General features: G+C 36.7%; 1 long non-coding RNA gene, 1 other non-coding gene and 1 pseudogene across 2 annotated transcripts; 1 reads left to right on the forward strand and 2 right to left on the reverse strand.

Annotated features, from left to right (window-relative positions):
• Positions 1–22,053: 22,053 nt before the first annotated feature.
• LOC135320188 (uncharacterized) lies at positions 22,054–204,899 on the forward strand. The gene is made up of 3 exons (XR_010379420.1): positions 22,054–22,149; positions 172,246–172,486; positions 204,777–204,899. It is a non-coding gene; the product is annotated as an uncharacterized LOC135320188 (long non-coding RNA).
• Positions 100,710–100,816, reverse strand: LOC116151143 (U6 spliceosomal RNA). Its single transcript, XR_004134919.1, has one exon. It is a non-coding gene; the product is annotated as a U6 spliceosomal RNA (small nuclear RNA).
• Positions 190,331–192,026, reverse strand: LOC105096776 (dynein regulatory complex protein 9-like; annotated as a pseudogene).
• Positions 204,900–288,358: the final 83,459 nt, after the last annotated feature.

The following is a 288,358-nucleotide window of genomic DNA, read 5'->3' on the forward strand; positions in this document are numbered from 1 at the left end:
TTCACAACCCTTTTTGTGTATATGATATTACACAAGTTGCCTCTAAGTGAAAGAGAAACAGAAATAATAAATTGCCATTTTACAAATTTTAGTAAAGTTTTTTTTACATACGTCTCAGAAAAAGAGATAGTGAATGACTGAATTGACTGGATAACGAATCTATTTGTAAACCGTATGCTTCACAGTTCCTTCTTTTCAAGTGATTTGGAGGAGGACCTCATCAAGTTATCAAATGATACATCATTAAAAGTGCTTTCTTGTGATATAACTACTATTTGACTTTTAGCACATAACTTGGAATGGGATGGCTTTACTATCATAAAACAATTTCTATTTACTTATCTAGGTGAACAAGGTTTTTCAATTTTCACATCTATAAACATAATACAAATTTACTGTAACATTTTAAGAATATCGGGTATATTAGTCAGTCTCATGAAAGGCTTATTCTGTGCACAAGTCTGGTGTACTCTGTAGAGATTGCAGTGATGAGCGCCCCTGTGATATACATTGGTTTGTTTGTTTGTTTGCTTGTTTGTTTTTCTTTTCCTTAATGCTAGACAAGAAGGTACAACTTGGGTTGTATTTCTACTGCCTCTGGTTCCAAGGGAGGCAGGGGACCCATTCACTAATAACAAAACAAAAAAAAAGAGTTAGAGAATCATTTTCTGACATTCTTTCTTCAGACAAAACAGCATTAGCTCTACCACTTTGAAATGACTTGGCAAGTTGCTTTCAATACAAGGCCACAGTGTTTCCTATATAATTAGCGTGCTCTAAGGCACCTATGAACATTTAGTACTGAAGATGTTTCCTTGATGGATTTTGCGTGTCTGACAATCTTAGCATCTTCAATTATATATTTTCTAGGAAAGCAGTCTTTAAACAACATATTACCCATAATAACCAGCCCTGCATTAATAGATCTTATTTATTCAAATTGAGAGTTGGGATTTTCCAAGACTAACTGGACTTAACTTATCCTTTTTGTTAGACTTCATACAAATGAGAGCTCATCAATATAATCATTGTATTCATTGTACTTGTTAATATCTTAACACTATTAAAGCTGGAGAAAACGGTGAGAAGTGCCTCGCTGTAAATTTTAATTTTGGGAAGATCTTGCAATCACTGCAACGAAAATGTGAGAGTTAAGTTGGTGGTGAACCAGAGTGTTTGATTTTAAGTGCCCCTGAGAGAATGAAGAAGAGAGAAGTGGAAAAGAAAAATCATGCCACATTTGACTCTGGAAAATAAACAGCTTCATCATACGTCAGTGCCTAAAATATATATGAGTGAACATTAGAATTGCAAATGAAGTGGGGGAGGAGAGAGCTCTGTCTGCTTTTATATAATTTTGTTTTGCATTGGGTAGGGGATTTTTTTCCCCTAGTATAAACTAAGAATTAATTCCTAATTTCAAGCAGAGGCATGGACAAGAATTATCCTATTTCATGTTGTGATTATAAAATGGATGTTTTGTTGAAGATATGTCTCTTTTTAAATCGTGTAAGTGGAATCTAATGAACCTGATTAATTATAAAAAGAAACAGCATTCATGGCAGAAAAATATCTTACGAGAAATATATGCTTAATTCCTGAAACATGATGTCTTGTGTATAGATATGTTCAGGCGCCGAAGTCCTTAGGTTTTACATTCATATGAGGAGCCAGATCCTGCCTGACCAAATGATCAAGGCTTGGTTTGACTTTCGGTGCCCCTGAGAGAATGAACGATGACCAGTAACTCCCTACTTCATGTGACTTCCCAAGTGCTGATTCTCACTTTTTTTTTAAACAGAAACTAAATGGGGGTTTCCACCTTGATTATTATTACTATGTTTTAGAATTTTTCTGCCTAACCTTCCTTTGAATGCAAGCATGATGTACCTCCTCCTCTGTCCACACAGGAGACTATAAGGGGAGTTAGACGGAGGCAAATATGAGTATAGAACCTAGCTCTTCTAAATGTGTGACCTCAGACAAGTCACTCTAGGACTTGGGGCTTGGATTTAGAGCTTTATTACCATTTACAAAGGATTTAATGTTTTTATTCACCTCCAAAGTATCTGTTCTGTAAGTCCTAGAGGAGAACTCTTGGTTCCTTTTTCTCTTTTTAAAGAGGGCACACATACAAGGACTTAGGAAAGTGAGGTATGCATGTCCATAATTAAACTCTCTTTACATGGATGACTAAAGCAGCCCAAGGTCAATGTGGGAGACCTGGCATCTCTCCCTGTGCTCTGGTCACTCAACATTAGCTGCCTCATGGCAGGATGCGGCCACATGCTATAGAATCCAGAGTCATCTCTATTGTACTTCTCAACTTGAGCAAGTCTAGATAGAAATGAGGGAATAAAAAGTATGTTATGAAGTGACAAGCTGAAGGAGAATTGCCATGAAATAATGAAAGGATGGCATGTGCTTGTGTGTAGATGTGAACAGGCACTGGGCAGTGAGGAGAGAAGAAATGAGACCCATTCTTGGCATTCAGAGTGAGAACCACCAAATTGTGACTAGGAACCTGGGCAGAGACACTGAGGCACTTGTCTCAGGGAGAATGTGGCTCTTCTCTTGTTTGAAATGCCTCTGCTAATCTCTTGGAAGGCAGTTACCTTGCAAGGGGATGCCAAGTCTTATCAAAACCCCCTACCACCACCTTCCACTGCATCCAGACCCATGGCTAGAGTCCTGTGACAGCACATTTGGTGAGGGACAAGGGCAAAGACAATGTGGGGAGGAGATAAACTTTGGTAAAATGGCGAGGTTTTTGTTAAACTAGTTCAACGGTAATTGGGAAGTATATGTAAGAATAAATTCTAAAGTTTCTAGACTATGAAGGATGAAACACAAAGTTACCTAATATACCTATTATCAATAAATTGTGCTTCATCCAGAAGCTCAACAGTCTGGACAGTCCAGACAGACTGGGCTGCATGTATTGCCTTAAATGTTTGAGAGTAGTTGATTAAAGCCTGGACCCAAGAATGGCCTATATTCAGTAAGGTTGAGATGCCAGAAGTAGCCTGAAGGAATCCAACGGTTTAGAGAGAGAGGATGTTGGAGGGAATTTATTGCAGGTTTTCCTTTCTGCATCTCTCCCACTGTATCCACTGGCAAGATGAAAATGATACACTGCCTTCTTTGCAAGGCACTGAGAAATGCGTGGGTGGGGGAGATTTGAAAGCTCTACCATAGGTATCTTCTTCAGGTTAGCAATGATGGTGAGAGATGCTGCCCTGCTATTGAACGAGACTTCCTTATTTTATCGGGTGTGATGGAATTCTAGAATGGTAAAGTCTAAGGGAAGGCATTTAACTACTGGAGACAAAGTGGGAGCAATTACTGTCATAGGCAGCAGAGCAAAAGTGGCAATCAGAGGTTTGTCATTTAGGCATCTTCAGCGATGGCTAATTCATCTCAGTGTATTAAGGACTGAAAAAAGGTATCAGCCTATTATCATAGTTCAGCTTCTTCAGGACCAAACTCTGAGATAAGATTTGCATTGTGAAGTATTTTTGGAGGGTGCTCTTGGGATTAATGCCCATGGAGAAGTGAAGGAAGCAGGATTAGGCAGAAGGAAAAGTTAAACTTCGGGGCAGTCACAACAGAGGCTGCAGCTGATCCTACAGTGGGCTTTGAAGCTGAGGTGGACCTGCAGAGTGTTCTTATTTGGAGCAAATGTGTCTGGCCTTTATGCCCCTGCACTAACCAGTCATTGGATATAGGCTGCCCCCAAAAGGGACATGATCTTGGGCAGTGCTGCTCTCTCTTCAGGCCCAGGCAAGCCCCAAAGAGGGTCTTAGCTGCTAACTGTTGGCTGCTGACACTCTCAACATCTGGGGGAATAAATGCTTCAGTCTGAGAAGTCGTGGCTGGGCTTTTGAGAGGTGCCCCAAGGTGCCCACAACACGTACTGAAATATTATAGGATCTATGTTATTTAGGATAAAAAACCACACCTAAGTCTAATAAAGAGAGACCACATTTGAATTATCACAAGGAGAATCATGACTTCTCATACTGTTCCCAGACCAGGTGATAGAAACGGTGTCCCACGAATAAAGAGGATATTGGGTCCCCTGAAAGCAGGATCTTTGTGACACTGCCATAAGCATATGCTGTAAATTTTCTTATAAACCTTCCTCCAGAGGACTTGGAACCATTTATCAGAGTGAACACGGACTGGAGAATGGGAAATAGCCAAATTGAGGATGACCAGATAGATGCTTAGGGCTAATCCTGGAGTTCTCAAATGCTGCTGTGGCCCACAAGCAGCACGGTGGCCAGACCTTAGGTAACTAATAGGGTTTTAGGCTAAGACTATGATTATTTCCCCGGTTTTGGAATCATAGCTAGGACAGACATACTCAGCATCTGGCAGAATCCCTACATTGTCTCCTGTGCTCAAAGAGTGACAGAGGAATGGCCCAGTGAAAACCTCTGGAATTTCCTTCCCCTACCAGGATAATAAACCAAAAGCAGTATTCTTTTCCTAGGGTAACTGCAAATGTTGGTGTTGCCATGAAAAATTTGAAAGATGATGGGAAAGATAATTCCCATTACATTCCCACTTAATTTGCCTGTTTGTCTTATACGCAGAAGGCATCTGAGTCTTGGACAGTGGCTGCGGATCATCACACAGTTCACTGGGTGTTGACTCTCATTTCAGCAACTGCTCCATTTGTGATCTCTTCTCTAGACTAGTCAGCACAGCACTTGGAGCCCACCTGGGCAGAAATGTCTTCCTGACCTCTGGAGAACACCACCTTCCCCTTTTTGCTCCTCAGACTATCTAACACTTGTGGTAGCTTAATTCCCTGTCTGAAATCTCTCTTCTGCTTGAAATGCCTAGAGTAGCGTTTCAGGTTGAATTCCCTGGGAAGCAGGCTAAAACAGAGATTAACATGCAGGATATTTATTATATGCAGGGAAGGATGAAGGCAAGATTGGATGGAGGGAGAAGTTGGGCCGCAATGCTATCTCAACAAAAGCCTTTATACTCCCATGTTGACTAGTTATTGAACGGGGAGGGGGGAATGACCTTAGATAAGGGGGACTTTTTTTTTTTTTTTTTTTTTTTTTTACTGAAGCAATCCCTTTAGGAGGCTGCAAGCAGAGGTTTATCTACCATCGTCACACCCAGCAGCTGGCAGAGATGTTCTCAGCCTTTAAGTGGACTCTGGATTATGCACAAATCACAGGATCCACTAGAGGTGGGAAGTGGAAGGACGGAGGGTGTTAGGGAGAGTGAAGTAGCGCCGGTGATGATGAAGAGCCGCTCCATCCTAGCGTCAGCTCCTCTTGGGTGGTTGAAAGAGACTTGACCAGCCTCCCCACTGACCAGTCCCACGATGTTAGGAATATTATCCCACTCCAATGATCAGCTCTCTGTATTTCTCTACTGTGCAAGCTCATGTTACACATAACCAGAGAATGAAAAGAGCAGTATTTATGCCCACGCTTGTTACAAATTTACTATAAGCTATATGGTTGCATTGTGTTCTCTATGTTTCCTAAACTATTTCAGAGGAAAAGCTTCCAAAACAGCTCCTTATGGCTACAATAAACATTTCCTTTGTAATTGCACTTGTCAAAACAACCTGTCCCATATCTTCTCCCCAACCCTGGCTCTTCAGCTTTGCAGGGGAAGGAATGAGAGCTAATGAGAGAGAACAGAGAAATGGAGTTCAGAAAAACAGCTGAAGAGATGCCTTGAAGACTTCTTGAAAACAAGCTTGACCATTTTGCACCCTCTCTTAAAAATACATGGAGATGATCCAATTAGTTGGAAAGCTGATTTTTTTTTTTCTGTATTTGTAAGATGAGCAGTGAGAAAACACTCGCTGGAGTCTTTGGAGCTGAATATAAAGAGAATCCCTAGGAAAGAGGGAGATAATGTTATGGATGACAGGAGGTAAGGGCACAAGGAATTTATCAGGAATGTTGCGACAGATTTCAATGATGCAGTGAGGGAAATTTACGAACAAGTGACTGGGAGAAAGAAAAACTCCGCATGAAGAATGGTATCAAATTTGCTGGTGCCTGAGCTGACAGGGGAGTAGAGGAAGAAAAATAGCATATGTGTAGAGTCTGTGTGAGACACACTGCCTCAAAACAGGAGTGACAGATGAGGCTGGCTGTCCTGTGACATCATTCCGTGGGCCCTAGGAAAGTCTCTCCTACCCGCTTTCCTTGCTGTCCCCCAAGTGTCTTTGGAGTACACTGTTAGAAATTACTTTATTATGTATTCTTTTCCCTGTATTCATATTTTGAAGCTTAGAGCATCTAGCACGAACCTGGGGTTGGGCTGTATTCTATAAACACTTTCTGATTATTTTGAAGACGAGAATCCTGTTAGAAATGTAAACATAGCTTTTCATGTTTAGTGGGGAATTACTACATGTGATATATACATACTTTCCGTAGCTATTTGAGAGCATTGGACATGCGCCTGGGATGTGGGACATTAGGAAGAAGGGTGTCAAAAGAGAGGAAAAGCCCACCAATGATCCCCAAAGATCTGCACTTCCTGTTTTCTAATGCAACTTTAGGCCATGGGAAAATTGTGTGGTAGATCAGTGTTGTGAGTTCAAATCCCACCCTGAACTTATTTTTTATAATAATTAAATATTATGATATTTATAAATGTTATATTTATAACCATAAATCACAAATTAAAAGTTAGAATATTTATAACCATCTAACTATAAATCACAAGTTAAGAGATATTTTAAGTAGAAAATATCTCTCCCTTTATTCTACGATACAAATAGAGCATCTGCTTTCATTCTTCTGTGTTGCCTTCTGGTATTTGTTCATATACATGTTTTGAAATATTTTGTAGTTATAGAATATTTTGTTTTGATTTTTTTACATAAAAATAACTTTTCCATGTTGTCACACAGTCTTAATAATTATAGTCTTTCATGAGTTTCTGTGCCGTGATTTATTCAATTGTATTCCTACAGGACAGTTCTGTTGGTTTGTAATCTTTGTACTACAGAGCAGTCTCAAATTGGAAAGAGAAACTACTGGGTCACAGGGTTTTGAATATTTAGACAGTTTTTGAAATATTGCTGGATTGCTCTCCAAAATGTTTGTGGCAATTTAAATCCACCAAACATTTCCACCTCACTTGCCAGCATTGGGTGTTATCATTTTAAATGATTTGATTATTTTAATGATGTAAAATATGAGTTTACTGTTTTACCATGTATTCCTTTGAGGATTGGCAAGGGTTAATGGATTCCCCATATGTTTGAAATTTTCTCAAAATAAAAAGTTAAAAAATATACGTGTAAGAAATTTACGAGAAGTTGTAGGAAGGGTACAAAGATCTCTGTATACCTTTATCCTAATGCCCCAACTGGAAGCATCTTGCCACATTGTTTTATCATTTTCTCTCTACATATATTTATAAATATTCTTTTTCCTGAACCATCTGAGAATATGCTGAGTACATTATACACCTCTACTCATTAACAATATTGTATTGTGTTACATTTCCTGAATTTGATTATTACACTATCATTATATAAGAAGATATCCTTGTTTTTAGGAAATACACATTTAAGTTTTATCTAATCCACAATTCATATTCCAGTTTTACAGGTTATTTCAATAATATCTTTGAGAACAAAGTATGTTTCCTCTCTAGGAACCAATCGATGATTATACATGCACCCAGCTATCATGATTCTTTAGTTTCTTTCCTTATGGGACATTTTTGCAGCACTGTTTGTCTTTCATGGCACTGACATTTTCAAAGAGTACAGGCCAATTATTTTGTAGAATTTCCACCAGTGTTCTGATAAATGTTTAACAGATGTGTCTCTGGAAAACAAAAATCCTGCTATGTAGCATTTGCCGATTTCTGTAGTATATATATTCCCACTGTGGCTGATGTCAAGCTACCAATGTGATGTTGCTGAATGTGCCATTGGAGAGAATTGTGCACAGTCAGCTCTCAGAAACTGTGTGCATGAGCCAACTGCAGCACATCACTGAATGTCCCTCAATTTGGGTTTGTCTGCTTGTTTTTTTCACGAATAGAACAGGCTGTACATTTTTGTCAGGAAGGCCAATGAAGTAATGTCACATTCTTCTCAGTACATCGTATCAGGAGGCACACCAGGTAGATATGTCCCACCTGTACTTATCTTTGAGTGAAAAAATATACGTGTGTGTGTGTGTGTGTGTGTGTGTGTGTGTAGTATAAATTTACTTCCCCCTCTGTATATGAAATGAATGGAAGTAGGGATAAGGGGATGTTCTGGTTGAAGCGGAAGTCAGGTCCTCAAAGCCCCATTATCCTCACACTGTGGCCCTGAGAGGACTCTGAGTTGCACTGAGTTTGAAAATCACTATCCTAAATGGAGGATGAGGGTTTATTTTCAGAGGGCATAGGATTTTAATTATTCTTGAAGGTTGGGCAATGTTAATGGAAAGGATTGGTTCACTCATTAATATCACGCCTGTCCAATGTGCCAACCCAAATGCACCAGTGGGACGTACTTCCATCTATATTTATTTGACTCAGATATATTTTTAATTAAATAGATTTGCATATCAGAGATTGGTCTCGCCTAATTTAATTATCTCATTCTTATTTCTTCAAGAGTGGTATACTTAGGCTTAATTTAGCTCTGTGACAATAAATATGTCACATCATTTACTGGCGTGTAATTCTGTCACCTGTGAAAGGAGGAAGATGTTGTATTCATTGATCCCTGGGTCTGTGTGGGAAAGGACTTTAAAATTCCAAATTCGACCGTCCCCAAAGGGAGAGAGATTAGCCTAGGTCACCACAGAATAACTGCAGGACTGTCACTCATGCTCTCTAAGCCTCATCTTCTTCAAGTTGGAAATCTTGATATAAATGGGCTCAGATTGAGGGACAGTACTTCCTCAGCTCTTATCTATGAAAATCTGTTTTCCCCCAAGATTTGCAACACTCTAGTCACATTTTATCTACTTCAGGTACCCGTGATTCCTATTATTTAAAGACCTTTAATGAGAAAACAATGAACGGGCAAAAATAATGACTGTATAAAACATCCTATTTTTGACATAACTCAATTTTAAATATGCTGAAATATTAGCTGAAAGACAGCAATTAAATCTTTGAAAAATTCTATTTTACTCTCGAAATAATACATCTATATTTATTCTTCAAAGGACTGATAGAATTTCAGTATTATTAATCTCATAAATAGATTTTCATTCCAGATAATAGGTTATTTATATGCCTTTAAAAGCAAATACTCAGATGTTAATGATAAATCCGAAAGCATGACATGCCTTTTTAGTACCACCAACAGTATTCAAGGATGCCAGAAATGATGTTGATGTGGGTGTCTGGCTAGTCAGCCTCTCAAAGTTTGAGATATAAAAGGAATATTACGTTTTGGATAAATGCCAAGGCTAAAGCCAACTATATGTTGTCCGTAGCATTCTGCTCCCACTCCAGGCTTTTAGTAAATCTTTTTTGAAAGGACTTTTGAAACACACTTTTGCTGAGAAAGCTGCCAAGGCCTTTGCCAGAGCTGGAGTATCTCTAGTACACAATCACAGTGCAGGTGCGCCAGGCTTCGTCTCCTCTTGTTGCTATTAACTCTCTCTTACCTCACCTTCCCTACTGGGAGAAGGCACATTTCCCAGTGGTACCTCTTTGCTCTCAATTTTAGGTGTGTTTATCACCCACTTGATTTTTTTTTAATGAAGCGAAAAAAGTAAAGAAACAAAGGATAGAAACAAGGAGGGCATTAAATAAATTTGACAACTGCTGTTAGGTCACATTTTGGAGAAATGGGTAGCTTGAGGTGCAGACAGAAGACATGGCAACACTGGCTGCTATGCATGTCAAATAGTGCTTCAAAGTATCTTAAGGCCATAAAAGAAAACAAAAGAGAAAACCAAGATAAAGCGCTACAAAATTTTTCTAATCTCTGTGAAGGCAGAAGCCATGTTTTTTTGTTTCTTTGTTATGATTTAGTGCTGGACACTTAGGATGAGATAATTACATGCAAAGTTAAACTAGACTCCAGCAGCCCAGTTCCTCAGGTCTAGTCAAAGAAATATCCTGATCTAAATAAAACTATAGGGAAAGGAATCCCCATGTTTTTCACGTTTCCCCTCTCTTCCATATCCTCTTTCTGTGATGTTTTGATGGCTAATCATTAATTCTTTCAATAAATAGAGTGTCTTCTTTTTTTGTAAGTTTGTATTGAGTGTTTATCACTCAATGACTATTGAGTGTCTTCTATATGGCATTTGCCATAAAGATATGAACAAGGTAAACTTGATCCCTGCTTCAGGGTCTAGCTAAATTTCAAGTCCTGGCCAACTTCACATTGCTGACTGGCCTAGCTAGAATGGCCTCTGCCATGTGCAGAAGGCAAACCCGGTCTTCTGCTGTATTTTCTGGAAAATGGTATTGGTCATGTGCTTGCAGATCCTCTTGTGTTCTTTCAAAGAATTGGAGTTTCTTGACATATAGAGCCCCAAATTAAGGTTCGTTTCATTTAAAATGCATCTAAATAAGATGATTAAACAATCAGACTAATTTCAGTATATACAGAATGAAGCAGTTCTGGGGGAATTATTTCTCAGGTTTTCCCACCCCATTTTCAACACCATATACTCATTACAAATAGGAAGAAAGAAATGTAACAAAAGGCTTCATGCAAAGAACAAACTGGATCATTATGGATTTTTACATCTTTCTCAAGTCTGTTAAGTCTGTGATCTTCTTCAGAATAGCATGTTATGGACAGACTGATCATGCATGCAAATGGAAATGTCTGCCAAAATATAAGTCACTGGTTTGTCTTTGCTATAGCCATCAGATACATCTGCAGAAGAACTTCTTGGATAAAATATAATCCTCCTTCTCATGAATATTTGCCTCCTTTATTCCTTAGATGATTTCAAATGAAAATCCATTTCAATGAACTGTAATTTTTAGAGGCCAAGATGCACATTAGAGAGATTATTTTGGAAAAGAGCTAATTTGAACCTTCCCTGGATTAGTCAGGGCCGCAGCGGAAACAAATGATGCTCTTGAATTAGGATAATTTAAGGAGGGATTAATAAAGGCACTATTTATAAAGTTGTGGGTGGGATATAGGGAGACTATAAAGGATACTGCAGGAACCACACACTTTAGAGCTGGTAGCTGCAAAGATGTTACTGCCGCCCAGCCTAAAGGGAGATGAGAAAGCACTTACTTACTGAGACCCAGAAGGTGAGAGTCTTGTAGAGAAGGTTGCCTTTGGTTGAGGGACCTATCCAGCACAAGGCAGACTGGAAGGGAGGAAGATAAGGAAACAATTACCCTGACTTCACTTAATTTTCTCCCTGATCTTCTGCCAAGGGTCTCCTTGAGCCACACCCACCTGGAAACTAAAGGACAAGGAAGACATTGATAAAGTCTATACAGACCAGGCTCCCAAGGCAGAGAGCAGATGGAGGGTGATGGAGAACAGATCTGGAGGGCCAAATGGAAGATACCCTGGTACACCTTCCCTCTGCATTATAAACCCCTTTAAATTTAGGCTGTAGTGCAAGGAGAGTACAAAACCATCTTTTTGCTTGAATCGTACCTCCTACTTTGTAGATTTATGTATGCCTCTTTTGAGCCCCTATTTTGCACCAGACTGTATTGGGTGTGAATAAAACAGACAAAAATTCCTACCCTTATTAAACCTACATTCTATTGGTGGCCATTTCTATTAGTCAAGAGTCGTTTAGTTGCAAGAGAAAATCACTCAACTTAGAAATTTAAAAAAAAAGATTGCGTGAAGTAATCCTTCTCAATTGCTGTAAATCTGTCAGACAACTACTCTCTGGGCTCTCTATAACACCTCTTTCTTCTTTCTTTCCCCTCTCTCTCCATCTCTCTCCTCGTACCGCCTGTCCACCAGAAAAAAAATGGTTTCACTTCTCTATATATCCCTCTGCCTGTATTAGGCAGGCTTCAGTTTCAGGCTCTTATTTTCAACTTACCCATATTTTCAATTTGCATGTACCTTGGTTATCCACTGTTTCAAAAAAAAAAAAAAAAGCTTATATGAATGTATTCTCTCAAGTGGCGGTCATCCTCTTCCAGCCTACACTACCCTCACCCTAAAAATGGCTGTTCATGTGACAAGGGCTCTCCTGTGTTGTGTCTATTCACCCATTTGTTCATTCCCTAAATTTTTTTTAGAATATTTAATGTGAACTTCGTCGCACCTGTGGTAAAGAGAAAATTCCCATGGAAAGGTGGACACTTCATTCACTCAGGTTGGCATTGGGGCTGGGGTAGGCTGGGCTCATGATGAACTCCAGGCTTTTGGAAGAAGTTACTAGCAGATGGAACAAACCAAAGCTAGAGTTCAAAGTCATATCCTGTCTCAGCTTTAAGCGCAGTGCCCAAGAGATGAGAGCACAGAACAACCAATCTGCAGAGTGGTTGAAAAATGGTAGAGGGACCATCAAACTGGAGCAAGAATTCAAGTCCTCTAAGAGCAGGAACTCTGGATCTCAGAAATTGTTCAGATTTTCTGCACTCAGCAAACACTTAGTGAATGACTACTCTTACGGAGGGGGATAGACCCGGTTCTTGACCTCAAATTATTTTACTCACTTACAAAGGTAGAATAGGCATCTGTTGATGGTTTCATTGGCCCTCTTTTTAGTGTTCCTCACTCCATCTCTTCCATTTGCTCTGTGTTTTCTTTAACGTTTACATATACTGAACACTTCCATTGCATTTTGAAATAACAGGTTAATGTGCCTTCTTTTCCAAACATCATTTTCATTTAATTCCTATTTATTTTACAGAAAGTTATACCTGATCACATATGTGTGTGTGTGTGTGTATACACACACACACACATCCATTTTTTGATAGAGATTGAGAAGGTACAGTGGCACAGTGTTCTATAATTGGTCTACTCTGCCATTTGCAAAGGCTTTGAGTCTGGGGGTGAAGTTGTAGTCTTTTCCTTCATTATTTTTTCAGTCCTTGTTTTTGAGTTACAACTGTAGCCTAAACTGTGCTATGTGAGTTGACATTTGAAAAGAGAATTCTCTGCATCTGATATTGTTCTACACCCAATGTATTGTCATAGATTTTCAGAAGAATGTTTGGGTAAAAGCATGCCCTTTTGGATTTACTCCCCCTGGGGTGCAGGTACTGCATTATTTATTTCACTCTAGACTAGGTTTCTTAAACTTAGGGTGCACACAGAGCTGCCTGTAGACCTTGTTAGAAACGCAGAGGTGCAGATGATACCCGCCGTGGACAGTGATCCAATAGATGATGGATGTGTTAGATTTTTAGGACTGCCTCTTTTGTTAATCCTAAAAATACTGTTGGCCTTCCATATCTGTGGATGTGGAACCTGTGGATATGGAATCTGTGGATATGGAGGGCTGACTGTGCTGTGCCATTTTATATAAGGGACTTGAGCATCTGCAGATTTTGGTATCTGCGGGCAGGGTAAGAGTATGTGTCCTGGAACCAGTCCCCTGAGAATACTGATGGATGACTGTATATAAGAGATAGCCTGAAGCCAGGAGCTATATGAACAGAAGTCCAGAACCACAGTAAATATCAAAATGAGATTTACTCAAACCATCTTCTGTAACAGAAGACAAGTGCCCAGATACTATGGCTAGTACTGTCTGTCTTCAGACGATGTCTGTGTGATGGGTCAATGTGACTCAATTCTCAAAGCCTCATTAACTCTGTGTGTTGAGAAAATTTAGTTTGGAGCCCTTATAAGCTGTCGGTCATATGCTGACAAACCTTCATGAAACAGGGTCCTTTGAGGCTTCAGAGCTGGCCAAAAGGTGGGAAGGCCAGTAGGCTAATAGCCTGCAGGAGGTTAGGTCATGTTAATTTTCCTGCTACATCCCATAAAAACAGGACTCGTGTCACTAAGAGCTCTATACCAGTCTTAAAGCTTCATTTGAATAAACCACAAATTTACAATAGCCTTTAACCTGTGGAACAAATGTTATTAACCTGGACTTTGTTTCTGCTACTAGGATGACAGGAGGGCCAGTTCTGTCTGAGACTGACTCAGCAATTTAAAAAGCCAAGCAATTACTAACCAAAATGGCCAGCTCAGCAGAAAGGATGACAACTCTGGGATCTGAATATCAGGATTTAAAATCATGCCAGGCCTTGTCAGTCCTATGTGCCCAGACACAGATGGGGAGAAAAAAATCTCTGGGGGAGAAAAGAAACAGCAAACTGAGGAAGATAAATGCAAAAACGCGCGCGCGCATGCGTGTGTGTGTGTGTGTGTGTGTGTGTGTGTGTGTGTGTGTGTGTGTGTGTTGTATGTGTGTTTCTCTGTGTATAAAATGATAGCATTATCTTAACCAAGGATGAGACTATGACAAGGGCAGACCAGCCAGGCTGTGTCTAAGCAAAAACCCTAAATCTACTGGTAATGGAGCCAGCCACTGAATGAATTTCATATTGCCCCTATTATACTGGAAAGAGTTTGGACTTGGGGAGATCTGGGCTTACACCACAGCTCCTCCATTTACCAGCTAAGTGCCAGCCAGTTAATTAACCTCTCTTATTATACTCTCTTGCAGGGTTGTGAGGATTAAATGAGACAATGTATAAAAGGCACCCAGTTTAATTCTTAGTACATAGTAGCCATTTAATAAATGGTGTACAGCACGCCTGAAGAACCTGGGCTTCAGGCGTGCTGCATCCATGTCTGGTTGGACCATTTATGAGTGTTCCCTCTTGCAAGTCCCCTGTGTGACTAGTTTAATGAAATATGAACTGTCTTCATCTTGTGTCTCCCCTCAAGAATATGTCATACAGAACAGTTAAGTCCATGCCCCAGAACTGCTTCTTAAATTCTGCTGTCTCTAATAGTGTTAAACAGACAAAATGACCAGAAAGGAAAGGCATTGATGTGTGTGATTATACACATATACATAGAAACATTTTTGGAGCCTGGTATAGGCTGTGCTCTAAATTCTCATCCTGCTCACTGACATGAACGTCAGTGGTGATGAGCTTGTCTATGCAAGCTGATTCTTACCCAGACACATGTGCTCCAGTTTCCCCAGAATGCTCAGCAAATACAGATCGTCGTCCCTTCCAAAGCCTGTGATCCAGACTCTTTGGGATGTGCTGCCCTTATTTACCCTTCAGACAGTACACTGAAAACTCAGAGAAAGGTAGGACAAAAAAAAACCTTTTGATCTATTCCAGGGGTGCTGCCATCTTTTCACTGCCACTGCCCGCTTGTCATATATCCTCCTGATTCTTCACTTATATCCAGAGAAGAAAAAATAAAAAATATTGTAGGTGTTTCTGAAGCACTAAACTTCTCAAGCTTGTTTACTAATTCTCTTAGAGTCTAATCGGGTAAACTCTACCACTTAATCCCTGAATCGAAGAAGCTGTCATTTAACTCCTCTGGGCCTCAGTTTCTCTTTCTATGACATAAAGGAGATGAGAATCTATAACCCATTCCAGACTTTGTTCTTTATTTTCTTGTACACCCAGAATGTACCAGGGAATATCCATGTTCATATGAATTCCATTTGGGGAACCAAATGCAGAAGCAGGATGTCAGAGAAGTCCTCTGATTAGATTTTACCAGTAGGGAGGAGAGAGATGCTTTTAATTAAGCAGAGAGAGAGGTGTTCTTTCTTCCTTCCTAGGGTGTTGGCTACTGCCTTTGGGAAAATAATTTAAGCTATTTTAAATCAAAATGAGATGATCAGTCCTGTGACCAGACATATGGATTATTCTGAGAGTTCTGGCAGGGCACAGGTGGTAGGAAGAGAGGGAACTAGAGCAGGGAGCTGGTCTGGCTGACTAAACGTCCAAGAACGTCCAACGTACGTAAGAGGATTAAGGTTAGGATGGGCAAGCCTTACCCTTCTAGGAATGGATGTGGATCAGGAATAAAACTGAAGGAGGTTTTATACTCTTTGCCCGGAGGAACCTATAGAAAGGTTGAGGGAAAGCAGAGGTGTTGACAGCAGAACACTCAGCCTGCTGGGAATTCCTAGTCGGGGAATAAGACAGACCAGAAGGGAAACTGGAGAGGGATGTAGTAGTAAGAGGTGAAGGTCAGGAAGCCAAGCTTCCAGTTCTGGTTCTAGAACTAACCAGTGGGTGATTTGACCAGGTCCAGCCTACAGATTTCTCATCTGTAAGATTAGCAAGATTAGTAAATTAGCAATTTACTACTCTCTACGACCAGATAGTTTTAACATTTTAAAAATAATTTTACAAAGTGGAAAAGGAAAGGTTTATATTAGTGAAAAGGTAATTATTATTTTTGATAATAAAAATGCCATTTACTACTATTAATTGGTTGCTATATGCAAGGCACTGAGCTCAGCATTTTACAAACATTACAACTTGTAAATGAGGTAGTTCTTTATCTGTAAAAACAAAAGCACAGATAGTTAAATATTTTAACTAAATTACATATCTTATAAGAGACAAAGCCACAATCTGAGCTCAATTTAATAACCAATAGATTTAGAATTGTAGAATTAAATATTACCTTAAATTTAAACATGTATTATTCGAGCCAATAATCCCTTTAACACATGAGGGAATTAGAAGACTAGAATTCTTGCCCAGGTATTTATTGCAGGTATGAACTTGAGGTTGTGACTCCCCTTCCCCAGTTTTCTGGCCTCTGAATCTAAATTCAGCTTTTTCCAATGCCCTGGGTTGCCTTGCTCAAGAAAATTGCCTCAAGCTGGTCTGTAGGTGTGTCTTTCGAGAAATAACTGCTTAGAGTACAAGGGAGGTAACCTGAGCCCCTTGGAGAAAGGCAGCCTTTCAGACATACTGGGCTCAGTGTGTGTGACTTTCAGACCTGATTGGATATGACTTTTTTCCCTTTTTTTTTTTTTTAACAAAACACTGTTTTCCAGAACCTTATATTCTGGGCCTAACTCCATTCAAATTAGAATATGTAGCACCCACTTGTAGTGAGCAAAATTTGCTACGTTATATCTGAGAAGAGAGATCCCCCTGCCTTGTTAAAGTTTACACTAAGTGTCAGTATTGCCAGGGGGCCAATATTAATCCCTGCTTACATTCTTCCAGTGTGCAAGTTCCTTCTCCGCACTGAGCACTTACGAAGGAGTCAAAACTGGTGGCTTTGTTATGTTATTTAATCTTGGACTGCTCTGGACCAGTTCTAGAATTAATAGCTAAGTAATAAAAGAGACAAAAACAGTTACATAGGAAGTAAAGAGGGAGAAAGAAATATAGTAAAGGTATAAGAGCTTTCCTTTTAAACTTGGGTTATATCTCAACAAATGCCTTCTTTTCAAACTGCTTCATCTTCCTCACTTTTATTTTAGAGTAGGATGTTAAATAATTTTTTAATATTTGATGTAAAATACATTAAAACACCATGATACAAAATTATATATTAAAGCTGCTATCATGCAACAATGAGCTCTCATAATGAAAAATAACATTTGAAAATAAAAATAGCTTTGAATTATGGGTGCTTGTATCTGCTCTCGACATGTTTATTAATTGTTATATGGCCGTTTAATTAAACAGGCACAGAGCTTTTAAATGGGTACTCCGATAGAAAAATGCACAAAGGATATGAGTAAGCAATTCACAAAAGAAGCAAAAAAAAAAAAATAGACCAATAAACATGTCAAAATTGTACAATTTTATTTATATTAAAATGCACAGTTTTGATGGTTAATTTCATATGTCAACTCAACTAGGCCACAGAGTGCCCAAACATTTGGCCAAACATTATTCTGGGTTATTTCTGTTATGGTGTTTCTAGATGTGATTAACAATTGAATCTGTAGACTGAGTAAAGCAGATTGCCTTCTTTAATGTGGACTGGCCTCTTCCAGAGACCAGGATAGAACAAAAAGGCTGTGTAACAGGGAGCTCCTACCTGACTAATTGAGCTGGAATGTCAGTCTTTTCCTGACTTTGGACTTGAACTGAAACATTGTCTCTTCCTGGGTCTCTAGCCTGCTGGCTTTCAGATGGAAATTTACACCATTGGCTCTTCTGGTTCTTAGGCTTTTGGACTCAGAATGGAACCGCAACTTTGGCTTTCCTGGGTCTCCAGCTTGCTGACTGCAGACCTTGGGACTTGTCAGTCTCTGTAATTGTGTGAGCCAGTTCCTTATAATGAATTCCTCTCTCTTTTCTCTGGAGAACCCTAATACATTTTAGCAATAATAAAGTATTATTTTATACCACTTGTATGTTTCCTAGGGCTGCCATAATAAAGTACCACAAACTGAGCGGCTTAACAAAAATTTATTGTCTCACATTTCTGGAGGCTAGCTGTCTGTGACCAAGTTGTCAGCAAGGATGGTTGCTTCTGCCACAACCACATGAGCTTGGATGAGGACTCTGGGCTCCAGATGATAACACAGTTTGGCTGACACACCAATGTTAGCCTTCGAAGACACAGGGAAGAGAATCCAGTCATAACATACCCAGATTTCTTCTAAAGAACTGTGAGTTAATAAATGGGTATTATTTTAAGCCACCACGTTTGAGGATATATTTTTTTTGCAGTGATAAAAAACTGAAACAGTTTGAGTCAAGGTTAACTTGTTTCCTATATGAATATCTAATTATTTCAGCATCATTTGTTAAAATCGTTATCCTTTTTGCTATTGAATTGACTTCGTACCTTTGACAAAAATCATTGCACCATATATGTGTGGGTCTATTTTTGTTCTATTTCACTTATCTATTTGTCTATATTTATGTCAATACCATACTCTCTTAACTGTAGTTTCAGACTAAATCTTAAAGTCAGATTGTATATGCTCTCCCCAATTTGTTTTCATTTTCCAAAGTTGTTATGGCTATTCTAGATCCTTTGGTTTTTCATATATATTTTAGAATCAGCTTGTTATTTTTCAAACACACACACATACACACACACACAAAATACTAACTGAGTGAATTGAGATTGTGTTAAATCTATAGATCAATTTGTGGAGATTTGATATCTTAAGAGTATTGATTCTTCCAATCAATGAACATGACATATCTCTCCATTTATTTAGGTCTTTTTCAATTTTCCTCAGCATTGTTTTGTATTTTTCAGTTTACAGGTCTTGCACATATTTTGTCAAATTTATCCCTGAATATTTCATATATTGATGCTATTGTAAATAGTATTATTTATTTAAATTCAATTCCCAATTGTATATTTTATATTTGTATGTATTACACACAGAACTGATTTTTATATATTGACCTTATTCCCACCAAATTCTTATGTTTAACCCCTAACCCCCAATGTGATGGTATTTGGAGATGGGGCTTTGGGGAAGTATTTAGGGTTAGATTAAGTAATGAAGATGAAGTTCTCATGTCTTAATTACTTGAATCCTTAGTGTGTAACATATCTGGTATATATTTGATAAATATACATTCTGTATAAATCATAGAACCTGCAACAAAACTTTGTTTACATAATAGTTCTATAGAAATACTTCTTGGCTTAGCAAGATATAAATTTAAGACCTTAAAAATGTATAAACACATGAATCAGATCTTTTTCCTGTTAAGCAATCAATTAGGCCTTCCTATCACTGACATTTTCTGTTGCAGATCAAGCTGTGGCTATCTTAGGCTGGGGAAAGCTGTTGTTGACTTAACATTGTTTCTCAACAATTGAGATTTAACATAAAATATTTGGAAGGAAGAATTAGAAGGCAAAACAAAACCGTGTCTGGGGTACTCGCTGTGTCCAATCTTGATTAAGAAAATAAGGAGATGGTTTCCTAGCATTTCAGTTGTCACTTTTATTTGTCAATAAATAGTTTTGAATTTTCTTAGGTTAGGAAACAACCAGTGGCAGCAGCAGGGATGGCTAAGGCGTAAGCTGCTTGGCTGATTATCTCAGCACTGACCTGTAAGCAACCCCCTCTGGGGTGAAATGCAATTGAGTCTCCCTATTAACTCCAGTCCTGAGCAGCTCGCCAGCAGTCTCAGTTATCAGGCTCAGAACACATTGAGTTAAGTAGGAAGGCACGTGGTGGGTAATAGTTTTGGGACGCAGATGACTATCACCAAGAGACTAAGCCGAAAATGACTTCTCTGGGGCAGCTGAGAATGGGAAATCGGGGTGAAAGTTGAGGTTGAGCTGCAAGGTTTGGTTTTCTATCCTCTGAAATGGTCTTGCTCTTGTGGGTTAAAGGCCACTGCTGTACTCATGAATATATACTATTTCTGGCTGCTGTAATTGATTAGCTACACTTTGCAGTTGGCTTGACAAGCCTGCGAGCTACTATTCAAGGCCTGAGGAGCAGTACGGAATAGCATATCCACAGAGGCTTTGAGTTATCACTGGCCATGTGGAAACTGAGACAGCAAACTCGGTAGGAGTGAAATACTCTACATGCTAAATAGAGTAAATTTTCAACCACTGTCTTCCCAGCAATGTTTCCACATTGGTTATATAGCATTATATTTTACAGGAAAAAAAAATAAGCCCAAACCCTCAACACTTCATCTTTAAGTTTGCCTTTATCTTCTTTTACATCCATAAGCAGATGGTCCTATCTGTGTGATGGGAATCAACATCTGATGTGGCATGGTCTCAGGCTAAGACCTGGACTTTGAAGAGGGCCATATGGTGTTGGATCCCAGCTTTGCCTCTTACTAGCTGTGTGACCCTGGGTAAATTACTTTATGTCTCTGTGTCCCGGTATCCTCATGTGTAAAATGGGGGCTAATAAAATGACTGCTGTGATATGGTTGTTATACTACTAAATAAGGTAATAAATATTAAACACTTCCATAGTGTGTACCACATTCTAGACTTTATTCTAAGTTTTAGTCATTAGTGTTATCTGAAATGACAAAAGAATAGCAGTGTACCTGTGGACAATGTAAAAGCTTAGTATTCAAGCTGATGTTAACTATTTCATCCTTGACCTCAAGCCTATTTTTGAAAGATTTTCCTTTATATGTGAATATGCGCATGTGTAATTTTTCTCTTAGGCTTGTAATTGTACTGTGTTAGCTGACTAGAAGCTCTTCAAGTGGAGATTTTATTTCCCCTTTCCCTTGCGCTGTAAATAAGGAGCAGCTAGCAAAAGCAACGTGTGTTTGTAAACGTTACTTTTACCAAGAATATTTTTCACTAAATAAAAGCACTGGCTTTATGTGCAGCACCTGGCTGCTGTGAGTGCAGACTTGCATGTATTAACTCCTTAAATATCTCATGTTATTAGGATTACAAGTCCAAAAAGATATCAGCTACCATTTATTGAATGTCTACCATCTGTATGGCTCTATATAACTACTTCACATGGCTAGTTTTCTGGAACTTGCATAAAATCTCCATGATCCCCACTTTAGAGATGGAGAAATAGAAGCTCAGAGGGATGAAGTTACTTTCCAGGATCACACAGCTGTGTTGCCCGGGTCCTTTTGATTTTAAAGCTTATTAGTTTGTTTATCACACTGCTTTGCAATTCTCCCTGTTTTTGTCTCATACTTGTCCTCACTTTATATACTATTTATTGAATTTTTCTCTTACTTGCCTTGTGTTGCTTTGATAGTTTTTGTCAACAGGCATAAACCTTAGAGTCAAATGAGGGTGGTTCACTTTAGTTCAGAAAACTGAGCCCTAAGACTTTCCCTGTGGTATAAATGAATAAAAGCATGGTTAACCGTTGATTAAACGTCTCCCAGAGTCACCTGATGTGGCCACTAACAAAGCTTTTTTTTCTTTTAATCCCAGGCTCAAATACCGTACCTGAGAATTAACTGACTAAAGTCTCTCCTGTGCTCAGAGGGCAGCCACGATGATGGGTTGAGGGGAGAAATAACAGGTCGAGCTTTTCACAACAGACAGAAAAATCCATAGGCTTCTTTAAGGATTCTGGATTATCACAAAAGGAGAAGATCTGGAAATGACTGTTCATCCAAGTGATGACCGAAGGAGTGACTGCTTCTCAGTCTCTCTCTAACTTACTACTCTTTTCAGTTTTCAGTGGCAGCACAAGTGGCGATTCAGAACCACTGTTGGATGCTGGAGCCACATGGCTGGCTTGACATGACACCTGGACGTTATTTATAGGACATGTGATGTGGGCAGCTGCTTGACTCATCTAATCTTCACAGCAGCCCTCTGAGGTAGGTACTGTCATTATTCCCACTTCACGGATGAGACTGATGCACATAGTTTTATATCCTGCCTAAGTTCTTCCTGGTGGCACCTCCTCAAGTCTTGTGATTCTCGGTATAAGAGCCAGTCCTTTAGATTAGGGCTTTGGTGTATAAGAAGCCATGATTAAATGGAAACTTCAAGTAAAATGATTTGTTTCTTTTCCAGGCATATCTGCCAGCCTTTTCCCTTATCTATCATCAGTGTAATTGCTGTTCTCTTGACACATTTTTCCTCCTTCCATCCCTCCCCAAGCTCTATCCTAATTCATCTCACATCCTCACAAGTAGAAAGCATCTGTCCCCAAGACAGTGTATGGATTTGGGGGAGGAAAAGAGGCAAGAATGGGGTGCATGCTTGATGGAGCATACTGAGAAATGCCAGGAACCATCTTCCACAGCTCTGTGACATTCCCTTGGCCCACTGGTTTCAGCTAAGTTCCTCCAGGTGCCTGCCATACCAGGGCTTCTCAAATTTGATGTCCCTAAGGATCAGCTGGGGATGTTATTACAATGAGGAGTCAGACTCGTTAGGTCTGGTGTGGAGCCTATGATTTGTATGTTTAACAAGATCCTAGGTGATACTAATTCTGCTGGTCCATGGACCACACTTTGAGTAGTGACGTGCTAAATCATCCTTTTCTCAAAAGAAAGAACAATCATAGTAAATATATGGTGAGCATTCAGGGCGTTTCAGAACTATAAAAGGAGTTTGACCAGGGTCCTCCTAGAATATCCTGCTGATGAGAATCGTGAGTCTTTATGAGTCCCAGTGACTCTTGGCATCTACAGTTGTTCCAGTTTGTAATATACATACAGTAGCAAAATTGCAATACCAATATTCTCACTGTATTAACAACTGAATTAAGATTTCTTTGCTGTTCTTTTTGTCTTCACTATATAACAAACAGATCTGTCTATATATGCTCTGTAAAAATCTAAGGGTGTACAAATATCTATGAGAAAAATCACTTGAAAGAATTCTTTGTGTGATTATTACCAGTTTCATAGAAATTAGGTTTATCTGTTCCCATCTGTGCTCAATTTTAAGTTTTGCTTACTGTTTCTTTTTTATGCAAGTTAACTTTTGTGTATATAAGAAATTTACATGGTTCAAAGTCTAAATTTTATTTAAAAAACTATTCAGAGAAGACCTTCCATCCCTTTTATCGATACATACTCCTTTCACTCTGCCTCCATAAGCAATCATTTTTATTTGTGTTTTTTTCTTTTACTAGTTTAGATCGTAATTTGTCTAGTTTTTTCCCCAAGAAACTGGCTTGTTACTTATATATTAGTTCATTCATTAATTCTACTTTTTAGTATTTTGTTCTTTTTGCTTTATTGATTTTTTTCCTTCCTTTTTGAATTGGATGTTTATTTTCATGCTTTTACTTTTATCAGTTTTGGTGTTTAAAACTATGAATATTCCTAGCAATGTTATATGTGGGGTTTTTTTTTTGGAAATTCTGCATTTTCATTTTATTTTTCCAATTTAATAGAAAGTTTTAAAATGTCCTCTGTTTTTCCATGCTTTGGAGTTTTGTTGGGCATGTGACTGGTTTTATCCAATGAACTGTGAGAAGTGGTATGTTTCACTTCTGGAAGAAGGCCGTGTAGTAGACAGTATGCCCACAGAGACAATTTTCTCTCTTCTCTGAATGGCTAGACGTGAAAGACTCTATCTCAGTGGAACCATGATTGAAGGAGCCTGGATCCCTGATGTATTGCTTTGAGGAAGGGTTGGTAAACTTTTTCTATAAAGGGCCAGACAGTACGTATTTTTGGTGTGTGGGCCATACTCTCTCTGTCACAAAAACTTTGCTCTTGTAGCCATAGATAATACATAAATGAATGGGTGTGGCTATGTTCCAATAAAACTTTATTTATGAAAGCAGGGGCTAGCTGGATTAACCCCTCATTTAGAGAAAAACTGCCCAGGATAGCTGCCCAAACTGTATCAGGTCATGTCAGAAGTGAGAAATAAACTTCTATTGTATTAAGTCACTGAGTTTTGGGGTTGTTTGCTACAACAGATAACAATATTTCTCCCAGTAGGAAATTCAGGAAAAAAATCTGAGAATCTGATTAAGTAATTTGCTCAAGAGCCATAGTTCGTTCTTGACAGACCTGAGATCTTTAACAAGGTCTGTACAACTCCGAAGCTCATGTTTTCCCATGATAACATGTTGCATCCCTATCTTCACTTTTTCTGCTGGAGAAATTTTGGACAAGAGAGATTGAATGGTATGCCCCAAAGCATGCAACTAGTTAGAACTGTATCAGATTATTGTTCAAAGATGTTTATTCCTTTCCTCTCATGCATATGGAAAAAAACATATTTCCCTGAAACATTCTTTGGGCTTGTCCATGTGAGCGTGGAATGAGTATAGTTTTGCCATATGACTTGCTGTAGCCAACGATACGACAGAAACCTGATGCCAGCAGAGATGTGAAATGCACTTTTACACTTGAGCTTGTCTTCTGGCGCTTCTGCCATTGTCCTGGCTGGCTGCTGCCCCTTCAGCTGGGTTCCGCAGTATGAGCACACACATCAGACTTGAGCCCCTGCAGCAACAGAACAGGCCAGGCTGGAGCCTCAGGTAGAAGCAGAGCTATACCCAGCCAAGCACAGCCTCAGTCAAAGCTGTATAAGTGAAAAGAAATGATTGTAGTTTTAATTCACTGAGTTTTAAGGTCATTTTATTACAGGGAATTATTTTGACAGTAGAAAACTCATAAAGGCAGAGAACCCACTCCCCCAACACACACCAGCCAAGGAAGTTTTCCAAATCCTTGCCTAGTTATGTTTTCTATGGAGTAGTTTTTGACTGATACTTTCATATACCCTTGAATTTCAAAATACTTTGGTTTTAAGTTCCTCACTCTTACATATACTGTCCCTTTCTTCACTGCGATAATGAGTTATATTGATTTAACTTTCTATAGATTTTAACAGCTAGCTACAATGCACATTTCTATTACCTAGAAATAAATAAGCAGGGTTGAAAATAAACTACAACCCACATCCTCTCCCATTTAAAACTCAGGTGGCAGTTAAAAGCACTTGTTTAATCCAAAAAAGCAACCAGTTGAAACCAACTATTAAACAGTCAATCTACCCACTAACTATATTCTTAAATGAGAAGAAAGTAACATTTGCTCCCCACTTTCTCATCTTCTTTTTCCCTCTGTTCCATACACTCCAACACAGGCAAAGCTATGAATCTAAACTATGATCCCCAGAATTGATAGCAAAAAAGACCCTAACTTTTGGTCAATCTCATTCTGGCAGGGAATCAGTATTTTCCTTAACTAGTACTCTTTTTTTTTTTTTTTTTCTTTTTTTCTTTTTTGGCAAAGGCACAGAGAATGGTCAGAGAATCCTCAGGAAGGCTGGAGATTTCTGTGAGTCAAACATTGATTGTTCTGAAGGCCACAGCTAGGCTGATGTGTCTTTTCCGAGACGATTATTACATAAGCAGCAATTCTAGGCCCACAGGCTTAAAAATTGCATTTTAATACTGTATTGAATTCTCTGACCTTCTTGTAAAAGAGACTGAAAAATAAACAAATGGTAATTTGTACTTGAACTCTATCATGCAACCCAATTTTCGCTTATACTATCCATTTTTTCTTATTTCCAATGGTTCATTTGAAATAATATGCTTGGCTTACTTTAAAAAGAGCCATTATGTATTTCTTCTCCTCTGAACCTCTCTTAGGTCACTTTGCCACTAATTGAGACCACAAGACAATTCCCCTCTTAATTGTTTCTTTGTTTCTGCTATGATTCTACATCGCTTCTTGTTTTTAATGATCGGGTTGCGAGGTAGCAGATTTTTTTCTGGATTGTATTAAAGAGGTCAAATGTGATGATATGATCCTTTAATACTTTTGTTTGCCAGATATTGATTTCTTGCTTGTAAGTGTTCTCATTCCCCTTTCTCTCTTCAGCCTCTCTTCCCTACACAGACCCTCATTCTTCCTGAAGCTTCAGAATTCACCCCACTCCCCCCAGAGTGATTTCTCTTGTCTCGGATTTTTACATTTTTTGTTTTCTTTATGATGAGAGAGTATTTGAAGAGAGAATTAGATGCTTTAAGCTACTGATTCTTTGTTCCCATGACAACCTTGATGACATCAGTGAGAAGACGCATCAATGCCACAAAGACTCCAGTGTAAATGAATGTAACAAATGCCTCTTAATTGTAGTTTACATCTTTTCTATGCTAAAAACAACCCCAAGCTTCAGCAGAGGAGGTGGTGAATTAAAGTTCATTGCCTAAAGGCTGCCTATTGTATGCAATTCTCAGCCTTCACCCTCACCCATAGGTGTTTTTATGTCAGAAAACATTCACAGAACACCACACTTACCTGCGACTTGGCAATCAATCCATCTACAGATGGCTCTTATATTTAGCATACAGTTGAGATAAACTGAGTAGTGCAATTTCTTCCCTTATTTACCACACAAAAGGGGCACACTGCTAGGACTTATCCCTGGGAAACAAACCAACCAACAAGAAACCTAGGTCTGCTTCTATGAATCTCTGGAAGCTAAAGGCAGCTGGGCCAAAAATCATTTCCAAATCCCCAGTGAAGCTGAAGTGTCATATCATTTTCATTTTCATTTTTGTCACAACCCAAGATTTCAATGCTGTAACTCCTTTAAAATAAGTGATTTCCACTTTCAAGGACTTTATCTGTTTAAACCTTTTATTGAAAAGTCTTTATTTAAGCTTGGTCTAATTATAACAACTCCTTTGATATCTACCACTCCCTTCTCCAAGCCCTTTCTCCTCTTCAAACTAGCAGTGAAGTCACCTATCTGCAAAAGGAAGTAAACAGTGGTACTCAAGTTTTCCACAGTAGGGATAGGCTCCTCTTAGCATTCAAAAGGAACTGCCTAATAGTCTTTGATGTTCTGCCTCGTTTATCTGGGCCATGATTCCACATCATCAGATCTCCATGCTGCTGCTCTAAATGGGCTTTTTTTTTGTCTGAACCTAGGCTAATTTAAGACACTTCTAGACCCAGTCTTTGCTGAGTTCCTAGATCTTCCGTTCTTGTCTTGGGCTGTTGTGTGAGATTCAAGGTGTGTTAATTGGACAGAGGCCCTCCTGCATCATTCCTTGTACACGTCCATCACTCTCATCTATACTGACAGATGGGCAAAATAAATACAAACGTGTTCTACCTTCTGAGTTCCACATATCACAAATCAAGCAATGTGAATGAAGTTTTCAGCATCTTTGCAGTGCTGCATTCTGAAACACTAGAATTTTCATTTTCAGCCGCGCGTGTTCCTTGGCCGCCTAGAATAAGCAAGGGTAGAAAAACCAAAAAGCACAAGATGGTGTTTGGTTGAGTCACAGTTGGATACTATAAAGTACCAATGAAAGAATTAACCCCTAGTTTCAGCAATGGATGTTGAATGTCTCCTAACCCCAAGTCCTGGTGTTAGGCAAAGAGTGTGACACCCCAACCTCTCTAAAGGTTTAAGACCCAAGAAGGAAATAAGGCATGGATGCAAAATCCTCTTGAAATTTATCTTCAGAGAAGGCAAAGTTGCCCAAGTTGAATCCAGCTCGTTTTATCTCTGTAGTTATGAAAAGTGATCAAATATACACTTCTTTAAGAATCACTTATGACAAAGATGCACATATTTACTTTTTCAGGCACAAGAATGAATAATATGTTAATCACTTCCTTTCACGTTAAGACCACACATTTACACGATGTTTTGAGTCACAGGTGAGGAAGGCATGATAGAGTTCAAAACTGAATGGTTAAGAGAAAACTGAACAAAGAAGGTAATGATGTTATGTCTATTATAACCTTCCGCTGAGATAATTGAAGGGCATTACTATTCAAAGGCAAGTTAGAGGAGAAGTTGCTATCTTAGAGCATCTTGTAAGTCGGCGCTCCTCTAGTGGACTGTTTCTCACCCAGCTCGATTCATTAGGATCACGCAGGTAATTAACTCTGTGAGCAGGATTTGGGCTTGTAGCAAACAATGTTGGTTCCCTAGCACAGTCCCATGGCCTACGCCTGATTTCAAGGGCAGCTGTGTTGGACAGTTCCCATGTGTGTTGTCAACATGTTACTTCAAATGCTTGCTTTATTATTCTAGCTTTTTCTGCCTCCTCAGAGTTTTTTTTTTTCCAAAGCCACAGAAGCTTATTCAGTCTTCCTGGAGGGGAGCCCCATACTGAGAGGAAGTTAAGACCTTCAGCTTCAGCCAGCAACAAGGGGACCATTCTAAGGCACACAGCAGTTACCAGCACAATAACATAAACTTTTATTCGAGTTTTCTCCTTCTTTCTCTCAGGCTCCCTGCTTTTTCACGCCTGCCCCGGCATCAACTCCCAGATAAGCTAGTGCACCCAAATGTGTGTAACACATTCTGTATGTGGAGAAAACATCCGGGAAGAGACATGCCACACCGGTAAAGTGGTTACCTCTGGGGATTGGAATTGATGGGTATGTGGATGGGAATTAGAGCAAATGCTGTTCTTGTCATGCCCGCATCCCCTTGATGCCCACTGTTCCCATACATACCTAGAGTTTCCTACTGCAAGCACAGGCGACGCTACAGGAGGGTGTCCTGTGGACACCGGGGTGTGCTTGGCCTGCCTACAGAGTCAGCCGGAAGGTCTAAGGAGTTAGCACCCCCCAGGGCAGTCCTGAGCTGATGAGTAATGAATGGAGGTAAATACTTCAACTTCTTCACCCTCAGGTGGGACAGTTCTGAGGCCTGTTCATACCATGAACTTTCAAACTTTTTCTGTAGGGCCAAAAAGTAAGTAATTGAGGCTTTCAGTGTGATATTGTTTGTCATAATTATTCAACTTATAGAAAAGCATGTCAACAAAAAGAGGAAGTGGCTATATTTCACGAAAACTTCACGTATAAAAATAGCCAGTGGGCTAGATTTTGCTCATTGGCTGTACGTTTGCCAACTTTGTAATGCCATCTACTAGGGGAATTGGCCCCAATTGCCACCAGTGAGAACTTGCTTATTGACACATCCTTTGTTGACTTTCCTTCCCTCTTCTGTGTCATTCTTCTGGCTCCCTCTCTGGGCTCCTTTACCTTCCAAACAAACTGCTTGTCCCCAAATGGTAATCTCAGGGTCTGATTTGGGGAGAATCCAACCTAAGAGAGGAACTTCACTTTTTACTTCTGTCTAGTTTTAATTTTAATTTTACAAGAATATATTATTTAAAAATCCTTTTAAAGAAAAGATTAATAAGTGGCACATGGGAGATGAGTCCTAGTTTCTGGATCCTGAACCAGCTACTTTCAGAATTGTCTTTAATAGAGGGAGGACAATTCTGGCAGAGGAGGAGACAACTTTTCCTCTACCCTGTTAGGTTCAGTAACTAAGGCCCTGCAGATTAAACTAACAACAGGAAAGTTATCAGGAGAGAAGGTATATTATATGTGCATATGGAAGCCTAGACAAGAAGTGAAAACCCAGAGAATCAGTTAGATGGTATTTTGTATACCATTTTAACAAAAAGAGTAATAAATTGTGGAGAAGTAACAAAACAAAGGGAAAAGGATTTGGGTTTCTAACGGTGGTAAATTGTGGGAAGGTAAGTATATTGGGCAAACGAATGGAAGATAAGAGCTATTTTTTTAAGGTGGTTATGCAGACTCAATCTCATGCAGTCTCTGGGGAGTGATAAAGTGTTTCTGGTGATTAAGAATCATTACCCTCCTCTTGGTGCAGGAGAAGAGGGGGACACCTTCATAAAGGGAAATTTATACCTTGTCTTAAAGCAGAAAGGGGGATGGCAGTGAGCTTTTTCCTGTGTCTGCTATTTCTTAATTGCCTTCAGCTCAAAATAATCCAAAGTGGTATATTTTGGGTTGGCATACTATAATCTCCTTCAAGGACAAGGATGGTAGGTCTGGAAGGACCCTCAGTTTGGTCAAGGGGAGTGTCTCTGTCAGCACTCAGTATACTGCTTTCTAGGACTTGCATTATATAATTCCTGTCAAGATATCATTTCACCCCAGCAACATAATTTTCCTTTAACCCAGAGTGTCAAACATGCAAAACACAATTTTGGTATTACTCAGAAAATACCAAACCCACAATCAGAACAGTATTTTGAAAAGAAGAATGGTTTATTTACAACATTTAGTATTTTACAGGTATCTAGATTTGGACAGTACACGAATAATCCTCCCAGAAGGTACCTGCTAAATGGATGAGGGAACCTCTGAAAATACAGTCTAGCTCATGCCAGCAATACGAGATTAATACAGACTGTCTGCTCAGATATAAAGGTCACTCTGTAAGGACTCCGGTTTTGTTCTTTGCATTCATTTAAGCGGGATTCTAACTGCAGAGGATTTCCTTAAATTGGGACATAACTAGATTGTGGAAAGTGCTAAGGATGAAATATCTTCTTCCACATTTATAGAGACGAAAAGGTGCTTTAGACTCCTCACGTTGTGTTGTAGTCATGGGGACTGTGGCTGATAATATGCGCTGCTCTGTGTCGATAAGTTCAGCTTGTTGGAATGAGAATTACCTGACACTTAGAGAACTGAAATACCAGGGGAAATGGCTCCTTGGGGAGATGATTACCACTTAATGGATCTCATTGTCTGATAAATAAGAACCTGCCTAGGAAGAGAGCCAGAGCTCCTTCATAGGGACTCTTAAATCAAGATTTCTCTGCGGCACCAACTCCACTACTCCTCTAGTTCCTGTTTCCTTTCATGCATCCAGGAAATAATGACCCAGATTCTATTTCTAAAGTACAAAATCTTTTCTGCTCGGCGGCTCCAGTCGTTCTCCTTTGGCCCGTGGGATAAACCCAACCCGTTCAGCATTCTCATGAGGGTAGCTTCCAGACTCCCTGAGATATATGAAGTCTTTTTAATTGGGACACAGGAATGGATGGTTTTAAGGGGATCACTTTATAAACCCTAAACTTCCATATTTACTCTTTTTTATATTTTCTGTGTGAAAATGCACTTGGAGTCAAGACCTCAGGCTGAATTCCCACACTCCCCTTTTATTTCACATTCTCCTTTATTCTGTTTTACAAGAGAAAGGCACACTTCTCACTCAGTTGGAATCCTGTTACTGAGCTTTTCCATGAGTGTTACCCTCCTGGGTAACAAACAGAAAGACAATTCCAAATATTGGTATCAAAAGTCCTCCTTAAGGCAAAAATAACCTCTATCCTTCTCATTAAGATATGAATTCCAATAAGTGATTGCTTTTTAGGTTTAATAACTTTCAAATTTTTGTAATATAGTCCATTTTGATCAAATGTGTATTACTAATAAAAATTTATTCTGGATTGAAATCTAATTATAATTAACACTTAAGCCTTAAGGTCATGGGTAATTTTAAAAATTAAAGTTTTAATTTATATATATTCTTATTGCAAAGGAGGTATGTTAGTGTAATGAATGGGGCTTTAAAAAATAAAAATGTATCTCAATAGAATTAAATTATAGAAGGTAAGTAATTTGGAAATATGAGTTCAAGGAGAACAGGGAATAATTTAATATTTCTGACAGTTAAGAGAAGAGCTTGTTCATGTATTTTTTAAATTGAAGATTGTGGCTCAAATTGCTTTGGTATTTATAGTCTTTTGAATATATTTAAAAGAGTGTGATGTGACAGTTTTAATTTAAAATGACAATATTTACAATATGTTAGAAATTATATCTCTTGCAAATATTTTAACTTGTGATGAAAAAGTTTAGATATCAACTTAGAAGTACCTGAAGAGATACATATTATTTTTCTTAGATAAACTTTTTATTTTGAAATTCTTTCATATGTACAGAAAAGTCACAAAGATAGTAGAGTTTCTGTTTGCCCTTCACCTGATTTTCTCAGATATTAACATCTTACATAACTATGATACATTTATCAAAGCTAAAAACATTAAGAGAAATAATAGCTATACTCTATACTTATTCTGATTTCCTTAGTTTTTTCTTTTTCTTTTTTTTTTTTTCCTTTCTTCTTATTAAAAAATTAACATCTTTTTTTCCACTTCAGGATCCCATCCAAGAAACCGCATTACATGTAGTTCATGTCTACTTAATCTCTTCTGATCTGTGACAGTTCCTTAGCCTTTTTTGCTTTTCATGACCTTGATATTTTTGAAGAGAATTGCTCAGGTATTTTGTATAATGTCCTTCAGTTTGGTTTTTCATGATGTTTTCTTTTGATTAGATCGGGATTATGGGTTTTGGAGAAGGCCACAGAAGCAAAGTGTCCTTCTCATCACATCATGTTGGGGGTGCTTGCTATCAGCATGACTTATTGCTAGATGTTAGTCTTAATCATCTGCCTCAAGTAGTGCTTGCCAAGTTTCCACACCATAAAAGTTAACTATATTTCCGTGTCTGTATTGGTTAGAAGTTAAGTCACTAAATCCAGTCCACACTCAGGTGGAGGGGATTAAGCTCCACCTCCTGAATGGGAAAATATCTACATATGTTCTATAAGAAAGATTTATCCCCTGTGCCCCATATATTTATTTATTCAATCAATTGTTTATCAAGTATGGACTCATTTATATTGAGAGACTGAATATACAAATGGACAATGGCCAGATCATATAATCAGATCAGATCTTGTTCTAGATTTGGCCATGGGAAGGTCTTTCAGTTTGGCGCCTGTTTCCCTTTAACACACCCCATCCTTTTGTTTCTTTGTTTCTTCCTTTCTTTCTGGCAATATAAAATGCTGCAGGCTCATCCTGTGTATTTCCTGTCCCAGTCCCATAATTAGCTATTTTTCCGAGGAGCCCAGGTTGCTTTTATTAAAGAATGGTATTTAAAAAACAAAATCTGGGCACTGATTATGCTTCATTGCTACTGGGCTATCATTACTTCTAAACCCTCTCAGGAGAAAGACCTAGGAAATACAAGTCTGCATATTAAGCAACATATACATATATTTTTATTTCTGTATCTATTTGTACATACATTATGCTAAACATAAATTCATACTGATGTCTCCAACTTTAATCCAGTACCACAGGGTTTGTTCTAGTCTTCCCCTAGCTTATTTTTAATCTTTTTTTCTCTGATGGTGAGCAACATAACTGCATTATATATTATTTATTTACTTACATATTCTATCATAATATGTACATAAAGATTTCAGACTTCTTAACTGATATCCTTTAAAAAATCAATGTACCCACTAGAGTACACTGTTTATAAATAGTCTTTTTGTCTTTAGCCTTACTTTTTCCAGTGAAAACAGCATTTTCCATAATTACTTTAATCAGCTTCTTTTTCCTGACACCCTTCACTGAGGTTATATAATAAATTTATTATATAGTTAGAATAATTTGTCATAATCTGAATCCCATCTAGAGATCCTTTGACATTCTGGTTGATTTTTTAATTTGCATACTTTAAAATTCACTTTTGGTGATGTACTTAGGGTTTTCACAAATGCACAGAGTCATGTAACTACTAGCCTAGTGCCATATAGAATGATTTCATTACACTAAAAATTTTTCTGTGCATCTCCTTTGTAGTCAGCCATTCTCCCTTCCCTAAACACTGGTGATCTGTGATGTGTTCTTCATTCCTAAAACTGCATTTTCTGGAATGTCATATAAATGTAATTATACAGTATATATCCTTTTGAGTCTGGCTTCTTTTACTTAGCAAAATGTGTTTATTACTCGCCTATGTTGTGTTTGTCAATAAGTCATTCCTTTTTATCACTGAATAGTATTCCATTGTATGACTGTACAATAAGCCGTTTGCTTGTTCATTCACCCATTGAAGGACATTTGGTTGCTGGCAGTATTTGGAGATTATGAAAAGCTGCTAAAACACTTGTATGTAGGATTTTGTGTGAATATAAATTTTTAATTCACTTGTAGTAATACCAAGGAGTGTGATTTGTATTATAAATCTATGGCTGACTTTATAAGCAACTGCTAAACTGTTTTACAAAGTGACTACCATTTTGTTTTCCACCAACTATAAATGAGTACATGTTGCTTTCCATCCTTGCCAGCATTTTTTATTGTCAGTTTTTAAAAGCTGTAGCCATTCTAATAGATGTGTAGTAATCTCTTTGTTGTTTTAATGTTCATTTCTCTAATGACAAATGATATAGAACATCTTTTTGTATGCTTACTTGCCCTTCTCATATCTTATTTAATGAAGCATCTGTTCAGATCTTTATTTTATTTGACTAGGTTATTTATTTTCTTTTTGTTAAGTTTTAGGAGTTCTTTATATGTTCTGGATATAAGCCCTTCATCAGATATGTGATTTGCAAGTATTTCCTCCCAGTCTGCACCTGGTTTTATCTTCTAATTCTCTTAACAATGTCTTTCAAAAAGAGAGAGTTTTACTTTGTTACTGTCTAATTTATTTTTTTCTTTCATGGATAGTGCTTTTGATGTTGTAGCTAAAAATTCATTGCAAAACCCAAGGTCACACAGATTTTCTCCTAGAAATTTTACAGTTTTACATTTTGCACTTAGTTGTGTGGTCCATTTTGAGTTAAACTTTATTTTTAGTATGAAGTATGTGCTGAGGTTCATATTTTTGCATATGGACATCCAGTTGTTCCAGCACTGTCTGTTGAAAAGTTTATACTTTCTACATTAAATTACATTTGTACCTTTGTCTAATATAAGTTGACTGTATTTGTACATGTCTGTTTCTGGGCTTATTATTTTGTTCCATTGATCTCTATGTCTGTCCTTTTGCCAATACTATACTTTCATGATTACTATAGCTTTATAGTAAATACTAAAATCAGGTAATGTGTATCCTCCAACTTTCTTTTCTTTCCAGATTTTTTTCTACTATTCTAGATCCTTTTTCTTTTCATATAAATGTTTGAATGAATTTTTTTGTATCTAAAAAAGCTTTCTGCATTTTGATGATGATTGTGTTGGATTTATAGATCAAACTGGGAAGAACTGATATCTTGATAAAATTGAGTCTTCCAGTTCATGAACTGTATATTTCTCCATTTAGATTTTCTTGGATTGCTGTCATAATTTTTTGCAGTTTTCAATATACAGATCCTATACAACATATTTTGTTAGATTTACACCTGTACTAGTCAATGTTTAACCAGAAAGCAGATTCAGTAATATCAATCTATGTATGTATGTATGTATCTGTCTATCTATCAAGATTTATTATGAGATTGGCTTCTGAGATTGTGAGGGCTGATCAGGAAGGGAAGATCACCAACAGGATAAAACTCCATAGGTATGAGCTAAAGCTCTTGTTCACAAGTAGAATTTCTTCCTCCACTTCCCCCTCCTCCTCCTCCTTCTCTTCCTCCTCTTCTCTCTTCTCTCCTTTCTCCTATCCCTTCTTCCCTCTTCCATCTCTTCCTCCCCCTCCTCCCCTCCTCTTCCTTCTCCTCCCCTTCTCCTTCTTTTCCTCCTCCTTCTTCTCTCCCTTTTCATCCCCCTTCCGCCTTTCTCTTTCTCTCAAGCCTCAGTACAGGTTTTGGCCTTCCAACTGAATAAGTCAGGCCCATGCAGAACATCCAGGATAATCTCCCTAAGTTAAAATCAACTGATTATGGACTTTATAACTGCAAAATCCTTTCGTAGCAACGCCTAGATTGATTGAATGCCTGAAAGCTGTGGCCTGGGCAAGTTGACACATCAAAAAAAAGCTATAACAATAATTTAATTTAATTTAATTTAATTTAATTTAATTTAATTTAATTCTGGTTTTTAATTTCTAGTATTTAAAGATACAACTGATTTTGTATATGGACTTTGTATCCTACAATCTTTCTAAATTTACTTAGTTATAGGAGGGTTTATTTTGTATTCTTTAAGGTTTTCTATGTTGACAATTACGTTGTCTCAAAGAGTTTTACTTTTTCTTTTCTAATCTGTATGTCTTGTGTTTCCCTCTTCTGTCTTTTTGCATTGGCTAGGACTTCTAGTACTCTATTAAATAGTAGTAGTAAAAGGCAGCATCCTTGCCTGGTGTCTGATTTTAAGGGGATTGCATTTAGTCTCTCACCACAGAGTATAATGTTAGGTATAGTTGTTTTGTTTTTTTTTGTAGATAACCTTTATTAGATCAAGGAAGTTCCCTTATCTTCTAAGTCTGCTGAGAGTATTATCATGAATTTATGTTGTATTTTATCGAATGCTTTTTCTACACCTATTGATATAATCAGATGGCTTTTCTTATTTAGCCTGTTAATGTGAATTATATTGATTGATTTTCAAATGTTGAACCAGCCTGGAATAAACCACACTTGGTTGTGATATTTTATGTAATGCTGGGTTCGATTTGGTATTATTTTGATTAATACCTTTACATCTAAGTTCATGAGAGATATTGGTGTATAGTTGTCCTCTCTTGTAATGTCTTTATTTGGTTTGGGTATTAGAGTAATGCTGACCTAATTTTAGATATCACCTTAATTTAATAAAAGTTTATGTGTCAATCTAAAGTGACCAAGGAATTACTTGTTATTGTAAAACATTATTTTGGTAGGCATGTGAAGAAAACATTTTTGAAGACAATTGGTTTATGAGCTCATCTGCAGTTTAACTTAGACTATCTTATCAACTCCAACTATAGCAGATTTTGCCAGGGTTAGCCTGTATCCCTTTTAGGTCCCTTTTACCATTTCTATGCACTCTTCTTCCAGTTTGGGTATGTTTTTGTGTCCAAACATTTGCACCCTCAACTCTACTTCAGAGAACTGCTATCAAGCTAGCAGAGCTACTTGTCCTGCAGAAACAGAGAACAACAAATATTGCGGAATTAGCAATTCCCTGGATGATCCTCAGGCAATGGACTGATAAGTGCCAAAGTATGAAGGTCTGGTTCTTTGCTTTGAGTCAGACAGCTCTGAAGGATGACTTATCTTTTAGAATTTACCTGCAGGATCAGGTTGAAGCTATCCTGTCTGGGACTTTGCCTGACGTCAAACCTTTGCTTGCCTTCTTCAATTTCACTGCCTTGCTCCCCACTCTGTCTTACTCATTTCTTCTGTAAGCACTTACTTAAAAAACTATTTGATCATCATATCCTCATCATAGGGTTTACTTCCAGGAAATCCTCATCATAGGGTTTACTTCCAGGAAACTCTCAACCTCAGATACCCATCAGTCCCATCTTCCACTTTGCTCCCACACTCCCTATTATATAGCCGTCCCACACTTCCTTTCATTTCCTCATCACTCTATGTTCTCTCATGCCAAAGTCATGGTGCTGTCTCAACCTTGAATTCTCTTTCTTTTCTCTGAATGGTGACAACAAAATCAATTTCAAACTTCAAATCTTTTGCAAAACTCTCCTGGACAGTCCTTACAGTTATTTAGCACCTCCTCTGGGTTCATACAGCACTGCATTTTTGTTTGTCGGTTCACACATCTATCTCTTTTGCTAGACTTGAAACTTCTTCTCAGTTATAGGAGACAAATTTTCTTCATTTCTTCGTTTTGGTTTCCCTAGCACTATGTTGGCATGTAATAAGCACCTAATAAATTATAAATACATAAATAAATAAACATATATAATATTATTATAATTCAAAATATTATATATGTATATATATGTAAATCATTTGCATGTTAGTTCATTTTATCCTTAAAGCATTTGGCGAACATGCAACCTGAAACCATTACCATTTTACATATTAGGAAACAGGCTCAGAGAGGTCATGGGACTCATCCAAGATCCTTCAGAAAGTAAGTGGTGTGATCCCAACTGAAAATCATATTTTCAAGCTTCATGTGAAGTATCTTCTAAAGTTTAACTTGTAGACAATTTTAACCATATTTTTATAGCATGTTCACAAACTCATGATGTTCACAAAAGTACTAGCAAAGCAGTGCTAACTGATCTTGATCTATGAGAAGTCATGGCCTTTTCTCTTTTGATGATGTCTAACAATGAGAAAGTTAATAAAATTTATCCAGACTTTTAATCTCAAATATATTAAGACACTCTGAGTTCTAGGTCCATGATCAGGAAAGGTCAGGAAACAGAAAAAAATTACATTCAACTTGTCTAAAGAGCATTTTCAAGTGTTCAACATGTAAACATACATTTTGTCCCTCTCTCTTTTTTTAAAAATTGACTTTATTTTTTAACCAGTTCTAGGTTCACAAAATTGAATGGAAGGTACAGATATTCCCCTTGTATCCTCTATCTCCACACATGCGTAGCATTCTCCATTATCAACAACTCCCCTTCAAAGGGTTACAATTAATGAACTTACATTGATAAATTATCACCTAAAGTCCATAGTTTTACACTAGAGTTCACTCTTGATGTTGTACATATATATAAAATGACCTATATTCACCATTATAGTATCATACAGAGTAGTTTTACTGCCCTAGAAAACCTCTGTGCTCTGCCTACTCAACCCCTACTCCCCCTAACTCCTGATGACTACTGATCTTTTTATTGTCTCCTTAGTTTTCTCTTTTCCAGAATTCCAATATAGTTGGAATCATACAGTATGTAGCCTTTTAAGATTGGGTTTTTTCACTTAATAATATGCATTTAAGTGATGTTTATGTCTTTTCATAGCTTGATAGCTCATTTCTTTTTAGTGGTAAATAATATTCCATTGTCTGGATGTACCACATTTTATCCATTCGTCTACCAAAGGACATCTTGGTTGTTTCCAAGTTTTGGCAATTATGAATTAAATGGCTGTAAACACCTGTGTGTAGCATTTTGTGTGGACATAAGTTTTCAATTCCTTTGGGTAAAATACCAAGGAGTATAATTGCTGGATTGTATGATAATAGTATATTTTGTAAGGGCCTGACAATTAGCTTTTAGATTATAATGTAAGTGCCTAACAGTAAGCTTTTGATTGCTGAGGCATTCAATTCAAAGACATCCATATTGAATAAACAGGTTGCCAACTAGATAACTAGATAAAAAGCCAGGACACCCTATCTATGAAGTTCTCCTTTTAAAAACTGGTTGATCCGGATAACTGACTGACTGCTTTTTTCTTTCCACGCTTTGATTCCCACTCTTGTGTTTTAAATTCACCAATAAAGAGTGAACCCGTGAAACCCTAGGCACTCCACTCTCAATTCCAGTAAAGGCAGAACCCCAGGCCCATGTTGTCTCTCTTTCTGTCTCTCTTTACCCACACCCTCACTGGGTGGCCCAAAGCATGCTGCGTACCTTCCTGGAGTTGTGAATAATTAACCTTGTTTTTTCAAAGTTGCCTGATGGTTGTTGCAGGGGTGTGTCTTGCAATCATAATAACCACCAAGGCCAGTCCAGCCCCCAGATTTGCTCCAGTTGGGAAAACATCTGTGGGAGCTTGCCACAAGTAGTATGGGACCAGGTGAGTGCCCCCAGGCATTTCTAGCCAATAATATCACTATCAACAGGCTGACACTGACCTAAAACATTAATTTTGTAAGAAACTGACAAATGGTCTTCCAAAGTGGCTGTACCATTTTGTATTCCTAGGAGCAATGAAGCTCTTGTTGCTCGAACTTCTCTTTAGCTCTTGGTGTTGTTTGTGTTCTGGATTTTTGACATTGTAATGGGTATGTAGTGGCATCTTGTTGTTATTTTAATTTGTTTCCCTGATGATATATGATGTAGAACATTTTTTTCATGGGCTTATTTGCCATCTGTGTATTTTATTTGGTGAGGTGTCTATTCAGGTTTTTGGCTCATTTCTAAAATGAGTCATTTCTTTTCTTATTGTTTAATTTTAAGAGTTCTTTGTATATTTTGGATTACAATCCTTTATCAGATATATATTTTACAAAAATTTTCTTCTGGTCTGTGGGTTGTCTTTTCATTCTCTTGACAATGTCTTTCACAGAGCAGGAATATTTAATGAAAGTCTGTCTTATCAGTTCTTTCTTTCATGAATCATGTCTTTGTTGTATATAAAAAGTTGTCACCAAACCTAAGGTCATTTAGGTTTTCTCCTATGTTAGCTTCTAGGAGTTTTATAGCTCTAGGTCTGTGATCTATTTTTGGTTAATTTTTGTGAAGGATGTACGGTCTGTGTCTAAGTTCATTTTTCTGCAAGTGGATATCCAATTATTCCAGCACCATTTCTCAAAAAGACTGTCTTTTCTCTAATAAATTGCCTTTGCTCTTTTGTCAAAAATCAAACTATATTGACTATATTTATGTGGGTCTATTTCTAGGCTCTCATTTCTGTTCTACTGATCTATTCTTTTACCAACACCACACTGTCTTGATTACTGTAGCTTTATAGTTAAGTCTTGAAGTTGGGTAGTGTCAGTCCTGCAACTTTGTTCTCCTTCAATATTGTGTTGGTTTTTCTGAGTCTGTTGCCTTTCCACATAAACTTTAAATTAGTTTGTCCATATTCACAAAAAAAAACTTGCTGGGATTTTGATCGGGTTTGCAATGAATCTATAGACCAAGTTAGAAAGAACTGCCCTCTTGACAATATTGAGTCTTCCTATCCATGAACATGGAATATATATTCATTTATTTAGTTATTCTTTGATATCTTCATCAGAGTTTTGTGGTTTTCCTCATATAGATTTTGTATGCATTTTGTTATATTTACACCTAAGTTATTTCATTTGGGGGATGCTATTGTAAGTAATATTGTATTTTAAAATTTCAATTCCATTGTTCAAAGCAAATGACTTTTGTATAGTAACCTAGTATACTGCAACCTTGCTGTAATTGCTTATTAGTTTCATGAATTATTTTTTGTCAGTTCTTTGGATTTTCTACATAGATGATCATGTCATCTGCAAGACAGTTTTATTTCTTCCTTCTCAATCTGTATGCCTTTTCTTGTCTTATTGCATTAGCTGGGACTTCCAGCATGATATTGAAAATCAATGGTAAGAGGATATATCCTTGCCTCTTTCCTCATCTTAATGGAAAAGCTTTGAGTTTCTCTCCATTAAATATGATGTAAGCTGTAGGCTTTTTGTAGACATTCTTTGTCAGTTGAGGAAGTTCCTCTCTATTTCTAGTTTACTGAGAGTTTTTATCAGGAATGGGTGATGGATTTTTTTTCAAATATTTCTTCTATATCTATTAATATGGTTATGTGACTTTTTTTCCCTTTTAGCTTATTGATGTGTTGGATTACATTAATTGATTTTTGAATGCTGATCAAGCCTTGCATACCTGGGTGAAATCTCACCTGATTATGGTATATAATTCTTTTTATAAATTTTTGGATTTGATTTGCTAATATTTTGTTGCAGACTTTTGCATCTATGTTCATGAGAGATATTGGTCTGCAGTTTTCTTGTAATGTCTTTATCTAGTTTTGGTATTGCAGTAATATTGGCCTCATAGAATGAGTTAGGGAGTATTCTCTCTGCTTCTATCTTTTAAAACAAATTGTAGAGAATTGGTATAATTTTTTCACTAAATTAATTCACTGCTGAACCCATCTGTTTATTTCTTCTTATGTGAGTTTTGATTAATTGTGTCTTTCAGAGAATTAGTCCATTTCATTTAGGTTATCAAATTTGTGGCCGTAGAGTTGTCCATAGTATTCCTTGATTGTCCTTTTGATATTCATGGTATCTGTAGTGATTTTTCTTCTTTCATTTCTGATATTAGTAATTTGTGTCCTCTCTTTTTCTTATTTAGCCTGCGAAAAGCTTATCAATTCTATTAATCTCTTCAAAGAACCAGCTTTTTGGTTTTATTGATTTTTTTCTATAGATTTCCTATTTTCAATTTCATTGATTTCTGCTCTAATTCTTATTTCTTTTCTACTGCTTACTTTAGGGTTGATTTGCTCTTATTTTTCTAGTTTCCTAGGGGAGAAACTTAGGTGATTGATTTTAGTGCTTTTCTTCTTTTCTAATATATCCATTCAATGCTATAAATTTCCCTATAAGCGCTATTTTATTGCATCCCACATTTTGATACATTGTGTTTTCATTTTAATTTAATACAAAATATTTAAAAATTTCTCTTGAGATTTCTTCTCTGACCCGTGTGTTAGTTATAATTGTGTTTTTTAATCTCCAAGTTTTGGGGATTTTCTACCTATATTTCTGTTACTGATTTCTAATTTAATTCCATTGTGGTTTGAGGGCAGACATTATATGATTTCTATGATTGAAGGGTTTCCTTTAAATTTGTTAAAGTGTGTTTTATGGTCCCAAATGTGGTCTATTTTGGTGTTAAGTATTCCATATGAGCTTGAGAAGAATATGTATTCTGCTGTCATTAGATGAAGTACTGTATAGATATCCATTAGATCTAGTTAATTGATGGTGTTATTGTGTTCAACTATGTCCTTACTGATTTTCTGCCTGCTGAGCCTGTCCATTTCTGATAGAGAAGTGTTGAAGTCTCCAACAATAACCGTGTGGATTCTTCTATTTATTCTTTCACTTCTATCAGTTTTTGACTGGCATATTTTGATGCTCTGTTTTTGGGTACATGCACATTAAGGATTGTTATATCTTCTTTCAGTATTGACTCCTTTGTCATTACATATGCCCCTTCGTATCCAGGATAATTTTCCTTGCTTTGAAGTCTATTCTGTCTGAAATTAATATAACTATTCCTGCTTTCTTTTGATTAGTGGGAGCATGGTACATCTTCCTCTATCCCTTTACTTTTAATCTCTATCTATCTTCATATTTTAAAGAGGTTCCATATGCTCTTAAATGGTTCAAAAACTATTTATTCAGATTGCTTCAATCAACAGGCATTATTAAGTACTTATGGTACATAAAGCACCCTACGAGACACTGGTATTGTGGGTGGTACACAAAATGTAAAATGTGGTTTTAATGTATTTTTAAGCAGCACTTAATTATTTCTCAAAATGTTTAATACCCTGTATCTATATGAGTTTGCCCAACTACCTGGCATCTTTCTATTAATTAATACATCTGCAAGGTGACATGACTTCATATGAACATCTTTCTTATTCAGAAAGATTTTAAACAGAACATAACAAGTGTCTGCTGACAGAGCTAAGAATCTGATTTCTGAAAATTCAGAATTGCAGATGAAACAAGGTGTTTGTGGAGCATTTTCTTTTAAATGTTGTCACAATGTATATATTCCATTTTTTCTTTTATATACTCTATTTTAAAAGATCGTATTTTCCAGATACTGTCTCTAGCCACCTTAGTATTTATCCTTATAAAACAAATTTAGTAGAGGAAGATGCCACTATCTTTTTAACTAAAAGGAGAGGGAACCTATCTGTTTAGACCATGCCTTAATCATAGAATGAAATGATCTGATTAAGACATCTGAAACGTAATGCAGGGTTGATATTCAGATTATGAGCAGAGTATCAAAAGTATGTAGTCTCTTTAATGATGGCACTGCAGCAAGAATGAAGTGTATTTGCATAAAAGTGTATTTGTGGACAATTTATAAAAGAGGGTATTAAGCCTCCATGTGATAAATAGTGTGGCAAGTAGGTTATAAAATGCCTGTGATTCTTATTCCTTTAATGCAGCTATCTGGACCTTAGGAATATAATTCTGTGTCTGTTAAGGTTGGAGAACAAGGCTAATCCTTGTGTTGGAAAGACAGAGGCAGTGAATCAGAGATTGTTGCTGGAGCTGTTGAACTCTGTATGTTAGGGAGAGGGAATCGAAACACCCCTCCCACCACCCATGGGTGCACATGGGAAGTCCTTCTCAGTAATTTGCTGCCTATAGAAGGCTAACATGTTCATCCACACTTTTATTAGGAGCATTTCACTTCCTGTGAGTTACTGGGACCATGCTGGTAAGACTGGAAAGCAAAAGGCAAGCAGTTTTCTGTTCATGTTCACATAGTATGGTGGACTAGAAGGCTTTTTTCACATATTTCAGACAAACACAAACAAGCAGGCATTTCTCTTGTAGGCTTCCCTTAGGCAAACCTACCCTTTCCAAGGTCACAAAAGTCCCTTTGTAGGGTAAAAGGCCCTCATTCTCAGGGCCCTAAAAATAGAAGCCCATATCTCAGAGGAAATAAGAAGTGAAATAACAATTTCTACACTAGAGCCCCTCTTTTGTGAGTGAAGGCATGTGGTCTCAATTCAGTGGCACCTTCTCCTCTGTTCCTGTCCCTGCTGGAGCCACAGAACAATACTAGACAGCAGCCAAGCTAAGAATTTTACTGATGCCTGACATCTAGCTAGTGGTTGACATACCTATCCTGTCTCTTGTTAGCAAGTGTTGAGAAATCACCTCAAACCTTCCCAAACTGGACAATGATGTGGGCATGGCTATGTAAGGAATAAGGAGCAAGACGATTTTGAAGGGCACGCACTAATTTCACAGATACTATAAAAGCCAGTGCCAAAAACTGTTGGCAATGCCTGATTGAAACATACAGATATCTCATTCCCTTCCTTGTCATCTGTCACCTCTCATTCCCTTCTGTAGCTATACTTTGAAGGTCAGATATCTGACTCCAGTTGAGTGTATAACAGGGATAGAAAATGTAGCATTGGGGAGACATGTATACTGGCTGAGTGGTACCTTCTTTGACTTCCTGAACCTTATGGGGTATCTTTGCTCTCGTTATCCTCTTCGAAAACCTATTATAGCTTCTAGTGTTCTAGTGAGAGTAGGTGGAATTGTGACATTGGAGTCTAGCAAATCCAAAAAAGAAGAAAACATTCTGCATGGTGTAGACAGACAGGGTTTTAGAAAGAGAATCTAATTTCTCAGCACACAAGCAAGAGATGACGGGAAGCCTGTGCCTTTCATCAGGGACCCCTCAGGTCCACTTACATGATCTTACTGAATGCTTATCACAGCCTTCTTTTGATGGATAGGATTTATTACCTGTGTTACATAGATCAGAGAAACTGAGGTTTGGGCACATTTAATTACTCACCCAAGTTTTGCAGCTATGTCAGTCTAAATGGGAATACGGCAGGGGCCATTTATCAAGAGCCACTAATGGCTTCACATGACCTTTTGTTCCTCGCCTGGTTGCTAAATCTTGATCAGTGATGCCCAGGATACCTGGTCAAAATGTACCATGTAGCTGCATGGGACAGCGTGGCTGAGAAGCAGGTACAGGAATAAAACTGTGGCAGGAGCCCCTGGTTTGTCATCCATAAGTACACACTTTGCTGACCCTTGCTCCGGGAAAAAGCCACAAAAACAATTGCTGAAAAAGATCTGAGCATCACAAGAAGTTAATCTGAATTATGGTCCAGCATTATGACTGACATAATAACTTGGATTCTTAGATGTTTTCAAGATAAAAGAGAAAAATGTTTCTGATCCAGATATAGCAAGATATACAGAAAAGTGCCCAGTGTGGATGACTGGAAAATTAAATAGACTCTTGAATGAACATGACAATATTTGAGACAACTGGTACTTGCAGAGGATCAGGTTTCTTTATCAAAGTTACTTTGACAGAGCATCCATGAGTAGCAGGCATCTGACATCCCTTTCCCTATGGCCATTGTCTACATATGTGCAATTTGTGTGCTGTACAGCGGCGGCCCCTAAGAGGGTTAGTGGGGACTGAATTCTCTGCCTCTAGGATGGATAAAGGATGTCTTTTGCTACTACATTTATCTAGGAGGGCACCTTTTTCCAATTTGCATTGTCCCAATTTCCATTTTCTTTTGATAATAACACCACCTCACTTTTCCTTTGGAAACTACTCTCCCCACCATCAGACATAGAACTGGTGGGATTTTCCATTGTGCTGGCTAAACTCCACCTAACCTAGGGATACACTCTTGGGCCAAGCTGGGCCAGTTGGGGTCTCCTGGGATCTGTAACTTGAGAACAATGACACAAGGATGGAAAGTGTCTGGAGCTGAGTTATTAATGAAGTTGGAGCTGGGCGTGAGTTCTTGCTTCTGAGATCCTCAGAGCTCCCTGGCACCTGTGTTTCCTGAGGCCTGAAACTTTACCAGTTCCTTTGACCATCTTAAGCAAAAGAAAGATGGCTGTAGAAGGAAGCTGTGGCAAAAGACAGATTCCTGTTGTTTAACCAATACAAGGAAGATCAGAACCAGAGCTCTTTGAGGTTTTATCCATCAAAGGCAATATCCATTCATTCATTCATTCATCCAACAAATACTGAGTTCTTTATTTTCAATTCTCAGTAGTCATTTTTTGCCCTTTAAAGTTTGTAAATCAGTTTACCCTTTAAAACCAAAGTGTACCTTTAAGAGAGTGGTTTTTTTTTTATTTTCTCAGGTGTATCATTAAATGTGTAATACATCTTATAATCACCAGTATCAGAAGGACCCAATCAGAAGGTTCCAGTAGCTAATGCCCTTTATGTTGAAATCAAAGGTCTTCCTTGGGTTGTTACTTTAAGACAACTAGTACCCAAGGAGGTCTGGTTTAATTAAGATCAGGCCTCAGCAAGAATCTGTCCATGGTTATTGGTACTTTTATATTTTAGCAATTTCACTGTGTTCAGCAAGAATATGTTTACATTGTTCTGTCCATTATTCTGTTAGTCCGTGTATATAGTTAAACTTACTTAGGTTTTTGTTGTTGTTGTTGTTGTTGTTGTTCTCAGTCTATGAAAATGAATTACTAGGGGGCTGAATAGCCCTGCTTTCTGCTGGCTCCAGAGTAATATTCTACTGGGTCTACATGGGAGATGGGGCTGAAATGCTTGGGTTACAAGCCCTGAATCAGCTGTCCTCAGTTCTCAGAGTTTGCAAAGGATGCCTTGGACAGATTTCTAACTCCAGGTTAGATGCCATATGTGGCAGATAGTAAGCTTTGTGCAATAAGCTACAGGTTTGCTGTCTAGAAAGTTTGACCCTCAATTTTGAACAATTTCTAAAATCAAGGTGCTTCATAGAGAATGTCTAAAAATTTTCAACTACTTTCTAAATAAATGTATTCTTTTACTTGAAGATTAGTTTGTTTTACTTTGCAGTTTAGAATTATTCTTTCTCTTTGAGAATGAGTTTTTTTTTTCAGTGAGAGATAAATTCATGGCACAGTCACATTATGTGCACTCTACAGCCACTGTATTAAAAGTTAGGAGAGTCAAAAAGTTAGAAATAAGGATAGATGTGGGGATGGAGCTCATGTTCTTAAGCCTGCACCTTCCATAAAGACAGGGATATTGTTTGTCCTATCTGACCCTCAGGGTCGTGAGAAGCATTAGAGAAGATGCCTTGGAAACTTTAGTGCTCTACACATGGAAGTTATTATTATAGCTGGTGGTGCAAGCTGAAAGGAATTCCATCTCAGAATAAAAACAATTTCAAGCAGGCAGCCACCACAAATTAGGCATTCTTGCAGCCATCACTGAACCTGACAGCAAACAGAATATGGAAGCAGGGCCTGCCATGAAAATGTTGAGCCAAATAAATTATTAATCGGCAGGTATATATGAAATGTTTGATTTTGAATTACCGATGGGTAGATCTCAAGGATGTCAAGGCAAAAGGCCACCTTACCTCACCAGGATGTGAAGGTGAGTGGCTGGAAAAGAAAGATGCATGCCTAGGGGCTAAGAACTCAGTAAGACCCTAAGGAAATCAGGCAGAGGTGCTAAACCACATTATAATGTATATTTAACCATTTCAACACTCACTGTGCTACAGGCTGAGATTACAAAAATGAATGGGATAAAATATTTGCCTAGGAAGAACATGTTCACAATTTAGTGATTTAGCATCAAAGAAGTAATCGCTAAACTCTAATAATAGGAATTTTCTTTTATAAAACCATCTGTTTAAAACTATGCCTTAAAAGTAACAGTTTATGGGAAAAATAGGCTTGAGGTATACCACTTAAAACTTACGGCAAATCTGAACCAGGGAACTATGAGAAAGAATTATGTGAGACTAATAAAATACTGACATAGAGAAATCTGCACTGATATTTGTCCCCGGCAGCAAAGTCAATCTTTTGCACCTTATAAACTGGAGTTTCTGTTTCCTCCTTCAAGATAAGTCCTAGAGAGCTGTTTTGTCAAACATTATGTTTCACCAAAATTAAGCATTTCATCTAGGATATAGCCTTCATCATTTTCTATCAACATAAAGGGAAATGTCTTTGCAACTTCTGCACCTGCCTTTGCAACTATCCAAGATAGCTGCCACATCTGAAGTCACTAAACCATTTACACTAAAGGAATTTACTTCTATAAGATTTTCACTGTTTTCTTAAATTCTTCATATATTGTGAGGTCTTCCCCTTTGGTGTCAAAAAAAAAAAAACTTGTCCCCAATTGCCTCAAACCATTTCATATTGGAAAAAGCATATATAAACCCTGACTACCACAAGGGACAGCATCATGTTTTGTGGATAATGAAGTTCATATAATTTGGAGGGCTTCCCTTCAAGAAGAATATCAAATTTTATTTGCAATTAGGCAGAGCTGTTTATGAGGAAAAATGTGCTAACCTAAGTAACTCTGGAAGTGAGTGGAGTCTCTAAGATAAAAGTCAGAAGGAATTACATACAAACACTGTACTCCACTTGATGAAATTGTTTTCCATTTCAGAAACAATTCCGAAATCATGATACACGTATACTAGAATTGAATAATTACGCAAATAGATGGCAGATGTTGGGAGCCAAATTTCTCACTGTTGGAATGGGAGGTTACAGGTAAGCAAGGTGACGAGGCTAGAATGATCCATGTGGTCATGGTTTAGAGTTGAAGACATCTATATGAACTCATACTTAGCTTAATATAGATACAGATGGCTGCATAATTCTAAAACCTCCCCAATCCCAGGGCTTTGAGTTTGTTGAGGGCCTCTAAGGGCTGTTTGTTCAGGACAAAGACGTTGCCCCCAGCATGGAGAGCCAGAGCAGAATAGAAATGCTTCAAGTCAGGGGGATCTTTGTTAGCTGCATGGTTTTCAAAAAGAGATTAGTGACTCTACCATAAGGGAAAATGCAGGGACGAAGCCCTATGAGCCATGTGGCTCCACTGCGAGTGAAGTGGGAACTGGCTCACAGACAGTCCCTTATACTTCTGAACCTCCAGCTGCCTGCAGCCTGCAGCCAGCCTAGCTGCAGTTTGGAAAAGGCCGATTCCATGCTGTTCTGGAGGGAGTCACGGCAGGGACCTCTGCTCCATTTTACCTCCCCAGAAGGAATGAAGGAACCTTATGTATCAGGAAACTTTCTCATTCAGTGTTATTCCCCTCCTGGGAATTTCATGTCAAAAGTTGGACCGGATAATAATTTAGGTCAATTAAATCAGAGGTTTTTCAATGTAGTGCTCATCAGGATCACCCAGGGTGCTTGTTTGAAAGGAATCGTCTGGACAACGCAGGGATTCTAATGCAAGGGTCCATGGATTTCATTTTGAGAACCACTGAGCCTAACCCTCGTACCCTTCCAGTAGGCTTGGCAATGGGGACAATTTGATTATTTTTTCTAATAGCTGCCTTCTACCAGGATTACTGGGCAAGGGAGGGGAGGGGAGAGAAAGACTAATAAAAAAAAAGTGGCCCCAACTTACCTTGCTACAATAAATGCTGCACACATGCACAGATAATGATCCCTTGGTGCTTTCACATACGATTTCTGCAGTCACCTCTCACTGAGTGCCCCGTAGTCCTGAGACCAGACAGCGACTTCACCCCAGAGGAGGCAAGTCTACAGTGTCTGGGCACCGGCAAACTGTTCTCCTCTTCCCTCTACTTTTTATCCTCACGCACCTGAACTACAAACGCCAATTAGGAACAGATGCAAATAGCATATGCCCTGAGTGTACAAGCCTTCTGTTCTGAAAAGCACAGTCATCTCTGGTTTCCTAGTGCCTGAACTAGCAGAAACGTTAATTTTGGATCATTTCTCCTAAAGTGTATGTGGTATCTCACAAGTTGCGTGTGGTTTACAGACTCAGCATGGGGATTCATGGAGCATTTCCACATATAGAAAGGTTCTGCTTCAACTGCACCAGGCAGTCAATAGAGAAGCCAATTTCTTGGCCCTGAAAGAAAACTCTCCTGCCCTCTAATACTGCAGCTGACTGTGTGCACCCCGTCACAGGACCCCTGCATAGAGAAGTCTTGTTTTCACACCGTGTTGGGCTGTAGTTTGCCAGGCAGCGAAGCAACCCGCAGTATTTCAGAACAGACACGGCAGAGGGAAGCTGGAATCACTACTTGTGCATTCTCCTATTCTAGCCCCTATCCTGCTGACTGGAAGCCAAATGAGGATGGAGCGAGGTCTTATTGAAGTGCCTCTTCATTCTAGTCCCTTTACTAGGGGCACTGTTGAGTTTAACCTTCTTAACAACTCTGTAAGGAAAATAGTAGTTTTATTATCTGGGTTTCCCTGGCAGTCAGAACCTTGGGCAAGGATGAAGGGTTAATGTTTTCTATGGGAGAGGCGTTCTCAGAACAGTGAGAATGAGGGAAAAGGGAAATAGGCAGGAAAGGCTAGTAAACAAAGCAAAGGGATTTATTACTGAACTGGCTGCTGTTTCATCACAAGCCCTGAAGAGACACACCTGATTGCTCAGCAAGTCCACCCGGTCAGATATGTGAGGCGTCTCTGAACAGCCTGTGTGGTGAAGACATGTTTTGGAACATTCTATCAGAGGGAGAAAGGGAGAGGAAATTTATTTGCCTGACTCTTTCCATCTTCTGTGGCCCATTGGTTACAGTTTGCTCTGGAGGTGGTGTTCACTGCCTCATCAAGCCCTTGGAGCAACCGCTCCAGAAGCCATCACTCCTTGCGATGTGGCGTTTCACTGGAGTGTACACGTGCCGAAGGAGCCAGAGGCTCCAAATGTGGGGCTTCTCAGCTTCAGGCAGCAGAACCATGCCAGCCTGTCAGTCTGTCAGTGGGGTCCTCAGGGAAGCAGATGCTGAAATGGAATTAAGAACGTGTGAAGTTTATTGAAGGGGTAAATGCTTATAAAAGACGAAGCAGGAGGAAGCAGGATCAAGCAGAGAAAGCCTTCAGACCACAATGCAGACCTGACACCTGTGACAGGGAAGGGAGAGGAAGCAGGATTAGGGCGGGGAAGCCTCAAGCCTGATGCTGACCTGACAAAGTCTCAGCCAACCCCTCCCCCCCCCCCCCCGAACAGCCAGTCATTGGCTAGGGGCTTCCTGGGAACAGTGTGGTCTCAGCTCAAAAGCTAGAGTGATGACAGAGAGCATCAGCTAACTAAGCTCCTTGTAGCTGATGGGCAAGTTCTTTTTTGAAGGGAGATAAGAGCAGGGTACTTCCATGGCTGCCACAGTTGGCCCCATGGCCAAGGTGATGGAAGTGAAGCCAGTAGCTGAGATCAAGAGAAAAGTGAGGCAGAGTAAATCTGCGGGAGTTCAAAAGATACGTCTGATAGAGGATTGCACCCACTTACTACAAAAGAGACTCAATAGGTTATATAAGTTACTTAAGATCACACTACTAAGTGTACTTCTCAGGATTTGAACTTGGTTTTAGCTAAAGTGGAGGCACTTGGTTCTTCTGGGGCAGCTTAGGTGTCAACGACTTTCTGTCAGGCGAGAACACTAGTGAAGTTTCTGCCAGAGGAATCCTATGATGTGCCTAGGCGTGTCTCTTGTTTATTATTGTTTCTCATTTTGTAGCATCCAAATCAGTTTCCCTGGTCTTTCTGGAGATTCAACAAACTTCTTAAACCCTTACAATGTATCTATATTTTCTAATTCAAACAACTAGAGCCTGACCTTATAGTTACAATGAGGGGCCCCTGCCAATAGAGTACTTTTCATTAAAGATTTTATGGATAACAAATGGTTAATGCTGGAGAGGGTATGGAGAAAAGGGAACCTTCCTACACTGCTGGTGAGAATGTAGTTTGTTGCAGCCATTATGGACAACAGTATGGAGATTCCTCAAAAGACTAAAAATAGACTTGCCATATGATCCAGCAATCCCACTCCTGGGCATACATCCAGAGGGAACCTTAATTCAAAAAGATACATGCACTCCAGTGTTCATAGCAGCACTGTTTACAATAGCCAAGACATGGAAGCAACCTAAATGTCCATTGACAGATGACTGGATAAAGAAGATGTGGTGTATTTAATATGCTATATTTATACAATGAAATACTACTCAGCCATAAAAGAATAAAATAATGCCATTTGCAGCAACATGGATGGACCTGGAGATTGTCATTCTAAGTGAAGTAAGCCAGAAAGAGAAAGAAAAATACCGTATGATGTCACTTATGTGTGGAATCTAAAAAAAAGAAAAAAGACACAAATGAAATTATTTACAAAACAGAAACATACTCACAGACATAGAAAACAAACTTACGGTTACCAGGGGGGAAAGGGGATGGGAAGGGATAAATTGGGAGTTCAGGATTTGCACATACTAACTACTATATATAAAATAGATAAACAACAAGGTCCTACTGTATAGCACAGGGAACTATATTCACTATCTTCTAGTAACCTATAATGAAAAAGTATATGAAAAAGAATTTATGTATGTATATGTATGCCTGAAACATTCTGATGTACACCAGAAATGGACAGAACATTGTAAACTGATGATACTTCAATTAAAGAAAATGTAAAAAAGATTTTATGGAAAAAACTCCAGATGACCATGGAGTAGAGTTTGGTAAATTAAGATGATGACATTGTTGGCAGGAAAATGAACCTAAGGCCAACCCATATGTCTTATTCCTTCTGGTTTCCAGGTTCCTCCTGTTGTAGAGAGCCACAAATTCCAGACATCCTATTGTTCTTTTCAAATGTCATGGCATTGTTAGGAGTGAGCTGAGGAGAATGAGAGGAGGCAGCTGAGTCACCAGCGTGTCATGGTTCCAGTGTTGTGTTGGATCCTATCTATTTTGGCCAATGAGAGCTGGTTTTTAAATCTTCTGGAATTTTGCAAATGTTGGTAGCTTGAAATAGGTTATGGTGGAGTATTTACATCAAGAAAATTGGCAAAACCTATACATCAGTCCTTCTTTCCCACACTGTGGCTTGCTGGAGAGCCAATTTCTCAGTGCAAACTAAAACTCACCTCTATAGCCTTTGAAATATGTTCCTTTTGTGGTACTCTGTGGGATTTTTGCTGGTGTCAATTTGGTTCCATCTCATTTATTTTATTTTTTACTTTTTTTATTGAGTTATAATCATTTTACAATGTTGTATCAAATTCCAGTGTAGAGCACAATTTTTCAGTTATACATGAACATACATATATTCATTGTCACATTTTTTTTTGCTGCGACCTACCACAAGATCTTGTATGTATTTCCCTGTGCTATACAGTATAATCTTGTTTACCTGTTCTACATATGCCTGTCAGGGTTCTAGCTCATTTCTGACTTTATGATAATTGATTTTCTTATTATTAGAGTTGCATAAGTGACCAGTGAGGAGGTGCAAATATAGTTAACCTGCCAGTGCAAATAAAAAATAGGAAAGTGAGGTGGGATACTGAATGATACAATAGATTGGAAATAAGAACATTAGAGAAGAGTGACACTGGTTTTACCACACTGGGAAGAGCTGAGTGGGTAAGCATTGCTCTGTTAGTGCGCTGAGTAATGATGGTAATTACTGTCTAATCCAGAGAGAAAAGCATCACTATCACAGGGCTGGGTGGAAGTAGCTGGTAAGGTGCTGTGGATTGTAAAATGTACCATCGACTTAATACCAGGTTTGTCTCAAAAGAGAAAAGAAAGGAACTTACCACTTTAAATGTAGGCATTGACAGCAAGGCACGTCACAATTACAGGCAAGTTAAAATGTAATTTACTAAAATAGCACTTTTTAGCCTAGATGAAATAGGACAGTTTCCTTCTCTATCTTCTGGATAAACAGTATATTGGGAAAGGATTGTTTATTTCTAGGTGGCAGTAAGTGACTTCAGTTTAGACCAGGGCAATTTAGTGTTACAGGTTAACTCTTCTCTTGGTAGTAAGAACACATCCTGGAAAGAAATACGGTTCAGGATGATTCAACCAAATAATCAACAGTGTTGAGCAAAAATACCAATTGGTGCCAACAGGGTTTTGTGGGTGTACAAAAGATAACAGTCCGGTGACCCTAAAGTTTTACAAAAATTTTTTAAACAAATATTTGACCCCTTAACTTCTGACCAGTCTTTCGCATCCTTTTTGTCACTAGAAGGGTAGATGGAGCTGCCCAACCCACTCTCCCCCATCCCCACTATTCAAACTGCTCTGTGGCCTCCCCCTTCCTGTCAAATCCACTGGGCACTTCCCAGTTGGCTTTATCAAACATCTCTCATGTATGTGATGCACTTAACTTCTCTCCTTTTTAAATCTCCACTTTCACAAATCATCCCTTGAAAAAGGTTCTTCCTCAGAGGGCCGTCCTCCTCAGCGTCTGCATTATTCTCAACCTCTGCTATGATTCTGGTTATTCCTTCCATAGGAACACCCCCAACATCTGTATCTCCAAGGTCCAGATTCAGGATATGTCATAGAGGTGCAATCATCTGGTCTGTGGCTGATTAGATTTGGGAACTTAAATAAAGGGGCGAATCTGGGATGGCCGGAGATGGGGTTGATGCCACCTTTCATGGAAATAGGCAATGCAGCGGATGGAGGGAGAGAAGTGGAAGAGGTAGGGATGGTGAGAAACGAATGCAGCTCTGGACACATTACACCTGAGTAGCCTATAAGGCAATCAGATGAAATATGTGGGGAGAGATCTGGAGTAATGGATTTAAGAATCATCAGTATACATCCATGTGGTAAGTGAATCTGCAGAAATTGATGAATTTGCCTAGAACTAGGGTATAGAGTGATGAGTGAAGTGGTTCAGGGACAGGAACCCAGACGGCAGTGATTTTTAAGAGATGGACAAAGGAAGAATGGCTTCAAAGGAGACCACAGACTGAGCAGGAGCAACCAGAGAGGGAAAAAATCAGAAAAGAATCGTTTCAGGAAATTTCCCTTTGGGAAAATTAAGGATTTGACAATAACTGAGGAAATGGTTCACTTCCACTTCAGAACAAAAGGTGGATCTGTGAAAAACTCTTTGTAAGGAAGAAGCTGCCCTTGGGGAACTAGTAACTGAAAGGTAAACACACGCATTTGTATAACACTATGATTGTTGAATATACTATATTTTCAGCTGCAGCACATTTTATAAAATTTACAGATTAGGTACATTTAATGGTTCAGTTTCCTTTTAATTTTTTTTTCTCTTTTAAACCATGCACCATATGTCAGTCACCATAACAATGATAATAATAATGAAGGAAATCATTCATAATCTCTTATTTTACATACACTATTTTCAACTTTTATTTACTTTCAAGTAATTTTTATGTTATAGTTTTAACACATATACACTGAAAAGTTTATTTACAAATGTTGTAAGCATAGTTCGATAATACATAGATGTTAGAATTGTGACTTTAAATGTCAATCCAATATTCCATTATATGATAATACATCATTTACTATCCATTCTTCTATTGGTTAATATATAGTCTGTTCCTAAATTTGCTAAATTGAATGTTTATATGCATAGCGAATCTTTCCAGTCACTCCTAGAGCTGAAGAAATTCACTACAAATTTGAATAATTTTGAAATTTCAGCTTAACATTATAATACAGTGATTAAAAACCTAGCTCGAGATTTAGTTCACTTATGTCTTTGATTTAACAACTGTCTAATTGAAATTATTCATTACAAGGGCTTTGACATAAAATAGACACTTTGGGAGAGGTTTGTTGTTAGCAATAGTAGATGTAAATCCATATTTCAAATAGTCTTATTGTTAATTCTGCAAGTTTGTTGTCAGCTTCTGGTCAGATATCATTAAGTGATTATTTTTTTAAAATACTGTTTTCTGTCTAATGAAGAGCTCATACTAGGAGTAGAAATTTTAGCCTTCCTGTTTTATTTTTGTTTGCTTGAGTTTATACTATTAGTGTTACATTCAGCATGCTTCTTCTATCTATCGATCCATCTGGCAGAAATAATTTCTAGCTCCTTAGCCACTTTATGAGGATTTATTTAGTTAAAACCAGGTGATATGACTCATTCATCTGAACTGTGTGGGTGTAAACAGCAATCTATTGTAACATGCTGCATCATGCAACCCGTGTGGGGAGCACTGCTGAATCCGTGAGTTGTCTGTGACTCTAGACTTATGGACCAAGTAAGCTTACCTCATAGTAAACAGTAGCAGTTTTCTTCCTTCCTTTTTAAATCATTCATATATAAACAAGAAATTCTATTATTTCTTCCCTCCCCTTTCCTACAAAAGTCTTATTCCTGTTCCAGGATGCAATTCAGGATCCCATATTGGATCATCTTGCATCCTTTTTGAGTATAAGCACCTCACTTTGAAGACTGCTGCTCCAAAAGAGATCCCTGGTCTTTGCATTCTAACAAGCTTCTGCTGTTGTCTTCTGTCAGGCTTCTGCTGTCCAGCAATTCTCTGCTGGGGCAAAGATAGTTCTCTCCATGGAGTAAGCAGAAATTTTGAGTAATAAACATTGCCAAACGTAGTTTTTCGGAGATTTAAAAAGTAATAGTGATCTATCCAGTCATTACTGCATACAAATATATAACATCATTTATAGTGTATCATATAGTATTGCTAGTAAGAAATCACTGATTATGTAACCAAACTCTATAATTAAGAACCAATGTTTTCAAGTTCATGTAACCCTGTGAACTTAGTTGTAGTTACTAGACCTCACCTGATAGGTAGACCATTTTCCTTTGCCTTCCAGCTTTTCTCTTACTCTTGTTCATCGATTCATCGATTTACTCAACCAGATATTAAAGAGTTTCTTCAATAATAATAAATAAACACTAATATTTATTGAGTGCTTAGTTTCAGCCCCTGTTCTAAGCACTTAAAATGTATTAATTCCTTTAACTCTCACAGTAATCCTAAGGGAGATTTTCAGAGGCTCCATATACAATCCCTATTTGCCACAGATATTTTCAAATAACCTTGAGAATGCTGGCTCTTAAGACCCCAGTGACAGGGAAGCTAATACAACACCCTGGACCTGCTGCAAAGGCTTTTCTTGCTCTAGAAGAGCACACTCAAAGCTGACATCTCATGGGTTAGCTGGCAAATGAGTCTGAACAGTGCGCCCAAATGTGGTAGTTGTTGCTAAGGCTCATAGGCTGAGTAACAATTTGCCCAAGGTCTTATGAGAGTAGCTTCAAAAAGCTAAGAACTGTAACGATAGAGAAAGACACATTCTGCTCTAAAGGAGCTCCCAGATATATGGAAGAGACAGAGATTTTTGCTCTGCAGTGAGCTAATGCTTTTGCTTTTCTTACTGTAATGTAATTGATTTACAGTGTTGATTTAGTTTCACATGTACAGCAAAGTGATTCAGTTATATATATATTTTTTTTCTTCAGGTTCTTTTTCATTATAGGTTATCACAAAATATTGAATATAGGTCCCTATGCTAGACAGTAGGTCCTTGTTGCTTATCTATTTTATATATAGTAGTGTGCATATGTTAATTCCAAACTCGTAATTTATCCCTCCCCTCTCCCTTTGTCCTTTGGTAACCATAAGTTTGTTTTCTATGTCTGTGAGTCTGTTTCTGTTTTGTAAATAAGTTCATTTGTGTCTTTTTTTTTAGATTGCAGTGAACTAATTCTACAATAGATGTAAATACAGGGTGCCTTGGAAACAGGCTGGAGATTGGCCTTTTTAGATTTTGGAGACAACAACTGCCACATTTGGGTAGGCACAGACTTGAAGTATCTCCTCTAAGATATTTATTAATAACAAAGAGTAGTAATAACCTTACAGTGAAAAAAACACAGCAGACATAACCAACTGATCAAGGTGACCATCATCAGTAATGACATATGTTGACATCATATTTTCCCTGATAAGATGCACTAAGAAGGGCACATCACTTCTGTGTAAATGCTTAACCTCAATAAAATCATGAGAAAACATTACACAAACCCATATTGAGGGGCATTCTACAAAATGTATCTTTCAATATGTCCTCACTACTCTTTAGTATTCTTCAAAATTGTCAAGGTTATAAAAAGCAAGGAAAGACTGAGGAACTACCTCAGACTGGAGGAAATGAAAGAGTCATGAAAACTAAATCCAATATAGAATCCTGAATTAGATCCTGGCACAGGAATAGAACTTTTGTGGAAAAGTTGATAAAATTATATCAAAACCATTGATTTCCTAGTTTTGATCATTGTTTTACGGTTATATAAGATGTTAGTAGAAGATGCTGAGTGAAGGGTCTGCGGTAGCTTTCCAGGCTATTCCTGCAACTTCTTTGTAAGTCTAATATTCTGTTTAAATAAATTTTTAAAAATATATAGAAATAAACAGTGAGAAACAGTGGCCAAAGAATAGATTAAGTTCTGGTCCTATCTCCCGGTAACCAGTCATGTGACCGTGGGTAATTCCATATTCTATGGATACCATGAAAACTGTGGACTGGATTGCCAAGGTACCTTTTGGAGCTAATATATCATAACTGGATAATCCATTCATACATTCAAGCATCCATTCTTTCATCAAACATAGCATGAAACAAGCAGTCTAAACATTTGGAATACTGAAATGAATTGAGGCATTATTATGACATCAAGTTCATGATTATAAGGTTAATACAGGGAAGGAAACATTTACAATATAGCAGGATAAGAACTATAGTAGAGAAGTGTTTAAAAATCTGGTGGCCTGGAGTACATGAATATACTTCCAACTGAAGATTGAAGGAAGGCTTTGAAGATGAGATGTTACTTGAGTTAGGACCTCAAAGATTGGTTAAGATTCTTTTTCCATAAGACTGTATTATCCTTACTCTCTCCTTGTTCACACCCCATTATCCTCAAGGCAATCTTGGCTTGCTTAATAAAAAGAGTCAAAGGCAGGGGATGGCATTTATAATTTTGGAAATTTCAAGAGGCAAAATATGGCTGGAACAAAAGATATTGATATGGGGTAAGTGTTGAGGGTGATTTTGGAGAACTGGATCACATCATAGATTCCCCTCAACTGCCAAGCTGTGTGTGTGGGTGGCATTCTGGGGACCCAATGATTTACTAAAATTTTTGATGTTTTTATTGAAATTTAGCACACATAGAGATAAGGACAAAAATTACGTAAAGAGCTCAATAAACTTTGACAACATAAAACCACTTGTATAGCCAGCATCCAGATCAAAAACTACATTACCAGCATCTTGAAAGAGCCCACCTTGTGCCTCTGACTACCTCATTTCCCCAAGGGAAACTATAAACCTGACTCCTAACACCAATTTTTTGGCTGCTTTTGAAATTTATGTAAATGAAATCATATATTAAGTGTTCTTTTGTGTGAGTTCTTTTCCTCGATGTTATTATATGAGAGCCATCCTTTATTGTTGCATACATTTGTGTATAGTTCATTCATTCTCATTGCTACACAATATTCATTGTGTAAATTTAACAGAGTTTGTTTATCCATTTTACCATTGATGAGCATTATATAGTTTCCACGTTTGGGATATTAGCAATAGTTCTGCTATGAACATTCTTATACATGTTTTGTTGAGTAGATGTACAAATTCATGTTGGCTACGTGCATAGTAGTGGAATTTCTAGGTTGTAGGGCATGTATATCTTTACTAGGTACTAAAAAAAAGTTTCCCAAAGAAATTCTAACAATTTATATACCCACCAGTAGTATATGAGAGTTTCAGTTGCTCTATATTCTTGCCAATCCTCGATGTTATCTATTAGCATTTAAAATTTACTCTCCCCTGATGACTAATGACATTGAGCATATATATATTCACATATTATTGGCCATTTGGATATCTTTTTTAAAAACTTCTTTTTCAAGTGTTTTGCCCATTTTCCTATTAGGTTGTCTGTTTTTTTTAAAGGTTTTCAAGCAGAGAGTAGTTTGATATGTTTTGCATTGTAAGAGGGCCTTCATTTTTCTTGTGTTCTTGGTTATGGTGCTCTCTTGTAAAGAATTTCAAAAGCATCTTGGGTTTTACTGAGCTAATGTGAACTGCATTCCTATTATTTTCAACTATTTACATTAAAATTATAATTAATATATGTCATATTAATCTTTATAATATTGAAGAGATAATGAACAGGAGTCAAATTCTTGAGTATTTTGCACTGCTAAATATATTATCTCATTTAATAGTCACAAAACCATTCATGGTAATTACTAGTATCCCCAATTTACAGATGTTAAAAACTGAGGCATAAAGATATTAAATAAACTAGACCAAGAACACAGATAGAAAATTCAGGACCCCAGCCCTAAGACATTTGATGAATTAATTCTGTGAATGCCATCCAGGAACTGAAATTTATCAAGAGGTTATTAAAGACAAAACCATTTTGATACCTAATCTTTAGACAATATTTGTTGTTATGATGGGTCCATTCTTTCCTGTAGTCTAGATCAGTGGTTTCTTAAAGTGATTGGTTTGTGGAGCTGTTTGAGGCTCTGGGATGTGTGATGTTAAAGACTTTTATAGGCAGATACCAGGTTTCCATCTGGCTTGGTGGTGAGATCTTTATTGGAAGGAATAGCGGGGGGAGGGGGGAGAGCAATAAATAACCCAGAGTTCCAGTGTTAGCTCTGACGTGTAAAGAACTTCTAAGTAATTCGTCCCATCCTTAAAAAAATAAAAGCTGAACAAACTGAAAAATCAATGAACTGTCTTGGACCTTTCAAAAAACTAAGGTCATAGGATAAACTACCACCCAGAAATATGGAGAGAGAAGTGAATCTAGAGAGACATTGGCAAGATTTCCTTACCCGGCGTAGGGGCGACTGGAGCCATAAAATGGTAGGAATACAGATAGTTATTTTGATGAATTACTGGAGGGATCGTGGACTAACATGAGAGTGATAAACACTTGGAGACCACATTTCTTTGGGAACCCCTACACTTTCCTGGATTTTACCTCTAGGAACCCCATTATTTCATGGTGAATAGTCAAGAAAGAGATCCTCTCAGCCCTGGGAAGGGGAGGGGAAAGGAATCATTGTGAAATAGTCCCAGAGCACTCTTGATAATAAAGGGCTCCTCTCCAAGGGAAAAACTACCAGAACTTTAATTCATCTGGGGGAAGGGCATTGCTCCGACTCTAGCCCTGTGCAGCTGTCCTGTCTCATTTAAGAAGGATAAAAAAGCTGAGAAACACTTGTGAAGGTCACATCCCCAGAGATATTGGCCCAAATAAAATACTGGGATTTAAGTATAAGATTATAAAATTATCCCCATTCCCCAGAATTTACCACCACACCAACAGGGCTTCAGTATAACAGGATTACAGTTGAAAGAGTGTCAAGACACAGGTTCTCTCTAAGAAGGAATTTTTAGGGGAGCCCAAAATACAACAGGGGAGACAAAAACAAGGGTATTAGAGAAATTTGAAGCCTCCATCACCTACAGCTATAATAAACATTACACACAGCCCAACTCTGAGCCAGATTAATGTAAATCCTCATACTACAGGCCTGTTTATCTCAGTTCCTGTTACCTGATGCATCATGTCTAGCTTTCAACAAAAAAAATGCAAGGTATGCAAACAAGCAAGAAAAAACTCAGTCTGAAGAGACAAAGCAGTTACCAAAAACAGACTCAGATATGACACACATGTTGAAATCATCAGATAGAGAATTTAAAATTATGATTAATATGTTAAGGGCTCTAATGGAAAAAGTATACAATGTGCAAGAATAGATGAGTGATGTAACAAGAGAGATACAAATTGTAAGAAAGAATTGAAAGGAAGTGCTAGAAGTCAAAAACATTGTAACAGAAATGAAGACTGCCTTTCTTTGATGGGCTCACTGATAGACTGACATAGCTGAGGAAATAATCAGTGAGCTTGAAGATACATCAATAGAAACTCCTCAAGCTGAAATGCAAACAGAAAATGAGTGAAAAAATACACAGAACAGACATGTAAGAAATCTGGGACAATTTGAAAAGATATGATATATGTATGATTATTGTACAAGGGGGAGAAAAAGAGAGAGAACACAGAAGGAGAAATAATGGAATGATGTCCAAGAACTTTTAAAAATTAATTACAGTCACTGAACCATTGATCCATGAAGCTCAGAGAATAGCAAGAAGGAAAAATACCTCCCAAATCCCCACACATATTCAAACTGCAGAGAAGCAAAGACAAGGAGAAAATCTTGAATGAAGCCAGAGGGGAAAAATACACCTTATCTATAAAAGGAACAAGGATCGACATTACAGGGGGCTTCTCACAGAAACCACACAGGCAAGAAGAGAGTGGAGTGAAATATATAAAATGTTAAAAGAAAAAAAAAAAAAACTCCACCAACCTAGAATTCTATATCCAGTGAAATTATGTTTCAAAGTGAAAGAGAAGTAAAGACTTTTTCAGGCAAGCAAAACCTGAGGGAATTCATTGCCAGTAGACTTGCTTTGCAAGAAACATTAAAATAAGTTCTTTTAGTCTGAAGGAAAATGATACAATTCAGATATAAGGATCTACATGAAAAAGAAAGAACACTAGAGGAATAATAAGTTAAGGAAAAATAAACTATTTAAAAATTTTTAATTAATCTAAAAGATAACTTTAAAATTTAATAATGGTAATAATGTATTGGGTTATAATAGTCTATGGTGGTGATTCGCACAGGACGGGGAGGAATAAGGAAACTACACTATACATAAAGATTATAGGGTTATTTGAAGGTGGACTTTGATTTGTTTAAAACAAATATTGCAAACCTTAGAACAATGGCTAAAATATTTTTAAAAATAGGATAATTGATATACAAAAAGCAGAGAGAAAATAAATCATATAAATTGCTCAATTAAAGCCAGAGAAGGCAGCAAAAATACGGGGGGGGGGGGGGGGAATAAACAAAGAACAAGAGCAACAAATAGAAAACAGATACAAACATGGTAGATATTAATTAGAGACAGAAAGAAAAGGTGTATTGATTTGGAAGGAAGGAATAAAACTGTCTTTGTTCACAAGTGACTTGATTGTCTATGTAGAATATCCCTCCCTCACTAAAAAAAAAAAAAATCCTAGAACTAATAATAGAGTACAGCAAAGTAACAGGACACAAAATTAAAATTTAAAAGTCAATTGCTTTTCTATATACCAGCAAGAAGCAATTGGAATTAGAAATTAAAATAATGATATCAATCATAGTAGTACCCCCCAAATTACATACTTATAAATATTTATATTCATACTGATTTAGTACATGATTAAATAAATAAACAGGGGAGAATAGATAAATCTATGCAAAAGAATTTCAAGTAATTTCTGTAGTTACTCTGCCCTCAAGGAAGTGGACTGTAACTCTGCACTCCTTCAGTGTGGGCTGTGAGTGTGAGAGTACAGTATGGAAAAGGGACAATAAAAGAGTAACTTGACAGTGAAGAAACCCGTTTTAAACTATCTGAGCCAGGTGATCAAGGTCTCTAGCAACAGTGATAAGTCATGTTGATAGTATGTACCTTGGATATGATGTGATGAGAATGGCACTTTACCTCTGTGTGGTCTTCTCAAAATACTGTAACCTCAGTCTGATTGTGAAAAACATCCGACAAATCCCAGTTGAGAGACATTCTACAAAACACCTGGCCAGTACTCCTTCAAACTGTGAAGGCTATCAGAACATGGAATATCTAAAAAAATTGTAATAGCCAAGAGGAGCTTAAAGAGACGTGATGTTTAAGTGTGATGTGGTATCCTGGATGGTATAGTGAAACATTAAAAGGACACTAGGTAAAAATTCAGGAAATCTGAATAAAGTATTGACTTTGGTTAATAATAATATATCAATATTGGCTTCTTAATTGGGACAAATGTATCATAGTAATATAAGGTGTTAATAAGAGAAATTGAGTGCAGGGTATATGAAAACTCTGTGTACTATCTTCACGATTTTTCTTTAAATCTAAAGCTATTTTAAAAATGAAGTCTATTTAAAAAACAAAAAGCAATAAGTCGGGGGTTAGCATGGAGTTCTTTTTCATCAAAGAAGCATAACCGGAAGGGTTGCCAAAGCATTCAGTCAACTCTGTCTATCCATAGAGCATCAACGTTTTGTTGTTGTTGGCAAAGAAATTTTGTCAGTATGTCATCATACTTCAAAAAGTGAAGTTTTCACAAGGCCTCACAAAAGAAGAAATTTTCTTTGGTGGTATCATCAGGAGCTTCCCACACTGAAGGACATCAGTGCTTTTAATCCAGCCTCATACTGTTGAGATGTAACATAGCTGCCAGTTATTCCATGACCTACTTCTTCAGTGCTTCTAGAGTCACTGGTAGAGTGACTAGAGTCTAGAGTTTGCTGGAGAGGCTGTTTCTGAATTCTCCTTCTACTCAGTCATGTATCAGTTCAACCAGTCCCGGGGCACAATACTTCACCCAAATCTTCCTAAACTGGATGTGGCATCTTTCTCTTGAAAAGATACATACTCAGTCATTATCAGCTCAACATCATCTCTTGTATGTATTGAATATCTTCCATTTGCCTCTCCCCATCTATTCTCTACCTTTCTTTTTTTTTAGATGTATAATTGGTTTACAACATTGTGTTAATTTCTGGTGTACAGCATAGTGATCCAGTTGTACATATACATATATTCCTTTTTATTGAATTTTTATTATAGGCTGTTACAAGGTATTGAATATAGTTCCCTGTGCTATATAGTAGGCCCTTGTTGTTTATTCTCTCCCCTTCTTTACCCTGCTCCATGACATGGAAAGCTGAATGCTCTGGCCTACATTAAAGGGCTCATTTGTTCTCTGGCTTCCTGTGGGGTTTAGACAATAGGGGACACCAACAGAAGAATAAACAGGAAGGAGAAGCGGTTGGAGAATTTATTCTCCAGATTCCCTTCCTGCAGGGTGGCTGAGTACTATCTTCATCCTTCAGAAAGATTTCAGTCCCTTCCACAGCCCTCTCCACAGTCCCACACACCCTGTCTGTTTCTTTACCCTGTCAGGCATAGGGGATGGAAAAAAATCCAGCAGATTTTAGCCTGGGGTTACTGCACTAACCTTTGTGCCTTCTTTACCTATATACCTTTATAAATAGTTCACTTACCATCTTTGTCATCCAGAACCCTGAAAGAGATAGACCTCGAACTTGACATGTCCCCATCCACAGCCCAACCCCAGCTCTGCTCCTCTAGCAGCAGTCTCCTCATATTGGTAAATGACTCCATTCTTCTGGTTGTTCAAACCAAGTAGCTTGGCTTGACTCTTCTCCCCCAAACCTTATATAAAATCAACAAATCCTATTACATCTATCTTGAAATATATCCAGGGTCTGACCACCTTTTTAAAACCATTTCTACTACTCTCATGTTGGTGCAAGCCGCTGTAATCTGTTGTCTAGATTATTGTAGGTTCCTCCTCACTGGCTTTCCTGCTTCCATCCTTGCCCTGTACAATCTAGTGTTAGCCTTACAGAAGCCAGAGTGATCCTTAAAAAAAAAAGTCAGATCATACCATTCCCTGTTCAAACCTTCTAAAGGCTTCTTATTTCCCTTAATGTAAAATCAAAGTCCTGCCATGGCCGACAAGGCCCTGGAAGCTCTGTTCTTGGCTATCTCCCTGACCTCAGCTCCTACCACCCTTCATTCTCTCTGCTCCAGCCACAGTTGCCTTCTTTCGCAACCCCTCCAACAGACCAAACACACTCCTGCTTCAGGGACTTTTCACTGACTGCTTCCTCTCCTGGACCACCTTTCTTCCAAACATCCATCTAGCTTACTCCCTCACTTCCTTTAGATCTCTGCTCAGATATGCCTTGTGAGGCAAGCCTTTCCTCAGTCATCCTGGAAGAGCTTGACTACCATCTCTCATGTCTAGGCTTCTCTCTGACCTCATCTATTTTTCTTCATAGCATTTATCATCAGACATATATTTGTTTGTTGTTTTTCTTCCTAACCTGAATATAAGGTAGTACTTTTGACTATTTTGTTCACTGCTGACTCCCAGTACCTAGACTAGTTCCTAGTATAATAGGCATTCCACTAATATTTATTGAATGACTGAATGTATATGGTAACACTACTGTGGTAGTGTAATTTAAAATAAAGCTTTTTATTGTGGTAAATCTAATTTTCAGTAAAGGTCTAATAGTTTTAGACTAAATCTTCTGATTAAAAATATCCACAGGATGCAGAATATTTTCCGAAAGGAGAGAAACAACGTGCTTTACTCGTTTCTGTGGCTTTATGCATTCATTGTCAAGAACCTCTGTACCAGGCCTCTTTGTCCCATCGTATTCAGTAGTGAAGGTCAAAACGAGATTTTCCTTTAGAAAATTTCCAACTTTAGCTTGGCCCATTGTACACAAATATAGATGCATTATTGTAATTGCAAGTTATGTCTTCCTAAATTCTTATCAAGTATTCTACTTGATATTTTATTACAAAGAGAGTGAAGATTATATGTAACCTGACTGGGTAAGGTAACATTTCTTGCATTCTACTCCTTTGGAGAGTTAGAATGTTTCAACATATAATTTGACATAAAATCAATGTTTTTGCCGGGAAAATCTTTGCAGCTCATTCATGAACTTCCTTTTTTTAAAAAAAAAAAAATTTTTTTACTTATTTATTACTGTATTACTTTTTTTTATTTTAGGGGGAAGGTAACTAGGTTTATTTTTTTAGAGGAGATACTGGGGATTGAACCCAGGACCTTGTGCATGCTAAGCATGCACTCTACCACTTGCGCTATACCTCCCCTCATGAACTTTCTACTTCCTGTTGCCTTCTTTCCCCAACCCAATCCCTGGTCTAATGTTCTAAATGTTACCTTAGAGTCAGGCTATAAGATTATCAGAGACAGAGATTTGAGTTGCTTTATTTAGTGCCTAATAACCATTCAGTAAAGGAACTGCTTTTACTGAATAATACTTGGGCACTAAGCCATTGACTGAGCCCAAGAGAAGTGGCAGAAACCAAATGAAACTCATTGTCATATCTTACTGTAAAGCACGGTCAGGAACTTCATCCACTGTTTCCCACAGTAGCCTCTTTATCAGGACCTACAGAAGAAACTGCTCCCAGGTTTATATATCACACACAAGTTGCCTAGGAAAAACTTAGCTTTTTCTATCTTATGGACGCCATGGGTCATGTTCATTATCATGTTTACTTTTTGTTTGGCGTCTAAAAGCAAACAGCTAAATTGTTGTAACTCTATAGGACCCTATGCTCTGCAATTCCAATATTACCTCTGTGTGATTTTTTTCCCATCATACAAGCCCCTCAAGTGTTTGTTTGTATACTTTTGTACAGAATGTCTTTCTGAAAGCAACCTTAAATCCTTTGCGGGACAATCTGGGGTATAAATAAATAATTGTGGTGCAGTTTTTGTGTGTGTTGTTGTTGTTCATTTTGTTTGTTTCCCACTGTGCTGCATCATTAATTGTGTATGAATCTGTACTGAGCTGGAGGAAGAAATCAGTACGTGTCCTAAGTTGTATTTTTAAACCTGACAGTTTACAGAACAGTTTAAAAAATGTATAAGCTCAAAGCCATTCCCTGCCATGGATCACTGATGATTGTGTGTCTTCAGAAAATTCCAGAGTTGTTGGTATTGTCATGTCATAGGCTACATAATTATAGTTATTTGTATTTTTTAATTAAAATGTTTTTTTCAACTTTTTTGTTTGCATGCTTACTTTTTTTAACAGTTTTTAAAATAGGTTTATTTTATTTTTATTTTATTTATTTTTGAAGGAGGGAGGTAATTAGGTATTTTTATTTACTTATGTTTTTAACGGAGGTACTGGGGATTGACAGCAGAACCTCATACATGCTAAGCATGCGCTCTACCACTGAGCTACATCCTCCCCCTATGATTTTTTTTTAAAATGTGTGTTTTGTTGTTGTTTTCCATCTACCAAGTTGAATATTAATAACAGAAGGTGGTAAAATATTAATAATTGGTTAATCTAGGTGAAACACATGTAGCTATTCATTGTATTAATCATTTGACTCCTGTAGGTTTGAAATTTTTTATTTTAAAAAGTGAAGCATAAGTAAATAGAAATGTAATGCTCGGAATGAATCCTCTGGCCCTGCTCCAACTTGAAATATGTTACACTGAATAGAATTCAAAGAATCACCAATGTTATGTGAATCTTGAAGCAATTCTTCTGTTATGCTAATGACTGGACATCTGTGCTTCTCTCCTTGGAGATGAGCGATGATTTGTGCTAAACAAAATCAAAAGTGTCTTTGAACATTATTCCAAGTTAAATACTGTTATCTCGTGCCATTGAGTTATGTGAGTGGGTCAGAACTTTGTTAAATCTGCTGTGTCTTTTATTTACTTTGCAGGTATTTTCTGGTAAAAATTCTCTGAAAATGGCTTCCTCATTTTTTAAGAGCTGTGATTCTTTGGGATTCAGATACTTGGGAATGAATAGTGTACTTATCACTTAAGTCCCTTCTGGATCTTTTCTAACTTCATAAGTTTGCTAGCTTCTTATACTAGTCCTCATCCAGATGGAAAAACATTATGCCATCTGGCTGTGATTCTGAGTTGCTCCATATACTATGAAATATAATGAGTACTTCACTCTCTCTAATGACACAAGCTTATCCTCCATCACCTGCCTTACCAAAGCTGTCAAACATAACTTGAGCCTTTAAACTCAAGGGAGCTTTCCAGATCTACATATGCTGTAAATGATATTTTTTTCCAGGAGGAGAGGGTAGGGTCCTGTAGATTTATAGATTATTATCTGTGAGATATTCAACTCAGTATTTATTGAGTACTTACTAGGTGCTCTCACCGTGTCCTGGAAGGGATAAAGAAATTAATTTTGTTTCGAAGGTTACCCACAGTTTTTATAGACAGAGATGGGAGAAAGATGTGTTACATGGGAGAAAAGACATGAAAAAACAAAGGATGTATTCAGGGAATAGTAATCATTTAAATTAAAATGAAATTTTTTATTTTAAAAACTAAAACATAAGTAAATAGAAATGTAATGCTCGCAAAGAATCCTCTGGCCCTTCTACAACTTGAAACATGTTAGACTGAAAGGAATTCAAAGAATCACCAATGTTATATGAATCTTGAAGCAATTCTTATATTATGCTAATGACTGGACAAATTAGGCTGGAGTACTGGTTGGGTAACAGGGAATACTGAGAGATAGACCTTGAATACCATGCAAAATAGCTTATATTTACCTATTCACCTTTTTATATTGACATAAAAACTTTGAGCAGGAGAGATAGGTTGATCTAACAACAGTGAGAAGGATAAAGGCGAAGGGGGAAGAGTATGGGCAAGGAGATGGTTTTAAAAATAATTGTAATAGCTTATGCACATAGTGTCATGCAGGCTTGTACAAGTGTTTTAGGAGTGGAAAAGGGAATGATGAGTGAGCCATGAAAAGGAAATTCAGAGAGGGGAGTAATAGCATTTAGCAAATGATTGTTAGGTTTGCGGATAAGGAGGAAAGGGAAGATGGGAAGTAAAAAGCTCCTGAGGTTTTGATCCTAGAAATACTGAAAAAATAGTGAAGGCATTAAAAGAAATATGAAATATAAGGAGATTTGCACTGGGAAATTTTATTGTGTTTATTTTTAAAAAATATTTTAATGATATACATATGGTGAAATGCACCAATTTTAAGTGCTTGACATACTCATGTTATGAATACAGCTACATAACCAACAGTTAGATTAACATAAATAATAAAATTTTACCAGCACCCCAGAAACTTCCATAATGCTCCCTCAGTTACTACCCCTCCTCCAAAGTAACCACTATTCTGAATTATCTCACTGTAGAATAGTTAATCCCGTTTTAGAGTAGTACAATGATATGCTGGTAAATATTTAACAACCAGCTCTCAGGGGTAGGAGAAAGAGAAGACCTACTTCGTAACATTTGACAGTTTCTGTGGTATAAGTATTCCTAACACAGCTGACTTTAAGCTACCAAGAAGGTACCACTGAATGAAAAGAACTGCACACAATGAGCTTTCACAAGCTAAAGTAAACTGACTCTATCACATGCCTGGAGCAACAGCATAGATGTTCTTTTGTGTTGGCATCTTTTGCTCAGTATTATGTTTGTAAGATTCATCCATGTTGTTCTTTATGGTAGTGGTTCATTCTATTTTATTCCTATATCACAGTTTCTTTACCCAGTCTACAATTGATGGAATAATTGGGTTGTTTTCCATTTTTAGTTGTTACAAATAACTGCTCTCAAGCCTTTTGTACATGACTTTTGGTAGACAAATGTACACATTTCTATTGGATGTATACTTAGGAGTTCAATTACTGGGTATGCAAGTGTTAAGCTTTACTAGAGACTGCCAAACAGCTTTTCAAAAAGGTTTTACCAATTTATACTCCCACTAGAACTATATGAGAGCTATATATTTTGGTTTCTCCATAACCTTGCCAAAACTTGGTATTGTCAACCTATTAATTTAGCTATTCTAGTGATTATGTAGCAGTGCTGAATTGTGTTTTTAGTTTGTATTTCTGTCATGTACCATGAGATTGGGCATTGGCCATTTGAATATCATTTTTTGTGAAGTCCTTTGTAGCCTTTTGCTGGTTTGTTTTTAATTGGGCTATCTGCATTTTCTTATGGATTTGTGAAGTCCTTTATATATTCTCAGTAAGAGTTCTCTGTTTAGATGAATCTCCTGTGACTTGATTTTTCATGTCTTAGTAGTTTCTTTCGTTGAACATAAGTTCTTGATTTTAATAAAATCTAATTAATTAAACTTTTATGGTTTGTGCTTTTTGGTATCTCACTTATAAATACTTTCCAACATCAAAGGCATTAAAGATAATCTCATTTGTTCTCTTCTTCTTTTTATTTTACTTTTCACATTTCAATGTAAGATCTATATGGAATTAAATTTTATCTATACTGTGAGGTAGGGGATTGGAGTTGTTTACCATGTAAGTGTACAATTGTTTCAAACCATTCTTTCCCTAGGGTACTACAATGGCACAATCATGTTGTCTGTGAATAATGACAATTTTATTTCTTCCTTTATAACCCTGCTTCTTTTCTTTCTTTTTAAAAATTTGCCTTATTTCACTAATGAGAATCTCTAATACATGTGAGAATTGATCTTAGTGGGTAACTTTACCTCATTCCCAATCTTGGTAGGAAAGCAGTCAATACCATTAATTATGGTATTTACTAAACAGTTTGTTTTTGGTTTGTCTTTGTATAATAACCCTATAACAGATGTTTAAAATTCCTATTTCTTTGGATGTTAAATTTTATCAAATAAAATTTTTGCATCCATTGCGATAGTCATATAGTTTTTTCCCTTTATTTCCTAATAATGTGATGAATTACATTAATTGATTTTTGAATGTTAAAACAACTGTGTGTTCCTGAAAGAAACTAACTTATCGGTGACATTTTATCCTTTTTATATCTTGATGGATGTTATTTGAAAATGTTTTGTTTTAGGTTTTTAAAGAATTTCTATAACAGAGTTTTACCTTTAACTAAACTTTTAAATAATGTACTTACAGGTTTTGGTACAAAGATTATCATGACCTCACAAAACCACTTGAAGTGTCTCCTTTTTTTCTAGTTTATGGAAGAAGATTTTTCTCTTTTGTTGAAATTAGTATTGTTTTTCCTTAAATATTAAAGATAATTTACTGGACAAGCCATCTGGACTATTAGAAGCTTTAAATTATAAGTTCATTTTCTTTGCAAAAAATAGGGCTGTGCTGTTTTAAAAAACTGAGATGGAATTTACTTACCATAAATCTCCCCTTTTAAATGATAGAATTCAATAGTTTCTCATATATTCCTAAAATTGTGCAACCATCACCACTATCTAATACAATATTTTCAGCACCCCAAAAAGAAACCCTGAACTCATTAGCAGTTATCCTTCATTTCTCCTTCCCTTTAGCCCCAGGACAACTCTAGTCTACTTTCTGTCTCTACGGATTTACCTATTCTGTGTATTTCCTAAATGTGGGATTATATAACACACAGCTTTTGTCTAACTTCTTTCATTTAGAATAATATTTTCAAAGTTCATAGATGTTTTAGCATATATCAGTACTTCATTCCTTTCTATAGCTGGATAATATTATTGTATGGCTATACCACTTTTAAAAAATCTATTTATAAATTGATGGACACTTTTTGGCTATTACGAATAATCCTTCTATGGATATTAATGTCCACATTTTTGTATGGACATGTGCTGCCAATTTGAAAGCAGCTGTACCATTTTCATTTTGCATTCTTAGCAGCAGGTGTATGAGGGTTCCAATCTCTTGATATCTTCATCAATACATGTTACTGTCTGACACTTTGATTAGAGCATTCTAGTATGTACGAAGTGGTATTTTATTGTTTTGATTTGAATTTCTGTAATGATTAATGATGTTGAACATCTTGTTATGTACTTATTGGCCATCTGTATATATCCTTTTGAGAAATATCCATTCAAACCTTTTGCCAATTTTTAAATTGGATTATTTGTCTTTTTATTTTTTAGTTTTAAGAGTTCTTTATATATTCTGGATACAAGTCTTTACGTGATTGAAAAATATTTTCTACCATTCTCTTAGCTGTCTTTTTACTTTCTTAATAGAATCATTTAAAGCATGAAAATTATTTCAGTGAAGTCCAATTTATCTGCTTCTGTTATTGTTGTTGCTTGTGCTTTTGATGTCACATATAAGAAACCATTACCTAATCCAAGTAAATTTACACCTATATTTTCTTCTAAGAGTTTTATAATTTAAGTTCTTACAATTAAACCTTTACATATTCTGAGTTTATTTTTCTATATGGTGTAAGTAGATATCAAACTTCATTCTTTTGCATGTCGATATCTGGTTGTACCAGCAGCATTTACAGAAAAAACTTATTTTTCCCCATTTAATTGTCTTGACACCAGTATCAAAGATCAATTGGCCATAATTGTGGGTGTCTATTTCTTGACTCTTGATTTGAGTCCTTCGATCTGTAAGTCTGTCCTTTTGACAGTACCAAATTGTCTTGATGCTGTAGCTTTGTAGTAAGTTTAAAAATCACAAAGTCTGAGTCCTGCAACTTTGTTCTTCTTTTTCAAGATTGTTTTGGCTTTTGGGGTCCCTTGAATTTCCATATACCTTTTAGGATCATCTTGTCGATTACTGCAAAAAAGACCATTGAGATTTTGATAGTGCATGGAATAAGTAGGTCAATTTGAGGAGTATTTTCATCTTAACAATATTAAATCTGTGAACATGGTATTTTCCCACTTTTGTAAGTCTTTTAAATTTCTGGCATTGATGTTTTATAGTTTTGAGTGTGTAAGATTTGTACTTCTTTTGTTAAATTTATTCCTAAACATTTTTTTATTATTTTCATGCTATTATAAGTGGAATTATTTTCTTTATTATTTTTGTTATTATTTGTTGCTAGTGTATACAAACACAACTGATTTTTATACTGGATATTGTATTCTGTAACCTTGCTGAACTTGTTTATTAGTTCTAATAGGTTTTTTGTGGATTCCTTAGGGCTCTTTGTGTACAGGATAATATCATCTGTGAATAGAGATTATTTAAGTTTTTCCTTACCAATCTGGATGCTTTTTATTTCTTTCTCTTGGCTAGTTATCCTGTCTAGAATCTCCAGCACAATTTTGAGTAGAAATGTTGAGAAGGCATGTCCTTGTCTTATTTGTGATTTTAAGGGGAAAGCTGTCAACCATTCACCACTAAGTAAAATGTTAGCTGTGGATTTTTTTTTGTAGATGCCCTATATCTAAATATTTCAATTAAATTAAACTTTTAAATTGTGTTATTCAAAACTCCTGTAACCTTACTGATTTTAGTTTACTGGCTGTATCCACTGAAAGAGATGTGCTGAAATCTTCAACAGCTGTTCTTGGATTATTTATTATTCCTTGTTAGTCTATCATTGTTTGCTTTATATATTTTGGGGCTATATTAGGCACATAAACATTTTTATTGTTATATCCTACTGAGCTGAGTTTCCAAATTTGAATTATTCCTCTTTTTCCCTAGTAATAATTCAGTAAAATTCTTGTCACCCTTCATCTCTAAAATTTTTGATACACATATTTTAGGCATGCCTCTTGTAAACAGCAAAAAGATTTTGTGTATATATATGCGTGTTTTTTAAATTTAGTCTGACAATCTTAGTCTTCAACCTTGACTATTTGGCCTAATGTTATTTAGTCTAAGCAGTGATATATTTATATTTAAATACACCATTTCTTATTTTCCTTCGCACCTCATTTTCCCTTGATCTTGACATTTTCCCTTTTTGGGGGGAGAATTAATCAAGTTTTTTTTTATATTCAGTTTTCACTGTGAATTTTTCATTGTATTATTATTCTTGTAATTTTTAACCTAGGTATTACAAATACATCCTTGACTTACTTGATTCTAACCTAAGTTAGATCTTTTATCACTCTCTAAGCAATGCAAGGATCTTATAACATTTTAACTCCATTTACTCCCATTCTGCTTTTGCCTAGTGTGATGTATTTTAATTCTGTCTATATTGTAAACCCCATAGACTAATAGGATTATTGTTTTAAACAGTCAATTTATGCACATACTTATGCCTCTTATTTTTCTCTGCTTTAAAATTTTTTCTTTTTCTTTTGTTGTCATAATTTTAATGATTTTACGTCTGCATGTAATTACACAGTTTGGATTCATGAAGCTTCTTGATAATATAGTTTGAGAAACTTATAGAGTTGTATGTTTTCAAATAGTACGTCTACTCCATCTTTCCAGTCTTGCCAAAAATATAAATTATACATATGATAGACCTTTTCCCATGTCTCATATCTCTTATGCCCTCTTCTCATTTCTTGTATTTTCTCTCTGTATTGTATTGTGTATATTTTCCACCAACAAACTTACTATTTAGGACACTGTTCTTTGTGCTAATGTGCTGTTGATTATATTCAGTCAGTGTTTAATTTCACGTTATTGTACTCTCTATTTTAGAATTTCCATCTGATTTTTCAAATATATTCTAGTTCTCTGGAGAGAAATGTCTACTTTCTCTTTTTTTTCTTGAATGACTTAATCATATTTGTAAAGTTTTAAAAATCCATGTCTGATAACTCCAGTTTCTGGATCATCTGTGTCTCTAATCATCTCTATTTCTCTTGATTTTTGATCATTTTGTTCCAATTCCTGTCATGAATTTTAATTTTTGATTGAATATGAGTCATTGTGTATAAAGACTTACAGAGGCTCAGGATAATATTATTTTCCTCTGGAGAAGATTAATTTTCTTACAATAAAAGATAGGGTTAGGGAAATCACATAGTTCTAACTGAAAATGTTCTATTTCCATTTTGCTCTTATTCTTAGGGTATAGCCATTCTGGATCATCAGATAAATTTCATGGTGAGCCTTGATCTCTGGATTTCATCCTCTTAGCAGTTGCTTTCTTCTAGGTTCCCCAGAATCATGCTTCATGCATTTTTTACTTGCCTCAAGGGAGGATGGCATGTATGATGTTAACACATTGATTATCTCAATGTATTTCCATTCTCTCTGGAATCCTGGCCCTTTGAATTCTTCAGTGTCTTCAAACAGTTATTTTTGTATTGCAACTTTGTCCTTGTTTTCACTAGGAGATTTAGTCTGAGATCATCTAATCCTTTATTGCTGGAAACAAGTATATTCACTTTACAAGTTCTATTCTAATTATGTACTTGAGTTATTGGAGAAATATTCAAGAGGTATTATATGGCCATAATCTTTAAATATGATTTTAGGATTCAGGAACAAGTAGTAGCTAGCATTGTACCTCTCAGTGTCATCAACATGCATAAGATTTTTGAAAACTTGGAATACCAAGAGAATGAGAATTTCAGAATGGAAAGTAAAGTAGTGAAGGAGAAAAAGAAATTGTCACTAAAATAGGAAGGTAACTGGAGATGAACAACTTCACAGAGAAAGATTGAAGAAGATAGCCAACTCAGTCAAATCCTACAGAGTTAAGGAAAAGGAAGAGTTAGAAAGGATCATTGGATTTTATCTTTATGGGGACAGTTTTGACAACTGAATGAGTAGTTTTTGAAAGGAGATGGGAATAATACTTAGACTATGAGAGATTAAAGAAAAGGAAGGCATTAAGAAAGTGGGAGAATTAGATTTTTCTTTAAAGAGTTTAGGAATGAAAGAAAAGAGAGAAAGATCAGAAACTTAACGGGATAACAAACCTCAGGGAATGTTTTTAGAGAAATTTTAAGGATATGGGAGCACAGAGATAGAAAGACTTGAAGGCTCAAGGGGAGGTTAAAGATGCCAGTAAGGACAAAGGTGTCGATAAGGGTATGTAAGGTGTGAACTTGAGAGTATATCTGAATGGGAAAACATATAAAAGGAGACTCTGGAATACCTCATCTTCTGAGAGGAAAGGAAAGGAAAAAATGACCTCATTTTATTTCAGTTAAGGTATAGTTGAGGTCATATGCTGGGGGTTGGGATGAGAATCAAGATGTGAAAAGAATGGGGTTCAAGATGGAGTAACTGTGAGGGCTGTTGCAATTATAGGGTTCAAGGGACAGTGAGGTTAAAGTATTAAATATCCATCTGGATAACCTTAGTTGCTTTTAGTGATTAAACTCATCAGCAATAGAGACCTGGAAGCCACAAACAAAAGATATAGATGAGAGGAAGATAATATGAGACAAACTGTGTTTCAAATGAGAAAGATTATCAAGCAAGAAAGGAAAAATACAGCATAGAACAAGTTTTTTGTTGTTGTTGATATTTCTTTGCTGTGAAAGTAGCTTATCAGGGAGATATCTGCTTGGGGGTTATGGTTTTTGGTTAAGAAACATTGTAGAAAAATATCAGAACACATTGGAATTTGATCCAAGAAGGCACAGGAGAAGAGAATGGTAGAGAATTCTGCAAAAGGTGAATGGACCCGAGGATGAACTGATGGAACGGAAAGGAGTAAAAGCAGAGGAAGGAGTAGTACTGGTGGATCAAAAATCAGGAAAGGGGAGGCTGGGTCACAGGCCAGAGGAGCATATTAGGGACTAGGCAGTATTGAGGAGGCTAGAATTTTGTAATTGGAATTTTTCAATGGTTCCACATGGTCATATTAACCTCCCAATAAAAGTATTTTTTTTTATTATTTCTTCATGTTCTTTGAATCAAAATGTTGGATTGTTGAAAGTTTTTGGAGTCTTGTAGGGTGGTAGACTATGACAGTGGAACCTTTAATTTCATTAAAGAGATGACATTGGAAATCTTTAATTTTAACTTTATTCTATCCTTTTATTATTTTTCACCTGATACTGCAGGGGAGGAAGAAACCTTTCCCTTTATCATGTTAGGTTCAGTAAATAGGGCCCTACAAATTAAATGGACAAAATACAGATTAATAGGAGAAAAAAGAGTGTATGTATGTATATATGTGTGTATATATACACACACATACACACAAACTTCACAGAAAAGAAGTGAAAATCCAAAGAGGTGGATAGACCCAGGGACTTATGTATCATTTTAACACAGTTTGGGCTTCTGGGGTGTGGGACCGGATAGCTTGTGGGAAGGTGATAAAGAAGCATCTTAAATAAGGGTTGTTTAGTAAAACTTTTATGCAGATTCAAGTCATGTCATGTGAGAAGTGTTGTCCTCAGGGAAGTAAGGAGAGGAGGACAACTTTACAAATGGAAAACTTCATAAATTTAAATTTCCTTTTGCAAAAGGGAAATTTCTGCCCTGTTTTTAGAGCTTTTCCTGCATCCACTATCCCTCAATTGTCTTCAGCTCTAAATAATTCTTATACCAAAGTGGCATTTTGGGGATGGTATATTCTGGTTCCTTTCAATATAATTCAGCATCACTCTCTAGTTAGATCTTTTAATATAATCAAATAGTTGGTTTTGATTGCCGTCAACTAACACCTGGGTTTAAATTCTACAGGAATTTTAATTGCTCTAGAGTCTATCACTGGTTCAAGGTTAGCTCTTTTCAAGGTTCAAGGAATTATGAATTTTGGGGAGAAATATTTTCAAAGTCATCTCTGACTGATATTTCTTGTTTTGAATCCAGTCTTCTCTCTTAGGACTTTAGTTTTGTTCCTATTACACCAAGCTGATTTATAGCTCCTGTATGTATTTCTCAGAGAACAATTTCCAAGGTATTTGTCTTATGTCTACACTTGTCATCTGTTGTGTTCCTCTTTAAATATATGTTAAGAACTCTACCTTTTTTGCTAAGCGTATGGTTCTGCTTGGTATTCACTGGCTCAGTCTTGGACACAATTTATTAGTTCAGTCCCTGGTTCTCTGTTTTGTTTCTTACCTTTTTGGGTTCCTTTCTGTAGAGTGCAAATACCACTCATGATGAGACTCTTCTGATTTATACTAAAACCCGTAACACACACATTTGGAAACCTATGGCTGCTTGGGGGGCAATATGGCTACTTAAGAGAGTCCCTGTTACTGCTGCCAAGCCCCTGACTGTTATGAAAACACAATTCCGTTGTTTCCAAAGCCCTGGGAAAGGGAGAGCTAATTTTTCCTTCTCCTTTCACAAAACAGAAGGAACTGTAAATAATAATCCTCTAGATAACACAAATAGGTAAACATTGCCAGGGTTTGTTATCTAGAGTGCTAAAAATTCTACGTTCTTATTGGGTGGTGGTTCTACTTACAGAGGTTCAAAATTTCTGCTGCTGATAGTAGTAGCCAGCCAGAGGAGAAATTGTACATAGGAGAAAAACAGTATGTTTACTCCTAAGTAATATGGAGTAAATCTGTTGACTTTTGTCATATTTTGAATCTGGAAAAGCATTTTATTCCAGATAGTTCTCCTATCCCGACAAAAGATTTGAAACACAGCTCTCTTTTATTACCATTTACTATAGGACACCCACTTTAAATTCTTGTATAATTTAAAAGTTTTCTAGTGAGTTTGCAATTCTTGGATATATTAAACTTTAAGAGCAATTCCTGAGCTTTCCTCTTTTTTTTAGTTATGATGAGTACTGTATCCCAAAGTAATGGGGCTTTGGTTGTAAACTAATTTTCTGATATTGACAGATATGAAGATAGGTATGATTTATGTCACTTGGTATGATTATTGTGAATTCATTGTGTATGTGGTTACTATATGTGCAAGATATCTCTATCTATATATATGACACAAATATTTTTTTTTTCTAAGAAACCACATACCTTGGGTATTTATGCCACCCTGTGTTCTTTTCCCTGCAGGGAGCCTTGTTAATCAACAGGCTCTCAGAGTCGGCCTTTTTTCCCTCTAGGAACCTGCTGTATTCAGTGAATCTACTGGATGTTCAGGGTCATGTATATATAGGAACAAAGCACTTCCCTCTTTCCCCAAATGAATGCTCCATTTACTGGAGTCTGATTTATATTTAGCTGCATACATACTATAAAAGATGTGTAAATAAATGCTCAGGAGCACTGATAATTAGTTTTGAGTTTAGGAAAATCATGAAAAAAGTAGCTTATGAAAAAGGTTTCAACAGAGAGAAAAAGAATCCTTGAATTGGATTGGGTTGTTTATTTTTTTCTTATTGAGTCGTATGAGCTGCTTATATATTCTGGAGATCAAGCCTTTGTCGGTTTCACTTGCAAAAATTTTCTCCCATTCCGTAGGTTTTCTTCTTGTTTTACTTCTGGTTTCCTTTGCTGTGCAGAAGCTTGTAAGTTTCATTAGGTCCCATTTGTTTATTCTTGCTTTTATTTCTTCTAGGACAAAATTTTTGAAATGTATGTCAGATAATGTTTTGCCTATGTTTTCCTCTAGGAGGTTTATTGTATCTTATCTTATGTTTAAGTCTTTAATCCATTTTGAGCTGATTTTTGTATATGGTGTAAGGGAGTGTTCTAGCTTCATTGTTTTACATGCTGCTGTCCAGTTTAAGACCTAAACAAGCAATTCTCCAAGGAAGACATACAAATGATCAAAAGGCACATGAAAAAATGCTCAATATCACTAATTATCAGAGAAATGCAAATCAAAACTACAATGAGGTATCACCTCACACCAGTCAGAATGGCCGTCATTCAAAAACCCACAAATGACAAATGCTGGAGAGGCTGTGGGGAAAGGGGAACCCTCCTACACTACTGGTGGGAATGCAGTTTGGTGCAGCCACTATGGAAAACACTGTGGAGATTCCTCAAAAGACTAGGAATAGACTTACCATATGACCCAGGAATCCCACTCCTGGGCTTGTATCCAGAAGGAACCCTACTCCAAAATGACACCTGCACCCCAATGTTCATAGCAGCACTATTTACAATAGCCAAGACATGGAAACAGCCTAAATGTCCATCAACAGGTGACTGGATAAAGAAGAAGTGGTATATTTATACAATGGAATTCTACTCAGCCATAAAAACCGACAACATAATGCCATTTGCAGCAACATGGATGCTCCTGGAGAATGTCATTCTAAGTGAAGTAAGCCAGAAAGAGAAAGAAAAATACCATATGAGATCGCTCATATGTGGAATCTAAAAAACAAAAACAAAAACAAACAAACAAACAAAAACAAAGCATAAATACAGGACAGAAATAGACTCACAGACAGAGAATACAGACTTGTGGTTACCAGGGGGGTGGAGGGTGGGAAGGGATAGACTGGGATTTCAAAATTGTAGAATAGATAAACAAGATTACACTGTATAGCACAGGGAAATATACACAAAATGTTATGATAACTCATAGAGAAAAAAATGTGCCAATGAGTGTGTATATGTCCATGAATGACTGAAAAATTGTGCTGAACACTGGAATTTGACACAACATTGTAAAATGATTATAAATCAATAAAAAATCTTAAAAAATAAATAAATAAAAAAATTTAAAAAAAAAGAATCCTTGAATTGGAAGTGGACATGGAATTTTAAGCATAGGCGAAAAGCATGAACAAGGGTCTAACTTGGTATCTGGTTATAATTTTTGTGGACATTTCATGTTATGTTACATTGAATTATATGTTAATGCAAGTACTACAAAACAACAGTGTGTTTGCGGGAGAGAAGACCTTAGTTCAAATGTCAGTTCTCAATCAAGTATCCCATGAGACGTGTTTCAGGTGTTTAGCATGGAAGTACTCACACATATGTGTGCATGTAGACACATACGTACACACATGCCAGTGATGCCTTTGTCCCTTTGCATGTCCATCCTGTCCTCTGCCAAAATATGCCTGCCTTTCTAATTAGGGGAGCTGCTAAAGCAATTTCCCATTGTATCATTGAGCATAATACACAGCTAATCACTCAGACATCTCTCATTTTGTACATCACATGCATGATCAGATTACAGGGATGTTAACCAAGCTTTCAATGATATAGTAGTTAACTCTACATTTTGCTAGATGCCAAAGGTTCCTCATTAGCTGTTTTTTACCATCCTTTCCCATCTTGATGGTATGAATTCAGAGAAACAACTTTACTACCTACTCAAAATGAGAAGGGACTTGTCATATCCAGCCTCCAAAATAGCCACCAATAATTTTTGCCTCCCATTATTCACACCCACGGTATTCATTCCCTCCAAACTCTGTATGAAGTTTATTTGATGTAACCAATAGAATGTAGCAGAAATGATGCTATGTCACTTCGAAAGTTAGGTGATAAAGACTGTGGTTTCCATCTTGGGTTCTTTATCTCTCCTTGGATCACTTACTCTCAAAGAAGACAACAACCATGTTCTGAAGACAAGCAGTCAGTGTCTGGAGAGGCTAATGTGGCAAGAGACTGAGGTCTTCAGCAAATGGTCAGTGAGGAACTGAGTCCTGCCACCAACCATGTAAATGAGCTTGGAAGCAGATTGTCCAGCCTTGAGATGACTGCAGCTCTGCCTGACAGCTTGACTGTAACCTCATGAGAGACTCTGAGCTACAACTACTAAGTTCAATTGCTCTTAGATTCTGACCCACAGAAATTGCAAGACAATAAATTTTTAATGTTTTAAGCTGATAAATTTAGGGATAATTTGTTATGCAACAGTAGATAACTAATACAAGACCCTTCTGAGTGAGAGTTTTCCCTTGTGCAGAAACCACAGAGCAGACTTAAACAGTCTCTCTTTGAAACTGCTGGGGATGGGGACAGCTGATCCTCTGTCACCTCAACAATGAGGCATGACCTCTCAGCAGTTTCAGGCCTGTGTTTAAGTTGTTGTAGTTTTACAACATCTGATCTACACAATAGAAGTAGAAGAAAGAAGTTTCAGCTGCATGACCCATCATGGATGGAACCACATTTCTGCCTGGAACATGAAGAACCTCTGTTCTTAAATTTGATCCTTTCATTTAAAATCAATCAATCTCTTATTTATCCAACCGTTGGTTCAGATCCTAACTTTTGCTTTCAGCAAAACTATAAAAAACATAAGACAATCCTCATGATCGGAAGCAAGGAAACATAATATATCAGGACAAAATTTTTCCCTTAGCAACAGCAGCATAGCAGTTGTGAGAGGAGGATTGTGCTTGTGAATGGAGACCCTCTCTGTGGGCAAAAATATGGATTCAGAAGGTTATTCAATCACTCTGAGCCTTGGTATCTTCTTTTCTAAAATTAGGTAAACAACATCTGACAGATTTTGTGATGATTAAATGTGATTCTGCTTATGAAAGTATTTGCACCTATTAAATACCATTTTAAAATACTCTCTAAGGTGCAGTGCATTGGCCTTAGGAGATATATCCATTCAAAGAAGAGGATGCCTTAACCCATTGAGCAGATACTATCTGGGCACTTATTACATGTCAGGCACTGTGCTGGGATGAGGATTGCATAATGAATGAACGGCACCTGGTATTTATTCTCAAAGAACTTACAGTTTGGTGGGGAAGTAGTAATTAATCAAGTAATCTCACAAATGAAAGCAAAATTCCATCTGTAACTAGTGTGTAGGTAGAGGTACTATGAGAGCACATATGAAGGGAGATTTGACCTATTGAGAAAAATTAAAAATACTACCCCAGAAAGTGACACTTCAGCTGAGATCTGAAGAAGCAGATGTTAAAGAAGGGTTGGAAATGCCTCTTAGGTTGAGGAAACAGCAGTCACAAAGACCTGATGGCAGGGCTGGAGTGTGTTGGGTAGGAGGAAAAAATCAGCGAGGCTGGAGAGCATCGGTATGAACCATTTCCCTCGTTCCTGTGTCTGCTAAGGTGTGTAACCGACCCAATGGAATAGTTGCACCTCAAGTACCTGATACTGAGGGCAATCTTGTTTTAATTGCTTCTCATTACATAACAGAAGGATAGAAGGATGCAACAATTATACATTCCCTCAGTGGTTTTGCTTCTCTGTCTCTCTCTCTCTCTCTCTCTCTCTCTCTCTCTTTTAATCTTGCTGGATGAGCAAGACCTGAGGAAAGGATTGCTGTGAATTATATCCTCATTTCTTTTCCTCTGAGCTTTGGTGTAAAGCCATTAGTCAGTATTGAAGAGCTCTGTAAGAAAGATACCTGTGCAAATAATTAATTGGAAAGAATACCCACAGTATGTGGTAGAGGACTAATATCCTTAATTTGCAAAGAAAGCTGAGAAGTCATTAAGGAAATATGAATGTGTATATATCCTAAAGGAAAAATAGGTCAAAGACATGAACCGATAATTTACAGAATACCAAATACAAGTGGCCAATAAGCATGGGAACAAAAGTTCAAACTCAATAACTGAGGAAAAATGTAAGATGGTATCTTTAATTGCTTTTGAATTCACTAAGATTTTCAACAATGTTAATATTCATTGTTGGTGAGGGTACGGGAAAATGAATATTCTCGTGCTTTTTTAAAACAAGTTTATCGAGGCATTGTGTCAAGGGTCCACAAGGCCACCAGGAGTTTTGATGATTTGCTAGGAGGACTCACAGGACTTAGCATATACTCATACTCATGGCTATGATTTATTATACATCAAAAGAATACACAGTAAAATCAGCAAAGAAAAAGATGCATGAGATGAAGTCTAGGGGAGACTAGACACAAGCTTCCATGAGTCCTCTCCTGGTGGAGTCACACAGGACACAATTACTCCAACAAAAAAATTGTGATAACACATATGAGATGTCGTCTGTCAGAGAAACAGAAACTCAGTGGCCAAGGTTTTTAATTGGGGAATGGTCACATAGGTAGTTTTTGTCTAGCATGTATCCAAAATCAGTATCCCAGAAAGAAAGCAGGTGTTTAGTGTAACCTACATTGTTTGTACATTTTAGGCACAATGAACACTCTTATCGGTTAGGAAATGGTGTGAGTCCTTCCCAAATCCAAGATTTGAGTTATGATGCAGTCCAGTCTGTCAATTCTTTCATTCATTCTTTGGTGTCATAGCTAAGAAACATTGCCTATTCCAACAACTCAAAGTTTTTCTGCCATGTTTTCTAAAAAGTTTATTGTTTTAGTTCTTACATTTATATCTATGATGCATTTTTTTTGTATTACATAATTTTTGTGTATGCTATGAAGTAAGTGGCCAGGTTCATCTCTTTGTTTATGGATATCCCACTGTCCTAGTAACACTTGCTTAAAAATTGTTGTTGAAAATCAATTGACTATACACATATGAATTTATTTCTGGCTCTCATTTCTATTCCATTGATCTATGTGACTATCTTTAATCCAGTACCACACAGTCTTAACAATCGTAGCTTTATAATAAGGCTTGAAATTAGAAAGTAAAAGTACCCAAATTTTATTCTAATTTTTCAAAATAATTTTGGATATTATAGGTCTTCTCCTTTTCATATAAAATTTAAGTTCAATTTTTAAATTTCTACAAAAAATGTCAAATAAATTTGGGTAAAATTGCCATCTTAACCACATTTTCTTCCACTCTATGAATATGGACTGTCTCTCCATTTATTTAAGTATTTTTAATTCCCTCACCAGTGTTTTATAATTTTTAGTATACAATCTTACCCTTCTTCAGGTAAATTTATTCATAAGTATTTTATTCTGTTTGATGTGATTGTGAAATGAATTATATTCTTAATTTCATTTCAGATTGTTCATTGTGTATGTATAAAAATACAAGTTTTTTTTTGTATATTGGTCTTATATTCTGTGATCTCATATTAGTTGAGTAGTTCTTGTAAGGTCTTTGTTTGGCTTTGTTATCAGGATAATATTTACATCATAGAGTGAGTTGAGACATGTTCTTTCCTATATTTTTTGAGGAATTCACGGAGTTTTTTTTTTCTTTAAAGGTTTGATAGAATTTACCAGTAAAACCATATGGACTTGGGCTGTACTTTCTTGGAGATATTTAATTATTAATTCAATTTCTTTATATATTACAAGTATTATAGTTATACTCAGTTTCTCTATTTGTTCTTGAGTCAGGTTTGTTAACTTTTCTATGAATTTGTTCTTTTCATCTGTGCTGTTGAATTTGTTGGCATAGAAGTTTTTATATTATTCCCTAATAATCCTTATAATTTTAGAAGGATTAGTGGTAATGTCCTCTCTTTCATTGATAATTTTGTCACTCTGTGTTTATTTCTTGGTTAATATAGCTAATGATGTGCCAATTTAGTTAATCTTTTCAAATAACCAACTTTTGCTTTTAGCATTTATACTCATCATTTTTTTGTTTTCTATTTCACTGATTTCCACTCTCATCTTTGTTTCACTTTTCTGTTTGCCTTGGGCTTAGTTTCCTCTTTTTTCAAGATCGTTAAGATGAAAGCTTAGATTGTTGATTTAAGTTATTTTTCTTTTCTATTATAGTCATTTAAAGCTAAAAATTTCCATCTAATCACTTCTTACCATAAATTGATACAGTCTCTTTACATTTTCTTTCAATTCAAAATAAATTTTAATTTCTTTGTAATTTCTTCTTTGACACTTGGGTTATTTAGAAATGTGTTATTCAATTTCCCAATATTTGTGGAGGTCCCAAAGGGAATTTGGGACCAAATCCTCTTTTGTTTTTAATTTCCAATTTAACTCTATTGTGATTGGATATTTTGAATGATTTCAATCTTTTTGAATTTATTAAGACTTGTTTTATGGCCTACTCTGTGGTCTTTGTGGAGAAAGTTCCACGTATGCTTGAAAATAATGTGTGTTTTTGGGTAGAGTGTTCTATAGATGTTTGTTAGGTCAATTTGATTGACAGTGTTGTTCAAATCTTCTACTTTCTTACTGATTTTTAAAAAAGTTTTTCTATCAATTACTGAGAGTGCAGTATTAAAATCTGTACCTCTTATGGTTGAATAGTCTATTTCTTCCTTCAGTTCTTTCTATTTTTATGCGCTCTGTTTTTAGATGCATATATACATATAATTGTGATATCTTCCTGCTGAATTGATCTTTTTATTGTAAAATCTCTCTTTTGTCTCTAGTAACTTATTTTGTATTAAAGTCTACTTTGTCTGATTTTAACATCTGACTCTTTTTTGGTTATTATTTGCATGGTAAATCTCTTTCCATCCTTTTCAACTTATTTGTGTCTTTGAATCTAAACTATGTCTCTTTTAGATAGTATATAGTTGGATCCTTTTTTTAAAAAGTCTAGTCTAATAATCTCTTAGTTTTGTATGGAGTGTTTAAACTATTTACATTTAATGTAATTATTCATATGGTATGATTTACATTTGCCATTTTGTCATATGTTTTCTTTTTAAATTTATTTTTAAACAGTTTTATTGAAGTATAGTTGATTTATTATATTAGTTTCAGGTGTACAACATAGTATTCAGTATTTTTGTAAAATATAGTCTGTTTAATGTTATTACAAAATAATGTCTAGAATTCCCTGTGCTGTACAATACATCCATGTCACTTATTTATTTTGTACATAGTAGTTTGTATTTCTTAATCCCATACCTTTATCTCGCTGAACCCCCCCTTCCCTCTCCTCAAGGTATCCACTAGTTTATTTTCTATATCTGTGAGTCTGTTTCTGTTTTGCTGTATACATTCATTTGTTTTATCTTTTAGATTTCACATATAAGTGATAACATACAGGGTCTTTCTCTGATTTATTTCACTTAGAATAACACTCTCTAGATGCATCCACTAGCAGAATTTCGTTCTTTTTTATGGCAGAGTAATATTCCATTGTGTATATACATACGTGTGTGTGTGTGTATTCTTTATCCATTCATCTGTTGATGAACAGGGTTGCTTCCGTATCTTGGCTATTGTGAATAATGCTGCTATGAATGATGGCGTACATGTATCTTTTCAAATCAGTGTTTTCATTTTTCCCAGGTATATACCCAAAAGTGGAATTGCTGAATCATATGGTAATTCTATTTTTAGTTTTTTGAGGCACTTTTATACTGTTTGTTTTCTGTAGTGTCTGGAAATTGCTTATTTCTGTTTCATTATTTTTTTTTCCTGGGGTTTTTCCTCGTGTTCTTTCAATTAAGGCAAATTCCTATGCCTTCTCATTTTGTTTAACTTTTTCTAGCTTTATGAATTTAGGTGAAACAGTTGCCTGTTGTGGTCTGAATGGGCGTCCTTATGTAGTAGCATCCCTATGAAGACTGCTTGTTTCCATTGCCTTTGGTTGGAGAGCTAGATTTGATGTGGATGTAAGTCATGTCTTTCCTCGGGGTGTGCTGTCAGCTATCATCTTGGTAGGAGGTGGGACTGGAGATTGATGGGCTAGGGCTGTAGGCAGGTGTGAGCTGGGGCTTCCCCTCTCCTCAGTAACCGTCTCCACCCTTTTTGGGGTAGTGTAAGATCCCAGGTTGCTGGAATAGAATCTCTGAGAGTCAAGTCTTAGCTTGTTCTCTTCCCTTTAAGTGTGTGCTTTCCCCTCCCCCAGCACTAAGACTCTTGCCCCAGAAGGGAGCAATGCTGAAGTAAGAGAGGCTGTGCAGGCTCTTGGCTCATGATGGGACATGGGCTGTGGTGGGCTGGCCACAGACAGAGGTCTGATCTGCCTCTGATGCAGTCATTGCCCTTCACCTTGCTCAGATGCAGCCTCAGGTTCAGATCTTCTTTGTCCCTCACATTTGATCACTACCCTCAGCCTCCGCTGCCCCAGCCCTGTTGTGGAGCCACACCACAAGGCAAGTGGTGTTCTTGTGGCTCTCGGTGTGCACTGGCACATGGGCTGCGGTGGACTCGCCGTCATCGGCATTCCAAGTTGCTACTCACACACTTCCTGAGCATGCACCAACAATGGCCACCCTGCCCTACCCAGAGGCCGCACTGGGTCTGAGCCGCATCTGCATCCCATGCTGAGCTTTATCCTTGGCCATGGCAGCCTTAAGTCTAGTGTAGAGCTCTGACCTGAAGTAAGCAGGGCTGGAGCGTTCACTCAGCTCAGGCTGGGGCACATGCTGGCACAATTGTGGGAAACCAAGCAGCCACCAGAGCAGTCTTCAGTCCACTCTCTCTGTTCTGCTTGGGGGCTAGGCAGTGTGCATGCACGTGTTTCTCATGAATGTAGGCCAGGCTTCCCACAGCCCTCCTGTTAGTCCTAGCAGTCCTCTAACGAGCCAGGAGGGGTTCGTCTTCCCTGTATAGGGCCCCAGGGATGGGGCACCCAGTGAGTGGCTCAAACCACTCATTCCCCAGAGCAAATCTCCACCCATGTGGTCTCCCTCCTCCTCTGAGTCCCCTCCTAGAAGCACAGGTGAAGACCTGATTGTGTCTCTTCCTCTACTACATGATTCCATGAGTATCTTTATTACAGCCTTGGTTGTACAGGAGTCTTTCTGCCAGTTTCCAATTAGTTTTCAGTGAGAATTGTTCCACATGTAGATGTATTTTTGACATGTTCATGGGGAGAGATGAGTCATCTTGATTGATCTCTCTCTGGTCCCTGTTATTTGTTTTTTATAAGTCTTATGTCTTCTTAGTTCCTCTATTCCTCCATTATTGATTTCTTTTCTGTTAAATTGATATTTTCTATCATATCATTTAAATTCCTTTTTTGGTTTTTATTCTACATTTTTTGGGTTATTTTCATAGTTGTTTCCCTGGATATTATAAATAACATCTTAATTTAAAACAATCCAGTTGTGGTTAATACCAACTTAATTTCAACAATATGCAAAAACCTTGCTCCTATATAGCTTTCTTCCCTCTCCTTCCTTTTTGCTACTGTTGCCGTACAAATTACGTCTTTATAAGTTATAAGTCCATAAACAGTTTTGTTATGATTGTTCCATGCAGTTTTTTTTAAGCCAGTTAAGAGAAAGAAAGAGTGAAAAATATGTTTATATATTTTAAAAATTATTCATTTAATTATCCTAGCAGTGTTCTTTTTTCTCTGTATGAATCCAAATTATTATGATTATTGTGTAGTGTTCTTTTTTCCTTCAAACTGAAGGACTCTCTTTTGTATTACTAATAAGGCAGGTGCACTGGAGATGAATTTTCTGTCTTTACTTATCTGGGGATGTTTTCATTTATCTTTCATTTTTGAAGACTAGTTTTGCTGGATATATTAAGTCTTGTTTGATAGACTTTTGTTTCAGCACTTTGAATATTTCATCCCACTGTGCCCTGGCCTCCATGGTTTCTGACAAGAAATCAGATGTTAATCTCATGGAGGGTAACTTGTACATAAAGAGTTTTTCTCTTGCTGTTTTAATATCTTCTCATTGTCTTTGACTTTTGACAGTTTGACAATAATGTTACAGATTTTTTTGAGTTTATCCTACTTGGAGTTTGTTGAGCCTATTAGGCATACAGATTAATGTTTTTCATCAAATTTGGGAAGTTTGCAGCCATTATTTCTTCAAATAATTTTTTTCTGTCTTTGTCTCTTTTTTTCTTACTCTGGGCCCTCATTACATATGTATCAGTAAGCTTAGTAATGTCATACAGTTTTCTAAGACTCTGTTCATTTATCTTCATTCTGTTTTTCTTTCTGTTCCTCAAACTAGATAATTTTGATTGACCTGCCTTCAAATTTGTCTGTCTATTACCAGCTCAAATTTGTTGGTAAGTCCCTCTAGGACTTTTTTCATTTCAATTATTTTAAATCTCCAGAATTTTATTTCTTTTTTTCTTATTTCTCTTACTTTACTGATGTTCTCTATTTGGAAGACATATTTGGCATACTTTCATTTTTGAAGCCTAGTTTCCTTTAGTTCTCTGAACATATTTAGAGTAGCTTGTTTGAAGTCTTTGTTTAAGTCAAAATCTGCTCCCACCTTCCCATAGACATTTTCTAGTGCCTGCTATTTTCCTGTGTGTGGCTCATAATTTCCTGGTATTTTGCGCATCTCATAACTTTTCTTTAAACTGGACATTTTTGACAATATATTGTGTTAACTTTGGAATTAGAACCCTCCATCACTTTTTGGGTTTGTTGTTGTTTTGTGGTTAATTTTTCTTGTGTCTGCTTGCTTGCTTAGTGACTTGCCTAGACTAATTCTATAGATTTCATATTTCCTGCTATAAGTGAGTTCTCTTCCCACTTAAAATTAAAAAAAAAAAAAACTTTAAAATATCAAGCCTGGCTTTTTATGGGTCACCTTTGGATCAGTATAGTATAGTAGTCAGTCAAGGATCAGTCATAAGACTTACTTATATATCCTAAGACAACAAGTCTTCCATCCTTTGCCAGGTGGGTCTCTGTGTGAAGGCATGTGTTTAAACATTAGAAAATTTAAAAGTCAGCCTTAACTTTCACTTTCTGATTGTACAGGGCCTCAAGTTCAACCAGAATTGAGTGACTTTGACCCTCTACTTTCTCAGTTATCTCCTGGGCATAAGCACTGCCCTGTACATGCACACAGCCTTCTAGGCCTCCAGAAAGAGCTTTTCAAAGTTTTTTATGGTAATCTGCTTCCCCAGGTCTACCTTTTGTCCAGGCCTTTGTTTTCCCCAACTGAAAACACAGTGTTAGAAAACTGTCGTGTAAATAATTCCAGTTGATTACTATTGTTTTTAGTTACACCATGGTGATGGATCTTGTTTCACATAGCTGAGTTCTGAGTCAGATCGAGTATCAACAATACCCTGGAATTCAAGCTTTTATAGAGAGTTGTGAATATGGTCAAATATTGAATGTCCTCTAGGGATGGGATTTTAACAGCATTCCAAAGGAGGTCACATCTTTCTGCTGACTGTAAGACTGTCAGCTTTTCATGGATACCATGCCAGTGGGCTGGCTAAGGGGCATGGGAGAAGACTCAAATTAAAATGCCATAGATCCCACTGTTCTTACCAAGATTCAGTAGTTTTTCTTGAACAAACTCTTTTCAGTTTGTTCTGTGCCTTTAGTTAATTTTCAGAGTTCATAAATGGCTGCTTTGGATTGCTTTGTCAGTATTTTCTTTGCTTTTATTGGGGAGAAGAATCACCAAGGTCCTCACTCTGCACTTTGAAAGTTAACTCAACTTCTCATACATTTTTAAAAATAATAAGTCGAAATTTGTATTACTTTCCCAGAGGGCAGATTATGAATGTGAATATAAATTATAAAAAAAAGTTTAACTTTTTACCTAGTTTATTCTTTTTTGAGCAGCTGAGCTAAGGAAACTGTCAGAATTCAACAAAATGATTATGTACAGTTTTATTCATAATAAAGAAAAATACGTAACATATATGTCCAGCCATGTAAGTTTGGTTCAATAAATTTTAACATAATTTTTAATGACTACATACTATTTCACATAAATGTACCATAAAAGAATATATAGCATAGGAAAATATGCAAAACGTACTAATAAAATTACCAATATATGAGCCTAATTTTGTGGTATCATATATTGCAAGTTATATTATAAATATATATGAATATTATAAATATAAAATATATACTTTAACACATATTAAGATATATTTTGTAAGTCACAAACACATATATGAATATATGTATATATTCACACACAAGCATATTTATGGATATACTATATACTATAGTATTAGAAATGGTTATCTCTGGATGGTGGATAATTTTCATTTTTTTCTTTGAGTTTTTAATGTTTTAGAAATTTTTATAGTTAGCATATCCCATTTGCAACCTGAGAAAAAAATAATACATGCTTTAAGACTAATTTAATGAACTATTTCTAAGTTGTAGTTACATGTTAGGATAATGTGGCTTATTACATGAGTGTTCTATTTTTGAAGAAGTTTATGAACAATATTCCTGACAAATTAGCCTTTTTAATCTGTTTGACCCTGGCGATTGTATAAATGACCAAGAGTTCCTTTCTAACTTCAGCTGCTCGAAAGCTTAGAGACAAATTTGTTGTCTATCCCTAACAATTACAACTGAAAGGGTTTTTATGGTATGCATTTTTGGCCTTCTTCTTAGCTCCATTTTATATCCCTTCTAATTTTCTTCTTTTCACCTTTATTTTCAATTTATTGTGTTTTCTAATATTTTGTATAATCTTCTAAAGCATCTTCAATCCCTTTTAAAACAAGAGAACAGTTGGGGCATGAATATATCTATATACACACACAGATAAATATACATGTATTTTAAAGGTAAGTACAGCATAACTCAGAGTTTTTGAGATTTTAAAACATTTAACTGTAAGACCATCTCTTCTTTATGCAGTACATCCATTCTTTGTACAGTGTGTTATTTCTACAACTGGTTGGCAGTTTTAGCACACAAAGCTGTTTATCCTATCATATTTCTCTGTAGGTGCATGCTTTCCTTTATCACAGCCATTATTTTAATTGCAATTTTACATGATCCTACTGTGGTTGGTATCTGGTCCACAAGGGCAACATAGTCTCCTGGGAAAAAGCACTAAACAATGAGATTTTAGGGCTTGTGTCCAGGCTATGACAACTACTGGCCATGTAGCCTCAGGGAAGTCACTTGAACAATCTGAACCACCTCACTTGTCAAATAGAATGATAATCCCCTCCATCATAACTAGCTAGTACAGTTTTTAGGATCAATTGAAATCAGGAGTTTGGATGGTTTGTATCAGATCTACAAATGGTTGTACAAATTTTAGGCAAAGATGTCTAGACTAACAAAGTCTGAATTGGCCAAGCTGATCACCTCAATTCAGGGCTGCATCTGCCCAAAAAGGGTGACTTTTTCTAATTGTTACAAAGTCTCCATAGGGACTAGGTGCATTCCAGGTTTTCTTCATAGATTGTAAAGATATTATCCAAATGCATTTCTCTGTATCAGCAATTTTGTAGGCCAAGATCCTGAAAATGCTGATGGGGTTCACCACTTGTTTTCCTTCCTAGGAAGTCACCAGTTGATTAACAGCGTACATTCATAAGAGCTCAGTTTTTACTGGAACTACATGCTTATTTAGAGTAGCAGTAATCATTAGCTTTGAGACTTTTGCAAAAAGCCATGCTGTATCATTTGTATCGAAACTAATATATGGGAATGCTTTGCCCTCATTTTGTTCCCCCCTTGCCACTGTGTCTAACACGTTCCATGAGATCAGCATGGAGAGTCTGCACTTCAACATGTGCGGGTCAGCTTATTATTAACATCGTGTTGTGCACACTGAGATGCGCTGTCCAAATTTCCTCTTCAGGTATGAAGCACTTATTTCCCGGGAGTGTTGGTTTCTGGCAGTTCAGAGCTTAATCTGTCCCCAGGAATTGCCTTTGGCTGAAATGGCTGCCTCTTCCAAGGTCACACCCCCCTTCTCAGGGGCAGTCAGCCTTCAGTAACTCGGGGATGCGGAGTACAAGGCCAATCCCTTTGCCTCGGTTTGAAACATCTCTGGGAGCTACCCTAACTTCAAAGCTTTCCATGAAGCCAACTGTTCTCTCTGTTGCAACTACGTTATAGTTCAGTTTTTCCCATATTACCTCACGTGTATTGTTCACAAGAGCGCATCCCTGAAAACCTCCTACACATAGATCATATTCCAGTCGATTTCCCAAGGAACCCAACCTCAAACCTAAAAGACGTTTGGAAATCCCTGAAATGAATCTTCAGGTGTAGGAGCCATTCTGTTCAAAGAACAGTATCAAAAATTGCCTAGTCAATAGCCATTCTCTCCTTCTTTCTTGCATATTGAACTCCAGTTTTAGTTAGGTTGTCTATGGGCCCAGATTCTATTACGAAATGTATTTCCCAGACTTCATTTCAGTCAAGGGTACCACAGCTTAGGCCAGTGAGATGTAAGCAGAAGTCACTGCTTGTTTAAGGGGCTAAGTGAGCTGATATATGTACCTCTGCCCTTCAGCCTCTCTCTTCTTCCTTCCTGAAAAGGATTTTCAATGCTGGAAGGGGACATGAGGGAAAAACAAACAGATCTGGAACCTCAGCTTATACATCCTTCAGCTCCTGAACCAATGTCAGCTAGCACTTAACTTTGGGCTTTCATAAATAGAGAGAAACAAACCATATCTTGTTTAAGTCATTGATGTTTGGATTTTGTTACATTCAGCCAAACTCAATCCGTATCTAATACAGGTGGGAAAAGTACTTTTAGGCTCTGGATTCAGATGAGCCCTGAGTTGAAGTTTAGACTTTAAGTTGGATGGGGCCTTGAGTCTTGGTACACTCATGCATTCACAACCTCAGCTGCCCTTACTTGTAAACTGGGCGGAACTTTACCTACGACACCTGATTTGTAGTAAGGACTAAATGAGATAATAGATATAACAGTGTAAAAAGAAAAACCGAGCAGAATGCCTGGCACAGCCTAAGCACTCTGTTAATATTAGTTCACTGATTTTACACATATTCCAGGGCCCCTTGCAGCTACCAAGTTTATTCTTGTAAGTTAGACCATATCAGATGCCCTATGTGTCTGAGTAACTCTGATAGGCTCCTCTTTCAGGCTATTACCAACCACCAGCCACACACTGGGGTGTGTTCTTTGCTGAGCTGTCATTTCACGAAGCCAGTCCACACAGTGTGATACAGCAAAGGAACAAAGGAAAATGAGAACACGCTGCAGTTTGGTTTCCTGGGAAGGAGACTGTGAGAGAGAATTTAGCATGCAGGATGTCTGTTCAGGAGTGCCTTTAGCGTCAACCCCTGTGGAATGGAGAGGAAGGAGGCAAGACTGGGCAGAGGGAGAAGTCCAGCTGTGATGTAGGCGCAGTGACAGCCTCTGTGGACCCTACAGAGAGTGGTGGCGCAAGCCCGCAGTGGGCCGAGAGGGCCAGGCATGTGTACTGTCACGTGGGTCAGACCCTGTGTAGACTACCCAGGGAAGGGACGTGACCTTGGCAAGGCTGCTCTCGGCCGCTGAGGCAGAGCCTGAAGAGGCAGACAGCTGGAGCAACACGTCCTTCACTGAAGAGGGATCTGGTTAGAGGCTCATCTCAGTGTCCATCATAGACAAGAAGAAGAAACACAGTTAACAGGAAATCACAGTGCTGAAAGTTAAGTATAAACTAACAAAATATTTTCGGATGTAGCACTGGCAATAGTAGTTTTAGTTTCTGGCTAGAGGAATTTTTGTTGCTGTTCTTTGAACAGAATGGCTAGAAATTAAGCTTGCTTTACAATACTCTTTTTCTCATCTTCAGAAACTTACAATCTTGGTCTTGCTTCCTTGGAAGATAAGAACTGGCTTGTGCTCATGGCATTGGAAATAAAAATCTGGGATACATGTGTGAAACGCTCCACTTTTTTGAAATGAACTGTATTGTTGGTTAAGCCAAATTATTTATTGCTTTTATTGGTCCAAGATTAGTCCACACATAATCGATACTGCGGCACTTAATCACTGAAAAAGCAATTTACATATATTACCTCACACAACCCATACAACCGTGTTAGAAGATTAAAGTTGTCACCTTCCTTCTCCTCATTTCTTTACCAAATTTCTCAGTTGCTGAGATGAAAAAAATCAAAGGAAACAAGGAAACAACAATTAAAAAAAAAAGAGGGAGGATTTGTTTCACAAGTTATGTAGCTGTTTTCAAGTGTTTTTTTTAAATGGTATTTCCAACATTTTCAGTCTTTTCCTTTTCTGGGATATTGCTGAGGCTGTAGAAGGAAGGTTAGGGAGCAATCACTGTTCTTACCTTGCTCTTTGAATTTTGTCTACATTCTCTGTGTATATGGAGAGGGGGAAAGAGAGGAAGGGAGAGAGAGAGAGACAGAGAAATTTTCCAGATGAGAAAATCTAATCTCAGACACACTAAGCAACTTTCCAAGCTCATTAAGTGGTACTGACTAGAGCCTAGGCGTTTTTGCTCTGCGGCCAGTAGTTTCTCTGTCGTGCTCCCTACCTCGCGATTGCTCCTCCATTTGTCCTTCCCTACCCTTTTCTACCTTGCTCAGAATCTGTTCTCAGACATCACTGGGGAGATCACAACATCATCAGTGCCCTCTTCAGTAGATAACCCAGCAAATATATTCTGGAATTCTAAAATACAAAATATTTATTCTCTTGAAACCAGACAGCCTGCATTTACCTGCTTCGGCCGCTAGATGTTGGGTTGTGAATGTAGAGGCTGAAATGAGACAAGTATTCAACCATTACTTAAGCGTTGCTTGTTGAGATCAGGCTTTGGGTTGTTGCCAAAAATATTGCTTATCAAGAGTAGTTCTCTCCGGCTCTCTATCACTGTCTCTCTCTTTCTGCCTGTTTCTCTGTCTCTCTTTCTTTCTCCCTGTTTATGACTCTCCATCCCTGTCTCTTTCCCTGTCTCTCTGTCACTCAGTCTGTATCTGTTTTTCATTTTCCTCCCTTTGATTGCGTTTCCTTTCTTGCCACCCCTCCCTTCTCCATCTCTCTTCCCACTCCCCCACCCGCTATCTGCCTCTCTCTGTCTCTCTTTCTCCTTGATCTCCGTATGTGGCCTCTTGCTCTCAGTTTCTTCTTCAGCCCTTCTGTGTGTGTGTGTGTGTGTGTGTGTGTGTGTGTGTGTGTGTGTGTCTGTGTGTGTGTGTCTGTGTGTCTGTGTGTCTGTGTCTCTTGTATGTTTGTCGCTTGTTCTTTTTTCTCAGTAATTCACAGAGGTTCACTAGGAATTATTTTGCTTCTGGAGAGATCTTCGGGTCTCCTAAATTAAGCCATTTTGTTAAAAGATTTTCTCTAATAACCATAAGCAGAAGACAACTGATTAAACAGGAGATGAATATTTAATGATAAATCCCTGAATACTTAGTTTTGTACAGCCCATTATGTTTTTGGAGCCTTTAAAAGCTCATTAGTTAATTCCTGCGGCACTGCTGTCAGACGGGCTTCGGCTTTAACCCTCCCCAGAGAAGACGAAGTGTAACTGAGGCCTCTGAAACCTCCACTCTGCACTGGAGTGGCCCTGCCAACTTTATGCACCTCCATGCTTTAGAGCAGAGGTCAGCAAACTAGAGCCCGTGGGCCAAATCCTGCCTGCTAAATGTTTTTGTGCTGGTTAAGAGCTAAGAATGCTGTTTACATTTTTAAAGACTTTTAAGAAAAGGAGAAATGTAATAGGTGGCAGAGACCATAAGTGATCTGCAAAGCCTACAGTTTTTTATTCTCTAGCTCTTGGCAGAGTAAGCTTGCTGATCCCTGGTTTAGAGAATTTTGCACAGGAGTAGCCGCACCCATAATTTCTCCAGGACATTAGAAGCATCAACAACTTTCCCACACTCTCTGAGGTCAAGTTCCCAAAAACAGAGCCGGAGGCAGGGATGCTTGAGCAAGTGAGGCAGTGTTCTCCCCTGAAACCTAAAATGGAGTAAGGCAATCAAGAGAGGGCAGAAGAGGCCAGGCAAAGATGTGGGTTCAGTGGAAGTCTAGGCTCAGCGTGATTTCACAGGGAACTCTGTTAAGGTGAAGAATACCACAGAATTGTCCCAGCTCGAGTCAAGAGGGCTAGGCTTTAATCCCTCAATGTTAGTCAGTAGCAGTGGGGCAACTCCCAGAAAAGGGGTTTGTGTAACCTCCTAGGCCTCTTTGCACAAAGCAGTCCCTGTTAACCTAGCACAATTCTCTAGAGGTGGGTGAATGGACACAGTGGCCTGACGAAGAGGATCTTGACAGGTCACCAACAGTAATTGCTACTCAAAGGTCAGTGGGGGTGGGGAGGCTACTGTAACCTTATACTCCCTGTTGGTGGGCTGACACCTCTGCTGCACTCCATAGCAGTCCTTGACTCTAGCTGGTTGCCTGGGATGGGCTCCAACATCCTATCTGCAAATACATAGCCATGCCCACGAGGAGGGTATCAGCCTTATGAACAGATGAGAAGCCAGATCTGCCTTCTAGATTACATGAAATGTCTGAGCTGGACAGATGTCAAAGGTCGTCAGATCCAAAATCCTCATTTTGAAGAAAAGGAGAGATTTCGCCAGGTCCCAGAGCCAGCAAGCAACTAAGTTAGCACTACATCCTTGCTTTTTAACTTACAGTAAAGTGTGGTTTTCACCATTCCACGGTGCATCTCTGGGCTGTATACCTAACATCATAGCATGGTGAGTGCTTCCACCTTTAAGGAAAGATGGGAAATATTAATTTTCTCTGCCATCTAATCCATTAACCACTATCCCTATGACATGTAAAGTTATTTCTCCAAATTGCAAACTAGTATTTTTTAATAAATTTAAAAATTGTATTTTAGACAGGTTTTAGACTTACAGAATTATTATGAAAGATAGTACAGAGAGTTCCTATATGCTCCATATCATTTCCCCTGTTACTAACATCTGGTATTAGTATAGTAGTAATATACATATTTCTATATGTAATCATCTATATCTTCATTAAGCTAAAATTGGTTCATACTGATGTCTCCAACTCTAATCCATTACCTCATGGATCATTTGAGCTTCCTTCCCTGTAACCTTCCATTCCAACAGTGAGATCTGGCTTCTACTGTCTGCCATCCATTTAATTCATTGTTCAATACCAGTATGTATGGATATTGTTTTCAGAATCGCTAACCCATATCCCCGTGGAAAACAGTTTTATCAGCTAGAGCACAGTGGTTAAATATAGGTCCTTTTGCTTTGAGTCTTATAATCTCCACTCATTTTCAAAATGAGTTAGGTCAGCACCTTTTCATTCACTATCTTCAGTGAGGTTATTTCAAACTTTTGTAATGCATTTAGATTCCTTTGTCACATTCTCCATTTTATCCTGGGATCTCTCAACCTCCTAAATGATTTTTAAATTTTTAAATTTTTAAAATTTGCATATATTAAGGCTAACTCTTCGTTCCGTAAAGTTCTATGGGTTTTGACAAATGCTTAATGTCTTATTTTCACTATCACAGTATTGTATATTCTGAAAAAGGCCAAACTATAGAAACAGTAAAACCATCAGGGGTTTCCAGGGATATCTGGATTGAATAGTTGAAGCACAATGTTTTCTAGAATGAGTGAGAAAATATTCTTTCTGTTTCTATTTTCTAGAAGAGATTGTGAAAAATTGTAATAATTTCCTCTTTAAATATTTGGTAGATTTCGCCAGTAAAATCAGAGTCTGGTGCTTTTGGGGGAAGTTTATTAATTATTAACTCAATTTCATTAATAAATGTAAGGCTATTCAAGTTAACTATATTTCCTTTTATGAGTTTTAGTCATCTGTGTCTTGGGTATGTGTGATTAGTAGTGATGACTCTTTTTCATTTTTGATATTGGTAATTTGGGTCTTCTCTCTTTTTTTTCTTAGTTAACCTGTCTATAAGTTTATCAATTTTATTGATCTTTTGGTTTCACTAATCTTCTCTATTGTTTTCCTGTTTTCAATTTCATCGATTTCTACTCTGATTTTTATTTTTTTCCTACTACTTGCTTTAGGCTTAAATTGCTTTTCTTTCTCTTATTTCCTAAGCGTTAAACTTACCTCACTGATGAGGTCTTTCTTCTTTTCCTAAGATATGTATTTAATGCTAAAAATTTCCTCTGTTTTCACTGTATCTCTGAAATTTTGATGTTGTATTTTCATTTTCATTTAATTCAAAATATTTTTATATTATGTTCTTGAGACTTCTTCTTTGACCCATCTGTTATTACAGATGTGTTGCTTAATCTTCAGATATTTTGGGATTTTTCAGGTGTCTTCTGTTGTTGATTTCTCTTTTAAATTCTGTTGTGGTCTGAGAATATACTTTGTATGATTTCTATTCCTTTAAATTTGTTAAGGTATATCTAAAGGTCCAGAATCTGATCTATTTTGGGGAATATTCCATACAAATTTGAAAAGAATGTATATTGTACTGATGTTGGACGGTGTATTCTATTAATGTCAGTTAGATCAAGTTGATTGATATTGCTGTTCAATTCAACTATATCCTAATTGATTTTCTTACTGCTTGGCCTATCAATTACTGACAAAGATGCTGAAGCCTCCTACTATAATACTGAATTTATCTATTCCTCCTTTCACTTTAAGCAGTTTTGGCCTCAAGTATTTTGACAGTCTGCTGTTAAGTTCATACATGTTTAGGATTGTTAGATCTTTTGGAGAACTGACTCCTTTGTTATTATGTAGTACCTCTCTTTATCTTTGATAAATTACCTTGTCCTGAAGTCTACTTTGTCTCAAATTTATATAGCTACTCCAGCTTTCTTTGATTAGTGTTAGCTTAGTATATTTGCTCTCTTTACTTTTCTTTATTGAAGTATAGTCAGTTTACAACCTTGTGTCAATTTCTGGTGTACAGCATCATGTTTCAGTCATACATGTACATACATATATTCCTTTTCATATTCTTTTTCATTATAGGTTACTACAAGACATTGAATATAGTTCCCTGTGCTCTACAGTATAAACTTGTTGTTTGTCTATTTTATAGACAAATCTCAAAAAAATATGGAATGCTTCACAGATTTGCATGTCATCCTTGTGCAGGGGCCATGCTAATCTTCTCTGTATTGTTCTAGTTCTAGTGTATGTGCTGCCAAGGTGAGTATGCTGTCTTTACTTATAAACTATCAGAGTCTTAATATTTAAAGTAGATTTCTTGAGCAGTTTTCCCTTCCAAGAAAAGTCATTGATTTTCATTGTGCCTAATCTTTTCCTTGTTGTAAGTACTGGAGTGGTGACTTCTAAGCTCTTTATATGTCAGAGATGAAACCAGAAGTTCTACTAATCATTTAAAAATCACCATCTTCTTGTTCTCTTCTTTTTCCCCAGCCAGTATGAAAATCCTTCCCTACTTTTCTTGTAACCCCTTTCAGAGGGCTTCCTCAACAGAGCTGTTTGACCTCTGAGAGCACTGTTTTCTTCTTTATATCACAGCCATCTGATGCTTAAAATTCACAGAGGGCTGTACAGCCTCACTTTCTACCTAGATATCCTGCTACTTCTCACACCCAGTCCCAACAATGAAGTCAGCTTCGTCCATACCTTTATGAAACATACATATGTATTTTCTTGTAGAGATTCCATGTTTTCTTCCACTTTGGTTTCCTTGGAAATCCTCCAGAATGTCAGTTAAGTTACAACTGAGAATCTAATTTAAATTCCTTCTCATGGGGTCTTGAAACCCAGAAAAAGTGAGAACTAAGGAATGCGGTAACTGAGCATCCGATTTAAATGTTTTTAATTGTCAGAATATGATGGCCTTCACAGATTACAGCAGATGACAAATAACAGTATAGTTTTTCACATAACCAGAACTATGGACAGGCCAGTCCGGAGTTGAGAAGGCCAGGATTGGGCAACATCTCAAGAACACAGCTTTTAAAAAGTTACCTTTCTGTTCTGTCAGTCTTGGTGTGTTGGATTTTTGCATCTTGGTCTCAAGATGGCTGCCCCATCTGCATTTATCTCTTTTATCAGGAAAAAAAAAAGAGAAATGTTTCTATAAGCTCTTTATTTGTATCAATTTATACCACATGGGCACCCCTAGTGGAAGAGAGACTGGGAAAGTGACATTTCACTTTTGCAACCTCTCTTGGAAGTGTGCTAGAAAGAAGGAGTTGAGAATGAGTGTACAGTAATGCATGGTGGCAGCCTCTGTTGGCTAGCTCACCCAAGTTTCAGAAACAGCATGCTCTCTCATTATATCCTTACTGCAACTCTGTGACATAGAAAGGGATGATGGACAGTCTGCTGTGGGTTGAGGGACAGGTTTTCTGAACGATACCATTATTTTTCTTCCTTCTCAACTTTTAAGACCTATTTCACAATTCTACTCCTTCATGAAACTGGGTCACTCCAGTCTCTTTTCATAAAGAAACTCTTATTTTCTAAGATGACTCATTAAGTATGTGTGTGTGTCAGTTTAGGTTCTCTGAGAAGCAGATGGTTAGACAGAGTTAGGGTGTAAGTGGTTTATTGGAGAATAATACCTATGAGAGATAAAAGGTCATGAAGCAGAATTGGACAGGAAGAGCCTCAAGAATATGAAGCAGATCGGCCAACCCAGTAAGGAGCTCTTGAGAAAAAATTGCCCATTAGTGGAGTCTTGATCGTTCATTGGCTGGGGGATGCCTGGAAAGACAGTGAATTTGATTCAAATGCTGCAATGAATCCTGAAAGCACTACAGATAGAGTCTTTCAACTAACTGCTCCATTCACAGCTGAACAGCAAATTCTTTCTTGAAGGGAGAACTGAAAGTTGCACCTCCATGGCCAACACAATGATTTTTTCAGTCCTGTTAATTATCAAACTGTCCATAAGCTCTTGTTGAGTCCATACTATGTATAAACAGATCTACTAGGCTCTTTGATGATTCAAGGAAGTGTGAGACACTTGCTGTGTTGGTTATCTTCTGGTTTCCCCTCTAGGTTCACTCCTCGCCTTTCTACACCTTGCTCTGCACTTCTGGAGCCTATATGGAATGTACCAGAAGGCTCCAGTGGCCTCTGGTTTCCAGTTGGATCTGACCAATGGAGAGCCTCAGCAACAGGTTGAAGGGAGGGAGAAGAATGAGGAGGAAACTTTTTCCTTTGGACTTTCCTTTTTGATGTCATCTTGGGGTTGGCTGTGTCCCTTGCCCCAAAGTCACTGTTCTTTTTAAGATTCTTCTGTGCAGTTTTCTCTCCTTCTAGGTTCCAATAACCTTTCTTTCTTCTTACCTCTTCATCCCTTCAGGCATAGGGTTAGAAATAGCTAAAACTATAATAGTTTTAACAGTGCAAATAGGTTCCTGCACTATTCCTTGTAGCTTTCCTACACCCTGTCCACACCTTTGTTATCCAACCCTTTGTAAATCAAGCCTACTCAAATTATCTTAATTGGAGGGTGCCATCTGTTTTCAGATGGGACCCTGACTCATGTACTTGCTTTTTCTTTTTATATGCATATGCCATTTCTACCTAATTAGTTTGATATGCGCAACTGGAGGCAGAAGCTTACACTGGATTCTTAATAAACAAACATCTTTTATCCACCATAGTTTGTCTTCAGAATGCTTGTTTATTGATCCGTTTATCTATTCAGCTCAACAAAGATGTATTTAGTGCCTACTGTGTGCCATGTGCTATGTTGGATACTGTACACAGAGATTTGGTCCATCTCTCAAAGAGGAGCCTAGAATACAGGCACAAACTATACAGTTAAGCAACAAGGGAACTGAGATTAAATACACCCAGTTAACTATGAATGCCTGGAGGAGAGTGATCATTTTTAACCTGGGAAGCCAGGAAAGGATTTGCAGAAAGAGTAATACCTGAAATGAGTTTTGAGAGCAGTATCACCAGGTAGATAGGATTAAAAAAGATATGATCTGAGGCTCAGGCTTCATATAGCTAAAGAATGGGATGAAGAGAAAGACAAGCCTGGAAAGCGTGCAGAAGCTAGGTAATAAAGGGTACTACACCCCGATTTAAGGGTCTTGGGTGTTATTTTGTAGACAATGGGAAGCTATTAAAGGGTTCTATTCAGGGGAGTGAGAATGGCCAGATGAACATTTTAGAAACTTGGTCTTACAGTATCCAGGAGAGTGAATTAGAGAAAAGTGAGACAGATCAGTTTAAGCAGCCACTACAATGGCTTGGGTGAGACGAGAAGACATCCTGAAGTAAAATAATAGGGAATAATAATAATGATAACAACAACAACAACAACAACAACAACAGAGAGAGAGATAGGGACTGATCTGATTAAGTCAATGGAGTCATCAGGGAAATAAGAAGGTACTACTTCAGGAAGCAACTGGAATTCCTGAATGGCATTTGAATACCAGGAGCAGTATAAGCGGATTTTCAATTGTCTGTAATAGTCTGGAGGTAAACACTGTGCCCTAATGGAGACTGAACAATGATGTGTTAGTGTTTATTGTTGCTTTAAAATGGAAAGAATGAGTTATCGCTACTTCAAATCTCATGTGTAGTTGTGTAGTGAAATCATCTTTTTTTTTTTTTTAAAGAATATCCTATGGGGGAAGAAACTTCATGGAAATGATATGTAAATAGGCTATTACTTTCTGACTTTGCCTATTTCCACATTCCATCACACATGATTGCAAATTTGTCTCTCCCAAGGAATAGCCTTTTCTTTTTTATTACTGGTAACAGTTTTTTTTCTCTTTATAAAAACAAAGAGTTAATGTAGCCTGGGGAAAAGAAATTGAAAGCAATGGTATTTCCTATAAAAACGTACTGCATTTAAAAGCCTAGAATTTTAAATAACACTTTGTTGTAAGTTTTGATATCCACTTGAAGAGATTTTTTTTCTGTTGATAACTTATTCATGCAGTTCCTGGTGATGTTAATGATAATCATTGTGTACTTTTCAAGAAGAGAATACAATTTACCCTAAAAATAACTGTGGAAAATATCTCTGATTCAGTCCTTCAGAAACCCTACACTGAAAAAAAATTCACTGTGCCCCTTATTTCTTGTATTTGTTCTTTTTGTCATCAGAAATAAATATTGGCAACGGGTAGGTATTTTAACATAAGAAAAAAAGGTGAAACCTCAATTAGACAAAAGGACAAAGGATAGAATAATTTACAAAAGAAAGATATATAAATGGAAAATGAGCATCTGAAAGTGTTCAGCTTAAGAAATAATAAAAAGAAATGCAAATTAGACCAACAATGAAATTATGTTTCATCCATAAATTTGCAAATTATAAAATATTAATACCCAGCTTTAACTAAAGTTGAATGAATTAAGTTGCCTCATATATGGCTGATATAAATCAGCATAAGCTGTGACAAGTTTACTGGAGGGCAATATGGAAATTCATATTAAGATACTTGAAAATATCTTTGAGCCATCAATTTCACTTTCAAAAATGAATCCTAAGGAAATTAAGACAAATGTCCACTAAGATTTAGCCAAAGTGTAATATTTGCAGTGTTACCGATAGCAAAAAGTTAAAAATATGTATGTGTGTCAGGGAGAAACTAAATAACCCACAACAGAAATTTGTTTAAATCTATTTATCTAAAATTCATCATGGTATATATGGAATCAGATCTGGTCCTCTCAGGAAACAGAGATGGTACATTTGAGACAGGATAATTCACGAAGGATTTATTTACATGTGGGGACATAGGGTCAGTAGCAGCCAAGATGTTATGATTCTAGGCTTGAAAGCATATGAGGAAGGGGAAAGAATGTTGTGTAGAGTTGGTCACCTGAAGGGAAGCAGTGAGTGACCTTTAGTTGAGGAAAATATCCAGCCCAAAGCAGCCTTTCAAGGAGAGAACTAAGGGAATAAATACCCTGTCTCACACCCCTGTGTTCTCTGCAGTCTATTTGCCAGGGTTCTCCACTGACCAAACCCAACAGGAACCTATTGGTGTGATCCATACAGGTCAGCTTCTGGGAGAGAAGAGCGTCTTCTGGTGGTGGTGGCAGGGGTGGGGGTGGGGGTTGAGGATGAATGATAAAAAGTTAAAGAATAGTAGAAAACGGATGAGGGAGGCATCAAACAGAAGTCATCTCACAGAGTCTACTCCTTTTGATTTGCAGCAGCCACTCTTATATTTCATTAGGATGAAGCCTTCGTTTTCCCAACAGGGGAGTGTATGAAATCCCATTAACTACTGTATCATGGGAGGATGACATTCTTACCTAAAATAGGAAACACTGGCTAACACCAAAGTTCATATACTACAGTGTGGGGAGAGGGGTGTTACACAGTTAGAGTTGTGTTAGACCCCACTTCTGTAGCTGGTTATGAGGGTTAAGTTGATTATCATATCCACCTTCTTCTACCACACATTACACGTGCCCTAATTCTTTGCTGGCATGTCAGCTGGATGATTATCTTTCCTGGGGGGGGGGGGGTAGTCCAAATTTTAATGTCTAAAGGATTCAAGTCTTTGATGTCTGGTTTTTATTGCAATGGTGCAGTCTTTCTGTATCAGAACTCTTGAGTAAACCAAAATGTGTTCTGGGGAATTGCCTGGGTTTCTACATAGTCCTTACCCTTATCATGTAGCAGTAACCAAATTTCCCCTGATAATCAAAATAAATCACCCAGTACAGTAACCCTATGATTGTTGATTCAGTGACATGAGAACCCTCAAGTGGCCAGGTAGCAGTCTCAGCTTCCATTATGGGAACCGTACCTGTGTTCTCTGGTGCAAGGATTTCTCTCTCAGCCACTAGGACATCCACACCCACTGAGCCAAAGTTTGTAGTAACTGGAACAAAAATACTTCCAGTGGGTTATTAGATATAATAGTTAGAGGGGCCTCTCCTATTTATACCTGTTGGTTTCTGAACTCACGCCCTTAATTATAAAGAAGAGAGCAGCATATATTGACAGGTAGAAGGTGCGTCTTCCCCAGCTGGCAGTGTAACTGAAGTTTCAGCAGTCTACTACACTCTACGTAAAGCCAGCTGCTTCTGGGTGAAAGAACATCTGGTAATGCCTGTGAAACCTCTCAGCATTGCAAGACATTGCTGCACTTCAGACAGATCATAAAAGGAGATTGAATGAAAGTCTGCATAGTAAAGGGGAAACTCCAGTCTTCTACTCCCACCCAACACCAGGACAATGACAGCTAGCCTCAGACTGCCCTGGCAAATGATTGAAAGATTATTTGCTGATTAGACTAAAATTCCCTAGGGAGACGATCCATATCTATCTATCTATCTATCTATCTATATATCTACTGACATTTTGGGAGTTTTCAATGAAAAATATGCTTGACCATTTGATTATTTAATTGTGAAGTTCGTTGGTCAACAAGGCCCTCCCATGAACAAAATTTCAGATCAACTTTTTATTATCTCATCTTTAAATATAAGTGGGCCACCCAAAATCACCAAATATTTGGGGAAAGATATTAACACACACAAAAAAAGAGACCAAAAAACTGAGAGAATGCAGAGAACAGAAGAATTTAACTTGTATCATCAGAGTTTGAGTTTTTGGAAATTAAAAAGTATGATTAAAAATAAATTCGATTGAAATGTTGGAATATTCAGTCATGGAAATATCCTAGAAATTGGAACCAAAAGGCAAAAAAGATGTACAATAAAGACAAAAGGATTTTTTTTTTAAATAAGAGATATAATAGGCAAATAAAAGTTTTAGAAAGTGATCATTTTCTTCCCAGAATTATTTTCTTTTTTCTATAAGAAATAATGCAAGAACATTCCCCAGTTGATTGACTTGAGTCTCCAAACTGCAAGAATCAATGAATGAAAAAAAGTCTATCCCAATGTACTTTATTTGAACCTCAGAACTCCAGAGATAAAGAAAAGATCCTAAATGATTTCAGAAAAAAACAATTAGATCACTGACAAAGTGTTTGAAATAAGGATAACATTTGACTTCTTTGCAACGTTAAAAGTTGGAAAACAATGGAACTATATCTAAAACAGACAAATCCAAACAAACAGTGTAAACATATATATATATTTAGAAATATGGGTGTTAACATCAGAATAAATAGCTAAAAGGCCTCTGGGGAATAATGTAGGAAGGAGAGTAGGGGACTTCTGTTTATTTATTTGTTTTTTTATAAGCCTCATAGATCTATTTAACTTTTTAAAAGCTATCTGAAAGCATAAATGAAAATTGTTTTAAAAATCAGATTCATATATAGATTCATTTGTATGATTTCTTTTTAGATTCCAAATATAAGTGATATCATGTATATAGCACAGGGAATTATACCCTAAATCTTATTATAACCTATAGCAGAATGTAATCTGCAAAAAGTTTACTATGCTGTATACCTGAAATTAATACAATATTTTAAATCAACTATACTTCAATAAAAATTTTCAGATTTGGAGGTTGAATCAGAGAATCTTTGAGATTACTGCCAGTTTACTCTTCAAAGAGTTTGAGTTTGCTAGCTGTCTTGCAGTTGGCACAATATGACATATCCCTTTGCATGGAGGCATGGAAACTACAGGAATGTTTATACTAGGTATAATGCTCCAAAACAGCAGAATGGAATTAAAGTTAAAATATTCTCCATTTGTTGATTACTGACTGAGTGCCAGGCGTTTTAAATAATTGGGAACTGATTATCACAATAATCCTGCGCGTTACTTTTAGAAACTGAGATTTAAATTAGTTAATGGCAGAGAGGGGCTTTGAATTAGATCAATTTGACTACAAAATCCAGAGTGCTCTCTCTAACATAGACTGCTACTTGATCTTAAAATAAAAACAGACCCTGAGCTGTTTAGGCTTTGCACATACCAGAGAATGAGGGAAGTGTACCTCCAGTAGATACAGCTTCAGGCTTCACAGTTTTCCATGTGACACTGAAAATACTCAAGTGAAGAAAGTGAGAAAAGTGTGCACATACTCAGAAAATTAAAACACGCACATAGACACACACACATATACACATTGGAGAAGTATTTAAATGAAGACAATGTCAAAAGAAAGAATAATTAATATTATGAATGACCTATAGCAAATGTAGAAAGATATTTAAAATTAGAAATGCTCTCTCTTCCCACTTGCTGTAGGGTATTAGGTAAAACCTATCCATTTGGGGAAATTGAGGATAAGATTGGAATTTATTAAGATTTTGTAGCTTTTACATTTTGCTGTAATTTCAAATTTAAAGTTACAGAACTAATACAAATAACTCATGTCTTTTACTTGGATTTACTAAATATTTACTGTCTGACCTATTCTCTTTCTCTCTCTCTCTCTCCCTCTCTCTGACATTTTTCCTAAAACATTGGAGAGTAAGCTGCAGACATCATTCCCCTTGACCCCTAAGTACTTCATTTTGTAAATAGTTCAATTTTTTTTTTTGGTACTAAGGATAAAGACATTTTCTTACATAACAATAGTACAATGAATAAAATCAGGAAATTTACATTAATAATATACTATTATTTAATCCAGTTTGTATTAAAATTTGATCAGATTTTCCAATAATATCCTTTACTGAGGTACATAATTTTTATCCTAGTCCAAGATCCAATCATGGACCACCTATAGAATTTAATCTCTTTAGTCTCTAGTCTGGAATAGTTCCCAGTCTTTTTTTTTTTCTTCCATGACCTTGATGTTTTTAAAGAGAAAAACCAATTATTTTGTAAAATGCTCTTCAATTAGGGTTTCCTGATGTTTCCTCGAGATTAAATTTAGGTGATGCAGTTTTGGCATTAAGTACTACAGAAACCAGGTTATGTCTTCTCAGTGCATCAAATAAAGAGCCATGATACCCTTTAAATCATTATTAGAGATGTTAACTTTTATCACTTGGTTAAGGTAGTGTTCACTAGGTTTTTTGCGGTAAAAATTTCCTCTTGTAATTGATAAATAATTTCTGGGAAGATACTTCGAGACTATGTAAATATCTTGTTCCAAATCAAACTTTCACCCACTAGTTTACCTACTAGTTTTTAGCAACTATTGTTGATGCCAGCCTGGATTGATTATTACCTTGATGATATTCAAATGGTGATTTTCCAACTCCATTACTTCTTTGACATTATTAGTTGACATTATGTTGTAATAAATAACTTTTTCTTCTCCCTATTTATTATTTATATATTCATATATGTGTGGATTTATGGATTACTGTTATATTCACTGGCTTATAATATGTTACCATCATTATTTACTTATTTTTATGTTCAGATTTTCCCAGATTTGGCCAGAGGGAACTCCTTCAAGTTTTGACATGCTCTGAAATCAGCCATTTTACCAAGGGGCCCTGGTTCTTTTAGTGGAGAATAGTTATTAGAAGCCAAGATCTCAGTGATAAGTATGCTCATTACTACTGAAGTATCATTGCTTCTACGCCTTTTCAGTGAACAGAGGTAGGATAGATGTGTTTGTATGTGTATATACATACATATATACACTTATACATACCCTATACATCTCTTGTTATACATGTGCATGTGTGTACATACGCACACACACACAACCATGGGTAGATCATACCAACACTTCCAATTCCCATCACCACCACAAGTTTTATTCAAGACTTTCCATTCCCATGTTTATATCCCCTTTCCCTACAGTGAGAATCCTGGCTCTTATTATGCCCAGTAATATTTACTCATTTATACAATTTAGAATACACGATTTTCTCACCATCTTCATTGATATTCCTGCCTTCTCAGAGAAGGGGAGTCAGGAAAACAAATGGCCTTCCAATGTCTGCAGACTTTATTAGGCTCCTATACTGCAGTCTAGCTGTTTGAACTTCATAAGTCTCTTCTCTAAAGAACAAGAGACAAATTCCAGGGGCTGCCAAAACATATTTCAGTGGCTCCACCCAAATCTCTCCTGAAAAGTGAAGACTTTTAATAAAAAAAAAACTACTGCCCCAAGGCAAAATCGTTAAAATTAGCAGCCTGTAACAAGCAGAAACGTCCTAGTCTCCCCTCTTTCTTTGGGTGTATTAATCTTTGGTCAGAACATCTTTAATGAGTAGCTGACAATATTAACAAAGAGCATCTAAAACTGTAAAATAAATATAGCTCATTGTTTTAGAACCCTAGTTATACTGAATGGAGAATAACTAAAGATATTATTTAATATTAAAACAAACAATTTATGAAATAGTTTTGCAACATTTCCTCAAATTTTAAGAAAAACAAAACAAAACAAAAAAGATGAGTCATCCATGAAACTTGGGACTCGCAGTTGACACAAACTGAATCCTTTGGGCTTCCCATTTCCTCTCCTGTGACACTGATGAACTCTTCAGAGGACAATTTAGAGATGCTCTGGTGGGCTTAATAAAGTCTGAGTGTTAGAGCAAGTACACATTGGTTCAAGTCTTATCTCATACTCTTACTAGCTGTGTGAATTTGGACAAATTCCTTAATCACTCTGAGCCTCAGCTGTAAAATAGAGGGGGAAAAAAACCATCTCCCAGGGCTGGTGAGGGATTAAATGATATAATAAATTTAATGTTCCCAGCAATGCAAATTCACCTGGATGCCTGTTCTGGTTTCACAGAATTCTCAAGTTGGAACAATTCAATTAAATTTCCACCACCAAAGGGAGCTTTGTTCTATTTTATATGTTTTAGCAGTAATTTTCAAAAACTTTTTGTACAAATCTCACCTGTTCTTTATAAAAAAAAGATATATGTTACATTTGGAAGAATTATCCTTATTTGAAAGACAAGGAATTTGTGGCTTAAAGAAATCAGTGACTTTCCCAAGGTTTCACAGTGAACAGGAAACTGGTACTAAGATTCCTGAAACAGAAGCCTGGGAGCCCTAAGCTCTAAATGTTTGGCAGATTTTCTCCTCACTTTCCTCTTTCTGTATTTTCCTCCTTAATATTTCTAATGCATTCTACCATGGCTGACAATTTAATCCCCTGCTTGGCCAAATCACTGAATCCTCACCACCGAGCCATGAAAATAGCTCTTTCCCAGCACAGCTAAATTACCCATTCTCCAAAACGGTAGTGGATGGAAGCATCCAATTCCTCCCAGTAAAACCCCAACTCCTATCCACTGGTTTGTTCCCTTGCCTCAAGGCTCTAATGATACAATCACTGAATAATCCAACTTTTGAGCATTTCCAAAAATTTGAGTTATCCTCTCATACCCTTAGTCACCATGTTATGCTAAAAATATTTAAAACCCAGGGATAATATGGAAAATTATTATGAGCGTTAATGTTTTTCTTCTCCTATGTTTCTTAACCTTCTTAACCTAAATTAGGATTTATTAGGGTCACACTTTCCTTTTCCTTTCCTTCACATCCTCTGAAGCTGACGTGAATAAGGAAATGACTCGAGGTTAGAAAGCAGAAGGGTAAAAGAAAATCAAGTGGTCTCATCAATCTACACACTAGTCAGTGAGTTCTTGCATAATTAGGAGTTGGCTATACAATTCCCCTTTGAGGAAATGTGATCACACATCTCTTGGAGCAGAGGTTCGATTTGGAATCCCCTCATTAAATTGCATCCCTGAATGCAGCTGGTTTCATGGCTTATCAGCATATCTGATATCTAGAAAATTTTAGGTACATTCTGAATTTAGGAAGGAAAAGAAAAACGCCCAATTCCCCTCACCCCCGCTCCCCACCACCAAACCAACTTCCATTACCTTCTTGACAGTGAATAGAAAAGAGCAGAGATTCTGAAGTAGTCCTTAGACATTCTCAGATATTAAAATGTCCATTTCTGCTTTGGAGGCATTAAACATAAATCAGAGTCTTCTTTCATTTTTGTTGTTGCTTATGGTCACAGCCTATGCATAGTGTCTAAATGTTGTACAACTATTAGATTACCTGGAGGATTCCATTTAAAACATTAGGGCAACAATCTATTCTTTAAAACGAACTGGTTGTTGGTTATCACCAGAAAATATGCAATATGGATATATCCTCTGAGATTAGACTTTTACAAAATGTCCTAGTTACTGAATTATTTTAAAAGGCATAATTTAACTTAGCTTAATCTAGACCTTAAGAACAATAAGCAGAAAAAAACCAACAAAAGCTCTTGGAAAACATTTTAAAATATAATGCTGTGCCTGCATGTGTAAAAAGTTCATAATATCTCAGAGGAGAAATGATTAGAAATCAACATATTCTATTTATTTTAATTGTTGATCCCCAAGGAACTTTTTGGGAAATGGCAGTGCTGAAAGGGTTAAAAGTAAAATATTAATCTAAGCACAGCCTGCAAACAGGTTTGCTTCTCATCATGTAATGAACTCTTTTCTCCTCAGCTCCTGTTTTTTGACTAAGCCTGCTATTCGTTCCCATGACAATCACTTTCAGTAGTTTAAATAAAAGGAGCTAATTAGATGCAATCGACTACTGAGACTTTCCTGCTTATTGTTTTGTTTGGTTTTATTTTTCAGTCATTTATTTAACAAATAATCACATTGTATCTACTACTTATGCTAAACAGTATAAGGGCTAAAAAATATTTAATTTGGCACAGACCGGGCTTGCAGGGATTCACATTCACCCACTGGTCATCTTTTAAAAATTATTTGCAACATTATTATTTTATAGTCAATAATGATATTAACATTAACTTAGTCATTTTTAGTCTGAATCTTTATCTTCTCTGACTGCATTAACAAGTTCATTCTAGCATCACAACCTCCTTCCCCACAAATGATTGATTGGCCTTTAAAAATCACAGAGAAGTGTGTATTGAATTATTTCTTCCTATGTTCATTTTTTATTAGATTTATCTGTATACTTAAATAAATCTTAGCAGTTGAGTCATAAAATCTTCCTGATTCTTCTCTTCTGAGTTCATTGATTCAACAAATATTTCTAAGCACCTACTGCATGAGAGGTGCTGTCACGTGATACTTTGTGATCTAAAGAGCAGACTCACATTCCCTTGAGCAGCAGAAGAGAATTATATAAACAGAGAAAATTTCCATCTGATATTTTATGACTGTCTGTCATTGAATCCACTGGTTAAAGAACAAGATTGAATGTGATGCTTTCTTTTTTTAAAAGAAAGTTGGCCAGGTGAGGAGGGTATTTAAGAGATATATAAATAATACAATACATTATTGCTGGAAGAATATATTGATTCTGTCACTTTGGAATATTGTTGGGCTGTATCTAGTAAATGTAAACATGCGTGTGCCCTGTAAACCAGCAATTCAAGTCCCAGTTCTATACCCAACAGTGATGCACACATGTGTTTACCAAAGACCCATTCCAGGATTCTCAGAGCAGCACTATTAAGAATAGCCAAACAATGCAAACTACCCAAATGCCCATCAATAGTGTAATGAATAAATAACTTGTGGTATAGTCAGTCAATTGAATTGAATTATATGAAGTAATAAGAATGAAAAATTTACAACTTCATGTAACAGCATGGATGAATTTCACAACCATAATGTTACATGAAAGAAACCAGATGTAAAATATATGCTGTATGATTGCATTTATATGAAATCTTAAGACAGGAAAAACTAATCTTATTATTAGAAGTCAGTGTAGTGGTTTCCCATTGGAAGAGATCATGAGTGGAGAGCTTCTGGTGTGCTGTTAAGTTCTGTTCCTTGATCTTGGTGCTAACTACCTGGGCATATTTAGTTTGGGAAATTCATTGAGCAACATGCTTATAATATGTGTGCTTTTCTATATACAAATTGTATTTCAATAAAAAGTTTTAAAAAATGACTAAAATAATCAGCAGCAGGCTATGCTGAGATAAATGTTCCCTTAATTTGTCCCACCTTTTATCATCATTACTGTTATTATTTTTTGTTTATTGTTGTTTAGTTTATTTCTAGTATAAGGTGGGAATGGTGTTTTGTACCACACTCATCTTGAGGTTATGAGGCCAATTAGGTATTGTGATTTAATTTGCACTGTGTTCTTACTTTCTTTCATCAAGATTTCCCATTTATTGTTCTAGAATGCCAGAGTTTTGCACAAGCAATCTTATTATCAGTCAGTGATGTGCAAAACTGCCAAAGTGAAGCAGAATTAGTTGTGAGTTTGTAACTTTGACAAATGCCATCCCAGTCCAGCTCCCTGCTAATCACAGTTATGGATACTGCATCAAGAAATAGTCCTTGAAAAATTAATTAAATCCTGTGATACAGACCAAAATGAGTGGAAAGGGCAGAGAGAGAAAGCCAACAAAAAGGGAATGACAAACAGCAGCGTATTGAATTGAAGAGATATCTTGCCATGTAAACAGAGAGACAATTAAATGCACAGAAGATACTAAATTGGGAGGTGTTGCCTTGACCGGCAAGGACTGCGAAATCATTCTGTTGGACTTGGGCAGGTTAAAATCAGGGCAGGAAATAAAATTAAATCCAACCAGGGGAAAACAGAAGTGCTATACCCAGGTAAAGTAATCTGAAACACAAATATTCTGTGGGCGAGAGAAGCTGGAAAAGCCAGTATCCTGAGGGAGACTAGGGGGGAGCAAAAGCATAAAAAAATCAGGTAGCAGGAACTTATAGGGCTGGAGAGAAAGGCCAGACTCTCCATTTCTTCTTGTTTCCCTCTGAGCCGACTTAGAGCTTCCTTCAAGGTCAACAGGCATGTGTAAGGCCACAAAAATGTAGAAATAGGAAATATCATGTAGAAATCACATGAAAATGGAGTCATGTGAGGGGAAGAAAACTGTATCTCTGATCCTTGCACTGTTATTTAGGAAGCAGACCAAAGCCCTCTTTTTAAAAAGTTACATATATATTCGCCTATTTGTATGTGCGCTCGTTTGTGCTGTGAGCGCACGTATGTGTTTATCTCTCGAGTTCTCTGTTGTACCATTATGCTTAGAGCTCAGTTGATGAATCCACTTCAAAGGTGGCTAAGGAGCCCAAAACTGTGTTTTGGTACTGCCCCACCTTGACTTTTAGCTCATCAAATATAAAAGCAAGCCTCTTGTACTCTGAATTTAGCCTTCTTTTTATACTCTGTCTTTTGGTTACTACGTTTACTGAAACTGTGGATAATATAAGTTCTTCCTGGATGCACATTGTATATCCTATAAATAATTCATGTGATACATTACATGCTCTATTTTGTGTTAAAAACATTTCATTTACTGGTGGAAATTCCAGTACTAGCAAGATGTCAATTTTTAGAAAAAAAGCACCCAGAATGACTGTGATTCCAACAGAGTAAAAAGTTACTAGGGAAGTGGTGGCTTTGAGAGTTTTAAGATGTTTGCAAAACAGTGTAATAGATTGTGAAAAATGAAGAGGTGAATATTTGGAGGAAAAACATTAGCTTGAGCCAGGCTAATTAGACTAGAGAAAGCAGAATAAAGACAGACAACTTCAAGAGAAGGAAGACTGCCTAAAATGGGAGTATAGAACGAGGATAGTTTAAGGAATTAAAAGCAATGGTAATCATGGAGGTGAAACCCATTTTCTTGCCCTTGCATAACTTCAGGGGCTCTATTCCCATAGAGTGCAATACTGTATTCCAAGGGCACCATTCACATCATAGTCTATGATAACTGCCTTCCCCACACACAGCCCCACTCCTGCCCTACTTGTGCAACACCAAGAGGTTCCCAACACCTTATAGGAGAGGAGAATGAGGGTGTCAAAATTCTGTGAGACTCCTAAGCATGTCCTAGGAATCAGAAGAGAAAGAGAGCCTGGACTTAACCGTGAGGGAAATGGGGAGCCCTGGAGGCCTGATACTTTACATTTTATAAATTTACCCTGACAGAGGAGTTGAGAATATACTAAAAGAGAATGATTCTTGGGCAGAATAATTCCTTCCTAAGCGACTATAACTGCTCTACTGAGAAAGGTTGAGAGCTGATCTAAAAGAGAGGTGGTAGGAATGGTAAAGGTGGGGGGGGGGATGTTGGGAAGTACCAAAAAAAGTAGAATTTACAAATCTGTCCCCAGTAGGATATTAAAGTGGAAAATGAATAGAGAAAGAGTGCCAGTATGACTTCTGGCCAAAAGTCTTGGTCATGGAATACAGGAAGATTTTTTGGTTGTGGCTTGGAATGAAGAATGACTAGTTTTGGGCAAGCTGAGTTTTAGGTGTCTGGTGAAGGGACAGCCTTCAGCTGAAGTTCTCTAGGAAGGAAATATAAATATGGGCAGAGGGAAAAAGAGAGAGCCTTAGGTTGGAGATTGAGGAGTATTGATATTTAGTGCTAGTTGAGGCCATAGGCTTGAATAAGTTCTCCCACTAGGAAAGAGTAGCTAGAGACAAGGGTAGAGATAAGAGGAGGCTGAAGACAATGGACACCAAAAATAGCTAGTGGAGAAAATAAGTCATAAGTCTCAACCATGACCTCATGAGGACTTGCAAAAATAAGGATTATAACATTTGCTCATCTTTCTTCATTGTATACATTTAAAGGTCTTAACTAAATTCACTTTTCTTTACTCATGTTCTTCTCTGTCATGGAGTTTTTGTTAGCAGTTCTTTTGGAATTTAGTTTATAGTTGAACTATACCAGCACATGCATATCACTAGAGATCTGGTTGAGAAGGAAGCAGTAACTGAAGTGAATGCGTTTTCAGCTGGAAAAGAGAGAGATGCATTGTGTTAGATGAGGCATTGGTTTCCTTTGGTAGTGAAAATATGGGGAAGAAAAGAAGGGAGGGAGGGAGGAGAAAGTGTATAGGGTTAGAGATATTGGACATTCAAAAGTGGGGACTAAAGCAGGCCATTGTAATTTTGATGGCCAAGATTCTGAACTCCCTTCCTATTTAGGATGAATCCAAACGAGGTAGGTGATAGGAGCCCAGTTCCCACTATTGAAACCTAAAAAGGAAAAGGAGTTCCCTTCCCTGTCTACTCTGGGTCTATTACAGAAGCATAGTCAATCAACTATTCTCTCCTAAAACTTTGCATCTTGAAAGGTGATACACTGGTGCAGGCCACTTATAAATTATATTGGAGGGTGTGGCAGAATAAGCATCCATGTGGTATACATAGAGATACGTCACTTGGAGTCCCCATTCAAGAAAAGACTTACTGCCCAGCAGTGGGGAGTATGGCCAGCAGATAGCCTCCAGTCGTCAGCAACTTTAGGATCGACTGCAGCTGCAGAGAGCCATCTCAGCAAAGGTCGCCCTTTCCTAGGCAGTGTACATCCGGTGACCGAGCAGTGTGATTCTAAGCAGAAAGCCACCTGAGCCTAATGCAGGACCATCTTCTGGACAATACTTATCCCCGAGCTTCCAGCCAGGTTAGCAGAGGCTTTGCTGGCTCTGTATCACAATTCTTACTCTGTGCAATCCTGCTTCCTTTCCCATCACAGTTTTTAACTCCTATAAACATCTTTTACCCCGAACTCCATCTCAGCGAATTCCCATGGTGAACCCAACCTGTGATATTCCACCAGTATAGTGATGCAGGTTCAGTATCCTTGGTACCAGTGGTAAAAATCTAAGTAGAACATTTCTATGATGGCATCTTGATTTCCTGTGTATTGGCTGAGCCGCATTCTCTAACATTCATATCAATTATGTAATCTTTTGGTACTCTTATGATAAATTCATTTTCTGCTAAAGATGAAAAAAGGAGTCTGTTTTTATTATTTGTAATAAAGAATACTGCTGGTGTGGACTATATTGAAATTTGAGCATTCCAGTCATCCTGAAAGAGGATTTGTTTGTGCTGTCCCCTAAAACTGTCATCAGGAAGGTCTCTTCAGATATGTTATCTTGAAGGAAACCAGATAATTCGGGTTTGACATAATTTGAGAGATATCTTAGAGTTTCTTTGAACAGATTCTGAGACAAGGACTTGGATGCAGGCAGTTTGTTTGGGAGTTGATCCCTAGAAGCACAAAATAAGAGTGCATTATTGAGGGAATCACATTTGTGAGCAACTGGATTGTCAGACTCACTGGGGAGCCCTCTTAGAAACTGTGGAACATGCTTCAGAATGGGTGCTTCCAGAGGATGTACTTGTCCACCATTTTTCATCCTTCACTGGTAAATATTTGCTTTGCTTTGTTGTTGCCTAAAGAAATAAGAATTCTTGCAAGGTACAATGATATTAATTTACAAAGGAAAAATCATGTATGTCATCATATGTTGGTATTTCCTGGAAGTATTGTGGGTTACTCCTCAAAATGTTTACTATAGGCAGGGGCAGGAATTGACCACACAGGCTCAGACCTGGTGGTGGCAAGTATGGTGTTTAAGGGCAATGGCAATCTGTTTTCAACGCATGGTTTGTTGTGGTGGGTATAAGGTGTTGGACCTGAGTGGAAGGCTGCAGTGAGAAGGAGTGGTTCAACAAGCAAAGAGAACAGCATGTCCCAGAGTCCTGGCCGTCCTCGGAGGGTCAGGTAGAAAGGCAAGTTGACCATTAGAAATCGGGGGCCAGAGGTTTCTGTGTTAAGGTTCATTTGTCCCCTGCTTAGAAAAGGGGAACTGCAAGCATCAAATAGGGTCTCAAGCTCAACAGACTGATGGAACAAAACCGGTGAAGAATCCCATTCTCTAAACCGGAAGACAGGGCAGAGAATTACAGCTCGTGAAACAAAGGGAACAGTGCAGGGATCTGGTTATTGACTTTTGCATGATAGTGAACTCCATTTGATGTGGGACTTGAGCAGCTCAACCAGTTCCAAACTCATTTTGGAATTGAGCTAAGCCTGCAGATGGGTGCCAGCTGGTGGCGGCAGGGGGTGGGGCGGGGGTATGCCAAAACACAGAGGTCTAGCAGAGGCTCGTATTTGTCAGCTAAACAAACTCTTGACATCTTTGAAGAACTGAATTTATTCAGTCATCATATTTCTCCAATTGAGTCACAGGAACATATATTTCTAGAATGTCAGTGTAAATAATTGATGCCCGTAAACAAAATGTTCATACATTTGTCAATTTCTACTTAAATGCTATGTTAAACTTTCAAGATATTTATTATTCTTCTTTTATGAGTAAAGTACTATGCAGAATACAAAAAAGAATAAAACCTAGTTCCTGCCTTGCAGACGCTTGTGACCTTATTAAATGTCCCCAAGGAGCCTATTGTGTGTTTCTAGCACCTGGCATACTGTCCAGCACATAACAGGTACTTGATACATTTTTACTACATTGAGAGCTTATAGGGAAACCCAGTGTCTTTCTAATATAATTAAAGCCCTCTACTTCTAACTTCAGCAACAGAGAGAGAATCTCCACTTGAAAAGGAAAAGATGAACTTTGTAGTACCAACATTTTCCTCTAATATTCACCTTCCCACTGGGGTCTCACCAATTCCTATTGTAAATGTGCTGACATAAGGGGGTGTTCTTCTCCCAGAAGTGAACTCATGCCTCTTCCCAAATGGTGCAAATCACACTTGAGATTAAGATGAAACCTTAGAACAATGCCTGGCACATGGTAAATACTATAGAAGCACTTTATGTATATTAACTTATTGAATCCTCACAGAAACCTGTGGAGTAGGTACTGTAATTATCAAGAAACTGAGGCACAGGATGGTGAAGAGACTTGTAGAAGTTTACCCAGCTAAGAAGTGCCAAGCCAGGATCCCACCCCGCCCAGGCAGTGTGACTTCAAGGTCCGTCTTTGTAAGAATGACTCTACCTGATCCACGACTTTATTCAGATTATGGAGAGCGAAGTAATCCCCTGGGAGAAACATACAACGGACAAACTGCTTGTACAGGGAGGCTTATTTGTCTTGATCTTTATTTTCCCTACTTGGGCAAGTCACTTCACATGTCAGGTGTCATCTTTTTCCTTTTGCTTTGGAACATCCTCTAAGGTCCTGAGGAATCTGAAAAAGCAATAGGAGGCACTTCTGCTCTCTTTCTAAGGCGGTTCTTCTTCCAGGACACACCCCTTCCTCACGTGACCGACATCGGTGATGTTCATCTTTTACAGGAGACCCTACTTGCCATGCTTTCATCTTAATACCAGTGAAAAGAATTGGTAAACTGTAAAGAACTGTTAAAAGACCAAAATGTTCTTATCTGCATCCTGCAGAATAACGTTAGTTAAAATATACTGCTCTAACATCCTGTTTTGGGTGAAAATGGCACATATTTTAGCAGGAATGTTCAGTCTGTAATTAGTGGTCCAGTCAGTTTAGTAGTTACACACAGAAGCATCCTGAAGAAAGGTGAATATGCAGATTAATTTAATGATGACACAAAAAAGATTGGACCTGTTCTTTCCATTCAAGAAAGAGTCATTTTTATATTGCATCGGTTCATGCTGTAGTACTGATGAAAACTGTTTGACAGTGTATTTAAAAAAAAGAGCACTTGGGCATTTTCTCCTTTCTTTGTCTGGTGTTCATTACTCAGAAACTAGTTGGAACATCATTTCTTATCAGTATTGAATTTAGATTTTGTTTTTCCTCCTGGTACAGAAGATAGTACATTAATCTGTATATTTTGATGAAGACATTTTTTAGAGGAAACAATTCAAAAATATTACTTTATATTTCTTTTGGAACGTCTGTAAGATTTGCCATATTTTAGGGTATGTTGCATAATCACTGTGCAGTAAATACTGAAAGGCTGGTAATGATATTTTAGTGACTTGATAGATTTTTATCTAAAGAAAAAGAAAAATTATTTTCTTTGATCTTTCTGAAGGTTAGCAGTCACATGTACTCCCTTTCAATATCGAATTACCAATAAGAATATATGAAAAGCAGTAAACTGAGAGGTTTTTTTTTTTTTTTTTTTTGCTATTGTTGTGTCTTTGTTTCCTTCTGGAGCAAGCATCTAGTCTTATTCTGTGCTGACTTTTTTTTTTTTAAGTAAAAGATGTTTTTCTCAATGCAAATATAAAATATTCCTGCACCAGATTTATGGAACTAGCAACACGTTCATTTGCATTTTTCAGCTCAGACATGACAAACATCCAAGCAATTTAGGACTGTTACTCATAAATCGTGTCCACTCTGGTGGACTAGTTCCTAAATTTCTGGAGCTGCTTCCCACTGGAGAATAAAAATGAATTTTAAAATCTCATTGCATTATACTGAACAGAGTGCAAATGTTTATGAATATTCACTACACAATTAGAGGTTATCGGAGCCTTAAGATTTGAATTAGCATGGAAATGTAGTTTTTTGCAGCCCCTGGGTACTAAAAAAGCTACTGTCTTAGTGTCTACAGAGGTAATGCTGGGGAAATTTCTCTAACATATGGAAGAAATTTGGTATTCCACAGAAGTGGCAAAAGACTCAAAAGGTCTGAAAATACTGTCATATGGGGCAAGGGTGAAGAAGCTGGGCAGGTTTCCCTAGGAACCCTGAAGTCAAACATGATATTGTTCTTCAGATGTAAAAAGGAATAGTATTGAAGAGAATGTGTGCTTCTTCTGTGTACTCTCAGAAAACAGACCCAGGACCAATGGAGTAAAGACACCATATTTTAGCTCTTTCTAACTTTGTTAAGCAGGAGCTTTGCACTAAGGAGATCTTCAGAAGATGGTGTGCTCTCCGTGTCAAGAAGTGTTAGTAGAAAAGGAATAGTTATCTATTTGTTGTAAGGATGAACTTTTTCAGACAGAATCCCTCTGATAGGTGGGAGGTAGGGTTGATCATTTCTAGAATCTCTTTGCTACTTTATGTTTTTGTTTTGTTTTGTTTAGTTCTAACTTCATTACCATCCTCACATTGAAGGACACAAATCCTGGTGGCAACAGTTTTTATTTCCAATGTGGTGATACTCCTTCACTGTTTTAAACAGAATGGCTTGTTAATATCTAGCAATTATCTTTATGATCTAGTTTCTACAGACCATTTTAATACATTAAATCATTAGTTTCTTGTACTTCTTACTTCTGCATAACTGAAGATGGTTGCAAAGTTAATTATAAAAATTAATGATATTCTTACCTACAAAAAATAAACAAAGTATATAAGGAAAGATCCAATATACAACAACAAAACAATTGTATTACCCAAGAATAAGCCAAACCAAAAGAAAAAGGGTAAGATTTGTATAAAGAAAATGTAGAACTTTTACAGAAGGCGTTAAATAAACATTTGTTCAGTCATTCGATACTGGAAAGAAAATTAATCTATAAATTCAATATGATTCTGCTCTTCTATTATTCATTATACACTGTTTTCAAACCTTTTTTTTTCTCCCTTCAATATGATTCTAATTCTAATTTAAATTTTATAAACTGAAACTCTTAACAGTCTGGAAATACAAACATGAGATTTCAGTTAAGAAAATAGGGATAAAGAGGATTAAAAAGAGTAGATAAGATGCACCAAATGTTAAAACATAATATAAAGGCTTTGTAATTAAAACTTTCAAAAAGAATAGGTAAACAACTCAAAGGGACAGACTAAAGAGCCTGGAAATAAACCTAAATAATATGAGTATTAATAGCTGATAACAAAGGCACTTCAAATCTGTGGGGAAATAGCATTTTATTCAGTAAGTGATGGTAGCAGTATACTTGGCTATCCATTTCCAAATCATAAAATTGGATCCCTACATCATGTCTTAGCAAAATATTAATTTCTGATGTATCACATTTTGTATGCATAAAATTTAGAAGAAAACACTAGAAGAAAATATAAATAATCTAGGGAATACTTTCCTAAGCACAAACTCCCACAACCACCCCCAACAAACACACACAGAAGAAGCAAAAGACTGAGAAATTTGACCACATAAAAATTAATACTTTGGTTTGGAAAGTAAAGTCAAATAAAAATAAAGGCAAATAATTATCATTGAATCTTTAAGAATGTAAATTTTTTACTGGCTTCATAGAATTATCTGTGTGGATATGCCAGAAATACACCACTCAGCTGCCAGTCAATTTTTAATCTAATATTATTTTGAGATTATTATCTTTCTGAATGAATCGTTACTAGCATTTCTGATTATTTTGCCACAATAAATTCTTAAATGAGAGAAAAATAAAGGCAAATAAAAACTGGGGAGGAGTTGTAGTATATATACTAGCTGAAGGACCTACTTCATTAACACATAAGAAGTTCTAACAATAGGAAAAACATGAATTGGTCTATTGAAAAAATGAGCAAAGAATGTAAAGGAGCATATGATGGTAAAAGATTTACTAATGACCAATGAACATCTGAAAAGATATTTAATCTCACTCACAAATTGAAAAGAACAACAAAACGAAACCACTTCTTCATTTATCAGTTTGCCAACATTGGAGTTTATCCAACCTTTTGAAGTGTTGGGAAATATTCATTCTTATCATTTGCTGGTGAAGTATAAATTGGTGTAACTTCTTGCAGGGCAATTGAGCAATATTTCTAAGCATTTAAAATGCATTTATCCTTTAATTCAACAATTTCAGCACCCTCAGCACCAGATTTACCCTGCATAAAATCTCAGAAATATCCTAAACACGTCCACTGCAGCATCGATTCTAAAAGGAAATGTCCAAAAATAACCTTAATGACCCAACACATGCTGGAATACTTGGCAGCATTAAGAGAATGAGTTAAGTGTGGGTGCGCTAATATGGAATGATTTCTTAGATGAGTTTTCCATTCATTCTTATTTTCTTTCCAGAAGAGTTTATTGAAGATCAACTGTGATCTACCAGTATTCTATTCTAATACAGTATAATATTCTAAGCACTAATACAAAAAGCAATAATACAATAGTGAATGAGCTATCCTAACCCCACCCCAAGGTGCTTACACTCTAATGAGAACGATAAAGACTAAACAGCAACACAAATAAGATCATCTGAGTTAGTATTAAGTTCCTCAAAAGCTTAAAACAAGGTAGACAGTGATGGAGTAGGACTTGTGGGGATATGTTTCAATTTTCACTTTTAAAACAAGTTTCTTGTGTTATTTGAATCGTTTATGCTATCTGTAGAAAATTTTCCTTTTAATTATGAAAAAAAGAATAAATGAATGATGGCAGAAGAGGTGTTTTTTCCTCTAGAGTTGAGACACAGATATAAAGTAAAAATGTATCTACATTATAACATCTAACTCTGGAAGTAAATATGATGTTTTGACTTTTGTTTTCTGTTTCTTTTTGTTTTATAAGAAATTCACCATTAACTTTGGCAGTTTTCATGTACGTTGTGGGAATCTGAAGAAATTTAGTTGAGAGGATCCCTTAAGTGACTTAAATTACGAGAGTCAGTTCCTAGCCCTCTTGATAGTGTTTAGAAAAGCTCCTTGAGTCTTTATAGCACCCCTTTGACAAAAGAATGCCTTTCATCATTTAAAAATATTGTACAATATACCAGAGAGAAAATTGCATAAAACCTAAATATATGGTTTAACAACTTGCTGTAAAACAAACACTGTAAACACTCCACCAGTCAAGAAATAGAAACTTGTCAGAATCTTCCTGTGTGCTGCTTCCAGATCACAATCTATTCTTCAACCCCCCTCACCCCACCTCACAGGTGAATTAACATCCTGTCTCTTTTAATGTTTCTTTATCTCTTGCCTTTAGAGTTTTATCACCTATATATTTTTTTACCTTTTTAAAAAATAGGTTTTTTTCTTTAGTTTTGCCTGTTTAGACTTTTGTATTAGTAGAATTATACTATATGAATTTTCTTCTTTCTTGATTTTTATACTCAACATTAATATGTGTCAAATTCATCGATATTGTTGCATTTAGGCAGTGGTATCCTGGAGCTGGTGCTTACCAGCTCATGAGAGCTGATCGGATGCGCCTTTTCTCAGTCACATGTTTATTGTCATTACATTGGTAATGTGAAGTTAGTCAAAGTAAGAGCATTTGCACCATGAAAATTAGAAAATGCAATAAACACGAGCTTTTTCTTTCAGAAAGCCAGTTGTTAAACATTAACCAGAGCACCAGAGCATTTAGCTGTAGTTAAACTATTTCAATTGCTGTGCCTTTTCATTATATAACTACACCACAGTTTATTTATCCAGTCTTCTGTTGATGGACAATAGAGCCATTTCCAGTGTTCTGCAGTCATAAAGAGTTCACCTCTTAACTCTCTTGTACATGTGTCCTGATGCACACAATAGGCACACATATATGTACAGTGTACTAGGAGTGGAATTGGTAGGTCACAGTTCAGGCTCATCTCTCTGATCTCCAGTCCTTTCCTTGTCTTGGCTCAGTAACTCCTTACTATCTTGTCAGTACATTTATGTTTCTTAAATGATGTTTGTTGTCTGCTGTTTGGTTTATTTACTTGCTTATATTTTGCCTAGTTTTTCAGTTTGTTTTGTTTTTAGTATTTTTCAGTAAGAAGATTGGTTTAATTGATCAAATCTTGTATTTTAAAAACCTTTCCTTTCAATGTTCCCTCAATAATACCTTGGAGCTATTCCTGCTTCCATTTCTTCCTTAATTGCACCATTAGACACATAGTTCAAGTGCTGAGACAGGGCTGTTTTATAGTCAACTTTTAATGAATATAAAAAATCATCTGTTCTGTAAGGAAAATTGATGTCAGAAAAGAATACATATCCTACAGCTTAGAACAGAGCAGAATCCCTCTACCCTATATGTTCATTGGCTTAGATCACAATATTCTGTTCATAGGGAACATCAGTTCTCAAGGTGGGGTCTGATTTACTCCACAGTGGCCATAAGAACGTTCTGGGGGCAAGACTTCAATGAATGGCTGTTATTCCTTCCTCCTATATGTGTTTAAGTTGCTTTTGTGCTTAAGGGAGTTATGAAGGTTAAGGAACAAGGAGAAGCAGAGGCAGGATGAAAAATGTCCCATTCCATCACTCTACCTTCGGCACATTCCATTTTTTTCTGAATCATCAGTGCACTAAGGACTACATAGGGCATTTCCATTTGACCTCCTTATACCCTAGACTTCTTCTGAGCCCCTCATATACAAATTTTAATACCCCTAAGTCTTGTTTGTTCAGAGGTCTGCTTTCTGCATGATAAAAATATCTGATTCCTATCAATGTATTTTACTTCCCCAGACGTAAATATTTTAGTAATACTTATATGTGATGTTTTACAAAAATTCAATGATTACTCCCCATTCAGAGAGACTTTAGGGGGATAATTGAGGGCAAATAGTATATATGAAGGACTAGCCTTACCTTATCATTTTGTATCATCTTCTAAAGATTCCATGCCAGTGCTAAGGATGTAGAAAGCCTCTCCCACTGTAATAGGAAAACAACAACAATAACAAGATAATCTACAGAATCCTAACTTTTCCTGAGCTTCCCATACAGTGGAAGGTCTCAAGGTAACCAGTGAGCAAGTAAAATAAATTTCCAAGGGTAACATGGAAAAGAGGAAAGAGATACATACTGACTGCTTCACCTTGGCAGAGCATCAAAAGATGAGGTGTCCTACAAAAAGAAAAAGTGAGAAGATGGCTAAAATTTTGACAAATTCCAGAAGACCAACTGTAGGATAGTGTGACAGTATAGACCATCTCAGAGCCCTGGTCCTTCCAGTCTCTTTTCCATGGGCCTCTGCCAGGTACTCATGAGAAAGACTGGGGGGAGGGCAGGAGACCTGAGAGTATGGGCATGAAATACCACTCAGTTTGAGAGAGACCCTTCTCTCATGTGAAGCGAAAGTCTTGAGCTTTGATAGAAGGGCAGGAAATCATCTTTTACCCAGGGTTCATGCAAAGATCCATTGCTTTGGTGGTTGGGGATGGGGGGAGAGATAGTAGGATACTAAATATGTGGTTCAGAACTAATCATCAGTCTGGAAAGTCACTCCTTATCAGTATAAAATGATTTTCCACATTCATTTTATGGCTGTATAGTATTCCAGTTATTAAATCAGCCCCCTAATGATAGTAATATGAATTATGTCTGTAATTTTTCTATTATGAATAATGTAAATAATGATAATATGCATAAGTAATTTCAGGTATTTGAGAGCATATCTTTAGATAGCAGTAACCTTGCTGAGATTTCAGGTAGAAGCAAAGGTAAATTTTTTCTGATCTTGTCAAATTCACCTCCGTAGGAATTGTATTATTTTGCATCCCCACCAGTAATATATGATTATAATTGTTTCTCTGTAACTTTGCCAGTGGAATGTGTTATTACATTTTTTTTGGATTTTTGTGACTAATAGGTAAGAAATACCATCTCACTGTAGTTTTTTTTAATTGAAGTATAGTTGCTGTACAATAGTAAATAAGTTACAGGTGTACAATATAGCGATTCACAGTTTTAAAAGTTATACTCCATTTATAGTTATTATAAAATATTGGCTGTATTCCCTGTATTGTACAATATGTCCTTGTAGCTTATTTTATACCTAATACTTTATACCTTTTATTCCCCTTTATTGCCTCTCCCTCTTTCCTCTCCCCACTGGTAACCACTAGTTTGCTCTCTGTACCTCACTCTAGTTTTAATTAACAATTCTTATATAACAAGTAAGACAGAGTCTATGTTTACATGTTTAAAATCTATTTTTTATTTGTTTGGTGAGCTTAAGGCCATATCTTTTATCCACTTGTCTTTCATATTGTTGGCCTTTTCTGCTCTGTTTTAGACTCTCTTTGTATATTAGAGCCAGTATTCTTTTTTTTTCTGTGATATAAATCACAAACATAGTTTCCCAGTTTGCCTTTTACTTTTGATTAGTGTGCTTTTTGCCATGCAAAAAAATTTTAATGTGATAAAATGTATCAATCCTTTCTTTCATTGCTTCTGAATTTTGAATTATAATTAAGGAAGTTTTTCTATTCCCAGGTGACAAGGAAATCTATTTTCAGTATTTATATAATTTCATATTTTGTATTTAAATCTCTGATCTCTTTGAAATTTTTTCTTGTATGCCTTTTTAAGAGAAAAAAATCAGATATCATTAGACTTTTTGACAGGAAGGCCTTACACCAGAAGACAGTGGAGTAACATATTTGAAATAGTAATGAAAGATAATATGAGCCAAGGATTTTATATCCAGCCAAAGTAACTTCCAGGTATAAAGGCTACAAACATGTTATGAGCAATGCAAGGATTCCTGGACTATTGTTCCCATGAACACTTTCTGAGGAATCTGTTAGAGAATGAACCTCACAAATCCAAAATGACTGAAGAAGCAATGGCATAAGCACTGGTTTTAACCATCAAATAAAATTTCCTGCAGAATTAAGTCTAAATGGTAGATATAGGAGGTAGCATTATAATAAAAATGATTATATGTTAGAAAAGTGGACAAGAGGGAGAGTATATCAAAAGTAGAATGAGTTTTCTGGTTGCCTTGTAGGTATCTTATTAGTTTCCTGCTGCTTGCTGGTAAGAAATTACCTCGTATGCAATGGCTTAAAACAACACAAATTTATTACCTTACAGTTCTGGAGGGCAGAAGTCCAAAGTGGGTTGGCAAGGCTGCATTCCTTCTGGAGGCTCTAGGGGAGAATCTATTTCCTTGCCTCTTCCAGCTTCTAGAAGCTGCCTGCGTTTCTTGGCTTATGGCCTTGCATCACTCCAGTCTCTGCTGGTGTAGTCACATCTCTTTCTCTGACTCTGACCCTTTTCCCTCTCACTTATAAGGACTCCTGTGATTACATTGGACTCACCTGGATAATCCAGGCTAATCACTGCATCTCAACTTCTTTAACTTAGTCACACATGCAAAGTTTACCATGTAGGGTAACATATTTACAAATGTTGGGAATTAGGACATGAACATCATTGCAGAGGGCATTATTCTGCCTACCACAGGTAGTAACTAGGATTAAAAACACAATACTTCATATAAAGTCATAGCAGAGAAGCAATAGAGTGCCCCCCTCCCCCCCAAAAAAGAGAAGGAAAACATATATATAGTTATATAAAATTATATTAATATAAAAGTAACCACTAATGGAAAATTTTAACTTTTTCTAAATATCAGTGATATAACAAAGAGAAAGAATAAAACATACTTCCTAGTAAAAGATTATATATGTATAGATACACATACAAAAAGGCTGTATGTATGTATGTGTGTGTATATATATATATGCTTTTATATATGTAAATGGGAGGAAAAATAAAAGATACATTCACACTAATAAGAGACATTTACATACTTCTCATTCATAAACATTGACTATATCTTAGGGCACAAAATTAACTTCAGTAAAATTCAAAAATAGCAACAATACAAAAGTATTCACTGATCACAGTGCAGTAAAACTATAAATTAATAACAATTTACAAATTATTTTCCATCTTTAATAGTTTAAAAAACTATAAACAACATTTGAATCTAAGAAAAAACAGAATAAAAATTGTAGAGTTTTTGAAAATAACAAGAACGAAGACATGATCTATCAGATTTATGGATACAACTAAAGCATTTATCAGAGGAAATTTTATAGCTTTAAGTACTTATACAAAGAAAAGCAATATATATTTTTCTCTAATAACTACCTCAGCCAGGAATATGCTTACCACATCCATAACTACAGTAGCTCCATTGTCAGGGCTGGGACCCATCCTTATTTAAAACTTTGATATTTTGTTCATCATGAATTTTTGCATTGATTTCGATTTTTAAAAATATGGTATTAAAATAGCATTTATCTTGATTAATGGGTTTTTTGGTGCCTCCTTAAATTTTATGCCCAAGGTGAGTGCCTCACTTGCCTTATACTAGTCTTAGCCGTGAGTGGGACATCCTAGATCATCACTTCCCTTGACAACGCCAGTGGGCATAGACACCACAGTACCCCAAACAGTGCGTTCCCTTCAACTGCAGCAGAGAAGCTGGCAGAATTTCTGCATTTACTGAGCTGGGAAGGGGGTGCCATCGGGGTAAGGGGGGATTGGTAGAAGCAGCCACAAGCAAGATCACTTATAGTCTCCCTTAGTTCTTACCTGAAGCTCAGCAGATTTTCAAGCATAAATGCCCCTCAGAATATTATATGTCTTTGGTCAATTTCCAGAGCATCGAAATAGTTGTTTTGTCAGTTTTGTATAACTTTATAGTATACAAAACTTTATAGCTTTATGGCTATTTGGGAAGAGGATTTACTCATGTCCTCACTTGACCATACCAGAAGTCCAGCCTCAGGTCAGCATTTTTATTATTTTTATGTCAACAATTAAGGGATTTTTCAAGAAGTAAAAGAAAGTAATAACCAGTAAAAACCAGTCATATCTGCAGGCTATTTTCCATATTTTAAAAATGCCTAACTGAAATAACATAGTCATTTCGGTGAAGATGTCCAGAATAATTAAAAAGATGTTGTACCTTGCTTCTGTTGTAATCACATCATTTCAGGGTAGATCACAATTACTTAATGATGTTCAGAAGCTGTGTTTGGTAGTTACAGATGTTTCTGATTAATTAAAAACAGAAAAGCAAATTATGACTTAATATCGTGGTTTGTTCTCTAAACACTATCTTTCAAAACATGAAGCCCATGGGGGAAGGAAGTAATAAATAAGTGGTGTTTAGTGGTTGAAAGGTTGAATCAGTACTTTAAAGAAAATTTAGAGCAACTATTTCTCTTAAACCCGGAGAATCTTAGAAGATGGAAGTGAGGTAAATATACACTTCAAAGGCTTCCTAAGAATGGCCTTGGGATTAGGAATGCGGATCTTTTTTGGTAAAAGAAATAAATACACTGATAAAAATAACTCTCTGCTTCTTCTCTGCTAATGGCAACAAAATCCACAACTTAAACTGTAAAATTGTGGCATTTTATATACATGTTTAAAAACGAGGCATCTCTGATCAAAAATTTCTTCACCACTGATGTCTGATAACCCAAACTTAGAGAATTCTAACATTTAAACTTCCCCTATGATTGTGGGCATTTTTTCAGATGTGAACATTGCTGGCTGGAATCTCAAGCCACAAAAGGATGTTACGGAATGTGAATTAGATATTTAACTCCCTTAGTGAAAATGGGGGGACAAGCAAGGAGAAAGCAGAACAAGGCGCAGGAATGCCTGATAGGCCTTGCAAAGAGGGTTGTTCCCTGCTCCAAAATTTTCCTACGTATAAAAGCTAAAACCATGCTAGCTGGTTCTAAGGAGAATAGTTCTTGTTAACTGAGGCTCCCTTTGTTTCTCTGAGGATCATGGAAGTCCATGTACCATATGCCTGAAGAGTTAGAAGTTACAAATCAGGCTAACAAACTAGTAAAACTAAAATACATTCACACATACTATCCTCCTATCTTGGCAAACATACCTTCATAATGACTAAATTTAAAATCTTGTCTATTTAAAAGCTGAACTACTAAAAATTATTATTATGCATGTCTAGTTGTATTGTTGATGGGTTAGTGATGTTTAGGTGACTAATAAAATAAGGCAAATATAATTTATTATTACATGTATATTTCATGAAATTTTTTCTTGCCTTCACCTCACCAAAATTTCTAATTATATTATTATAGTCAATATTTTTATTTAATTTTTGAAAATTACTTACACTATTTATGCTAACGGTCTAAACTAAAGTTATCACTTAAGAGTAAATGCCAAACACAAAATTATAATTAATAATAAATTTTTAGTAAAAAGTTTAAAAATAAAGCTGAAAATATTTTAATTTTTGAAAGTATCATGAGATCTTAATAAATATTTTTATGAAAATTACAACTAACAATTTTGGCATTCAGTGTTCATCTAGTTGTCAATGTGAATTGGCATCACACTTTACTCTTGTGTAGACCTATATGTAATTAAGTTTAAGAGTAATATGAATGGTTTAGTATTGCAAAATTTCCTTCAGGTGCCACATTGCAAGCATCATGCTAATTTGTAATTATTTCCAAATTAGAATGAGAGCACAAAGAAAAGCAAGGAAATGGACCCTCAGCATTACTGGGAAATATTTCAATATGCAAAAATCTATTGTGTTCCTGATATCTGAGAAGAAAGATTTGAAAACTGAGCCTTTCCTCTTACTTTAGTACCTCTGCCATTTGAAATCTCTTAGAACTCAAAAGAAGTGTCTATTTCCAATGTTGCCAATGGAATAAATCACAAACCTTCACAGCACTGAGATGTGATTGCCCTTAGTTCTGAGGACTTCATTCCTGTGGAGCCCAAATGGTGTCAGGCATAAAGGTGGACACTGAGCACAGTGGGTTGTGCTGTTTCAGCACTGAGCACCAGAGCTGAGTGCAAAAGCTGCCCACGTGTTCTTTTATACATTTTTATGTTTGCATGTTTGTGGTATTGGGTCCTTTTAAAGCATAAGCCTCAAGGCAGGTGCCCCTTCTTGCCAAGGCCTGAGAATGGTCCTAGCAAAGATAAGCATTAAGAGTGGGAAACGCCAAAGAGAAAAGCCCCAAGAAGAGACTTTGTGAAACAAAACTTCTTTATGGATTTAAAAATTGTTTGCTTGGGGATGTGTGATATAAACATCCTACTCTACCTCCCTTTAAAAATACCTAGATAATTCCACATTGCTTATTAATTATTTGTATATATTTTTCACATTGCTTTTTTTCTCCAGTCAATAAACTTATTTGGGTGATACACATGGATTAATCCATGTTCAGTCATTTTACTGATGTATAATATTGTCTGATATGAATACACTACCATTTATTTATCCACTCCTCCATTGATGGACATTTATGTTGTTTCCAATTTTCCACTATCAAAAATGAATACTGACATAAATTTTCTTGTATGCCTCTTTGGGCACATGTGTGAGTTTCTCTAAGATACAGCTGCCAGAGAATCTTTAAAGGGTGTGCATATCATCTACGTTCTAGATATTGCCAAATTTCACCAACTTGCAGTCTACCACCAGTATATGATAGTCCTCATTTCTCTGCACCCTACCCAAAACCAGGTAATGTCAAACCAATAAGAGATATAAAACCATATTTTATTATTTCCATTAGTATTTCTCTAATTACTGGTGAGGCTGGCTAGTTTTTTTTGAGATGTTTATTGACATTTTGAAGTTCCTTTTTTATGAAATGCTTATTTAATTTCGTCATCCATTTTAGAGGTATTATGTTTTTTATGAAAATGAAGCTTTGATTAATTGTTCACATCTTCTCCTAACCCTTAGGATACTTTGTTTCTTTTTTCAATTTTAATTTAAAAGTTTTGACAGTATATTTACTTGATTCAAGGTTATGTAAAAAGTTACACACGAAAAATCACACTCCTAGTTGAGTCCTATCAACCCCACTGCCATGCAAACTCTCCGCTGATAATCATTTTTTAATTTACCATCTTGTTGTTTATTTATTCTTTATTTTATTCTTTATTTTTATAATGTGTATGTATTCTTTATTTTATTCTTATGAAATAATAATGAAATTATTATTCTTATTAGAGAATAAAATAGACTACCCAAGTTAAGAAATGATCACTACTACAACTTTAGAAGTCTTCCTAGATTGATAGCATCTACCTCTCCATCCCTAGAGATTACCATATTATGACTTTATTTTTCTTTTTAGTCTATCCCCATCTATGTTTTTATTCTACCATAACACTTTGTTGATAGTTTGCTTGAATACAGGATCCTAGGTTGGAAATCTTTTTCCTTCAGCATTTTGAAAATATAAATTCATGTTCTTCTAGATTTCCGTGTTGCTAATGAAACATCTGTTGTTAATATTAATCATTTTTTATGATTCTCCAATATTATTTATTGCCCCCGCCACCCCCCCAGAAGCTTGAAGAAACTTCTTTCCTTCCACAACACTCTTAAATTTCACAACAATGAATCCATACGAAGGTGCATTTTCACCAGTTGTGGTGGACACTTGGTGTGCCCTTTCAATATAGAAATTTGTTTCTTTCAGTTCTGATCAATTTTGTTGAATTATTTCATTGACGATTTCCTCCCCTGCATTTTCTTTCTACAGTCTTTCCATAACTCTTATTACTCTGCTATTGAGGTTCCAGACCATTGCCCAACTTTTTCTTTCTCACTTCTAATTTCCATTTTTCCTTCTTATTTCTGGGAAATTACCTCAAGAGACTTGAGTTCTACACCCAATATTTCAATTATTATTTTGGTTCTCTCCCTAAATCTCAGTTTCATCATGTTTAGAAGGAATAAGCTGAACTATAAAATGTTTAACTTGCCTTCCAGCCCTAACTTACTATGATTTTCACATTAAATCGTCAGGTAGGCAGGCATGTATATCTATTCCCCATGTGAACAGAGCAAGGAATGAAGTCTCAGAGAGTTCAAGATCAGAAACAGAACACATCCTTCTGACTCCTGGTGTAGTCTAGACTACCTTCTATTAGGCTATGTCACAAAACAGAGTAATCATAATATTGCAATCATGAATAGAATCTAGTTTGACTGAAATAATAGTTTTTCTTTTAAACTAGTTTTTCTGTACTATACACATATACCAATAATCTCTACCTAGTCTTTTATCTTTATCTCTACCTATTCTACAATTTATCTTTCTGAGATGATAATTTTTATTCAATAAGATAGTAACAGCAGTAGGTATAATAAACTGCTAACAAATGATAATTAGCTTTCACATTAACAAATTAAATCAACATTCTTAACACTCAACTTTCTCCTTGAATAAAATACATTTTAAACTTCAGAGGAATTGGGGCTCTTAAGTGTAGTTTTAATGATGTAGTTCTAAGTCCAAATGATATCTTTCTCTTAATTACATAATATAAACCTTTGTTCGGATGCCTCTAACTATGACTATTTTCCTTTACTTCAAAGTCTATCTTCACATATTTCCCTTCTCTTCCTTTTTCTCCATGTTTAAATGATGACCCATACCATACATATGAGACAACATATAAAATATATTTAAAGGTAAAATAATAATAATAACAATACAACTCCCATCATCCACACTAAAATATAGAACATTGTCTTTACCTTAGAAGATCATCTGTGGCCCTCCCTGATTTCATCCTTTCACCCTACCCTCAGATAAATTCATACGCCTGACTGTATTAGTCAGTTTGGGCTACCATAACAAAATACAAAAGACTGGGCAACTTAAACAAAAGAAATGTATTTTCTCATAGCTTTGGAGGCTAGAAGTCTAAGATCAAAAGCAGCAGATTGGGTTTCTTTGTAAACCTCTCTCCTTGGCTTGTAGGTAGTCACCTTCTCACCATGTGTTCTCATGGTCATCTCTCCTTGCACACATGTCTGGTGTCTGTCTGTGTCTTTATCTCCTCCTCTCATAAGGACTTTCTTATAATCCTTCTATAAGGATTACATCCCACCTAATGACCCCATTTTAACTTAATTATTCCCTTAATGGCCCTATTTCTAAATACGGTCACATTCTGAGGCATTGAGGATTAGGGCTTCATCACTGATTTTTGTGTCAATCATGTTTGCTACGGTCTGAATGCTTGTGTCCCTCCAAAATTCATATGTTGAAACTTAATCCCCGAGGTGATGGTATTAAGAGGTAGGAATCTCTGGGAGATGATTAAGAGGCAGGGCCTCTGGGACGTGGATTAGTGCCCTTATAAAGGTGGCTCAATAAAGATTCCTTGCCCTCTTCCACCATGTGGGAATGCAGTGAAGAGGTTTTGTCTACAACCCAGGAGGCAGGTCTTTACCAGACACCAAATCTGCCAGCGCCATGATTTTGACTTCCAGCCTCTAACACTGTGAGAAGTAAAGTTCTGTTGTTGATAAGCCACCCAGTCTTTAGTATTGTGTTACAGCAGCATAAACAGATGGGCCACTCTGGGCTCCTTATGCCTCTGAGTCAAAGATTGGCTCAGATGACCAAGGGAAAATTAGACTACTATTCCACAATGGAGGTAAGAAAGAGTATGTCTGGAATAAAGGAAATTGCTTAGGGTGTTTCTTAGTATTACCATCCCTGTGATTAAGTCAGTGGAAAACTACAACAACCCAATCCAGGCAGAACCATTAATGTCCCAGACCTTCAGGAATGAAGGTTTGGGTCACCCTGCCAGGTGAAGAAGCACAACGAGCCAATGGGCTTGATGAAGGCAAAGGGAATTTGTAATGGGTAGTGGAAGAACGTAGTTATAAATACCAGCTATGATCACATGATTGGTGACAGAAACAGGGCTGTAAATGTTGTATTTCCTCCTCATTTTGTTATGAATATATTTGTGTGTATATATACATGTTGTATATCTTTGCAATATCTTTGTTTTCTCTCATCTCTTATTCTTTTATCATGTAACATAAGATTACTAACTTTGGATCAATATTTAATTATTGTTAATTTTACCTCACAGTAGTCAAGTTACAGGATAACAGGAGAAGAATAAACATCATTCAAGGATTTTACCTCCTATTGAGGAAGAGATTAGTGCATTTATATATATATGTATATATATATATATACACATATGTATACATATATATACATATATATATCACATTATTTAGTGCATTTATATATATGTGTGTATATATATATATATACACATATATATATACACATATATACATATATATACCTCACATTATTTTCCATTAAAGGTTATTACAAGATATAAATATTGAATATTGTTCTCTGTGTTATACAGTAAATCCTTGTTGCTTACATATTTTATATATAGTAGTTTGTATCTGTTAATCCCATATTCCTAATTTATCCCTCCTCCCCTATTTCCCCTTTGGTAACCATAAATTTGTTTTCTATGTCTGTGAGTCTGTTTCTCTTTTGTATATAGACTCATTTATATTATTTTTTAAATTCCACATATAAGTGATATCATATAATATTTGTCTTTTTCTGACTTACTTCACTGAGTATGATATTTTCTAGGTTTATCCATGTTGCTGCAAATGGCATTATTTCATTCTTTTTTTATAGCTGAGTAATATTCCATTGTGTGTATGTATGTGTATATATATACCTCATTTTTTAAACCAATCACCAATCATCTGTTGATGGGCATTTGGGTTGTTTCCATGTCTTGCCTATTGTAAATAGTGCTGCTATGAACATTGGGGTGCATGTATTTTTTTGAATTAGAGTTTTCATCTTTTCCAGATATATGCCCAGGAGTAGGATGGCTGGATCATATGGTAACTCTATTTTTAGTCTTTAAGAAAACTCCATACTGTTTTCCATAGTGGCTACACCAACTTACATTCCCACCAACAGTGTAAGAGGGTCCTCTTTTCTCTCTAGCATTTATTTGTAGACTTTTTGATGATAGCCATTCTGACCAGTGTGAAATGATACCTCATTTTGGTTTTTGATTTGCATTTCTCTAATAATTAGTGATGTTGATCATCTCTTCAGGTACCTCTTGGACATCTGTACGTCTTCTTCACAGAAATGTCTATTTAGGTCTTCTGCCCATTTTTTTTAATTTTTATTTTTTGATATTGAGTTGTATGAGCTGTTTCTAAATTTTGGAAATTAACCCCTTGTGAAGATGCATCATTTGCAAATATTTTCTCCCATTCTGCAGGTTGTCTTTTAGTTTTGTTGATGATTTTCCTTGCTTTGCAAAAGTTCTTATAAGTTTGATTAGGTCCCATTTGTTTATATTTTGCTTTTGTTTCTTTTACATTGTGAGACTGATCTAAGAAAATATGGCTACAATTTATCTCTGAAAATGTTTTGCCTATGTTCTAGGAGTTTTATGGTGTCATGTCTTATATTTAGGTCTTTAAACCATTTTGAGTTTATTTTTTATATGGTGTGAGGGAGTGCTCTAATTTCATTGATTTACATTAAACTGTCCAACTTTCCCAACACCACTTGCCAAAGAGACTGCCTTTTCTCCATTATATATTCTTGCCTCTTTTGTCAAAGATTAATTGACCGTAGGTGTGTGGGTTCATTTCTGGGCTCTCTATTCTGTTCCGCTGATCTATATATGTCTGCTTTTGTGACAGTACCACACTGTTTTGATTACTGTGGCTTTGTAGTATTGTCTCAAGTCAGGGAGGTTTATGCCTTTAGCTTTGTTCTTTTTCCTCAGGATTGCTTTGGGAATCTTGGGTCTTTTATGGGTCTATATAAATTTTAAGATTATTTATTCTAGTTCTATGAAAAATGTCATTGGTATTTCTGATAGGGATCACATTAAATCTGTAGATTGCATTGTGTTATGTGGCCATTTTAACAGTATTAATTCTTCCAATCCAAGAGCATGAGATATCTTTCCATTTCCTTAAATCATCTTTGGTTTCCTTTATCAAAGTGATAAAACATATTTTCTAGGTGAATTTGTGAGGGTGTTTCTGGAATATATTAGCATTTGAATTGATGAACTGAGCAAAGCAGATGACCTTCCCCAATGTGAATAGGCATTATCCAATCAGTTGAGGGCCAGAATAGAACAAAGAGGCAGAAGAAGGGTGAGTTCACTCTCTCTCTGCTTGAGCTGACACATCCATCTTCTCCTGTCCTCAGGCATAGGCACTCCTGGTTCTCAGGCTTTTTTAAAAAATTGAAGTACAGTCAATTACAGCATGTCACGTTCTGATGTACAGCACAGTGTCCCAGTCATGCATAGACATACATATATTCATTTTCATATTCTTTTTCATTAAAGGTTATTACAAGATATTGAACATAGTTCCCTGTGCTATACAGAAGAAACTTGTTTTTTTTTAATCTATTTTTATATATAGAGGTTAATATTTGCAAATCTCAAACTCCCAAATTTATCCCTTCTACCCCCTTTCTCCCAGTAACCATAAAATTGTTTACTATGTCTGCGAGTCTATATCTGTTTTGTAGGTGAGTTCATTAGTGTCCTCCTTTTTTCTTTTTTTTAGATTCCACATATGAGTGATTTCATATGGTATTTTTCTTTCTTTGGCTTACTTCCCTTAGTATGATAATCTCTAGGTCCATCCATGTTGCTGCAAATGGCATTATTTTATTCTTTTTATGGCTGAGTAGTATTCCATTGTACAAATATACCACAGATTCTTTTTTTTAAATTTCTTATTGATTTATAATCATTTTACAATGTTGTGTCAAATTCCAGTGTTCAGCACAATTTTTCAGTTATACATGAACATATATATATTCATTGTCACATTTTTTTCTCTGTGAGCTACCATAAGATCTTGTGTATATTTCCCTGTGCTATACAGTATAATCTTGTTTATCTATTCTACAATTTTGAAATCCCGTCTATCCCTTCCCACCCTCCACCCCCTTGGCAACCACAAGTTTCTATTCTATGTCTATGAGTCTGTTTCTGTTTTGTATTTATGCATGTATCTTTTCGAATTAGAGTTCCCTCTGGATATATGCCCAGGAGTGGGATTGCTGGATCATATGGTAAGTCTATTTTTAGTCTTTTGAGGAATCTCCATACTGTTTTTCATAATGGCTGCACCAAACTACATTTCCACCAGCAGTGTAGGAGGGTTCCCTTTCCTGCACACCCTCCCAGCAGTTACCGTTTGTGGACTTTTGAATGATGGCCATACTGACTGGTGTGATCTCAGGCTTTTTTACTTCGATTGGGACTTAGACCATCAGGCCTTTGGACTTAGCATGAATTGTGCCACCAGCTTTCCTCATTCTCCAGCTTGCAGATGGCAGACTGGGGGACTTCTCTGCCTCCATAACCTTGTAAGCCAATTCGTATAGTAAATCTCCTGTTATATGTAGCTATATATCCTATTAGTTCTATTTATTTGGAGAGCCCTAATACAATACCCTTGTTTTACTTTATAGATATTCTGTGTGTGGGTGTATATGTGTGTGGGTGTATATGTGTGTGTGTGTGTGTGTATTTTTTTAACCATGTGTCTTACTTCAGGCTGCTGTAACAAAATAACATTCTGGGTGGCTAATAAACAGCATAAATTTATTTCTCACAGTTATGGAGACTGGAAGTCTGAGATCAGGGTTCCAACATGGTTAGGTTCTGATGAGAGTCCTCTTCTGGCTTGTAGACTGCTGTTTTCTTATATCTTCATAAGGGAAAGTGCAGAGCAGAGATAGGAAGCTCTCTTGTGACATTTATAAAGGCATTAATCCCATTCATGATTGCTGCACCTTTATGACCTCATCTAATCCCAATTATCTCTCAAAGGCCCCGCTTCCTAATACTATCACATTGAGTGGTAGGGTTTTAACATAAGAATTTGGGGGGGACACAAATATTCAGTCTATGAAACCGCCTATGTGTGTATACTTAAACCCTACTTAGTTTTGCCAGTTTTTGAAATCTATATCAATGGAACCAATACTGTATTCCACTGACACTTGCTTCTATCATTCCTTTAAGATACATGATTGATTTTCACTGCAGTATAGGATTTAATTGCAGGAATATACCACAACTTATTTATCTATTGTATTATTAATGACATTTGATTGCTCCTAGTTTTTTAATATTATGAACATTGTTGTTAAAAAAGTTGTCATACATGCTTTCTGGTGTGTATTTGCAAGACTTTCTCTAAGCTTTTATATAGTATTAGAAGTTCTGGGTCATGAGATTTGTATATAGTCAATATTAGTCAAGGTGCCTTTTGTGTCTAGGCCCATTTTTTTTTTCACTCAATGACAAAGGCTACTAGTTGCCTCCCAGTTGACATTCCCCACTTCTTTCTTCATTGGAACTCTGATTTTTCAGCTGGGCATATGACCACTCAGACCAGAGACTTTATTCTCAAGTCCGTTGCTAAAGTGAAAGCATAAATATTGGTTGAGCCTTTTGGGAAGGTTGCTTAACAAAAGTTGACTGCTGGGAGATTACCATTTGTACTTCCTGCTACCTGGAATACAAGTTAGATAGTGAGGATCCAGCAGTTATCTTGACCTTTAAGGATAGAAACCATATCCTAGGATGTTGGAGCAGAAAGAAGGGTCTGGTTTCTTGAGGACAGTGTGGACTTCTATACCAGCTCTGGATTTCCAAATTTCAGACATCTTTAATATGAGAGAATAAATCTATGTGTGTTTAAGCCATTATTTTTTGGTCTTTGTACTTGCAGGTAAATACAGTTCCTAACTGAATACATTTTCAAATTGATAATCTGTTTCTGATGTTTGAGTGGACAAAAAATATTTTGAATTTTCGGTGTGCTACCTCTCATGTTTAATGATTTCTTAATACCTCTGAGAGAAAAATCTTTATTTCAAATATCAATTATTCCCCCAAGGAATAGGAGATCTTTGATAGAAACGCTTGATAGTCTCTAGGAAACTATAGCAGTGATTCTTTATCTAACAGGAAGCCTCTGCCCTTAACAAGTGTTTTCATGCAAAGAAGGATTACAGAGAATGACAGAATTATTACTTGAGAAGTTATCATTAATCTTAGTGTACACTTTTCTCATCTACTTATATATTCCTCCCAGTCCCACCCCCTGACTCCCCTTAGAATTAACCACTATCATTATTTTTAAAAATTATTTTATGGCTTTGAAAATACTATTTTTAAGCAATATATTATTAGATTTAGTTGTTTTGAGTCTATAAAAGTATAGCTTACTGTATTTTGTCTTCTGGGACCTGCTTTTCTCTCTCAAAATTAGTTTTCCAAGAATCATCTGTGATTTAATGAGCCACTGAAAGCATGATTTAGGATACAATTAGCTGTCATAATAGATAAACCTCAAACTTCAATATTGCAACACAATAGAAGTTCATTCCTCTTCTGCATAAAGCCTAAAATACACATGCTTTAGTAGTGTATGGCTGTCATCCAATTGGTGAATCAGAAACTTAGAATTCCTCCATCTTATCCTCTGCTGTCTTCAACATATGGCTTCCTAAGTTGCCATATTTATCTTTCCTCAAGCTCCAGAGAGAGGAAAAACATGGCAGATCAATGTAGGGCATTTCCATGAATCAGGTCTGGAAGTGGCACACATCATTTCCTCTCATGTCCCATTTGTGAAAGCTCAGTCACATGGTATGGTGACCAGGGAGATGTGCCTCTCAGAGCTCCCTTCAATACAGAAGCTGCTGGAAGGACTTCAGTGAGCTGACAGCCTCCTGTTGCAGCACCTTTAGGATCTATTACTACATTCAAGGTGAGGCCAGAGTTACCCAGGCAGTTTCCAGCCAATGACGGAGTACAAGAAGTGTACAAGGGCCTAGACAGTTTTTACCCAGTGCAGAATTTTTCTATGGGGAATCTTTGTGCTGGAACTTCACATTGGGCTGGCCAAAGCTTTCTCAGAGCTGCACTGCAGTCTGAAATTTTCCTTACTCACTCATCCTTCCTTCCCCTCTCCTTTCACATGAGTGAGACCTGCATCATGATTTGAAGACTCCCTCTCTGCCCTGACTCCCTCTGCCCTTTGTTGGTCATAGGGCTCACCCTCAATTAAACTCTTGTATTCCTAATTCTATTTTTGTGTTGGCTTCCCAGAGGATTCCAAATGACGCACATTATCACACATAAGTGCAAGGGAGGCTGGAAAATGTAGTCTAGCTATATTCTGAGGAAGAAGAGGAAATAAGTGCAGTGATCAGCTAATTAGTATCTGCCATAATTTAGCTCATTAATTTTTACTTATGTATGATAGCCCTTTATCACAATATACCACAATCTATTTTATTCATTTTTCTGTCAATGGACAATTGAGTTGTTCTGAGTTTGGGGGGTGGGGTTGTTTGTTTCACATTGGTGCCATATTCTGTAACACAATTATGAGAGTTTCTCTTAGTTGTATGTGTTTACAAGGGGGTTGCTAAACTATAAGATGTGCACATTTTCAGCTTCGTGAGATTATGCCCAATTATTTTCCAATGAGGTTGTATCAATTCATACTCATGCTAGCTCTATATAAGAGTTCCCTTTGATCCACATCCTCTCCTTCACTTGTTTTGTTACATTCTTAATTTTTGCCATTATTGTGAGCTATAAGAAAATACTGGAAATAAATAATAATTTTCCTCTGTCTTCTACAGTTTCTAGGATCTAGTACAGAAGCTTTATAAACATTTGTCCTATTATAGCCAGCCCCTTTCTCTATTAGCTCACTCAGACAATTCATCTCACTCAGGTCTGTCTGTGTTTATGTTTTCTTCATTGCTGCCATTTATTATCTTTTGCTTCTACATCAAGAGTTCTTTGCTTTGTCTTTCTCTTTTAATACTCTCTAATTCCTTCCTTATTAAAAATAAAATTTCATCTGATATTTTCTTTTGATTAAGATTAATCTCAGAACCGTGTTACTTAAAATTAAAACCACAGTAACTAAATAAAAGAAACTGGAGAAAAGAGAGACACATGATGCACACAATCCCACAATATTCTTTGATTCTCCTGTTCCCACACCCAACTCAGTGAATACAAATATACAGAATACATCCATCCATACATACATATATAAATACACCCACATGTATGTATATGATGCATGTGTGTCTATATGATTCTATGAATAAATATGTATATGTGTATATATACACACATATAGTATATATAATACTATAAAATAGAAAAACATAAAATGTATTCATTATATATGTGTTACATATATACTTTACACATATGTACGTTATATATGAGAAATATAGATAGATAAATAGACAGATTCATTGATTGACTAAAGTACCTACCATAACAGGAATTATTGAGAGTATATTAGGTTAGTGTTACGGTACAGTATTGAAATTTGTGAGTGAGAAAAAGATGTGCTAAGTATCTCATGTTCCAGCTTTAGAGTCCACCTCTCCACCAGATGTTCAAGGCTGCTGCCTCCCTGTATGGCTTACTGATATTTGCCATTGAGCAGAATTACACACTCCCTTCATCCGTAAGTCCAAATAGTGAGACTTAAAAAAAAGTCTCTTTTGGCCAGTCTCTCTTTGTTGTGTGTGATCAGAGATATGTCTTCCTCTTTTCAGTGGCCCCCAATTTTGGAGTCACTGAACAGATTACAGACTGCAACGTTGTTAGGGACTAATACTGCATGTGGCAGAATCCTGAAGTTCAAGCAGAATAAGTGGCTTACCAATGCCTAGGACAGCAGCATAAAAGAGATGTCTCATCAGTGTGGCCTATGGGAGTTACCTTCTGTCTAAGGAGCCCAAAGCCAATAAGCCAGAGCAGTAATTACCTAAGCAAGGAAAGGAAAGCAACCTCATCATGAACCATTGTCTAATATAACATTGGGCATTCCCCCACTCTTTTCTTTACAACTCATTGCAAGGAAGATCGAGTGAAAGTGGTTAAAAAAGCAGACTTTGTGCTTCACCTCAACCATCAGGCCCTTAAAATTTCCTCCATGTAAGATGCTAGAGATGCATGTTTAGTTTTTCCTCTTGGGAGAAGAGAAAAGCTTTGGATTGAATATGACTTTGACTTTATAAAATTGAATAGAACTGAGTCATGACAACTTGAATGAAACTGCTTTAATTACTGAAAGTGGCTGGAAAGCCATGGAACTGAAGTACTGTTAAACTCCTCAGCAAGAGAGGAGGGATTGGGAGCACAATTGGAAAAAGTAATTGAAAATACAAGACTCTGGGCCAAGATGGCAACATTGGAGACTCCTGAATTTCCCTCCTCCCATGAACATACCAAAACCGAATGATGTCACTGGTGAATGGTACCAGACATTTAAAGAAGAGTTAATACCAAACTTTTTCAAACTCTTCTGAAAAATAGAAGAGGAGGGAATACTACCAAACTCATTTTACCAGGCCAGCATTACTCTGATACCAAAGCCTAACAAGGACACTACAGGCAAAACAAAATTACAGGCCAATATTCTTGATGAACATAGATACAAATGTCTTCAACAAAATAATAGCCACCTGAATTCAACAGTACATTAAAAGGATCATACACCATAATCAAGTGGGCTTTATTCCAGGTATTCAGTGATGGTTCAACATACACAAATCTATAAAGGGGATATACAAAATTAACAAGATAAAGAATAAAAATCATACAATTATTTCAATTGATGTAGAAAAGGCAACTGGCAAAACTCAATGTCCTTTCATTATAAAAATTCTCAATAAATTGGATATAGTAAGAATGTACTTCAACAAAATGAAGACCAAGACCACAGCTAACATCATACTCAATGATGAAAAGGTGACAGTTTTTCCTCTAACATCAGGAACAAGATAAAGATGCCCACTCTTGCCACTTTTACTCAACATAGTACTGGAAGTCCTAGCCAGAGCAACTAGGCAGGAAAAAGGAATAAAAGGCATTCAATCAGAAAGGAGTAAGTAAAATTTTTTCTTTTTGCAGATGACATGGTATTATATCTAGAAATCCTAAGTAATCCACAAAAAAACTTTATAACTAATAACTTAATTCAGTAAAGTTGTAGGATACAAAATCAGTGTAGACAAATTAGTTGCATTTCTCTATGCTAGCAACAAACTATTGAAAAGAGAAATTAAGAAGACAATTCCATTTCCAATAGCACCAAAAAGAATAAAATACTTAGGAATAAGTTTAACCAACAAAGTGAAAGATCTATACACTGAAATCTATAAAACATTGGTAAAAGAAATTGAAGAAAACACAAATAAATGGAAAGATATTCCATGCTCATAGACTGGAAGAATTAATATTGTCAAATTGTCCATACTACTTAATGCAATCTACAAATTCAATGCAATCCCTATCAAAGTCAAATGGCATTTTTCACAGAAATAGAAAAAAATTCTGAAATTTCTATGGAACCACAGAAGATCCCAAGGAGGTGACACAATCTTGAGAAGGAAGAGCAAAGCTAGAGGCATCATAATTCTAGATTTCAAACTATGTTACAAAGCGATAGTATTCAGAACAGTATGGTATTGGTACAGAAACAGACACATAGATCAATAGAACAGGATAGAGAGCCCAGAAGTAAACCCATGCAGATATGGTCAATTAATTTTTGAGAAAGGAGCCAAGAATATGCAATGAGAAAAGGGTAGTCACTTCAAAGAGTGTTGTTGGCAAAACTGTATATCCATATGCAAAAGAATGAAACAGTGCCCCTATCTTACGCCATACACAAAAATCAACTCAAAATGGATTACAGACTTGAGCATAAAACATGAAACCATAAAACTCCTAGAAGAAAACATAGGGAGTAAGATCCTTGACATTGGTCTTGGCAATGATTTTGTTGGTGTGTCAGCAAAAACAAAGGTAACAAAAGCAAAAATAAACAAATGGGACTACATGCAACTAAAATGCTTTTGAAAGTTTAAAGGAAACCATCAACAAAATGAAAAGGCAGTGTATGGAATGGGAGAAAATACATGCAAACCACATATCTGATTGTGTTAAGATCCAAAATATACAAGGAACTCAGAACTCAATAGCAAAACAAAACCAAAAAAAAAAAAAAAAAAAAAAAACAAAACAAAAGAAAAACCTCAAACTCCAATAATCCAATTTTAAAATAGGCAAAGGACTGGAATAGAGAATTTTCCAAAGACATACAAATGGACAACAGGTATGTGAAAAGGTGCTCAGTGTCACTAATTATCAGGGAAATACAAATCAAAACCACAATGAGCTATCAGCTCACACCTGTTAGAATGTCTGTTATCAAAAAGACAAGTTAGAAAAAGTGTTGGCAAAGATGTGGAGAAAAGGCAACTCTTGTACACTGTTGGTGGGTATATAAATTGGCATAGTCATTATGGAAAACAGTATGGAATTTCCTCAAGAAATCAAAATTAGAACTACCGTGTGATCTAATAGTTCTACTTCTGGGTATGTATCCAAAGGAAATGAAATTATTATCTCAGAGATACATGTGCTTCTTTGTTCATTGCAGCATTATTCACAATAGCCAAGATATGGAAATAACCTAAGTGTTCACTGATGAATGAATGCATAAAGAAAATGTGCTCTCTCTCTCGCACGCACTCTCTCTCTCTCTCTCTCTCTATATATATATATACACATACATATATATATGCATCTGATGCCCAGGCAGTAGCTGATGCAGTCATTTTTCAGCTTGGTTTCCACAGCATTGAGCTGAATGAGCCTCCACTGGTATACATGGCAGCCGGCCTCATTAAGGAGAAGGGTTACTGATACCAGGAAGACCTGATGGCAGCAATCATCATTGTGGGCTGGGACCCCCAAGAAGGGGTGCACGTGTACTCAGTGCCCATGGTGGGATATGATAGTAAGACAGTCCTTTGCCACTGGGGGCTCTGGGAGCTCCTGTATCTATGACTATTTCGATGCTACCTACTGGGAATGCATGACCAAGGAAAAGTGTCTGCAGTTCGTTGCCAGTGCTCTCCCTTTGGCCATGAAGCAGGACTGCTCCAGTGGAGGGTTGATCTCCAAAAGTATCTGCTGCGAGACCAGATTCCCAAATTCACCATTGCCACTTTACCATCTCTTTGAATCCTGGGATCCTAGGATACAGTAAGACACATCTCATACCAACACAAAATTCAATGAACTGTTTGTCAAAGAGGAAAATACACACACACACACACAAGCACACATACAATGGAATATTATTCAGTCTTTAAAAAGTAGGAGATACCATCATTTGCAACAACATGGGTAAACCTGGAGGGCATTATAAGTGAAATAAGCCTGACAAAAAGACAAATACTGCATGATATTACTTATACAGGGAATCTAAAATTGAAAAAAGTCAAACTTATAGAAAAGAGTAGAATGGAAATTTGCCAGATGGGGTTGCAAGGTGGGGATGGCGGAAATAGGGAGAGGTTAGTAAAAGGGTACAAACTTTCAGTTATAAGATGAATAACTAAAATCTAAGGTATACCATGGTGACTATAGTTAATACTATTGTATTTTATGATTGAAATTTTCTAAGAGGGTAGAATTTAAAACTTCTCACCAAAAAAGGAAGGGAAGGGGGAATATGTGAAGTGGTGGATGTGTTAAATAACCCGATGGTGGGAATCCTTTCATATATATAAAATCTTCACTATAGTTGTGTACTTTAAATATTATAATTTTGTCAATTATACTACAGTAAATCTGAAAAAAAAGAAACTGCAAAAAAAATCCTGTTTTATTTTTATCTCCCAATGATTTGAGACCCTTCACTGAACATTATAACTACTTGTGTAAGTTTAGAGTAATGGTTCTATGCTAACTTGCCAGATTAATAAATTGAATATATAAATGGATCTCAGTTTCTTTATCTATAAAAATCATGGCTTCATGCATTCAAATAATACCTATTGATCACCTTCTATGTGTCAGGCACTCTTCTAGGCAACAGAGATACATTTTAGTTGTTATAAAAGAGAATTTTTCTCATAGTATGTGGTTCTACTACTACATTTATTTATGACACATATGCAATTAAAATACAAGCAATTCTATGAAAATGATTGTCACAATTAATGAACTGTCCTGATGGTGGTGAGGGCAGCTGAGGGTAAAAGTTGGAGATATTTAAAAACTGATTCTAGATGGGAGGCAAGCCTTATTTGCTACAATTAGAAGAGAGAAAGTATGAGAGCATTTTCTTACTGAAGTGTGAGCGTGACTCTGTGCAGCATTTGTGTTGAGGCAGGAAGCGGGGAGTGCGAGTACACAGGCACCACATGGTGCGCTCAGTCAAGAAGATGATCAGATTAAAGGCAGCTGAGGCTGAAGGGGCCAGGAGAGATACTGGAATCCAAAGTCCAGTTGAGAAGGAGAAATGCTTCTCAATCCACCAGTGTCTTCTAGAACACTAGTTCTGCCAAAGTTAAGAGTTAAAGATATCCACTGAGGTCGCTTCTTTCAGGTTGCCAGGGCTCTCCATTCCTTTTTTTAAACTGAGATATAGTTGGTTTACAAACTCTGTTCCTTTTGTCCATCCTTAAAGTGGTGGATACATGGGAGTAGCACTGCCAGTTAATATAGAGTCAAGAAGCACAAAGGACTCACTTTGCCTGAGGAGCTAAGAAATAAACAGATTCTGTTTGGTGTTTTAGAGTAAAATGAAATGCTTGAAACTCAGTTGTTTGAAGTCATTTTGTGTTTAAAGGAAATGAGGGATGAACGTGGGTGGAGAAAATGACTCTCCTTGTCCCAGGGAAGCCTTATAGGAAAATTGTTCTGCAGGCACCTGGCTCATCTGGGGAATTGCTGTAAAATCTAGCAGAATACTGGGTCTGTTGCAGCTCAATGTCAGCTCTGTTTCTGGAACCATAAGTATGGAGGGAAAGTCCATTCAGACACTTTCAAGAGCATCCTATTTTTTAAATTTAGGTTTATAGCGTAAACACTGATCACCATTATATCCACAGCTTAATCTCAGTTCTGATGAGGTAAAGCTACAAAACCCACCACTCGGGCTTGGTGGCTCACTCACAGGGACAAAATAGAACTCCTTCTTTTAATTAAATGACACGTTACCTATGGGTGTGACTTAGTCTGCTCAGGCTTTCATAACAAAATACCCTACTGTGGGTGATTAAAAAACAGAAATTTATTTTCTCACAGTTATGGAGGCTGAAGTCCAAGATCAGAGTGTCAGCATGGTCAGATTCTCATGAGAGCACTCTTCCTGGCTTGTGGATGGCCGCCATCTCTCCTTGTGCTCACATGACCTCTTTGTGAGTGTGTGTAGAGAGAGTTTTCAAGCTCTCTGGTTTCTCTTCTTGTGAAGGCACTTGTCCTACCATGCAGGCTCTGCCCTTATGATCTAATCTAACCTTAACTCCCAGAGGCCCCATCTCAAATACAATCACAATGGTAGGACTTTTACATATGGATTTAGAGGTGGAGCACAATTCAGTCCACAGCAGGATGTTTCTTCCTCCTACTCAGCTTTATCTATAGGTGTTTTGACAGGGATGTGCAGCTTTTTGGCTGCTGCCCTGGTTTTTATTAAAGGATAGAGCTTCCTAAAGACTCTAGAAACACCTAATGCTATGCACAAGCTACTGATGCTTAGAGCTTAGTGTCCAGAACCACCTTCTTCGTCATCCTCTTATATCTCAACTCAGTTATGAGTACCAACTTGTCACCAACTTTGCTCTCAGGCCTACTACCACAATGATTGAGAAAGAATAAAGCAGCCTGTCACATCTGGAGCTGACTGGACATCCACAGCTAGACCACAATACTATGTATAAGCTTGTCTGATACTAAGCTGTTCTGTTCCTCTGTTGGATACAGTCTCACAGAATACCAACCATAATCAAGATTATTCTGAGACCATGATAATATGAAACAAAACAAGGCCACTTCATAATTTTGTCTAAGCATGACAAAATCACAGTCACTGTGCCACCCACAAAACACCTAATCATAGAATTCCCCCCCCACACACTTTATTTTAGCATTAAATCTAAAATGAACCTTGCTTCCTTAGACCCTCCCCCAAATCATCCATCTCAGACCCAAATTCTATATTAAGTTCTTTCTATCACCCTCTTACTTATGGTCTCCCATGGTATGTTTTCTCTCTCGCTGCAAGGAGTAATAAATCCAACTTGTTCAGCTACAGACCTGTCCCTGTTGGTCTTTGTTTGAAGAGCATTGACATGAGTGTATTTCTGGCCTGAGATGGAAAGCAGGAGAGAATCCCTATGTTTGATTGACAACAGGACACATACTAACAAGTGTTGTTCTTCCAACCCTTTTCCCCAGATATTCTCTCCACTGGGTGGGTCACTGCTGGTGCATGCAGGTGCTAAGCCCTGGCTCCGTCTATTTGTGATGGTCTCTATTTTCTGCTCCATGCTGGCTCTGGGCTGTCTTCTGTCAACCTCATAGAGTTCCTTGCCTAATGTCCATGCCCCAGGCCTGGCACCTGAGAGGTGGGAGCCTCGTCTAATTCCCCGAAGTCTGGGCAATGTAGGTGCCCCACTGGGTTCCAGAATGTTTATGGTTATTCACATTGCCATTAAGAATTAAACTATTTTGTTCACAAAGAGACTGCCCTGATAAGCAACCAGGATATATTGTACAGTACAGGGAACTATAGCCATTTTTTGGTAATAACTTTAAATGGAGTATAATCTATAAAAATACTGAATCACTATGCTATACACAAAGAAACTAATAAAATATTGTAAACCAACTATACTTCAATAAAAAAGAGACTGCCCAGACCCCATTCTATTCTCCCCAACTTGTGCTGGAGACATCACAAGAGATAAAAATTTATGTGCCTAATTAGCTGAGCAAATTTGAATTGAGTGCCTTAGATGGGTAGAGCACTATGTAAGGCACATGTTGGAGTTACAACCCAAATGATGAAACAATCTTTCTCTCCAAGAAGCTGTTTACTGGAAAAGATACACACAATCACATAAGGAGGCAAATGGAATGCTATAATATAGGAAAAAGGAAAGTGTAGATAATTTCAGTATCTTAAAATTTTTCCAAATATTTACTTATTTCATTGGAATTTTATCCTTCCAAATAAATGGAAAATTATAGTTAGTTCTGCTCATTTCTCTTACTGTTGCAATGAACTGTATATTATGAAAACTAGGAGTTAAATAGATTTCCCTGATGTGCAAGAAGCCACAACATATGCGTGGGTGATCTCAGAATCTCAAAGTGTACCTTAATTTAATTTGTAGTATAACCTAATGATTTCCTGGGACATACTGACTTCTCAATATTTTTCTTAATGTCTTAAAGTAGACCATGAAAGAACTTTGAATAAAAAATCAAGACCCAGGTATTGGGTAAACAATTTTGAGTGCCAAATTTTATTGTCAAGCTATGGTAGTATGATATAGTGATGCTGAGAGAAGATTCTGGAGCCACACTGCCTGGATTTGAATTCAGACTCCACTCTTTACTAGAAGTATGACCTTAAGAAATGAATTAATTTCTCTCTGCCTCATTGATAAGACAGGGATAATAATAGTATCTACTTTATAATGTTGTTGAAAGGATTAAATTAGTTAATTATGTAAAGTACTTAGAACAGTGCTTGGCACCTAGAAAGCCCTGTATTTGTTGGACTATTACTACTATTAAAGGCCTTAAAATAGGAAAGGGAAAATCCCACTAGGAAAAGCAAATATATAGAAAGGGCTGAAGATCAACCACTGAAATAAGCTAGTACAAAGATTAAAAGACAACTAATTGTAAAAGCAACTGTAACTAAAATAAACAGTTAAGGGATAAACATGAAGTTGTAAAAAATGACATTAAAAACACAAAATATGGGGGAAGGGAGTTAAAAATGTAGATGTTTTAGAATGAGTTTGAACTTAAATGACTGCCAGTTTAAAACAAGTAGATATAGTTATAGGTCAATATATATGAATTCCATGGGAACCACAAGTCAAAAACCTACAACAGATACACAAAAACTGAGAAGAATGGAACACAAGCACACTATGAAAAAGATCATCAAACCACAAGGGAAGGAACAAAAAGAAAAAATGCACAGAGAAGAACTACATAAACAACCAGAAAGTAAATAATTAAATGGCAATAAGCGCGTACTTATCAATAATCACTTGAAATGTCAATGTACTAGATGGTCCAATCAAAAGACATAGGATGGCTTATTAGATTAAAAACAAGAGCTGTCAATATGCTGCATACAAAAGACTCAATTCAGCGCTAAAGACACATAGACTGGAAGTGAGGGAATGGAAAAAGAGATTTCATGCGAATGGAATCTACAAGAAAGCAAGGGTAGCAATACTTACATGCGACAAAATAGACTTTAAAACAAAGGCTATAACAAAAGACAAAGAAGAGCATTATATAATGATAAAAGGATCAATAAAAGAAGAGAATATTACACTCATTAACAGATATTCACTCAATACAGGAACACCTAAATGAAGCAAATCATAACAAACATAAAAGGAGATATTGACAACAATACAGTAATAGTAGGGGAATTTAACATCCCATTTCCATCAATGAACAGATCATCCAGACAGAAAATCAGTAAGGCAACAGTGGTCTTAAATGACACAGTAGACTGGTTAGATTTTATAGGTATCTATAGGACATTCTATCCAAAACCAGCAGAATACACATTTTTTTTTCCAAGTGCAATGAAACATTCTCCAGGATAGATTACAGAATAAGCCTCAACATTAGTTGGGCACTGAAGAAGCTGGTTTGAGAGGGAGAGGTTGAACTGTGATGCAGTCAGAACAGATGCCTCAGCTGACCCCAGAGGAAGCTGTGGAGCTGGAATGGCCCTTCAGAGTTGTCCTGAATTGGGACCAGGGGGCTGCACCTCAGTTCCTCCACAATGACTAGTCATTGGATTTGGCCACTCCTCCAGAAACGGGGCATGACATTGGGCAATGAACAAGACGGGCAAAACATGGATTTTACTCTATAGTTGGAGAATTCAGAAGTAAGTATATAAATATAGAAACAATATAATTAATGAGGGATCAATGCTATTAATGAAAAAATTTTAAAAGATGATATGTTAGTGACTAGGAGGGGCAGCATAATGTCATGGTTAAGGGCAAGGACTCTGGAGACTTGACTGCTTGAGGTCCAGTCCTGGCACTGCCATTACTTGCTAAGACATAAGGCAAATTAAAACCTTTGTGACTTATTTTGTAGAGCCTCCTCATCTGTAAAATCAGAATAATAGTAACTACACAGTTGTCATAAGGACTTAAATTTGTTAATTTGGTTTGCTTCTGGTGATCTGAGAATGCTTGGCGCATAGTTCCCAGAAAATGTTAGCAGTTATCATCATTGTTGTTATACGGTAGGGAGGTGGGTAGTTAGGGAAGACCTTGTTGAGAAGGTGACATTTGATCACCTTCTCATTATTCAAAATGAATGATGAGAAGGTGACATTTGATCACCTTCTCATTATTCAAACTGAATGATGAGGTAGAAACAGTTCTGAAAAGCCAGAATGCCCTAATTATAGACAAATGGCGAAGCATTTAGAGGCTCTGAGTCGGGAAAGATCTTGGCTTATTACAGGAACAGAAATCCAGCTTATTACAGGAACAGAAAGTTCAAAGTGTAGTGAAGAAGTTCAAAGGCTTAGAGCTAGGTGTGGCATTATAAAAAATACACAGTTGGCCTTTGTTTCCAATTCCTGACACAGTGCTGTGTAACATTTTAATTTTCTGAGTGATAGGAGTGATTTGAATGTCTTCTGTTCTTTATGAAGGCCCCTTTCAATCATACCCAAGCTTATGCTAGTGAAGTTACTCTTGGTGGGCACCTAGATAGCTTCAAGACTGGGTGCTGGTTGCCAAGGGAACCAACCACTTGATTAGAAGGTTGTAACTTTCAGCTCCACCCCCTGGGCCTCTGAGGAGAGAACAGAGACTGGAGACTGAGTTGATCACCAACAGCCAATGATTTAATCACTTATGTCTATAAAGTTGAGCCTCCATAAAAACCCCTAAGTGGCGGTGTTTGAAGAGCTTCAGAGTTGGTGAACACATCCACGTGCTAGGAAGATGGTGCATCCCAACCCCATGGGAACAGAAGCTCCTGTGCTTGGGACCCTTCTAGACCTTGCCTTATGTATCTTGTCATCTAGCTATTCATTTGCATCCTTTATAATAAACTGGTGATAGTAAGTAAAGAGTCTTCTGAGTCCTGTGAGCCATTCTAGCAAACTATCAAACCCTGAAGGGGGTGGTTGTGGAAACCTCTGACTTTGTAGCCAAGTCAGACAGAAGTGTTGTTACCCTGGGAACCCAATACATGTGACTGGCAACTAAAGTGAGGGCAGCCATGTGGAACTGTGTCCTTAAACCTGTGAAGTCTGACACTGAGTAATTGGTGTCAGAATTGAAATTGAATTGGAGGATACCCAATTTGTGTCCAAAGCTGGAGAACTGATTTTTGATGTGGAAAACCTCCACATATTGGGTTTCAGAAGAGTTGTGAAGAAAACAGCTCAGTAGGCATTGGCCAGATCAGACTGCACAGCAATAGATTTATTATCCATTTATGAGTCTATGTCACCACCACCACCCCTACCTGGACAGTAATGACTTTAGGAAAAGGACTGTTGTGGGTGGTGTGACGCACCACCCAGATGTCCCCTTCAGGACTGCAGTACTTATCCCCCAGCTTCTGGTGAGTCCTGCTGCCCCCAGGTGTCAGCTTTCTTCTCCAGAATTGCCATTGGCTGAAGAGCAATGCCTCACCCAAGATTACACCTCCCTCCTGGGGAAAGCCTGCGTCCAATGGCTCATTCGTTTGAGTTTATAAAGGCCCAGCCCCCTCACCTCAATTGGGAACAAGTCCATAGCGCCGTTCTAGTTTCTGAGCTCCCTATTAATTTGGCTGAGGTCTTTCTTATCACTACATCAGAGCCTAACATTGCCAGCTGCCCAATCTTACTTCTTTCTTATCTTCCATTGCTGTGTAGTAGTTATAATATGAATATACAATTAACAATTTATCAATTCTACTCGATTGACATTTGTGTTCTTTCCAGTGTTTACCTGTTATGAATGGAACTTTCTCGAGCATTTTTTTTTTTTTTGGTGGACATAAGCACTCATTTCTCTTGGGTGTATACTCAGTTGTAGACTATGTACTTAACAGGTATAGAGTGTTTTTAGCTTTAGTAGAAGCTTCCCAACAGCTTTCAAAGTGATTGTATAATTTTACACTCCCACCAGCAATGCATGAGATTTCCTGTTACTCTGCATTCTCACCAAACTTGGTATTGCAAGTCCTTCAAACCTTGAACCACTCTAGTGGGGGCATCTGGGAAGTATTTTATAGTCTAGATTCTTATTTCCCTCTTGCAAGTCCAAATTCACCCACCCCATATTTGGACAAAATAAGAATAACATAAAATGAGTAAAGAAGCAAGAGAGAAACGGTAAAAGAGGATAAACTTACTGACTACATATGTGTAATAAGCAGTAGTCAATGGACAGCATTCAAACCTGACAAAATAAATAGTAGAAGCCTAAGTAAGGAAAAATGGGACTGACAGCAATATTAAAGGAAATGGTATAATGAAAACCAATAGAAAAAAAAAACAAATTTTCTAAATATCAAAAGAATTTTAAAAATAATAAAAGGAAGCAGACTACAAGGAGAAACATGGTAAATATAGGATAATATCACAGAAAATATAAATGAACAGAACTGAGATCATATATATTAGTCATATTAATACATGGGAATGAGCTTGTTACCTTTTTAAAGAAAAGAATTTTCTAATTGGCTCTCAAAAAATATTCCTAAAGATTAAAACTAAACTAATGTGAAAGTGTGGCAAAAAAATACAAACAAACCAGGAAAGCAGGGGTTGCAATCCTGATACCAAAGTGTGCAGGGAGAAATAGACAGAGAGAGACACAATAATAACAGACAAATTTAACACACCAATTTCAACCCAAGAAAAGTGGACAAAAATTCAGTAATGGTGTAGAATATTCAGAAAACATCAGTAAGGTAGGTCATGTAGACTTACTTTGAACTTTCCATTAAAATTTTAGAGAATATGGCTCTTTTTCAATCACGCATGAAAATTCATAAAAATAAACCATAAATTATGTCACCAAAACTCTCAGTATGTTTCATAAAGTAGAAATAACATCAACATTTTCACAGCACAAAACAAAATCAGATAACAAAAAAGCCCTTTCATATGAGAATTTTAACTCTATAAAGCACTCTTTTGTAAAAGGAGAATTATAAATAAAACCTGTACTATTTCTCAAATGTAGTAATAATAAAACATAAAATACCTAGGAGGCCAATTGATGATCACTTAAAAAATTATAGCCTTAAATACTGAGCAGTAAAAATAAAAGAATGCATGTAAATGAACTGAAATCTGTAAAACCAACAGCATCATAATTCAAAAGAAAGCAGGCTGAAGGAATCAATGAAGATAAAAGGAGGTATGAGTGAAGTAGAAAACACAAAAACAGTAGAGATAATAAATAAATCAAATTGCTGTTCTGCAAGGGTCAACAAAACAAGACAAACCGCTAGCTAACCTAATTAAGAAAAAAGAAGAGGAAAAATCCCAAATATACAAAGTAAAAATGGATAAGGAGGAAATGAACATTGAAATAGAGGAATTTTTTTAATCATAAGACTTCTCTTTCTGCTGCTACCAAACCCTGGATGCTGCAGCTTGACTAACTAGTATCTACTAGACTTGACTGAAGTAGCTACTGCCGTCAGCACCAAAGGAACTTCTGCACCAAGAACTGTTTTCCTGTTACTATTTCCCTTGACACTCAGGTGCTTCTGCTATGATCCCCACCTTGATAGTGGATTAAGCATGGAGGCTGCTGACTACAATCAAACTTTAGCACAGGTGTGTCTAAGTTGCATGACTGCACCCTAGCTAGAAGGAACCCGTGGAGGTGAGATGCCTGGGTTCTAATGTATAGATATGAGCTGAAATTCTCTAGACATTTCAAAGGTGCTCAGAAAGTTCTGAGCAGTCATGTCAAATAACCACTTCAAGTATTCAACTTCTTGCCAGCCTCATGTGGAATTACAAAATTATTTGTATTAGTAAATAATTAGAAACAACCTAAATACTCATCAATAAAGAGATGGTTTCTTACTTTGGTATACTATACAAAAATGGAAAGATTGAGAAAGTTCTGTATGGGATAGTATCTTTAAAAAGTCTTTAGATATACAAGTTCAAGATACAGAAATATATGCACCATAGGCACACGTGTGTTTGTGAGCACTAATAGCATGATCGTATTCATATTCATAAACAAATGTAAATATCTGCAGATCATTCTATACAAATACATAAAAAAGGACTGGAGAAATACATATAAATGTTAAGTTTGATTGCTTTTAGGTGGGAAAGACTATGTTGAGTGTTAGGGGCACAGTAAATTAATTCTCTACAACTCTCACCATGTAAATCTATTATCATAAGGCTCTATTTGTGTTTGCTCAGTGAATTTTTTTAGGGGGGCAGGTAATTAGGTTTATTTATTTATTTAATGGAATTGCTGGGGATTGAACCCAGGACCTCATGCATGCTAAGCACACTCTATCACTGAGCTCTAACGTCAGTGAGTTTTTTAAAAATTAAATTTATGGAGAAGATGAAGATTTGGAATATAAATTGGTAGTTCATATGATCTACAAATTTGGCTCCAAGGTTCTTAACGGCCAAAGTAAAAAGGACAGCATCCTCAGTTTCATAGGTTACCCCGTCCACAAGGGGAGGAGGAAATTTCAGTTACTCCTGGGGCCTCAACATTTTACCTCATATTAAGGTATCATGGTATAATACAAAATAAATATTTGGTTTTTGTCCCTGTTTCCCAGCACAAAGTTTCTAAAACCCTAGGAATCACCTGAGTGATGAGTGTCTTCTGTATGCTAATGAGATGTCTGGTAGCTGGGGGACCCTAGACAGCTTCAGAGGGCTGGTCACCAGGAAGACCAAGACATGATTAGAGGGTTAGAGCCCCTCACCTCCCACTTCTGGATAAGGGAGAGGGCCATGAGATTGGGTTCAATCACCAATGGCGAGTGATTTAATCAATCATGCCTATATAGTGCATCAGTATAAATATCCCAAGAGACAGGGTCCAGGGAGTTTCCTTGTTGGTGAACACGTTGATGTGCTGGGATGGTGGCTCCCCCAGAGAGGGCATAGAACCTCACACCCTTCATCTCCCCATACCTTGCCCTATACAGCTCTTCCATTTGGCTGTTCTGTGTCGTATCCTTCATAATAAACTGGTAATAGTAAATAAGGCAATTTCCTGAGCTCAGTGACTCCTTCTGACAAATTATCAAACCTGAATCTGGCTACCAAATTTATAGCCAGTCAGTCAGCAGTATGGGTGGCAACCTGGGACCTGTAATTGGCATTTGAAGTGGGGGCAGTCTTGTGGGACTGAGCCCTTACATTGTGGGGTCTGTGCTAACTCTGGACAGTTAGTGTCAGGATTGGATTGAATTGTTGGATACCCAGTTGGTGTCGGAGAATCAGAGAACTGGTATTGTAAAAGACACCACGTGTTTGGTATCAGGAAAAAAGATTTTTCAGATATGAATAACTTTTTTTAATGAGTCTCTAAGTAGTATTGAGTAATGTATGTGACCATTTTCCCAAGATCACACCTATATTAAATGCAATAGTGGAAAAGTTCCAACTTGAGGAAGCAATCAGTTCCAACTTGAAGAACCAATTAGTATCTTCCTCACACTAAGTAGTATCATTGGTCATCAGGGAAGGGAAGGCAGTTGGAAGGACAGTCAGAGCTGCACAGTCAACCTGGATATAGTGCTAAGCACAAATCCTGATCCCAATGGAACTTCATTGGTAAGGATAAAATACTGGTCATAAATCTCCCAGCAACTTCTTTAAATATTAATGCTTTGTAATAAGACCAGGGCTCATTTATTAATAGCCAACATCTTTATAGGTCAGGTTTAATGATTTAAGATATATATTTACATTACTCCCTCTCATTGTTAGTTAACTTCTACAAGCACCCTCCGGATAGAGAACTAAGCATGGAGCAGACACTGTTGATACCCTGTCCCATATTTCTTTTGCCTACCTGAGTTCACCTGGAGCTGCAAATGAGCAGAGTTATGAGCACCTGGTAGCTTCCCAACTTAAGCATCTGTGTCTGTCTTCTTTCCTGGCTGAAGGTTTTCTTTTGTCACTTCCTCACTTCTGCTTCTTATGCATATTTAGAGCATGTGTTGATTTCCATATTCTTATGTGAAATAAACTAGAATAAGATACAGTAACTTATGGCAAATTCTTAGGCAGAAACTATGAGCCCTCTAAGGCTTCAGAAGTTTGTTTAAAAACTTATGAATCAGTATCTGGCATTGTAGAAAATCCACCAAAAATCACATTTCTAGTAACCGCTGTTAAAGCCTAATTGAAAGATCTGTTTGCCTTAACATTTCTCAACTCCAAGTTAAGGACTGAACCCTTTGGAGATCCTTTTATTGAATGAATAAAGAGCCCATCTCCATCATTTCCATCAGTCAATCTTCCTTCTTAAATATATGATAATCTTGAAAAAACAAAAAGCAAAGCAAAGTGATTTGTTTAAACATGCCTACCAGGTGATCACTGCCTTAGTTGTCTTTTCAGAAATGGTAGCAGCCTAGAGGATTTTCTGTGCTCTAAGCCTTAAATTCGTTGTGGAGAATAAAGACAAATTTGCTTTCCTGGGTTGTGAGATTCTGAAGCACAATGAGTAATGTGTGGATGCATGGCTACTCTCTAAAGCTTGAGGGACAGCTGAGAAAAGTATACACTGTTATTATATAATCTGTGTTTACTGAGGTAAGGGGAGTTCAGAGGAAAATCAAATGAAAAAGTAACGGCCAACATTTGCAAATGTTTTGTAGTAAATGTGATAAAATTATGAAATCCATCTGCTCCTTGTTCTGCAAATTTCCAGGATGCAGAGTCTGACACTTGCTTTCAAATGAAGAACTTATCTCCAAGGATCAGAAAAACTTCAGTTCACATTATGGCCACAAGGCTTTAAATTATGTCTGATTTGTTTTCATCCCCTCACTTGCTTTTTGTTTTGAAAACATCTTTCATTAGCATGTTTTCCACTGTGCTCCATTCAACACATAAGTTAGGTGTTCATGTTTGTGGACAGAATATGTTTTGAAGTAAATGCCAAGTTTGATCAAGATCTATTGCAACTGATTCCTCATAGCTTTTTATATTTCCTTCTGGGAAGGTAAGATTACATTCAGAAATCATGCAAACCTTATTTCAAAGACCCTTATCATTTCCTGGTGCTCCCCCTTCCCTAAAACCAACTACTGTTCTGAAACTACTGTGATGTTGGGATAATCAAAGCATATGAAGATACTTTATTCTATCAAAATCTTAAATGTCTCAAAGACTGGAAATTTGGATATTGTCATCATATTCAGATCTGATAATGGTTCACTGTATTATTAGAGATATAATTTCTTATTTTCTCTGTATTTCTTGTCACAGCCATAAAATGTGAATAAACCCTATTTGTCTTTTCAGTTATATACAGTCATCCTTATCAACAGCCATTGAAAGCATTTAAGCATCAATTTATGAATGGAGCCAAGCTTGGCAGACAGAGGTAGATCATAACTTTCTCTGGAATATGGTTAATTTCCTTCTATGCACCACCATAATAGATTGAATACATTTATGACACAGTGATAATTGAATAATAAACATTTATCTGAATGAATACGCATAATGTTCAGGTGTTTCCATTACATAGAAATGGTTCCTGAATTTATATGGAAATTAGTGTGTGAAAAGTCGAGGTACATTTTATGTTTGGGCATGATAATGGGAAAACTTGTTTACTCAGGCAATTAATCCATGAAGGCTTTATTGAGTACTTGGGGTTTTAAAAGCAGTGATGACACTTGGCAGTGATATGATGAGGTTAAATGGAACTTTTAACTGAAAATGACAATGACAATAACCACTCTACTTCCTTAGCTCAATAAAGTGTTCCTTAGGGTCCAATGAGTGGCAGGTACACACAGAGCAGGACTTCTAAATTATGAGGGTGGAAACTATTCCAAAGATACCCCTATTTAAAAGTTGAAGTAGGTAGAAGACCAACGGGAAAGAGAATACTTTAATTCTGATGTTGTTTTCAACAGATTGTACGCACTTGGTAATTTTTGCAAAACCTTGGCAATTCCTGCTGTGCGAATTTATTTCAAAATGAATATATAACATCAAACCACCTATAACAGGCAATGGTTTAAAAATAGGGAGGAAAAAAACCACACTGGTATTTTAATGAAATTAATCTAAATTGTAGGCCAAAAAAAATCTCATTTTGTTTATGGATTCAAACTCTTTAGGAAAAAGAGCTATTTAAAAAAATTATTTTGGCTACCTTAAAATACAACTTTAAGTCACTGCTTGTAACCATAAGATTTTTCTAAGGCTTCTTTAGTTACAACCATTCTGTGAAATTCAAGGGGCATAAAATTCCATTCAAAGAAGGCAAACTTATACGAGAGGGAAACTAAGAAGCATTCAGTGGAAGCATACAATTTTCAGATAAAAAGAAAAAGTCATGAAAAATGGGGCTTGCACTATGTAAAAGGAATATCCTATAATTTTGTATCTATGTCATGTGTGAAGAAAGGAATCAGAATCTTGAAAAGGCAACTGAAACCTCATCTCCAATTTCCCTGTTCTCAAGCAGTTGGACAGGCAGAACAGAGATTTGGGATCAAGACACAATATATACATAGCTAATCACTAAGTCTTCAAGTCTCTCAGTCACTACTCTGAGTCGTCTAAAGGGTTGCATACAAATTGCTCGAAAAGGCTATTGATTATCAAGTGTTCCATATCAATTTATTTTTACTGCCCCCCACCCTTTTAGCATACATTTCTCATAGATTCATGTGTCCACCACCACAATCAGGACACATCACCCCCCAAAAGTGACCTCATGCTATCCCTTTATAGTCACACTCTCTTTCCTGTCCCAGTTTCTGGCATCCACTGCTCTGTTTTTCTTTCCAGAATGTCTCATAATTGGAATCATGCAGTATGTAACCTTTACAGACTTGCTTTATTCACTTAGCATAGTGCCTTTGGGATTCGTTGATGTTGTTCCATGTATAGTTCATTCCTTTTCATTGCTGGGTAGTATTCCATTGCATAGATGTACTACAGTTTGTTTATCCATTCACCATTTAAAGAACATATATTGTTTCCATTTTGTGGCAATTACAAATAGAGCTACCGTATACATTCATAAACTAATTTTTGTATAAACATAAGTTTTTACTTCTCTGAGATAAATATCAAGGAGTAAGGCAGCTGGATCATATGATTAAGTGTATGTTTAACTATAAGAAACTGCCAAACCATTTCCTAGAGTGGCTGTACCATTTTATTTTCCCACTAGCAATGTATGAGGTTTCCAGTTGTTCCACACCTTTGCCAGCAGTTGGTATTATTGGTATTTTTTTAAGCTATTGTATATAGTGATGTCTCCTCGTGGTTTTAATTGACATTTACCTAATGGATAAAGGTGTTAAACATCTTTTCATGTGTTTATTTGCCATCCTTATATGATCTTTGGTGGAGTGTGTGTTCCAATATTTTGCAAGTTAAAAAAATGTTTTATTGAGATAATTGCAAATTTGCATGCAGTTGTAAAAAAAATAATAATGTGGAGAGATCCTCTGTACACTTTATCCAATTTTTACCACTGGTAACAATTTGCAGAAGTGTAATATAATATCACAACCAAGATACTGACATTGATACAATCTACCAGTCTTACTCAGATTTATCAAGTTTTACTTATACTAATTTGTATGCATATGTATTACATTTGATACAATTTTATCACCTGTATAGGTTTGTGTATCCATCACCGCAAGGATCCCTCATATTGCCCTTTTATAACTCCACCCACCTCTCTTTTGTGACCCCCTTCCTCACTCCTAACCCCTGGCAACCATGAATTTGTTCTATATTTCTAAAATTTTATCATTTCAAAATGTTACAGAAATTGAGTCATACAGTATACAACCTTGTGGGACTGGCTTTTTACACACAGTGTAATTTCCCAGAGATTCATCCAAGTTGTTTTGTGTATCAGTGATTCATTCCTTTTTATTGTTGAGTGTGTATACACCACAATTTGTTTAATCATTCACTCATTGAAGGACATCTGGGCTGATTCTAGTCTCTGATTATGAAAAATGAAAGCACTATTCATGTATGGGTTTCTGTGCGGCCATATTTCCATAATTTTGGATAAGTGCCAAAGAGCACAGTTGCTGGATCATGTGGTAGTTGCATGTTCAGTTGTATAAGAAACTGTCAAACTGTTTTCCAGAATGCCTGTACCATTTGACATTTCCACTAGCAATTCAGGTGATCCAGTATCTCCACATCCTCACCAGCGTTTGGTACATTTTTCTTTTTAGTTATTCTGGTAGTGTAGTGATATCTCATTTTGGTATTCATTTTTTTACTATATATATTTTTATTGAAGTATAGTCAGTTTACAGTGTGTCAATTTCTGGTGTACAGCATAATACTTCAGTCACACAGGAACATACATACATTCATTTTCATATTCTTTTTCACCATAAGTTACTACAAGATATTGAATATAGTTCCCTGTGCTATACAGTGTAAACTTGTTGTTTATCTATTTAATATATAGTAGTTACTATCTGCAAATCTCGAACTCCCAGTTTATCCCTTCCCACCCCTTTCCCCCTGCCCCATAACGATAAGTTTGTTTTCTATGTCTGTCAGTCTGTTTCTGTTTTGTAAGTAAGTCCATTTGTCTTTTTTTTTTTTTAATTCCACATATAAGTGATATCATATGGTATTTTTCTTTCTCTTTCTGGCTTACTTCACTTAGAATGACATTCTCCAGGGCCATCCATGTTGCTGCAACTGGCGTTATTTTATTATTTTTTATGGCTGAGTAGTAATCCATTGTATAAATATACCACAACTTCTTTATCCAGTCATCTGTCAATGGATATTTAGGTTGTTTCCATGGCTTGACTATTGTAAATATAGTGCTGCTATGAACATTGGGGTACATGTATCTTTTTGAATTAAGTTTCCCTCTGGATATATGGCCAGGAGTGGACTTGCTGGATCATATGGTAAGTCTATTTTTAATCTTTTAAAGAATCTCCATACTGTTTTTCATAATGGCTGCACCAAACTCCATTCCCATCAACAGTGTAGGAGGGTTCCCTTTTCTCCACAACCTTTCCAGCATTTATCATTTGTGGACTTTTGAATGATGGCCATTCTGACTGGTGTGAAATGATACCTCAGTGTAGTTTTGATTTGCATTTCTCTGATAATTAGTGATATTGAGCATTTTTTCATGTGGCTATTGGCCATTTGTATGTCTTCATTGGAGAACTGCTTATTTATCATTTTGATATTAATTTGTATTTTCCTGGCTTTTCATGTGCTTTTTTTGCCATCTGTATATCCTCTATAATGAAATGTCCCTTCAAGCCTTTTTGCACATTTCTAATTGGATTATCTGTGTTTTTACTGTCAAGTTTTGGGAGTTCTTTGTATTCTACATAACAGTCCTTTGGAATATATGTGGTTTGCAAGTATGTTCTCCCAGCTGTAGATTGTATTTTCATCTTCTTCATATGGCTTTCACAGAGCAAAAGTTTTGAGTTTATCAATTTTTCCTTTTACAGATCATGCTTTGGTATCAGGTCTGAAGTAGTCTTTGTCTAGTACTAGATGCCAAAGATTTTCTCCTTTTTTCTCTAAAAGTTTTATAGTTTTACATTTAAGTCTGTTATCCATTTTAGGTTAATCACTGCATAAGGTGTGGTGTTTGGGGCAAGATTCATTTTTTGTTTATGGAGGGCAAATTGCTCCTATATTTGTTGAAAAGGTTATCCTTCCTCTATTGAACTTCATTTGCACCTTTGTATAAAATTGGTTGATTGTATTTGTATAGAAGCTATATCTGTGTTCTCTATTCTAATCAATTGATCGATCTTTGTATCTACCAATACTGTACTGTCTTGATTACTGGAGCTATATGAGTAAGCCTTAATAATGGGTAAAGTGAGTTCTCCCACTTTATTCTTCTTTATCAAGATTATTTTAACTATTCTAGGGCCTTTGCCTTTCCCTATGAATTTTAGAATTAGCTTGCATATTTCTATTAAAAAAACTTGCTTACATTTTGAGAGAAATTATCTTAGCCCAGTGTGTCAATTAAGAAGTAATTGACATCTTTACTATATTGAGCCTTCTAATTCATAAACATGGTATGTCTCTCACAGATTTAGGTCCCCTTTGATTACTTTCATCAGCATTTTATAATTTTCAGCATACAGATCTTGTCTGCATTTGTCAAAATTATGTTTGTAGAGTCATTTCAATTATTTCCTTATCATTTTGATGTCTGCAGGGTGTGTAATGATATGTACTCTTTCATTCCTGATATAATTATCTGTATCTTTTCTCATTTTTCCTTTGTCAAGTCTTGCTAGTATTTTGTCAATTTTATTGATCATTTTTAAAAACTAACTCTGTATTTTATTAATTTTCCTCTACTGTTTTTCTGTTTTCAATTTCATTGATTTTTGCTTTTATTATACTTACTTCCTTCTTTCTGCTTATTTCAGGTTTATTTTTTAACTTTTTTTTATAAGTCAGTTTGATTTATTCTACTTTTATTTGGCATTTTTACTTTTCATTTTTAAAAGTTTAATACTTTTTTTATAAAACTTACTGTATTTCTTCAAATCTAATATACCATTGATACGTAAAACACATCATTATTTTCTGTGCTACTAAGAACAATAGAGATGTTGCCAATTGTAATTACAAGATGCCATTGATTCTAAGATAAATCCCAATTTTAGAGGTGTTAAAATTATTTTTACTTTATCTCTTTACTTTTCTCTTCATTTTTTAGGTTCTTGAGGTGGGAAGCTTAGGTTATTGGTTGGTGATACTTCCTCTTTCCTAATGTACACATTTATTCCTGTAAATTTCCCTCTTAGCACTGCTGTTGCTACGTCCCACAAATTTTGATATGTTGATGTTTTCATTCAGTACAACGTATTTTTAAAAATTCCCACTGAAGCTTATCATTGACTAACAAATTTTTTCCCAGTCTGTTTTCTGTTTGTTATTTGGATTGTGTAATTTGTATTGTTCTGTTTTCAAGTTCAGTAACTTTCTTGAGCCTTCCTCTTTAATCCATGGATTATTTAGAAGTTTTCTGTTTAATTTTCAAGCTATCCTTTTCATGTTGATTTCTAGTTTAATTCCACTGTGATCTTTGAACATATCAATTCTTTTAAACTTGTTAAAGTTTGTTTGAGGGCCCAGGATCTGGTCTATATTGGAGAATATTCCATCTCTAGTTTTCCCACATGAACTCTTAAAGAAAAAGAAATAGTTAAAAATATGTGAGAAAGTAACCAAATCATACTCTAGATATATACTAATATACACTAATAAACTAATAAAGTTTATTTTAAAGCATTTTCCAGTGATGATGCTATTATATTTATCTGGCTACTTTAAAGAAATCATGCTTAGAAACCAAGGAATAGAACATTTCTAGTTGAGTGATAGAGCCAAGGGAGTGAGCTCTGAGATCTCTCCACAGAGCATGCCTGTAGCCTTTGCTTCTTACCAGGACCCTGGACCATAGCATATCACTACCACCTGGGTACAAATACTGTTTAAAATCATGAAGTGGAAAGTGAATATGATTGTGAACACCGCTATTCTACTCTTCTTGAATATCCTTTTCTGAAAGGAATTTAATTTTCTATAATATATTGTTGTACAATTAAAGAGGATATTTACAACTTTTTTATGGACTCCAATATATATGTCATAAAAGTGTATATTTGCAAAATAAATTATTGTTGTTATGTTATTATTGGTAAGTATAAACTGTAAAATAAAATTTTAGAACAGTTTTTACTAAATTGTTAGTAAGCAATTGTTAGGAAATAATTGTTAGTAAACAGTTTTCAGTCAGTGGCAGTAAACGTTGTTTAATTTTCCTCCTCAAAGCGCAATAAGCAGCCTTCCTGTTCATTTTAGGGCTTCCTGTTCATTTAAATAAAAGGCTTCATGTGCCATGTTGGCACTAAATGGTCACTCATAGCAACCAAGCGATCCTGGTTTCTATGTTTTGAAAACACACATGGGTCTCTAATTATGTCACAGTTGATTCCTTTCCAGAAGGCTCTCTGTTATGTCTACCTCCTTATATACATGTTTTGTTATTTTGGCCAGCAGGAAATAACTTCTTCATGACACAAGACAGCATCAGTCACAACCTCTCTTGAAAATAACTGTCAAAAAGACAAAGAGGAGTGCAAAAAAAAAAAATGTTGCTTGCAGAGGTTTTGAGAAGCAGTCTGACTTTCCATATGTGCCTGTTATGGGTTGAATTGTGTCCCCGTCCAAATTCGTATGTTGAAAACCTAACCCCCAGTATCTCAGAATGTGACCTTATTTGGTGATAGAGTCTTTACAGAGCTAACCAAGTTAAAACAATGTCATTAGGGTGAGGCCCAATAAAAAGAAGAAATTTGGACACAGAGACCGACACACATAGGAGGAAGATGATGTTAAGACACAGGGTAATGACAGCCATCAACAAGCCAGACCCTTCCCTCACAGCCCTCGGAAAGAACCAGCCCTACCAAAATGTTGATTTGGGCTTTTAGTTTCTAGACCTGTGAGAGAATAAATTTCTGTTGTTTAAGCCTCCCATTTTGTGCTGCCAGCAGCCCCTAGCACTGTATTAGTGCCAAAAAACACAAAAACCACAGCAGCAGGTTTCCAGCCAACCACCATTATGGGAGTGTAGTTCAGCACAGTGAGTTTTCTGTGGTCATTTGAGAAAAAAAAAAAAACGCAGAGAAATGGCTGAAAAGATTTCTCTGTAGTTTTTCTCTTTCAGAGCTGGGTGAGATTGTGAGCTGAATAATAACTTACCCACCTGCAATATCATGCCTGCGGCCCTTTTCCAATGGCAAGTGAATCCCTTTGATAGTATAACTCCCAGAACTTTTTCTTCCTCTTCTATCTATTCAATAAATTAATCAAAGTTCAAAGAATCTCCCAAGTTGAAGACCTTCAACCTTAAGAAAGGCAATAAGCCCAAGCAACTTTTGTGAGACTTGACATACGTCCTTCGGCAAACTTTACATTACACAGGAGCATTTGTTGCTTTAAACAATGGAGGTAGAAGGAAGAAACCAGTGTACTGAGGATCTATATGTAGCTTATCTCTCTGTGAAAGGATAGAGTTAGCTTATACCTGGACTGGGATAGCTCTATGCTTGTCTCCAGGGATGCTGAAAATCTACTGACCCTTGGCTAAGATAAGGATGAAATGTGCTAGTTAATGATGTATAATGTGCTATTTAAAGTTGAAAATTCCCTTAGAGACATCCTGTACTGGCCTGTCTACTTTGCTTAGGGATCTATGGATTGATGGTTTGTACCTGGTTTCACTGTTTCCACAGTCTGGTTTTAGTTGTGACCCGTGAAGTATTAAAGACCACTGTCAGTGAACTTGTATCTCAGCTTCCTTGAAACCAAGATACCTTGAACATGTCTTAGTGGTCCATAATTTGAATGCAAAGCACATCCTCTGCCATTGAGCAAGTTCTCCAAGAGATGCTCCTCGACATATCAACCCCCTGAGTGATTGACTATACTGTCTTTCTCCTGTTATATTTACCTTTATTAAAATCTTTTGTGTGAAATATTCTAAGTCCTTTTAATTGTCTGACCATGTGATTATCATATCCTTGAACCCTAGATTTAAGACTGAGACCTTGGGCCTCTCAAAATTTACCTTAAAAGGTAAATCAAGACCTAGTCCTGGAGACCACAAATTGGAAAGAAAATGACAAAGCGGTAGAGGCCCCAATCTTGATGAGTTTTAAGGCAGACTTGAGGCCTGGATAAGAGGCCCTAAAGATGTCTGTGGAATCCTGGATCTTAGTTCTATATGTAAGTGGAAAAAAATTGAGGAGTAGCATAGGCATAAAATAGACACTACTGGGCCTCTGTCAGGAATAAAACTCTGATTGGTAGGGGGACGGTTGAGCCTGCAAGTGAAATTAAAGTGGGGTCTGACAATTATTTCTGCTGGTTGGCATGACTTCTGTTCTTCTAGAGATTGTCTTTGGGGCCAAAAGCATTATAGAATATAAGGGAGTAAAAGCTACAGCATAATGAAAATTACGCAATTAAATCAAGGTCATCTGCCAAAGGCAGACATTCTAAATAACCATTAAATCCACTGCCTTCCGTAAAGTATGTGTTTTGAGTATTGTTGGATTAAATTAATCAGAGACAGCTTTATATTCTGGGCACTATAGAGGCTCTAAAAAGGATTTCTCTCATAAAGCATATGTGAATAGAGGAGTTATGAAGTACAAGAGAACAGCAGAAACACTTATACACAGAAAAATGCCTTGTAACGCTAATCAGAATAAAGAAAAGTTTAATAAGCACTAAGAGAATGTCTAACATTAGAGAAATGGTTGAATAAATTATAATACATCAAAATGATGGAATATTATGCAGGCATTAAAATGATAATTAAGATTATATAGAAACATAAACAATATGTTTGATGTAATGTTAAGTAAAACCAGCAGAATACAAAGGGGCGTATAAAAATATGAGAGACTATAATTAATATGCAAATTGAAGAAAATATATTGAAATAGTGTCTTATCATAATTGAGAGTGGACCATTTGCTTTTAATTAAAATATTTTGTTATAGAGATTGTGTGTGTGTACATATATATATGTTTTCTGTATGTATCTATCTATATATAGACATAAGACATTTAGTGGTGGGCATTTTAGTTTGGATTATTTTTGAGATGCTTTCTTATCATGTATAGCAACACTTTCCAATAGAACTGGCTGCAGAGATACATCCATTCTATAAATCTGTGCTGTCCAATATGGTAGACACTAGCCTTGTGTGTCTGCCAAGCATTTAAAATGTGGCTAGTGTGGCTGACCAATTTTTTTAAAATTTAGCTATTTAAAATTTAAATTCAAGTAGCCACACTTGACTAGTGCTTATCATGTAGCTCTCTAAATAGCACTAATTTAGTTAGAAGATGAATAAAATTTAGTAGTAGGTTCATTAGCCTGAATTTTTTCCAATGTCGTTAATGTTTTTTCTATAATCAATTGGAACCTTCAAAAGTACTCTGTCATTCAGTTCTCCTTTTGGAGCAAAAGATCGTGCAAAAAGTCCACCCTGCTGAGCTGCAAAGGATAAAATAGGTCAACTTACTTCTCCACTTTAGTAGAGTTTTGGTACATCAATTTTGGTTCATCACATATCTTTACTATAATGACAAATATACCAGAGAGCTGTAGCTCCTCAAACAGCTGCCCCTTTCTGGTACAAAAGCATGAGACCCGAAAACCACCAGGTCATAGGTTCCCTGGCTTACCCTGGCCGGAAAGATGCATAAATAAAGGGCTCTTGGACAGTTAATAACCAAGTGAATATGAATGGGGAAGAAATGAACATCAGTTTCCCCATTTGAGAAAATGCAAAGGCTCCATTTAACTTTTTTTAAATTCTTATTTTTAATTGAAGTGTAGTCAACTTACAATGTTAGTTTCATGTGTACAGCAAAGTGATTCAGTTATACATCTACATACATATGTATATTCAGATTCTTTTCCATTACAGCTCATTACAAGAAATTAAATATAGTTTCCTGTGCTATACAGTAGGCACGTGTAACTTTTTTTTTAATCATCAGAATCTTATTCCCATGTGTCCCTAGTAATCAGTGCCCACCTGACTTAGGCAGATCCCATCCTGACTCCTGCATTGCCATACCTCCTCTTGCTTCTACATCTTTGTGTATCCATACTCTTAACCACATCTTTCCACTCTTATCCCCCTCTCCACCATGGAATGCCATTTTTATCTCAAAAGAAAGTATTGAATTAGATCTTGATGGATAGAAGAATTTAGACTAGAGATGAGTAAGAAAAAAAAGACTCAAACTGAGTGTGATGTAATTCCCAAACTCCTTCAGAGAAGTAATGATTATTCCTGATAATATACTTAGGGACTATGCTGATAGACCTAAATGAAATTTTTTAAATTGATAATGCTATATACTAACCTAGCCTGTTATCTATCAGGCAGCAGTCTAAATATCTTTAACCAAACATTCTTTTTCATCTTGTATCTGCCCTAACAATGATTTCCTAATCAGTCTTTATTTTCCCCTGTATCTCTATCAAGAGTAAAATCTTTTACTTGGCTAGTTTAGGGGACAAATTTCTTATATCAAACTTAAAAGAAAACTTTGACATAATGGATTTGTCATATATGTTTTCCTTAAGAATTTGGAGGCCCTATCAAGATGGCTAAACTCATGAGAACCTACAAGAGTGAAGCAATAACAGCCCTGAATCAAGTAATACCACACCAAGAATGACACTGAAAACTTGGAGAGGAAGTTTGGAGCCAGAGTACTGGATGTTCACATGGTTTGGGCAATTGCATTCAATGTTCCCACCTCTGCTGCTCCTGTAAGTGCCTGGAAAGGTCATGTTGGAAGGATGCCATAGGACTGGAGAAAAGGTGAGTTGGGTTTAATACCATAGTGTATTAAATTATGTTACTAAGAGATGTTTTAAATTATCTGACTAAGGGATGACCAAAGATTCTAGCAAAGATTGGGTGGGAAAGTGCTAATTTTTTCTTTTGGTTTCAGGAAGTTATTCTGTGTTTTGTTGGCAAAGATTTTCTATCTTATTTTCATTTTCCTTTTAGATAAAATTGTATAATTTACCCTGCAATTTTTCACATGTTGGTCTCTGTCTTTAAATGGTCACTTGAAATTCTTTATGTGTGTGACCAGAGAAATTTTAGGTATAAAGGTCTGCTTGCTTAAAACACCTTTGAAAAATTAAAGTTAATTAATTGTAGGACTTGGTCATTTGTATTCACCATAAGAACCATCTAATTCAGAGAGATCTATCTTGAGATGAAGAAAGAACATAAAACTCATTCACCTGATATCATGAAAATATGCTATCTTATTCTGTGATATTAAAGAAAATAGTGACTGAGAGATCAACTGGAATAGACTAAGAAATGGAACTACCTCTAGAAATATAAATAATATTATCTAATGCAAACTATTTACTTACTTACTGTTGCAGGTTGGGTTCTCCTGGAACTAGACCCAGAGACAGAGTTTAGCAGGCAGGATGGTTATGAAGGGATCAGCACCTATGGGAGGTAGAGGGATCAAGTAGGCATGGGCAGAGGGAGAAGTCCAAACTGTAATGCAGGCCTTACAGATATTCTGGGCAACCCTACTGGGCACTCAGGAGTTAGAATAGCCCTTTAGAGTTGTTCCTTGTCGGGTCAGGACAGATGCACATTTATATCTTCACGTGGATCATGGGAGTAACTTTGTGGCTCCCTGGAGCTGAGATATCCCTCACAGCTGTAGGCTTCCTGCTTATGTCACTCTCAGCACCTGAGGCAAAGCCTTTAATGAGAGGGAATCTGGGTAGAATATAAGGGATCCATCTTCCTAGTTATTTAATTTTGTGAAACTAAATTATTTAATCTGGAGGGAAATTAACAAGATTGTTAATTTTATCATATTTAATGGGGCACATATTTAATTAGTCTAGGGACTTAGCTTGTGTACATTTAAATATGTACATTTAGAATAGTCTCAACAAATTATACACAAAAAGGAGAAATAAAAAAGAAAAAAGTATGCTCAAAAAGGAGCAATTAAATTTTAAGTAATAGCTGAACTTTAGGCTACTAAGATAAAGGAATGAACATGGATATCAGACCACTTTTAAGAAAATGTTCTAAATGAAGACTTTTAAGCAAAACTGGCATAGTTTTAGTGTTATGTAATAAGTAAATATTAGATAATTATAAAATTTTATTTATTACTTTTAGTTATAATAAGTCACACACAAATTAAACTAATATTAAATTTGTTTTAAAAGATACTTACAACATTCTAGATTTGATAAAGAACATCTACCAGAAAACCCTACAAGTAATATCATTCTTAATGGTGAGAAACTTGAAGTATTCTCACTAAGATCAGGTACAAGGCAAGAATGTTCCCTCACACTACTCCTTTCCAAAATCATACTGGAACTTCTAGCTAATACAATAAGACAAGAAAAGGAAATGAAAGCCATACAGATTTGGAAGAAAGAATAAAACTTTGTTTGTAGATAATACTTTCCATGTGGAAAACCCAAAAGAATTGACCCAAAACTCCTGGAATGAATAAGAGATTTTAGCAAGGTTGCAGGAGACAAGGTTAATATATAAATGTTAATCATTTTACTATATACCAACAATGAACAGGTGAAATTTGAAATTAAAAACACAGTACCATTTATATTGGCACCAAAAAATGAAATACGTAGGCATGAATCTAACAAAATATATATGAGGAAAACTATAAAACTCTGGTGAAGGAAATCAAAGAAGAACTAGGTAAATGGAGAGATATTCCATGTTTATGGATAGGAAGATTCAACATTTTTAGGATGTCAGTTCTTCCACCTGAGTATATAGATTCAATGCAGTCTCAGTCAAAATTTCAGCAAGTTATTTTGTGGATACCAATAAACTAATTCTAATGTTTATATGGAGAGGCAAAAGACTCAGAATAACAAACATAATATTGAAGGAGAACAAAGTTGGAGGACTGACATTACCTGACTTCAAGACTTACTATAAAGCTACAGGATTTAAGACAATGTGGCATTGGCAAAAGAATGGACAGGTAGATCAATGGAACAGAATAGAGTTCAGAAAAAGAACTTCAGAAATATAGTCAACTGATCTTTGACAAAGGAGCAAGGGCAATACAAAGAATAAAGATAGTGTTTCTATAAATGGTGCCAGAGCAACTGAATAGCTTCATGCCAAAAAAAAATTGCCACAGACCTTACCCCATTCACAAAAATTAACTCAAAATGGATCACAGACCTAAATGTAAAACACAAAACTATAAAGCTTCTAGAAGAAGCTTTTAACATAGGAGAAACTTCAGATGACCTTGGGTATGACAGTGACTTTTTAGATACAATACCAAAGGCACAATCCATGAAAGAAATAATTGATATGCTAGACTTCATTAAAATTAAAAACTTCTGTTCTGTGAAAGACAATGTCAAGAGAATGCAAAGACAAGCCACAGACTAGAGGAAAATATTTGCAAAAGACACATCTGATAAAGGACTATTATCCAAAATATACACAGAATCCTTAAAACTCAACAATAAGAGAACATTTGTTTTCATATTCTTTTTCATTAAAGGTTATTACAAGATATTGAATATAGTTACCTGTGCTATACAAAAGAAATTTGTTTTTTATCTATTTTTAATATATATATTAAAATATATATATATACACATATATACATGACAGGGACATTATGCTGTACACCAGAAATTGACACATTGTAACTGACTATACTTCAATTAAAAAAATAAGAAAACAAAAAAAAACCTGATTTAAAAATAGGCCAAAAATCGTAACAGACATCTCACCAAAGAAGATATACAGATGGAAAATAAGCATATGAAGACACTCCACATCGTATATCATCAAGGAAATGCAAATTAAAACAAGATACCACTACAAATCTATTAGAACGGCCAAAATCCAGAACACTCAGAACACCAAATTTCAGTGAAACAACAGGCATTCTCATTCATTGCTGGTGGGAATGCAAAACAGTACAGCCACTTTGGGAGACAGCTTGGAGATTTCCTACAAAACTAAATGTACTCTTATCATATGATCCAGCAATCACTCTCCTTGGTATTTACCCAAAGAAGTTGAAAACTTATGTCTACACAAAAACCTGAACATGGATGTTCATAGCAACTTCATTCATAATTCCCAAAACTTGTAAGCCACCAAGATACTCTTCAGTAGGTGAAAGGATAAATTAACTGGAGCATCCTGACAATGGAATATTATTCAGAGCTTAAAAAAAAATGAGCTATCAAGCCACAAAAAGACATGAAGCTCAGTTAAATGCATATTACAAGGTAAAAAAAGCCAATCTGAAAATGCTGAGTACTGTGTGATTCCAACTAGATGATATTCTGGAATAGGCAAAGCTATGAAGAAAATACAAGGGTCAGTGGTTGCCAGAAGTTGAGGGGATTAACAAGGGAACAGAGTGGATTTTTAGAGCAGTGAAAATACTTTGTATGATACCATAATGATGGATACACATCCTTGTACATTTGCCCAAACCTATAGAATATACAACACCACGAGTGAACTGTAATGTGAATTATGGGCTTTGGGTGATTATGATGTGTCATTGTAAGTTCATCAGCCGTAACAAATGTACCACTTCATTAGAGGATGCTGATAATGGAGGCTACTTTGCACATGTGGGAGCAGGGGCTATATGGGAAATCTCTGTATTTTCCCATCAGTTTTGCTGTGAACCTTAAACTACTCTAAAAATAATGTCTTCATTTTTAAACATTAATTTAAAAAAGATTATTATATACGTTCTTTCTGATTTTATCACATTGTAGAATATGATATAAAAGTATATACAATGCTTGATTTTACTTTCTTACAAAATAGTCTAAGTAGGATTTTCCTATACTTACAGGTCAGAAAAGTGATCATTTCTGACATTTGCCAAAGCTCAGTTTTTCTGACAGAAAAATGTTAGGGATAAATAAATATAAACATAAATGATCAACTAAATTGAATTATAATAACTAATATCCTTCTGATTTTTTATTCTTGTGAATTTCAGCCATTTCAAAAAACGTAAACCCCAGAATTACTCCATTTGTGCTACAGAGTAAAATTTCATTGTTATAATTTTCTGAGAAGCCTTCTTTAAAAATATCAATAACAATTGCATTATTATTTAATTAATTTACAACTTATTAAGGATAGTGCAATTGCAATTTAAGTCTTTCTTTAAACATTATGTTAGTGTACTTAATCAGTAATTTTAGGTTACCTGGAAAATTTTTAAAGAACTCAAAGTGAATAGAGATAAAAAGAGCAATGTAATTGGTCACCAAATAATAGTTTTAATTTGTATATTCTCAACTATATATAAACATATTTGTCCATATAGAAAGAGCACTTTCTTATAAGTTTACAAAGGTTAAAAGCTGAAGTTTAAATTGTGTGTGTACATGTTTATCTTATTTATTAAAAAATTTATTTTCTGTGAGAGGAAATACAGGCATACCTTGGAGATATTATAGGTTCAGTTCCAGACTACTGCAATAAAGCAAATGTCACAATAGAGTCACACACATTTTTTTGGTTTCCCAGTGCATATAAAAGCTATGTTTACACTATTCTGAAGTCTATTAAAGTGTGCAATAGTATCATGTCTAAAAGAACAATGTACATATCTTACTTTAAAAAAACTTTATTGCTAAAAAATGCTAACCATCATCTGAGCCTTCGAGGAGTTGAAATCTTTCCAATAATAACATCAAAGCTCACTGATCACAAATCATCATACCAAATATAATAATAATGCAAAAGTTTAAAATATTGCAAGAATTACCCAGATGTGACACAAAGACACAAAGTGGGCAAATGCTATTGGAAAAATGGCACGAAAAGACTTGCTCCGTGCAGGATTACCACAAACCTTCGATTTGTAAAAAACGCAGTATCTGCGAAGCACAATAAAGAGAATTGCCATAAAATGAGGTGTGCCTGTAGCAGTAGCTCAGAAGACAAAATAAAATGTCACTAGAGTACTTTCTCTTCTGAATGTGAGGCAATAAAAAGTTATTATTTGCTTTCAGTGTATTCTACCCAGATGGCAGATGATTTTTGTCTCATCCAACTGGACTGGGCATTCTCAAAAGTCTGTTAATTTTTACACTATTTTATGCTTTGGGGAATTCCATAACTATAGACAACTGTAGACAACTGACATAAAGAAGTAAATTCCTCATGATTATTATGGAGAAATTCTGTTCTAAGTGTTGTATGGTATTGCTACTCTCTGGATCTTTCTTGTCCTCAAACAATTGAACTATCTTCTGAAAACTATTATGATGTCGCTTTCCTCTGAGTTAAGACCTCAAATTCAGAATGATACAATGGAAAAGGTCTTTTTTTCCACCCTAACCATATCCATTGTTCCCAAGACAGCTGCTAGATAGCACCAAAGGATTTCTCCTCATAACCCAGAAAGTGACACTCTTGAGCAAGAGGGGATGTTAGAAATAATTAGATTTGTTTGGTATGCTCATTTTTAATCAGCTCAACAGAATGGTAAGAGCTGTCTTTTACTAGGATGCAAAGTTTGGAAAAACTGTCAAATCAAACAAGAAGCTCAACCTCCCCCAGCTTAATTTTGTACAAGACAAGTGCTGTAATACAAAGATGTTTTTAATAGTGATTAATCCTTTTAATAAGCATAGAATTCCACTTTTATTCCTAGGCAACGGGTAACATGATCAATGCTTCTCAAAAAATTTATTTCCAGATTTAAAAAATTCTTATCAGATGTTAGTGATTATGACACACATTTTACAGGAGAGATCCTAAAGTGCCCTAGGTTAAGTAGTTACTCTACTGAACATAATATATTTTTACCTTCATGATAATCAACTGAGTTGGTGTGAAATGTTACAAGGAGGTGTACGTTCATCAGAACTATACCCCAATAAGAGATCCCACTCTTGTTTGCTCTGATAGAGTTCTGGGAATAAAGTGATGGTCTCATCAGTCAGGGATTTCTGCTCTCACTTCACGTTTATTTGAAACCAAAGTCATAATTTGTAGACTCACAAATATTTCTGAACAAAATATCAAAGATAACCTAAGAGATTTGGTAGAAAGGCCCTTAGCAGAGACTCTTGACTATTTCAGTGTAGTTAGGTTTGAGGGAATAAACTCATGAATACATGGTAATGTAATCACTATAGTCTGATATCTGAGAGACTCAACCTATATGGAACTTAAGATGCATAATTTCCAGGACTATTTTTTCCAGAAATAGATGACTTTATGAAACTAGACTGTTGAACAATATCAGTAGAATACAGTTTAATTATGTAGAATTGAGTAAAACCTTTGACAAAAATCTAATAGTGATTATTTTCTTGGAACATGTAGTATTGTTCTTAATAATCTACTTTTAATAGGTATGTAATGAAACTCTTTTCTTCCTTTTTTTTCCTCTATCTCTAAATTTCAATTTAATAGGCTATCATTTCAAACTGTGGTTTAACCTGTAGTGTAAAATTCATGATTAAATACTTACTAGACTAGATCTGCCTGATAATAGTTTAATCCTATAGTGATTGGCATATTGTTTAAACTAATATGAAAAAAATTATGAAAAGAGGAACTTACGCTTCCAGGAAAATTGGAGTAGCAGGGACCTGATTTACCTTCCTGTTAGGAACAACAAAAAGCGGACCAAATATATGAAACAGCAGTTTCTGGACTATGATGAGAAATCCCAACTCCCCTGCTGGGAGGTTATCAGAAAAGGCCAACTGGGGAGCCAGCACTCTCATCTCCATAGGGTGGTAATGAGCTTCCCTAACGCCTCCACCATATGACATCAGAGAAAACCACATAGAAAGCTTAGAGTTCTGCCTCCACCTGGTGGTAACAAAGCATCCTTCCCTCTCCTTCTTGGGATGGTCTCAGAGGAAAATCAGAACTTTCACAACCATTCAGTGGTAAAGAGGCCACCACCTCCTGCAGTGTCACTGGAAGCCAAGTGAAAAGCCTGCACCTCTACTGCCACCTTAAAGTAACTAGGCGTCCCCTCCCCCTCCCACTGGCATGATATCAGGGGAGGCCTAGTGGAGAGTCGTAATTTTCACCATTACTTAGTGGTTATAAGGCAAATCCCCCATGGTGTCAGTGGAGGCCATGTGGTGAGCAGTAATTAGGTGCCCCTCCCCCTACCAGCCATGGTGGTTTATCCGGGAAGTCAAAGTTGGAAGCCTGAACTCCTACCTCTGCCCAGCAGTAAAAAGAACCCTTCTTCCCAAGTATGAACAGAGGCCGAGAAGAGAACCTGCCAGTAACATGATAGCACATTGCTTCACTCATCTAAGCAGTTTCAGAAAATGCCTGCTAAAACACAAGATAAAAAACACCCAACTATCTAGGTGTCAATTGAAAATCACTTGTCATACCAAGAACCAAGATATCAAACTGAACAAGATAACCAACGTATACAACATTGAAATAACATAGCTTTTAGAATTAGCTGACAAGAATATTAGAGCAGCCATCATAAAAATGTTTTAATAAGTAATCACAAACACATTCAAAACAAATGGAAAAGATAAAAGACCTTGGCAAAAAAAAAAAATAGAAAGTCTTAGCAAAGAAATAAAAGGTATAAAGAGGAACCAAAGAGAAATTAAAAAAAAAAAAATCTAATAACAGAAAACTCAGTGGGGAAGTTCAACAGCAGAATGAAGAGGACAGAGGAAAGAATCAGTGTACTCCAAGACAGAACAGTAGAAATTACACAATCTGAACAACAGAGAGAAAAATGACTGAAAAAAATTTAAGGAGATCCTATGGGACTATAGCAAGTGATACAACATTTTTGAAATCCCAGGAGGAGAGGAGAAATGGGAGGAGGTTGAAAAACTATTCAAAGAAATAGTAGCAGATAATTCCCTAAGGCAAAAGACATAAACCTATGGATTCAAGAAGCTGAAGGAAACGCTGAGAAATTGTCAGCCCCAAATTCTATATCTAGTGAAAATATCCTTCTGAATGAAGAGAAAATCAAGACATTCTCAGTTAAAGAAAAACTAAGAGAATTTGTCACCAGCAGACCAATCCTAAAAGAATGACTGAAGGAAGTTTTCTAAACAGAAAGGAAGTGATAAAAGAAAGAATCTTGAAACATTATGAAGGAAGAAAGAACTCAGAGCAAAAATGTGGGTAAATAACACATCACTTGAAAATGTTGACACGAATAGACTGATATTTATATATATATAAAATGTAATACCTAAAGCAACCACTAAAAAAGTTAGACAAAGAGATACTCTCAAAAATATTGTGGATAAATCAAAATGAAATTCTAAAAAATGTTGTAGTAATCTACACAAAGCAAAGAGAGAGAACAAATAAAAAAAATAAAAGAGCAAACATAAGTCTTAATACATCAATATATCAATAATTACATTATATGTTAATGGTCTAAATACAGTTGTCCCTCAGTGTTCTTAGGTGATTAATTCCAGGACCTCCCCAAAGATACCAAGATCCACGATTGCTCAGGTCCCTTATATAAAATGGCATAGTATTTGCATACAACCTACATACATCCTCCCATAGTTTAAATCATCTCTAGATTACTTATAATATCTAGTGCAATGTAAAAGTAAATAGTTGCCAGCACGTGGCAAATTGAAGTTTTGCTTTTTGGAACTTCCTGGAATTTTAAAAAATATTTCTGATCTTCCATTGGTTGAATCCACAAATGCAGAACCCCTGGATACAGAGAACTGACTATATACCGGTTAAAAGAGAGAAATTGACAAAGTGAATTAAAAAATATAACTCTTCTGAAAATCAATTAAATCAAAAGAAAGTTGAAAAGGGAAAAGAGACCAGATGGGGCAAGTAGAAATCAAATAGCAAGATGACAGATTTAAACCTACATATCATTATTCACATTAAATGTAAATAATCTTAATAACTTGTTTAAAAGGCAGAGATTGCTGATCGGATAAAAATACAAGACCCAAGTATATGCTGCCTAGAAGAAATGCACATCAAATATAAAAACACAAGTAAGTTAAAAAAGTAAAAGGATAGAAAAAAAGTATACAATAACACTAGTCAAAAGAAAGCCAAAAAGCCTTTATTAATATCAGATAAAGTAGATTTCTCAGCAGATAATATTAACAATGACAAAGAATAGAATTATATAATGATAAAGGGGTCAATTCTGCATGAGGACATAATAATCTTAAGTACTTGGGCTAAATAAAGAAAAATACTGACCCAAAGGCTATATATTATATGATTACATTAATGACACTTCGAAAAAGGCAAAGCGATAAGAAAACAAAACAGATCAGCAGTTGCCAGGGTTTGGGGGATTTGGGGAGGGTTTGACCGTGAGGTTGCTGATTAATAGTTTCCATTGGATGGAGGCTGAGAAAGGGGTTGACTATTAAGGGAAAGCAAGAGAGACATTTTGGGATAATAACACTTTCCTACATGGTATCATGCTGGAAGATACATCTCTATGCATTTGTCAAAACACATAGAGTTGTACATCACAAAGTGTGATTTTTACTATATGCAAATTTTAAAAAATATTAACCAAGATGTTGGGGAATCCCAGGTTGAAATTCAGACTGTGAAAAGTGAAAATGACTGCATTTCAAAGAGTGGCATTATCACAGTGAAGGGAATGGGGAAGACAAGAGCTGATGTAAAAGCTTTGGAAATAGAATTTTCATTCAAAAAGACAAAGGTGAAAAGAACTGTTCATAAGCACTGTTCTAATTGATAAATTTGTTTATCTCAGAAATTCTGAAACTACTTTACATGAATACTATGACTGAATAAATTTTGTAGAATATTGTAGAATAGAAGTCAGCATGCTAGGGTCTGCGGGCCAGATACAGCTGATTTTTGTACAGCCCACAAACAAAGAACTTTTTTTTTTTTTGCACTTTTAGATGGCTGAAAAAAATCAAGGTAAAAATAATACTTCATGACACATGAGAAGTTATATGAAATTCAAAGCTGAGGAGTTGTGGCAGAGACAATGGCTCACAAAACTTGAAATATTTATTACCTGGCCCTTTAGAGTAAACATTTGTTGACCATTGTAGTAGAAAATGAGAGCCAAATTTCTCACTGTTGGAGAAAGAAATTATGAACAGGCAAAGGGAAAAGACTAGAATAAACCTTGTGGTACTGGATTAGAGTCAGAGATATCAATTTGAACTCATGTTTATTCTTATATACATATAGATACATACTGAAAGATATTTGTGTGTATATATACATGGGTTAGTGTATCTACACACATTTCCTAATTTTGTCCATTGAAAAGGCTACATTGTGTTAAGTAAGCCTATTTCCCATTCCTATTGTCTGCGTTAAGTGGAAGATATAGTTGACTAAGCAAAAAATTCAATTAACAAACTTAGCACAAAAATACAATTAGATAGACCTTTCTTTCTAACAAAATCAGACCTTTAAAAACTGTTTGGGTCAAAAGAAAGATATGGCAAAGAAAAATTGAAACAAACCTGGTATTTTTACATAATATTTTTACATAATATATTTCAAAAGTCTGGAAAATAATTAGCATCTCTAATAAAATGCTTGGGCAATTTTTTGATAGATACAAATGTGATTCACATCTGCTGGGAAGTTGTTTACCTTACTTTCTACATCAGTCCATCAGTCAGGAGGGTAAAGATATTAACCAGAGGTCCTCTATCATTTGTTTGCTTTTTTTTTTTTTTTTTTTTTTGGTATTCTACTGAACAGAGATTGCCTAGCCCCTCCTTGTTTCCCTAAAAATATCTTTAGGAAGAGAGAAATCTTTGAATTTGTTTGCTTAGAAACTTGCAGGAAGCTTGATAGAGAACTTTTATACATGCTTATAAACCACATATTTTTGCAAACAACAGAGTTGTCTGAAAGGGACAGTCAAGGAAGGAAACATATACAAACTTGGAAAGGATAAATTTGCAAGTTTGAGATTTGCAAAGGTTAACCACTATATATAAAAATGGATAAAAAACAAAATTTTCCTATGTAGCACAGGGAACTATATTCAGTATCTTACAATAACCTATAATGAAAAAGAATATATATGCATGACTGAGACATTACGTTGTACACCAGAAATTGACACATTGTAACTTCAATAAAATTTTAAAAATTCAAAAATTAGAAGTTAAAAAATTTTCTTAAAAAGTAAAAAAAAAAAAAAAAGAATATAAAACTTAATATACCAACATGTCCATATACCCTATACCCACTGCCCCCATGCACTTACCCCCAAGCAGAGCATCTTTCCCTTCTCTAAACCTCACCAATTTGAGTTTTTCATGTACAGAAATCATACTTCTCTTGGGTATGCGGGGCCCCAGGAAGGAAAATTAATCCTTGTACATATTTGCAGACAAGGAAAATGCTATTCATTTGCTGAATAAATGCATTTTGCACAAATAGTAGCGATATCATATGTCTAAGTAACTCATCACAGAAGGAATGTTGGTATATCACATTTCCTAAGATTATGCTTCTCCTCCTTAATATATGCTTTTCACGTATATTTTCCTATTCAAAGGGAGGTAGGGACCTGGAACCCCACTTCAGCAGCCAAATCTCCTTGCAGGAGTTCTCTGGCTAATCAGAATTTCAAAGAACACCTACAATGCCTCTATTCTTTACTCTGCTCTCCTGAGGGGTTTTAACTGCTTCCCTTATCCTTTACCCCCAAACAACTCTTAGATTCTATTAGAAGACAGTATAATTTTTTAGACAGAGTGCTTTTTTCGTTTTATCTCCACATAAGAAACAGAAAAACCTTAATGGTAGCCGATAGAGGTAGCAGAGAATGCATAATGGAATTCTTTACCAATTTCATTAATTTACTCATTCAACAAATATCTGTTGAGTACCACTCTGTGGAAGCTGTTATGTACAAGGAATCAAGTAGCAAAATAGATCTAGTCCCTACCCTTAAAATGCTTGTGACCCTTAGGGAGATAACAATTATCCTCAAGCCTCTTAGGATCCCTGGTTGGTCTGAAAATTAGACTGACAAAGACAGGCTATGAGGAGAAAAGCCTACAAGTTTAGTTAATATAAGTTTTATATGACAGAGGAGACTTACTTCATAAGGAAATAAAGACCCAAAGAAACAGACCTGAGGATTTTTATGCTAGGTTTGATGAAGAGTGGACAGTTATGTAGAAACAGGATAGGTCAGAGAGCATGAGGCAGGTGTAGTAAACTGGGGGAAAGTTAGCAAAGCCTGTTTGTTCACATTCTTCTAACGGTCCCTTTGTCTTTGTAGATAAGGATGCTCCTTTCCTCTGGGTATAGGGAGGGCACCTCTCATATGAGTGTTTTATGTCCTGTTTCAGGGAAGAAGGGTGAAGGGGGGAGAGGAGGTCACAGTGACTTTCCTGTTTCTGCTGTTTTCTCAACATCCTTCAGCTTAATATATTCAATATGCCAAGGTGCCGTGTTTTGGAATAGAATTCCTGAGCCCTACCAGACCCATTTCCACAATCTTAAATTGAAAAGTACATATAATGCTAATGTGAAATGTTCCATTTTAATAAATTTTATCAGCATGAAAATAATCAACAGAACCGTGTTTCTCTGGGACAAATGTGGTATAAATATATCACTATCATTAACAAACAGATCATTAGCCAAATACATAACCACCCTCCTATCCCCCAAATAGTAGGAATAAGAAAAAAGCTTCCAAATTATACTTTATGTAGAAATATTGTCAGATGGAATCATCATAAAAATACTCAGGATTCTTGGGCAAAAACAACCTGAGTATAAACAGGGGGTCAAGCCAAGAATTCAGACTCACTCTCCCGCTAAAAACAATTTAAAAATCTAAGTAAAGTTTAAAATCCTTAGAAGTATTACATAACTGACAGTTAGGAAATTGTCAAGCCAAATATAAGACAGAAAACCAGAGTCAGAGCTTTTATGATTTGCAACCCACATCATCTAGGTGGTCAGAAAAGCTTGAAGAATTTACATTAAAGTGGTTGATAACTAGTAATGCTCCCAAATTTTGAGTGGAAGTAGATGCTGCTCCTTTCTGTATGAATCATATTCATGCTAGACATCAAAGAGCTAATGTAAATAATTCTCCGAACAGTGAGCAGCTTGTAGTAAATAAATAAATAAATAGATAATAGGCAAGTACACAAAGAAACACATCACAAGGAATAAGAATCAGTAGGAAAGAAACAGACCATAGAAATGTATGTACTCCCCCAGAATTCAGTTACTGGAATTATCAAAAGCAGGTTTTAAAATATTATATAGGAAATGTTTAATAAAAGATCAGCTTAAAATAATTTGCAGGGTACAGAAACTTATACAAAATGGCCAAGTATATTTAATGAAAATATAATAATTGAATTTAAAATTAAATGGATGGATTTATTAGCTAATTAAACACAGATGAAGGTAGAATTAGTGAAATGATGTATAAGTCAGAAGACATATTTCAGAATGAAGCACAAAAATGAAAGAAATGGATAATAAAATAGAGATTAGTGACATAAAAAGACAAATTAAGAAGAATTTCTCATCAGAGTTCAAGAAGTAGAGGAGAGATAATGAATTAGGCAAAGTTCATACCTAAAGAGATAGTGACAGTTTTCCAGAATGATTTAAATTCAGTAATCCACAGAAGAAAGAACCCACCAAATTACAAATATGATATACAGAAAGAAACACATATTTAGAGCATTGTGACTCTATAAAATAACAAAGACAAAAGTCTTAAAAGCAACTGGAGTGAGAAGAGGAGTTGATGAGGACATAGATCATCTTCAAAGGAATGGCAGTTAATCTATTAGTGACTTCTTAAGATCAGACCTTCACAAGCCAAAGATGAAGAAATAAGAGTTCCAACATAATGAAATAAAATAATTACCAGCCTACTATTCTATACCAAGTGAAATATATTTCAGGAGTGTGGGAAGTGTAAAGAAATCTCTTAAGACTAAAAGATAGTTTCCCACTAATAGCATCTTTTTAAAGGAAATTCTAAAAGATATACTTCAGGCTGAGGGACAATTTTTCCAGATGGAGGGTCTGAGCTACAAGAAGGAATAAAGAGCAAACAAAGTGAAGAAACATGAGTAAACCTTGACTGTATGTATAAGGCAGTAATAGTAAGGTCAATTGGAATTTTAAGAAAGGTAGAATTAAAATATAAAGAAACAATATGTAAATCAGGAGAGGGGTGTAAATAGAGGAAGATAAATGTATTGACTAGCTTCAGACTTTATGTTAAGTATGCATCTTGAAATTTTTTACACTTTAAATATGTGCAGTTTATTGTATGTTGATAATACTAAAGCTTTTAGAAAACAAAATACAGCTTTGATCAAGATCCTATCAGCCAATATTAAAATCACTATTAAAGATCATCCAATATAATGGTTTTCAAGCTGGACTCTGAGGGGTTTCCTTGGGGCCTACAGATGGATAATTGGGGTGCTACACATCTTCATTCTTTGTATATTTTTTTATCTAGAAATGAATCACTGGGACTCAGTGAATGTTCAACTTTAACAGATAATAGCAAGCTGCTTTCCAAAGTGGTTTCACTGATTACACCAGCAACATGTATAAGCTGAGTCCCCTCTGATTCTTGGTATTATTAGATTTAAAAATTTTTTGCCAATTAAGTGTAAAATTGTTGCCAGGTAAAATATTTTTTAACCTTTTTAAAGGGAAGTATAGTTGATTTACAATGCTGTATTAGTTTCTGATGTACAGCATAGTGATTCAGTTTCATATATATATATATATATATATATTCTTTTTCACTGTTAAGTATGCATACTGAAATTTTTAATGTAACTAATAAAGAAGAGAAACATATGATTTGAAAACTAATCAAGATTTTAAAAAATGAATTGATAAAAATGAATAAATCCAAAGAAAGCCAAAATGATGGGATGAACAGATAGCACAAAATCAAATCCAGGTTTCTCAGTAATTGTAATAAAAGTAAATGGAATAAATGCTTTCATTAAAAGACAGATTATAAAGCAGAATAAAAATAATGCAAACATAATTTATTAGATACACATCTAAATAAAGAAGGAATTATCATGGAAATGAGAAAATATTTTGAATTAAGTGATGGTAAAACCCTGATACACAAAACCTTCTGTGATGCAGATAAATCACTACTTAGAAGAAAAAAACTGTAGCCCTAAAATAGAAAAGAAGGGCAGAAAATTAAAGATCTAAACGACAATCTCAAGAAGTTAGTAAAGAAGGAGCAAAGTAAACCTAAAGAAAGTAGGAATGAAGTGGTAAGAGCAGAAGTTAAATGATATAAAAAACAACCATGAAATAAAAATGATCAATACAAGAAGTTGGTTCTTTGAAATGACTAGTCACTTTGAGAAACTTCACATGAGAAAAAAATGGGAAAAAAACAAATAATAACCGAAATGAAGGAGTATTACTTTCTAGTATATAGGCACTAAAAAGTAAGAGGATCTTATGAATAGTTTTACAACCAAAATTGGTAAATCTGGATAAAATGTATGTATTCCTAGGAAAATATAACATAGAATCTGTCAGGTTGGGCTAGGTTATGATGTTATGTTGTAGTTATAAGCAGCTCCAAAATCTCAGTGGTTTAACACACAAAAAAATGGTGCCCTCTGACCATCATCATATTCACTCGGAGACTCAAGCTGACCAAGCCAGGTGCTTAGCAGAGGGAAGAAAAGCACTAGAGTCTTGTACTTGTTATTAAATGCTGCTCACTGAACAATACATCACTTTTGTTCACATTTCACTGGACAAGGCAACGTACAGGACAACAAATAATTTCAAAGAACCTCCTGGTTCAATGCAATTCTATCAGGTGACTGGAAGGAGAACTGGACCATTTGTTAATTACTGTTAATTAATTACTACCATACTTTCCAAAACTCATTCCAAGAAAGCTAGAAAACTGAAGTCTCCAAAAACCATTAAAGAAATATTATTAGTGGTCACAAATTTGAAAAATCCAGGTCCAAGTGTCTTTGTTGGGAAGTTGTAGCAAATAGTCAACAAAGAAATAATTTTCATCTTACACCAACTCTTCCCAATTAAACAGATGAAGAAATATGTTCCAAATTATTTTATGAGGCTAGCATAACCTTGATACTGAAGGGTGGCCAAATATGCCACCCCAAAATATGCCTCTTTGGCATAAAGATTATTTTGAGGGACAGCAGACATAGGAGAAGCTTTGAAAACAGTAGACCTAACTCTTTTGTAAAGCATATTTGCATTTATAAGATGTCTCCATTTGTAAGGGTCTCACTCCCTGCACCAGGAAGAGAAGGATGACTAAATCACAAGAAATTCTTATCAATGGAGAAGGCATAGACTTAAATCTGCATAACAAACCTTGCCTTTGTTTTTTGTGCTTTTTTTGATAACCTCTCCATAGCTGTCCTGCTTCCCCTCCCTCCACTTTTGTTTCTTCTGCCTTTACTTGAAGATAGCATTTAAGCCTGAGTTCTAAGCCATCTCTTTGAGAGTTACTAATTTTTCCCTGGCAATGTCCCATGTATCCATGAAGTAGAGTTTTTAATAAAATTCTGTTGATATTTCTCTTCTTACTCTGTCTTTTGTTACAGGATTCCCAATTGAGAACTTAGAAGGGTATAGGGAATATTATTTTTAACCACTGCAATATTCAAAGCCATTCAAAGACAAGAGAAAATAACTAAAGGTAAACCTCATTCACGAATATAGATGCAAATATGCTAGACAAAATATTAAACCCAATCCAGCTATATTGAAAAGGATGCTACATTGTGCTATATTAGCAGTTTCCCAGGAGTGCAGAGATGGTAAAATATTAAAATCAATTTATGTAATCCACCACATAACAGATTCACAGAGAGCTAGTCTCTCTCTCTCTCTCTCTCTCTCTCTCTCATTTTATATATATATGTACACACACACACACACACACACACACACACATACATATATATATATGTATGGGCTACAGTGGGCTTCTTAGACATAGGCATTGTTTTATTATTTTTAACATGAGTGGTTAAAAATAATAGAACTCAGATGTCCTGTTATTTTTATGCAAATGCTTGATATATAATTATTCTTTAAACTCTGTAGATCTTGTTTTTCCTTTTTCAAACTAACATTGATTAAAACTTTACTGTGTGTATATTATGCTAGATATTTTATAAACATCATCTTGTAATTCCTACTGAACACTTCATTTTGCTCCTAAGAGTTCTTTCACTATAGACAAATTGAGTGAAACCAGAATCAGAGACATTATAGGAATCACTGGAGTTTTAATGCATGATTGTAACTAACCCCATGAACTGTTTTTTTTCTGGTGTGAAAGAGGGAGAGAAATCTTCACAAGTCTTCTAGAAACACTTCTGCTCAGCCAAATTGTTTCCCAATATGAAGAAGCTCTAACTCAAATAATCATAATTCAGGGTTTGAAAACTAATATAACAGGAAAAGTGAAATTCCTCATCTGAGAATGTTCAAATGAGAAACAACCTATAAATGAAGTTATCTTTGATGGGAAAACCCATCAATGAGTTATCTTGCTCCCTTCTGGTCTTCCTTTCCATGCCCAGAATACCAGGGGAAAAGATAGAAGTAACTTGGTTACTTTTTCTTACCTCTCTGCTTGTCCTGGTTCTTGCCTTTTGACTCCTTGCTATCATCTTTGTCTTCTTGGTTACTTTGAAAGCACCCATTTTATTCTGTATCACAGTGCCTTGCCACCAAGCCTGGAGCTTTATGATGCTGCTTAATTCCACACCATCCTGTTCTGTCTTCTTCCCAGTCTCCTTTTCTGTATGATCTTCAGTAGTGATCTGTTCAAACTCCCCTAGCATCTTTGCAAGGTCTTAAAGATGTGCTAAGTCACTGGCCATTGCAGCCTTGAGAGCATTCAGTCTCTTCTGCTTCATTTCTGTGTCCTTGTCAGATTTCTCCTTTCAGAATTCTAGCATCTCCTCAAGTTTCTGCATCTCCTTTCTAATGAATATTTCAATCTCCGTATGAATCTACTTCTCTTCTTCAGTTTTCAACCTTACACTCTCAATCTTATGCAGCAAGAGTTCCTCTGTTTTGTTACTTTTTTCCCCTGGATCTGTGAAATCCACAGTTCAGTGTTTCTCTGTATATAGTGATTCTCCTCGCTGGTTTTTGCCTTCATCTCTTGCAACTGGTCCTTGAGGTAAACAGTATACTCATTTCAACTCTGTATTTCAATTTGCTGTTCTTTTCTGACATTAAGTAGCCATTTTTAAAGAGATTTTATATGCTTTCTTCCCTTTTCCTCCAGTTCTGGAGGCTGGGAGATCCAAGATCAGGGCACTGGCAGGTTCAGCGTCTGGTGAGTCTTCTTCCTGGCTCACAGATGGCTGTTTTTATGTTGCATCCTCACATGGTAGAAGGCAAAACTCTGTGAATGTCTTTTGTATACCCTTAATTCTATCACTCCTCATTTTTCCTTCAAACAGTTAAATTAGGAAATGATTTCTTCCTTCACTGCACATTCCCTTGATGATAAATAGCAGTGTGTGCCCACCCACCCACAGGCCTGCTACTCCTGCAGCCACTGGTGTGTCCCACAGAGTCTGCACAGAGGTGTTCATTTCCAATATAACTGAACCCTGCTCTAATGGTGTCCCTCTGAGGTCACATTGCTCAGGGCCGTTGGTCATGGATTGTCATTTGGAGGGTATTTTCTAAACACAACATATTTTATCTCCTAGGTTGAAAGGGATAGCTTTAGATCATCAGATTATAAATTGTGACAGAAAGAGCCCCTAGGCTGCGTGGAAGGAATGAGCCAACAATGCTATGCCATTTGTCATCCCCAGCAAAGGTGTTGGAACTAACATGGCTGATGTCTTACCATGTCAATGTCTTTAGATGTTACCTCTTCATTCATTCTTTTATTAGAGCCTCCTGACACGGGCTTAGGCATGAGTTCCTTAGAGCTGGAGTGGAGGAGTGAGGCAGGACTGGAGTAACTGACTGCTTTTTCAGAATTTTCCTTTTCCCTCAGATTCTGTTCACTGCCCTTAACCGAGCTCTGCCCATATGATTCTTCTTCCTCATGGAAAGTCTTTCCCAAGAGGCAAATCAACCTCTCACAGAAGTAGACTTCTCTAACTGCTTTCTTGGGATTCCAGACAGGCCCAGGCAGGTATAAATCCTGCAAGGAAAGGAGAAGCTGAGGATAAAGCTTGGGCTTCTCTTGCCAAGTTACAGCAATTCTACATGGACACTGTGATGGTATTTGTAGGCCTTCCGGATTATTCCCCTTGATTGCATTGTAGCAGCCCATGAGAAGTTTGCTATGGAAAAATAATCCTATATTTCCTCTTCAGATTTCATCATGCATGAGTCAATATATGATGCCCATGACAAGAGACATATATACATATGCTATTATTAACTGGAATTTCTGAATACATGTTCACTAATAAATATGCTTCATAAATAGACTTGAAAATTTTCCCTGATGTTTAAAACATTATATATTGTCTCAAATAATGATTTCAGCAACTTTAAGTTTGCAGTCTTGTAGAAGATATGGTTTTTGCCTTCATTTAAGTCTATGCCACGAACCAATCAAATTTTGGATTAAAAAAGGGAAAAGAATGAGTCTATGTTGGATCCACCCTGTCATATTAGTGAAGATGGAGGACACCGAAGTCCAGGCTGACATGTGGTGACCCAGGAGTCTGGGTTAGGCATGGGGGCTGTCATGCAGAAGGCTAAAATGGGCCACCTAAGCCTGGGGAGAAGCTGAACCAAAAAGCTGTACAGTTGACCCTTGAACAATGTTGGGGGCTCAGAGCGCTAACCCTCTGCACAGTTGAAAATTCATGTATAAGATCTTATGGTAGCTCACAGAGAAAAAAATGTGACAATGAATATATACATGTTCATGTATAACTGAAAAATTGTGCTCTACACAAATTTGACACAACATTGTAAAATGATTATAAATCAATAAAAAAAAGTTGAAAGAAAGAAAGAAAGAAAGAAAGAAAGAAAAGAAAAGAAAGAAAGAAAAGAAAGAAAGAAAGAAAAGAAAGAAAGAAAGAAAGACAGAAAGAAAGAAAGAAAGACAGAAAGAAAGAAAGAAAGAAAGAAAGAAAGAAAGAAAGAAAGAAAGAAAGAAAGAAAGAAAGATTCATGTATAAATTACAGATTCAACCAACTGCAGGTCATGTAGTACTGTAGCATTTACTATTTAAAAAAATCTGTGTATAGGTGGATCCACACAGTTCAAATCTGTGTTGTTCAAGGGTCAACTGTACTTTCTGCCCTAATGAGATCAACTAAAAGCTACCTGGCATTAAGAAGTCATCAAGGATACTGCTGGATCCCCCATTTTTACCATTTCTTATTATTTTTTAGCTTTATTGAGATACAATTAATATACAAAAGTGCACATATTTAATGTGCACATTTTGATGAATTTGGACATATGCATACATCCATGATACCATCACCACCATCAAGGTTCTAAACATATCCATTGCCCCTCAAATTACTCTATGTTCTTTTTTTTTTTCCTTTTACCATTTATAAGCACGATTCTAATAGTTTCTGCATGTTTTGCTTCTAACAGCACACACCTGTAACTGTCTTTTGAGGCCTGCCTTCAGGTTACTGGGTCTGCTGTTACAACACAAGAAAGCTGGAAGTTCCTGGGAGTTCACATGCCCTTCCCACCCTCATCTTAGTCTGTTTCAGCTGCTATAAAAACATACCCAAAGACCACAGACTGGGTAGCTTAGAAACAACAGAAATTTATTTCTTGCAGTTCTGGAAGCTGGAAGTCTGAGATCAGGGTCCCAGCATGATCAGGTGAGGGCCCCTTTCTGGGTTGTAGGCCTCTTGTATCTTCACATGGTGGAAGGCATGGGAGCTCTATAGGGTCTCTTTTATAAGGGCACTAATCCCCTTCAGGAGGGTGTCACTCTCATGACCTAATCACCTCCCAAAGACTCCACCTCCTAATACCATCACCTTGGAGATTAGGTTTTCAACATATGAATTTTAGGGAGACACAGCCACATCAGAGCACTTGGTAACCCTTATCCAGTGACTCACTGGTGCAGGAGTAAGACAACCCAGTTATTGGCCTGGAAACAGCACAAACTCTGAGGTGTAACTCACTCAGGATCAGGCTAAGGGCAGGACTTGGCCTAAAGTCACACCCTTGCTTGCTTTCTTTCTCTCACTGCTCTGTTTCCTCCTCTTGCCAGGCTCCCCTAGGAACTCGTCCTTCGTACAGGAACTGCATAGAAATTTTCATCGCAGGGTCTGCTCCTGAGTAACACTGCAATGTTAACCAGTCAAGAGTTTAGCCAGTTTGTTAGAAAGCCACCTATCTGTGCTCAGGAAGAAACTTCAAGTGGCCAGCTTCCCTTCTTTGAAATTCCTCTGCCCTAAAAGAGAAAATAAATGTTATTTAAAAAGAAAAGTTGGATGGATATTGAAATAAGCAAATTGCATTTCATCTCATTGCACACATGTTCAGATTGCTGAAAATCACATTTCATAACTAGATTAGCAGAGAAGTAGAAGAAAAATGAGGCTCAGTGTCTGTCCATTAATGAATACATGTATACTAGTAACTGCTTGAAAACAATCAACTTTGAATCAGGTTCAAATTGGCTGCTGCTGAGATAGTGGAAATGAAATTCACCCTCTGAGCCAGTGTGCAGACTGTTCTGCTCCCAGTTTGAGTCACAAGAAGGAAAAAACAAACTTCCCCTAACTCCATTTCTTTTCTTCTCTCTTTTAGAGTTGGTTTTAAAGATAAAACACTATTCTGCTAAGTCAAGTCTTAGATATAGTGGTAAGATTTCTGTTTATTATGTTTCAAACTCTGTGAAACAACATTTGACATAAATTGACTTCATGTTTCAGTGCACAGCAGGGTTTGTTGTTCATTCAGAATTAATGTTATTCTGTGGCATGCATTGTTGCCACTGAGAAGCCCAATCAGGAAATCAAAATGGCAACACTAATCAACTTTGAGGCTTTTTCAAATCTCATGTTTCAGAAACCCTGTAAATTTGGAACATCTTCTGAATTTGAAAAAATAACCAAACTCCTTCAGCAGTTCTTGTTGGATACATGCCAGTTTGTCATTAGGACTGTATGAAGGACTGGAAAATTCCATTCTGAGAAATGTCTTTGTAGTGGCACCTTTGGGGATGTCTCTCCATTCCATGGAACAAGCAGTGCTCCCCTTTTGTATGGAAACTGTTTCCTCTAAATCACAGCATTGCTGTTTGTGCAATGTTACCCCATCCCCTAGGTACAGTTGAAGGATGGGGTGATTCATTCAGAATCTATACCCTGGGAACTTGGAATAGGAGCTGAGAGAATCTATTGTCAGTCTATGCTGATCTCTTAAAGAGAAGAGATGTAAAAACTTGGGAGCAAGTTGTTGCTGATTAGTGTGTTAGTTTCCTACGGCTGCCATAACAAAGTACCAAAATCTGTTCTCTTACATCCTGGAGGCCAGAAGTCTGAAATCAAGGCCATGTTCTCTTCGATGGCTCTAGGGGAGAATCCTTCCCTGCCTCTTCTAGCTTCTAGTGTTTGCCAGAAATCTTTGGCCTTTGTTGGCTTGTAGACGCATCACTTCAGTCACATGGCCGTCCACTCCCTCTGTGTCTTTCCTCTGTGTATGTCTGTTTATGTCTAAATTTCCTCTTTTTTTGAAGGATACCCTTCCTATTGGATTAGGGTCCACCATAATGACCTCATCTTAACTAATTATATCTGCAGTGACCTTATTTCCAACATATATTTTTGGGGAGACACAATCAAAACTGCAATAGTTGGGTTCCTCTGAAGCAGACTCTGAAATGAGGATACATCTGCAAATAAATTGTGAAGTAAGTACTCACAGGAAATATCAGTAAGGGACTGATGGAAACTGGGTAGGAAAAAGAAGGAAACAATAGTCCCACAAAGGGTAGGGGAACTCAATCTAATCCTGCAGCAGAATCCTAGGATATGTTATGCCTTGGAGTTTTCATGATTAGAGAGGCAAGGAAGCCTGGACTTCAAATGCCTTCAGCCATTATCATTAGCTAATGGCTAGGAGTGGGGGAATGTAAGTTCTTCAGCACTTCCATTTCTGCTACATCCAGTAAACAGGATGTGCAAGTTCCCTGGGCAAGCCTGTAAACAGAGTCACAGGTGCTAACTGTTGGCAGGGAAAGTATACCAAAGCTAAGGGATTCACACAAAGGACAAAAAGGGGTCAAGGAAGGCTGGACTGACATCTGCTGCAGGTGGCAGGGCCACCTCCCAGCATGTGCCCTCGGTAGCCAAAAAGGCTGAACTTCAAGGAAAGAGTAAGGAAGCCAACCCAAGAAAAAGACCAGGAAACATCTTCCTGCCCACTCGATGGCTTTCCTTGGCAACTCTAATCTCTTTCTGAGGCTCTGCTATACTCTTCCCTATTAATTCCACAGTATTTTCCTATATTACAAAAATAAATGTCTGTACCCTCCTGCTTCTTCTCCCTGAGGTACTTACAATTGTTTCTGTGACTTGCAACCATACAACCAAGCCACCAGATGTGGCCCTCTGCTTGAAATGCTTTGGATTCAATCCTGATTGGATGATTCTTTGAGTTTAATGAGAGATCTTTTTGATTCAGTATCCAGTCTTTCCCATTTCTTTTACAATTAATTACCCAAGTGTCCCAAACTCAGCTCATTAGCTCTCCATGGAATTTTTTTTCCCTTTCTATGAATGGCACCACCGTTCATTCATTCAGTCTTCCAAGTCCACAGCTCTGAGTTATCGCCACTCCCCATGCCCCGTCAGATTCCAAGTCCTGTGGAACCATCTGAGCGACATTTCAGAAACCCGCTTCCTCTCCATTTTCACTACTGTCCCTGTTTCAAAACCTCTTTATCTTTTTCTGTTGTTCCTCCAGCAAGTTCCAAACAGTCTTTCTGCCTCCTGTCTGTTTCTAATTTTGCACACCACTACTGACCATCTTTCAGCAGCCATACATCTGTTCATCCCTCAACTATTTACTATTTATTATGGAAAGAAGTGGAAAAAATAAATGTGAATGTGCTATTGATAACAGTGACATTTCTTATTGTCCCCTGTGCTAAGTGCTTTCCATGTCTTAGCTCATTAAATCCCCTCTAAAAAAATATGACCAAGGTAAAGTTTTTACTCACACATTAGAAGTTAGAATAGAAAGACAGGCATAGAAACGGTAAATGATTTATCTCACCTGTAGCCACCCTCATGAGGGATTTAGTAAGAGAATTCAGCCCTAGAAAAAAAGATTTGAGTGACTATTTTCTCAGTTCTTCCAAGGAGGGCACACACCTAGCACCATTCTAGGTACAAAGGGGAGAAATTAGTGCATTGCATCCACTAATTGCTTTAGAGCTTAGTTCTCAGGTGGAACCTCCATTAAGAAGAGAAGTCAAGTCACAGGGCTGGCAAGTACTGGACAGGATTTGATTTTAGTGTGTTGACTCTAGTGGCTACGCTGTCAGCCCCTACGCTAGGACATGCTGTAATGGACAGTTTTCATTATTGCTGCTGTCCATTCAGCCTCTTCCTGTTGTTGGTGTAGGGGAGGAAAAATAATTTTCTCTCTACCCTTCTAGGTTCTTGGCTGAGCTCTCCACCCTCATAATAACAGACAGATTAACAGGAGAAAAACAAACAGAAGTTTAATAATGTGTGTACCTCCTGTCTACGTGGATAATACCTAGAAAAAAACTGAGTAATTCCCTGAAGTAGCCCCAAGATACCACCTTAAATTCCTTCTTTAGCTAAAGACAAAAGAAGATGTTGGGGGCGGGCAGTTATGGTGGATGATCAGGAAAAGCGCAGTAAATAAGGGTATGGTTATTATGTAGATTTAAATTGTTGCCTTTTCCATTGCTGTCTAGAGATTTAGTCATCCTCCTCTTCCTGGTACAGAGAGGAAGACATGATCACAAAGGCGAGTTCCCTTATAAATGTAAATGTCTCTTACAAAAGGGTAACTTCTACTCAGTTTTCAGAGCTTCTCCTGTGTCTGCTGTTTCTTAAAAATAACCAGTTCAAGATAATCCTTGTACCAAATAGGCCTATTTGGGGCTGGCAAAATCTGCTCTCCTTCAGTGGGAATCCTCCATTTCATGCAGAGCCCTGCCTCACATTAGGGAAGTTGAAATTGTTCTCTCTCTCTCTCTCTCTCTCTCTCTGCCCCAGGGTAGCCAGGTGTTAGAGAGGAAGAAATTTTCCTCTAGTTCTTCTGGCTGGTCTAAGAATTAAGTTGACATGAGACAGATAAAAAGGAGAAAATCAAACAAAAGTTTAATAACGTGTATACATGGGAGAGGCCCAGGAAAAATGAGTAAGTCCCCCAAATGGCTGAGACCCTCACCTTAAATGCCACCTTCAGCTAAAGACAAGAGGGTGTTGGAGGTAGTGGTTTGGGACTTCAAAGGGGAAGAAGGCAGTTCATACAGAGATGGAAAAGCAAAAGTTTGTTAAGTAAATGTTTGCTGGGCCATGCAGGGACAATGGGACACAAAGAGGAATTTTAATAAACAGACTTAGCTAGGTTCCTCCCTGTCTACTCACCTAGTTCATACCATAGTTATCTATGGTGACAGTTCCCTTTCTACATCAGGTCCTCTATCTACATTCTTTTAAGCAGTTAAGGGGAAGGTCAAAGCTTCTTCCTGAACCCTTTGAGCCTTGATTATTTTCAGCTCAAAATAATCCACATGCTAAAGAGACACGTTTTGGGGTGACAAATTTTGCTTCCCTACAATGACCACAACCCATACTCCACCATGGAGTTGTGCACCCACCTCCAGGAATTTGAGACTGGAGAGTAACTCGGTGACTCTGACACAGGGTATGTTAGGGCATCCTCCCAGTCACTGAGACTATGTCAGCAACAGTGTCCAGCATCAGTGGTGTCCACTGCATGGTGTCCACTATATCCTTGAAGTCAACCAATTGCAGATCGAAGTCACTATTTGATCTGTGGTTGCTTGAATCCAAAGATGAGGAACTCACAGATACTGAGGACCAATTATAAGGAACTTGAGCATCTGTGGATTTTGGTATCCATGGAGGTCCTGAATCCAATCCCCCACAGATACCAAGGGATGACTGTGTCATATATATATATATATATATATATATATATATATATATATATATATATATATATCATATATATATATACATGTATATATATAGCAGGTTACATATATTATAGAGAATGAAATAAACTATTTATAGTTTACCATTATTATTATTATTATTACACATTGACTCTAAAGATAGGGCTGGTTTCTGAATATGTGTCTCATGGAGCTGTGAAGATTAGATTTATATCTATATATAGTTGTATAGAGAAATACATAAGGTTATGGTATGGTAAACCACTATCAACAATTGTAAGCATAAAATCCATCTTATATATATGTTAAATACAGATATACTAGCCAGGATTATACGGTCTTTTTTTTTTTAACTGACATAGTACTGGTCTCCAGACTTTGATCAACCACCCTAAGTTTATTGTTTAAAATTTCTCACAGTTTTTTCTCAGGTTTTAAAAGTTTCATTTTGTTATATTTAAACATTACATGTCTTTGACTAGAGGCATGAAGGAGAGTTCCCTGCGCTGCCCACCTCCCCACCTTATTTTCCACCTTGTTCTGTGAACAGTCTATTTTGGGTTCAACAATATAAAAACTATATTTAAAACAAGCTACCTGTGTTATAGACCGTTTGTTGGCTGAAGAATTGTGTGAGAAGGGCACACGAGGCTTCAGCCTGCTTGGATTGAAATGCAGACTCTCAGAATGGGTTTACATGGATTGTGCAGCTCAGGCTGACAAGATCAGCCTGGGAGTCTTGCGGTAAAACCCCTGTGCCACAGGCTTCCTGAGCGATGACTTGGCATTTGCTCCTCTCTAAAGACTGACAGCTACAAGTCGGTTGCCTCTCCGCTCCCCCTTGCTGCCAGACTCACCATTTGTTTCTTTCTGGAAGATGTTCTGCATAGGACTACCTCCCCTGCCACTCTGTGCCAGACAGTAGCTTTAAAGAGGCTCCCCACCCCAGCCCAGCCCTGCACTAGAACTTGCTCTTTTAAGCAAGGGGTTCTTGTGCCACTTATTTTTGGAGAGCTTTGTGCTCTGTTCAAACTCTAGTTCCAATAATTTGTAGTTGTGTGATCTTGGGCAAGCTACTTATGTTCTCTGTGACTCTGTTTCATTGCTTCTAAATGAGGATAATAATAGTACCTTCCTCACAGGGTTGTTAGGATTAAATTAGTTAATACTTAGAACATTTGGGGGCATATGGTACATCCTTGATAATTATTATCAATTACCTCCTAATAGCTGCAGAATTTTAGGTCTATTTTAGCATCTACCCCTGTTTAGGTTCAAATTACACTGCATTTGGCTGATAGTTGTTTAGGTTATAGTTTGTTATTCTGGCTGCTTCTTGATTTTCTTTAAAATGGAATGCTCTTCCATTTCACATTTCCTTTCCTCTGGGTGAGGATTGATTTCATATGGGAAAAATATCTCTTTGCCATGGTTTCTATGGATTTTATTCCATAATTGCTTAGATATTTTAAAGAACATTCATTTATCTGGAAACAATTTAGATACCTTGAGGTGTTTTTTATTTGCTTTGTTTTGTACCTCTCTTGTTTTGTTTTTATTTAAAAAAATCACTAACCATTGATCTGATAGAAATACAGTTCATTTGAGGAGGGAGCAGAGGGTGTGGTACAATTTCCTCTCATTTCCTTTCCCCAGCAATTATAGAAATCTATAAGCAACAGAGATTGATCTTTATTTTCCTAATTTTATTTTGTATAAATACAGCAGTCATCCTCTCCTTTAAGTTCCCTTTAAGTTGCATTGTGTTTCTCCATTGATTCTCTAAAGCAGGGTTAATTTTTCTGCTTGGGCCTCATCAGAGGTGTTGTGAGGATCAAATCAGATAATGTATGTAAAGCACTTAGGACCCTGCCAGTGCCTGGTGTGCAGTAAACACTCAGATAATGTTTGCTATTCTTCTTACCCCCTCTCGCCCTGCAGGAGGAAATGTATCCCTTTAAGATGTCTTCTGAAGCGCTGAGCTGTGGTCCTTCATGTCACACGCAGAGCTCCCTTCCGGGTCTCTTTCCTCCCCATTTCCAGACACAGACAAGGAAACCCCACAGGGATGCAAAGGTCTCCTTTTGTGACCCTTTTTCTAAATTAAACTTTGCGGCTCATCCCCGCTTCCTTGTCTTGCTTTAGATTAAAAAACCCTGGCTGAAATCACCTTCCAGCTGTACTTGAAATGCAAGGTGCAGACTGCCCCTGTGGTTCCTCTGGTGATTGATGTTTTCGGAGGTTAAAACGCATCAATGCAGCTGCGTATTTGAACTTGTTGACTTCTGTGGGAAGAGCCTCGGTTTCTGAAAATTTTATTCACATCTCATGTCTAAAGTCAGGGCACACCTGACCTCATATTTGAAAGGCGTAGCATTGAGCCTAGGCAGGCCCCCATTTGAGGTTTTTGGTAGCTGTGTGACCAGGGTGAGGTACTAATAGCTCAGTGCCTCAACTTCCTCATTTGGAAAGTAGGGAATCACAAAAATCCCTACCTCTCTGAGTGAAGGTGAGGGTTAAATGAGATATGTCTGAAGATTTGAGCACACTGTAAAGCTATAATACATTATCATTTATGTTCTGTTGTTTTATTATGTACTATTTTAATTTATTACTATTTTTGTTTTTTATTGTTCCTCTTATCTAACACTGCATTCTGATTATCCTCTCCCCTGCCTCAGCTCCACAAAGGACTACCTAGCGCGCGCGCGTGCGTGCTTGCGTGCGTGCGTGTGTGTGTGTGTGTTTTCTAACCTTGCTAGGCCCTACCCCTCCCTCTATGATCTACAGAAACAAACAACAGATGGCATTTTCCTGCTCAATTTTTGTATATCCCCTAGTATTTTTGTTTGACAGGATTCAGGAATGCTACCCCAAAATACATCACCTGGGCATATTGAATATTTCAGGTTGGAGGAATCTTCAAAATGGCAGGTGAAGTCAGGACTTTGACCTTCCCCTGAAGCAAGTCACAGAACCCTCATGTGAAAAGTGCCCTCCTTCACCTGGAGGAAAGGAGCATCCTTATCTCTGAAGATGGAGGGGCCCAGAGAGGAATTCAAAAGAACAGGCCTTGCTAACTGCCCCCAGTTCACTATATTTGCCTCATATGCTTTGTCCTGTCCTCTCTATAAATGAATGTCCGCTCTTCATCCAACCCAGCAGAGAAACACTCAGGGTTAAGCATTTTTTCACGTCTTCATTTTCTTATGAAGCCTCCAGAGTCATGTAAAACTTACATTAAATAAATGTGTATGCTTTTCCCTTGTTAATCTGTCTTGTTACATGAGTCCCAATGGAGAACTCCAAAGGGTAGAAGAGGAAAGATCGTTTCCTTTCCAAACAGCAACAACGCACTTCTTTCTATGAGGAAGACCAGTTTCCTCTCAAACTCCTCTCATATCTACTAGATAATTTGCATTTCTAGACCTCGGATTGAGCAGTTTCACAAAATCACAGGCTAGTTTCCTTTAAATATGGTTTTAAAAGATAAACTGAGGCACATACAAATTTTAAGAGTTTAGTTGAATGAAAATCTATTCCAATCAGGCAGTGCCAAACCAGAAATAGGAGCGCTCCACTGACAGAAGCTGGGGGAGAGACTTTTATTAAAAAGAAAAAAAAAGGCAGACGCAAACTAAGTAAATTATTGATTGACTACAGCTTAACGCCTTGGTGGCTGTTTGTGGTTGGTTGTCCCTCGATTTCAATTCTGTAACTTTAAGGCATTTTCAGGCTTAGGTAGGCGTCTCCGTGGCATCAGAGCCACATCAGTATGATGACCTCCTTGTTTAATTAATTTAACTATTAGAAATGTGCTGCTTTTTGTTTTTGCTTTATAGGAGGCAGTGTTTTGCAGTGGTTTAGCATATGGATTGTGGAGGGAAAAAGACCCTGAATTTTAATCCTGTCTCTCTCGCTTTCTAGTTATGTGCCTGTGGGCACGTCAACTCTCCAAGTTTCCGTTTTCTCATCTATAATTTTGAAAAGTAGTACTGGTAGGGTTATTGTGAAAACTAAATTGGATGGTGCATGAAAAGCACCCAGCATAGTTGTTCTGTATAATATTACCACCGGGGTCTCTTTCTTGCGCTTTGAAATGTAGCTTACACATATCATAATGCAATATGTCTTTAAACATGTGAGACGTGACCACTTACATCAACGTGACACAGCAATTGGGACGAAGAACTGAGACCACCTGTGTCAACATGTCTTAGTTATTTGTTACAGGAAAACCTCTCCCAGGAAAGATAAGACTATAAACCAATGACTATAAACCAATAAATAGCTTCACTGCTTGCTCCAGGAAATTCCTGCAAGTCAATTTATCTGAGACAACAGTCTGCTCTCCTGGAAAACAGTTCACTTACCAAACAACAATGTACTTACCAAGGCTTCCTTAAAGACCCTGTGCCTACCAATTCTAAGCTATTATGTGACAAAATTTCCCCAATCCCAGTTTGGCCACCACTGAAAGTCACACCTTAAACTACACCCCAGACTCTTTAAATATCCCTCTGTTGACCTTATTCTGATCTGACTCTTGGCTACCCATCTAACATCCTGTCACACCCCTCATCTTTACTCAGCCTCACTCACATCAATGCCCTTGCTATTTCTTAAATGGTCCCAGTATACTGGGTTTCAAACTTGCTTTTATATATATATGTATTAAAATATATAATAATATATATAATTCTCTCTATATATATGATATATATATATAGTTCTCTCATTTCCTTCAAGTCTTTGTTCAAACATCCCATTATCAGAGTGATTTTCCTAATTATTTCATATAAAATTGGCCTCCCCAGTGCTGTCTATCCCTGATTTTATTTCCTCTTTGTTAACACTTATCATAACCTAACCTATGGTATCTATTTGCTTGTGTGTGTCTGTAGGTGTCTTCCTCACACTAGAAGGAGAGAAACCACTTTATTTTTGGTTTTTATTATATCCCTAGTGCCTAAGCAGTGCCTGGATCATGATGGGACCTCCATAAATATTTATGCAATAAAGGGATAAAATGAATGAGAAGTGAAAGTATGCGGAGACAGAGCCCCAGTTGCTGACACTTATTAAAACCAGCCATCTCATCTAGACTGGGATGGCCTGCGGGCATTTCTGGCATGAACCAGACTGTTAGAACAGCACTATTCAAAACTGATCACATCCATTCCTTGCTTAAAACCCTTTAATGGTTTCCTATTCGTCAGGAACTGGCAAACTATGGCCCATGGACCAAATCCATTATGATGCCTGCCTTTGTAAATAAAGTTTTATAGGAACACAACCACGCTCATTGGTCTATGTATTGTCTGTGGCTGCTTTCCCGCTACAGCAGTAGAGTTGAATAGTTGCAAGAGACCATATGGCTCACAAAGCCTGAAATATTTATGATCTGGTCCCTTATTACAAAAAGTTTTATGACCCTTGCTATTGACTAAGATGAAGTACCATGTTCTTCAGACCCATCTCCTACCCAGAGGAGCAGTGTAGGATTTGGCTAAGAGTTTGGAATCAAACAGGTTCAAATGTCAACTCTGCCAGTTATTAGTTGTGGGAACTTGTGCCAGTGACTCAACACTTCCCAGCCTCAGTTTCCTCATCTGAAAAACAAAGATGATAATGATGCTTACCTCAGTTGTTGTTAGAATTTAATTGTTTTCTGTTGGTAAGGGTCTTACCACAGAACCTGGCATATGGCAGGCACACATGCAATTTAAGCGATGGTTTTTATGGTTGACTCTCTGACTACTTCATGCCCCATGCTTCATTTATTATTAACACTCAACTTTCCTGTCCTCTGCAGGTTGCATCCTGCTCCCGTAACCTGCCTACTAATTTCCTTTGCCTGAAACACATAACTGACACTTCACTTGACTTTGCAGACCTCCGCTAAGGCTCCTTCTCCTGTCAGAAGACTTCCCTGAAAGCCATCGGTAGATTCATTGGCCCACTGTGGTCCAGCAGTACCCTCACAGTCCGTGCCCTCTCTTTGGACTCAGCACATCAAACTGAAATCATGTAAGTCTGTCTCCTAGACTAAAAGCTCCTGGTGGTGGTGGTAGTGATGGGGGGTGGGGGTGGAGAGGAGGGCAGAGACAACAGTTCTTACTCATTCTGCTATTCCCAGTACGCAGCATAGTGCTTGGAACACAGCAAATGGTTCAGACTAAATCCATTACTTGAAGGAGGAGATGTTCCCTTTTGTTCATTCCCTTTTGTTCATTCCCTTTTGTTTACATGTTGCTTGTAGCCGTTTCTAATTGAAAGGAGAGCACTGGTGCTGGCTTAAGGTTCCGCTCACTCAGGGTGGACTGCAGGGACGGGGCGCTCAATTTCCTACACAGGCAGCCGTGGCAGAATGAAATGAACAACATGTTGTCTTCCTGATGATGTTTGGTGGTCTGAGTCCCACCGTTGCCACTTACTAATGTAATGATACTATTTTAGTTTGTCAATTCTCTCAGCCTCAGGTTCCTCATTGTAAAAGTGGGGAACTCACTTCGAGGGAGGACTATGAGAGATGAGGCTAGTAAAAGCTCTTGGTAAATTGGTCTCTACACGTGGAGCTATTTATACTTAAGCTATGTAGATGGACCCATTGTCTGGGCTCACTGATTGAGAAACAGAAATGAGACCAGCACAGGTTTATCTATAAATTAGTTCATTCAGTAAAGACAAGGCTGGTCCTATATGGTTGGCCCATTTCATCAGATGAGTGTAGGTCACAAAGATTAACGAGACAAACATATTAGCACAAAACAGTATTTGAGCCAATGATGCAATGCTTTTAAAAATAATTTTTTACAGAAGACAGAACATAATTATCCATGACTGAAATATTTTAGAGTGATAATTATCTCTATGACCCATAAGCAAGACCACAGTTCTCTCTGTATTAATGATCTCTGCCATGTAACAAAACACTACAAACGTAGCAACTTAAAACAACACACACTGATTATCTCACTGTTTCTGTGGGTCAGGATTCCAGGCACAGCTTAGTGTCTCTACTTAGTGTCTGATGAAGCTGCAATCAAGATGTCAGTCAGAACTGGGTTCTCATCAGAGGCTCAACTAGGAAAGGATCTGCTCCAAAGCTCCCTCAGGTTATTGGCAGAATTATTTTCCTTGAGATTATAGGATTCATGGTGGTGTAAGAGGGGAAAATGCTTTCCTTGACTCTTAGGATCCTGGGCTGGGGTCTGAAAATTAAACTGACAAAAACAGATTAATGGGAGAAAAGCATATAAATTTATTTAACATAACTTTTACATGACATGAGAGCCTTCATAGGGAATGAAGGGCTGAAGAAATAGTGAGACCTGAGGATTTTTATGCTAAGTTTGATGGAGAGTGGACAGTTGTGGAGGAATATGATAGGTTAAGTGTAGTAGACTGGGGGAAACTTAGCAAGACCTGTTTGTTCAGATTCTTTCAAGGGTCCCTTTATCTTTGTAGATAAGGATGCTCCTTTCCACTGCGTATAGGGAGGGCACCTCTCACATGAGGATTTTATAACCTGCTTTAGAGAAGGAGGCTAGTGGGGGAAGGTCAGAGTGACTTTCTTGCTTCTACTGTTTTTGCAAACTCCTTCACCTCAAACTATTCAATAGCCAAGGTGCCATATTTTGGAGTAGCTTGTCCTGAACCCCATCAGCAGTGTAATTCTTCAGTGGAGGAAACAGAGAGAGAGAAACTAGCAAAATGACATACTTGCTTATGTCATCATGTATTCACATGATCACTACATCCTACCACCTTTGCCACGTTGAACTGGTTAAAAGCAAGTCACAGATCCCGCCCACACTCAATGGGAAGGATTAGGGGTGTTGTAGGGGTGGAAAAAATAATTTTCCTTCTGCCCTTCTAATTTCTCAGCTGGGGCTCCTGTAACAGAACACAGATTAATAAGAGAAAAGCAAACGGAAGTTTATTAACCTGTACACCTCATGTAGACATAAGAGATAACCAAAGAAAAATGAGTAACTCTCAGAAGTGGCTTAGAATTCAGGCGTGAATACTATCTTCAGCTAAATACAAAAGAAAGAAGTGTGTAGAAGAGGCCAATTGTGAGGTGATTGAAAAAGTAAGGTAAACAAGAATAAGGTTTGTTATGTAGATTTAAGTCAGTGTCTTCTACATTAATAAGAGTTTCTTGTGATTTAGTTCTCCTCTCTTTCTGGTACAGTGAGGAAGGTACCCTTACAAATGGGGGATTTCCTTTATAAATGTAAATGTCCCTTACAAAAGGGTAATTCCTATTTTGTTTTCAGAGCTTCTTCTGTGTCTGCTGTTTCTCAAAATAATCAGAATAAAATAATCTTTCTGGGGAAAAAGTCTATCTTGGGGTGGCATATTCTGCCACCCTTCAGTGTAAATACCAGGAGACAGGAATCATGGAAGCCACATTAAAATATGTCTATCACACTGTACAACCTGTATAGTATGTCTCTCCTTCATTTAACACCTGTGTATATGTGTGTGTATGTGTGTGTTTCAAGGGGTGGTATGCTTCACGAGAGAAGAGATTCTTGTTTCTCTTGCTCACAGTTGCAGCTTCAGCACCTAGAACAGTACCTACTACATAGGAGATGCTCAGTAGATATTTGTGGAAGGAACAGATTAATGAACAAATGAATACCCACTATGTGAACGGCACTGACAAGATTTTTGGGCTGTGGCAATGCATGATATATTTAGTTTGCAGTGTTTTATACACCCAAATAGCACAAACCATTATCCTCTTAGTTATAATAAACTCTAAATTGTTGAATGTAAAGCATTTGACAAGAATTATGGGATTATTTTGGATTCAGGGAAGACATGTAGCTATTAAATTTCTGAAGCCCCGTGATTTTTATGATGTAAAATTTATGACCAAGTCACCTTTCTAAAACTAATTATGAGAAAATAGAACTTTCAAGTTGGAGAATTCTAACATGATTAAAAAACCACTTGACCCTGCCTCTTCTCCATCAAATCTCTTTTCTTTTTTTTTTGCGTGGGACACATTTTCATCTTAGCCTCTGAAGAGTTATGCCCTGAAGTAACTTGTAATGACTGCCATCTGTTAAGAAGAAACCCTTAACATTACAGAATTATAGAATCTTATAGCTTTAGGGTTCCTTGATCCAGAATGCAAAAAAAAAAAAAAAAAAAGCACCTCATGGCTTCAGCAGATGTTCTGCTTGTTGATACTGAAATTCCAGTGTCAAAAAGCTAGTCCTTGTTCCATCTTCACAAGGAGAAAATATTCCATGTTCTATAGTGTAGTATGAAGGAAAAAAAAAAAAAAGCAGAATGTTTTAGATGCCAAACAGCACATGGAGAGCTTTGTACACCAGGACGTCTGGGAACATCAGTGACAGGATGCCTTCTCACAGCTGCTGGAGCCCCTCTGATGAGAAGGCTTTATGGAAAAAAATAGGCAATCAACATTCTGCAAAGGATGACATTTTCTATTAAATTGTCCCCACTTTTTATATAACACAGCTGCAACAGCTTTATGTGGCTTTTCCTAATGATACCTCATCTTATGAGCACGTGCAGTTGCAAAATAGTTTGTCAATGGCTCCCTCTACTAAATTCACAATGTTTCAGAGTAGTGACTTCCCACTTCACCTGAAAGCTCGTATCCCCATCCCTGAGAGTCTCAGATGCCTGTATTTATTGGTGCCTGTAACAGTACAGAACTTTTAAAGTGGGCCACCGAATATGAAGGACAGACTGTATCCTAGTGGCTTCCCAGTAATATCTTCCCAATGTTGGCAGGGTTTTTCTTCAAAATAGGTTGATCATTGATGCCTTGCCTTCTATACCTACTCCATAAATACTAAGCGAATGAATAGTCAATTAACTTCTCTGTCTTTCCTTTTCATTAAAAAGAAAGGTAATTTTGTAGTTTTCATGTTTCTCAAGTTGCTGTTAAGTGCAATGGTTGTAAATTAGTATGTCTTCTACACACTCTCAGCTTGTGCAAATGCCGTCCCTCTATAGAAAATTATTACTGTTTTGAAGATGTGTGCAATACACTGAATTATACATACTACTGATAAATAACATGATCTCTTGAAGAAATTGTCCAGATTAATCTAGATTGAGCACTTTTGGCTGTGGAATTTGATGTCTCATATTAAAGTACTAGTTTTGAACATTAAAGGTATACCTCAAGCATCCTAACTTTTATCAAGTTTTAATGTTCTGAAGAAATTCTATAATTGTTTATATACCTGTTGGATAGTTTCTGAAATAAATTTCATAAATTTTAAGGCTCAGTTTTGCAATATTTAGGTTAAAAAATAACAATATGTCTTTTCTAGTTTTCTGGTTCATGTATCATTAAGTCATTTGTTTCCACAGAGCATTTTAGATAACATGATAAAAAACAAACAAAAAAAGACTAATATAAAGTACTTTGCAATTTAAAAATATAAAAAATTTCAGACCCAAGGAGTTCCCAAGACACTAGAGTAGGAAGACCCTGAGCTCACCTCCTTTCATGGGCACACAAAAATTACAAATATTTACAGAGAAACTATTAATGAGAAAGACCATAACCTATCAGAAAAGACCTCTACAACTAAAGATAAAAAGAGGAAATCACAAAGAGATGGGTAGGAGGGGTAAAGTTGGGATATATTTAAGACCTATACCCCAAGGTGAGCAAGCCACAAACTGGAGAATAACAATTGCAGAGGTTCTCCCCAAGGAGTGAGATGTCTGATCCACACATTGGGCTCTCCAGCCTAGGTGTCCTGCACCAGGAAGACAAGCCCCCAGAACATTTGGCTTTGAAGGCCAGTGGGGCTTACTTTCAGGAGACCCAAAGAGCTGTGGGAAATAGACTCCACTCTTAGAGGGCACACACAAAATCTCACATGTTCTGGGACCCAGTGCAGAAGCAGTAATTTGAAAGGAGCCTGGGTCAGAACCCACCTGCTGATCTCAGAGAGTCTTCTGGACAGACTGAAGGCAACTGGAGCTCACCCTGGAGACAGACACAGGTGGCAGCTGATCTGGAGAGCTCATTCTACCATGTGGACACCAGTACTGGCAAGACCCATCTTGGAATCCTCCCTCTAGCTTTTTAGCTCCAGGACCCAGCCCCGCCTCCACCCACCGGCCTGTAGGCTCCAGTACTGGAACACCTCAGGGTCAAGTAACTAACTAGCTGGGCACTGACACAGCCCCACTCAGTGGCTGACAGGCTGCTTTAAGACCCCTTGAGTTCACAGCTGCTCCTGGACATGGCCCTGTCCACCAGAAGGCCCAAGACCTGGCCCCACACATCAAGGTGCAGACACTAGCCCTGGGATTCCCTGGGCCCAGGCCCCTCCCACCCATCAGCAGGCCAACATCTGAGATACTTTGGACTCCTCAACCAGCCACCCTGGGATCTAGCCCCACTCACCAGCAGGCCAGTACCATTTTGGGGACATTGCAAAACCCATAACCAGCCATGTCAGGAACTGGCCTCACCCACCAGTTGATTGATGCTAGAGCCAAGAATGGTGACCCTGCAACCACCCACCCCAGAACCAGGCTCTAGTGAGCCAGCACTAGCTCCAAGACCTGCCGCAGTTCTACCAGCCAGTGGCCAGTAGCCTTCACACAAGGCAGGGCTAGTCAACCAGCCAGACCAAAGGACAGCCGCACCTACCAGATTTCCCACAACAGTCAGCCTACCACAACAGAAGGATCCACACAGGCAACACAGGGGGTGCCCCTAGAGCTTGTAACTCTGGTGACCAGGGGGAAGTGTGCTGTTGGGATGCAGAGAATGTCTCCTATGAAAAGCCACTTCTCCAATGTTGAGAAACAGGACCAACCTACTAAATACATAGAAATAAAAACAGAAAATTAGTCAAAATAAGGTGAAAAAGGAACATATTCCAAATGAAGGAACAGGATAAAACCCTGGAAGAAGGACTAATTAAAGTGGAGATAGGCCCACCTGAGAAAGAGTTCAAGGTAATGATCATAAAGATGCTCAAAGAAATTGGGAGAAGAATGGATAAATAGAGTGAGAAGTTAGACATTTTTTCCCTTTTTTTTTTTTTTTTTTTGAGCTATACTCTGCCCCTAGAAGTTAGATGTTTTTAACAAACAGTTAAAAAACATAAGGAACAACCAGAGATGATGAATACAATAAGTGAAATTTTAAAATTCACTAGGAGAAATCAATAGTAGATTAGATGATACAGAGGAATGGATCAGCAAGCTGAAAGACAGAGTAGTGGAAATCACAGAAGGTGAGCAGAAAAAGAGAAAAAAAAAGACTTTAAAAAATGAAGACAGTTTAAGAGACCTATGAGATAGCATCAAGTTGTACTAACATTCATATTATAGGGGTCCTGGAAGGAGAAGAGAAAGAACAAATGTATATATTGAATACATAATAGCTGAAAAGTTCCCTAACCTGGGAAAGAAGACAGGTTTCCAGGTCCAGGAAGCATAGAGAGTCCCAAACAGGATCAATCCTAGAAGGACCGCACCCAGACACATTATCATTAAAATGGCAAAAATTAAAGGTAAAGAGAGAATATTAAGAGCAGCAGGGGAAAAGCAACAAGTACAAGGGAACTACCATAAGGCTATCAACCGACTTTTCAGCAGAAACTCTGCAGGACAGAAGGGAGAGACACAACATATTTAAAGTGATGAAAGGGAAGGAGGAGGGTATAGCTCAGTGGTAGAGTGCATGCCTAGCAAGCATGAGGCCCTGGCTTCAATCCTCAGTACCTCCATTAAATAAACAAGTAAATAAACCTAATTTTTTTTAAAAAAGTGATGAAAGGGAATAACCTATAACCAAGAATAGCCTATCTGGCAAGGCTTTCATTCAAATTTGATATAGAGATCAAACGTTTTGCAGACAAGCAAACCTAAAAGGGTTCAGCACTAAACCAGCTCTATAAGAAATGTTAAAGGGACTTCTCTAAGAGAAAAAGAAAAGGCCACAACTAGAAACATGAAAAATACTCAGGAAAAAACACATCAGTAAAGGCAAATATACAGTAAAGGTAGTAAATCAACCACACATAAAGCTAGTCAAAATGTTAAAAGTAGTAAAATATATATCCACAATAAGCAGTTAAAGGATAAACAAAACAAATAGATGTAAAATATAATGTCAGAAACAGTGATTGTGAGGGGAAAGGAATAAAAATTCAGACTTGTTAAAATGTGTTTGAAATTGAGATCAGCAACTTAAAATAATCATTATACATATATATATATATATATATATATATATATATATATATATATATATATATATATATATATACACAAACCTCATGGTAACCACAAACTAAAAATCTGTAATATACACATGCAAAGAAAATCCAAACATAACAGTAAAGATAGTCATCAAATCACATGGGAAGAAAACAAAAGAACAAGAAAGAAACAAAAAAGAACTACAAAAACAACCCCCAGATAATTAACAAAATGACAATAAGTACATACCTATCAATAGTTAAATGTAAATGGACTAAATGCTCCAAGCAAAAGACATGGAGTGGCTGAAAGGTTATAAAAACAAGACCAATATATATGCTACCTACAAGAGACTCATTTCAGATCTAAAAATACACACAGACTGAGGAGATGGAAGGTATTCCATGCAAATGGAAATCAAAAGTAAGCCGAGTTAGCAATATTTATATCAGACAAAACAGACTTTAAAACAAAGACTGTAACAAGAGATAAAGAAGGACACTATATAATGCTGAAGGGATCAATCCAAGAAGAAGATACAACAATTGTAAATATACATGCATCCAACATAGGAGCACCTAAATACATAAAGCAAATATTAACAGACGTAAAGGGAGAAGTTAACAGCAGCACAATAATAGTAGGGAAATTTAACACCCCACTTGCATCAATGGACCAATCATCCAGACAGAAAACCAATGAGGAAATATTGGCCTTTAATGACACATTAGACCTGTGGGCTTAACAGATATATATGTATCTGTTTTATATATATAAAAGAGATTCAAGAGATTCAGAGATTCAAGTATTTTTCTATATATATATAGAACATTCTATATATATATAGAACATTCCATCCAAAAGCAGCAGAATATATTCTTTTAATGTGCACATGGAACAGTCTAGGAACACAAGCTAGGCTACAGAACAAGCCTCGGTCAAATGAAGAAAACTGAAGTCATATCAAGCATTTTTTCTGACCACAAACACTATGAGACTAGAAATCAACAGCAAGAAAAAAACTGCAAAAGACAAACGTGGAAGCTAAACAATATGCTACTAAACAACCAATGGGCTACTGAACAAATTTTAAAAATGCCTGGAGAAGAATGAAAATGAACACACAATGACGCAAAATCTGTGGGACACAGCAAAAGCAGTTCTAAGAGGGAAGATTATAGCAATAAAAGTCTACCTTGGGAAATAAAAATCTCAAACAACCTAAACTTACACATAAAGGAACAAGAAAAAGAAGAACCAACAAAACCCAAAGTTAGTAGAAGAAAAGAAATCATAAAGATTAGAGATAAATGAAATAGACTAAAAAAAAATAGAAAATGTCAGTGAAACAAAGAGCTGATTATTTGAAAATATAAACAAAATTGATAAATCTTTAGCCAGACTCATCAAGAAAAAAAGAGACGGCCCAAATCAATAAAATCAGAAAAGAAAAGGAGAAGTTACAACCAACAGCCCAGAAATACAAAAGGTCTTAAGAGATGACTACAAACAACCATATGCCAATAAAATGGACAATCTAGAAGAAATGGACAAATTCATAGAAATGTACAACCTCTCAAGACTGAACCAGGAAGAAATAGAAAATATGAACAGATCAGTAATGAAATTGAATCAGTAATAAAAAAAAAAAAAAACCTCCCAACAAACAAAAGTCCAGGATCAGATGGTTTCACAGGTGAATTTTACCAAAAATTTAAAGAATTAACACCTATCCTTCTCAAACTATTCCAAAAAATAGCAGACGAAAGAACACTTCTGAACTTACTCTATGATTCATCATAATACCAAAAACAGACAATTTATCTTACAAAAAAGGGAAATTACAGGCCAATGTTACTGATGAACATAGATGCAAAAATCCTGAACAAAATATTAGCAAACCAAATCCAACAATTCATTAAAAAGATCATACATCATGATCAAGTGGGTTTTATCCCAGAGATTTAAGTATTTTTCAAAATCTGCAAATGGTTCAATGTGATACATCACATTACCAAATTGAAGAATAAAGACCATGTAATTAGCTCAATAGCTGCAGAAAACGCTTTTTATGAAACTCAATGTCTACTTTTGATAAAAACTCTTCACAAAGTGGGTATAGCAGGAATATACCTTGACATAATAAAGGATGTATATGATAAGCCCACAGCTAATATCATACTCAGCAGTGAAAATCTGAAAGAATTTCCCCTTAGAACAAGGATGCCCATCTTGCCACTTTATTCGACATAGTATTGGGAGTCCTAGCCACAGCAATCAGACAAGAAAAAGAAATAGAAGGCATCCAAATTGGAAAGGAAGTGAAACTGTCACTGTTTGCAGATTACATGATACTATAGATAGAAAATCCTAAAGATGCCACCAAAAAACTACTAGAGTTCATCAATGAATTTGGTAAAGTTGCAGGATACAAAATTGATATACAGAAATCAGTTGCATTTCTATACACTAACAGTAAACTCTCAGAAAGAGAAATTAAGGAAACAGTCCCATTTATAATTGCATCACAAAGAATAAAATACCTAGAAACAAATCTTACTAAAGAGGTAAAAAACCTGTACTTAAAAAAACTATAAGATGCTGATGAAAGAAACTGAAGATGACATAAACAGTTGGAAAGATGTATCAGTTCAGATCTGTCAGAATGGCTACCATCACAAACTCTACAAATAATAAATGTTGGCAAGGATGTAGAGTAAAGGGAACCCTCATGCACTGTTAGTGGGAATGTAAATTGGTGCAGCCACTATGGAAAACAGTATAAAGGTACCTCAAAAAGCTGAAACTAGAACTACCATATGATCCAGCAATTCCACTCCTGGGTATATATCCAAAGAAAATGAAAACACTAATTTGAAAAGGTGCATGAACCCCAATGTTCATTTCAACATTATTTACAACAGTCAAGATACGGAAGCATCCTTAGTGTCCATCAAAAGATGAATAGATAAAGAAGATGTGGTATATATACATACACAATGGAATATTACTCAGCCGTAGAAAGAAGGAAATTCTGCCATTTGCAACAACATAGATGGACCTCGAGGGTATTATGTTTAGTTAAATAAGTCAGATAGAGAAAGACAAATACTGTATGATATCACTTATATGTGGCAACTAAAAAATGAAACAAATGAATGAATATAACAAAACAGAAACAGACTCACAGATATAGAGAACAAACTAATGCTTACCAGTGGGGAGAAAAAAAAAAGGGGGGAGGAACAAGACGGGGGAGGGGATTAAGAGGTACAAACTATTAGGTATAAAATAAATAAGATACAAGGATATATTGTACAGCACAAGGAATATAGCCACTATTTTATAAAAACTTTAAATAGAATATAATCTATAAAAAGTTTGAATCATTATGCTGTACACCTGAAACTAATATAACCTTTTAAGTCAACTATACCTCAATTTTGAAAAAAAATTTAAAATGCTGAGGATTTAAAAATACTTTTCATTAACATTGTTATTGCTTTAAAGTTACTTTAGGAACCCCTTCTCTACCTCTTTTGGTATCAATACTCCAGTTATATTCTCTCAAATCTACTCATATTTCCCTTCTGTGCTGCTGTTTTATCATAAATTTTGAGTATATGTTTATATGATTGATTGGCCAGTTAAGAGGAAGCTGCATAAGAACAGAGACCATGTCTGTTTTGCTCACCAGTGATTCCCAGCTTCTAGCACAGTTTGGGCACTAAATGGACCACCAGTAAATATTTCCTGAATGAATGAATGAGTAGGGCATTGCTAGGGGAAGTTTCGTTAGCTCACTTATTTTTAATATCTGCATAGATTTTAGTTGCATGTGTGGGTATGTCACAATTTGCTGATTTCATCCTGTTAGACATTTTATTTTTTGCCAATATTTTGCCATTTTAAATAACCTAATTGTTATTCATATTTGCCTATGAAATGTATTACCGCATTCAAACTAATCTCAAAGGATTTTATAACACATAAAAAAATATCCCCCAAACATGCTAGAAAATAGCAGAAAGAATGTCAGTATTAAGTTAACTGATGCACTGGTCCCATGGATATGAGACTAGCTATCTAAATTCCATGATTTAGCTTTTCTTTTTTTTTTTTTCCCCCAAATGACTTGATACTGCAGTTTCACAATTAAAATATTCTTGATGTTTGCATGCCCTTTATTTTTTTTCACACTCTGACTTAAAATTTTTAAGTCAAGCATATATTTATTAAAGATATTATTTCCATTATAATCATAAAAAATTTAAAAATTTTCTCTGCTAACTTATGGAAATCTCACCCTTCCCTGGCTACTGGGATACGGATGCTAGTAGGGCAAAGCTGCCTTGAGAAGTAGCATTGTTTTTGGTTCCTGGTAGAAATAAAAGTGTTGCCACAAGTGGAGCCTGATTCAGTTCCCAAATAGCAGTGGCCCCGACTTTAAAAGTATTATATCTAACTGACTAATAACTGACAAAATGATTTGTTACTGTGTTAGGGAGTAAATTATATGGGATAAAAGTGACTGCAAAATACATTAATATGTTCAAAATCAAATAGCATTTTAGAAACAAGTGATGTTTGCTTTGGCTTGGGGGGTTAGACTAGTCTCTCCTCAAATGGTGAAGTATTATGACAGTGAAGAAAGAGATAAGTCAATGTAACACCAACTGCAAGGTAGACTAGAATGGAAATGTCGAGTTCTTTTCATGATATTCATCACAGAAGCATAACAAAGCTCATGCAGACACGGATGAAAATAGACCTGTGTCATGGAGCATAAGGAAGGATGACACAGGCGATGAAGCAGGTAGCCAGAGTGGTCGGGACTGGTTTGAGCCCCAGAGGAGGCAGCACTGTAGGACTTTCCAGTGAGTGGCCCAGCCTCTGTCTAAGGGAGGTGCTAGTAGATAATAAGTGGAAAAGTGGATAGAATTCAAAGCGGGAAGCAAAGAAAAGACAGGGGTTGCTATTGTGTAAATATGTAAACCTGAGTGTTTAGAACGTTCTGCGATAATTTAAACCTATTTTTCTTTCCTCCTGACCCAGTCACTGATCACATATGCAGATCAGTCTTGCTGGCTACATATCTGCCTCACTTCTGCTACTTCCACTTGACCAGGAAATGGTGAAGAAAACATACTTCTTGGGCAGTGTTATAAATTGGATCAGGATGGTAGTGATTTGAAGGTACCTCTTTCAGGGTCTCTTATAACCCTATATCAAAGGCTATAACTCTTTGATTAGTCTTTGTCCAGGGATGACAGAGACTCTCTTGTATGGGGAAGGGAGTGGATTGAAGACTGTGAACCACCTGCACAATAGTTTGCTCAGGTATAAAATGATAGAGTAAAATCTCTTCTCACTCACATACTACGAGACTTCTTTCTCTTACTCAACTACTCTAGTATCCACCCAAGGTACCAATAAAATCAGAGTGCTTACCATACGCTTAAAACATGCTGGGCTTTCCTGCCTTTTGGCCTTTTCTCCTATAGTACCTTACACTGGAAAGGCCCTCCCTACATCACCAGTTCTCAGACTTATACTTGAAGGTCTGTCTCAAATTCCTTGTCTATCATGACATCCATTCATGGGGACAGTCTCTCTCTCTCTCTCTCTCTCTCTCTCTCTCTCTCTCTTTCTGTCTGTCTGTCTCTCTCTCTCTCACAGCTCTGGGAGCTTTTTCTTTCTAGCTTCCATGACTTTCACATCTATGTTTGTGATATGTAAGCACATTTTTTCCTATCTTTAATAAGCATTGAACATGAATGCTAACATGGAAGTTAAATTTGAAAGCCCTCAGTTATTTTAACACACACAGACACAGCTACATGCATTTGTACAGACTTTGAAGAGAGTAAGTAAAGGTTCAGAATCATTTGAGTTCATTTTTTGTGTTGTTCACATCTCCAGTCCCTGGGGTACTACATATTCTATGTTCCTGTATTTAAATAATAGATTTGAAAAGCAAAAATAGACAAATGGGACCTAATTAAACTTATAAGATTTTGCACAGCAAAGAAAACTATAAACAAAAAAACCTACAGAATGAGAGAAAATATTTGCAAATGATGAGACTGACAAGGACTTAATTTCTAGAATATATAAGCAACTCATATGACTTAATAACAAAAAAACAAACAACCCAATCCAAAAATGGGCAGAAGACCTAAACAAGGAATTCTCCAATGAAGACATACAGATGGCCAATAGGCACAGGAAAAAGTGCTCAATATCGTTAATTATCAGAGAAATGCAAATCAAAACTACAATGAGGTATCACCTCACACCAGTCAGAATGGCCATTATTCAAAAGTCCACAAATGACATATGCTGGAGAGGCTGTGGAGAAAAGGGAACCCTCCTACACTGCTGGTGGGAATGCAGTTTGGTACAGCCACTGTGGAAAACAGTATGGAGATTCCTCAAAAAACTAAAAATAAACTTACCATATGATCCAGCAATCCCATTCCTGGGCATATATCCAGAGGAAGCTCTAATTCAAAAAGATACATGCACCCCAATGTTCATAGCAGCACTATTTACAATAGCCAAGACATGGAAACAGCCTAAATGTCCATTGACAGATGACTGGATGAAGAAGTTGTGGTACATTTGTACAATGGAATACTACTCAGCCAAAAAAAATAATAAAATAATGCCATTTGCAGCAACATGGATGGACCTGGAGATCATCATTCTAAGTGAAGTAAGCCAGAAAGAGAAAGAAAAATACCATATGATATCACTCATATATAGAATCTAAAAACGAAAAAAGAAAATTTACTAATATTAATAGCATCACATCTACCATACAAGACAATGTAAAATACATCAATTTCTTCAGGTAGATACTGACTCAATCTGGTCCAATTTTTCTGGTACTGTAATCATCAAGATAAAAGCCAATCCCTTATTTTACATTTATTTATGCAGAATTTCAGAAGGCTTTGGGTATGTGCTTGCCCATAGCTGAAAATGGTTCTTCTAAAAGTTTTCTTCTCTATTTCTAGAATTTTATGTTTATCTTATTTATTTTACATACCTTATCTATAAGACTTCTTTCCTGTTTTTTAAGGGTTCCGTAATAGCTTCTAAAATTATTTTGTCACCATGTTCAGTAGAATACATTATAGAATCTCAAGATTGTAAAATAAGAGTTCAGCCTATTTAACTCAAGTAAAATCTCAGGCTCAGACTGGTTAAGCGACTTGCTAAAGGTTATACACAGAGTCAGCATCAGAATCCTAACTAAATACCAGCGATCCCATCTGTCAGAACAGTATAAGACTTGCAGCCCACAGTTTCACCTTAGCCAATAACAGCCTATAAATGTATAGGTCAATCTGAATTTTTGATAGAGTTATACTAGATTTGTCTGGTTTAATTTTAGGGAGTGTGAAACTCACTTGGAGGGCAGATTCCACAAGAATCAGAGTTTGGGAGTCAGCAGTCAAGTCCCAGATTTCATATCAAAAAACCTCTGGTGATTCTGAGGAATTGCCTATGGATGGTGACTCTTCTTCTGGTCCTCCCCATCCCTGCCAACTGAGGGCAGCAAAACACTACCCCTACCTGCCACTTAAGCAACTTCTAATGCACATTGATCCCTATGCCAGCTGCTACTATTAATCTATCAACTAGGAGCCCTTCTTAAATTAGGAAGGAGAGGAAATAGGGAATGGGAGTTCCTCTTTCAGTTGCCCAAAGCTGCTGAAACCTAGATAGGGCAAGTTCAGGGGCTGGTATAGACAGTAAAAATTTCAACCCTAATTGAATGGATAAAACTAAATCCCTAGGAGCGTCTCTGAAAAAGTTCACTGCCAGGGTGAGATCAGAATAGCAAAGTATGTTGTAAATATGAAACTGTTGTGAAAATGACCTTATCTTTGGTTCAAAATTGTCAGTTTCAGAATGATTTCTTTTCCATCTTTGTATCCCTTATAGCATTTTGCACACAGCAGACACCCAATAGTAGTTGTTGAAGAGGTATCCCATAATGAATTCATCTCCCTAACTCACAAAGTATCACTCTATATATACTGTAATAAAGTGAATGTGATTCTATTATTTTTCCATCAACTTCACCACTTGTTATTTTGAAAATCCTTTGGGAGTTTGTGTGTAGAATATAGTGGTTAACAGAATGGGCTTTGGAGTATCAGCTCCATATCTTTTCTGTTGGGAAAGTTACTCCATCATTCTGTCTCTCAGTTTCCCAGTCTTTAGAACAGAGATACCAATATTAATTCCCTCAAGGGGCTGCTGGAAGGATGAATGACATAAGACATATAAAGTACTTAGCACAATGGCTGGAACAGGGAGAGCATATGCTGATTAAATGTCTACAAGTAAGAAAAATGATCTAAAATCCATAGTTGAGTCATTTACCTAACAAAAGTTATGTCCCAAGTACTGCATGTGTTGGGAGTTAGGAGAGGATTTCCCTACTTTGCTCAGTTCACAGAAACCCTAAACCAAAAGAAATACCTAACAGTTCCAATTATTAAGTAGTGAAATCCAAGCAATTTAATAGTTACAGTTTATGCTGTGTCATTCTGTTTTCCTCAAAAATGTAAATTACCCCATGATACCCCTTGTGACTTTGCTGAAGCACTCTGGGGCACCTGGGCAGAGAGTTGGAGTTAGGGATACAAAAATAAATAAAATATGGTCCCTTCTCTAAAGGAGTTTTCAAATTTAGCACTGTAAATAATGCAAACAATTTACTAAAATATTATAAATACTTTACTGAAGTAGTGCCGAGATCTATGGGAGACATAAAGGACGTTGGGGTATGAAAGACATCATAAAGGAAGCATGACTAATTATTCAAGATTGAGTCAAAGGTAACCAGACAGACAAGAAAAGGAAAGACAGAGAAAGGCAACAGTGTCAGTAAAGATCCTGATGTACGAAAGTTTGTAGAAATTCAGAAGATGGTCACTTTGTCTATTGGTAATGATTGTAAAAAGAGAAAACAGAGAATAGATGTAGAGATAATGTAGATGATTGTGGCAGCCATGGAGGTGCACACACAGATTGTCTTACAAGAGAGAACCTTCTGGGAGGAGTGCTGTCAGCTGACAGCCCCCAGCTGCTGCACCTTTGGGATCTGCTGCCTGGTTGTTCCCGAGGCCACACCCTCTGCAGGCTGTTCCCACCAATGACTGAGCACAGCGGAGGCATGAGAGCCGGGCCATTCCTGCCTGACACGGGACTTCTCTGATGAGCAGTCTTTGCTCTGGGGCTTCTCACTGGCTTGATCAAGACTTTCTCAGAGCTCTGCTGGTGTTTGAGATCCTTGCTACCTAATCTTCCTTCCTTTCTCCTCTCCTTTCACAGTTGTCAGACCCACATTAACGTCTGAAGACTCCCCTTGCCTCTCCCCACCTCTCCCCTCTCTTACTCTCTACTTATTTATCTATCACCAGCATTTCCCCCCAATGCACCCCTTGTGCTTCTAATTCAATCTTGGTGCTTGCTGTCTGGAGGATTTGGACCCATACAATGCTAAGACTAAATTTTTTAATTTAATTTTTTATTTTTGTACAATTTTAAAGGTTACACTCCATTTACAGTTATTACAAAATATTGGCTATATTCCCATGTTATACAATACGTCCCTGTAACCTATCTTACACTCAATAGTTTGTACTTCTCACTCCGCCACCTCTATATTGTCCCTCCGCTGCTCTCACTCTTCCCCCTGGTAACCACTTCTTTGTTCTCTATATCTGTAGTCTGTTTCATTTTTGTAAAACTGAAATTTAAAAAAATGTACTATCTTAGTTGAAATACCTTGAACCATAATACCAAAGAACCACAGTTGAGATGTTGACAAGAGAGAGTCAATTTTAGAAGTTCTTTCAGTTTGGGCTGTGTTCTATAGTAGAGGGATATTGAGAGCCATAATAATATGTGAGAAATGAGTTAAAGAGGCTTCCTTGGCCCATGTGGTGGGAAGTTCTTGTCTTCTAAGGCGAGGATTTTGATGGAAGGTGTCTAAAGTTTTCCCTATCAAAAGCAGCAGAGTTACTTTTCTTCTCTTGGGTTCCTAAACAGGGTGTTTAACCAGTAAAGCAGGTCTAAGGTAAAAGGTGGACAGACAAAGAGTGTGAGAAGGGAAAGGGTGGAGATGAGTGAGAAGGATGTCTGAGAAGTGTTCCCCACATTAGGCTAATGAGTTGAAAACTTATTTAGGAAATGAGCCATCAAAGATTCAGAAGCAAAGTAATGATATTTTTCTTACCTAGATGAGTTCTTGTGATATTCAGAGAGTTCAGTGGATCATCAGGCCATGAATTAGGAGGAAAACCTGAGTGGAGTACGGGAAATCCAGTATAAGCAAAGTGCTTTTCATTTCTAGCAAGTAGAGCTGTTTATTTCATTCCTGGAGCATGAATAGGAGGGTCTCTGACTTCTTTATTGTATTGGCGAGGTGCCTGAAGAATAATGCTATTATTCTAGTCTCTCATCGCTTGCTTGTCACAATGGACAGCAGCATGATTGATGCAAAGATGCAAAAAGTCACTGCTTGAGGATGTCAACTCTCTTTAATGGCAAAGGTCATAGAAATTTATGAAGATGGTTACATGAAGCAGGAAATAACACAGCACACCCTCAGATCGAAGTACAACATCCTAGGACCTCCATCCTGCCTGCCATTCTAGAGACTGCCTCGGGGCCATCCAGCTCTCCAAATGCAATCCACATGTGCGCAGACGTCGGGTGAGCCCTTAAAGCTGCAGGGGAGTTCCATTATTTTTTCTAAGTCAATTCATTCTCTCATTCTTTTAGATAATTATTATCATGCCTTTTCCTCTTTCCACAACCACCAATACCTCCTGCCTTTTTCTCATTTCCAACAGATGGCCTTGTTTCTTATTTCATTGAGAAGATAGAAACATTCAAAAGGGAAGTTTCATATCTTCCCACCAAAGTCATCGTCAGTCTTCCGTATCTGTACCATTCCTCTACACTTTCCCTTGTGTCACAACAGATGAGTGCTTTATCCTCTTTAGGTAAGGCCAAACCCTCTCCCTGCCCACGTGATCCCATTCCTGACTTCCCACTCAAGGACATTGCTCTAGGATTTGTCCTCATCTTTTTCTTCTATCTTCAATTTTCCCTCAGCACTGGATCAGTCTTCTCAGCAGGCAGACATACAGTAATGTTTCTCTCCATTCATCACACATTCCCCTCTGTCTACCGTTCCATTTCTCTGTTGCCATTTTAACAAACGTTGTTTCTCGCTTCTGTCTTCTCTTCTCTGATTTTCTCTCGCGCCCACTCTGATCAGGCTTCCATCCTCATCAGTCCCCCAAAGCTTCCTTATCAAGGTCACAATGTCCTTCATGTTGCAGATCCAGTGATCATTTCTCAGTTTTCACCTTATTGGATCTGTTTTCTGCATACATCTCAGCTGATCACTCTCTCTTCTTTTTAGTAGACGTTCTTCACTTTGTTTCTAGAACATCATTCTCTTGGTTCTCCTTCTCTGATGGTGTTAAATAAAAGTAGTATCCCCTATTTTCTGTCCCTTTGGGCTACTTCATATCATGAAATACACCATGACATAGTACATGTATATTTATTTGTTGTTTGTCTGTCTCTTCTGATTCTAAAATGTAAACTTCCTGAAAACAGCAATTTGTGCATTATTTATTGCTGCATTCCTAGCTCCCAGAGCAGTACCTGCCATGTATTCAATGCCACATAAATATTTGTTGAACAAATTGATGAAAATAACTCCACTATAATCCTAAAGGTTTTCTTCAAGTCTGAGTACAATGTGTGCCATTTCTTTAAGACCATTCTCTCCAGCTTTAGGACCATCCCCCACCCCCACCCCAGGCTTTATTCCTGATTGAGGTCCATTCCTGTACTATATGAAAGAGAGGCAAACACCATATTGACATGCTGTGGATTCAGAGAGCCAGAAATATGGGGCTTAAGATGTTCATAAAAGTCTCATTTTATGTAGAAATGAGTTTTGAAAGTCAACCTTTAAGATAAAAATCCCCTATAGCCACCAATATCCTTGAAATATCCTTAAGTCAGCTATAAAGTGTGGCACCTCTGCTTTTCAATGTACAACTTTTATATTAATTGTTATACACATAAGAGTCTGCAAGCTACTGAGTTACTTTAAAGAAGGAACGAAATGAAATGTGCAGACTGTGACATTCAAACTAATCTTTCTTTAAAATAAATATCAAATTACTCACTGCAAATAAGAGATGCATGGATATTTCTGATGTTTCCTGCAGACTTTATTATATTATAACATCAAGCCTCTGTCACCTTAATACAGAATATTAGATGTGCGTATTGTTGTGGGAACTACACAAGATACATCTGGACAAATACCTAGCACAAGGCCTGACACATGGTAGGTGCTGAGAAAACGTTGGCTACATGTGAATCTAGTCTTCTTGGATCAGAGCTACAGAGAAATGTTATAGAGAAGAGCCTAAAATCCTTGCAAACTAATTCCTGCTTTTCCAAGTTATTCTTTCCTGATGTGGCCACAGTGAACAGATACTGCTCATGACCTTGGACATAGGCTTCATGGAATCGCCTTTTAGGTGGACTTGAGGGAGGGATCCTCAAAACTGGCAAGTAGTTAATTGCATGAATGGAACTATCCCACTTGTCGGGGGCGGGGGGGGGAAGTAGTATTTGTAATGATTGAAAAATGTAAGCAGTAGAAAATTTTGATTGATTAAGCTTGTCTTCTGCAATGAGATAAAGCAATTGAGCCAGAAACAATGAGACCATGCCCTACCTCCCCTCCATAAGCCCTGCTTCAGTAGGTTTGAAATTACAAAAGGAGAAGTGTGAGCTGAGATAGAAGTGCTGATGGCATGACGCGGGGCTCGGGCCTAGTCAGAGATGCGGTTTGTGTTATGTTTACATCACTGAGAGGGGATTTCCTCAGCTTGTCAGTCATCACCATCTTTGTGATGTTTTCGTAATTAGCCAGCTCTGGTTCAGTGTGGTCCACGGACTTTGTTTGCAATTGCCTGCTCCTTGGATTTTATTGTTTCTCTCTGCTTTTCTCAGTTCCTAAAACCGTATTGGGCACAGAGGTTCAGTTCAAAGTCTATGAGTGTAAAAACATAGCTGTTTCCAACAACAGCAAAGACAGCTCAGATTTTTCAGCACTTCCTTGTCCCGAGCTCAGCACATTGTAGCCATTTTTTTTCATTTTATCTTCACAAAACCTTGTGGTGGTGGATCGTAAAGTGTGATCCTCAGGCCAGCAGCATCATAGTCACCAGGGAACTTGTTAGAAATGCTAATTTGGGGGCCCCACACCAGACCTACTGACTCAGACGCTTTACTGGTGGGAACCAGGCATCTGTGCTTTAATAAGCTCTCTGTGATTGTCATGTAGGCTAAAGTTTGAGAACCCCTGCCCTCCTTTGGCGTAGGCAACACTATCACTGCCACTGTAAATGCGAGGAAAGGAGACAGAGTTACACTGAGCAGAAATTGGACAAGACCATGGAGTTTATGGAGCTGAGAGACATAAAGCTAAGCTGCAAACCTGCACAGTCTGATCCCAGAAAGAATCATTTTAGCAGTGTTTTTAACTGGTTCCTCAATGCCTAGAACTTACAATATCTTACCTTGGAGGAATGAGATTTGCGATGGTGCCACTTTGCTTTTGCCCCAGATACTCAAATTCATATGCATCTGTTTGGGTCAGCGCCTGAAAATAAACTTGAAGATGGAGATGATGCTGCAGGGCGCTTACAGGGGAGTTCCTTTCAGATCGACACCTGTGGGGTGTTGTAAAGGTGTGTGAAGCAAGTCACCTGGTGCAGGTGGCTCCAGGAGATGTGACCTGACCCTGGGTCAGGTTGTCTTAGCAGAGAACCTTCAGCTGCCAAAGCTCCCAGCAGCTGCAGAATGAGGGCCTCAGTCCTGAATGGGGGAAGGTGGGGGATTCAGATTCACCCCATAATATCTACCAATGCCGAGGTTAGGGGCGCCCCGACCATCCAGAGTTGAAGATCTGCACATAACTCACAGTCGGCTCTTTGTATCTGCTGTTCACATCCGTGGATTCAACAAACCCAGACTGTGTATCACCGCAGTATTTACTACTGAAAAAAAATCCACGAATGAGTGCACCCACACACTTCCACCCTGTGTTGTTCAGGGTCAACTGTATTAATTTTGAGGAAATTTTAAAAATAGTTTTACAGGAAATGAAATACAAGCATGGCAACTGCATGGCTAAATCCACAATTATGTTAAGCTTGTCATAAGAATGCAGAACAGAATGTTGATCTCCCCAAAAAATAAGGGGAAGGGAAATGTACTAATTGGGAGGGGTGTTTGAAAACTGAGGCATGTCTAAGAGCACTGAATACTCCTCTTTCATAGTAGGAAATCAGCAGACAATATTGAAAACAGAAAGAAAAAAAAAAAAAGTAGCAGTCGGGCTGTTATATACCAAAATCAAAAGCGCCGAAGTAGTTGGAAGCAGTTGTCTCCTAAGACCAGCAGTCAGCTTGTGAGGGATAGGAAAGGAATCTGCTCTTTGGAAAATAACCCTTTACAATAATGTTTGTCTTTTAAGACACTGTATGTGTAAAACTGGGTACAGCTGTTTAAGATAATTCTATGTACACCCAAATAATTTTAAATGCCCACCTATGGCATTTTCTGCAAACAGATTGTGGAAAGTAGGTGGCCTCTTTTATAGTTTTCTTTGTAATTAATGAAGTAATCTTTGCATGTACCAAGGATATGCTACATTACTTACCCACTGGAGTGTATTGTGCCTGCTATAAAAGGCTTTATGAAAATGAGGGCAGAAAATTAGGCCTTTAAATTACAAAGACTTCAGGTGATTATGGTTAGAAAATCTGCCCACTTATGGGGATGGTAGCAGGGAGGGCCATTTTTTATTAATAATTGACTGGAGACTGACAATGTTGTCAGTGTGTGGTAGGCGACTGTGTTTGATTAAGTTCACAGATATAATGGCAGAATGTCTTTTTGTCCCAAATAAATGACTCAGGTAAAACAGGTCAATACATATCAGTGAATTTCTCTTTGACCACTGTGCATTTGATTACGCTAAGCAGAGTTTGACTCACATTTTACCAGAATTTCAATATCCATTTACTCCTTATACTGGATTGTGAGCATTTTCAGTATAGAATAAAATGCTTTCAATAGACTGGACTTCACAGTTTGACTGGGTTTGAGTTTGTAAAGTCAGCGATTTTACAAATCTTAGAAAAACGTATCTATGACTTCATGTCATTCTTTTGCATGAACTAAACTCTTCTCTGAGTTAGTTTTAGTGTCTTTAAAACAATACCTGATTTTCATTATTAATATTTTATGAATGATAAAAATGCTTTTTCTTGACAAATTCTAAATGTTTGTGAGTTTAGAAATTTGAATGAAGATTATTTGAATCGTTGAGGGGATTACATTTCAAGACACCTAGTTTTTCCCCACTTTGCTTGTACCTTAAGCATCACACATATGAGTTAATCTTATTCTTGCCCTAATGAGGCATGTGTTCTGAATGAAAAATTAAATGCATAAGATACAAATATGCTTAAATATGACAGAAATTGTTATGTGCCTCAAGAGAATTAAATGTAAAGTACTTTGCGAATTCAGTCACTTGAGTCAGATCTTGAAAGAAGTCTTTATGTCTTGATTTGTCATTCATTAATGTATAGATCTTAGAGATGAAGGCTGTCCCTGGTTCTTCAGAAAGGGCTCTCAAACCTCAAAAACTGGGGCTAGGCCAGAGAAGCTGAGGCTTTGACCTGAAAAATGAGATACTCCCCTCTGGAAGGGGGTCAGGTGCTCGCAGACAAATCCAGATGTACATGAGAGGGGAGGCCAATCAGACAGGGGAGCATGCAATCAGGTGATAGGAGGCAGCAGAGCCAGCTGCTTGGGGCAGGGAGGTAGCAATGGGATGCCCAGCAGACAGGCAGCCAATGGTGCCAGAAGATCTGCAACAGCCTATCTGGGACAGAAGGTGAGCTGAGATTCAATTGGAATAGAGGCAGTGGGGGTTGAGAAGGAAGCCAGCCCTCAGTCACATGGCTGGAGTCCCTGTGCAAGGCCACAATTACTAGGACAACTGGAGAAAGCTAGCTTAAGCCTCATCCTTAAGGAGACAGGGGTCTATTCTGCCATAGGAAGTGAAAGCTACTTTGCAAATCTACCAATATAATAAACTTGTTGGGTATTCTTGGGAGTGGAGCCAGGTGGGCGATATGGAAGATGGCAATGTGGAAAAATGTCTTCCATTTATAAAAATATCCCAAACAAGTTAAAATACATAGAAAAGGACCTAAAAGCCTTGTAAGGGGGGGTATTCATTACTCCATGAAAATTATGACACTTGAAATACAAATATATTCTAGGTCCTCTCAGTTCAGAGCAAACACATGATGCTATGGTTCCAGGAGCTGACTGGGTTCATTCAGTTCCTTTCAAACACTCGTTGACCATCTTGTGTCAGGTGCTGAAGCAGAAGGTAGGCACCAAGAAATAATGGTGGTTGTTCTCAAGCAGGAGACAGACAGCTACAGAACAGAAGCTAGCATATAGGCAGGAGACAAATGTGGTAGACCAAAGAGGAGAAGCGCCTGAGCCAAAGAGGAGAGTGTGGTGGGGAGGCAAGGCTTCCCAAATGATGTGACACTCAGACCCTTAGAGTACGAAGGACACCAGCTCCTGCCTCAGAGCTCTAACCTGTCCTTCCCGAAGGCCCACCCCATAGATTTCACACTTGCCAGGCTCCACAATCACATAATCGTATAGGTCAATTCTTTGTAATCGACTTCATACACACACATCATATATATGACCAGCTTTTTTTCTCTGATGGAACCCTGATTGATATAGTTATGAAGCCAGTTTCCACTGTGGACAACTGGAACTTAATCCTCTGAGTTCTGAGAGCCATAGTAATACACATGCTTCAGAATTATTCTGCCTGAAGGGTGATGGTGCTGGGGTATTTATACACCAACTCTCATTAATCATTGCCTAGTTCCCCGGCACTTTCAGCCTGCCACGCTTGTGGGCAGAGAGGGCTTGGGTGGCCAGAGTGAGTGTGCGGGCAAAGACGCACAGGTGCTGGCAATAAGAAGCTGGACTGCCTGTAGGGAAGTGGGAAACTCCAAGGAGATATCAGTGGCCCAGCAATACTGTGGCATCTCTGAAGGGAGTAAAGTTTCAAGACAGAAAATTTGAGGTCAAAAACCATTAAGGTGAGAAAGAAAAATGCTTCAATTTCACAATGTTAATATCCATGTCCCTGGGCATCCCTGAGGTGCCTCATATCCACTCCCCCAACTCTCAGCACTCAAATGATCACTTCTCTAAATCATCTCAGTGGATGGTCACTGGCATCTTCACAGATTACCAACGTCAAGAGTGAACAAGAACAAACAATATATACAAAGCAGATAAACAACAAGGTCCTACTATATAGCACAGGGAACTATATTCAATACCATGTAATAACCTATAATGAAAAAGAATATGAAAAGGAATATATATGTGTATAACTGAATCACTGTGCTGTACACAAGAAACTAACACAGCACTGTAAATTAACTATAAAGAGATACTGGTGATGGGTGTGACCTCAGACCTTCACACTCAAGGAACGTTACAATCTCTCTAATAAGGAAGAATGTAGAGGACTCTTCCATAATAAATCATGAAACACAATTTACATCTGTCTACACAGAGATGACCTACCAAAATGACACTTACTGGTATTTTACCCTTGGCCAAGCTACTTAACACTTAGGTCTTAGTTTCTTCATCTGTAAAATGGTTGCTGTGAAGCTTACATTAATTAATATATTCAAAGTGCTTAGAAGAATGAGTGGCTTAAAGTAGTACTATACAAATGTGTTGATAGAATTATTAGTATTATTATTATTGTCTCATGCCTCCTTATGAAAGCTAGAGCTGGCCTGAGGGGCCATGTTGGAAAGAAAATTAATGAGTAGTAAATGAGATCATATCATTAGAACAATTAAGAAGTCATGAATACTGCAATTCTCTAATTAAGAGTTGTTAGATGGAGCATACACCACCCTTTTCTGATATTTCAAAGCAAGAAAAATGACTTTTCATTTGTTACTGGCTTTTTTAAAAAATGGATGATCAGTATATATCAAGCTCTGTGTTGGCGATGACGATGACTAAGGAAGGAAACATTAAGCCCACGTGTAATCCAGATTCACAGGCAGGTCCCAGATCTTAAGTTTTCCACGTAAGGGTAGCTTGTAATTTACTGCCAAAGGCCGGAAATTACTCAGCACTAGCTCTGGAATCAGACTGTTTAGGTTCAAATCCCAGTTCTACTCCTTAGTATCTGAGATCTTGGGTGAACTGCTTAGCCTCTTTATGCATCAGTCTCCTTGCCTATTAAAGGAAGATGCAAATAGTACCACCCTCATGAATTTTGTCAGGCCAGAGTCAGCAAATTATGGCTTGTGGGCAAATTCAGTTTGCAACATGTTTTTATAAACAAAATTTTATTGGAACACAGCCAAATCCATTTGTTTACATTTTGGCTTTCAGAACTGAAAAGTATATATAACAGAGATGTTATGGCTCACAAAACTGGAAATAATTTACTATCTGGTCATTTATAGAAAAAGTTTGCCAGCCCCTACCTAAAGGAATAAATAAGATAATGCACATAAATGTATATTCCAGTTCCTGGCATATCATAAGAACTCAGTGAATATTAATGATTAACTTTCTCTATTGCCCCAAATGCAAGAACCATTCACTGAGGCCTAATATATACAGTTAAACTCCACAATGTGTAGCTGAATGAATATCTGAAATGTTTGGAGAGTCAGCCAATCATTGTACTCCATCACTTTCCTGGTATTTAGTTATCTCACTCATTCATACACTAATTTGTTGTGTCCCAGTTGTGCTCACATATGTCGTATAACTGGTAAGTTAGTGGACCAGTAACCCACTGGCATCTGCCTGATTGATATTTATGTGGGGAAAGGGGCCAGAGGACATTCAGCACCTGAGCAGAGATGTCGAAGCCAGTGTTGGGGTCTGTCCTATGGTCCTTGGTGCTGTGGCTGAGTCCTTTTGAGAGGAAATCTGCTTTCATATGATGATGTGAGAGAGGGGAGCGTGCTTATTCTGCTGCATATCTCAGGGACATTACAAAATGAAAGGAAGAAAAGGACAGAGGGGCATTCCTCTTCCATCAGTGTGGTGTTCACCATGGTTGCCCCTCATTCTGTAGGATTGTAGCCTCGGGGGCATCCAGAGATGGCACCCTAGCACCACTATTCATGCTGTCCGTCACTCACAGGGGCGACAGGTGCAATGTGGAGGGTCCAGGGGAAAGGCATTCTCCAGCAGACACTAACATAGCATCCTAGAGTGAAGAAACCTAACAATTATTAAGAAACCCTGGGGATGCCCCAGGTTGGGTGAAATTTTGAGGACGGCAAGGGCTCTTACCTTAGGCATGTGGGTAGAAACTGATGAAACTGAAGTTATCAGTGTCATCAAATTCATTTTCTTATACATAAATTGGCAAGATCTCGTACAACTTCATTGCCTACTCAGGACACAAATGTGTACTGAGGACTCACCCTGTTTTATCCACAGAAGCCTTGGTTCAAAAGTATTTTAAGATCCCAGTGAACCCTGAGGAGCCAAGAGTAGTTATCTAGTCTTCACCCCTCTTAGTGGTGGAAGAACTGGAGGGAATCTTCAGCTCACCTTGTTCAGTCTTCTTGTTTTACAGATGGGAAAACTGGGACTCAGAGGAAGTAACATGCAGAGGTCCCCGAATTAGTTAGTGGGAGAGCCACAAACACACACTCACTGGGAGAGCCAGAAACACAGTCACTGAAAGTCTTGTTCTGAGATAGGAAAGGAACAGCCCTGGAAATGGTCCAGGAGTTGGTCAAGTGGGGTCTTCTCCTACCCGTGTTCCCTGTAGGGACAAGCAGACCCATTCCTACCATTTGTGGGGACCAGGTCAGGAGTACAAATGAAGGCTCACATACCTTTTTAATGTAAAATACGAAGGTTATAAATCAAGCTAGCAAAAAGTGAAAGGAAATATATTTTATCCTCCTATTTGACAAATATATTTTCATAAAAATCTGGAAGTCCTGGTTCAAGTTAGGATACTCAGACCCTTTGGCTCCATGGACTTCTCACCTGGTGTAGGAGGGTGCAGTTTCGGGAGGGTCAGAATGGGACTGTCTAAAACTAGAGTTTCAGATCAAGGATTTCTCTTGCCAGGTTCTAAGCAGAGTACTGGTGCCTAGTGTGGTGGTAGAAATTTTTATTAGGACAAGTGGGAATCATACCAAACCATTTCCTAAAACACATGCCAATGAGATCTAGCCCCATGTCTGCTAAATCTACCCTAGCTACCTGCCTCCCTTCCCTTCCTGAGTCCAGCTGAGCTACAATGGAAGCAAGAACCATTACAAAACATTTCAACTAACAGAGACTCCGTCTGGTAGGCAGGAGGTAATCTTCAGGAACATCTACTTTGCAGGGAAGCAGAGAATTTTGGAACCATATTGGGATAAATAATACAGGGTCCTGTAGACAGAAGCCAATTAAGTCGAACCCCAGGTTGAGACTTCTCCAGTTGTCATCTCTACATAATAATCTCAATTGTGAGGCTCTCAGGGCCACCTGAGCCTCTTTAGTCTCATCTAAACTTAGAAAAGTAAAAGGAAAACCTCCATTTTATTTGCACTAGAAGAAGGGAGAATAGACTGTCTTCAGTTTTGTAAACCTTTGACTCTTCCACACAATGCTTCTTTAAGGGGGTTTGGTGATTTCTCTTACTTAACGTTTCTTACTTAATCCCTTCTTTCTGACTTTGTTTAGAGTGTCCTTGTTCCTTATTTCCGTATCCAAAGAGAGGCAGTGTTCAATGTTATTATGTTCTCAAAATGCTTTTCCTTAAAATGGGAGCCAATTACATTCACAGCAGAAGAAAAGTATGAGCTTAAGTACTTTATACTTTCACCAATGCATCTTCGAGAATGTTTCTATTGATCAACTCAGGAACCAGGACACTTAAGACCTTAAGGCAGATCAAGCACTTCCTAAGATGGTTTGTCATGAAACTATTCAAAACCACTTCACAAGACCTTAGAAGTGATTTGGGAATTAGAAAGGTTTTATTAACTAGGTGATATCGGTTGATAAGAAAGAAGGGTACATAGAGCTATTTAAGAAATCTAAGCAATGAAAATTGCATAGACCAGTCTACCATGGTCTTACTCTATTTTGTAATTCATCAAAATCCACAAAAGTTTCTTGAGAACCCTTTAAGTACTTGATGCAGATCAATAGTATCTTGATTTCTTGATTTTTTTTCAAGGACAGCAACTAATCAATACAAAATTGGCAAACAGCTTGAGAAAAAAAATCAATTTCTGGTGCTAATGTGACCATATTTCTTAGTTGTTAGTTCCAAGGTATGTGTCTTTACTTGGCTCACCCACGTACCAATTATGAATCATGTTTAGAATGTCATCTGTGCTTTTAAGCAAATCTACTGGAGTTGGATCAACCTATCCTCATTATACAATTTGTCTTAGAAGAAAAAAAAAATCTAACATCCCTGCCTTAAAGGAGATTTTAGTACAGATGAAAGGGGGGAAAAGAGTATAAATCCTAACTACCTAGAGGAAGGATTTGGGGAAGATGGCAGCCTGAGCATGTGTTTTTTTTTTTTGTTTTTTTTTTTTTCCTCCTGTTCCCCTCAACTTCCTACTGGAGTGAATCAATCAGTAAGTTAAAGCTTATATATGTGCATGTCTTTGGGGTGGGAGTGGGGAAGGTGATGTAGAGATGACCATATTTCATTGTAGGAACCTGGAAGGGATCCCAGTACCTGAACCAGGAAGCTGGTAGGAATCTTCAGGCTTCCCAGATGACCTTGCAGAAACCAGGCTAGGAGAAGGCACCTTTGCTGTAGCATAATTTCAGTCACCAAGAGGGAGGAAATTATTTTCTCTGGTGTAGTCTGGAGTAAGGAGCTCTGACTGCAAGACTCTCTGAGAGGGCAGACCACGGAATGTAGGGATCATCTAAATCTGGGGAGATCAACCCTTCCTTCCTGCTCACCACCAAATCCCTGAGCCACTCTGCTGATCCCATGGATGTTGATACCCCCGAGGGAGATGCTATTATGAACTGCTCTCCTTCGAGTGGGCCACAAAATGACAGTCACTCAAAGCTCACACATGGACAAGACTGAAATAATAAAGTCCTCAGCACCAGTCAGCCTAGTTGTTTCACGAGTGGTTAAACATCAAAAATTTCTTACCTCATTCTTCCATAAAGCTACTGTGGCCCAACAGACTCCAACAACCTTCCCTGCAATGGTTCTGAGAGAGATTTCTCCACTGGCTGAAATGAATGGACATGGACATGTGACTCATAGGGCAGTTAAAGGGACTTGGCAGATCAAAGGACAGGAGTTACAATATTAGAAGAAAACTTTAAAAAATCTGTGATGAGAATTCTTACGAAGAATAGAGGATATACAACAAAGAAATCATAAGAAAGCAAAAAGATTTTAGAAGTTTGAAGAAAATGATTTGCAAATTTAATGATTTCAAAGAAGTGGAAAAAATGGAATTGATGCTGTTGAAAAACAGAGTAAGTGATTTGAAAATTGAAATAAAGAAACTATCTTAAAAAGTGAAACAAAACATGAAGAAGTAGAAATCATGAGTAAAAAAAGGAAATATGTTATAGAACAAGCCAAGAGATTTATGCTAAGACTAGGATTTCTAGGAGAGAAAGTAAAAATGAAGGAAAGGAAGCAATAATTCAAGAAATTTTAGGGAAAAATCACTTATCTGAGCTTCAAAAGTAATCAAGTTTTCAGATCCAAAGTGTTTATTGGGTACCAAACAGGATGAAAGAGACAGAAGATACACTCCTAGATATATCTGGTGAAAATCTAGGATAAAGTATCCTGGAAACTTTCAGACAGGGAAAAAAAAGTAAAAGCAAAACAGAAGATAATCAAAAGGAAACATGTTTCTTTTCTGCAATATAAAATAAGAAGTTAGAGAATTTTATTTATGAAGTTTTGAGAGAAAAATATAGCAGCCCATGCTCTCCACTCTCACTTATTTTTTTTATTTAATTTTATTTTTTTGAGGGATAATTAGGTTTATTTATTTATTTTTTGTTGGAGGTACTTGGGATTGAACCCAGGACCCCGTGCTTGCTAGGCATGCATTCTACCACTGAGCTGTACCCTCCCCCGACTCTCATTTACTTATGAAGGCAATATTGATACATTTTCACATGTGCAAGGGCCCAGGGACTATCCTAACTATGCATCCTTTCTAAAGAAACAGGAAATTCTCCAGGCGAATTAAAACCAAATCAGAAACTCTTCCAAGATGAGGGAAATGAAATGTCTAAGAAACAATGGTGAGCAGTAACTTTTGGATCCTCTGTCCAGTTATCTCCATCGCTTCTCCATTTTCATTGCTGTCACACTAATCCAGGCTCTCATAGTCTCTCACTAGATGGCTTCTTTCATCACCTCCCAACTGTTCCTTATGCATTCACCATACTCTCATTCGCTTGGGTCAGACTCATCTTTTTCAAAGAGTGCTTTGATCATGCCACCTCCCCTACACTCCTAAAATCCCGCAGCAGCTTCTCATTGTTCTTAGGTTAAAAAGCTAAATTTTTAAAGTGCTTTATGAAAATTTTGCATAGTGTGTCTCCATCTTACCTTCCCAACTCAATCATGTACTACTTTTGCTTTCATTCAGATCGTGTGCTCTCCCACCAGGGGGAGTTTGTACACTCTGAACTTGTTCCTAGATCATTCTCCTTCCCCTTCTTTACTTCTTACTCATCCATTTTGAGAGCAGACCCTTGGAAAAGATTGCTCTCTGGAAGAGAAATAATCAAGACTCCACTCAAAAGGGACAGAATTAATCAGCTTTAGATGTAAGTCTTTTTTGCTTTGTTTTGCCTTATGATTGAGGCAAAGGTGTAAATTTCTGGATATATGAAAATATAGCCAGCCAGAGAAGGAAGCAAAGAGGACAAGAGCAGATATTGGCTACAAATTAATGACAGGCCTCAGATTGGGATGGGAGAGAAGTATGTCATTGAATTCTCTCTTAGAGTCTTAAATACATGTATGCACTCTCTTGAACTCCTTGGGACCACATAAACTCAAATACGGGATAGCTGATCATGAGTAGAAGAGGTTTTCTGTAGAAATATTTCCTATAAGGTCTAGTGGGAGTGTCATGACTTGGAGAAACACACAACATTAAAAAGGGAAAGGTCCATTGGTGCATTGGTTTTCTATGGCTATGAAACAAATTACTATAAAACTCAGTGGCTTAAACAGCACACATTGATTTTTCTCACATTTTCTGTGACTGAGGAGTCCAGGAATGGCTTAGCTAGAGTCTGTGCTCCAAGAACTAATAAGCTACAATCAAGGTATCGTCTAGGGCCACGGTCTCATCTGAGGTCCAGCTAGGGAAGAATCTATTTCCAAGCTCCGATGGCTATTGGCAGCATTCGGTTTCTTGCAGGCTGTTGGACTGGGGACTTTGGTTTCTTGATGCTGTTGGCCAGGGGTAACCCTCAATTGCTTGCCATATGGTCCTCTCTTTAGGCAAGCTCATATCTTGTCAGCTGGCTTCTTCAAAGTCAGCACAGGAGAGAGTGTCTCAGCAAATGGCAGTTATAATATATGTAACATAATCAAACACACCTCATCACCTTTGCCTGTAGTGTCTTGGCTATAAACAAGTCACAGGTCCTGGTCACACTTAAGAGGATAGGATGACACAAAGGCATGAATACCAGGAGGCAGGGATCATGAGGGTTACTCTAGGCTCTGTTTACCACAACTGGGTAGACACGGTTTTGTTCAGCTCTAAGAAACTGATTATCTAGTATAATGCTGCATGACTTGACTGTGACAACAAATAAAGGTTTTCCCGATGGCCCTTCAAAATGTCTTGACTTCTCTATTACCAACAAGTTTTCCTGAAGATATTAAAATACCTCAAAGGATTTAGTAATTCCCAAACACCATCAAGGTTACTAGAGAGGTATCGCCATAATGTAATTCATGTTAAAGATATCAGTACGATAATCTGTCAAGGAAAAAGACAATAAATTCTTGAAACTGAGAAGCATAATATAAAAAATTTGTCAAACCAGGAGAAGGGGTTTCCGTGAACAATGCTATCAAATATATGGCAACTCAGAAAGTAGCTTTTAGAGGAGATAAATACTATTAAACCTTATGGTAAGGAGATCAAAATGACCAGTGTGATAAGGCTGGCCCCATGCCAACTATAATCAGCTATTATAACTTGGCTTCCCAAGTATGTTTCTTATGAGCAATATAATGTGTTGACCCCATTGGTCACTGGATGGAATCTCCTTGACTATTGCCCCATACTCAATGTTAATTTGTATTCTTGTTTATACATCAGATTTTGTACTACTGCTTACTGAGAATTAGTTTCCTTGAAATGGTTCAATTATCAGGACACCCTCAAAAAATTATTTTTCACATATCCTCACCATACTATTTCGATGTTCTGTCACAGCTGGAGTTTCATTTTACAGATAAAGGAACTGAGACCCAAATAGGTTAAATGATCCCAGAAGGCTAGGAAATGGAAGAATCCAACCCAGATATCCCTGTGGACATATACATAGTGGTTCAATGCAATTTCATTTAAAAGTTTTCACTACTAAAGAAAATTATTGAAAACTCTCTCTGACTCCAACTCCAGAGATAGGGCCTGAAGCATAGGAAGCTGTAAGTTCTAAAAGGAGGGGAACATGGTAGAGCTTGGTCACAAATATAAGAACTTGAAATCGAACTAGGCTGAAAACTGGACTCAAGACAAGGTCTCAAATTACTGTAGTGAGACTAATCATAATCTATCTGATTTAGGCTTGGGATTAGCCCTGCTGCCTGGAGGAGGGTTCAGCCTATAAGTAGTTTACCAATTCACTCCATGACCCCAGGGAATGTGGAGTGGGGAGCTATGGGATGGGTAGGAAATAAAGTTATTAGAGATTTGCTCCCAGCCTCTAATTTGGAGTCTGTAAATCGGAAGTTAGCATTGTATCATTGTCGATTTCTCGACTTGGAGGGGTTTATACTGGTGATGTGGGAAAATGTCATTGTGTGTCCAGGAAATAATTATTGAAGTGTTTTGAGGTGGTGGGACACTGTATCAGCAGGTGGCTGTACAAGAGTTTAGAAAAGATTAAAGATAATGTGAGAGAGAGGGAGGGGGAGAAAGAGAAGGAAGCAAATGAAGAATCATACTAACAATTAGAAACCTGGGTGAAGGAGGTACAGGTGTTTTTTTTGCACTATTCTGACAACTTTTCTGTAATTGTGAATTAATTTCAAAACAAATTCTTAAAAATAAATCGAATGAGGTAAGCTCTGTTACTGGGCTTGTTTTACAGATGAGAAAAAGAAGGCTCTGAGCAGTGAAGGAGCTTGCCCCCCGTTACTCTGTTAGTGAGGGGTGGACTTCTGCCAGATGTCTGAGTAGGTGTGGAGAGCGAGGCCGAAACTGGCCTGTTAAGGCTGACAGAATTTCTACAGCAGTCGTGTGGTTGTCTCGTTAAGTTCGTGTCCTTCAGACTGCACAATGATGAGCTCAACTCAAAGAAGGTGTCCACATAAATAGAAATATTTCCATATGGCAGTGCTTTGTCATACTTCTAGCCACTCTCAGCTGTCATCCAAATGCAGACAATGCTGGAATACAGAATGAGGTGTGTAAAAACTGATGTTGGGCTCCATACATCTGAAGAAAGCAGGAGCCCAAAGGATACAAAAGAGATATTGAATAAGAGCTTTGCTTTGCTACCTAAATCTCTTGACAGTTAACAATCTAATCTCTTACGACAATTAACAAGGGTTGTGTGTATAAAAGCACTTAAAGAGATGGTTGGACTCTGGGCCTATCCTACAAGATCTTTGATTATTTCATGGGAGAAAAAGGTATGAGTAGGAGGAAGAAAAGGAGTGAAGGAGGTAATGGACTTTAAAAATGGGACAATTTCTCACTCAGAAGGTGAAAGATTAGCATTTGGGAGGTTAGCATTATAATTCAACAAATATCTCCCACAGCCCTTTTGTTGCAAATACAAAACAAGTGGCAAAAGAGAACATATAAAAAATAGTGAATCTTATTTTTTTTAAAAAAAACTTAGTTTTCCTTGTAATGAACACACTGAAATCATCGACTTTAATTTTCTCCCAAATGCCTTTAAGTTAAAAGAAAGAAAGAACATAAAAATTATATGAAAAATCACTGGCTCATTAGGTAAATGATATATGCTGGACTTTGATGTTCTTGGACAGAAACTAATGTACTGGTAGCTTTTAAGGGATCTAAGAGTCACATTACACATAAAAAAATCATGACATTGGTTCCCGTTTTGTCAACACTGAACTGCCCTTCTAGTCATCGATTGGTGTTCTGTGACTGCCGTACTGAACTGGCTTTGGGTTATTAACTGCATTTTCAAAAGTGAATTACCAGACTCAATTATGTGTATGGGGAATAGTAAGGGGGAAAAAAACAAGTTAAATATCAAAGGACGGAACTGTTTTCCAATGGCTTAAGGTGATTTTGATGGTTATTTCACCTGTTTTTTCTCAAATCTTACTAATTACTTAAGCAATGTGAGAAGTGGACATTAGAATTCTGTGAACCAAATGCTTGGATTTAAGCATATATTGGTCCCTAAACATAGTGGAGTTCAGTAGTAGGAGTGTTCTGATCTATAACGTGGTTAGAAATTTGTTGATCTGCTAGTTCCTGAATGGTCTCTGATGTTCCTGACATGATCACACCGTATATAAATCTCCTCTAATTATGCTAAGCCTCTGTCCTTTACTGTGAAATCTAAAAGAACTCAGCATACATACTTGTTAAAGGATCACCTTTTTATACTTCTTGAATGTTTCATGGTCACTCACAGATTTTTTTTAAGGGGGAGGGAAGCTGGTTCTCATTTTGATTCTTGATCTTTTAAAGAAATGTTTCCTTTTGCACCAGTAACAAAGCAGTAACACACACCGTTACTTTCTCACCTCACTAACACAAGATAATACATCTGAGAGCTAGAGGAAGTTATTTAAGTTGAGCTGAAGAAGTCTGACAAGACCTCACAAGCTAGAATAAGTTTTTTCCTAAATAAATTTTTAAATTCAATTGGTTGTGATTGATTTTCAAGTTCTTCCAAAAGTGGCATACATATGTTGCTATTAATTATATTTGGGAAGTACATTCAAGATTTCGGTGATGTTCTGTTGATTGACCTATAACAGCTGTTGTTAGTCTGTGACCTGATGTTCATCCAACTGGCATGTGTAATAAAGTACTTCTTAGGAGTAAGGATGTTTCATCCAGTTAAAGGAGAGATAAAATACCTGAATGCTGAAATGTGTCGAACCTTCTGTCTCTCATTTCCTTGATCTTTGCAAACACCACCTCTCAAGACTAGAGAGGGCCAATGACTTCTGCTTCCATGGAGGGGAAAAAAGTACCTCAACCTGACACGACAGACAGTATGGTTGAGTGGTGTATTTCACATCCAGGTGTCCCTCGGACATACCATACCACTTGTTTCTTTCTGCTTCTTCCCATTCTCCTCATGGTTTTTCCTTTCTGTTGTCTTCTCGCTGGAAGAAAGCCAACATCAAGAACCGTAATTCTCTAAAAGAAGTCAAGCATATCAACTGAACTCTTCAAGAAGGAATTAATTAGTTCTAGCACCAGTTTTCATTAAACAAGAGAGGACAATGTTGCTCATTCAAGGAGAAGAAAAATTTAATAATAGAGGGGTTTTTTTTTTAATATAAATCTCTTACATTATAGCCTTTTTTGAAAAAATGCCATCTGACAGACCAAGATATCCAAGCAAGAGCAGAAATCACAAACCCTGGCAAAGTACAAAAATGTCATATCCTCTTTGTTTTCTCATCTGTACCATGGAGGTAGGAACTACCTCCCAGGGTTGCTATGAAGCAGTCTGCGTGAGCAAATTACTTAGTATAATTTCAGTACAGTTTCCTTATTTTAAAAATGGGGATAGATAGATAGTTTTTTAATATGTCTTACTGGGCTCAAGTAGATATTCATTGCATTGAGGTTGAATTCCATTAAATATACTTATACCACATTATTCAAGTAAAGAAAATGTTACTATTCTGTTAGTGTTAGTAAACTGACTGTCAAACTCTCTTCTAATTGGGATGACATGTATATTATTATTAAGAGTATATGTTGCTAGTGAAAAGTATCAAAGCTGTGAACCAAAGCTTAGATCTGAAACCTGCCGGGGAAATTAGGGCGTAGGTAGCACATTATGGGGATTCAGAAGGAGATGAAAGAAATACACTTTAAATATCACAGATCGATTTAAGGCATAGGATTCCTTTAAAATTTTTAAGAACGTACCTTTAATCTTAGTGCTGTTTCTTAATGTTATTTAATATCTAATATGCCTCTTCTTCGTATTAGATATTGTGTAGAGACAAGAATCATATATAAAAAAGCTGTCATGCTTTGTTTTATTCCTTTGCCTTATTATAATAAGCCCCATTCCACTTAGTCTGAAAGCTATCTAATGAAATTATATCAAATGTTATCATCTTTTAAAAATCCCTTAAAATGTGCCAGTATTTATTCAACTTAGGTTGTAATAATCACTCCTGCTACTATCAACTCTCTGTGCTAAGTGAGAAGCTGGAAAGTCAGTATTTGGCCTTTTTCAGGCCTAAGGATTAAATACAGGCTATCTCTTGTCTGTAGGTTTTTGGGAAATGATTTTTTAATTTTTGCCAGGTTGGGCCAATCAGATCCACACATCTCAAATTTTCCAGGACAGTCATGATTTTAAAATATTTGTTTCCATTATTCCTATGCGTGAAATCATACTTATTAGGCTGTGTGTCCCAGTTCTGATATTTGGAGTTTATTTATACTACGTGTATTTTGGGGTTACCTGCTATGTGGCAATTTTTAGAATACATATTCTTTGTAAATCAATAACCCAGAATTCTGTTTTGATGTAATCAACTGATAAAACCTCAATTAATTAAAATAATAAAAATCAGTTAATTAAATAATAAATGCATTATTATAATAAATGAGTAAATAATAATGTAATCGATTAATAAATGATTCATTAATAAATTATTATAAATAAAATAATTATATACATAAATATGATATAAATTATGCATACAAATAATAATATATAATATACATATAAAGTAATATAAATTATAAAAACAATCAATAAGTTATAATAAATTATAAAATATAATGTAATTGATTAATACAATAATCCATTTAACAAATATGTATAAGTAATTTACATTGTTCCAGGGGTGAGCAAAGCAGGCTTATTTCTTGCCCTAATAAAGCTTTCAGTCAAACAGGGCAGTATGCCCCATCCATCCCACTGACGTTCTGTGTTTCCTGAATAGAGATTGTCCATGTTTGGCTTCCATGTTTAAGTGGCTAATTCTCTTTTGTATTCTTAGGTTTTACTGCTTTTTTTCCTGTATCTCCAGTGGTTAGAGCTGAAGTCCCACTTAGTATCTTAATGAAAATATATCATCAGATCTACTTCTTTTGGCTTCTCTTCAGTATTTTTAAGTTTTTATAAAGTGCCAATTTACTTCTCTTTTTTCTTCTCCAAATTTATACCATATAAACACTATAAAAAAGATCCTTCTCCTAAAGTGGAGTGAGAAAAAGGATAATGGGAAGTCTGGAGGGAATGAAAATGATTTCATTATTCTCAGCTTCTTTCTCATATTTTTCTCTTGTTGGATTTTTAAAAAGAGCTATTTAAAAGCTCTTTCTGTACACATTCATGTTCTCCTCGCTCTTGCTTCTGCCCTTTACAAAACCTGATTTATTTTTCCATTGTTCCACACCCACATAGATTTATATGTGCAGAGAGAATGATGTCATATTGAGATAAATCCTTTCTTGATGGACATCACGACCCAATGACTCATTCCATCTCCCAACAATTAGCTATTCAAAGAAACTGGCATTGCTTGCTTTTTGAATGAGTTTTTAAAGAATTTTTGCCTGTCTGTTTCTAGGAAATTAGTGGGATTTTGCATATTTTTTTAACATTTTTTATTGATTTATAATCATTTTACAATGTTGTGTCAAATTCCAGTGTTCAGCAGGATTTCGCATATTTTTAAGGTCTTCAATTTGGTGTGGGGATGGTATTTTAGGTTGAGGTCCTCAGAAGCAGATTATGAAAGGAGGATTCATGTGCAAGCAATTAAGGACATGCTGCCAGAAGAAACCAGTTAAGAACTGGAGGAAGCAGAGCAGGGAATGTGAAGGGGACAAGTAAGGATACAATTTCAGATTTCAGGCAAAGTCCCATCAAGAGCAGCTGATCACAATGGGGGACTCTAAGAAGTATGCTATTTCTCAGAAGTCCAGATAGGAACAAGGGACTGGCCTTTCATGCTTTTCCAAAAGCTAGTTATTAGCTAAAGATCCTCCTGGTCAGGGATGGGTGGGTAGGGAAGTAAGCTCCCAGGCAACAAAACAATTTGCAACAAAGTGATTTCAGTAACCCAAGGGCAGGCCTCCAAGATGTATGTCTCAGGTGTCCAATATTGGAAGCAAAAGGATCTTGAGGCTGAGGAAGGGCTGTCCAGAATGATAAAAAAAAAAAAATCAAGGGAATCTGGGAGGAGTGTCAGTGTCTACCACGGGAAGCTTTTAACATAAGTGAACATTTTTCAACACAAGGAATGAAGCCTGCCCACCATCTTGTCTGGCATCATATCTATTAGTCAGTGGTTACTCAAAATTATTTTTTGTTTTTGCTTTAAAGTGTTATAAACCAACAATTTATTCACAGAGACAAATGAATATTGTGTGGCTTCACTTTTTATCAGTTTGCCTTAGTTTTATACTCAACTTGGATGGACCACGAGTAAGAGTAAAGCAGATTACTTCACACGTTATTATTATTTCCAAGTCTGTCATAGAAACTTGCAACAAAAGTTAACATTTAGAGCTAACTTTATGTGAGTGGAGGTTCCAGAGCTATTCTTCATAGGTGGTGGCCTTTAGGTTAAACACAGAGGTCATTCCATTTCTCTCTGCCCCCAGTGGTACTATACAGATAAAAGCAAATTTATATTAACTTCAAGAACAATCTGAAAAATAAATTAGGTCACCAGCAAACATCCTAATGGGCTCGTGCAGACATGGAAAAAGATAGTCCTATGAAGCAGGCTTTGATTTGTAGTAAGTTGGGTGGTAGGTATGGTAACTAATTGTGCGTACCAATTTTACATCTTATTAAATGCCACCAGGAAAAAATCCCCTTCTCTGCCACAAACCCCCTTTCCTAAGTTACCGCTCAACAAACAGCAACAGAAGGGGCCCCAAATTGTGCAAGTTGAGCATATTTGCTCTGATTTGCCATCTCAGGTATAGTGCTTGAAAACCAATAGACAAATTTTTATTAGACCTCCCTAAAGGAAGGACAGTAAACCCTCAAAGTTACCATCAGTTGGTAAGCTAATTAGGTTGCTGTTTATTTAGAATATTGTCAGTTTAATTTATTGATTCTTTTAGATCATAAGACTTAGATGATTTCCTTAAATAAACAGTCCAAGGACTTCATGAATAAAGGTTTTTTTTTCTTTCTAAGACTTTCCATTTTGGTCCAATATTTATGATATGAGATGAAACTCATAATCACATAGCAACTCAATTATTCTCAATCTTTCTTTGGCACAGATGTCTTTAGAAAATTGCTTTGAAATTAATGAACTCAATTTTCTGATAGTTATTAGAAATGATGCCTTTTGAGAAATAGCACTGTTGCCAAATTTTAGAGACTTGCATCTCAGGCAACAGCTGGGGAAAAAATTTAATTTTAATTGTGGGTCATACTGAGATTTGGAAGAAATTTCGGACATTTGAGTAGGCACCAGTAACTAAAATTTAAGAAAAAAATAACTACAGGCAAATCACCTGAGAGCAAGCTGAGCTTTCTAATTCTCTTACTTGATATAGCACTCAGTTAAACACATTGCAGAATGCAGAATGAATTATATAAAAGTACAATGCTAGAACAATTGGCCCTAGCATATAATTTTTTTAATATAGTTCTGTTTTGGACTCTGTTTGCTAATGTTTTATTTAGAATTTTTGCATCAATATTCATAAGTGATATTGGTCCAATAAGTTTTTATGGGACTAGTGTTATACTTGCTTCATAAAAATAATTTGAAAATTTCCTTCATTTTAAATGCATGTCTCATTAGGACTATCTGGTCTCTATAAACATTTGGTAAAATTGCTCTGTGAAATCATCTGAACTAGGTGCTTTTATGAGGAGTAATTTCTTGATAACTTTTTCTATTTCAATTATAGAAATTGGTCTGTTTAAGCTCTCTGTCTCTACTGGGTCAGTTTTTGTAAACTGTATTTTTCTAAGGAAATTATTTAATCTACATTTTCAAATTTATTTGCAAAGATGCATACAAAGTAGATTCTTACAATGTTTCCTCTGTATCAGTAATTTCCCTCTTGTTATTTCTTTTTTGTTTGCTTTTTCCCTTTTGATTAGCTAGTGATTTATCTAATGTTTTTGTTTTCTCAGAGATGTGGGATTTTGATTTATTAATTTAACCTATTACTTTCCTGTTCTCTACCTCACTCGTTTCTAATTTAATCTTTATTTCCTTACTTTGCTTTGTTTTGGTTTACTTTGCTCTTCTTTTCTTACCTTTTTGAGTTGAGAATTGAATTATTTTTTCATTCTTTTATGTTTATTGATGTAGATGTTCAGTATTATCCATTTTCTTCTGATCATTGCTTTAAATGTGTCCAATAGATTCTGATATGTAGTTTTCATTACCATTATTTTCCCAACTTTTTGTAATATTTTTGTGTGTTTACTTTTTCACCAGGCTTTAATAAGAAGCTTTTACATTTCCAGATGACAGACTCATTTTGTTTTGTTTTGTTTGTGATTTTGGTTTTAATTTCTAGTTTTATTGTACTATGATCATATGGTATAACTTGTACTTTATGAAACCAACTGATCATTTGGAAGAGTGTCCTAATATATCATCAGTTCTTAAAAAAGATCTATTGTGCTTGAAAAGAAATTATATTTTCCATTATCAAGATATGATGCTTAGTATATCTTACTGCTTTTTCTGTTTTGATCTTTTAGATACGTATTATTTATGATCCACTTTACCTGTTTTGTACTGAGAGTGGTATTTAGTCTCCTATTAATTGTGCATTTCTTTTTATTTCTCCTTGAATTTCCTATAGTATGTACTCTATATAGGTGATTATTATATTATTTGGTACATAGATATTCATAATTATTTCATTTTAAATTTGCATTGTGGTTTTTACCTTTATAAAGAATCTTTCTCTGTTTCATTCATTGCTTTTGGGCCTGAAATCTAATTTGATAAAAGGATTAAAACTTTCTATTTTCTTATTTTTTCCATTTGTATAGTAAATTTTTGTTCCTCCCTTTATAGGTAGGTTTGTTTTATGTATTTGAAAATCTATTTTTAACAGGTAAATTTAGTCTGTTCACATTTATTGACATGGCTGACATCTTTCAATTTTATTAATTTTTGCTATAATTTTTTATTTTATTTTGTTATATTTACTTTGTTTTGTTCTTCTTTGTTGATTTTTTTCTGCTTTGTATTACTTTTTTTTTTTAAGAAATTTATACTTTTAGTGTTTACATTTGTATTTATATCTTTCATAGTGGCCCCATTTTGTAATAAAAATTGGTTTTTTTCTCTCCTTTTGCCAGCTCAGTCTAGCTAAAAGTATATCTATTTCACTAGTCTTTTTCAAAAGAAGCTTTTTCTTTGGGAATCTTACCTGTTTAGTTTTTCCATTTCATTACTTTCTATTATTAAGTTTGTTATTTAGTTTCTTCTGCTCTTTCCATTTATTCTACTGTTTCCATTTTCATGAGTCAAAGAGAACTCATATATTTCTAAACTTTCTAGTTCTCTAATCAACAATGTTAAAGCTATATAAGCAAATTTCATCTCTGACAACCACCATTTTTGAGTACGCCTAAGACCAGACCTAAGACAGAGGTCTCTATTATCATTATGGACAACCATTTCTAACTACAATGACAGGCAGAACAACTGTATGAAAATAGATGAAGCCAGTTTACCTTTAACTAATTTTAGAATTTCAGTTCTGAATTAACCAGGAATATAATTTCAAGATGATGTAAAGTATAGTTGACCAGTGTTCTTTTAAAAAAAAAAAAAAGACTTCTTCCTAAATGAATTACTGTTTTGGTTTTTTTAAGGGGGGTATTTAGGTTTGTTTATTTGTTTCTTTATTTATTTATTTATGTAATGGAGGTACTGGGTATTGAACCCAGGACCTCATGCATGCTAAGCACACACTCTACCACTATACCCTCCCCCTTGCTAAATGAATTATTTTATTTCCTTATTGGAGATAACTGTTTTCACACTAATTATATTTCTATGTGACACAGGAGTCATTGTGGAAATGAATATTCTCTTGTCATGTCTTTACTGGAAAATCAAAGAGAAAAAAATGAAGAAATTATCTAAATAACTCAGGCAAAAGCAAATCCATAGTTCACTGTTTTTAGTGAAAAGTTTGGGTTTGGCTGCATTTCTGTGGTATGTTTTGGTTGCATGCATTTCTCACAGAACCATTTTGACAATTGCCTCAAATTTCTACTTGGCCTGGCCAGTGAAAATTTCAAACTTCAAATGCAAAATAAAAGAAACTATGAAAAAAACAGCTGTTTTAAAATCCAGGAGCTATCATTTCTAGCTCTAGGCCTATGAATCCCTCATAACCAACTAAGTAAAATGTCCCCTTGTAGATACTCTTCTTTCTTTCATTTTGATAGGGTAGAACCAAAATATTTTTGCTCTCACTGTATAAGGACTTTCACTACAATCACTTGGCCAAATTTCCTGAGGGTGAAGGGAAGAATTGTGGTGTTCTTACTGAACTGGGACACTCAAGTGAATATAATAGGTTACCTGGCATTTAATCAATATGGCAACAGGGTCTTCTCCATAAATAGAACATTCTTGTCATTCTTGTGGAGGAATAAAGAGAAATACAATATTAATAATAATTGTATAAGAATTCCTTGGTCTTGAGGTTTTATGAAAAATCTTTTAGAAAATATCAGTAACCCAATTTTAAAACATTTCTTATTTATGCTTGCTCTATGCAAATGTTTTATAGATTACTCTCTACAACGTCTCTGTAAGTTAGTCTAATATTGCTATGCTAATACCGCTGACCAAAAACTGAATTATAGGCTGAGTATTTAATTAGCCCATCAGAATTCTGGACATCTTAGAAATTAGAATTCCTTTTATCTATATTATATGTCTCTTAGTCTGCTTGGGCTGCTAAAACAAAACATCATAGACAGGGTGGTTTAAACAACAAACATTTATTTCTCACAGTTCTGGAGTCTAGGAAATCTCATATTCAAGGTGCTGGTAGATTCAGTGTCTGATGCAAGCCGACTTTCTGTGCTGCAGACAGCTGCCTTCCTGCTAGATCCTCACATGGCCTTTCCTCAGCTTGTGCTCTTGGAGAGAGAGAGAGAGATCTCTCTGTCTCTTCCTCTTTTTATAAGGATACCAGTCTCATCATGGGGATACCACTCTTGTGACCTAATCTAAACCTAACAGCCTCCCAAAGTTCTTACCTCCAAATATCATCCCACTGCAGGGTTAGGTCTTCCACATATGGATTTGGGGGGCAAGCAAACACTAAGTTCATAACAATGGATATGGATGCTGATTTTGAGCAAAACATTTTCTATAGTTCTTAGGTTTCCATGAAAGGAAGAAAGGCCCTATAACTGTGATTATGATGTTTCTGAGAAAATCTGGCTCAGAAAGGAGCTCTTTATCCTTTTTTTTTTTTTCTAAATGAAAGTATGGAATGTAAATTACACCATGACAGGGAATTGTTACCTTCCATAGAACTGAATAGAGCAGACAGATGCCAGTACCTCTGCTCAGGAAGATTTATCCTTGCTTGCAAGCAGACACTCATCTCAGCTAAAAATAGACATATGATCTCATCCAACTCAAGCAAATTGTTCATCTGAGTAAGTAATTTTATTCTATTAATCTGAATCTACAGAAAATGACCAAATCTTGGAAAGTGCTTTTAAAGAAATTCTTCTTAATATCATAGAAAAGGTGATTAGCAGCATGTTAAATCAGGTAATTTTGTTTAGATTTTCTTCTTGATATAGGACACACAGAAAACTCAACTCTTTGTTTAAAACCACAATTTTATACTGGAGAAAGGGGAACTTCTGCTTTTAGTCAAGCTAGCATTAGAGGGACTAAATTTACTCTACCATCTGAAATAACCCAAAAGTTAGAAAAAAATAAATGAAACAAAACTTTTAAAGACACTGGATAACAAGCAATGGAGGATAGTGATCCTTGAGAGATGGGAAACACACAAAGTGAGCCCTAAGATTCCCTCAGTTTATTGCCTTCAGAGAATATCCAGGCCATGGTAAAGAAAGGGGAAACTGAGATAGAGCCTGGCAGACTCTGAATTTTAGTGATGAATCCAACTCTCTAGGTACATGGAGACAGATAAAACTCACAAGACGGAATACAAAAGCAGAAAGAAATGGGAATAAAGAGAACTTTCTCACATCTACAGAGGGCCAATCCCAGTTATTCAGCAGAGTACTGATAAACACATGTGTGTGGGGAAACTATCGAAGACTGGTCAAGGACCATCCAAAAGAATTAAAACAATGCCTAGTGTTCACACAGGGGCCAAGAATAGTGCTGTCAGTCAGACTAGAAAATTTATAATTCATGGAACATTAGGTAAAGTACTCAAGAAGATCTTGACTCAGTGGTGGGGAATAATCAGCCTCAGACTGGTTTCTGCTCTGGAATTGCATTATAAATCAAAAACAAGGCCCAAAAGATCATGTTGTTTCCAAGTAATATTTTTTTTCATTTTCACATGGAACATTTATCAAGATAAATTATTTTCCAGTCCATGAAAAAAGTCTTGGTACATTTTAAAAGTTTCAATTTATATAAAGCATATTCTCTGACCACAAGGGAATTGAATTCAAAATCAATATCAGAGAGATCTCTGGAATAACTCCAAATATTTGGAAACAAAATAACACACTTTGAAAGAACCCATGCTTCAAACAAATATAAAAAGAGAAATTAAAAAGTATATTGAATTGAACGAAAATGAAAACAAAATGGATACAAATTTGTTGAATGTCACTAAAGCAGCACTGAGGAAGACATTTACAGTACCAAATGTTTACATTAGAAGAGGAAACATTTTCAAATCTGTGACTTCAATGCCCACCTTAGAATATTAGAAAAAGAACAAAAAACTCAACACAAATAGAAGAAATAAAATATTAGAGCAGAAACCAATGAACTTGAAATAGAAACAATAGAGAAAATTGATGAAACCAAAAGGGTTTTTTTTTTCTGAGACAAATAAAATTGATACCTCTAAACAGGCCATTCAGGAAAAAAATATGAAGACATAACTTACCAATATCAGAAATGAGAGTAGATAGATCACTATACAATCTACAGAATTTTGAAGAATAATAAGGGAATATTGTGAACAACTTTATGCTTATAATTTTCTCAATTTAGATGAAATGGAAAAATTCCATGAAAGACACCAACTACTAAAGCTCATTCAAGAAGGAAAATATAATTGGAATAGCTCTGTATTTATTAAATATGTTGAATTTCTGATTCAAAAACTTACCACAAAGAAAACTCAAAGCCCATATGGTTTCACTGGTTAATTCTATCAAGTAGATAATGAAGAAGTAAAACCAGTCATACACAAATGCTTTTGGAATATTTAAGAAGAAGGCATGCTTCTCAACTCATTGTATGTTTCTAGTGTTACTGTGATGCCAAAACCAGATGAAGACATTGCAGGAAAAACAAAAACAAATCAACAAAAGACAACAGAGGCATACTCTCAATAAACATATATGTAAACATTCTAAATAAAATTTTAGCAAGCAGAATTCAACAATATGTAAAAACAATAGTACCTTATGACCAAGTTAGGTATATCCTAAGAATGCAAGGTTGGCTTAATATTTGAAAATTAATTAATAGAATTCACCATACTAACAAGCTGAAAATATAAAAGCCATATATGCAGACACAATAAAAGCATTTAACAAAATCTAATGTCCATTCTTGATAAAGCTTTCAGAAAATTAGGACTGGAAAGAAACTTCAAACTGACAAATGACATTTATGAATAATCTACAGCTAACATCATATTTAGTGGTGAAATACTGAATTCCTTTCACTTACCATCAGCAAAAAGATGGGACATCTTCTCTCACCATTTTATTTAAAACTGCACTGAGGGTTCTCTGCTGTGCAGTCACACAAGAGAAATAAAAGGCACACATATTGAAAAAGAAGAATTGATATTGTATTCACAGATAACATGATCATCTATGTAGAAAACCCAATGGCATCTACAAAAAAAAAAAAAAAACATTAAAACTAATAAGTGAATTTAGCAAGTTCTAGAATACAAGATCAGTATATATGAATCAGTTTTATTTCTATGTACTAGCAGTGAATAATCAGAATTTAGAATTTTAAAAATAATAATTTATAAAAGTAATATAAAAATAATAAACACTTCAGAATAAATCTGCCAAAAGTTTGCAAGACCTATACACTTAAACCTGCAAAATGTTGGTGGGAGAAATTCTAGACCTAAATAAATGGAGAGATAGATATAACTTATTTATACAGTGAAAGACTCAGTATTAGTATTTCAACCCTCCCCGAATTATCTATAGATTCAATATGATACCTGTCAAACTTCCAGTGGACCATTTTATAAAATTTGCAAGCTAATCCTAAAATTAAAATGGTAATTCAAAGGGTTTAGAATAGGCAAAATCTCTTTGAAAAAGAAGAGAAATTAGAGGGCTCACACTACCTCATTTCGAGGTTTTTTATAAAGCTGTAGTAGTCAAGATGGTGTGGTATTGGTGTCAAGATAGACAATTGGATCAGTGGAATAGGATAATGAATTCATATGTAGACCTACACATGTTTGGACAACTAATTTTTGAAAAAAGAAATACAGAGCTATTTAAGTAGAGAAAAGGTACTCTTGTAAATAAATGTTGCTGAAAGAATAGATATGCTCATAGACCATAATGAAAAACCTGAAACTATAAAAGAGAAAGTCTTTGTGACCTTGAGTTAGGCAAACATTTCTTAAATATGATATCAAAAACATGATCTATAAAAGAAATAAATGATAAACTTCATCAAAATTAAAATCTACTTTTAGAAAGGTACTGTTAAGTGAATGGAAATGCAGATGACAGACTGGGGAAAATATACTCAAGGCATATATCTATTAAAGGCCTTGAATCCAAAATATATACTCAAAACATAATAATAAGAAAACAAAGAACCCAGTTAAAAATGAGCAACTGCAAGTGAATTCTTAGAGTGATGTAACTGTTGTATACGGTACTGTAGTAGTCAATACATGACCCTATGTATTTGTCAGACCTCATGGAAATGTACAGCAAAAAGCATGAACATTACTATATGCAAGTATAAAAATAACAACCAGGATATATTTTGATTGGTTATTTGAAGGCTAAAAACAAAAAGAATTGCATATAAATATTGTACTCCAGTTGGTAAATGTGTTTCATGTAAGAGTATGCTACTTTGCGCACTACTATATATAAAATAGATAAACAACAAGGACCTACTATATAGCACAGGGAACTATATTCAATATCTTGTAATAGACTATAGTGGAAAAGAATCTGAAAAAGAATATATATAAAACTGAATCACTTTGCTGTACATCTGAAGCATTGCAAATCAACTATACTGCAATTAATAAAAAGTCAGAAAGCAAATAATAAAAAAAAGAGTATGCTGTTTTGAAGCTATATTACATGTGTGCTATGGTTAAACAAAAACAGACATATACATCAATGGAACAGGATAGACAATTCAGAAATAAACCCATGCACTTATGATCAATTATTCTACAGCAAAGGAGGCAAGAATATACAATGGAGAAAAGACAGTCTCTTCAGTAAGTGGTGCTGAGAAAACTGGACAGCTACATGTAAAAAGAGAAATTAGAACATTCTCTAACACCATATACAAAAACAAACTCAAAATGGATTAAAGACTTAAATGTAAGATCAGATACTCTAAAACTCCTAGAGGAAAACATAGGCAGAACACTCTTTGACATAAATCACAGCAATATTTTGGATCTGTCTACTAGAGTAATGGAAATAAAAACAAAAATAAACAAATTGGACCTAATTAAACTTAAAAGCTTTTGCACAGCAAAGGAAACGATAAACAAAATGAAAAGACAACCTATGGACTGGGAGAAAATATTTGCAAATGATGCAAGGACAAGGAATTAATTTCCAAAATATGCAAACAGCTCATACAGCTCAATATTAAAAAAAAAAAAAAAACCCAATCAAAAAATGGACAGAAGACCTAAAGAAACATTTCTCCAAAGAAAACATACAGATGGCCAACAGGCACATGAAAAGATGCTCAACATCTCTAATTATTAGAGCAATGCAAATTAAAACTGCAATGAGGTATAACCACACACCTGTCAGAATGGCCATCATCAAAAAGTCTACAAATAAATGCTGTAAAGGGATGTGGAGAAAAAGGAACCCTCCTACACTGCTGGTGGCAATGTAAATTGGTCCAGCCACCATAGAGAGCAGTATGGAGGTTCCTTAAAAAACTAAAAATAGTTACCATTTGTTCCACTCCAGGGCATATATATCCAGAGAAAACTCTAATTCAAAGAGATACATGCACCGCAATATTCATAGCAGCACTACTTACAATAACCAAGACATGGAAGCAACCTAAATACCCACTGACCGATGAATGGATAAAGAAGTTCTGGTATATATATACAATGAAATACTACTCAGCCATAAAAAATGATAAAATAATGCCATTTGCAGCAACTTGGATGAACCTAGAGATTATCATATTAAGTAAAGTAAGTCAGAGAAAGACAAATATATGATAGCACTTATATGTGGAATCTAAAAAAAAATGACACAAATTAACTTACAAAACAGAAGTAGATTCACAGGTAGAAAACAATCTATGCTTACCAATGAGGAAGGGATGGAGAGGGATAAATTAGGAGTCTGCAATTGACATATGTGCGTTACTATATATAAAATAAATAAACAACAAGAACCTACCATATAGCACAGGGAAGTATATTCCATCTTGCAATTATAATGGAAAAGAATCTGAAAAATAATATATATATTTTACTATATATATATATATATATATATACACATACATACACACACACACACACACACACACAAAACTGAATCACTTTGCTGTATACCTGAAACTAACACAACATTGTAAATCAACTATATTTCAGTTAAAAAAAATAAAAAAGTATAGGTTTTTGGAATCAGAAACACCTAGATTTCAATCGTGAATATTTTGCTTACTAATTTTATGGCCTCATAAATGTTTTATTTATCTCTAAGGAGCAAATTCCTCTAATATAAAATGGGGATGCTACTACTTGTCCCGCAGGATCATTGTACAAATTAAATGATTACAATGATTAGCATAATAATTCTTGACATAACAAGCAACCATTAAACGGTAAATACCATTATTATGACATATTAGAGGCCACTCATCTTTCAATGGTCGCTTTAGTTCACCCATATTTTGCAGAGTGCAGAAAATTAATGAATAAGCTAAGTATTAAGTGTCTAAGGCTTACATTTAAGTAGAAACCTTTATCATTAACCACTGTAGGTGTGGATTTTTCTTCCTTGGCTGCTGATAGCAGTAAAACTATAAATGTGTTCCCATGAGCTAGCTTGCTGTTATTTTCTCACATTCCCTCTGCTTCAAACCGCACTGCATGTACTTGGTTGAAATTTGTATGCTTGCATTTATACAATTAATATACAGCGAGTCCTCATTATTCACAGCTTCCATATTTGCAAATTTACCTCCTCACTAAAATTTATTTGTAGCCCCCAAATCAATAATTGTGACACTTTCACAGTCATTCATGGACATGTACAGAGTGGTGAACTCTTGAAACTCAGGTTCTCAGCTGAGGTCTAACAAGATGACTCTCTGCTTTCTTGTTTTAGCTCTCAGACTGTAAATAAACCTCCTTTTCAGTTTATTTAGTGCCGTATTTTTCATATTTTTGTGTTACTTGTTGGTGATTTTACTTTTAAAATGGCCCTCAAGCAACATGCTGAAGTGCTCTTTAGTTCTCCTGAGTCCAAGAAAGTTGTGATATGTCTTACAGGGAAAATATGAGCATCGGATACGCTTTGCCCAGACATGAGTTATAGTGCTGCTGGCCATAAGCTCAGTATTAGTAGATCACCATGTATAAAAGAATCTATCTTTAAAGTAAACACACAAAAAACAAGGTTAGGTACTGATCAATTGACAAAAATGTGACCAAAGGCCCTCAGAAACTTAATCCTGCTTCTCCTAGTAGCAGTCGTTCAATATTCACTAATTCAGAGTTCATGGCAACTTCATAGTACTGTGAATAATGAGAATTGATTCTATGCAGTTGAGCCCACAGTCAAGGAAAAAACACCAGAGAGGCTGGCCAGTACCCAACATTGAAAAACATTGCATTCAGCGTCTTGGGAAGAAGTGGATTTGCTCTCCAGAAGCATTGTGGTGACACAGATGTCTGTTGTATTAATAAATATTTGGATCCAAGTAAAAGTCTGGTTCCCGTATTAGTTTTCCACCTTCCTCCTTTAGGGAGGCGGTTCATCATGCACTGAAAAGCCATCCCTTCTTCTCTTCATGCTTACTGAGGCAGAAACAGACTACTATATTTGCTGTTTGTCAGGGCCAGGCCCTATGCATTTATACATCACAGACAATGGAGGGAGAGGAACAGAAAATGGTCAGAGAACAGTCCCAAGATGATTTGTATGATCACAGAGAGACCAGTAATGGGACTTCTACTTAACTGACTGGTTTTCTATATCTTGCCTACTGAGATTTGCCTCCAGCATTAGCAAGAAGCCTTAATCATAGTGACATGTTACATGTTCCCCATTCAGATTTCTTTGGCTTGTCAGCGGCTTCCGTTTGGACTTTTGGAATAAGGTTATATTAAAAATCTTTAAGTCAAAAATGAAGGGACTGAGGCCAAAGATCGATGATTGGAGGGTGGAAAGAGGAAAGGAATTTGTTTCAGAGAAAATGGCAGAAACAGCCTGTAAATCATTAACATCTAGCACTAAGGTTCTGATTTTTAGAGTTGAAAGGAACATTGTGAGTATTTTTTTAAAGCATGGAAGGATTTTGACATTTCAGGTTGCATCTAAATAGCTTAAAACCTTTTAAAAATATTCTCTGAAGAAAACTTAACTATGCAAATCTGAGCTTGAGTTTTGAAAATATGTACTATACAGTTGTTTTAAAAAGTGATTTAGGGAAGGTGGAAAACTTGCAGAGAACGTTTTGGAGACTGTGGGGTTGGGGAGAGATGTGCTCGCATGACTCTATAGAGTTGGCTCATACCTAGGCAGAGTGACAGGAGTCCTTTTGAGTAATATTTTGATGAGCCAAAGGAAAAGAAACTTCAAGGGACTTTGGACTGATGGCCTCATCCTTAGACCTTGGATTTAAGGCTCAAACATGAGTGAGGGTCCTGAGAAAGACAGTTCACACACTTTGAAGTAGGGAATAATGGATGGATCCAGGTTCTATGCCTCAGTACTGGCAAGGGATACCAGCTTTGGGTGACGTATCAGATGACATGCTCAAATCTCCTAACTTATCGTAAGAGAGCTGATCTATGTCTCTATAGGAGGGCAAGATGTGCATAAAATTGGGAAAGCAAACTCTTAATTAAAAGAGCTGTAATGCTGTTGGTAAGAAAGCCCTCCCAATTGAGAACACAGTCAATGTGTGTGTGTGTGTGTGTGTGTGTGTGTGTGTGTGTGTGTGTGTGTGTGTTGAGGTGGAGGAGCACAGAGCAGCAAAGGGCCCAGGGACACTAGGTCCATACTGGCAGTGAAGATGATGACAAACCCTAGTGCAACACCTGACAATTAAAACCTCATAAGTTCAGAAAGATGTGGCACCAACAGATGCAATAGGAAAATGCTAAAGGCCAATAAGAAGTCATGAGATTATACTGATTCAGTGAAGGGAGGTGGGGGAAGAGGGGACTTGGGTAGAGGATGGCTCGAGGTCCTAGCGACTTTTCTGGTGCAGTGTTTCAATCCAGTGAGTATTGTCATAATTGCTACTCTTACGCACATGACTAAAAGTCCTCTCCAAAATCGTGCGTTGTGACCCGAAGAGACAGGGGTTACTCAAGCACACATTGCCAAAATGGCTGACAAGTAGCGATAGAGAATCAAGCAAGGCAAGAGTGTGTGGAGCGCCACGTTGCACACTATTTTCTCTGTGGGTGTAAACACAAATTTTAATTTTAAGACTTGCAGAAAAAAGTTACAAGCATAGAGTTCATCAATTCAGTGAGCGGTAATTGAGTACTTACAATATGTGGAATACTATGCAAAATGGTAGAAATAACAAGGCAAGCAAACAATTTCCTTGTCATGTTTAAATGACTATACTACTGTGTGTGCATGACTAGAGCTGTAACAGAGGGAAAAATGAAGTGTTTTGGATGAAGGAACAAGAAATTGAAACAGCTATAAAATAGTGATAGAGTGGCATATTGAATACAGGCGTCGATTCAGGGTTGAAAGCCATTAGTTTGGGGGGTTAGTCCTGATTACATCTCAGAATTAGAAAAACGTATCAAGAGAAGTAATTTACCCCGATTGCAAGGTTAGGGTATTGCTAGAATGGAGATTAGCTCTATTACTCCTAGACCACGCTCCTTCCACGCCACCTTATTTCTGGGCAGTGCCTTCAGTCTTACGATAGGGATACTTTCACAGAAATACTTTACAAAGAAAAGCAGAGGGACTAGCAGCCACGTGTTATTTGCTTTCCTGGGTTATAGGGCCTGCGTTTAGGCAGGATGACAGTGTGTGCTTAAAAGCTACAGCCTGCCTATTATTAAATATTAAAGACCTTTTTTCTTTAGCAGTCTTGTGGTTCTTAACACAGTAAGACTTCTCAGCTAAGGTGATTTCGAGGGGGGATGGAATTGCTCAAATGCGTTATTGTAAAATTCAAACTAAAATTACCTTTATCATAAAGGACATAGTCATCTTCTTAATGAACACTCCCTAACAGCAGTTCACCACAATCATTTGTAATCGATCAAGCAGTTAGTGACAAAGAACTGCCCTCTTTCCTTCTCCTCCTTCCCCCACTCCACTGCAGTGTAGTAATGGGTCTGCTTCCAGACTGTGAACATATGTCTCTAGGGATATTGCATGAGGCAAGTGAAAGCAATAAACTCATCTTGGGAATCTGTTCTCCCTCTGAAAGGGAAGAACAAGGAGTGCTGAGTTAATACCCAGACTTTCAAGTCAGATTCCTGATTATTTTGGAAATGTTTTGACTACACTATGAAATGTGATTTTTCTAAGATACAGTCCCCTAAACCCCCAACTCCTCCCACCTAAAAGGGATTTCATTAATAGAAATAATTGGGGTGTTGGGATTCATCTCACTTATGCTTCAATCTCCTATTATGATGCTCAAGATCAACAGTAGCTTCTAGGATGCTCTGGTGTGCCTGGAGGCCAGTGGGACCAAAAGCCTCCCTTCATTCACTGAAAGATAGCAAGCATCTATTAGCATCTATATTATGCTATGTGTTTTTCTGAGTGTTTTAATACATTTTATTTTATTTTTTAATCCTCACAGAGATAGGTATTATTGTGCCTACACTTCTGCAGATGAGGAAGTGAGTCTAGAGAGTCCAAACAACTTGTCCATAGTTATACAACCAGTAAAAGGGTAAAGATGATTCCTAAGTCCCCTGCTCACATATTTGATAAAGATAAATGAATGTCTTCACAATCGAAGAAATGTCTCCTAGCACTTTCCCATCCAGGTTGGGACTCTTAGGGCTGACCTATAAATAGCCTGGTGCTGCCACTGAAATACTAGAATTTAGGAATAGAAACATCACTTCATCACCCTGTGGGAGGCTCAGCATTTACTTTCAACTAAAGGAGTGTGTTTCATTTTTTTTTCATATACTGCACAGGCCAACAACATATTAGTAAAATCAATCAATCAATTAATCAAACACCTACATATCATTTCCCAAACATTTCCCCCCTCCTTTTCTCTTCAATCCTTATTCAACTTCTCAAATTCTTGTTTAGATATATTAAAATGAAATTAAAAGTTTCCTTAAGTGGGGAGGGTAATAGCTCAGTGGTAGAGTGCATGCTTAGCATGCCTGAGGTCCTGGGTTCAATCCCTAGTACCTCCATTGAAAAAAAAAGTGAAAGATTGAAGAAACTAAAGTGATGATTTAAAGGAGAAATGTAAGAAACTCTACAAAAAATAAAAATAAAAAATAAATAAACTTTAAAAAGGAAAAAAAACTTTCCTTAAAATCCTCAATAATTTTTCACCTCTTAAGCATCCAAAGAACTATTTTCCAACTTCACCACATGTCCTTAAAAATGTGTTTCTTTAATAAATATAAAAACAACTGGGCAATGTAAACGCTGCTGGTAACATGTCAACTGGAAAGACTCCTTTAAAATGTCCTTCAGAACAAGGATAAAAATTCAGATCTTAGTTTCTAATACCATTCTTCAATAAAAGGAACCATGGCTCCTTGGAAGAATGAGTGATTCTAGGGCTGGGGCATGAAATATACAAGAGGAATCAGGAGCATCTTGTAGTGCCAGAGAATAAGGAAGTGCTCAAATAAAACTAACCACAATGATGGGATATGTCAAAGGGACACAGGAATCAGGTGAAAAAAGCTACCAATGTCCAAAGCTGGAACAATTTGAGCAATAAAATAAAGAGGTGCTACATTATAATCCAAAGTATAAAATAAACATGAGTCCATACTGATATGAGTGATTGAATGAACAAACAAAAAAATGAGAGAGAATAGACAAATCTTCTACGCAGAAGGATTCCAAATAATTTATGTAGCTACTTTATCTCAATTGAGGAGGCAGAACAGAACTCTTTACTCCCTGAGTACAGGCTACCCCTAATGAATTGCTTCCAAAGAGTACAGTATGGAAAGAGAGGAGATAAAAAAAAGAGTAGTTTACAGTGAAGAAACATGGCAAACGCTGTGTCAGACAGATGATCAAAGTTAACATCAACAGTGATTAGTTATGTTGACAACATGCACCCTTGATATGATGTAATGAGAATGGCACCTCACCTCTGTGGTCTTCCTCCCCAAAACACATAACCCGAGTTCAATCATCAGAAAAAACATCAGAAAAATCCCAATTGAGGGACAGTCTACAAAATATCTGACCAATACTCCTCAAAACTGTCAAAGTCATCAAAAACAAGGAAAATCTTAGAAACTGTTACAGCAAAGAGGAGTCTAAGGAGGCATGATGACTACATGTCATATAGTGTCCAGGATGGGATCCTGGAACAGAAAAGGGATATTGGGTCAAAAATATGAATAAATTTAGTAATACTATATATATTGATTCATTAATTGTGACAAATGTACCATAGTAACACAAGATGTTAATAACAGAGGAAGCAGAGTGTGGGGTATATGGGAATTCTCTGTACTCTCTAATTTTCTGTAAATCTTAAAGTATTTCAAAATAAAATGTTTATTTAACAAAATGAACTAAAGACAATTCAAATCATGCTGTACCAGTTCCCCAAGGTAAGAGGGTGGAAACTAAATATAGACACCAGATCTTGGCTTATATATAAATATCTACTGAATTACCCCATCTGAATCCAATTTGTTGAATTATTAACCAGTCTGCATCAGTTTCCATCACTGAAGTTGGCATATGTGTGGTAATGGAGCTGGCTAATGTAGCTTGTAGACTAAGCTCCTGGACACCTCTTCTCCTTCCCCCTACTTCCCACTCACACTCTCTACCCCTTAGAATCAAGCAGCAGCGTTAACTCAAAGAAATACCACTTTAGAGGACCTCTTTTAGAAACTGATATCACAACAGGTTAATTCACTAGATTTTCACCTGGACAATATGAATTTAATTTTTAAAATTTTATTGTTTCATGTTTAAACTTTCTAGGTCTGTTGTATCCAGTGCAAGTAAACTATAAAATACAATAAACCTCAGTTGCTTTTTCCCTAGATTTTCCACTTACGCACTCTTTGGTCTGTGTCAGCACTGAACATAGGATGGGTAGACCTTAGTATAAGAAAGGTTGCCTGGGATAACTTGAGAAAAGTTTGTATCCTAAATGGAGTTTGCCCTCTGTACCTGTTATATACCTTTTTAGACTCTCTGATTGGAGTCAGAAACCCAACTCTATTGTGATTTCCCAACGAGGACACCCTACCAGTCCAATCCTCCTAAAATAGGGTCTAGTGATGTTCCAACCTCTTTTACTTCCCTTTAAAAATTCTTCTTTTTTCAGTGCTTTGATTTTTGTCACCTGTCAAAAAGGAAGAAATTCATCTTTGTATTTACATTAAAGAGTGACTGATAGAAACAAGTCTTGTTCTCCTTGAAGGTATTGCACATTAAAAGGATTCCCTGTAATGACACTCCTATGGTGAAGAGTGTCATAAGAAGTTGTAGGGATATTTTTTAGTGCAGCGTCCTTTCTTATATTCTTCAAATTTAGGGAAAACATGCATCCAGGTTTGCCCAGGACAATCCCATTTTGTGCCTGTTGTCATGGAGTAGTTACTGGTGGAACCTGCTTTTAGTCTCAAAATTACCCTAATTTGTATGATGTATTATATGAACACCTACTAAAATCACCTAAGGTGAAATCCTGTTTCACCAAGTCAGATTCTGTATGTGAAGTGTAGAAGTGGTGAGGAAACCAGCTAATGCTCATTACTAACTGAATTATTTTGATTTGTCTATAAAGTTAACTCAGGATCCCAGAGGCTTTTCATATTCAGTTCTACGTTTTGAGAGAAGCTCTTTCAAATGTTTTAAATTCCCTAGGAACAAACAATAACAGTCAAAATGCCACCTAATCATGTTCACTGAAGTTTCCCGGTGAACATCTAAACTTCTTTCAGATCCTTGTGAATGTGTAACCAGAGATGTTGATATTATTTTTGAGTTAATATTATGTGTGAGATATTTATATAATTTAAATCTGTTGATATCCTACAAAACCATTTTCTCAGAAAATAAAAATATAAAGCCATCTCAAGGGTAGGGGAAGAGTCATAAACTGACCTCTGTGAAACAATATCCCTTTGCTTCTTCAAGTTGGATTGTGCCAGGACCCAAGGCACTGGGTGCAGCTCCATAGGAAAGACTGACTTCTCTCAAAAAATTTGGCTTTGTTCCGTTCTTTGAGAGCTTTGGGGAACTGAGATTTAGGGTTGTGGTTTTCAGACATTTTCTTTGTAGAGGAACTCTAACATATGAAGTAGAAGAAAGTGTGAACTCTTCTGCCTTCCTTTCCCTCTCTGTCCCCCAAATCAACCCATGATGTCACCCAAGGGTACTTTTGACAAACTCTTCTAGGGTGAAGTAATGACAACTACATAGGGAAAATACGTGCTAGGTCTGCCTGTGGCATTTGGTGTGATCAGGGATCCATCGACACAGACTACCCTGGATGAGGGGAGAAGGGTAAGGAGGGATACAGAGGAGGGAAGGTCAGAAGGCTCACTTGCTGAAGACATCAGTGACCCATGGCCAAGCATCCTCCTGCTATGTTCTGAGAGAGGAGAAATGTGGGGAATAGCCAACATCTTGTAATTACTCACCTGTGTCCCCACTAATGATTGTGGTAATGAGATGGAGCAGGGCCAACCTTCTCCCTGCTGTGTTCTTATTAGACAGAAATAGCATCTACTTGTCATGTTTCCATTTTTACACAGCGTGTAACCTAAGCGGGAAGGGGATAGATAAGGTGCAGTTAAGATAGTGGAGTTGAGAAGTAGTGAGTGCTCTGGGGGGAGCAAGTTGTAATGGGACAATCAGCCTCTTGGGGGAAAAGTTCACTGGGGTGAGAGAAGATAGGAATGGGGTAGAACAGATTCTTGCTAGAAAAGAAACCTAGAAAATATACTAGTCATGTCTTTCTGCTGTTAGTATTGCTGTGTAACAAACAACCTCAAAATGTAATGACTTAAAATTAGAAGGGTTTCTACTCTGAGCTTAGCTGGATCAGGAACATCTAGGATCTCCCTCATCATCCAATAGTCTGGCATCTTTTCAGCATGGTTCTGGCTTCATGAAAGAAACATTACAAGAGGAAAATCCTCAGTAAAAAAAAAAAAAAAAAGGATTATCAATAACCTATGAATTAAGAAAAACTCAGACTGCTGGATTCTAAGTCTGGCCTTTCCTCCCACCTGGTCAACTTGAGTGATTTGCTTTACCTCCGTGGATGTGGACTTTAGATTCCTCTATGAAGTCAATGAGTTGGCCAAATGATTCTGAAGCTTCTTTATAGCTTATTTACAAAGAATATGCTATCCTTGCCCATTTCCTAAGAACCTTGTGTGGAATCTGGAAGCATAGTAGAAAATAACTTATTGACTGCTATCATCTCATGGTCCAAACCACCCCACTCTCCACCTTTATTGTCCTCTTTCACAAAATTTATGCTTCAATTCAGCAGCTCTACTTCAGTGTTCCACCAAACTTTCCTTCTACTTTCTCAGCTCAGTTGTTTCATTCATGCCTATTATAGATTGTCAGTCTATCACCTAGGTCTCTTAACTTCAAGTCTAGTGTACTTTTCAGTATAGCTATCCTGCTCCTAGGCATGCAACGTTTACTCCCATCCCCCCAAACTTCAACCTCTGAAAACCTTCCTAATCCTTTAAAGCCTAATTCAAAGCATAGCTCCAGCATATAGTTTATCTCTGTTATTCCAATAGAAAGTCACCTCTCCCTCCTTTGAACTACTTTTTTTTCTGGTAATTGGTGCTACTCACATGATACTCGTATGTATGGTTTATATTCCCAAACACAGTATGATACAAAGAGCCCACATCACACATTTTATCAAAAGCCCAGTTGAAGGAACTGGTTCTTATGGAAGATTGTTGAAAGGACATTCAGGCTATCTATTTTGCTAGACAGCCTAAAACTTATACTTGGTTCAAGTCAGACCATTAAAGCTACATAATTGTACTGAACTGTCTTGTCCTCCACTATGAAGCTGTTTACATTGACTTGTGTCTTCATGTTATGCCTTCAAATTTCAGTGAGTTGTTACAGAGTCCACTCCTCAATACAAGAGACATTCTTGTCAACATCATCCAGTGTCTCACATCTCAAAAATATATTTTAGAGTAAATGTTTCACTTCCACTGAAGTACTGTTGGCTTTCTTTTTTACTTATGAAGAATGGAAATTCTAATTCCAGTGTTTTGTTGTTTTTGTTATTGCTGTTGTTGTTCTGTTTTTGATTGTTTATTTTGACTACCAATATGCCCAGAACCACAGTTGTGATGCAATTATAATGGATGTCCTGTTCTTATGAATTGTAAGTGGGCAAATATTTTTGTTTTTTTTTAACTTTACCATTTAAAGGTTACTTTTTGTTTCTTTGTTAAATTCTACTTTTTTCCTACAAATACACATATTTTTGTAATTTGTTTAAAGATTTTATTTTTTCGTGGTTCCATTTTATCTAACTCTTTAATCCATCAAGAATTAATTTTTATATATTTTGTGATGGAAAAATCTGTACATTATTTCAAAGTATTTTAGCCAATATTATTAACATTAGCTTTTGAGTAATTAAGCCTTTCCTGATTATGAAAAAGTTATTTTTATACATTTTGGAATATATACATAATGCATGAACACACTACCATTGTGAAAAATTCCAAGAATGTAGATAAATCAAATTGCCCCACTCAGTCTCACAAAGCCTGTCAACTTCATTTCTCCCCCAGAGAAAATCTGATCAATTCAGTGATTATCCTTCCAGTTCCTTTCTATGCTTTTAGGTGCATTCATGAACATGTCAAAAATACAGCTATAACTTTATTTATATAAGATACATTGCACTATAACTGGGTTTTGATTCATTGATATCATGGAGATCAGTCTATAATAGTGCCTTTAAACAGAGTTGATTCTTTTTTAATAGGTTCATCATATCCCGTTGTATAAATAAGAATTTAATTCACAGCTTTCATATTGATAAGTTTTAGGTTATTTCCAGTTTTTCACTCAGAAAAAAAATGCTTCAATAAACTTTACATGCATCTTTATACTCCAGAGTCAGCATTTACATTGAAAGATTGCCATATAACTGGAAGTGATAAATATATATATATATTTCTAGAAAGGCTTTATCAATTTGTACCCCTACTGACAGTATGATAATAAATGTTTCATCATCTTCAACAAAAGTGGATACTTTAATTTTTTCAACTTTTATGCTTCTAAGTATATCAGAATTATATTTAAGTTTATAGCTTTCTATTTATTCAATTCAGGCAATACAGAGTATCCTTTTACTCTTTCAATCTCAACTGCTACCTATGTAAGATAAGAAACATAGAAGTCTTTTCTTTCCCCAGCCCTTCCTTCCATACCTTCTAGTCTTAGAACATGTAATCTGGAATTTTAAAGCCAGACAATCATCACTAAATATGTGTTTAACCTATATCTAATCTCTTCCAAAAATTATTTTTTTATATTTTCATTCTCTTTTGTAAGCCTGCTTCCAACAATAACTGTATGATTAACTAGTTTCAGTGCTTAAATTCCAAGTATTATAGCACTACTTTCCTTTCTTAAGCTATTTATTTTCATTCTTCAATTGGTACTGGAATAAGTATTTCCCTTTTGTTAAATGAATATTGTCTTAGGGCAGGACCCCCGGAAACAGACTCTAAGACAAAGATGTATATGGCAGAGGTTGACTGAGGAGTGATCTTGAGAACAAGAGTTGTAGGGCAGTGAGGGAAGCAGGATGCGCAGAGGAAGATGAACTGTCAGGCACTTGTAACAGAGATTTCAGCCAGTCCCATGGAAAGCTCCAGAGATGGGGTGGTCCTTCAGAGTTGCCCCAAATTTTGGAGCAAGAGGCTAGACCTTTGTACCTCTGCATGGACCAGTGATGTGGGTGGTCTGCCACCTGAAGGAGTCTAGTTGTGACTTCCCATCTGCTGAAGACAATTCCTAGAGAGAGATGCAGCTTGGAGGCCTCAGCAGCCAACACTCCCAGCATTTGAGAGAATGAGTATTTCTGTCTTGAAGTCAGAGATCTACAGCATCTACTACAATAGCAAATTCACCTGAAATAGAATTTTTAACTCCCAGGCTTTTTCCTCTCAAAATTACATGGATGCTGTTGCTTGCCTTGTGGAATTTAATGGCACAGGGGGAAATAGGAGGCTGGTTCGATTCTAATTCTTTTCTAGGTAACCTGTTTTATCTGCCCAGGCACGTTTTTCTTTTTTTCTCAAAATTCAAAACTTGCACCAGAATATGTCAGATATGAGTGTCTATTCATTAATCATACTTTGTACTCAGCAATTGAAGACCATCTTCTTCTGTTGTACCACCAATTATTGTACTGTGTCTTTTGTTTCTTCTTCAGGAACACTGATTTTCTTCAGGTAAGCTCTATGCTCTTGTCTTCATACTTATCTTCCCTTTCTTTGATATCATCTTTTGCCTATTTTTTCTGTCTTCAGTGAATCCTTCTCAAATCTGTTTTTCTCATCACTGACTTGCTTTCCTACAGTATTAAATCTGTCTTTTCCTGATTGTACTGTAAATTTAAATTTTATCATTACATTGTTACATCTCTTGATGTCTTTTTCTCTCTCAGCTACTTTCCTCTTCATATGAGCCTATGTCTTATGCAACCCTTTGTCCTTCGTCATTTCAGCCAAGGTTCCTATCATCTCACCTTTTTTTCTTCTTGTTACAATCTATATTTTAAAAAAATTTTCCTTGAGAACCAATGATTTCTTTCCAAAAGTTGTGTTTGTAACAGGTAGCTCAGGTTTAAGAAAGTATAATTATCTCCTGAACTGTCAAGTTAATATTCCCCTTGTCTGATATAATCAAAATTTTTTAGCAGGACCCACTTTTTTACACATATCACTAAATGATAACGTTCTATCCAGGCACAATGTGAATTCCCCTTATCCTCTCTCACTGTCCAACTGAGATCTAAGAGCATCCTCCTTTGTGATATTGAGCTGAATGACAAATAACATACATAGCTCCTAATCAAACACCTGGAGTCCAACAACCATTAATCCATTGGACCTCTCTTAACTAAGAAGGGATTTTCTCTTGCTCCTGTAAATTTATGTTATAGAGACTAATTGATTCCTGGATAAGTAGAAGCATTCTAGGATGTTGTGGTTCTTCTATTTTATGTATGTATGAATTTATTTATTTAACTTATTTATTTCACTAAAATATTTTGTAAAACCCCATAGATTCTGGTGTGCATAGCTTAGATTAAATTTTCAGAAGGCAATTTACTATCACCTTGGGTTTGAGTACTGGTCATGTTCCATTTCTAATAACTTAAAGTCTTGAAAAGATTTTTTTTAAAGGCACTATACTGGGTGGAACAACACTCCTGGCCAACTTGTATGCATGTCTGTATTGGCTGCTATCTTGTTTCTTGGTTAGGTTGGTTCTGTGTCTGTGAGATAGGGTGGTGAATACCTCAAGCAATTGGCAAGCATTTTTTTTCTTTTATATTTTTGGTGTTTAAACCTGCAGGTTAGCTTGTGCCTGGGCCTCCAGTAGTATGCTGGTCATTTGCCTATTTTCTTTGAGCTCTAGTGTTCACCTTCCCTTGTTCCACTCTATATGGCAGGGAGCAGACCCTTACAGGCTGGGTGACCCACATTTCCACATTAGCTGGCTTCTGGTTGGGTTCTGCAAAAGAGACATGAATGGGAGATTGAAATATGGGAGGAAATGAGAAGCTGAGGTAATTCTCTCTCTCTGCTTCGGGCATTGCCTCTGGCAGGGACTGTAGCTCCTTCATGACTCTGGTCCCTTCAAACCCCAGCTTTCAACAGACAGCTCCATCCACTTTCATCTTGCAGATCCTTCCCTGGTTCCTGCCTTCGCCTGATGATCCCTTCCTAGGAGCCTCTTGCCCTTACCCACTTTTGAGTTGCATCACTCTCCTATATTTTGCTTCTCTGTTTTTCCATCAGCTGTGTAGCCAATTTCCTTTATTAAATCTCTCCTTTTGGAAAACCTAGAGATGTTTGTTTTCTTGACTTAGACTTGACTAACACATTACATTTTCAAACTGATTTCTTGTTTAATAGAAACACCTCCTGGAGTCTGGGAGTTATTAATTTCCAGTCTTGTTGCAACTTACATTCCTCTCCATGGTTTTTCTTTACCACTATTTCAATGGAGAAAGTACAGGATGGCAAATGAGATGCCATTAGCTAACAGTTATCACAATACATTTGTCTCTGGCTGCACAATTAAGTATAATTTAATTATATCCTGAGGCCATTGTTCTTTGCAGGAATCCATCCTCAGTTACAAGGTGAAAATCATTGAGAAAAAAACTTTGAGTTATTATTTTATCTGAAAGCTAGTTTTATGGTACTTCTGTGAGACCGTGGACATTCTGCTATAAAGAGTTAGTGGCAGGGAAGGCAAGGAATTCTTAGGGATGCAGTACGCGAAGAAGTGACATTGTGGAGAATCGAGGTTTGTCAGTAATTGTTCCCATTTATGGCACCGTGTTCTTGATTAGAAATGTACATTCTGAAAACATTTGGCATGGTGTTTGTAGTTTGGCATCCCCCAAACCACCCTCACTTCTGGCACCAACTGCAAGTTTGAGGACCTCCAAGACCACCCTCACATCTGATCCCAGTTTCATTTTTGGAGTCTCCAGAGACACCCTCAGTTTCAATAATTGGCTCAAGGGACTCAAAGAACTCATTGAAAGCTGCTACACTCCTGGTTACAGTGTATTACAGTTAAAGGATATGGATTAAAATCAGCCAAGGGAAGAGACACATGGGGCAATGTCTAGGAAAGTTCCAAGTATGAAGCTTCCAGTCGTCCTCTCCCAGTGGAGTCATAAGCAGTATTAATTTTTCTTGACAAAAATGTGTAGCAATACATACAAAATATTGTCACCCAAGGAAGCTCACCTGGGCCTTGTTGTCCAGTTGTTATTGGAACTCAGTCAACAGAAACATGGTTGACTCCTGACATGTGGCTGGTCTTTTGTCCCCATCCTCTCTGGAGGTCAAGCTGATACTACATGCCCAAAGTTTCTACCATAAATCACATTGTCGGACCATCTAGTGTGGCTCAACGCTCCCCAGGTAAACAAAGTCACTCTTAGCAGGCAAGACATTCTAAGAGCTCAGAGATCACCTCCCAGGAGCTGAGGGCAAAGGCTGGACTTCAATTTGGGTAAGATTAATTCTTTACTACACAGCATCCAAATATCCAGAGCTAAGCTAGAGTTCAAAATTTTTTTTACTTTTGTTGTTGTTGTTTTTTGTTTGTTTTTGTTTTTGTTGTTGTTTTTGTTGTTTTGGGGGGGGACATGGTAATTAGGTTTGTTTGTTTGTTTGTTTGTTTGTTTAATGGAGGTACTGAGGATTGAACCCAGGACCTTGTGCACGCTAAGCACACTCTCTACCACTGAGCTATACCCTCCCCCTCCAAAAAATTTTATAGGAATGATGAAATTTAAACTTACAAAGTTCCAGGAGTCAGTTAATGGGAAGGAGACCAGTAGACTCTACAATATGAGCCCATGGATAGTCTGTGTTTTGTAGTTGACACAAGAATCCGTCATTACAAGGTCAAACTTCCGGTATAATTTTGTGCCTCATCAAGTACAAATACTGATAAATGATTTCTGATTGGAGTCTCTTGTCAAGCATTTGCATTTTCCCCCCTCAGAACAGTAAAATAAACTGGAAATAAGAAAAGAGATTAGATGATTGAACTATGGACTCTGGTCCATAAATTCCATATAAAATTACTGTAAGAATAAATTGTAGGTTAAATGCGTGATGTGTACTGGAATTTTATCCTGATTAACAGAAAGTATTAGGAAGTACTATTTCACTGGAAAGACAGGAAAAACTGCAAAGCAATTTAATTTAGAGCTTGTTAGTTTTATTAGGTCCTTAATCCTGTGGTGGAATCGCTCCTACTAGAAATTAGCAGGGGCACTCTGGAAAGGATGCACAAACACTTTCCAAGGCTAAACAGAGTAGCCATTCTTGCTTTTGATTAGATGCTCAAGATCTATATCTGTATCTACATCTATATATGTCTACTTCTCTATACAGTGTGTTGATAGAGGTGTAAATGTCCAACACGTAAGGAAGGTAAGTTCTCAGAAGAGCAAAAAAGAAGCTTTATGAATAATGTAATTGAAACTCACAGTGCAGATGGACAGAACTACTTGGTCTACACTTGGTTTCATGGTCTCCCCTGCATTCTCTTCCACAGGCTAAATATGACAAAATGACAGAGTAGGGGACCCTTAACATGGTATAATTTGAGGAAGGACAAAGGAAATTGATACTTTTTTCAATTATTGATCTCTAGTGGACCTCGGTTCTTCCTCACCCTCCAAACATACATGCATTTTGCTACACCCACAAGAGGTCAAGGACATTGACTTATGTGGAAGGTGCACGGGACTTTCTGTTTCTCCTTCCACTGTGGAAATATGATAGTCTGGAAACAGTTCCCACAGAGCATCTTCTGCCTCTACTCCCAGCAGCCTTAGGGTGGATCAATTATATAAACTTTGCTCTGAGTCTTAGCAAGATACTCAGAGCCTTTCTCTTCTTTTCATTTCTGTGAGGTAGGCTGTCCTTTCTTTGCATTTGAAATGGTAATGTATATTCCTGAACAATTTTGTAGTTCTTACTTAAAGATCATCCCGAGAATCATTCATGGGTTATTTCTCTCCTCTTTACTATACCCAGTTGGTTATTCCTGGGTTTTGGGAAAACGTCTGCACCTCAACTCCCATGCACCAGACTACTGGACTCCTATTCTACCAAAATAACTAGAAGAGATGGTATTCAATAAATGTGATGCTATAATAAATAATATTTGAAATCTCAAAGGCTTGATTCAATTAAATTGTATTTCTCTCTGAGATGGAATCATAGTGTAATACAGACAGTTGGGGACAAGTTTTCTTGACATGGCCATTCATACACCTAGGTTTCTTCCATCTTTTAACGCTTCCTCGTAATTCCCTCATATTCAATACTTGGCCTGCAAGACTTCCACAGAAGGGAAAGAAAGTGGGATAGGGAGAAAGTTTTGTAACCAGGCCTGGAAGTACCCTGCATCACTCTGCAGATATTCCACGGGTCTCAGAACTTAGTCACATGGACTCTACCTAACCTCAAAAGGGGCTGGGAAATGCAGTTCAACTGCGTACAGAAGGAAATGAACAGACTAGTGGCTTTGCCACAACAGTCCTTTCTAGTTCCTGTTCTTGGGAACAATACAGTGCAGGGCCCTCCCATGTGACCTGAAAGTTACCTTAGCCCTGGAGCACATGAAAACTTTGGAAAAGTGAGGACCTGGGATGACATTTTTATGGTAATTTTTTTTTATTGAATACTTGTACAATATGTTTTTGTAGTACGTTGCTCAGCATTTTAAAAATAAATGTATAGGTACTCAGCCATAAAAAGGAAAGAAATTTTACCATTTGCAGCAACATGGATGGGCTTGGAGGACATTGTGCTAACTGAAGTCAGTCAGACAGAGGAAGACAAACACTATGTGATATCACTTATATGTGGAATCCAAAAATACAACAAACTAGTGAATATAACAAAAAAGAAACTGACTCACAGATAAAGGGGACAAGCTAGTGGTTACCAGTGGGGAAAAGGAGCAGGGTATGGAGTAAAAAGGTGGGGGAGCAGGAGGTAGAAACTGTTGGGTATAAGACAGGCTCAAGGATGTATGGTACAACATAGGGAATAGGCCAATATTTTGTAATAATTGTAAATGGAAATTAACCTTTAAAATTGTATAAAAATAAAACACTTTTAAAAACAAACTTGTAGCAATTATAAATGGCTTCAAGAGGCAGTTAAGGCACAAAGGAAAAAAACATACCATGAACATCAGATAACCTGAGCCCCATTAGATGTGAGCACATAAGGCTAAATTTTGAATTACACACACCTTCTGTCCTTTTGAGTGCTAAGCTTTCAAGGAGAGTAGGCCTTGTGCCAGCTCCAGTGGACAGCCAGATAACACAGCTGTATATGAGATGTCTACCACAAGGGCTTTGCATAGTAATGGGGGAAAGGCAGGGATTGGATAAAGGGCACTCTCAGGGAAAGATGGCAACATTGGCTAGCTGATGGCTTTGGTAGCTGGGGTTGGAAACAGAGAGGAAAACAGTTGTTCTCTTGCAAAGGTTAGGAGAACAATCACTTTGTGTGTGTGTGTGCATATATATACAATGTTTACAATGTTGTGCCAATTTCTGGTGCACAGCACAATGCTTCAGTCATACATGAATATATATATATTTGTTTTCATAGTCTTTTTCACCATAAATTACTACAAGATATTGAATATAGTTCCCTGTGCTATACAGTATGAACTTGTTTGTTTATTTTATATATATATATTAGTTAGTATCTGCAAATCTCGATTCCCAGTTTATCCCTTCCCATCCCCTTACCCCTCTGATAGCCATAAGTTGATTTTCTATGTCTGTGAGTCTGTTTCTGTTTTGTAGATAAGTTCGTTTGTCTTTTTTTTTTTTTTTTTCTTCAGATTCTATGGTATTTTTCTTTCTCTTTCTGGCTTACTTCACTTAGAATAACATTCTCCAGGTCCATGCATGTTGCTGCAAATGGCATTATTTTACTATTTTTTATGGCTGAGTAGTATTCCATTGTATAAATATACCACAGCTTTGTTATCCACTTATCCAGTCATCTGTCAACGGACATTTAGGTTGTTTCCATGTCTTGGCTATTGTAAATAGTGCTGCTATGAACATTGGGGTGCATGTATCTTTTTGAATTAAGGTCCCCTCTGGCTATACACCCAGGAGTAGGATTGCTAGATCATATAGTAAGTCTATTTTTAGTCTTTTGAGGAATCTCCATACTGTTTTCCATAATGGCTGCACAAAACTACATTCCCACCAACAGTGTAAGAGGGTTTCCTTTTCTCCACACCCTCTCCAGCATTTATCATTTGTGGACTTTTGAATGATGACCATTCTGACTGGTATGAGGTGATACCTTACTGTAGTTTTGATTTGCATTTCTCTGATAATTAGTAATATTGAGCATTTTTTTGTGTGCCTATTGGCCATTTGTATGTCTTCGTTGGAGAATTGCTTGTTTAGGTCTTCTACCCATTTTTGGATTGGGTTGTTTGGTTTTTTGTTATGGAGTTGTATGAGCTATTTATATATTCGGGAAATTAGGCCCTTGTCAATTTCATCTTTTGCAAATATTTCTCCCATTCCATAGGTTGACTTTTTGTTTTGCTTATGGTTTCCTTTCCTGTGCAAAGTTTAATTAGGTCCTATTTGTTTATTTTTGCTTTTATTTCTATTGTCTGGGTAGACTGCCCCAGGGGAACACTACTAAGATTACTGGACAACTGCATGTAAACCAATGAAGTTAGAATACTCCCTCACACCATTCACAAAAATAAACTCAAAATGGCTTAAAGACTTAAACATAAGACAACCTCTTAGAAGAAAACATAGGCAAAACATTATCTGACATAAATCTTAGAACAATCTTGATTATACAGTAAACTACCTCTGAGTGCTTCAAGGAAATATTGCACAACAGAGTTAAGTTTGCTTTGTTGGTATATACTCTTGGCTGTACTCTCTTTAATCCTTTAGAACCCTGTTGATCAGATCACTACACGATTTTTCATCTTCATCAGTGAGAAAACAGAAGTGGTTTTAAATCATACTCACAAATTCTTTGACACTTCTTTCATTAAGAGGTGGAGGCTACTTTCCCTCTCCTTGAATGTGGGCTGGTCTGAATGTGGGAGACTTGTCATGTAAAAGAATATCACCCAAGCTTTATTTGTATTTACATTAATTATCCTTTATTTTCCTGAGTATTAGTAAACATGTTAAGTACTTGAAATTGTCAATACTGATTCAGAATCCAAATGGAGTATATATTATACTTCGATATGTACTTTAAGAATGTACTAATATTTTAAAACCCAAACGTTCAGATTATACCTCAATTTGGCAGAGGTAATACTACTTTGTCTCAATATTTGGAATGACTTTAACACACATATTTTTTCTCTCTCTAGTGCCCGTTTTGGCAGTAAAGAATTGAATTTCATATCAAGGCATAGTACAAACATGGAGAAGGAGATTTGTAAATAGTAATTATTCAAATCCGAATCCATATATTGCTATTTTTCTTACTGATTTTAAAACTGTCAACATTCAGGCGAATGGGTTTCTTTCCCAACATTTTTCAATAGCACATGTGTTAGATGACGAGAAAAAATGAGAAATTCAGTAAGAATAAGAATGAACTACCATAATGAGAAAAAGGTAGCTGTTTGAGGAAGAGAACCATTTCAATAGTTCATAAATTTTCTCCCCAGAATAAAAAATACGGTTCTCTTTGTGAGCCTATAGCACTTTCTCCTCCAAAGCTGCAGAACCTTGGTAACATACCAATTTCTTGTTACTTTCTATTGATCTATGAGGCAAGAAACAAAAATTATGGTTGAATGCATGCTGATTTCTTTAAGTCATTTTGACCTTGTAAATAAGATTCCAGAAATTACCTACCCTGTGGCCTTTTGCATCTTCTAAGGTAAATATGGAGACAATAATGCCTGGGCCAACGTAGTACTCATAAGTTTTAAATCTCAGGCACAGTCCACTGAGGAGAACTTACTCCTACTCTACTTATTAGGTCGGCTCAAGCAATCTGCTTATGTAAACACAGAAATGCACACTCATGCTCCTCTTTTTTGTTAGGATTGTTTTATTAAATATTGAGTAGATACAGAAGAACGCTTATAAAATACATGTAAGAGAAAAACAGTAATACAAGGAATTTTTGCCCCCTCAACCAGTTTGCCCCATGTTGCCCCCTCAACCAGTTTACCAAGAATATTATCTATGCAATCCTTTGTGAGAACCACTCTGTTCTCAACCCCACTGCCTCCCCACTCAGAAGTAACTCATTGATTTTTTTCAATATTTAATCACATATATTTATAGTCCTGAAAATAAAATTCTTTATTCGAATAAAGAAACTCTTTATTCGAATAAAGAATTCAAAATATTCAAATGTCACAAGATTTTAAACTGTATGCTTTGAAACATACTATATACACTACTCTGCAACTTTTTTTTTTTTTTTGGCAGGCATTATGTTCTAGAGATTCATGTACGTTGTTCCCTGCCACTGCATTTCATCCATTTCCACTGCTAAGCATTATTCCATATTATGAATAGGCCACAATGCCATTTTTCCATCCTGCTGCTGATCTCCATGTAGGGGGTTTCACTGTTTTGACATTATAAACAATGCTCAGTACAACATAAACATTTTTGTAAATGCATCCTGAGATATATGTGCATAATTTCTCTAGGACATATACTTAAAGTAATCAATTTCTGGCCCACAGAGTATGCACATTTTACTTTACAAAATGCTGATAAATTTGTCTCCAAAGTAGTTGTAAAATTTTATTATATTCCTCCCCCAAAACCAGTCAGTATATGATATTGTCAACATCTTTAAATTTTGTTAGCTGGTCAGTGTACAATGGTATGTATTTCTTTGTAGTTTGAGTTTGCTGTTCCCCAGTTACTGATAAATTGATTGCTATCTCATGTTATTAATGGTCACTTGTATTTCCTCTTCTATTAAGTTCCTCTTTATTTTCAAAAAAAATTTGGGGAGGGTAATTAGGTTTGTTTGTTTGTTTGTTTGTTTGTTTGTTTAATGGAGGTACTGGGGATTGGATCTAGGACCTCATGCATGCTAGGCATGCACTCTAACAACGAGCTATACTCTCCCCCAAGTCCCTCTTTAAATTTTTTCTTTTTTTTTTTTTAAATTGGGATACTTTTCGTTCTTGATTTGTAAGAGTTCTTTGTATAATCTAGATACCAATATTGTATCACTCATGTTTGTTTCAAGTATCTTCTTTCAATCTGTAGCTTTATTTCATTCTTTTAAACTGTCTCTAGAAAGTGTCAAGTTAACATAGTCAAATTTATCAATATTTACCTTTATTATTTACATTTTTGTGTCTTTAAAATTCCCCCCTTAACAAAACTCAAAAAGATAGTCTCTTATATTTTCTTCTGAAAGTATTCTTAGTCACTCTTCACAGTTAAGTCCTAAATTCAGCTTGATTGGTTGTTGTGTTTGCTGTGAGATAGGAATCCTATAGAATTTTTTTTTCCATTTAGAGAATGAAATGTCACATCACCATTTATTGAACTCTCTCTCCCTTCTGCATTGATTTTCACTGAAAGCTTTGTCATAAACCAAGTTTCCATATATACTTTAGATGCTTTCTGGGACTTCTATTTTTGTCCATTGGTCACTTTGTCTATCACTAGGCCAATACTTTATTGTCTTACTAATATAGTTTAATAATATCTCTTGATTTCAGGTAAGGCAAGGCCCTCAACTTCTTTTTCAGAAGTCTTGGATATTCTTGGCAATATAAAATTCCACATATATTTTTTAGACTCAGTTTGTCAAGTTTCTAAAAAAAATCATTTCAATATTTGATTGGAATTTTATTGCATCTATAGATCAACTTAAGTATTTAAGGCTTAAAATCTCCCTGCATGTTCTGCTATAACTGCATCCCACATAATTTAATGTAAACTTCTGTAATTATCATTCATTATAAATATTTTCTAATTTTTATTATTATTTCTTCTTTGACCTGTGTTATATTTTGTAGTGTGTTTCTAAATTCTATAACACTTGGATTTTAAAAATTGTCTTTATAACATTGATTTCTAACAATTGTTTTGTGGTCAGTGAAGATAGTCTATGGAATCTTTTGGGCTTGAGGCTTACTTTATATATCAGCACATGGTAAATTAAAAAAAAAAATTCCACATGTGTTTGGAATCAACCTTGAAAAGAATTTAACTGTTGTGATAAACATTTTAGCTACCGATTCAAAATATTTAATGATTATAGGACTGTTCAGTCTTTCAGTTTCTCCTTGGATTTGTTTTAAAGAGATATTAGTAATTTCATTAGATCTAGATTCTGTTTTATATTTTTTCTTATCAGCTATTTATAATCTGCTATTGCATCCATTCGAGTTTTTCTTAAAAATTGAATTATATTTGTCACTTTGAAATGCTTTTTTTTAGATCTGCTTGTTCATTTGCATAGTTTGTCGTTCTGTATTTATATTTTAACACCTTTTATGTCTTTAAAAGTATTGAACCTATTTAAAAAGCCCACGGTGTTTCTTTTTTTATTATTATTATTTTTACAGTCTTTATTTTATATTTTTTAATTTCTAAAAATTTTTAGAAGTTTTTTTTGTGGGGGGAGGGAGATAATTAAGCTTATTTATTTATTTACTTACTTTTAGAGGAGGTACTGGGGATTGCACCCAGTACCTTGTACATGCTAACCATGTGCTGTACCACTATACCCTCCCCTACCATGGTGTTTCTAATTCAACATCTGTATCATTCTGGGTCTGATTCTCTGCTCTATTGTTTTTGCTGCTTTGCACTTAACCATGTTTGATGTTTTACTCCTTTTGACTGTGAGATCATATTTAGGGGAACTTGATTTAAGAGACTTCTTTGAGGTAATGATTGAAACTCAGTTTGTTCAAAGGAGATTTGCATTTATTTCTGTCAATTACCTGGGGCACGTTTATTTTTAACTTAGGACCACTTTACTAAATCTCCTTAAGTTTTATCAGATCATCCAGATTGTGTGAATTCCAGCTGCAATCTGCATAAGGAATAACTTGTTGTTACATATATTCTCTTAGATGTTTTCTCCCTTCATTCATTACCAGATTTTAATATAAGCAAATTCTTTTAGCCTCCTTTGGGAAGAGGTGTCTAATTTACTCTTATTTTGAAGGTATAGCCTGTGGGGTTCCAGCATATGCACATATGTAGACATATGGATGCCCTCCTATTAGACTCTTTGCTCTGGGTGGGCTCAGAGCTTTGTATCCTATCCCACATGCCTCTGAGGCCAGGACATCTTAAACTCAAGTTCATCTGGTTTGGCAAATGCTCTCCAGATCAACAGTGGATTAATGGTTCCTTCACCTCTCTGAGTTTCTGCTTTAATTTAATTTTTAGCTTTGAGTGATAGTTACTAACTTGAAGGCCCATTAATCATTGCAAATAATTAAATGCTTTCTGTAACAGATTTTAAAATTATATTTAGTAGGATTTGGGGGGGGTTTGGTTTTGTTTGTTCTTTAGGGTGTATAGACTGCTACACTGCTGTGTAGGAAAGTAATTCTCACATGTTTTCATTCTCAAACTCTCTCAATTTTAACTATTTTGTTTTAGATTTTTTTTTAAGTTCTATTTTTTTCAAACTCTGTAAAATGTTTAACAATTTCCATTGTTTCAAACTGTAAGAAGTTTAAAAGAATCCAAGTTTCATATTTGATTGGTACAAGTAGAAAAGTACATTTTGTAAGAACAAAAATATGTTCCTTTGATAGTTGAAATTCAATGATTATTAGGATTAGGAAAAAGTATAAGTGTAAAAGTACTATAATCTGTGTTATTTTTAAAAATTGTTTTTCCCCTTTCCTGTAAGCGTATTATCTAAATCCACACACGGCCACATGACTTGCCTTACCTCCTGTGGGATCAGTGTACATCCCCAGTTCTCTCCTGGTTGGATAAGGGGGAAATTTGAATCTTTTTTTTTTTTTTTTTTGCATTCAGATCATTCAAATTATTGAGTACCTGTCATATTGAAGAAACTCTGCTAGGCATTGCGGGAGATGTAAGGATGAATAAGACATCCTCTCTGCCCTAGAATAGCTAACAGTGACATGGGAGAGACAGACACATTTATTAAACACTAAAATGCAAGGTAAACAGCAATGAGCACTATAGACTGCCAAGAGAGTATAGGGGGAGAAGGAATAAATTCCATCAGAAGTTGGCAGTGGTATACTGGTAAATGTTTAACAACTGACCCTCTGGGGATAAAAGCCTTGATTTGTACCATTTGCCAATTTCCATGGTAGAAATATCTTCACCATGACCAATTTCAAGCTACCAATGTGATGTCAACTGACTCAACAATTTCTGAAAATGTGGGAATTGGCTTTGGCAAGCTGGTACAAGGTGGTTCCACAATATTATTGTGTTGAGGATAGCTTCTCGTAGTAGGATTGTGGTATGTCTTAAAGATAATATTTTGGTATATGTGCAGGGTGGGGCATTCCACATAGAGGGGAAAATCCTAGAAAAAGCAGAAATGTAGCAAAATCAAAGGTATATCTGAATAACACCTGATATGCCAATGTGGAGGCCTGCAGTGCACACGGTGGAAAGAAAGGGAGGAGGGGCCACAGTAAAAGATGTCTGGGAACTCTTTTGGTTGGTCCTTGCCTCATAAGCAGATTTGCTGAAATGACAAAAGACACGTACAAACTTTAAGCTCTTGGCTTTCGCCATTTTTTTTTTAATGTATAAAGGATAATAAAACCAATGATGTACCCACCATTCAACCTAAGAAATCAAACATCGTTAATACAATTGATGAATATATACATTTACACACAAAAAAAATACACACAAGCACAAACACACACACATATATATATATATGTATATAATATAAGAAGTTATAGAGCTATATTAATAATTATTTATAAGTATGTATATAAGTAATATATAGTATTGTTTACATATTTTTAAACTTTATGAAAAAGGTTTCATGGGAAAATTATATGTTGTATTTACATTTCTGAAATTTACTTTGCCTTTCTCATTCATATTCTACTCTTTCACGTTGATGCTTATAGTTTGAATTTATTCATTCTCACTGCTGTATAATATTCGATTATATAAATAGGACATATTTTGTTTATTCAGTGGGCATTTAGGTTGTTTCACATTTTTTGCTTATTATAAAAATTTCTTCTAATAAATTTTTGTATACTTCTCCTTTTATATATGAACTAGAATCTCTCCAAGGCAAATACCTAAGGGTGCATATGTCGCATTATAATGTGCGTTCAGCTTTACTAGATATTACCAAGTCTTTTTCTGCAAGTGATGGTATAATGACACTTCCACCAGTTTCTATTGTTCTACATTAATACGAACCTTTGATATTGTCAGACTTTTAATATTTTCTAATAATATTGGAGTGAAAATGATACCTCATTTTGTTACTATACATTTTCTATAACTTGTGACATTGAGAATCTATTCATTTATTTATGTTATTTTTCACTCTTTTGTGACTGTTTTGTTCATGTAATTTTCCCACTCTTTTCTTTTAGTCAGTGTATTTATTAACAACATTTAAAACCCCAGTGTCCCAGACTCTCTTGTCACCCAGCTTCCAGATCACTATCAGGCAAGCTTATATTTTCCAGGATATTGAAGCAGTCCTATAAAGCTGTTTATGAATTTTGGCTCACCTATCCCTCAGCTGTGCACAAATGGATCTCTTTATAGTTAGTATGGCAAAAACATTGAGAGCTAACAGACAGACCTTTGTGCAGGTCCCAGACTGACTACTGGCTGGTGCACATGAAGAACAGATTGAGATAGCACTGCAAAGTCTTTGAAAACTAAACTGATGTTGAAACCATAGTCCACAGAACATGTGTTAGAGGTTGCAGCTTGGATCTAAGTAAGTAAAGTGCCTGCTAAAACATATATATAAATATATGTGTATGTATTTTCTCCATAGAATATAAACAAGACTCAGTTCATGATCTAATATTCAAAATGGTCAGGATACATCCCAAGATTATGTGACATATACAGAATCATTAAAATCTCAATTTACATGGGAAAAGATGACAGGTGCCAATACTGAATGGCAAAGATATCAAGATGGTCTGACAAGGACTTTGAAGAATGCACTTTAAAAATGCTTAAATGTGCAATCATGGACACTTAAAGATTAAAATAGAAAGTATCAACAAAGAAAGACAAGATATAAATAACAAAATGAAAATTTTAAAATGGAAAAATATAGCTGAAATAGAAAAGAAATCACTGGGTAGACACAATAGTGAAATGGAAATAACAGAAGGAGTCAGTGAACTTGAAGGTAAATCAATAGAAATTACCTAATCTAGACAGCAGAGAGAAAAAAATACAGAAAAAAATGAACAGAACCAGAGACTATGGGGCAACAACAGAAGAGCTAACCTTGATATCATCGTGGTCCCACAAGAGAAGAAAAAGAGTAAGATGTTGAAAAAATTGGAATACATGATGACTGAAAACTTCCAAAGACCAAATATTCAAGAAGCTGAGTGGTCCTAAGATAGGATAAACCCAAAGAAACCCATGCCCAGATATAGCATAATAAAAGTGATGACAACTAAAGACAATGACAAATATCTTCAAAGCAGCCAGAGGAAAAGGACACATTATTTATAGAATAATAATGCAAATAACTGTGGATTTCTCATCTGAAACCATTGAAGCAAGACGTGGCACAACATTTTTCAAGCAGTGAAATAAATAGCTGCCAACCCAGAATTCTATATCCAATAAAAATATTCTATAGATATAGAAGTGAAATTCAGATATTCTCAGATGAAGAAAAATTGGAATGTGTTCAGATCTACCCTGTAATAATTTCTAAAGAAAATTCTACAGACAGAATGGAGGGAAACACAGAACATCAGGAATAATGGAAAGCAATAGAAATGGTAAATATTTGGATTAATGTAGTAGACTATCTCTTCTTGAGTTCTTTAAAGCATGTTTAATGGTTGTAAGCAAAAACTATGCCATTGTCTGATGGAGTTGTCAATGTATGTAGGTGTAATATATATACTATAGTATTCAGGGAAGAGATAAAGAAACCTACATGGAAGTAAGGTTTCTAAGTTCTATTAAAGTTGTAAAGCATTGATTCTAAGTAGACTGTGAAAAGTTAAGTATGTATATTATACTCCCTAGAGCAACCACTATATACATTATACAAAGAAATGTAGTCAAAATCACAATAGATAAATTGCAATGGAATACTAAAAATTGATTAAATAACTTGTAAAAAGGGTAGGAAAAGAAGAACCAGAGAAGACAAACAGGAAAATTATAAAATGGTGGACGTAAATCCCAATATATCAATAATTAGATTAAATGCAAATGATCTAAACATATTCATTAAAGTTAGAGATTTTGGAGCTGGATTCTTAAAGAGACCCATATGCTGTTTACAAGAAACTCATTTCAAATACAATGATATAGTAGGTTAAAAGTTAAGGGATGGGGAAAGATATATCAGTGCAAACACTAGTTTTACCAAAAAATGGAGTGACTATATTAACATCAGACAAAGTAGACTTTAGCACAAAAAAAGATACCCAAAATAGAGATATTATAATTGATACAAGAGTAGATTTGCAAAGAAGACACAATCCCAAGTATGTACTCACTTAAAAGAATACACACTTCAAAATACATGAAGTAAAAACTTACAGAACCAAAAGAAATAGTAAAAAAATACACAATTATAGTTGAAAAATTTAACATTCTTTTTAGTAATAGAAGTAGTAAACAGAGAATCAACAAAGAGATTGAGCAAAACCTTCAACTGACTGGATCTAACTGGCATTTAGGGAACATTCCACTCAACATTCCACCCAAACATAATACACATGTGTTTCAAGTGCACATGGAATATTCACCGAGATAAATTATATCTTGGGGCATAAAACAAACCTTAACAAATGTAAAACAATCAAACTCCTACCAAGTGTGGTCTTTGTCTATAATATATGTCTCCACAATGATTTTTTTTTTTATACGTGGATAGGGAAGAAGTTATGCTCTCAATGGCAAGACGTGCAACACAGATTAGTAAAGGGGACTCCATGTATTTTATCTACTTCAGGAATGGAACTGCAACTTGGGGCTTTTGTGAATAAAGTTTAGCTGCCTTGTATAGTTCTTTGAAAAAGATATATGTGATTTTTGAGAATTATAATTTGTTTTCTTTTTTAGAAGAAAAATTTGCAAATGATTAGTAGTAGAAGGCTAACAAGAATATCTCCAAACACTTGGAAATTAAAGAATATACTTCTAAATAATCTGTGGGTCAAAGAGTAAGTCTCTGGATAAACAAAGGTGTACAAGGAAGGAAAGATAATTATCACATACAAGTGGTTTAACTCAGTAATACATAGTTAGCTTATGATAATATAAACTCTGAAATTATAAAATATTTTGAATTGAGTTACTATGAAAGTGAAATGTATAAAAAGTTATGGGATACAGCTAAAGCTATGCTTAGAGAGAAATTTATAGCATTAAATGTTTCTATTAGAAAAATACCTGTCCTAAAATATTATTATATTTATTTATGTATTATTATTTATACAAAATTATTAAAACTATTAAATTTTTCAATACTGCGGGCACAAAGACCATCTTTAAAACTTTCAGAGAAAAAATAAAAGTAGATTGTATGCCAACATAAAGAACTTGGATCAAAATGACATTAGATTTCTCAAGAGTGAAAGTAGAAACTATAAGTCTTTGAGCAATTTACTTTAAATTCTGAAGAGAAAATGATTTCCAAGTTGGGGTTCTTACAGTTCTATCCAAATTATCAATCGAAATTAAAGATAAAATTAATAACATGTTGGGCATTGAAGGTCCCCAAAACAGTTCCTGTGCATCTTTCCAAGAAATCTCCTAGAAGTTGTGCCAAATGAGTGAATAAACCAAGAAAGAAAAAAAAATTGGTGTCCAAATACCAAAGGAATAAACATAGCAAAAACGAAGGACATTTCCAGGATTATGGAGAGAGGGACATTTAAGATGATGGCAAAAATAGCATGGCAGAAGAGCACACTTCCAATTTATTCTAAAAGAAAGAGATATCTAAGTGAATGTCTCTTCCCACTACCCCCTCAGAGAAATGAACTGATATATTTGGCTGAATTGAGAGAAATTTCACATCTTTACTGGTGAGTGTGGAAAGAACTGTTGATAGGAAAATAGAAAACTAAGCAAATGAGCAAATGTGCTAATTATACTAATTTCCAGGAAAAACAAAGGTGTACAAGGAAGAAAAGATAATTATCACATACAAGTGGTTTAACTCTGAATAATACATATTTAGCTTATGATAATATAAGCTCTGAATATTCAGTTAGCCAAAAATGTAATATAACTGTTAGAAGAAGAGGGAGAGGCACAGAAAGAGCAGTTTACGTGGGGAAGTATAAGAATACGAAATGCTAAGATTTTATCACAAGAAATTAATATATAATATTTGAAAATGGAAAAATTAATAGACAGCAGCATGGTATGCTATTTAGAAATATGAAAATGAATACTAAAAATAAAGAACCAATTCTTAGATAAAAGAATTGAGTTGCTCCTTCTGGGGAGGTATAAATAAAAATAAAATAAAACGAATGTTCAGTGCTAGACAATAATGACAGCAGTAATAGTCCCAGCTAATCTGTATACTGGGCCTGCAGTGTGGCAGGGCCTATGCTAAGAGTTTTTCATTCATTTTCTTATGTAATTCTCACAGGTCTCATTTGACTTAGGTACTATTTTTCAGAAAATTATGGTTTAGAGAGGTTTCATAAATTGTCCAAGGTTAGTATTTGGCAAGTGGCTGCACTAAGATAAGAATCTTGGCCCCTGACTACAGTGTCCTGGGTCCTAACTACATTCACATTTTATAGTTTTACCAGCCTTACTTACTTCCCTGCAGTTTTCCAGATTTCCAATGAGATAATAAATTTGAAAAGTCTTTTAAAAGATTGAAAAGCGATGGAAGAGCACTTTCTTTTAAAAGTTCCTAGCAGTGTATTAAAGTTAAATTTTCCTTCTCTGCTGGACTCTTGCTTCACCGTGTCCACATCGCCAGGCTCTAGACTGCTCCGTGATCGTCTCTTCCCAGCTGAGCCCCAGTCCTAAAATATAGGCCATGCTTGGATGGATGAGCGTAATATGGGAGGATGGTTTCTCTCTTCTGCTCTTACCACTGCTGCTCCTCCTGCCCACCTCACTTTTCCTAAAAGCAAAGAATTACAGTCACAAATGAAAATCTACTCTTATAGCTTCAATATTCTTTTAGTCTTGGACTTCTATCACTGTGCTATCTATTATACATATTTAAACAACAAAAAATGATGTGAAAATTCCTTCCTAGAACTCTTCAATGAGACAATATAGATTAGATGACAGATAGCAAATTTTTAAAGGATCTTAGTAGGATTCAAAAAGAAGTTTATACATACTCGCTCTTACCTTTCAAAAAAGTAAGTTTGACATTTGGGTGTGTTTAAAATTCTAAAAATAACTCTCACAAATCAAATTTTCTTTGCTCCATCACAGCCTTCCATCATTGGCCAGTGCATTCTGGAAAACATCCCAAATATTCAAGTCTGTTCTTCATCTCAATTCCCTGTCTGCTTATTCAAGATGAGAATCCAGGGACAGAAATAACTCAGAAAAATAGCAGGGGGAAAGCATTTATCAGCAGGAAGCTAAGGAAAGCACATTCATGGATCAATCTCTTTTAAGTCAGCAAAAATGGAATTCCTCTCGCCAATGCCACAGACCAAGTGTAGAGGGAAATTGAGAGCACTGGGAAAAATATTAAACTTCTAAAGAGACGTCAAAATGATTTTTCTATATAAATAACAGCCTCTCTGTTAACTGTGTTGATCACATTCTCAGACCCAACACTAATGTTAAAACAAACATTCCAGTTCTTTCAAGAGACTATCTTGATTAAAAAGCTGGGTAAAGGCTATTATTACTTCCAGGGACTGAGATTATCATCATCAACACCATGAAAATACGTATTTTAGCCGTTCTAGAGATTATCTGCCTCAGTGGCTTCCAAAGTGGAAGGTCTTCAGGGGGTAGTAGAATGGAAGACATAAGAGAGGTCTCCCACTTTCCACAGCTCAGAAAACCACTTTCCAAGTTTTTCCCTGTTATATCCACCAACCAAAGATCACCAGGACCACTTTTAGTCCATAAAGTGAGGGTTATTATTATTGCAGCAAGGGAGAATGCACACCATGCAAACAGTGGAGAGTCTCTGAAAGAGGAAATGAGTACGGGGAAGGGGGTTGCTTATTCTAGGATTGAGGCTTTAGGTTTTCTTGGTGGGAAGGTTTAGGAGGGAAGGGTCTGTTTTGAATTGACTGCTGTCAGGAATCTGGGGCAGTTTGATAAACTGACTCCATTAATTTTCATCTAGGAGGTAGGAGGGGGAAAATGGGGTTAGAGTATTCAGTGAAGAAGCAGTTGTCAGTCATGTTAACCGAGAAGGTGGGGTGTGGTGGTGTTTGGTGATTCTCTGCCTAATGATTCTGTTATTAGCTCTGTTTAGGTCCCATTGTGGCGTAATGAAGTGGTGTTTGTATTGTTTTGTTCCATCACAGTCCTGGGGAGTCCTTGTCTGATGTTGATATGCTGTGATATTGTTTTCGTCCCTCAGAGGAACACCATGACCTAATTGGAAGCAACTAGACCAACTTTCAGGTGTCAATTGTCAGGATTGCTCTATTTCTTTTTAAGAACATCTTTATTGAGATATAATTGGCACCCAAACTATGCATATTTAATGTGTAAATTTTCATAAATTTTGACATATATACATCCTTGAACTCATCACCACAATCAAGATAGTAAATATATCCATCACCACCCCCAAAAGTTTTCTGGGTGCCCTTTTGTAATTCCTCCTTCCCCTCATCTCTCCACCCATCCACAGCAACCACTGATCTAATGTTTGTCATTATAAAACAGTTAGCATTTGGTACTTTTATAAATGGAATCATACAATATATACTCCCTTTTGTTGGGCTTCTTTCACTAAGCATAGTTATTTTGAGATTCACTCATGTTGTGTGTATAGATAGAAAAGCCCTGTTTATTGCTGAAGAGTATTTCTTTGTATGGACATGCCACTATTTATTTATTTATTTATCTGTTGGTGGACATCTTGGTTGTCTCTGATTTTTGGCTATTACAAATGAAGCTGCTATAAAATTCTCATGCGAGTCTCTGTACTGACATTTACTTTCATTTTTCTTGGATAAATACCTGGGAGTGAAATGGCTGGGCCATTTGGTAGCTGTATGTTGAAATTTTTATGAAACTTCTGGGCTGCTTTTATCTTCCTCAGCTTTTGTAGTGTTATGGAAGATGTCTGGTATCTTAGAATAAAAGATTTCAATAGTAGGGGCGAGGAAATGGTATTTGACAGCCACCTTTTCAGCTAATCCATTTTCTTCATAGATGAGGTAACTGAGACCACAAAGACTATATGAATGACAATAAGTAGGTATCTGATTCAGCACTAAATCCCTGGTCTTTTAGTCCTGAAGTCTCGCTTTGGCTCCAGGATGACTATCTCTTTCTCTGTGGAAAAGAAAAAAAAAAAAAAAAAAAAGCCAAAGATCAAATCGGAGTAATTATGTTTATATTCTAGGTAACTTCATGGTGCAATCACTATGTTTTATTTTATTTCAGAATGTCTCTCTCCATTATTTTTGTCATTATCCTAGGTCAGATCTCTAGCACCTTGTGTCCAAATTTCTGAACCATCATTCTTCCCAGGCTCTTTGCTCTCCCCACTCCACTCCTTTCAGTATAACGATGCTGGATTAATTTTCTGTCACTGGCTTCTTATTTCTTACTCTGTTGAATTCAGTCTCC

This window comes from Camelus dromedarius, chromosome X (genome assembly GCF_036321535.1).
Source record: "Camelus dromedarius isolate mCamDro1 chromosome X, mCamDro1.pat, whole genome shotgun sequence".
Classification (NCBI taxonomy): domain Eukaryota; kingdom Metazoa; phylum Chordata; class Mammalia; order Artiodactyla; family Camelidae; genus Camelus; species Camelus dromedarius.